The sequence below is a fragment of the Phoenix dactylifera genome, chromosome 10 (genome assembly GCF_051530095.1).
Source record: "Phoenix dactylifera cultivar Ajwa chromosome 10, Ajwa_hap1_PhDact_Kaust_v1.1, whole genome shotgun sequence".
NCBI lineage: Eukaryota > Viridiplantae > Streptophyta > Magnoliopsida > Arecales > Arecaceae > Phoenix > Phoenix dactylifera.
The window spans coordinates 28,136,895-28,421,103 of NC_143199.1; the positions used below are offsets into that span (position 1 = coordinate 28,136,895).

The window sequence follows — 284,209 nt, forward strand, 5'->3', positions numbered from 1 at the left end:
ATTTTCCAAAAAGCTAAGGATGCTGTTTAAAATTTATTCTTAAATACCTATTTTTTATCAGGAACATAAAATAATAGTGATACATGGGCAAATAAATATTTAGGGGTTGAAGTAGACGCCTTGTGCAACTTATATGAGTACTAGAAAGCCATGTCTCCTCTTCTTTCCCATTTTACTGTTAAGGTTATGGTAGGAGGAATTGATAAATAAAACTCCAGCTTTAGAGGCGCAAATCCAATCCCTTACAATGTAGGATTTTTTTTTTTTTTTTTTTTTTTGTCGAATGTGAAATTGAGTTTTAGAGCATCTTCTGCCCCCATTATATGAGATGTCCTAATTTTGCTTATTATTTGTTTGATATTATTGTTGTTCTTCTTCTTACTTCTCCGCAAATTAGTGGAATACGACATGAAAATTTTGCTATTTTTTATTTTTTATTTAATAGGATTTTATTTTATTACTTAGCCATTATTATCATACAAAGGAAATGACGGTCATCGTTTTATTGTCCAATAAACCGAGTCCAGAAGATAACGTCGTTATTTCCGAAACTTCGCACGTTACCTGTTCCAGTTCATGGAAGATAACGGCATATCCGCCGACGTTGGCGCCTCGCTGGAAAGCCGGTCAAAAGCGGGACCAACCAAGAAAGCGCAACGTGCGCGTTGAAGTTGACATCAAGAAGGGCCTCCCAGTTCCCAGTCCCCGTTTCCTCTCGTTCCCGTTCTCCGGCCCCTGGCTTTCTCGGGGGTTCCATTATGCTTCGAATCCAAACCCACTCTGCGGCTGTTCCGCCCGGCTTCGCTCCTTCCTCTTCTTCTCCCACCGCCGACGCACGGTTCTTGTCTAGCTCCGCCAAATTTTCGAAATCGATCCCTCTCTTCGTCCTGCGCTTCGATAGATCGCGCCGCAGGAGATCCCTTCTCCGCCCCTGCAAGGCTTCCCTCGGCAATGGCGATCGAGGGACCGCTGGAGACGGCGGCGGTGGCTGCGGCGCCGACGACGATGACCAATTCCTCCAGGCATTTCTCCTCCTCTCAGGTCCCATTTCTTTTCTCCCCAATTCTTGTCTCTCTCGGTCTTTAAGAGTTTGGTTTTTGGTAAGAATTGCTGCGGAGTTGATCACGAACGAGTTCTTTGTTGGTTTTCTGGGGTTCTTTATTTACCCTTCTTTTGTTTGGAGCTGATTGTGTATGGGATCCTGTGCCGATTCTTGCTTTCTATTTTGATCACGAACGAGTTCTTTGTTGGTTTTCTGGGGTTCTTTATTTACCCTTCTTTTGTTTGGAGCTGATTGTGAATGGGATCTTGTGCTGATTCTTGCTTTCTATTTTGGTTTCGATTTAAGGAACTGTTTTTTTTTTTAAGACTACCAAGAAACCCTCTTGGATTGCTTGCGTGACTAGAAACATGGACACTTTTAGTCAGTGCAGTTAGTTGTCGGTTAGGAATTAAATTGGGGTTACATATGTTTAACTAATAAATTTAAGGAAAGTATCAATGTTTGCTATCTTAGTACCAGACCTCGTACCAGTACCATCTTATTACAATATTGGTATGTGATACGGTATGAGATGGTGAAGCATACCAAATGCCGATACGGTAGAAACTACATACCAGTTTGATATCAGTATAGTATGGTACCGACGAGTACGGCGAACCTTGTAATATATAAGTTGGTCTGTCAAACTTGTATAAATTTTGGGATTTTTGGCATGTTGCGTACTATATGATGTGCTGTTCAATGCTTAGCCATGCTTGAAGAACTTCATGCGGACAACTTGTTTCTTAATTTTAATGATCCGTTGTCTTGAAACCCCGAGAAAACCAACTTCCAGTTACTTAACAATTTCCAAATCAATCTTGAAGTCAAAAATTTCCATCTGTAGTTTCTAATAGAAGTTCTATATATAGGTAACTAAAGAAAAAGTTGTTACCAGTGACTAGGGTTTGATCCCACCCTTGCATTGATTCGGATTGTGCTTTCCCCTATCAAGAAGAAAAGATTGTTACCACTAGCTATACTGATTCAAAAATCCACATTCTAACTTCATCATTTTCTTTGGCAACATCGCTAATGCTGCATGTCTTGTAACTAAAAGTCATTGTTTTTGAGCTCTTACTAATCTTTGCTTGGCTTGGTCATATTACACCTTCATGTGATGAAATTGGAAGTTGGTAAATAATAAAATTTTTTCCTGTTAGACAATTACTCGCTTTTTTCCCTCTTGTAGACAATTTCACTAAGGTAATTGCTTTCTTCCCATGTATCCAAACCAGAGTCAATGAAGGCAGTATGTTATGCACTTAGTCATAGGAACCTTGCACATTCCCACATATGGTACATGGAGTAATTTTATGATTCGTGAATTTACATATCATTGCTTCTCTAATACGTATCATGCACAAGCAAACTCATATATGCTGTCTAAATTTTCCTAAGGTGCTTCAAGCTCATGCACTATTTTTTCCCGTCCTCTCTTTTTTGTTTCCATTCCTAGTTCTTGCAGAAAAGAATGAGCATGCTGGATAAATATGCAATAAATTGAGTATTTGTTGAAGATAACATTTATACTTCTCCTATGGTCTTCCTCGGACCAATTTATATAAATGTTCATTTTTCTATGATCCAGCTATAATTGTTAATTATTGAAGTTAAAGTGTGGGAGAAGACATTCCAACTATTCAATGTTGTGAGTAGAACAATTTAGATAATGAAGATTCGTTTACCTTAGAATCATGGACTATCATGTTATCTCGAACCGCCTAATTTGAGGCGTACCTGATAGTCAATTTTAAAGACCACGCAATAGCACGTATCTGGTAGGATAGTGATTACGGGTATCGATCCACAGGGATTGGGGTATAATTGTTTTTCTTTAAAAATAAAAATATTTAAAAAAAGAGAATTTGTGAAGACTATTAAACTAAGCAATTTAATAAAAGAAAATGCAAGTAAAAGGATATCAGTTTGGGAGAACCTAGGGCAAGGAATTCACCACTAACATCGGAACAAGGGTTATTTATAATTTATTTCGTTCTTGGATTAACATGCAAATTGGCTACAAGCCTAATAAGCATTTGAATAGAAATTCACAAAAGTAATTTAGGCATAATCCATCTTCAGTTGGCATGAAATGTCTATCCTAATCTAAGGTGGTAGCACACTGCATCTTCCTTAAGCATGGACTATCTTATATTTACTCAGTGATTATGAAGAACAGTTGTACGAACATCATACTTAAAATCACAGAAATTAAATATGATTCAAAAGAAGATATCCATTAAAAACAATAAGTTCATACAACCCCAAGAATATAAAATAAAATATAAAATCCGTGTCCCTTTGTTAGGGCTGCATCCAGCCCTAGAGAGGAGATCAGTCTTCCATGAAAAATTGAACAGCTGCACTGCAGGGGGACTTCATAATGATTGGCTCCTTCCTCCCGTCGGCTCTCTCCTCCCTTCTCTGTCTCCCGTGAGAACTCCTCCGAAGGATGAATAGGATCAACCGGCTCCCTTCGGTAAGGAAGAAGGGAATTGCCCCCCACCCCCGGTGGGGAAGGAGGAATGGAAGAGAATGGCTTCTCCTCTTCAAGCTTGACTCCTTTTATAGGCTCGGCGTCCCCTCTCTCTCTTCCTTTTCTGTGGTTGATCCGATCGTTGGATAAACTCGTGGAGGTTCGAGTTGATCCGGACGTTGGGAGAGGCTGAGAACAATCTGGAACGCTGGTGATCAGAGAAGATCTCGGTGGATTTATCCGGCTCTGTTTCGAAACAGAGGATTCCATGGAGCTCGGGATGCACTTGGGATGTTGATCCACTCAGAGCAGGGGAGACTGTTTCTCCTTGCAAACGGCGGTCTGATCTTTGGTTGAGCAGCTGAGAACGGAAGAACGGCTGAGAGGATCTTGGAGAAGGTTGGGAGGATGCGGAGAAGATCTCGGCTGAATCGCGGAAGAAAAGGGAGTCATGAAGTTAAGAGTATCTCGGCTGAGAGGAGATCTGTGGAGAATCAATGTGGAGCTGTTAGCTTCCAGACGCGGAGAGAAATGGATTTGAAGATGCTGGATTTGGTGAAGATAAGGATGAACCGGAAGATGTTGGAATCTCGGCTGAAATCAATCCCAAAACAGAGGAAGGCGTGGGTGGATCTCGGATGAGATGGGTTGCTGGGATCTAGCGGAAGAAATGCTGAGAATGGGGAGGATCTAAGAGATGGGTCGAACGAGGACGTGGAAGTTGAAACAGGGGATTCCATTTGTAGATGTGATCCGGAGAAGAGGATGAAGTGGACGTTGGATACTCAGGATTCGGTGGGAGGTGGAGATTTGAATGGGATGAAAATACGATGGCTGGGAACAGGGTGAAGACGTTGAAGATAAACACGGCCGCGAGGGGGAGTTTGGATGTGAGCGTGGGGAGGATGAGAATGGGTTGGTTGAAGATGCTTTGGAGATGAAGACACGGGATAAACTCGGAACAAGATGAGAGCTGGGGCGTTATTATTTCCTTTTCTTCTCTGGAACACGGAAGGGAGGAATGATTCGAGAACTGGGAGTTTGAATAAGATGTGAGGAGTGGATGGAGCTTTGGGATCCGTGCAACTACGATGGTATGCTTTGAGATATGAGAGACAAATAATTGAAAGGATTTTATTAAAATAGGAGAATTGGATCATATGGAAAAAGAGTTGGAACGAGTGGAAAGAAATTTAGGTGAACTTGTGAAGAGTCAGGAATTAATGGGAAGCACTAGGTTCTGGAGAAGAATTCTTGGAGTCGACTCTGGAGGATGTAAAATTGTGAAATGATGCAGTGTTAGTTTAGGCTTTACCTAATTAAGCTTGACTTGACCTGCATACATTAAGCTCAATCAGTAAATAAATAAGTAAAACTCGAATTACCTTTAATAATTTATTAAAATGCAATGATGAAGGTAACACATATTTTATGGTTAAATTTACGAAATATGCAAATTAAAATAATGATAAGTGCTATGAATAAAAGGTTAATTTATGCATTATTTAGTACTTATCACACCCCCCAACCTGCATTTTGCTAGTCCTCGAGCAAAATAAAAACTAACTCACTTTCGCAGGAATCGCGATTGCATTTACCGTATGCAATAAGGCTTTAAACCCCTAGGTGGCCCTAGTGGACGAGTTTTGTCTCGTGAGGGTTTCCGGCTCAGATACCCACAAACTGTTGTCTCTACCTAATGAATTTGTTTTATTGCTTTATAAAATCTAATTTTAAATGCATAAGTGCCAAGAATTTTAAAAGCACACAAAGTTTTAATTACTAAGTCAGCCCAAATCCTAAATCAGTATGCAATTTAAGTTGAAGTCATTAAGTTTCTGTTAGAGAGTTGTAAGGCTAATTTATACTTGGGTGCTCGGTGATGTCTGGACCATACACAAGCTAAGGTTTTAGATTCTCTAAAATACTGCTAAAACTAGTAGTTTCCAAGAATTGGTCAGATAAGACCTAATCACTGATTCAAAATCATCCTACCTTGCAGGATTTCGAGAGTTGTGGATGTTTACTTTAATACCTCATGGGCTTTATCTGTAATATTCCAGTTTACTCGAATTTTTACAACGACGGCTTTCACACTATCGTCTTTTTCAAGGTCAATATTATTTTCTCTTTTTCTCTTTTTTTTTATTTTTTATTTTTTTATTTTTTTTTATTTTATATTTATTACGCACTTTTACTCTTGTAATGATTCCTCCATGTAACGAGCATTCAGTCAACACTCCCACACCAGATGGCATAAAGTGTTAGGCATCAAGACTCCCCTACAGACCTATGCTCGGATTCATCATTGCAAGCCCGCTGACCTTTGACAATAGGTAGCCCTTTTCGATGTACCTGACTAAATTCGCTTTTTTTTTTTTTAATAGCGAATTAGATAGGTATGATTCATCAGGACTCAAGGTTGCTACCAGACTTAACAACATCATGTTAAACCTAACCCTTAGAAGTGCAGGCCATACGTGTTGTGAAATTTCAAAGTAAAAATTATCTTACAACTCGCTAAAAGAATTTTTAATGAAAAGAACTCAAATTGACTTATTCCTGACCAATCATTGGGCTTTTTAGATTTTATATACTTTGTGTGATTATCATTTTAGCACTAGGGCATAGAAATTATTTTTTTTTTTTTTGAAATTCACTTTTTTTTTTTGAAATTCACTTCTTTTTTTTTGAAATTCACTTAAAAATGTGAAAATGCAAAAAATTTCTTCAAAAATTCGAATCCTGTACCCCCCAACCTAGATCAGACATTGTCCTCAATGTTTTTTTTAATTATTTTTTTTATTATTTTTTTAATAATATTATTTTTATTTATTTTTTTATTTTAGTTTGGACGAAAATATGATGCAAATGGAGGATAGAAGCATTTTACCGTAACTGCATCAATAATATGAGGGATCCTGTTAATGCAATTAAAAAAAATGCAAAAATAACCTACGAAAATTGGGTTGCCTCCCAACAAGCGCTAAGTTTAACGTCTTCAGCCAGACGGAGCGCATCTTTATCAAATCATACCGGGTATAGTTGATTCTAATATTCTGATCTCAGCTCGAATATTCTTAAGGGTCCGTTCTATTTCAGGGTCAAAAGGTAATAGTTCAGGAGATTTGGAACGACACCCTAGCATGCACCAATACTTTTCGGATCAATCACGTACAGTCAAGCATGCACTAAAAGAAAAACATATCAAATCCTTGTATTTGCCCTAAAATCACTAGACAGCTCCTAACTGGTTTGAAGAGGGCACCTAAGCCTCCAATCCGGTCTAATGAACTAAGTTGACCAGGTAAGCTTCCAGGTAAGTGGGGGGGTCACGATGCGTTGCAAAGGTCCCACTTAAAAACCACTTGCCTCGAACAGATGAACTGTCTCCCTTGGGACAAAGCTTGCCTAGACATCAACTGAGCCACAGAGCGAAATTGGTGCAACTTTCGGTGATCTTCGTCCTATTGAGCTCGAATGTCCCTAGGGCCAACGTCTAATTGATTTTATTTAACGTGATAGCTATGTGAGAATTGATTCACCTAATTTGGGCAAGAATCTGGTGATGAAATCCAATTCTTATCTTGTTGGGATGATTGCCCTTACTATGTGCGGATTAATTGGTGTATGTGTATCAAGCATGCATTCACACTTTTGCTGAATTTAAAATCAAACAATCACCACAAAAGGGAATTAATTTAAATAAGAAAGATTTAGAGGTTACCAAAGGGAATTTCCCTAGTAATTTTTTATTTTTTTAGGCAAACCTCTACAGCATTTCTTTTCCAGCAATTTCCTTTTTGATCGTCCCAGATGTCTTCTTCGATTCCTGATAAAAAAAATCAAAAGAAAAATCAAAAATTAGTAAGAGGTAAAAGTGATAAAGTAACAGAAATAGAAAAATATTTTTATTTTATTTTAAATATATATATTCTTTTGAAAGTTTTTTTTTATGAAAAGAAAAACAACTATGCTAACAATCCTCGGCAACGGCGCCAAAAATTGATAGTCAATTTTAAAGACCACGCAATAGCACGTATCTGGTAGGATAGTGATTACGGGTATCGATCCACAGGGATTGGGGTATAATTGTTTTTCTTTAAAAATAAAAATATTTTAAAAAAGAGAATTTGTGAAGACTATTAAACTAAGCAATTTAATAAAAGAAAATGCAAGTAAAAGGATATCAGTTTGGGAGAACCTAGGGCAAGGAATTCACCACTAACATCGGAACAAGGGTTATTTATAATTTATTTCGTTCTTGGATTAACATGCAAATTGGCTACAAGCCTAATAAGCATTTGAATAGAAATTCACAAAAGTAATTTAGGCATAATCCATCTTCAGTTGGCATGAAATGTCTACCCTAATCTAAGGTGGTAGCACACTGCATCTTCCTTAAGCATGGACTATCTTATATTTACTCAGTGATCATGAAGAACAGTTGTACGAACATCATACTTAAAATCACAGAAATTAAATATGATTCAAAAGAAGATATCCATTAAAAACAATAAGTTCATACAACCCCAAGAATATAAAATAAAATATAAAACCCGTGTCCCTTTGTTAGGGTTGCATCCAGCCCTAGAGAGGAGATCAGCCTTCCATGAAAAATTGAACAGCTGCACTGCAGGGGGACTTCATAATGATTGGCTCCTTCCTCCCGTCGGCTCTCTCCTCCCTTCTCTGTCTCCCGTGAGAACTCCTCCGAAGGATGAATAGGATCAACCGGCTCCCTTCGGTAAGGAAGAAGGGAATTGCCCCCCACCCCCGGTGGGGAAGGAGGAATGGAAGAGAATGGCTTCTCCTCTTCAAGCTTGACTCCTTTTATAGGCTCGGCATCCCCTCTCTCTCTCTTCCTTTTCTGTGGTTGATCCGATCGTTGGATAAACTCGTGGAGGTTCGAGTTGATCCGGACGTTGGGAGAGGCTGAGAACAATCTGGAACGCTGGTGATCAGAGAAGATCTCGGTGGATTTATCCAGCTCTGTTTCGAAACAGAGGATTCCATGGAGCTCGGGATGCACTTGGGATGTTGATCCACTCAGAGCAGGGGAGACTGTTTCTCCTTGCAAACGGCGGTCTGATCTTTGGTTGAGCAGCTGAGAACGGAAGAACGGCTGAGAGGATCTTGGAGAAGGTTGGGAGGATGCGGAGAAGATCTCGGCTGAATCGCGGAAGAAAAGGGAGTCATGAAGTTAAGAGTATCTTGGCTGAGAGGAGATCTGTGGAGAATCAATGTGGAGCTGTTAGCTTCCAGACGCGGAGAGAAATGGGATTTGAAGATGCTGGATTTGGTGAAGATAAGGATGAACCGGAAGATGTTGGAATCTCGGCTGAAATCAATCCCAAAACAGAGGAAGGCGTGGGTGGATCTCGGATGAGATGGGTTGCTGGGATCTAGCGGAAGAAATGCTGAGAATGGGGAGGATCTAAGAGATGGGTCGAACGAGGACGTGGAAGTTGAAACAGGGGATTCCATTTGTAGATGTGATCCGGAGAAGAGGATGAAGTGGACGTTGGATACTCGGGATTCGGTGGGAGGTGGAGATTTGAATGGGATGAAAATACGATGGCTGGGAACAGGGTGAAGACGTTGAAGATAAACACTGCCGCGAGGGGGAGTTTGGATGTGAGCGTGGGGAGGATGAGAATGGGTTGGTTGAAGATGCTTTGGAGATGAAGACACGGGATAAACTCGGAACAAGATGAGAGCTGGGGCGTTATTATTTCCTTTTCTTCTCTGGAACACGGAAGGGAGGAATGATTCGAGAACTGGGAGTTTGAATAAGATGTGAGGAGTGGATGGAGCTTTGGGATCCGTGCAACTACGATGGTATGCTTTGAGATATGAGAGACAAATAATTGAAAGGATTTTATTAAAATAGGAGAATTGGATCATATGGAAAAAGAGTTGGAACGAGTGGAAAGAAATTTAGGTGAACTTGTGAAGAGTCAGGAATTAATGGGAAGCACTAGGTTCTGGAGAAGAATTCTTGGAGTCGACTCTGGAGGATGTAAAATTGTGAAATGATGCAGTGTTAGTTTAGGCTTTACCTAATTAAGCTTGACTTGACCTGCATACATTAAGCTCAATCAGTAAATAAATAAGTAAAACTCGAATTACCTTTAATAATTTATTAAAATGCAATGATGAAGGTAACACATATTTTATGGTTAAATTTACGAAATATGCAAATTAAAATAATGATAAGTGCTATGAATAAAAGGTTAATTTATGCATTATTTAGTACTTATCAGTACCGTATTGTACCAGATCAAAATTTGTATGAAACTCATATTCTGGTCAGTATAGGCCTTGTACTGCTCTATACCGAGATGCATACCGACCTGTACCAAGACATATCGAGGTGTACAAAGGTAAGAAGTGAGAAAAATGGCTCGAGAGATGTTTCGGTACAGTGTGCATATTGTGCCATACTGGCCCGTATGGACCAAACCAGTAATGTACCAATGAAGTACCTAGTATTGAGATTACAAACTCTTGGTTAGAACCATGCAACCATATATGCAACTTCTAGACCAATCTTTCACAAACAAATTAAGCATCTTGATGATAACCATAGTTGCCTAGCCTTGTCCCAAACTCTTTTGGGTCAACTTATTGAGTCTTTTATCCATTAGTAATTCCTATTAAAGTTAATGCCACGTCTTATTCCAAACTTAACTAAGTCTTTTCTTAAAACCTCCATCCATATTAACTTAGAATCTCCCCTTATTTTTGGTACTTCTTGTATTTTCAAGTACTCGCCTTCTCAAATCTTTTTAACAGAGGTCCATACCATGTGAATTGTTTCTTCACCCCTTCATCCTCAACTAGTGTTGGCAACACTAGTTGAGGATGAAGGGGTTGCCCATATACCTTCTTTGATGTACTCCTTTGTCACTCTATCATGTTGTGTTTTACCAATGAATCCATCTTAACGTTCTTATTTCTCTTGCATCATCTTATTTGCATGGAAATTTCCTTTTAGACATTTTGAACTAGATAACATTGTGAGGTTTGTGCTTTACTACATTTTTATAAAGTGTTACCTTGAATTTCCACGGCTTGTTTTGGTGACATGACACCCTAGAAATACCTATCTAGTTTAAGTAATTTTGCCATCAAAGAACTCATTATCCCCTTCATACTTCATTATAATCAAGTGGATGGCTCATGATCACACCTTAAAAGCCAAGTTGGGCATGCTTGGTATATATATGCACCACTAGCTTGTGTAGTAGTGATGATTGTTTGGCTTATGTTTGATTCCAAATCTTTTTGGACTCTCTAAGATAAACAACTTCCAAACCAAAATCTCTTTGTTTAAAGGAGTTTGCCATCTCATTCTCACCAGATAACAAGGAGCAATACAATGAAGTCAAACTCATTCTAACCTTCTTCAATCCATTTCTTTTCTCTCTTCTTTCTCACCTTCTCCCCCCTTTTGCTTTTTTCTTCCTCATTGTCCCGTCTTTTCTTTTATCTAGTAATTTACCCACGAGAACAAGTTCTTATAAATAATAAAAGTATGGTAGCGGGAAAGGGTGAAGGGGTGATTTGATCGTTGTGATTACAATTCAAAGATTAATACACAAATGGAAGCAAATTGGATTGAAGAATCCTTTGTTTGGTAAAGAAAATTCTCTCAAAGAAATTTTTATTAATGTTAGAAGTCTGCCCCATATAATGTATTAGACGCATATATAGGATATGACCCCTAACCCCAATTGGGGCATTAAACTTGATACAAAATCACACTCAAAATAGGGCATGATAATAATAAAATATGCTAGAATTATTCTACCACAAATATAGAAATATGATTAAATTCGATATTGTCTCTAATCAAAAATTCATAGGAAAGTCCAGTGAGGTCTTCACCTGTGAATCCGCTGGCTCCTGCAAAACTTGGTATGGTCCAGCTAGTCCTAGTACTTGCTGGTTGTACCTTGTGCTGCATCAAAAAGTACTTTGAAGGAAAGCTAATAATTTTTCATGGAATATGATGGGCATGTTTTATGATGAAAAGGAATCCTGGTGGTGTGACTATAGCTAATCCGAACATTTTTCATTATGCAAAAGAAGGAAAGATTCATTTTTCTACTTGTTTATTATAATCGTGCTGATTCTAGATAGATGCCCTCTTTCTTGCTCTAGTGCTACAATTGTTCCTTACCTGCATTTTGGAAGTTAGCATCTATTGCCTGATTCAAAAGAATATTTTATTTATTTATTTATTTATGTTATAGCTAACTATTCCATGTAGCTTTCCATTGTCATTCACTAAGTTGTAGGTTTTAGTATCTGTGTTCGAAACAATGTTCTAGAATATGCCTTTTATTATATGTAACTTGCACAGGAATTTTCTACCCCATTTGTTAATAAGGGAGAGATTGTGCTTGATATTTTGAGCAAATCCAATTAGATCCTTCCCCCTCTCCTTTTTATAACTCTCGGGACTCGACATGCCTATTATTATATGCAGATACTATTTCTCTTTGCATATCCATGGTACAAGCCTTGGTGCAAAATTCTCAGATGAATGCAATTTGTCTTTCTGAGTTTTTATATTTTTGTGATTAAGAAAGCTTCTATCTTATTTATATATACAGCTGCTATGCATATGAATCATTCCCAACCAAAATCCTTATTAGTTGAATTAGAAATAATTCTTCTTTCTCTTCTATTTATGAATATAATACATATTACAGAGACTGTCAGGCACTACAACCTGTGGAAGCAGGGTTTTGCAGTAGATGAAAAAAGGAATTTGCTTGGTCATAGGCACTCTTTTTCTCATCGGGCAAAAGGGGAAAATTCAAGTGGTAGCCCCTTTGGCCAAGGGTTTCTTCGTCGATTTCAGAGCCCTACTATATTTCTCAAAATTGCTTGTGATGGGGATCTACTATTGCCAATAATTGTAGGTATGTCGATGCTATCAAAGTTCAGGATGTGTACCATGAAGGTTTCTGGATAGTCTTGGTAGTCATTTCCTTACGGCTTTACTTTAGTGTATTTTAATTTCTTTTTGTGAAGGAGAGTTTGCTATTAGAAGACTTATTAGTGACTCAACAGATGATCAACATGAGGTGATATTTTAGTCTTCAGCTTACATCCATGATTACCTCAAACTTTAGCACTGAATTTGGACTTGATGCAGGAATTCCCAGATCAGTTTCAGTTTGTGAAAAATATTGTGGGGACATTTGGCTATGAGGTTAGAGCTTCCACTTGGTTATTTTTAATAACCTTTCCACTGGTAATGGGCTGCTTGTACGGTAATTGGCTGCCTGTACTTTCTCTTTACTTTAGTAGAAGTGGTTATGTGTGGCAAAATTTGACCTGACCGGTAAATCAACCTGACTTGCCCCAGTTGGAACTTGTTTCAGATATATGATTACCATCTTGTCTTAAATTGGATAAGGAGTCTTGACCTAAATTTGAATTGGGTCATGCTTGGATAGAGATTGACCTAGCTTTACTCTTTATCCCTAAACTGAGTGAGTAAAATATGGACAAATCAGGTTTTGTGTTGGCAGAATCAGTGAATCACCATCCCAAGCACCAAAGGATGACAAAACTTTAGCATGGTCCAATCCAAGGTCCACCGAACCAGTACCGGGACCCATACCAGTCGGTGACCGGTACGGTTCGGTGCCGGTTCAGTACCGTACCGTGCCCGTACACCGGGACGCCCAATTTTTTTTGGAGTTTTCAAGAATATTTAATTAATAATCACTCTTTTTAAACTTTTTCAATGATTTTAAATCTAATTTGATATTTTTTTATGCTTTTTTGATGTTTCTATGATCCTGGTTTAACCTAAATGATGCATCTTATTGTTTTAAATGATACAAATTATAAAATGATTATTGAGATGTTGCATGCTACAAGGAACAACATAAAATATCCTCAAATCAAGTAGCGACGTAAAAATTATAAAATAATACAATCAATTACATATATTTAAAGTGCAACATATATACCGATATTTAAAATCGGATCGAGTCGCGATGGCTCTCGTAGATCCTCGGATCATTAACATAGTCAGCAGGCACATCAACCCACCCTTCTAACCAAACAGCATTGTAATTTTGTACATTTATCCCATAAGAAATGCGCACCGGATTATAAGCATTCTCAGATTTCTCGCTGAAGCTTTAGCTTTGAGAGATGTCCTCTAGCTGATAATATGACTGTGGAGAGGCCTATCCGAATATGTCAGCAGCAAAATCCGACTAGTGAGATGCTTTGGGCTGCATAGGATAGTAGCCACCGGAAGATACTTCAAACGTACCATATCCATATCTTATGGGTCATAGGCTGCCTGTGGCTGCGGGTACTAGGATCCAATATACGACTCGGAATTTGATACATCTATGAATCATACTCTACTTGCGAGGTCATTTGTAGCTGCATCATGTCCTCCTAAATGACCTCGAAGAGCCTGTCTCCTATATGCAATCGTATCCTCGCGGGCTTTACTAGATCGTGCACCACGGTTTCTATCCTATGTAGCATGCATAAACTGGCTCACCGGTGAATCGAAGACCAACCTGCGGCTATCTTATAAACGGCGGTCTTCTGTCCTCCACTTTCTTTTTGGCCAATAAATTTATGACCACCAGAATTGCTGCTCCTGGTTTATGTGAGTGAATTGATTTCTCCTCGACACTCTCCATTGGGGCTTCTGGTCTTCTGTTCTTTTTTGATGTGCTGGGTAGCTGCCTTCTTATCCTTCGTGCCTCTCTCTACCTAGCTATGCTGGAAGGATGTATGTCGCCCTCCTGATTGAGTCGACCGGATAGCGTAGCGGCCTCGTCTAAGCATCTTTGGATCATAACTCTAAGAGGATGTCTTGGACAAGAAGTCATGTGGTGACCAGCTTTTCTGTGGCTATAGCTGATCAGCTGGAAGGATGTATGAAATATTGCGCTCGGTCCGTTGCCCTGCATCGACCCTAGTCTCGCTGGCTATGAAACTGGTCGGTCATAGAGGCGATCCTTGCTTATCAAGCTCCGGCTCCTGCTGCTGGCTTACAAGCCATCCGATCATCCTCATCATCAACAAAAGCACTATGGATCGGATCTGTGTACTTGAGCTCTACTTTCTTCTGAATGCATTTCAGCCTCAATCTTAGATTGTAATGAACATATACAAAATCGTTGAGGCGCTTTTATGGCAAACGGTTCCTTTGCTTGCTGTCGATGAGGGCGAAGGTGGACCAGTTGCGCTCGCAGCCACTCGAGAAAACCATCTGGGAGAGGATCTGAATAGCTAGTCGCTTAAGATTTTTCGCGGACAATCCAAAATGGATCCACCATTCAGCTACAAAAATATTGAAAAAAATTACATGTAAGATAATACCATGTTAGTAACCATCTAACGCCAGGTACATGTTCTGATGTGTAACACACCTAGATTCATATTTTTCTTACTTATGACAACTGCCGAGACTCCAAAGCTGTCGCCGCCCTCTCTAAATATTTTGGTTTGTAAAAAAAACATATTGTACTATGTTAATAATAGAAGATACCAGTTAATTCACACATGTCACTTAAGTTAACTTACCTCTTGTATAGACATAGGGCTGTGACTTCTGGATCTGGCTCCATCTTTTAAATCACATTACGAAGAGCGGTCAGAGGTTCGTCATCCATATTGATTCCAGGCACGCTGTACTGGAACCGAGGCTTCAGGTAATATGCTGCACATAAAATTGTACAAGTACAGGAGTAGTCTAATTTTCATATTCTTGCTTACCTGCTAGATGCAAGTTTCTATCCATCTGGTAGTCCCACCACCGCTCAATGATATCGATGTACTCCTAGGCATGCATCGGATCTACCTCGATGATCTAAATCTTTGCCCTCTCCATCATGTGATACAGGAAGCCTATCTGAGGGTACCTCTTGCTGTCTACGGCTCAAAGCACTTTATACAATGGTCTGATAGCCTTTATTATCGTAGTGGCCCGCTGTCAGAATGTCTGCCTCGTTACCAAGTCCTCGACACTGCTCTCTTCAATGCCAACCCTCGCATATCTATTTTTATGCCATTCGGGACTGACAAGCGTCTGACGTAGGGCTACTTTCTTATCAAGAAGGCTATCAAGTGCAACGTAGTTGCCAGCAAGCCGTGCAACTCCTGGTCTCAAGATCTCTCCCCCTTTCACTGATGAGAAGGTATGCAGGGGGAGAGATGTTGAGACTAGAAATCGCATGATTTGCTGGCAACTACGTATATTGCATCTGTATAGATAATGCATATTTCTAATTTGACTTGCATGTGCACCACATATTGCACATGTATAGGTTATGCATATTGGCTTGATCTATCATGGAGTCCAAACATGTCTGTTGAGTTTTATTTTTCGCTATATCAGTGATCTGTCGGACTTGCCCATTAGAAGATCATTTATACATTGTTTATTACTTTAGAAGGCTTATTTGATATCATTTGCTGCAAGCGCTCTAAAATTGTGGTTTTCATTTTCAGGTGAAAATGGTGCGCATTACAGAAAGGGTGGTCAATACATATTATGCGCGCATATTCCTCGGAAAGGTTGTTAAGAGAAGAATCCATGTTTAATTTATTCAGAGATCTGTGGTATAATTTATTTTTGAATTTTGAGATATTTAGTGTATCCTTGATTGGTAGCTTTTAATCATATTAAATTACAAGTAGCCCATCTTTTTGTATTGAATATATATGATCTGCAGCACACAGAGAGGGCCAATATGAGCATTGATGCGCGCCCCTCAGATGCTATAATTGTTGCCAAAAGGTTCCAGGTAATGCCAGCAACATAGATTTGAGTAGTTCTTATATCATGCCTGTATTGGTCATTTGTATGGAAGATACCTTTTGTTTATACTATATCAAAATTTTGGGAGACAGTAAATCCGTGTGGAACATTGTGCATTGAAAACTGACCAAATCTTGCCTGTAGTGGTGGTAGTATTGTCATTTGTACTATTCTTTAATCAACCAATAAACTTGTGTAGAACGAACATTAGATATTGGAAACTGACCAAATCTTGCCTGTAGTGGCAGGAGCATAATTTTTTGTATCATTATCTAGTCAATCAAACTTATACCTTCCTAAAAAGGTGCCTTTAGTGAATTCCATGTGTTCTATACCTACTATTAAACTTGCAGTTCTTGGAATGTCAAAGGGCCGTTGAGTATATCAGCTATTCTTTATCAATAATAATCATTGTGTATATGGAGCACTCACCATTGAATCAAGATATGCTCAATTTGCATTTTGTAATACTAATCCGAGGTGTATGTATATGTCTTTAGGTCAATTATCTTTGTGTGTATGTCTGCATGAGGATTGTATTTTATGTGTCCGTCTGCATGTGCGAGTCGTGGAGGCACCACATCTTATTACTTGTCAACCTATTTTAGAAGTTTCTAGACCTTGCAGATATTATTCTTTTTAATGGCATCCATTAATGACAGATTCTGTCAGCTGATTTTCCTCTATACTTGCATCCAAAATGAAAGAAAAGAAAGGCATAATTCTACTTTTATTTATTGTCTTGTTTATCTCAAAAGTGTTTTGCTCATTGAAGAATTTTTGGTAATAATTATTGGCTCATAAACTTTTCACCTTAAAGCTGAAGAGAGGCAAGATAGCAATTGCTACATCCTCTTTTACTTTATTTAGAGACATGTTGATTCTTATAGTGTTGATTTGCCTATTGTTAATCAGATCTAAATTCTGATAAATGCAGGCACCAATTTATGTAAGCAAGGCAATTGTTCTAACAGATGCTGTTAAAATTGTTCATGGAACATCAAGAGGAAGTGGTGGAAAGACTGTTTATGATGTATCCATGGACAGGTAGGTCTTTATTTTTATTTTCATTTTCTACTATGGGGTGCGTATTAGCATGATATATTTCTTATTTTCATAATTTGGCTCTATTTTTGGAGTCCAAATTCAGAGAAATAAAAAATAGAATTAGAAAAGCAAAGAAAAATAAAGCAAGTGCTTTAGATTCCAATTTTAGAGTTTACATTACTGTTTGGAACCCTTGAGTCTAATACATAATTGGTTTGACACTTTAGAACCATAAGAAACATTAAAAATGAAAAAAAATGCGAGAAACTAAAAAAACTTAAAAGAAAAGCTAGCACAAAATTGCATACTATTTTTAAATCATAATTTTGATAAGAATTTCCACACCAATATATTATACATATATTGGGAAATAACAATTTTTATATAGCAACTTTGGAAAACAAGTGTTTTATGATACTTCACAGGATGTAAGATTATAAAGATATCATATAGTTTTAATCAAATTAAAACAGTAATCTGCACTTGGATGTTTCTAATTTTAAAATTATCATTTCATCCTTTTCTAGATTTAATATATTTGAATTTCAGGAATTGATTTTTATGGAGGTGTTTGGTTGCTAGAAAGCGATGGTTTGCAAATAGAAAATCATAAGGTGACAAGTAGAGAACCTGAATTTGGAAACTGTTCTACCAAATGTAGAAATTTTTGATTCCGTCATTTTTGGGCTTCTACATTTCATTTTAGAACCAAACACTTGGTATTGTAAACCATTAACTTAATATCTATTTTGAAAATATTTTTGGTTCCTTTAGATATTTTGGCGAGGGGGGCACAAAAATTGACTTGATCTAAAAACCTGATGCACCTAACCCTATTTGGGTAGGGTCTGGGTCAAGGGTTTTCCTAGTTAGAGTCAAGTAAGGGTCAAATTTTTTGACCCAAACTTTAAATTGTTAAGTCAGGTTGGGTCATGATGTATTACTTGTTTAGATCATTTTAAAAATTAGTCTGTAAGAATTATAAGAGCTGGATTTGATAAGTTAGGTTAGGTCTGTTAGGGATTGAGTCTTGAATTTTTATTAGGTTAGGGTCAAACAGGTGACCCGAAATGACCAATGGGTGGATGGGTTTGAGAGGTATTAACTTGATTTTGGGATGGTTATGTGTCCAGGATTTGTGTCATCCTTACTTGATTCAACCCCACCATTACCACCCATACTTGCAATTCAACAACTATGTGCTTATAAGTCTACTCAAAAATGACAAAATGTGAGTTTGTTTTGGTGAATAAGACTTTCTAGATGTTAAATTACCATCAAAGAGCAAGCTTAATTAAACAAAATTAAGGAAAAACCTCAAAGTGAGGTTTTTTGCCTAATTTTTTCAGTTTGGACCCATAAGCAGTGAAATTGGCCCTATAAATTAGTTACAAATAACCTCTGAAATAACCCCTATTATGGATCAGTTTTGGCCAAAACCAAAACATTCCAGCTTTGGTTTGAACAAAACTTCAAAGTTCAAACTGTTATGCAGCATATTCTTTTCTTGCCGTTTCTTTTTCCTTTCTTGTTTTTGCGTTACTAGATTTTCATTGATCATATATTAACAGGGAATTGTTCTTCTAAGATTATGCTTTTCCTACCAGGCATCTCCATTCATAAAAGTGGAGCTTTAGGTGATCAATAACTGCCTAAAAATGTTGTATTCTTATGTTAACATTTCGTGCAGCTTTCTTGTTCACTTAGCAAATTGGTAACTTGGATCAGTAAAAGGAAAATTGTTTTTGGCTAGATCAAGTACAGAAACATATATAAGCCTGCTGTTCATGTTGCATGGGAAGTACTTATATTTTCTTTTGCAGAGGCAGCGGCTTTATAGTTACAAATTTGAACAGTGACTATTTAGGCTGTAGCTGTCATGGTTCATGGTCCTGCTCAGTATGATAGGATAAAAGGCACTGAAATGTATCATACTCTCACTCATGAAAGTTTCCCAGCATGGAAGTCTGCTTTCTTTCTCTGCCGCCTTCTAAAAATGTAACTTTTGTTTGAACCAAGGCCAAGGAATATGATTGTTTATGTGATAATTTGAACAAAGCATGCTATTATAATGAATAAACCATGGAGGTTGGAGATGACAGCTTTTTGTGCGCTGCTAGATTTGTGCTCCTTTTTCTCAGTAATTTACTTAGTGGTGATGCTGGAATTATTATAATCAACTTCTGCTGGAAAGCTTAAGTACAGCATGGTTCCAAGTTGAGTCTTACCTCTTATAATTTTAGTTATTTTTTGCCCCATTTGTTATATATTGGTATCTTTCTTTCTGTCTCTCATTGCTATTCAAATTCTTCTTGGTTTATGTAAAACAGGAGCACTAGTTTAAACTTATAAATATGGTGCTTTCATAATAATGATAATAATAATATACATGTGATTTTGATTCATTGAATAAATTGATAAAAAATAGAGTAGAAGAATAGTAAAGTAGTGACAATATTGCAACTAACAATGGAAGATGTACTTTTCTGCTGATATATTGCATCCATTTAAGGACTTATTTCCAAACTACCACACCCAACCAGGAGGCCTGTGGTTTTCTCTAAAAGTTAGAAACAATATGTGGGTAATTTTAGAGTTATTTTTGTTCAAGTTCCATGGTTATTTTCATTGCAGTGTTTGTAAATCACCATATATTCGCTCCTTATGTGTAGAAGACTTAACACGCCAGGATTGATGCCTACTAAACTCCAAATTAAGCTCAAACACTTAATAATATGATCCTGTTATAATTATCGGTGACCTTTATCTCATCCAGTCGCCTCCCTCCTTTGTTTGACTGGTTAACACCTACTTCCCCTTCCAGTTTTTTCTTGTTAAGATCTTCATTCTAGTAAGTGGGCACTTTTTTAACTTTACGTACAGGAATGTATGTATGTCTTTGTCTGTCTGTTTGCTTCTCTCTGTGCATGTATTTGTGCATGCATGATAGTCTAATGAATGATTCCTTTCCTTCCTTTCTTGCTGTCATGGACCTTCTCTAATAAAATTTGATTATCCTTTCTTTTCATAGAACATCACTCCTTACATCTGATCAAGTTGGGGAATTATATCAGGGGATATATTAACCAATACTGCTGAGTGTGGACATTTTTGCACCTGCTCAAGAGATAAAGTTCACAATTTTTATGTTGTAGCTGTGGTTTGCCAAACTCATTTGACCAGCTGCATGAGCTTGTAGCACCAGTTTAGTTTTTGTGAATATTGTGATGTGACTCTTTTGACTGAAAATTTTTTAGGAACTCAGTACAACGTCTTTCTAGTTATGCCACGCCAAGCATGTTCTGTTGTACTTGTGCTCATCATTCAACCAAAGTTATTGTCATCCATGTGAGGTGTCCACAATGCTCAATTAAATAGATCGCTGCTGATATGGGCATTTAAAGGTAGCCAGATGTGTGGTCAACATAGCTAAATGGAGTATCTATGCTGGGTTGTGTTTTGATCACTTTGTCTTAAACAAATTTGTGTGTCGGCTATAGCGTCCGTACTTAATATCTCTCAGTATGAGCCAGATTTATAATATTTTCTTGACATGTTCTTTATTTTATTTGAATGCTTTTATATTCTGATGCATTATTAATACTAAATGCCTTGATCAATATGTCAATTGGTGAGTCTTACTGCAACTCTAATTTTGGGTAATTTCTTCCACAGCGCAGCAGAAGGCCCTGATCCACTTGTTGAGGAACTTGATTTGGTCAGAAAGATGAATACAGCAGTCATGGAGGAAAGATATGAAGATGCAGGCATGTAATATAAAACAATCTCAATTATTCTAGACTGGTTGTGATTCAATCTTTAAAAATGATATGTTTTTCAGTCTAGCTGATTTGAAGTATCATCTCTTATAGCTGTGTTGAGAGACAAGCTTGCTAAGCTCCGCATGCCAAGACAAGAACTGTAGATAATTCTTAATCAAGGTGCGAAAACCATCCTTTACTTCCTACTGTATCCTTTGTTTTAAGGGAATTGTTAACGCATAATCATTGTTTTTTTGGTATTTAGTATGGTGTCGTAGAAGCCACAAGTTAGGCCATTTTATATTTTCCACCTTGCTTGATGAATTCAAGATATATGTTTGATACATGGACTAGAATGTACAAGCTTGTATTGTTTTTTATGATGTGACTATTTAAATGTTAGTGTCTTTTCATATATTGGACAATATACATCTTTGAATCTGGAGGAATGGAATGACTTGGAATGTTCTGAAATATAGGGGGTTGATGTGTATGTTCTGTGCCTTGGAATCATCATTTATTCAGGACCTAACCTATGTGTTCCTTGAATCTCATGCTACTTTCAGTATATAACCCAGCCTGTTCATTAGAGTTGGAAGACAAGGATCATTTATTGGAGCCTGTTCAATTCCAAAGAATTTGTGGCCCTACTTTTAAATTATAAGGCGATGTTCAAGATTTGGAATAGAGATGCCCATGTCGTAGCTTCTCAATCATTACTAACAAAACTCGTGTCATTCTCATACGATTAGTTAAAAGCTGCTATTTTTTCCAATGAAGTGGTAATTCTTTTGTCAAAACAAGTATTTTCTGCCCTTAAGATTTTCTTAGGCATCTTCCCTGTTTTTTTTGCTTTACTCCTTGGCTCAAAGTTCTACTTCTCTCACACTTCTATTTTTCTTCACTGACATTTATTTGGTTTCCATGATTTTTTTCCTTGTTGAGTGAGATCCGTAACGTTTAACTTGTGTATTCATCTTCTTGATTTTTACTCACATACATCTTGACATTTCTCTTCCCATTATTTATGTATTGCACCATCTTATTGTCTCATGTTCTAATCTTTGCTGCATTGTCATTGTTATCTTATAAAATTCTTTTTTGAATCTCACCAACAGATATGAATGCTTAAGGAGTGTTCATAAACCCAGCCCAGAGTAATTAGGAGAAGGCTTGACAGTTTTGATTTTGTAAAATTCTTTCTGGAATCTTACCAAGCAGTGATCATGCAAAGTACTCTGAAGCACATCAACCACCATTTGTCAATTCTCCTGATCTTCGTTTATTTCTCCATCCTTATGTATAATAGGCCTGAGATAAAGAAGCTATCAGTCTGGTGTTTTCCTAGTCTTTTGACACCTCTACAAGTTCATCTCTAGTCATATGCTACCTATTTTTTACAAGATTGTGCTTCCAAGTTCCAAGGATGTAGGTTAGGATAAGTTCCATTGCATTTTAACAACTTAAACAGGCACTGATGCAAATTATTAAACATAAATCTGATTGCTTCCATCTGGTGAAGCAAGAACAATGTGGAAAAGCAGACATCTTTATCTAACAACTACCGTGTGATTAGGACATAGATCTGATTGTCACCTATGAAAAACCAGCTTTGACTAAAGAAAAGCTGCTTGTGCCCTACCTTCTTCAGATCCCAACTGGAAGATGGAGCAACGAGTCAAATGGAAACCCTGCATATCTGAACTTTGATAGGCAGAAAATTATCATCCTCTTTCCCATCACTGTCTCGTACATTATTTCAAAACTTTTCCTTGACAATACAAATGAATCGTAATGGTGCAAAAATCAACAATTTTTTAATCTCCAGCAACATCCACATGTATTTAGTTGTTTGGAGTAGACCATCTGCTCTTTGTAATCTCTCATATCAATTCAATAGAGCATGCTAGTGTAACACAGCAAAACTCTCTTATTGGTCATTTCATTGGAAGCTATAGCATTGTCATGTACTGACTGCCAAGCGGTGGTCCGGTGTGAGAATCACATGCTGGTTATCCAATTTGTTAAGCTTTTTGTGTTTTCGAAGCATTTCTTCAAATCAATATGTTGCATCTTGTAATAGGGAATGGGACATAATTCAAAGGCTTATTACAGTTGAGTATTTAAAATAAGTCGACTGCCAATACTCATGCAGATGCAGGGCATAAAGTTAGCATGCCCTACGGCACAACCATTTCTGGTCGGGCACAAGTTTTTTCTCCTTTTTTATTTTTATTAATTTAAATCGTTTCTAGTTAGTGGGTTGTATTTCATGCATTAAAATGTTACTTTAACATTGTCTAGTCTTAATCAATTAAACATGTTTTTATGTGCAATTGCTGACATATAATACATTATTATAAGAAAAGGTCATGACTAATGGTGGCTGCTAAGTTGGCTTGCGGCAACCTAGCTCATGGTGGGACAAAACTAGATATAGTGGAAATGAGTGCCATAGGCCTAAAGTGGGCTAGACTAGTTTCCAAATGGATTTTTTTATTAAAAAAAATAATGGCATAACAATAAAGCACCATGACTTCCTCTCCTTCTCTCCTCATAGCTAACCTCTATTTTGGCATTTTGCTTTCTTAAGTAATGATTATAATGTTGTGAGTTGTGACTCTATAGGAGATACGATTAATTAGTTTGACATAATAATTAAAGTGTAATATAAAAAATAGGTCATATTTATTACTAATTGAATCCTAAATTTAGATACATGAAATTTATATGAGACATTGTCCATTGGATTCTTAGTAAAGTGAAATGCTTATTTGTTTTTAGCAGCCCATCTTGAGCTCAAGTCATCTGCTATAATATCTTACATCCATCACACGTTGTGAATCCCCTTGACTACCATGTGTAATAAGCACTTTTTAAAATATTGCATATTTGAAGAGAAACGTTAATGAAATTTTAAGTCAGGCATTGGCAGAAGACATATTCTCATTGAAATTTTAAGTTATTGCAATGTACGCTAGTGACAACTTGTCCTTACATTGTTATCGCATCATGTTTGGCGAGCTTATAAAAATCTTCTAAGCTACCAGATTCATGTTATGTATCCATTAGAGATGATCTTGGAACAGTTGGAGTTCCATGCAATTATGGTGCCCACCTTGGATCATACATGAACAATTTACATAAGCATTAGCACTAGAACACCAACTATTGTGGGCTAGTATGGAGCAATCTGATTGTATGCGGAGTAGGTATGTCAATTATCATATCCCTGCATCAACCAAAGATGCCCCAAACTTACCATAAGAGTTATATATGGACCTAAATATGATTCGAATCAAGGTTTGACGTACCGGTCAGTACCATACCATATCGTACCGTTACCAAACCAGTATGTTGTACCAAACTGGTAAACCGGTATGTTGTACCATACCATATCGACATTTGGTACGCCAAGCTATACCATATTGAACCACATACCAACACTGTAATAGGATGGTATCGGTACTGGGTCCGGTATCAAGACGGCGAACCTTGATTCAAGTCATAGGAGACAATAGAAGATCCCCCAAATACAGATCATGAGTTAAAGGTGTGATAGAATCCACACTAGTATGATAGAAGGGAATATGGATGGTTCGTCCAATTGCTAGTAGAGGTTGTTAACACTTGATCACCTTATCAAGCTGATTCCCTTTGTCATGACACTTATGCCCTCTTGCTGCCCCCATATAGAATTAGTGGTGCCTCTTATGGTTGGCTGCAGCCTCCCTGCACCTTGTCCTCACTCATCTGGTATCGCTGGGAGGAAAATGACTACCTTTGGCATCATGCGTGAAAACTTAGTTATGGTGAGTAAAATTGGCTTTGCAAGTAAATGGGCTTAATTGCCCCTGGACTCCACTTTCGCCAACCCCATGCCTACACCATCACCACCAATAAGTCATTATCATTATTGTCTCTAGATCAAGGTTCGCCGTACCGATACCAGACCCCGTACCAATGCCACACTAGGATCAACTAAGATTTTTCCTTAACCGTTACTTTTTTCTTCATCTAGCCTTGCTGAAATGAGTAGCCTTTCTTTCCTGGCTAGGCCTAACACTCCAAGTGCCCTGGTTGGCCTTTTAGGTAATGATTTTGGGTGCAACCCAACCCTCCCATGATGCACTAATCTAACCGTAGATGGACTCATCCTTTAGGGCATGAATTCATTTTACATACGACAAAAGATTTAGCCACCTACAAATCCCTGCTTTTGATCTTTAAAAATGCATGATTTTACATATATTGTTACAGGTAATTATGAAAAAGTGTTTGGAAGGGGCCATTATAGTGCTAGCTACATAGTAGTGGTTTTAGCACATTGATATCTTGTTCTTGCCTTGATTCTTGCAGATCCGACTTGGTTCAGGCTCCCCTCTGCCAAAATCCCGTCCCACAAGGTTGAATTGGAAAGATAGCAACAATAGGAAGGGTTTATTGCTGTTTAAGCTCGGTCTCAAGCATTACTGGCAGGTAGTGGCTTTTCACCTATCGATAACATTCAATACCACTAGGTTCGGAGTGGTTCGACCTGGAACCAGTGCTGGGGGTGTTGGGTGCTGGTTCCTTGTCAGTACAGCACATACTATCTAGCGCATACCAGCAAAGCCAGCTCTTTGAGTACAATAGAGCGAATCATGTCACATCTATCAATCTAATCTGAAAAATATTCCTCAAGTAGTCAAACTTGGCATACTTTCAGACTTGTCAAAGCAGGCAGCACTATGTCATGATGGATGAAAGACAAGAAAAACATATAAAGAAGGAAATAGAACAAATAAGATTAAATGGAGGAAGAACAAACAATCTTAAAGAAATTAGATCTTATTCACAATTGAACTTGTTTGAGAGAATGAACTGTAGATTGAATTTATCTCTAAATAGCCGATAAACTGAATCATACCCTGACAATATTTTCTTCGTCCTCAATTATTTGGAAAGAAACATGAAAACTACTTGAGCAACCTGCAATCTCAAAATTTTTCTCCAACCTTTTTTTGGTAGAGAAGGGCCTAAACTGATTTTTCTCCTATTCAACTCTCTATTTTCCTGAATATAATGATGGAGCACTAGGTCAGGTGTCTTTATTTAGGTCCTTTCTTGCCCTATTTCCTGCCAATTATGCTATTACTATAAGTTAAATCTAACCTCGTATCTGTTGCACATTACTGTCATCCAACATTGAGACAATGCATTAGTATGAAGATGATCCTTGTGCTTCCATCTGACATAATAAATATAGGAACAGCGTAATTATTGCAGAACATGATTATTATAGATCATAAAGTAACTGTATTGGCGCCAAGTCATGTTATTATATTAGACAAGCTATGGATTCTCAAGCATGGTTCAAAGGAAAAATTAGTTGGAATACCTGTCATGAGCAAGTAGCTATATGCATTCTTGCAAACCAAGATTGTGCAGCTATAGCACTAGAACATCTTAGGTTGAAAGAAGTGCTACAAAAAAAAATCACAGGTAACTGCCATGTTTCTTCATATATTCAGATCATTGGCATGGAGTCTAGGAACCAGGATATATGCCTTGCCATTAGTCTGAGGGCAATAATGTCCTCTTGACCACTTTATTTTTACCCTATAGGACAAGCTTATTTCCATAGGTTAGCTATCCCCAGGATTAGTCACGCAAACAATTATTCCTTGCATGTGCTAAATATTAACCCCTGGGATTATTAAATCATATAGCATTAGCCTGGATCCTGCTCTATGCAAGCAGGTCCTAAATGGATCCAATCGTTCTCATTCAATAAGATGCACGATGAAAATGGTTGTTCATAGTAAAATTTTACAAAGGGAGCACCTGATTTTACATAAGATTATTTTTTAAATATAAAGTTCTAAAAAGTCATTTTTGAGACTGAAAAGAGATAGATCATAGAACTTTTTAGACTTTTTTGACAGTGTGTTCGTCATAACCATTCTGCTCAAGTTGATCATTGTTTTGTTTCTCTAGTGCGAGATGGTAAATTATATTCGTGGATTAGGGCATGCATTAATAGAGCAACAAATCAAAAAGACTAAAACAATCATGGTCCATTTGAATTTTGTTTGCGTTCATGGTTAGTGTTGCTACCATACGTATCACATACATCTATTCAAATACAAGCATATCAAACAATGGATAACAGAAAAAAATAGAAAAGGAAAAACACATACCTAGTTTATGTTTTCTATCATTTTTCTTCTGCTTGCTGTAAGGAAAAGAAACACTGGTAAAACATAAAATCTATTCTTTGAGAAAGGTCAAAAAAATTAAACATAAGAAAAATTGTGTCTATACCTTTACCAACCTTGGTAGCCGCATAACTAGGCATTTAACAACACACACACACACACACACACACACACACACACACACACACACACACACAGAGAGAGAGAGAGAGAGAGAGAGAGAGCATGGCCCCGGGGGATGGGGGTTGGGTAACAAAAGCAGCTATTACTTTTATCAAATTGTATCATGCCATCATGAAAAAGTGTTCATATTAAAGATTTCCTCACAAAGTGTTCTTATTTAAATTTCCTGGGTAAAAAAGTCAAGAAAACGAAAATTATGAAGTTTAAATTTACCATTTTTAGTGTTTTCAAGGCATGAGCAGTGTAAGAACTCACAATACTATTTCAGTTATAATTGCATTGTAGTGTTTTCAGAGCATGTGTACACATGAATCCTACAAAAGTGTCAAAACTATCATTTCACATTTCAAAGCTCTTACTAATCAAGAATCTACCACTTTGACCACTTTGCCTTGCACACATCTGATATTGGATATCTGGTACTTGTATTCTACTTAGGAACACAATGATGTTTCCCGAAATGGCATACCCTAAGATGCAAGCTACCTATGGAGATCAGGTGGAAGGAGAAAAAATTAGAGTTACAAGGATGATGATGGTGGAGGATGAGAAATGGGGTCCACAGTTCACCATAAAAGGACATGTCCTCAATTTTATTATAACAACAAGGGTGATAATTATGAAGGTTAGAAGACACTAAGTTGCCCTTAATTAGTGGATCACCACTTATTTTCATGTTTACATGGTTATGGGGGTAATGACAAACCAGATAGATGAAAATAAGATCAAAGAAGCCCAATAATTTGTTACAACCTGCAAACTACATTAGTTGGATCAAGAAAATAGATCAAACTTGAAATCATCAACACCACAAAGACAAACATATAGGAAAAGGAGAAATATATAGGATGGAAAATGGTTGGAAATTATATCAAGTAGATAAGCCATGGTGTTCCTTTTCTCTTTATATATGTGGTTGTTTTACGAGGGCAAAAAGACATGTATACACCTACCAAGATGCATTTTGTAAATGGCTATGGTCCACCATGGTCCAATATAGTAAGCCATATCACTGATAAAAAACAAAAAAGAAGGATATGTCACAATAAGCACACTTCAAACAGCTGATTAATGCTGTTCTGTCATCTTGTCCTATAATGAGCTTACAGAGAAAATGGATCTTACATTCAAATTTGAGACATGAAAGAAGACAATGGGATGCATATTGATCTTTAACGATAAATAAGTTTCCCCAGGAACATAACCATATAGAACAAGCTAAGATGTGAAATTTTCTGAATCCATATATACACAAGCCATCAACCGGGCAGTGCCTTTAAGATAAGTTTGCTTGCCTTGTTTTAGTTTATTGCATTTGTTATATGATTTATCAAAGAGTCGTTCAAATTTATTTGTGACATCTGATATTGCAATGCTACTTAATAATGAGCATTTTTATTCACAAACAGATTGTTCAACTTGAAGAGCAATATCTTGGAGTCAAACAAGATCCCATTAGTCTCACCCAAAGCCATAGCATGATATGTACAGTGCAAAGTTGTACTGCCCTTTTCATCTGTTGTTGTTGGAAGAAAATCTATCCTGCTTCGAAGCTGCCATGAGGTTTTGATTGGCTGAATGGACTCGAGTGACCAAGAATGTGAATAATCCACAGAAAAGTTGCTTATGGGAGGATATGGTAAAGGCTTTTCTTAATTTTTGTGGTGGTCTAGGAGGGGTGTCTTCATGTGTCTGGAGCAGTCAATGCCCTGTATTTAGCTTTTACCTCCGCTCAAATGACAAGAAATTTAAACCATTCCAGAGGAGCTGTACTCTCTTTATTCTGTCCCCATTTGCCCGGTTTAAGTAGCAAGCAATTCACTTCTGATATTGCAGGTGACCCTTTTGGGAGCAGGGGTATTTTTAAAACTATTCCGAGAAGCTTATCTTTTTTTTTTTGGTTATTATTTTGGAATGAATCAGGCATCTGAGCATGATACCCATATCAGATGCATAGTGCCCAAGTAATGGGCAAGCGACAATAATGCTGGAGGTGGCTCGGCAATACAACAGATGATGCTTGGATTTATTTGAAAAGGAAGCATATAAAATGATTGGTTGGTTATATATAGGCAGATATATGGTATTAGGATGTGCAAGATGCTACTCAATACTAAAATGCTGTCAGGATGATTTGGTTTGAGGATGCATTGCATCCCAGCTTGGGGTTTATGGTGATGTAATGTTGGAGTATGCGACATGATCAGTTGGAAACTAGTGGACTTTGAGCAGAGGATGAGAGGGGGGCAGCTTCCTTTTCAGTGATTGTTGTTCCGTCCTCCAATAAGCTTTTGGTGTACATTCGAATCGAAAAGCAAAGTTTATCGTGAGCCAGGAAGTAGTATTGAATGGCCCAGGGAAAGGTTAGTGTCAAAATTGTCTCCTCCTTGCACCAGAAGATGAAGAAGAAATCAACAAGCTGAAAAACCTAGAAATGCTGCGTTGTGGTATGGCTGCAACTCAATCGATACTGGAGTATGTCCTTTTGGCTATAATGTCCGGATTACAGCTGTAAGTTTCTCTCCCTACTCTACATGACCCGTAAACCAAGCAATGAAATCCCAGGTGAGCGGGCCATGCTTGTGGAACTCTGGTTCCATGCAACTGCAATTGTGGCGATGATATCTTTCCATGTTGTCAGGTTCGTTTTGTAATTGTGCGATGCCGACCAAGTCTAATGAAGGGTTCTTATCTAAGTTTGAAGCTTCATCGATATCCACACTGTCCCGGAATGAAAAGAGGGCTGGGAAGCCACAAAAAGAAGGTCAGAGTTAGAGAAGATGCATTACTGTCGTCGAAATGCCCGGTGACCTACAGCTTAGCCAACTCACAGCCCAGCAACTTAAATCCATATGTGGAACGGCCAAGATGAATGAATGGGTCGAGCTGGCGGCCGCATGCTCTTCTGGGGGAATTCTAACAAGTTGGAACTCTTCAAAGATCGAAGGTTCGGTTTACCAGAGAGGAGCTTTCTCCATTAGTACAAAACACCAACCTTTGCACCATGCTTCAAAGAGCGAATATCTACGGTCCAACGGACAGCAATCAAAAAGCAGACCTCCTCTCGGAGGAGGAAATTAAACAGGCTGTATTCAGCTTATCGAGGGAGAAAGCCCCGGAAGGCTTTCCATTCTCTTTCGAAATCTTCTGGACAGAATTAGAACGGTTAGGGCTAATAGAGAAATCGGATTCGGTGATTTAGAAATGGAATAAGAATAGAATCTTCGCACTGAAAGGATTGCCACAACTTTCTGAGCAAGCAAGGTACCCGTTTACAATCCGCTGGAAGAATCTGTTACCGGAGAAATGTAAGATTTTCAATTGGCTACTCTTCAACAAAAAAATCCTTACCGCGGAAAATCTTAATCAAGGACCACCAAATTGTCCACTGTGTACGGCTCAGAAGTGGAAGCAACAGATCATCTTTTTATGTCTTGCAGCTACTCCAAACAAGTATGGCATCAAATCTGCCAAAGACCGCATCCTCATCCTCCAGAGCCAATCTCTGATCTATGGTCAGCGTGGAGGAAAGCTCGACCGGTGAGCACTTCCAAGATTGCATGGGACAAGGCAGCCACAATGGTCTGCTAGTCAACATGGAAAGAAAGAAACGGAAGACTTTTCAGGTTCACAGAAGCATCTCCCCTTCTTTTCTTTTTTTTTTCTTTTTTTTTTTTTGCTAAAGCGGATGTATCATACATGGCGGATGTGAATACACCCAAAAAGGTCAAAAAATGACAAATCTCAGAGCGCTCCGGGTAATTCCCTCTCCTCCAGCCAAAGCTCAGAGGATTTCCCCAGAATGGTTAGCAACGTAAGAGACTACCCAATCTGCAGCCCCGTTGGTCTCTCGGTACACATACTTTGCTTGAACGGCCACCCCTCACTCACCATAGCCCGAATTGTCCCTGAGCAGTGAGTGGTTGTTGCCCACCCCACTCACACTCTGCTGAATTCAACCAATAACCCTCCAGCACTATGGCGCATGCTCGCAATAAGCGTCGGATATAACTCAAGTCGGACCAGGTTGCCCTCAACTCCACCTCCAGGACCGAGATTTCAAAGATCTAGCAGCCACCAGCAGCAATTACCCTGGAGTTCAGACCTCTGATGATGAAGCCCGTTCTCTCCTGCTCCTGCCATCCAGTACACAACCGTCAAAATTTACCTTGAGAAAACTCAGAGATGAGGGCTCCCGAGTGAAAAACACCGTGCGAAGCGCTCGAAGAGCAAAAAAGAAGCCCTAGGTGTCCTGGTTTCGAGCCCGCTCAATCACGAACCGCGGAGGGGGACAATTCTCGCCAAACGTCAAGGCATTTTTGGATAGCCAGATCTGATACGCCATATTGGTCACTACTGTAGCCACCTGCTTGGAGCGTAGTGAGGCCACCCACCGTCTGATCATTTACAGAAAGGATGTCGAGTCACGCTAGCCTCCTGAAGGGACCCTAGCAAGCTCTCAAATCGTCCTTGCACACTGGCACTGGAACAATGCATGGTCCACGAACTCAGCCACTTGGCACAAGAGGCACTGGAAATAGATCTCCAGGCCCCTACCACTCAGGATGAGCCTCGTCGGTAGCCTGCCCCAGGCAATCTTCTAGAGAAACAAGGCCACCCTCGGATGCAGACCAAAGCGCCAGACCCAGATGCAGTCAACCCCTATGTTCTGCACACTCCGGAGAAGGCTGAGAACATTGCCAACCCTAACTCTAGATCTGCATGTCGAGCTCCATACCCGCATGTCGGGGCAGGGACAACCTGGAACTGGTACTAACCAGATCCTCTAAGCAAACTGGTCACCAAACAGCTGGGCTAAGCGAGTAGTATCCCAGCCTGCCCCACCGGGCTGAAGGAGGTCACAAACCCACAGCTCTTTCGGGGCGTCGATGCTAACCATGGTTGGCCACAATCCTACTAAAAGCAAATCCACCTAGAAGCCTACCACCACGTCTATGCCCTGTCTGTCACCTATCAGCCACCTGCGATTAGATAAAATCAAAGGCACATATCTATCGATCTCCCACCACAAGGGGGAGCATCGCCAACTCCTAGCTGAAGTCTCACCAACCTGAGCCGGACCATACCGCGACGTCATTACCTCCCTCCAAAAACACTGAAGCTCTAGAATGAATCTAGCCGCATGCCGGGCGATCAAAATCTCTCTTCTTATCAAGAAAGACTGCACCCCAAACCGCCAGCTCGAGTCGGAAGACAGATCGACTCCCAAGCTACCAAGGAAAGGCAAAAAGAAGACATCGAGAAGATACTCTCATCAATAAAGGATTAACTCACCTAAAATCAGACTACTTCTCAAAGTCATCGGACTTTCAGCTGTCAAAACGAAGCATCAAGCCTCTTTATGTGAAAAAGCCCTCCCCTTGTAACGTTCTAAGAATAGTTTGACGACCAAACCAAGTCAACCCTAGCGATGGCTAAGGCCCATACCCTAAGCAAACTATACTCGAAACCTCCCTACAACTCATGCTGTAAATTCCCTCTGTAAATAGTTACCTTCCTCCTAATCCGACAAAAAAAAAAAACAATCACTTCTAAAAACATATGTTTTCTTTCATAGGTTGATAAATAGTATATTTTAAAGAGAGTAACATCTTGTACAATTTGAAGTGTAAAATTTCTAATGAAAGCATGGTAGCCTTTCTCACCATTTTGTTAGTAGTAGTAGCAGTAGCAGTAGTAAAGCTAAGGCATAAGCTACGGCTCCCGAACAAGCACTAAACTGGGTATTTTGTGCAATACGCATATTTGATGCGACACAAACATGATAAGGTGATTTTGGGGACCAAAAAAGTGGTGCTTAGGAGGTTTCAATCCCTGATTGCCTTTCCATTCTTCATTTTTTATGGAGGAACCGACGCCACGCACTGCTACCTGCAGTAAACCATTGGAAGGGTTGGTAAACTTCATCACAAATCCGGCATGGCAGGCAGCATATATGACTTCCTGATTTCAGTATGCTAACATCAAGGAGAAGCTACAAAGAAAGTAGATAAACGATGCGTCCTCCAAGTTACCTGAATCGAGCATAGTAGTTGAATGTTGACACTCTGAAACAAAAATTGAATGGCTAACAATAACCTCCAACGCGATCATCCACATGGTGAAAGCCAAAATGCCTGTGGATGGTTGGGATGCGCCTCTATACATCCTCTCACAGATTCACCAAAGAGAGGAGGTGTACATAATATAAAGCAACCAAAATGCAAGGATGATAGATTGCTGAAGCATAAGGAAGAAATTCAAAACCAAGCCATCCACCATATATACATCTTGCCAAGATTTTTGTGTGAAATAGCTTCAGCTATCAATCGTCGGGCCTGTCCTTCCACGGCTAAGGGTAAAGATGGTGCTGCTGCAACACCAACCACAACTCCCTGTAGTCGAGCTTTGATGTTGCTGATGGCCCTCTAAAATTCAAAACCATAAAATTTTCTCGCACCAATTAAAAACTAAGTATTGCTTATAATGCCAAGAATCAAGCATAATGGTCAATATGCTACTAATGGCAGCGATACAAATAAAGATTATACAGACCTGTGCATGAGGATTCTGTACTTCTACTCCGCTGGACTTGTGAGATTTGGTCCACTCCACCAATGGGTCATGGATGAAAGTTTCAAGAACACTCATCAGAGTCTCCCTATGCGTTCTCAGCACCAAAAGGGTGATCTCACAGACTTTCAAAAAAATGCCCTCATAGCCAGTAATGCCTAGGCCATCAATCATGTTCTGCACATTGATTAGTAGATAAATAACAATTATTAGGTCAAAGTGGGAGGAAAGAAACCTATTGATGCTCTGTTCTCCTTACTTGGGTTAGTCTGAAAGGCACCAACTCAGGCTTATCTAGGAGCAGGCCTTTATCAAATAAGCAGCTGAAATCAACATGAACACAGTCACCGCTAGTTGAATCAAAGAGAATGTTCTCGCCATGCCTGTCACCAAGCCCTACAATGTGCCCAACCATGGACCACACAGCAGTTGTGTGCGCATAAGCCACTCTAGCCCGAAACCAAGCAGCTGGCTCAGAGAATGTGGTCAAGAACCATCTATGGAAAACAGGGGGGAACATTGGGAGGATTTTTGCCTTCAGCATCTCATCTTCAGGCATCTTTCCCTGGCACTGATCATAGATCCTTTTAATCAATGGATTTGTTTTCTGCCGGTCAAACTTTCCACAGGTTATATATATGTCCTGAAGAATGTGGCGAAGGCCACGAGTGTGTGGCACCCACTCTACCATCCCGCAATCCTCAGTGAGGGGGATCACAGCAAAGGTCCGGATGTAGAGCTTCCTTCTGCGGCTCTCAGGGAACTTAGATAACAGACGGTTGATCATGGCAGTGAACTCCATCATTCGGGCATCTTTCCTGAGGTCATCCTTTGGCTTGCAGAGAAATGGACGACGCACACCATCACTTCCAAGGAAAACAACCTGAGACTCAACATTATTCCATCAGTAGATAGATTTGTTCTATACATAAATTGATCTGACATGAAAGAGGTTACAATTAGAATCATTAAGAGTTACGAGGACACATTTACATGAACTGGAAATCACTCTAAATCCATTCAGGAACTAGATTTTAGAAGCCATAAAAATAACTTTCCAGGGTTTAAAGTATTGATCAGTCCATAGTTATGCCAAATGAAACAACAAAGATTTATATGAATTCACAACAGATAAAGAGATTCTTACATAAACAAATTTTACTAACTTCATTTTGCACTGGGTATTGACCTTCTCTATAACAGTCCTTTGATTCAAATGCAAGTTCCTTGTTGTTACTGCTATCCATATTTGCTAAAACCAGATAAACATTAGAAAAATATTGCACTGACCTTCTTTGGTCGCTGCAGAGAGGAAAGGATTTCAGCCTCATCTGCTATTCCAGATATTGTAGCATGATCAGAAGCTGAAAAGACATGAAAACCAGAAGGGTCTGTTAGACTTGCGTCATACGAGGGTAATGTGACTGTCAGAGCTTGCTGGACTGGCAGTACAATCCCTAGTGGCATCATACGCTTTAAGGCACTGAACTCAGTTGAGATATTAATTGTCCTTGCCTTCGGCTGCCCTGGATGAAAGCACAGCCTAATGAGGTGATCTATCAGGCTAGCAAATTGAACAAACAGGATGCTGTTATCACTCCCACGCCGGGATCTTTTACGTGCAGCTTGTATTATCTCTGCAGCAGCATCACGCCTTGCAGCAACTGTTGACTTTGATACTGCAGCCATCATCCAGAGGGCTTGTTGTGGGTATTCTTGTAAAACTGATGTAATGACATGTTTGACAATCCTAACAACTTCTTCATTCTGATGGCAGATGCGGGAGATCAACTGGGATAGTACTGTTAGCCATTGATATGTCGGCAGATCCTTCAGGCATCCCCTCATAATGCTCAAAACCTGGTAAATGGAAGTCAGAATGTTGAGACTCAAGCAGCTAAAGAAATAAAAGAGGAGGAGGAAGAGGGAGGAGGAGGAAGAGGAGGAGGAGAGTGAAAATTTTACCCTTGCATGAACAGTTTTCATAGGTTTGTTGGATGAGGACTCATCTCTGTGATATATGCTTCCAAATTCAAACCAAAGTGTCAATAGTCTTGGTAGTGCTTGATAAAGATTCTTGTGCCCTTTGTGAAGTCCTTTTGCATAGAATAGTAACACATCAGGAAGGTAAGACCACCAGGGCTTATCTTCAGCCAAAGAATTTAAAGAGCCACCAGCACCAGAAGAAGACTGCATTGCAAGATTATCTTCCTGCCGCTTCCTGGCATCAACAAGTAGATCATCACAATATTTTGCCGTGAAAAAATATCCCTTTTCCCACTTGGGCTGCAATTCTCTCACTCTGGAGTAAAGAGTCATAATGTCTTCCTTCTGCTTTTGACCTGTGTAGTGGATCCATCTTGTATATAAGAGAATGGATTTAGCCACATCTTGGTTCTCCTTTGATGCTTGTGTGGCACAAAGAGAAGGTGGATTTGGCAAAACAAGGGAAAGGTTAGAAAGCGAAGAGATCACAGCAGAGCCTAGAACTTCCACGGGCATGTCTAGAAGTGATTGCTGCAGTTCAGCTATAGCACAATCAGATTTTCTAGTACTCCACAAAAATTTAGCCTTCTCCATATGCACACTTGGAGCACCTGAAGCATGTGCTTCTAGTATTGCCCGCTGGGCAGTCTCATAATGACCAGCGGAACGACAAAGTTTAGCATATTGAAGCCAGCAGTTTCCCACTTGAGCACCCATATTGCTGGCACTGAAAACTAACCTGCGGAGAGCAAGGAGTGGCTCCCTTGCCCATAGTGATGGTTGCGTAAACCTAAGACGATTTTCCCAGTCCTTTATCACTTTCAAAAATCTTGGATCATCTGATCTGAATGATTTTTCAAGAAACGATTCATCCCCAAGAAGATTGTGAAAATCCTCCAGTTCACGTAACATGTGTAGTTTCACAACATATGGGTATGCACGCATGTAAGAATCCATACCAGCTGCCGCTAGAGGGACAATTAATGCTTGTTTAGACTGGGCAATTCTCTCAGCAACCATGAACTGGTCTTTCTTCATCATTGCCTGGATAATCTTGGCAAGGCCCATGTCGAATGAAGCATTGCTCTCATATTTATTACATACTAGACCTTCTTTATCTGAACCAGAAAGGTACTCATCCATCAAATCCCATTTCCCTAACCTCCAAGCTGCCTGTACACCCTGCATGCACCATGTCTTCTTGTAGTGAGGTATTCTACGAATCAAACCATCCACATGAGTTACCATGGCCTGAAGGTGGCACATGTTTAGCAGGCAGTTGAGAACATCTGAATGTCTCTGGACAGAAGAAGGCTCCATCTGCAAAGCCTGTTCACAATATGCTAACACTTCTGCCCAATTTCCTGCCTTTTCATTAATGAGGAGGTGGTCTTGCAAGCTAGATGATTTCCGCAGATTTACCAAACCAGAAATGCCATCAGGCTCATCTAAACCACTGTATATCTCCATCAAAAATGAAATATCATCATCTGCAAAGATACCGCTGCTCTCAGCGGCTGGATTGAAGGAACCTGACTTTTCCCGCACATGTGACTCAAAGTACATCAAAGCACGAGCATGAGCTTGACATCGGATTGATGCCTTAGCGAGAGTAACTTTAGGAATGGCAGATAACAGCTCGGTAACATTACTGCATTGGACAAGGAGCTGATCTGCATCAGGCATTGACTCATTCTCTCCTTTCACTCTAGGTGGTTGTTTTGAGACTGCAGTGTGAAATGACTGGGAAAGTGCAATGTCCTGCTTAAGATCATCAACCCATTGCCCAAGATTATCAAGTAGCGTAAAGACAGCCTGGACACAGACTTCATTCTGCCCCCCGGTAGTTCCATGAACAGTAGCTCCACTATTTTCTGATGCTGCAGCATTGAGAACAGATAAGATCTCAGCAGTTATGCTGTGGCGTGCCTCCACAGTACCATGACACACAGCATTCAAGACTAGATAAGGCAGCAAATAAGTGGCTGTTTGCATGTCATGGCGTACTATCCCCCTGCATGCACTGAAAATACTGGCACGGGAACCAGTTGCATGTGCAGTCAGCTTCCTAATCCAAAAGAATATCCACCTTCTAAAGGACATTGATGGGCGATAAATGGGGCCAACAGATGCTGAATCAGTCACATTAGGAAGCTGAAATCGTGAGGTCAAACATGGTGCAATAATTTCTTTGACATAATTAGAAAAACGGTCCCATATTTTCTGACCCCTCTTGTTCATCTCGCTGGGATTGCCAATACTTCCATCCTCAATTATTTTTGTAGTTTTCTTGCTAATATTTTCATTAAGTGATGCCTGGCAACCTGCCAGCTTCAGAAGCTCCTGTATAGCTAAGGCAGCTGAATCTTGAACTACGGTATCAGAAGCAGCTCTAAATGCCCTTGCTAGATGCTTGTGGATCAACTCAAAGATGAGATCATCATCTGAGCACTCAATTTTAAAACGCTGGCAGGAAATTCCCTTAAACTTAGCAGGGTCTACAGCACCAAGTGCTCCCAAGCAATCTGCACAGACTAATTTCAACCGTTGACCAACTGCAGTCCTTGATTCCTCTGCACATCCTCTTAGTAAGGATGTTATTAAAGAACTTATGACATCCAGATATGAAATGGCTTCACCAGCTATCAGAGCAGTAACATCTTCTCTTCTTACATTCAACACTTTGCTTAATTCACAGGCCACCACATACCTTACATTTAAACTCTCATGGTTAAGACCATCAACAGCATCTTGCAATTGCTCCTGCAAGGTCATCGATCCCCTTGCCTCTTGTAGGACTTTGTTTACTTCTGATAAAGCTGGAATGCTAGGCAACAGCGGGAGCTCACGAATGTGTTGCTTTAGTATCAACCTATTTTCAACAATAAGATCTTCCAAACATTCAACAATTTTATGTAAATGTACAGAAGGGATTTCTTTGCATCGCTCCAGGCATGGAATAAAAGCAGCTACAACTTGCGAGATCACATGTTTAATGCTGCAGGGTGAAAGCTTAGCTAGCTGCTTGATAAAAAAATGTAACACCGTAAGACCCTCGGTTTGAAGTGCTTCTTTATCAATGGCATATATTAGAAGAACCATAATTTTGGGCACATGTGTACTAAGATATGGACCCATCATCTCGATCAACTTTTCGATACGCCTCAAGGCCTGTTTTTGCAACCAGACATCATCAGCATGAAGCATTTTCCTATCAATGCTATTAAGAAGACCAACAAAATGATTCTTCAGAAACTCTGGAAGGTCATCAGAACCTGTCAAGATTTTAGCTACCTCTTGGATCATCGTAGGAACCCTGATGGTCCTGAAAATAGCAATAATGTCAACAATTAAAGGTAGTGTCCAAAGAATACTGGCTAGAATTGGAATGCAGGATTTTTTTTTTGTTTGTTGCTAGTGAAAACTTAAAGAAAACCCATTACCTCTTGTCCATCTCATCCATATCCCCTTCCACAGGAAAGCATAATAGTTCATCTAGGAGTGCTGGTAAGGCAGCGGCAAATATTTCTTTGCTGTCAGATCCTGTTTGGACATGATAAAATTGCAAAACACAGGATAGCTCCTGCCCATCTGCACGAAGAAGAGTAAAGGCAAGCACTTTTGGTAACCAGTTGACAATCAATGGTACTACATCTGTGTCCAAGTGGTTTGCCAATTCATGCAAAGTGATGAGTGCTTGATCATTATCCCTGTGTGAGACCACGAGCTTTGGTATGACAAAAGGAACCATTCTCCTTATAAGTTCCTCAGTCTTAATTCCAACAGCCTCTGCAAATTCTCTAATCATGGTTGGGCGACCAACCAGTCTTGCAGAGAGATAATCATATAACTCATCTCGGATATGAAAAAACTTTGAAAGGACTAGTTCAAACCCTCCATTCAGATGTAAGTGGCAGGATCTCTGCATCAACCTTGATGCGGTCAGTCTTACTATCTGATTTTGATTATCAAGTTGATCAACAAATAAAATAAGCGAGTAAAAGAAAAGCTGCCCATGAACGTCACTAGCATTCATAATTTCAGCAGTCGATTCCAGAAGAGTCACCAAGACCTGGGGATCTTCCGTTCTTGCCAAAGCATATTTTACTTTGTCCAAGAATTTTTGTTCTTTGGTCCTTTCACTTGCCTCGCCATCTATGAATAAAGCCTCCAAAATGTGATCTTCAAGGAAACAACTTATTTCGGCAGAAAATGCTTCCCTGATAGCCTTTGCTTTGTGCAAAAGTAAATGATCGATACACTCAATCCACTGAAATCTTGTTTCAAACAGAACATCTTGAGTTACGTGCCTAAGAATTCGTGGTAATACTTGAACACAGGCAACTTGAAAATCTTCCAATGGTTCCTCGTAAAGAAATTGAAAAAAGAGGGACTGCAGTTTGATGAAAGTAAGGTCATTCTCAAGCCTTAAGTTTTGCACCTTAGGCATGCGTATAGCATTAAAAGACTGCCCTTTATTGCCTATAACTCCTGTGTCACATCGAGGACACCAGAATCCTCTCAAAAGAAGATCCATTGTCTTGATCTGCCTTTCATAGTGATCACCTAGAAACAACTTGCAAGTACTTCCATCAAGATCACCAGAAGCATTAGAGGAGCCATGTATACAGGACATGTAGCCAAGAGAAAAGAGGACAGATTTACGAACTTGTTTACTTTTGTCTCTACTCAATGACCTGGGAAATATAGCAACAATTGCAATGTCATCAAAAATTTTAAAAAATGGATGATGCATATACAGTGAAAACAAAAGGTTGTACAGCATCCATTTCAGTAATCTATGCTACTTTCTTTTTTCTAGGCTGTGAAATCATTGAAAATCCTATAGAACAGAAACTATTTACTGAATAAATGATACACCATCTTTCGATAAGGTGTCATCAAATCTAAAATTAAGAACTAAAAGGAAGAGGAGTTATCATACAATGGAATCACAGAAAGCAGACTGTATTGCAAACAATCATATTGTAATGTGAAGAGACATGCATGGTAGGGAATAGGACTTGATTTATCATGATTTTCTTTTCACTACATAATCCATCCTAAAGGATGAATTAAAATAAAAAAAAGTATAAGCACCAACTCTTCCAAAAGTATGTCCATCAAACGAATGGAGCACCAAGACATTTCCATCTCTGATATATTCTTCTCCATTATGCATTTAAGTTTTCTAGAATTCTTGGTACATCAAATTTTCTAGAAGGATCAGATACATTTTTGTAAAACAGAAATCTGCAAAAAATGACTATGCATAATTACCTAATACTCAAGGAGCATAATTGTTTAGGACAGATTGCATGCTGGTCTGTGCCATAAAGCCCATGCTGTGCCAGCACACACTAGCATGTAGCATGGCCACTAGCTGGTTGCCCAGCCAATGTGTGCCAAGCACTAGCATGTCACTGTACAAACCATGCACCGGAATGCAGTATTTACAATCTTGATCTAGGATAACATAAGTAGATTATAACCTGCACTTTAACACTTTTGACCCATACGAAATCCCAAAACCTTTTCAACAAAAACAAAGCATGCATGAAATGCATATTGGGAAATCCAAATTGACTTACTCCAATTGTTTAAACATGTCTCCCAGGAAAGAGCAACCAGAGCACATGATGATCACAGGCATTGAGACAACAGCTTCATTTCGAACTTCCTCAGCTTCATCATGAATAGCCAGGTCCAACACTTCAAGATCACATTCAGCATTCAGTTGATTGCTGAACTTGGAGAAAGCTTGTAAGGAGAGACATTTTACTTTCCAGACAGGATGAGCTTGAGTTTCAAGTGAATGATTATCCCATGCCAGTTTCAGCAAATCCATAAGATCTTCATATCTCAGATGGATACAATTTATGATGTCTGCATCATTGAAGCAATCATCACCTTGAATAACTTCATTCATGCATCAAGAAAGTCTGAATTAGTGAATAAAATGCCAAAGCAATGTTGTCCAGAAATGAAATTGGTCAATGAACCAGCAGACAAGAAGGTATGGTCTGACCACCTGCAAGTAGCAGGCAGTCATGGGAGATCAAGCTACTAAGTACTAACTGCTAGACTAGCGCCCAAAGCACAAGGGAGAAGCACAAGACCCCTCCATACAGACGCATATACGCACATCAACTCAGCAAGTTGTTCAGCCATACGCAAATAAATATATGAAAACATGTATATGTATCGGTGTATGCATATATACACAAAAATTAGCTTAAAAATGATTTTAAAGTTTTACCAGAATAAATTGAGAACCATATGACATAATGAACATCATGCAAACAATTAGCAATTTTATTATTTTATTGTAATTAAATATCTTTCCAATCTTCTTCCTCTCCTTCAAGTGGGCATACCGAACCTGGGGCCATGGTACTAACCATCAAAAATTGACCTGACATCAGCATGTAATAAAGACTTGATAAAATTAAAAAAAAATGGAAAAGTCATATTTTCTACGCTTGATTTCTTAATCACATATACAGGACCTCTTCAGAGGACCAACACTGTTTAATGCATAAAATCCTCATTTTAAAAAACATGAATAGCAAGGGAATATACAACCATTTTGACTAGAATGGCAATGCCATCTAAATAACTAACTCCAGCTTCCCATTAGAAAAGTTATCCTAATAGAGACAAGAACTGCAAGTTGGCAGGTGCGAACTGAATACAGTCTAATCAATTGTCCTAACTCTTAAGCATTTGCCCGGAGATAAACATAAAGTCATCACAAGATGCTCTGGATTGGTGATATTTTAAAGAACGCAAGGCCTCACCTTGAAGAAGCAGTATGCTATGAACTGCTTCTAGATAGATGGACAAATCAAACGAGAGCAACCTTATTTCCTTTACCTGCATGCATGATTAATTAATTAAAATGGGTTAGAAAAAGAAAAATACAAAGTGTTGAAGTGATTAATTTGCTGCCATGGCTTCTGATAAAGTTTTTACGAACCTGGCTGCATATCCAAGGTATCCAAGAAAGCACTAGCTGAAAAATTCTAGCAGCCAAACTGGTATTAGGATAAGCAGAAAATACGATGCAGAGCAAGCTAAGAGCTGTTATGGCAGTATCTGGTTTCAATGGAGAAGCATTAGCAATGCCAGGTCTTAGAAGGCCAACAAACAAGAACAGTGATTGCTGCAACTCATCTGCAAATTCTTTGTCTTGTTTCAATGTTAATGAAGCTCTAAACTCATCATCTATATGCATACTAACAATAGGAAATTTTCTCATTTCCACTGTCTTGTGACGCTTACACTGAATATTGTCATTATTTTGAGCCGACCTCTTCTTCCCAATTTTTGGCATGTCAAGTTCTTCGCCACTTTCCAATGGCATATATATACCATGATCATCTACTCCAGAAGCATTGAAACCAAGAATATCAATAGCCACTCGTATGCATTCAATCAATGGAAAACAAGGTTTTGGAGAGCAAAGCATGCTGACAAGAAGTCCTGGCCTCCAAATATGTGGAGGGCAGATTTTAGCAATTCGCATGTATGCATTGCACATGGCTACCTGAAATCACTACATCAGTCAGTAGCTCCATCTATACATTATCTCCTTCAGGTTTGGGTAACCTACAATTTGAAAAACAAGAATTGACCTGCCAAAGTAAGTATATTTAGACCTGAAGTTCAGGGCTTTCAGTGCTTTGGACTGATCTAGGAAAGACATTGACTACATCACTAGCTGTGGATTCAACAACATCATCCTGACAAGACATATGCAGTACATGAAGGCAAGCACCCATAGAAGAGTCATAAACTGTGTTTCTGCAAAACAGACATGTTGGTGCATTACAAGACATTGTAAGTTTTACAAAAATATTAGAGAGAAGGAAGAAACATAGTTAAGAATGTTGAGCAAGGCCAAGCAAACGACAAGGTACAGATGTTGTAGCCAGTTTTGCTCTTAGAACACATACAGATTTTAACATTAAAAATCTCATCTCATAGTAATTCAATTAGAGACTTGGTCATCAGTAGTAAGATATCAGAATACTGCACAGATGCGGCAAGAGTGCTGTACTTATAGTGATGTCAAGAATCATTTACACCAATAACTGTCAATAACAATCTGTTGTAAATGATTTGGCAGTTGGCAAAATTGCACATGGAATAATGGAATATTTAACACTAAAAGAAAATAAAGATTTCAGAACAGGATGGCCCATCAAGTGAGGAATTTTGTGTGCATGTGCATGTCTGTAACCATTAAAAAAACAAATTTCTGCAGCTTAAATCATTAACACCATTATGTATTATCGAAGCCAGCACGGTTGCATACCACAAAAATTTTATCATCATCCATTTGCAAAATTCTAGCATCTTACTATTTAAAGAATTCATAGGAATAGGACAGCGTGACATGCTCAAGAAAAATGCCAAAAATGTTTAAAAGGTGGAGGTGCAAAACAAAGCATTCAGGCTGTCAATGAATTGAGAAGTTAGCCGTCAGCCTAAAGGCATAACTGCATAATCCTCATGGATTTTCTAAAATTTTAAGCAAAGTGATATGAGCATAAGCAAAGTAAAGGATGTGAATCTCATATATGGCAAGGATCACACAAGCTCACACACCAAAGGTGAAAAAATCTTTAACATTAGCATCGAATAGAATTTACCGCCACTGTCTAATAGTTGTCTTGGAGACACTGTAATTCAAATTTTCTATCAATAGAACTTGGATTAATGCAAGATGATGGGCCTAGAGTAAAAGATGAAACAAGGAACAGAAGAATAAAGGCATAACCTAGAATCACCATCAAGAAGAAGATACAAAATGTAAATCCACCATGCAAAATAATTTTTATTAATCAAAAGTTACTCTACAACCAAAATATTGGTTAACCATACACATAAAACCACTAGAAAATATTCGCATATGAAAAAGTTGTTCAAGAAAAGGAGACCTACAAGGCTATAGCAACCTACATGCTACCAAATATCTGCCTGATCAAGTCCTCTACACTAAAACAAGTACAGGAGTAAAATAAGACTTATAAAGAATTGATAAAAGGCAGCATCTACTATTCAAGAGTCAAGACAAAGCAAAGGGAACATTTAACAAAGATGGGATACCTGAACAACATAAGTTCCTTCTCATCTTGCCCTAATATGCATGCTATTGAACGAATGATATTTTCAACCGGTAAGATTTCTGCATCTATTACCGTTGCTGTAATACGTGCAAAGTCGAAACAGGCCTGTTTAGAATGACACAAGCATCATAATTTAGAAAAAGAATCTGCAATTTAGAAACGTAAGTGCATCATCTCAGGAGGACAGAGGGGGGAGGGTGAGAAAGCAGCAGCATGCAAGGAGAAAACAAAAACACCCACCATGTGCAAAGCTGCATTCCCGTAGCACAATAGAGTACAGGCAGCATATACAAATGATATATTGATGAGCCCTTCCACATAGAGTGTTCCTTCAGTCAGACATTTGCTAACAAGTTTAATCATCCATGCGGCAAAATGTTGCCACCTCGACTTATCAGTCAGATCAACCAGCACGCCTGGGCCATTGGCCGGTCGGCAACAAGCCGGCAGCTCGCTAAAAAGAGCAGGGGAATCAGATATTCCCGCGAAGGAGTGACAGAGGCACTTGAGTGATACTCTACCAGAAGACGTCGCATTTGATTTGCTTGCATTAATCGATGCAATATAAAGAATATCTGTGGGATTAGGTGAGCCAGGAAGTGAAAAGATTGAATCTTTGCAGGGTAAATATTAATATGTCTTGGGTGTGAGTCAAAAAATCATACCTTCAACAGCTACCATGGCGTCCAAGAAGAACTGGCGATATGCTTCTCGCTCTCCGGTGCGGAGAAGGGAGAGAAGGGAAGCGACGGTCTCGAAGATAACCTCATGCCGAGAACTGCAAGTGTAAACAAGAAAAAAAAAAAGATGAGATTTTGATGCCACGGGAGACGATCAGGGTTAGGATTGGGGACGGTAAACGACCGGAAGGCGGGTTCGGCAAGGAAGGGAAGGATGCGGCCGACAACGGGGAGGACGGCGGCGGCGCGGCCGTGGAAGAAGACGCCGGGGAAGTTGCGGGCGGTGTGGGAGAGCAGCTTGAGGACGGCGGTGACCTCTCTCTCGTTGCCTGCGGGGGAATCGATTAGGGAAAGAAATCGAGAGAAGAAGAGAGGGACTGAAAGAGTGAGAGGGAGGGATACCGGTGGAGGAGGGGAGGACATAGGCGTGGAGGAGGTTGGGGAGGACGGTGCGGAACTTGGTCTCAAGGGGGTCCTCACCGGAGGGGGAGGGGGAGGCGGACGAGGAGGCGGCGATTCGTTCCCGGAGCTCGTGGATGAGGCCGGAAAGGTTGGCCATGGGGGCCGCCGGCCTACCCTCTCTCCCTTTCTCTCTCTCTCGCTGTAAATCGACTTCACCGGGCTGCTTTTTTTGCCCATAAATTTCCCTCCTCATTTCGAACCGTACCCAGAAAATAAGTTCGCTCTTAAGACCTATTATATTCATATTGTTGCATTTTAATTAGTTTATTATTAATTAACCTTTGATTGTCATGTATTTGAAATCTTTAATTTTCTTTTCAGCTTATATTGGTATCTTCAAAGTTAAACATAGCTTTTTTAGTTGTAATTTTGTATACCATGGTTTGTTTTAGTTTTAGTTAATATATATGATTGATGAGTGAAGACCTTAATGCATTGGTGGTTACCGATGGATGTATATAAAATAAATAGGTTAGGTATGGATTTATATTTTCCGACCAATTATAGATAGGTCAAATATGAATTGAAAATTTTTTAATCTATATATGCTTCGACCCATCCAACCTAGCCCATTGCCACCCATAATTTTTTTTTTTTTCATGCAAATGCCACCCTTACTTATTACTTGTGTTATGACATATTAAAAAGATATGTTGACTTTATCATCATTTACCATTGTGTCTATTACTAGTTTATGTCTTGAAAAAAGATCAATCATTCTTTCATGCGAAAAATACAACCCAAATCCCTTCAATTTACATGCAGTTTGGAAGTTCATAATCTTCTTCTTTTTCCAAGATCATGACCAAAATATGATAAAGTTTCTCAATCAAGACACGAAGCATGGAGAGAGAGAGAGAGGCTGGCGAACATCATGGAGGAGTTGAACATTGCCGTCATTTAAGTTCTCGATGAGATAGGAGATAGAGCTTCCATGAATGGAAGGGTTAAAACTTACATCAAAGCTTACTTGTAATGGCTCTATCCGAGACAAAAGCTTGGACCCACTGAGTCGCATGCCACATCCAAAAATCACCACTCTTTTCTAATGCTAGATAAAGTCTCCACTGCAGAAAAGGAGACAACCTAAATTGATGAAAAGCATTCATCAAAAAAAATACTAGCGCTTTTATGTGAGCCAACGTAGTTAAAACAAAGCGCAAGACATTTCTAATTTGTTATTGGACCTCCAATCTAAACCAAATTCTGGGATCAAGCTCACCATTATTCGCCGATGGCTTGTTGGTACCTCTCTTTTTAGTGCTTTCTAACAAATATCTCATATTGAAACTAAAATAATATTCATGTTTTTAAATACTAATAATTAGAAAAGCAAAATTGCTATATCTTGATATAGAAACCAATGCGATGAAATCATCTTTTTATCTCATGGCAAGGGAAGCAAAAAATTTTTGAAATAACACGCTATATTCTTGCACTGCAATGGAAATGGCTAGGGCCATTTGGGCCTAACAATTTCAAGGTTCGGCTCTTAAGCCTCAACTAGGTCTAATGATGAAAGTTTTTGTTAATCTTTTATATTTTTCAATATGACAATTCATAATTTATCACTTAGGCAACAAAGTTTTATTATTGTCATTGTGGCTGGGATACATCTGTCCAGTTTAGTTTAACTTCTATCCCTACTCAAACCTAACTTGTCCTAAACTAGCTAGAGACCTAACATTTAAATCCAATAGACTCAATAACTTTCGACCCATGCACATTCCCTGCCCGATAAAGTTATTGGCTAGCTAAAACGATCAATCACAAGTCATGGTTAGTGTAACCCTAGCCAGCTAAATCTATAGCTATTCTAATATTAAAGCACAATCCCAATGTATCTCTCCATGCAGGAGGCATCAATTGTTTGTCTCTTTTATCTCCTAGTAAATATATCTATCTTGTTTTAATTTTTTTACTTTGAAAGGAAGAAACGTGAAAAGAGTGTATTCATGAAACTTTATAAATATAAAAAAAGAATAATCATATTTTGTAATTAACCAGGGTTGTGCTTTTCATAAGCATCGCATTGCTAAATATATAAGGTATTGATGGATTGGATTCTGGCTTCAAATTGAGTTTGAGTTGTCCATGGCTCCTTTAACTCGATCGTGATTTGATTCAAGATTAATTTGATTGACATGTTCCAAGCATGAGTCCACATGCTCATGTTGCTTCCATCGTAGGTTCTTATTTTATGGAAGGAGCACTATGCAAACATGTTCCTTTATCTTTCTTCTGAGTTCTGACTCTACCTAAGCTTTCTCTAAATTTGCACCCATCTCATTTATTTCTACGCCCTAAAGGTGGAGTGCTTCATTGATTAGTTGCTCTATTTCTTCCATAGAAAATTTATCCTCTATTTTAATTCTCTTTTTTCGAAAGAAAAAAATACCGAGACAGTGTCACTACATTCTTACTTTGTGAAGTTGTATTTGTGATTTATTGATTGCTTTTTTTCTTTTTTTTTTGCTGAAAAAAAGGGGAAGGGGGGAGGAAGGGACAAGCCCACCTCCGCGTAGCAGCCTCCACTGGGCCTCCACCCCGCCAGGAGAATGTTTGATGCAGGCAGAAATGACCGTGTATTGGGCACCCCGGCCGGTTTTACTCATACCCTCCCCACCCGTGGGCCCGGCTCGGTTACCCCTCTGGGCTCCAGCACGAATACCACGTATGAGTACGTCACATCTGGCACCACCGAGGCTACCAGCATAGCGATACGCCTTTCCAGACCCTGTGTTCGAGCAGGGAGCATCCGGTCTCCATAATTTAATCGACGTCCGTGCGTTTCAAACTCGGAACCACTTGGTTGGAAGTAAGGTTACGCTCTCACTATGCTACCACCTCAGTGGTTTTATTAATTGCTTTTCGCAGCACCAAATTAGTTACCAGCAAGAGATACCTAATACTAGAATAGACGAAGTTGATGAATACTTCAGCTTGAAACAAATCAACTCATGAATCATTCTAAATCGATCTATTCGAGCGTTGAATTACTTGATTCTTGGCATCTTAAGTCTCAGTCGGACACAAACCCGTCCCCGCCCCGATTTTTCCGTCATTTGAAGTTCATTTGCAGCCTAGCATGATCCATCTAAACAGCTGTATAATGTCATCATATCTTTAATACATACATAATTGATCTAGGAGAAGAATAAGAGCTTTAGAGGTATCAACCAGGTATATCTAATCTTAGGAAATCATGTCTTCACAACAAGATAAACATACACAAGATATAAGAAGGTGTGAGGCTTTTGTGTAGATCACTAGATGTGACCACCCAAACGAAGACTAGAGGCTCAACATATATACCGTTGCACAGTGTATTCCAACAAGAGCTCATCGGACACTAGGGTTTCCAAGTTCTAATTAGCCCTTTTCTGAAGAAAGAAAATCTAAAATGAAGTCTTGGTTTTATCTTGTAATAGCTTCTTCTCATAACTTATTCCGCAATTTCAGGTTTCCTTCATAAGAAGGATAGCTTTTTGCAAATGGAAGCACAGCCAGCTGTACGTGATCCCCCATTGAATAATCTAAGCAGATTTTTTTTATTTTAAAATGTTTATATAATTTGATAAATACTTTCCTACTCTCACGTGACACTCCGAAGGGTCCAGATTAAAATAGGCATAAGTACAATTGTACATATGGGACTAGAGAGACATGTATAACCCAGAGAGAGAACATATTTGATGCCCAAAATGTCTCTAATTACATGCCACAATCAAGCCACAGTGGGTGCAGGGAGCGATTTCTATTACATAGGTTTGCCATTATGATAAAAAAATGATTACTCCCAAACACAATCAAATGATACATATTTAGTAAATTAGTCATCTAGTAACTCAATACATACATTCAAGTAAATTGTTATATACAATCTTCAAAACATCATGTTCACAAGCACATAGTACATGACCAGGTAATACACACTCATCAACTTGCTAATATATACTGCAAACTTCTTTGATGCACACCCAGTAGTAGGTGATACACACCAAGCAATTAGTTATTTAATAAGCCAATACACCCTTTTAGATAAATTAATACATATTTTTTAAAACATAGTAGTGTTCATTAGTACCAGTACACAATACACAATTTCTAGCTCTGTTTAATATATATAAATAGTGTTCCTTAGTTCCATAAACTCTTAGGTGCAAAGATCCTGAAAAAGAGAAAGGGATTCAAAGAAGGAGAAAGGACTCGGCAAGGAGAAGTAAGACCTCACGGACGGAAGATACGGCTTGACGAGAAAGAGCGTGGCTGGATAGGTTTGACGAAGAAGAAAGAGGATGCCATGCACAATTTATTTTTCTTTTTTGAATTTTTTTAAATTACAGGATTGACGACTATGTTAGTAGGAGGAGTCCTCGACTTTTGAGTTTTTTCTTCAAGATGGATACCGGTAAAACTATGGCAAAATAGGATGCTCGTTTTATATTTTCTTCTCATGTGCCCGCCTTATATGATTTTTGTTCTGCCAGAGTTGACACTCAACGACCCGCAAAAATTAGGGAACTACTTGGGGTAAAGGTGCACAGTTGCACGCTAAAAGTACCTTGTTCAATCAACCAATATTTTGGCAATTCCCATAGTTGGATAATCTCCAAGGAAATTGATCATATTTGCATTGAATCTCCAGGAAGCCTTAAACGTGTGGTTCCACATGACTACATGACACATTCCACGGTATATCCCAACAACAGAGAGTTTGCAAGCGGCAAACAGTAGCAACAAGCTAATAAAAAACATGTCATCGATTAATAACCCAAAGAAGGCTTGGATACTGACCAAACTAGCACGTAATCATGATCAGCGCCCACGAAACCCACGACAAAAGGCTGGCAACACCGGCGTCATGCTCCAGCGAGCGTAGGTCTGAGTCCTCTCCCCATCCCCCCACAGCGCGTACGCCTCCTCCCCGTGTGCCGCATCGTCCCCTTTATTTAGATCGTCCTCGTTCATCCTCAGCGGCACGATTTTACTGATTGCCAAACATATAGCAGTCGTGATAACAACATTCCACACAGCTATAAACACCGCTCCAAGGAGCTGGTATCCGAGCTGCTTGAAGCCTTCGTCCAGGCGCCCATTATTGAAGTTATAGAACAAGCCAGAGTGGTCGTTTCCGCTGAACAGCGTCGTTAACCGGGGATGCGCGAGGAGACCGGCGAGCAGCCCGCCCAAGGTTCCGGCGACGGCGTGGGTGTGGAACACCCCCAGTGTGTCGTCGACCTTCTGAAGGAAGGCTGCTCGTCTGTGCAGCACCATCATCGTGTACCATGGCACGGATCCTGACATGGTCCCCATCAGCATCGCCGCCCACGGCTCGACCAGCCCTGTCCATCATGTCGTTCTCCAGCACGTCAGTTGGTTTTGCGAAGCTTAAAGATGGGATATTTGAAGTGATGTGAGTAAATAGTGGACTAACCGGCGGCCGGGGTGATGCAGACGAGGCCGGTGATCATCCCTTGGACGGCGCCGATGACGGAGCTCTTGCGATAGACGAGCATGTCGAGGAAGAGCCAGACGGAGAGGCTGGTGGCGGTGCAGAGGTGGGTGTTGAGGACAGCGAGGGAGGCGACGGAGGCGAGGGAGTTGGTGGAGCCGGGGGCGCCGCCGTTGAAGCCGGACCAGCCCATCCAGAGGAGGCCGGCGCCGAACAGCATGTTGATGATGTTGTTGGGCGGGAAGTGCTGCCGGTCGTGGGATATCCGCGGGCCCACCTGGGGACAGCCATACGAGTTGGTGAATTTAGAACACGTCGCCAGGGTCAACAAAAATCTCATGCAAGGGTTCGGATCTTGTAGACCGCACTTTCTGGATTTGATGCGATGTAACTCGGACGTGGACTCATGGCAACTAGGACAAATTTATATGTGCTTAGCCCAAGCCCACGCCATGACCAAAGCCGCAAGTAGACTTGGGCATCGGGCCGTGCCGGGCCGGCCCGGCACAGGCCCACCGGGCCCGAGGTCTAAACGGGCCGTGCCTGGCCCGGCCCGCTTCATAAGCGGGCCGTGCCGGGCACGGCCCGTTCAGCATAGAACGGAAGCCCGGCCCGGCCCCAGGCCCGTCTAGTGGCGGGCCGGGCCGGGCACGGCACGAGACGGGCCGGGCCGGGCACGGCACGAGACGGGCCGTGCCGTGCTTGGCCGTGCCAGGCACGAGACGGGCCTCTGGGCCACCGCATCCTCCCCGGACGCGGACCGCACCACCCAGCTCGAGAACCCCCGGCAACCGTACTCGGCGAACACCGAGAACCCATCCCCCGGCTTCCACACACTGCCATCGGAGAGCGGGTAGCAGCAGCCGAAGTAGCTCCGCTTGCCGTCGCAACCCCCGACGACGCCGATCCTGTCGCAACCGATCTTGCAGACGGAGGAGTCCTCGCAGGCGTAGAGGCGGAGGACGTTATCGGCGGTGACGGCGAAGAAGGGGCTGCGGTCGAAGACGAAGGAGGAGCGGTTGACGTTGGAGTACCAGGGGTCACATGAGGAGGTTGAGTTTGGGGAGTAGTCGAGTAGGAGGGACCTGGAGGGAAGGAAGTCGATGACGCGGAGGTCGGTGGAGCCCAGAGTGAGGAAGAGGGCTGACGGGGTGGAGTCATCGGAGCAGGAGAGGCGGAAGGAGTCGATGGCGGGGCCGCAGGAGGAGTTGAGGTGAAACGGGAAGGGGATGGGGAGGTGACCGCACCTCTCGCCGCATTTGTTGGGGAAAAGGGCTTGGGGAAAGGCGAAAGGGAGTAAGGAAAAGAGGAGGAGGAGGAGGAGGAGGAAGGAACCAGGCATGGCGAGAGTGGTAAAGAAAGGCCATGGAGAGCGGGGAGGGAGGAACTTTTAGTAGAGAGGGGAGACCGGGATCCGTACAGGGAGGGGTCTTGGGAGGTGGTGACGAGAACGGGTTTCGGAGACGGGGACGGGGAACGAGGCATGGGAGAGCGCGAGCGAGGCGGGGGCATGTCGGGGGAGACGGGCCGTGCCGGCCCAGGCCCGAAGCGGGCCGTGCCGGGCTCGGCCCGCGGGCCAGAAACCCGTGACCCAGCACGGCCCCCTTAAATGGGCCGTGCCAGGCACGGCCCGGTACTGTAGCTAGCGGGCCGTGCCAGGCACGGCCCGCTTCGTGCCGGGCCGTGCTGGGCCGTGGGCGGCCCGGCCCAGTGCCCAACTCTAGCCGCAAGATTGCCCTAGGCCGCACCCTCGGTCAACTTTCTACGTGGACCTGTTTTGAAATTGTAATGAATTCTTGGGATCTCACGCCACGCAAGAGACATGTGATTTTTTTTTTTTTATAGTTGCTGAAAATGCATAAGCATCCGGCCTTAATAACCTTTTGCTGGAAACAATTCAAAAAAGATCAATGGTTGATAACTCATTATTCAAAGGACACATGTCGACCATTAGAGGCTTGTGGTCTCGCATCAACGCAATTCACTCCACGTCTAAATCAAACCCAAGCTAACGTTTTCAGTAACGACAATTATTCTCCGTCGAAGCGAAGGTAATAAGCAACGAGCCTCAAGATGTGTCTTTGGAAAGGTCGCTATCTCATGCATCAACAATGTTGTATGACCAGTCACCACCATGCTCCAAATATCATAGTATATCGTATTGGTCCGAACTGAACAGTACGGAGCACACCGTACTATATCGGTTTAATACTGATATCTAATATAGATGGCGAACCGACACTCGATATAAAAAAAAAAAATTAATACTATACCATATCAATACTAGACGGCGAATCTTAGCAAATATAAATCTTATACATCATTAATACAGGTCGATTCAGATCATCTTCGATCTGGACCTAAAATGGACGGTGCCAATTTTCTTCATGGCGGTCCATAATTTGGATGAACCACTAACGCTGGTGTGAAATGCGGTATCCCATGTATTGCACGAAATCCATCCAATCATAACCCTTATGCAAGTCACGAAGAGCGGTGATTGGAGAATTGGCACTTTCCGTACGTTCAGGTCCGGATTGGAGAGGATCGATCAGAAGGCAAGACAACTCACCTTGCTGAAATCGCAGTAGGCCGCTGTGGACCTTTGTGGGCCACACGCATAACACAAAATCCATGCAATGAAAGCAGTGAAGGCGCAGAGCTACATACCCAATATGCCGCCGTGAATCCGGCCACGCCGGAGGAGAGGTGGATAACATACCCTCCGGCGAAGTCCACCACCCCCATCTGGTCCAGGAACCCGCCTCCCCACACCGTGAACGCGCCCACCGTGTACGACGTCGTCAGCCACGGCGGCACGAACAACATCCACGCATAAAAGTTCATCCTCCCGAGCAACGACCCGGCCAACAGGATCACCGTGATCGCCGCGAACGCGAACTGGAAGAAAACGTAGGAGGCCTTGGGGAAGGAGCCTTTGTCGCTTGCACTTGTGAGGTAGTCCTCGGGGAGCGCCATGGCCACTTGGCCAAGAAGCGGGCTGAGCCTATCGCCGAAGGACATGCGGTGGGCCCAGAGAACCCAGCAGAGGAGCACGGCGGCGAAGGCGTAGAGAGCCATGAAGGCCGAGTTCACGGCCCACTTCTTCTTCACCATGCTGCCATAGAGGATGATGAGGCCTGGCACGCTTTGGAGGCCTACCAGCGCCGTGGCGGTCAGCTGCCACCCGTTGTCGGCGTGCGACAGCCAGTCGGGGCCCGTGAGGGCGAGCGGGCTAGGGCCCGGCGGCGGCGGGAGGCCTTCCTGGAAGCCCAGTACGCCGTGGTCGGAAAGATTCATCATTGTTGTGGGTTCGGAGTTTGGAGCAAGGGGTTGGTGTTATGGTTGCGTGATTTGCCTTGTTACTTGGTGCGACCGAGGAATTATTATTTTTTAGGAGGCATAGGGATCATCCAATGTGACGCGTAGCTTTGTTTGCTTGTGGTGATGGAGCCTGGATTCTCTTAACATTCTCTTCTGGCAATATCTGGCTAGCCGTTTCTTGAATCTAGTGGAATCCCTTCCATATTTTAGGAATAATGATATATATGTATCTGATACCACGCCCATTCCCCATCCAACGAGTCAGGAGGAGACCATCGTTGCGGAGATTTCTGTAGATGTTATAATGATGATGATCGATGACTTTAGACGTCATCGTCAAGCTAAGAATTCAAATTCATTCAAATCTAATCACAAACACCGTAATCGGTCCACGATTAGCCCTAATGAACTTGTGTTATAATGTCCTTTGATCCACATAGGCTATGATTGAATCTGTTACCATTTCGTCACAACTCAAAATCTTATTCAAAAGGCTAGTTGGAATGTATTATTTGGATTTTTTGGTTCCTTATAGCCGATGTGGGACTAAACACTCGTATGCATGGAATCGTATGATCCATCTCTAATAAAAGCTGGGCTGCTTCCATAATCATCCAAAAAAAATAAAAAAATAAAAATCAATCACGCATAAACCACCCAGTCACCTCGTATCATATTGAAACTTTTATTATTATTATTTTTTTTTATGACTGAGGCATGATGGCCCTTTTGCAACTTGATAACTGCTATATTTTGTTGCACATTGTGGTGCAAACCTCTGACCTGTCAATTTTGTCTGCATGCCAAGTTCCCAATTGATCTTTCAAACTTTCTATATTGTTGGAGGGTGTAAACACCCTCTAGGCGACTCCACCCGTTTGTCCATTCCATTCCAATTTATCCAGTAGACTGCCTTTGAATGAAGAAAGGAAGAGCCCTTTCTTCATCTCCTATTTGGCAGCCTAGCGGTGGAACTCTCAGGCCTCATTCGGAAGCAGGATAAGTGCTTCGAGGATAACTTCTTGTTATCCCAATAGGGACAACCAATACCAGGGTAACATGAGATAAGCAGAAACGGCATGAAATTTATGCTTGAAATATGTTTTTTGGTCCCCCTTTAAATGTTGACTAGCGAAGATGGCAATAGTGTCCTTACATTTTAATTATCTTTAACCAATAATGGACTATTGTGGTCTCTTCATTAAATAGTAGGGTTAAAAATGGAGTTTAATGAAATTCCAGGGCCCAAGGGAAGTGGAGTAATGATCCCTGGTTATCCCTGGTTTGACCACATTGTCGGGGATTAGCAGTTCAAACCCAACATTTAGCTAGGCTGGCGGTTATCCCAGGTATAAGGTGTGATAAATGCTTTATCCCATCTCTTATTCCGTTTCCAAACTTGTCATCTCTCTTTTCTGAAGAGAACGGGGACCATCAATTCCAACTCGGATAAGAGAGAAACAACAGAAACTTGAAGAGTATATTAATCAGTTTGCATGAACAGAATCCAAAATTAGGATCCATAGTTCCTTAGTGCTCTTCTTGGATCTTTACATTGCACTTGCCGAAGACTAGGACCGATGAAGACAACCAAATCAATATCGAACGACATAAAGTGGCTAAGATCCTAAATTACAATAATTGGCGATCAAGGTTCCACAATTGGCAGTCCCATTTAGAACACGTATCTTGGCATCTGTCCACTTGGGAAGAGTTGTGGATAGACTCCTGGATTCAACTTGCGGGAACAAGAGTTGTGGATAGACTCCTGGATTCTCGCAGCTTTCTGACTCAAAGCCCAGAGTGTTTGGGGTCGGTGGTGATGGTGATTCTGGTCCCAAACCAGAGACAATGCCACGTTGCTTTAAGATGGATCCAGCATTTCATCCACCTCATGTCCACTAGAATTTTCCTTCAAACTTTTTATTTGTTCCATCCTTTCTTCCCCAGTACCTGAACTAAATGGATCGAATCCAACCCGCTTTTGTTCAGGCGGGTGGACCGGGTCGAGTCAACCTAGTGGGGCGGCTAAGAAGACCACCAACGGCTATGAATTTGTCAACGCTCACTTTTGAAGCGGCGAAATCTATGATTTGACTTCTGAGTATTGAAAAAATTATTATTTAGCTGGCACTTGTTGAAGCTGGTCGGACCAGCGATCCATCCAGCGAGTGTCATGCTGGCATTGGGCAGGCATCCCACAGTCAGAACGTTGAAATCAGCATTTACTCCAAAAACATATAAAATTTTTAATAATAAGATTAAACAGTGTGGAGAGAGAGTACAAACTCAGGATCTCTACTCTGATACTACGTTAAAATCACTATTTATCCTCAAAACTTAAGCTCATAGGATGACGTAGATTTATTTATATATTTTATATTTTTTTATACAGTGATCTTTGGTGGGCTTCAATAGTCCTTTTTTTGCACCCAAGCTCAAAAGTCCGTGTCAGTAGAACCAAGTGGTGGTATCGAGTGGCATTCTCTACGGTGCATCTTTTGCACATTAGAGTGCTGTGCATGTTTGGATGGATTAACCTATTTTGAAAAAAAAGAGAGCCCTCCCCTGTTTGACCTGCTTGACAGCTACTTGCACATTTGATATTTTAAGGTGAGATCCTAGAAAAATGAATGAGAGCCTTAATTTCTAAGATGAGCAATTTAGGGGCGAGGCATGGAAAAGATGCATTTGAACTTGGTATTTGTAGTAATAGCAGCTTTCAAAAAAAATCCCTATATGGAATTTAGTAGAGGATAAGAAAATTGAAACAAGAATAGCTACACCAAGTAAGCTACCCATGCTATAAAATTTTTAGAATAAGCTGAAAATTAAAATAAACTATCTATTTTTTAAAATAACAAAATTATCTTCGATAGATTATAATCTATATGGCGGTATTAATATATCTACTATAATAATATTATTAGAGAATAATTTTTATATTATATAATATAACAAATATAGTTTTATCATATTTTATGTTATGATATTGATATTTTGTATATGCTATCAATATTAATATATTCATGTATTGATTTAACTTTATATTTTGAAGCAACTTATATAAATATTAGCATAATGTGACAATCAATATTATCATCATAATATAAAATCTTATGGAGAATAAGATTAATATATTGAAAGTATACTATATGTATGCTGCAAATGGCGTTTGATTGGTATAAGGCTGTTATACTCCTGCCAAGATGCTGTTTGTGATTTTTTTCAACTAGTGCTACGGGCCCCAAATCTTATATCAAGAATTTATACCATATGGGGCTATATTTTGCACCAATTGCTGATAGCAATTCGTTGATAGGTAGCCGGTGAGAGATGCCAAAAATGACATATGCCTTTGCCGTGTAATTTCGTTGCACCAGAATTTTATGTTATATATTCCAACTACCCATCCCTTCCTCTAGACGGGAAAAATGGAGGATGTTGTTTGCCGTATTGATTTGTCTTATATATGTATAATGCCGTATAATTGAGAAGATTATCTTCTTTTTGCCGTATAGATTGTCTTCATGGCGTCACATCAAGGCATTTTATGCATTTGCCGTGCTCTAAATGCATCCCCACCTTTTTCTTTATAGTGACGCTGTCTACAATGTGGATTGTCACGTCTCAGGCATTGGGGGACACATTTTATTATTATTATTATTATTATTATTATTATTATTATTATTATTATAGATAACTTATGACCCAATGGCATGAATAGAATAAAAAATAAATCAAAAAGTAACGGGCCATCCAACGCCCTAAACAGTTCTCTCTCACCAATTTAGATGATTTTTCTAGAATGATTGGCCATAAAAAAAACTACCCAGTCTACAGTTCCATTAGTCTATTTATCGATGTACTTGGGCTTGAAGACAATGTCTCCACTTGCCATGTTTTAAATATCTCGAAGCAGGAGATGGCGGCCACCCATATCACCACTGCACTCTTAGATCCAACCGAGTCACCTTCGAGCAGAATTGTGTTGGCCAGCAGAACGTACCGAGCATGACACAAACCAGCCTAAGCTGCCCTCAGGCTGAAATGTCGGAAATTAGGCACTCACTGGCTACCAACACTTCAGAGTCCGGACCTCTGATCACAAAATCTGCTCCACCTCTCCTGCCACCAACTAAAACACACTCGTTGAAGTTGACCTTGAGAAAACTCGGAGGTGGGAGCTCCTAGGTGATGTACGTTGTCTGCAGAACTACAAGAGCAGAGGTAGAGACCCAGATGTTCCAAGCTATCAATGGCCTATCTGATAGACTTTCATGAGCGATTTTTGCAGCCTACGCTCGGGCCCTCTCCATGACGAACCTTAGTGTAGGGCTACTCTCTCCAAACATCCAAATATTTATGGCCAACAAAAAATGGTAAGCAATATATGTTGCCTTGATGGCCACATACCAGGTCTGAAGTATGGCGGCCCACCGTCTAGGTGTCGGGGGAAAGAGACGGACTAGCACCGAGCATCCAATGGGATATTAACAAGCCTTTATATCCTCATGGCTTGATCACATTGGAATAGAATATAGTCCACGAACTCCACCTCGCACTTAAAGACATGCGGTTAGATGCTCAGTCTGCACCTTCTCAGAACAAACCTCATCGGTAGCCGACCTCAAGCCACCTTTCAAAGGAATAAGGCTATCCTCGGATAAAGACCGAACCTTCAGATCTAAGCACAGTCCTGCCATAGTTGCTGCTCACTCTTAAGAATATTGTAGATGTCTCTTATTCTGACTCTAGGGCTGCAGCACGTGCATCAAACCCTCACAGCACATCATTACTCTTCAGTGTGAATATTTTAGCTCCTTTTAGCTTTCTCACCAAACACAAGCCATTGCAACTTATTTTATTTATGCGACGGTCACATGCCAATAGCCGAGCCATGGTCCTTCACCAAAGAAATGATAGCACGGAATCTTGTGATTATCTCAACGTGAATTCTGGAGGTAATTTTGCGTGAGTTCGTAACGTCCTCTAAAGGAAGGGCCTGATATATGTATCGCTTTTTTTTCATATTGACACCCTCAATTTGTTTGCAGAATCCAAAGTATTTAGTTTGCTAAACCCATTGTTCCATGGGATCTAATGAAGTATCCTTGGATCGATAATGACTGCTAAGACAAGCCCATACATGCAAGAAGAGATTAGCAACTTGCTCCATGAACTGAAGTTCTGATTGACCAAAGTTGATGAAGTCTTCCATGTATTAGTAGTAGAAGAGTGCATGTAACATGTCCTTTCCTGTCTTCCTCTTCCATGTATGAGGAAGCATTCTTTCTTGGCTTCAATCATTTGCTAACACACATTTGAACTCTGTTAAATCTTGTTTCCGCTGCACGATTTACCTAGCCAAAGTTTCAATAATTGATCCCTGGCTTGAAATAATTCAAAATAAAAGATGATGCCAACTGCTTGTGCACCCTGTTGGTATAAGATAGCAAGTGTACTATTGTGGGATGGGGTTCCGAACTTTAGTCCCACATCGGCTAATCAGCGGAAAAGTCTGTGCCTTATAATGAGAAGGCCTAAAACCTTTCCTCACAAGACGCCTTTTGAAGGGCAAAACCGTGAGGGTAGGGGCAGTACCTCTACGGATCCCCGCGCTGTTAAGGCCCGAGGCAGTTATTGGGCAAAGACCCTGGGCGATCCCCCGGAGACCCGAAGCGGCAATCCCAGAACGGACAATACCTCGCGAGGGACGTAGTCGCTTTCCCTGCTCGGCTGGTGTGCGGGCTAGTGCCGAGGTGAAATCCCTGCATCAGATGGCGCTAGAAGGAGGGCCCCGGCCGCGCACTGACCTTCCCGTTGGGGGGGCTGTGTTGTGGGATGGGGGTTCCGAACTTTAGTCCCACATCGGCTAATCAGCGGAAAGGTCCGTGCCTTATAATGAGGAGGCCTAAAATCTTTCCTCACGGGATGCCTTTTGAAGGACAAAACCGTGAGGGTAGGGGCAGTACCTCCGCGGACCCCCGCGTTGTTAGGGCCTGGGGCAGTCATTGGGCACAGACCCTGGGCGACCCCCCGGAGACCCGAAGCGGCAATCTTAGAGCGGACTCGCGAGGGACGCAGTCGCTTTTCCTGCTCGGTTGGTGTGCGGGCTGGTGCCGGGGTGAAAACCCCGCATCATGTACTAAATCGAAATCATGAGTTCGATTGGGCCAAATCAGCTAGGAATTAGAATTGTATCTTCGGCGCTGGAAGAAGGATTCACACACGAATTCACCATTTCACTTTGAGATATCTGCAGGAGGATGAATGATGGAGTTTGAATCATTTTGTGATCTATGCGATAGATGATCCAATGATGAATTAGTACGAAAGGAGATGAATCCTCCATTTCAGGTAAAAGATACAATCATACAATTGCAACCCATCATGCTAGAGGTCATTAATCATTGAATGCATCTAATGCAACAATTCACATGAGATTCACGTCCGACATACTTTTAATCATCATATACAACTTAGGATTAGTTTATATACAGCTAAGCAAGAGCAAATCCAAGCATCCCTCGTTGCCCACCGGGATAAAACAAGCAATGCTGACTTGTGCCTGTGCTGTATTCCTTGTCCTTTTTCTCTTCTAACGCGGCGCGTTCGCCTCGCGCCATCATGCCAAACTCGCGGAGGATGCGGTCCACCCAAACCGGCCTTTGACAAGATTCACTTAAATTTTCATGAGCCCATTTAACTATACTTAAACTTTATCATCTTTTCTTTAACTTGATTTTTTTTTAAAAAAGCTATCTTTGCCTTCTTATTTTCATTTTTTCTTTTCACAATTGCCGTTATCTATAGAGCTTGTGTAGTTAATCGCGAGATTTTACATACATACCTACCTATATGTATGTATGTATATAAATATTTATTTAATCATTGCTTATGGCATGTCGATGCCATGAATTGTTTTTTTTTATTTTGGAAAAAAATAATGCGATTCATGGTGTATGCTTAATCCTGTGGACAAATATAATTATAGTCTAATTTGACCATTATCAAGCACTCACTCATCAATAAGATATATGTAAAAGCTTGGTCTTTGAATATTTTTAATTTATTCTCATCATTGATTCTTGAGGGAAATTGTCATCAAAGACGAGTTAACCTTTTACGTGGCAGGATGTGATTGGTATAATTGATAATTGGTGCGCAAACTTTTTCTTTGGCTCTAGTGCTGGGTCCCAAGGTATTTTTATTCTTAGGTCATGGAAGGGTGGTGGACCACGAGGAGAAAGGTCATCGCTTACAAGCTGTTGCAAAAACTATAATGTTTTCACCTATGCGAGGGGAAATTTCTAAAATCTCTTAGAGGCTTTCTAGAAAGAGACTCGGTAGAGATTATTGAGCAAATTCTAAAAAAGAGCCGGAGGAGACCGATCATCCGATTTTAGATGACATCCGAAGGCTATTGAAAGAGTGTGGTGCCTTTCAGGTTGTACATGTATATCGAAAGACGAACGAACTACGGATTTGTTCGCTTTCTTTTCTACTCACTATTTCGAAAAGATTCTCTGCATCCGTCATGTATCTGTTTTCCATTTTTGGAATATATTCTTTCTCTTGACTCAGATGGCAGCGCTCATGCGAGATTAGTGTGAGCAGCAAATTTGCTTTAAAAAAATAATATTTTTAGTATTTTTTTTATTTTTACATAGAAGAATCTTATGCTGTGATTGGTGCTTTTGTTGAGGATTAGAAAAATTGGATAAAAAAGGGGGCAAATTACAACAATATTACGTCAAAATTATACAAAAAATTATTTTGATCTTAAAACTTTCAATTCTTCAACCAACCATCATAAGTTATTTTTGGGGTTATAATGTAGCCTAGCCTCCATCTCCAATAATAGAAAGGATACTTCAGAAATATTTTTTTTTAATCACGCGATGATCATATGATAACAATTTTTAATAGACATAGATGATTGCTAATGGAAAAATAACAAACGATGGCTGACTGCAAAAAATTAAAGTTTTGGGATTGAGGTGTTTCTTACGTTGCTATAACTTTTATAAAAAATATAAAATTGTGATAGAGCTACGTAAGCAACACGTTGGCTGGCCGAAGTGGTATCTTTGGTGGATGTGCAAGGTGGGTTTCACCTGCCTTGCATAATATCTATGGATAGACATGGACATTAATGGAAGGCAAACTCATGCATCCCAAAAAAATTTTTCAATTTATTTGCAAGTTTTTAAGATTATCTTATAAGAATCTTGGACTTGACCTTCCAATCTTTGCATTTTCTATAACAACAACCATTTTCCATCTACATTGGCCTCCAAAAAATCTTGTATTATATGCTCATAAATTCATGAAACAAATACCCATTCCGCATTCTTATTTGGGTCATTGACATTATCCACGTCAACAAGAAACATTATCCAACCAAAGCGTATATGTCGGAATCTCGAGATAAACCTGGATCGATTAGCTCAAGACAGTCATCGAGCAATAAATTAAGCATGCGACATGACATAATTGGCCAACGGTTCGAAAGAATAATCTATACATTTGTGGGAAAAAAAAAGTAGCAGGATGGCAAAAGGAACCATGACAGCTGACTGACCACACCTCCATTCATGGATTCATCATTCTTGGTGTGGACGTTGACGTGGCGTAAACATGAGGGACCCAGTTGATCCATTTTTTTATAGATGTCTCCCATGGTTAAATTGGAAGAGTACCAACCCAAAACACGGTGTCTACTCAAGAGAACTGGTTTATTTATTATCTTCTACGGAAAGGAGATCTTTACAGGTACAGACGTTGTCGTAAGGAATTCACCAAATGGATTTGGTTGGTGAATGAAGAAGATAGTGACTTTAAATTGAAGACTCTTACAGAGAATTAACTAATGAATTTGTTATAATTTAGCCTATATGCGTAGATAAAACCAGCAACTATAGATTGAATACCCTTGGTAAAGGGATTACCATCATTATGCCACCTCTTTGTGGATGTAGGAGAGTGTCGTATACAAGCATCATAGAAAACAATCTTTTGGCGTTCTATAATATTTTTTTGGCTTTGTAGGATAATGCAAGTAGAGTTTCTTGTTGTCATTCAACTCGATTAGAATGCAGGGTTTTTAGGAATGATAGCATAAATTTACAAATACCATCATCCCTTTTCAGCTGATCAAAACAAACCATGTGTTATAGAGCTGTTATGATTTTAGCTTAAGCTGTAGAGATGATCTACTGCATATCTAGTGACTACGGTTCACATGAGTTTTGGGGAAAATAGAAAAAAAAAAAAAAAACAACTCACAAACAACTTTAGGAAAAAACCAACATGATTTCATAATACCAAATGCTTTTAATTACATGTTACATTGCTCAATCAAAATGACGCTAATACATTACTCGTTTAATTTTCTCTATGAAATGGCAGTGCTTCTGGCACTGTTTTTCTCGAAAAGAATGTCAATACATCACTAGATTAGATTGAAATCTCTTGACAATACTGAGATACTAGTAATCACCATGCTACTAGTTTTCTATAGATATCATACATAGAGCCAAAACTATAATCTCTACTACGCTGCAGAAGCACTTATTTGGTTTTGCATCTTGCATTCTACAATTTTCAAAATTAAATTTTCCATGTATCCTGCAACCTACCTAGAACATTACGAGCGCCATTTACCTATCTTGATACATACATACATACATATATATACACACATATATACATATATACATACACATATATATACATACGTACCCCCCCTCCCCACACACACACACTCAGATATATATATATATATATATATATATATATATATACACACACATACATACATACACATATATGTATATATATACACACATATGTGTGTGTGTATATATATATATATAATAGATTGCTTGCATCATATGTTTTGAGTGGTGCCCATAATTAACTAAATTTATTTCTATGTTATTCGAAATTTAAAAAAAAATACTATAAATCTTGACTTCGTAGCCAAAATTTTCTCATGCATCTAGCTTGTCACATGGTTTGTCTGCCTGAATCAGTGGATCAATAACTAGGAAAATTCAGATTTGGCTCTTGGATTGATCATCATCTAATATTTATTCCTTGCCAACAGAAAAACTTATATCATAGTTTTGATTTTTGATGCCTACATGGCATGAAGGTTGGACCTTTGAGGTTTACTTTCATTATCACTGGTAGCCAGCGTAGCCGACAATTGTCTGCCATGCACCATGCCTGGTTTGTTCACCTGTAACTCTTGATCACTTTTTTTGGGTCACTCAACCTTTCCCTTTGGAAACAAAAAAACAAGGGCTAAAAACCCTTCGGCGCCAAGCCGCAGGTTTCATTGGTAGAATCCACCTAGATTCCCACGTTACCCAATTGAGCCCTGAGTCACATCTTATTTCCTATTAAATCCAACACTGGATAATAATCCCTTAGATAGAATAACCACTAATATGAAATCAAAGCAGAACGATAGACGGCGCAATCCTGTTTCAGAAATTCTTTTTAGGTAACATACGATTGATTTCTGTCACATAATTGCATGAATTTAGAAATTCTTTATTGCAGCGGGGAAGGAAGCGTTATAGGGAACATTTTTGGTGCTCTTTTTGGGCTCCGTAGGGTTGATTTTTTTTCCCTTTTTTTTTGGTGAAAAGTGGCTTGAAATCTTTTAGAAACCGTCTCCGCAAGCTGTAGTTGCTTTCCCCCCTGCTTGTAATCTGATCGCCACCACGTCACCCTTTCCGTTCTCCATACATCTCCGGTTCTCCGCTTCCATTTTCCCTTCTCTCTCTTTCTCTAGGGAGATAAAAGACTCGCCGTTGGCTCACGTGAGAAATGGGAGGCCGCGGCAACCACGATCTCCGCCTCGAATCCTAGAGAAAGGAGGGATTTTGGGAGGAAAAGAGTGCGAGCGATCGCTTTCTTCCCTTGTTTGTCGGGTTTCTCTTCTCCTTTTCTGTCTCTTTGTGGGTGGTTTCGTGGATGGTGGCGATGGAGGAGAGCGCGGAGAGTTGCGGCAGTCGGGCGGCGGACGCGGCCCAGGCGTCGCAGCCGCGGCAGCAGCAGCGGCGCAAGCTGGAGGCCTACAACGAGGCGCTCCGCCGCCTCAGGGAGGCCGGGCGGCCGGAGGCCCTGTCGCCGTCCTTCGAGGACGAGCTCTGGGCCCACTTCAATCGCCTCCCGGCCCGGTAGATTTCTTCTGTATCCATATATTTGTCGATTTGGAGGCCTCCTTTTGGGTTCAGGATTGAAAAGTTCTTTCCTTTCGCCTGATTACCTCGAGATTTTGTCCGTCTTTGATCAGGGTTCCTGTTCAAATAACCCGTGCATTGCTGTTGTTTATAGAAGTGCAGGCATCGGTTTAACCGTTTTGGTCTATAATTTTCGAAATTCCAATGCTGGCTAGTTTCATCCTATTGTCAGTGCAGTGATTTAGGTTGGAGTGGTCGTATTTTTTCGTCCTTTGAGGTTTTCTTGGAATTGCGTTTATGGGGACTTTTTCTTTTTGTTTTTTACCCCAATTGTTTGTGAATTTTACTGTCTTTTATTTTCTTTTCTTTATTTTCTTTTTTTTTCTTTGCAGCTATGCTATGGATGTGAATGTGGAGAGGGCAGAAGATGTTCTGACACATATGAAATTGTTGGAGCTGGCGCATGATCCTGCCAATAGGCCTGCCTTTGCAGTTCGATTAGTTCAGGTAAAGGCTCAGCCGGCTTAACTGTTGCCGAGTGCCGGAATTATGCTTATTTTTTCAATTGGTCAATATGGGTTAATGTAATTACTGATGGTTATTTGTTGGGGTTTATCACCAAATGTTTTCTCTGGGTAGTGCTCAAGTATTGGGTGAAAGATTTTATTTTCAAACATTTAACTTGTATCTGTTTATTAGTGTTGTAGAGTTCTATTTTGGTGCCCGGGGCATATAATTTAGTGAATCCTGTTGCTTTTTTAGTTTGCGACTGTTAGGGCACTGGCGGGTCAGACTATGCAAGAACATGATTTATAATGTATTTTGTTTATTTTCATCTCTTGTACCAAGAAGAGAATACCATGTTCCAAACCACTGTCTTGTTCGTATATCGATCGCTTCAAAGAGTTCTAATTTTGAAAAAATGAACTGGTATTGTTATTTGATGATATTGTTATGAAGCTTTTTGAGATAAGTTTGTTGGTTACTCTTTATATGAATACAATGATATGACTGCCTTGCTCTTGTATTTGGCATTTGCTTTTGGCTACTCTGGTCTGAGTTGTTTGGGTTACCATGATATGTCGGAGTCCCTTAACTTGCATGTGTGGTTGGTTGCATAATGGTATATTTTTTTACTATTTAGGTGTCCCCAGTTCTTGATGGAAAGCGAGCTGATTTTTTTGATTCCAGCAAACCAGGGGAGGAAGATGCTCAATCTACTTCAAATTATTTTATCAGGCAAAGGTATAATTATCTCTTCTTTTCACCACTTCATGTTATCCTTGCCTTCTAATTGATGCATTTATTTATGCACAATGAGTTTCTGGATACATGTATATCATACAATATTCAGCAGTCACCCCCCTCCGGCCTTTGGCTCATCACCAAATCTAGAGGCGCTTGCCCTTGAAGCCAGCAAGCAATATCTTCAAGATGGAGATAATGCTAGAAATGCCTTTGCACTCTTTCCCAGGTAAACCTTGCCTATTAGTCTTCTTCACACATATTTCCCTTTATCTTCGCTTATTGAGTCCTTTTGGTATTGGGAAAATTATTAATCAAAATCACAGCTATAGTGTGAGAATAACTATATAATTTAGAACTTGCATTATTATTGGTTAAAATCCTAAAATCATCTGTAACAAGCATGCCAATGTATCATCTTAAATTCTTTGCCACGCTAGCCAGTTCCTGCATAAACTGGTAAAAATTCCTCCAGTCATCTTCTTTTAATACCTCCTTATCTTTGCTTAAATTTCTTGTTTCTTTCAAATTCACAATTTGAATAAGCATGTCTTAAAAATTAGCGCGTTTTAATCTAGCTCTCCCTTTATCTAGGAGCAATCTGGTTGTATGATGCCCAAAGCTCTAGATGTTTTCAAAGTTTAGTTCTATCCAAGTTCTTTACAGCTGCTCGATACATTTTTCTCATGAAAAGAGATAATCGTTTGAACTTTCACTGTTTTGTTTGGTCATCTTGGACTCACAGATTGAATAGTATGGGACTGTAATTAGAACCGTTTCACTAATTTCAATGATTTTTCAATTCTGATATTCGCTGCAGTTTCAAGATGTTTTATGTTCACCTTTGTGTGTATTATAAAATTGCAAATCTTCCTACAGAAGTAATGATGTATCTGTTGTAGATTTAGATTGCCCTTTTGTTGCAATAGGGAAAAAATCATGTTATCAAATTCCCTAAAGGGGGAGGCGTAATGTACGTGGCTCTTGACATTGCGGGTTGGGGAAGGTCAAATGTATGCAGGCTTACCCCCGGCGCTAAGAAGGTGTTTCTTTTGAATTCATGACACCTGGGTCTGAAGCAACCTTACCTATTATGTCTATATTTCATCTACCCATTATATATTTTAAAATGTTATATAACTGTACTTCTAAGGACTATTGATTATTCATGGGTTGTATCCTACCTGAGCAGCTCCATTTTAGGTGGCTGACCTTGCTGTGCTCCAGGGAAGAGATAATAATGTGAAGATAAAATAGGTTAATCTTCAGTTTCCACTTTGCTTGAAGGTACTTGACCTTTGACTTGATATATCATGCCATATTGCCATAATGTCTTAGACCAGGCAACTTGCACACCAAGGATCCTTGAGCTAATCAAAATTTTTTCACTGATGTACTCTGTAAGATGAGCTATCGATATTTGGTCAGGGTTAACCAAGATTCCTTTCTGGCCGATTGAAACAAATAGTTGGACTATATATATTCTCTGGAATTTTAGTACATTAATGTTGGCTAGACATTAAAATTGTTAGCTGTTGAACTATTGAGTGCTAAAAGCTGAAAGAACAGGGTATAAATGGGTACACGAAGGAACTGAAATCCTGCAGAATTTGAGAATAAAGCAGTTGGAATCACTTGAGATGGTGTGCAACTAAATTTCAAGAAAGATGAGCAAGGATTACATAATATTGTTGATGGATCAGGATAGAGGGATGGGGAACTAAGATAACTTTGCTAGATGTTGTGGAAAAAAGTTTCAAATAGTATTGCACAAATCAATGAATCCTTTCCTTAATATGAAAATGAATACAAGCATATAAAGCCAGTTCTGACTTGACATGATTATTTTGATTCTTGTACCACAATCATGTTCCTCGCCTTCTGTATTTAGTTGTTTTACCACAGCTCTGTTTTCCTTTCATGCATATGAATGAACTTCTTTTCATCCTTTATCAGCTTTGTTGTTCTTTTCTCCATGTAACCTTATGGAGGTGTTAATGTTATGCGGCTCTCGCTTGTTTTTAACCCTGCATGATATGTGATTTGTTGATTCTATGCATGATTTTTTTGTCTCAATCAAAATTTCTATATTAGTATCCCTCTTTGTTATTGGATGCATCATTGCTTGTTTCTTCATCATGGATTAGCTATAGATCTCTCTGGTGTTTCTATTGGTTCTAACCTTCCAAAGATTTCTGCCCCCTTATTTGTTGTTACTATGCATTTTGTTATATTATCTGTTTCTCCCCCGATAGTCATAATATATGCCGCAACCTGGCTGTGTGATTTCGTCTATGATTATCATTTCTATTCATTTGAGTAAGTAATTTTTTCCCACTTCAAAACAACTGTTTCTTTATTCGGGAGCATCATTATATATCTGCACTGAAATACCTTTTTTTTGTGCGTGTTCTGATAATCCAGCAGGCCCATGCATGAAATCACCTTTTCAACTGATGACAAGCCAAAGCTTCTCAGTCAGGTAGACCAACTGATTGCCATTTTAGGGTCCATTCCTCATCATTTTTTCCAAATATATTTGTGAATTAAAAATTTACTAAATTCATTGGCAATTTATTCATGTCTCTTAACAGGAGGGTAGCTGTTTTCACTTTCTGATAAGCTGACAATAGTAGAAGTTCTTTGGATTTTTTGATTTATTTTAAAGAGAAGAATGTCTGTGTGCTTATTCTTGCATGCTTCAGATGTATATTATTTTTTTGTTCAAATTCATACTTGTGCTACTTTTTTGCTAAATAACTCATGCCATTGTCTATTTGGCAATTTAATTTTTAAGGTCAGCTAACATTCAAGCATGGTAATCTGAAAGCATAAAGAGTGAAAGTTATGGAAGACAGATGAATAGATTTTTTGACTATTTGTAGGTAGTTCCATCGGTAAGTTCCAATTGTGAACTAAAATTGTTGATGTATTCGAGAAGAGGAATGATAAAATGATAATGAGGGACAAGTAGAATACACCTTCCTATTCTCTATGATCAAGGGCAGTTACACTGTGTAATCATGATATTTATCTGAGAGACACACTGCCAAGTGCCAAGCAAGTCAATGTGATCTCACTAATAAGAAAAAAACAAAATTTACTGAATAACAATCTGCATTAAAAAATTATTCAGCTTCTAGAAGATGGACAGGCATTTGCTTGAAATCTTGTTATAAAAACAATGAACCACTGACATAAATATAAGTCTAGTTTTTATGGATATGTCTTTGTATACCAATTAAATCCATTATACATTCTCATTTATAATATTTTGAATTTACAAGTTACAATTCTATAAAGATTACTGTCTGTTTTTGTTGTAGAAATGCATAAAATCCCTGAAATCATGGCACTGGAAGTTTCTGCTTCTACCAAAGCAGAATGTTCAGTTGGCTACTAAGTGCTTATGCAAGAAATAATATGAGCCAGTTCTTGAAGGAAGAGTTGCAGCATTTTGTTAATATCGGCTTATTTTATAATTTTGGTTAGTGAAAGTTTCAGTGTTCTTCCGTTTTCAGCTGACTGCGTTGCTTGCTGAGGTTGGCCTTAACATCCAAGAAGCACATGCATTTTCAACAAATGATGGTTACTCGTTAGATGTGTTTGTCGTTGATGGTTGGCATTATGAGGTATTCTTTAAAATCCCTATGCTAAATTTCAGATCTTGATGTGGCAATTGGTATTGTGTAACCTGCTTGATATATTCTTATACTTGTTTTAATAATAAACTCAATGGACACTATTATTATTACTTGTATGTCCTTTGTACTGAGTGCACTTTGTTAAGAATCCATTATTCCCTTGTCATGTATTATACAATTGTGGATTATGTTTCTGCATTAGAGAATAGCATAAATTGTATCAGCTAGGTATTATTGAATGTAAGGCTTGTGATTTACTTGTTTATCCAAAGTAGCAAGAACATCATGCTAAAAGTTGCTTTATAGTGCTTTATAAAGGAATGCCTATTTTATATATGATGACAAAAATGTGTTGCCTTTATTGACTTCTAGTCAGATTCAACCAATGCGGTTTGGAGGTAAACTAATTGAGTCATTCTCTTAGCTAATGCTAAACATAGGATGGGAAGATTTCCTTAACCTCATTCATTTCCATGGATGAATCAGAGTTTATAATTTTGTAAACTGGTATTGTGTGTAAAGACAGTTGTACATAATGGGAAGAAGTTGTACTCTTATTGGAAGTACTATACAACAGTTGCTTGCTTTAGATTGGTGGAACTTCTTTGAACTTTCATGAATAAATATGTATGCATTATATTTGTTTTCCCAGGATAAATAAATTCTCTGAGAAATTGACATTTATTTGATCAAATAGCACCTTTTATGATCATCATTCTACAACTCTAAGGGAGAATATAAGAGTTGAGTAGTGAAATTGGTGAGACAAGAAATAAAAGAAATGTTATAAGAGTCAATGGGAGGCAGTTCTTTTGTACGTCATTTTTGTGAATTCCAGAAACAACTAAGCATTGTTGATTTTTCATGCATGCTAAGTATGTTGAGTTAATCCAGAAACAACTCCATTATTGATGAATCTCCTATTTTATTTGTAAATCAACAAATGTGTGAAAAATTGTTATCTTTGCTTTCAGATATAACTTTTAGCATCAACCACTTTTAAAATCTGGAGACCATGAAATTTCTAGCATTTACAAGAATCTGTCAATTATTTGGGTGAAAAGATTATTTGCAACGGTGCAAGATGTAACATTCCTCTGGATCTTGCATCTAGGTCTAGGTGCATTATGCTTAAATGTTGTCTGTCTTTGCACATGACTGCAGCTATATTAAATTAAGAAAATTGCATATGTGCCCTGGTTAAGGATTGTTTATAATCTGTGTGAACATGTTTGTCTGCATGTATCAGATGCAACATGAAGCTCAGTATTTATTGGTGCCATTGGTTGCATGTTCTTTTTGTTGAAATTATTGGTTTCAAACCTGGAATTTGTGCTATTTTTTGAAGTTACAGCAGGCTCATAGTATTGGTAATGGTGTTAATGGGAGGGGCCGGGGACTAACATGTCTAAATAGGCCACAGTGCGTGAGAATATAATGGTTGCAGTAAATTTTAGGCATTACCTGTTGGCTCCTATACTGGAGGAACATATTGTGTCGCCTCTCTAATTATTCTTTTAAATACTGTAGCAGCAAATGGGTGCCCAAGGGGCTGCTTAGCACCTAAGCAATCGGCAGGTGCCTAGGTGGTTTCCAAGAGGTCAAGGTAGCGCAAAAGTAGCAAACTTTAAAAACTAATAATACAAGGATACATGTTAAAGAAAAAATAGTTATAATCCAAAAAATGAACCATGTATCAAGTTAGATGTTTTAAGTCAATTGAAATTACCAAAATTTTGACATACAATACTAATTCGTAAATTGATTTATTCCCTCATATGCCAACTTGATGCAAAACAGGCAGGCACCTAGATGGCCACTAAGGGTGCTATCTTGGTGAGCACCCGGGCGGCTAAGGCAACAGTTTTTTTATTAATATTTTTACCTTATTTATTAGAAGTTGTGCAGACTGTAAGTTGCGTCTATGAAGGATTTCCATAGATCATATCCCTAGATTGCTGAGTTTTACGAATGATCCCCCATTTCCCTCATATGCCCTTGATGAGAGTACATGCACACATGTACACTCTCTTAGCCTTCATTCTTTGATCTTTTCAAGCTTTATGGTATGACACAATCTTCAGTAATTGATGCATTGTAATGTCATGTTTCTACAAGCCAAGTGGAGTTCCTTGTTTTTGGTATTTTAATTATGCAAGCTGTTGGAGCTTTTTTTTGGGGGTATTTCTATGAGTATGTCTAGGAGGCTAAAATTGATCTGCTTATCATTATGACTTGTAGTGCTAACATTGTCACATAGTTGTCAGGAGACAGTTATATTTTTCTAGAAAGAAAGAGTTCTTACTTGTTCATTGAAAATATTTAGGAAACGGAGCAGCTCAGGGATGCATTACAGAAGGGACTTCAGAAGATTGAGGTAATTTCCTTCTTTTTACTCACCCAGCAAATGCCTTGCTAATCAATTATTTTGTTCTTACCAGTCAAACTATCAATATAATGGGGTTAAATAAAGAAATTGTCAATTTTAATATTCATATCCTTATTTGGGCTCCAAGTGTTTTATCTAAGACCTTGTTGTTTTGTATTTTTTACTTTGAAGATCATATGTTTTCCTTTGCTAGAAAACATTCCATGGTAATTGTATTTTGGGGAACATAAAGAACTGCTTGTTCATGTTTTTTTTTTTTTGTGGCTTGACAATGTTCTTGAACTCCTTTTTTGAAAAATTATGCATCCTGATAAACATATCTTCTTATCATTCTGTTTTGGAATATAGCATTGACAATATCAAGAATGTCCTTTTTCTTTTTCTTTTTTTCCTCCATCTTTTATAAGACTTAAAAGATATTTCTGTATGCTGATTCGATTTCTTGATGAGATAAAACTAAGCCTTTGGATAATAAGGGCTGGTTTTTGATTGAGCAATCATCAGGATTATGGACAATACTAAATACTTTCTAGCTTTGATGAATTTTTTGATTTCGATGAAACTTTCCAAAAGTTTGTGGGAGCTTACCCATAGCTGGAATTAATGCACAATTACTTTCTTTTAGGAAAAAAAGAATATCCAAAACTTCTTCGGAATATGCAAAATTGCATTATGAATAAGGTTCTAAAGAACTAATATCATTGAGTTTTTCCCCCAAATTTGTAAGTTGTCTTTTGCTGGAGTGTTATTCTTGGCATAAACCTTCTAGCCATATCTCGAATCACATGAACAACTATTCTAGCATTTGCAAGTGACACAGCATGATGTCGAAAGAACAATATATAACTAGAGTATGAACAGGCTAATCCAATGATTGACACACCTTGGAGGTGTGGATTAGAGTTAGCTATTTATGAAAATCTCGTTTTTAGGCTAAGTTCTATGGCCCAATGTCCATGTGCCAAGCTCTTGGACTAGCATTATTTGTTTTTGTTGATTGTGGTAAAGGTGTCCTGATATTTATAGTTTGTATCTTCTCCTTGTCAAATGCCTCCTCACCCTTCAACACCTCCATTGTATAGGCTTATCATCTTTGTCATCTTGCTCCATGGTATCTGCATTAATCAGTCATGCATTAGAAGGTTGTCCTTAGGTCTAGTAATTGGTGGTTTATAGTTTAGATGCTATTAACCAAACTGGCTGACAATAATCACAACATTAATAGGTATGTTATGACACTTCTTAATGCCTCTTTTCCACTCATAATATGGTTCTTGATACGTGTAGCACATGCATAAAACTTGCAAACCAAGCTTGCACCCACTCATGTCCTTGCGCAACACCCACTCATTTGGTGTGGGGTGAGGGTTACCTAGTTTTGGATCCATTTGTAAACACTCTCAAGATGACATAAGTATTTTTTCTCTTTTGTTGTATGAAGTAAAAATTGTTCATCAACATACCTATCAGGAATGCATACAGACATTTTCTTGAAGTATCATTGACTTAACCATAATATATTTTTAGGTAATCAAATTCTCAAGTAATAAGTCCTATCAACATGTGAATTTTGAACCCAAATTTCAAAGGTCATTATGATTTGAAAAAACAATTTTAACATTTTTAGTATTGCTATGAAATATTATTATTCTTGAATTGATATACTATATGATGTAGAGACAAAGATGGATTTTCGATAAAATCAGGGCAAGGTAGATGAAGTGGAGAGGTGCTTTTATGGTCTTTTTGGTGCCTTGAAACTCCAGCAGAATTTTTATTGTCTATGCTTTAGAGACAAAAGTTGTATTCTTAATGCAATCGGATCTAGGTTGATGCCGGGGAGGGGTGCTTTTATGTTGTTATTAATGAGTGCCTTGGAATTCCAGGAAAATATGATTATATAACAACAAGTTGTTTTATGCTGTGTGATTTAGCCTGTTGGCTAATAATTAGGGTCCCGGCATGTAAGATGTGCATGGAAGATTTAATGTGGATGTGCGGTGTATTTATGAAGAAACAGGTGAGTAATGGGTATGTTAAAGGGAGCATAGGAGTTGCATCACTAGAAGATGGGAGTGGTAGAAAATGATGAAGGTAAGGCCATGTGCAATGGAACAAAGATGAGGGTAATCTAAGATAAATCAAAATCATGAGGTGGAACACATTGTAGTGACACTGTGATAATGAATGATTGAATGTGGCCCTTAATGGGACTTTTTAGCAAAGAAGGATTCAAAAGGTCAACCCTAAACATATGAAGGAAGAATGTTAGCAAGTCGAAACAGTTCAAATGGAACGATCCCAAACAAGTTGTTGGTATGTAAAAAAGCCCTGATGTTATGCTATTTTGGTCTATCTGTGGTAATGAGAAACTGTTCTTATGTGTTGATTCTGTATGACAAAAATATCAGGCCATCAAGTTAATTAAAAATTGACAAGTGATTGTAAATCTGGGGGTGGGCTTTTTATTTTTATTTTTTTTACGAAATGATCATAATGAAAGTAAACAGACCAATGGTTGAAAAGGAGGTGTTCATATAACTCTTTTGTCTGTTGTGTAGTCATATATACATTGTTTTCTATATATCTAAGTAATAATAGTACAGAAATGGCTTCATTGACGTTATGTGGTTTTGACAGCAAGCTGTAGCTTTTAACTTTTTATTTATTGACGAGCTGTTAAATCTTGAAATATTCATGTCAAGTTCTAGAAAAGGAAGTCCGAAAATAAAGCTGCTTTGCTACATATCAACATTGTGCAATCTCATTTAGATTCTTAGTTATGTTGTTCTTGGAATACTCGAACTCCTTGAAATTTTATTTGTTTGATTGCTTATTTGTCATTTCTTCGAACATTAGGTATGCTCGAATCTCTGAATAACGTATGAAATGTTATACTGAAGCAGGCATGGTCAAAGACGTGTTCATGGTCTCCTATATTGGAAACTGCACAAACTGGGGAGGTGTCTCAACCAGACCATGTCCAAATACCTACAGATGGGACTGATGTGTGGGAAATTGATTTCAAGCTGCTGAAGTTTGGAAATAAAGTGGCATCTGGATCATATGGTGATCTGTAAGTCTTACCAGTGGACTGACATAGAAGACTTTTTCAGTTTTTTGTATGGTTCCTTGCCTGATTACTTGTCTTCTTCCAGTTACCATGGAGCATATTGTAGCCAGGATGTTGCTATTAAAGTACTCAAGCCTGAGCATGTAAATGCAGATATGCAGAGAGAATTTGCTCAGGAAGTCTATATTATGAGGTTTGTTAGAAGAGAACCACTTGCTTTCAGCTGTAGTATGAATCATTTATCGTCTCATCACTTCTTGGACAATAGAATAAGTAGCTTTTGCTACTGCCTCAATACTGATTCCTACTTTGATGCGCTAATTATGTTCTGCATACAAAGTAAACAAATTATTCGCATGCTGTGCTTTGCGTTGCTGTATTTTAAATTTATCTCACTTAATTTGGTAATATTCTGGTGGCAAATTGTTTGGTAATTACCGCTACTATGATGCAATATTTTAACTCAACATCATTAGAAATTGTCACAATTACAATGACATGTAAGTAAGGTACTTTATGTCTTCACTTGTATATCTGTTTTAGACATTGTTTACTTATTTAGATGTTATTTGCTCATGTAGTTCATGGTGAAATATGCCTCAATCTTTGATAACCGTTTTATGTTTAAGAGCATAAATGAGGCTTCTAAATTATTGGGAAACAAGAAGCTTGCAAAGATTGTGCACTGATTGACATTCTTATTGTTATTAATGCCTTATGAAGTTGTGCTTAACTTGTTTACGTAAATTGTCTCTTTGCACATGTTTGTACATTTTTTGTAGTCAGTCAAAAACAAGCCTCTTGTTGCCGACTTTTTAGTAATGTGAAGTATCGTTTTGTTTTTTTTTTTTATAATAAATCTTATCCTCCTACTAGCCAGTTGAAGAAAATAACCTAAAAGATGGAAATACTTAAAGATCTGAATGGTATTTGTAGGGAGCGATTTTAAAAAGTTTATAGGTTTGAGCAAATGTCCATAAGTGGATATAATGAAAGTACACGTCTCAACTCCACAAGGGAAGAGGATATGGTTGCATCTGCTTCTTCTCATTTTGGTTGGAGAATTTAGATCACCACTTTCTTTTTTTGAAGTGTGCTCTCTATTACACAAAATTCTTCTTGATCTACTTTGATTTCCCCTCATTATGCTCATGTTTTTTGCAGAAAAGTTCGCCACAAGAATGTCGTGCAGTTTATTGGTGCATGCAGCAAACCTCCAAACTTATGTATTGTTACAGGTACAAGTATCTAAGAAATTTTGAGGATGGATGACAATTGGTTCTATAGAGTTTGTCATGCATAGCATAGAATGTAGATGCTCTTTTTCTGTGCTGATTGCTGGTGCTGAGGCTATTTTCTTCGGTTTATGTACTGTTCTCAGAGTTTATGCAAGGTGGAAGTGTGTATGACTTTCTTCATAAACAAAAAGGTGTTTTTAAGCTTCCAGCTTTGCTTAGGGTAGCAATTGATGTATCGAAGGGAATGAACTACTTGCACCAGAATAATATTATCCACAGGGACCTAAAGGCTGCCAATCTTCTGATGGATGAAAAGGAGGCAAGTAATTTCAATACATGCTGTTGTTTGTAGAGATTCGCTATTTGTATTCTTAGTATTGAATACACTTGTATAGTCCAATCCCTAATTAATTGCTGTTGTAATATGGTTAATTGTGGCTGAATGTGTTATATGTTCTTCAGTGATGGATCTTTAATTCTTCTCTGCTATTCTGTTAATTTAGACAAATTTGATAGGTCTGTTTGAGTTTGTTTACATCATGTACACATGAATATTTTATATTAACAAACTTTGTAGTCACTCCAAGCAGACTCATGTAGCGTCAAAAATGGTCTGTAGTTACATGCAGCTATTATTTTCATTGTGCCACATCTTCATACATGCAAATTTGACCTGACTAAGATGTTTTTATACAAATTCTCTCTTTTATTTTGTGCATTTATATTTTTTAGATAATGCACTATCTGCTGCTACCAATGCTCAGCTGCCGTTTTGAGTTGTTTTCTTGTTCAGGGTTACCATGTCATTTATATATATTCTGTACTTACCCAGGTTTGGGGGATTGGCATCAGCTTATTCTTTAGTCTTTATCTTTTTTATGTGTTAAATGTCTATCGGCACAGTTATTATATGTTATATTCTTCAAATTTGCTTCAAGTAGATTGCTTGCTTGCATCTTTTTTGAGAAAAAGTATTTTTGTACATCTTGATCTAGATATCTTGCATCATCATTTTCCTGTTAACTTTCTTCACTACTAGAAGTTTTGACGACGAAATTAAAGTGTCAGACTTGATGCTAATTTTACAAGCTTGTCTTCTTGACAGTGTTCTTTAGAGTGCTATTTATGGAATACAGTAAATAAGTTTTAACCAGTTATATAAATACTACTTGTAATCACATTAACTATCCTTTCTTTTTGTTCATTTTTTAATAATATCCATTAGCTCTGTGGTCTATGAGCTTGGGACTAATTACACAGATACCAGAAATTCCATAATGCGTAGATACTGGAGCAGGAGCATAATCGATTTTCCGGTGAGATACATCATGAGATGTTTTTCCATACTGTCTGCATTCAGTTCTAACTATTTCTGCACATCCTAATCAACCAGAGCAAGTTCATAAGTTGCTTTAATTTGTTATTCAGAACTCATTCCTGGGGGCAATGCCTGGTGTTAGTGCACAGTGCAATGCCTTGTTGCTCCTAGCTCCTTTTTGTGTATAGCATGTCTTCCAATTCTCATCATACCTAATTCACATGCTATTGCTCATAAATGCTTGTAGACCAAGACTGCTACTAATTTTGTTTGTAACCCTCCTGTTGCATGGCTCATGTTGAGTTGTGTTGTATTGCTAAGATGTGATATATGTTTTTTGCATCCCAGGCTGTGTTGCTGACACAGATACCTTTCACTTAATGTTTTTTTTCCCATAATCAAAAGTTACAGGGTCTTTCCGACTTATCATCAGACCATATTTCTTATGTTGGATGATTAATGTTTTAGTGCATTTTTGCTTGAGTGCAACTTTAGGCAGAAGATTTTCTGACCCCAAGCAAACAGTTTCAACACCTAAAGGATCATTACCCAGTTATGGTCTCGATGTTCCTGCATCCTGAGAGGGGTGAACTAGGGACAATCCTAATCTTTGGCATATTTTTTTCTGTCAAAATGGCTGTTGCAGGACTTGAACTCGTGGAACTGCACTTGTCAGCCCAAGCCTTTACCATTGCACCAAGGAATGGCCTCTCGGTTCCATACCTTGGGTTCAAACAGTTTCAATACCTCAGTTCTTTCAGTACAGCATCATGAAAACAAGAATGTCTCAGAAATGGCGATGCCTTAGGAATGCTATGCAATAATATGATGCACAGAAGGCATGGAATAAGATTTTGATATGCTCATATTAGACTGATTTTACTATATTAATCAAGACCAACCAACTTTACTGTATATACCTTGTCTTTAGATAATCATATTTGAAAACCTCATTTTCTGTGGCATTATTTTTTCCCCTCATTTTAGCTGTTCTTTTTCTTGCTTCTATTTGACATGTTGATTCATTTGTTTTTTCACTCGCTGAATCATCATTTCACAGGCTGTCAAGGTTGCAGATTTTGGTGTTGCACGTGTTAAATCACAATCTGGAGTTATGACTGCTGAAACGGGAACATATCGTTGGATGGCCCCTGAGGTACTGTTTCAGATGTCTGTTTTTACTTCTTTCCAATGTTTAGTTGAAATCTCTACCAGTTGTTTAGATTATGAGAAAACATATTCATGGTACGTCTGAAGTTAATAGTGTAATACAGAATGAAATACAATGTATTGACACAAACAGATATTATACAAAATCCAAAAATGCAACTTGGCCATATTCAATTTTTAGGACACATACGTGAGTACTGTTTTTGCCTTTAATCCACATATTTAGTAATATATGATGTAAAAAGTCCAATCTCTAAATTGTAAAGTGTATGTCCAGCCTCATGCATGCATGTTTATGTTTATTTGTTTATTTATCCTGCCAAGTGAGCCTTATGCTGAAAGTTATGGCTAAGAAATACAAAGAAACCATGTGGTATTCACATGGCTGGTACATGTTGCAAAATGCCAATTGCATATCAGTATTAGTATTAGATCCGGGCAACCTGAACTTGACATCCCAAAAGCTCTTGTAACTTGGGGAAGAGGATCTCCTCCTGTTAGGATAACTTTTCCCGACTAAGACTTAAGACCTGCGGGTTCCCTCAAGCAGGACAAAGTACATAATTTCATGCACTTAGATATTAGCGGGTGGTGGTATGTGCAAGTGCCATGATTACCACAGGAGACTTGCATAAGGAGAAGGGCTCATAAGTCAAGAAAAAGCTGTGAAATTGGTGTAGGGAGGGGCTAGAGAACCTAGCAGCTGTAATGTTTTCAAAGAAAACTAGGCCATGCCAGAACTGGGATTTCAGATAGATTTTAAAATCTGAAATATACTATATCTGTATGCTTCATAGGTATGAAATCTAGTATTAAGTGGATCATAAGGCATCTATGGTGGTGATTTATAGCAAGGTCTGACCTAAGGAACCGACTGAAGGGGCTGATATTAGCTAACTGTATAAGAAGCATGAGAACTAGCATACATGAATATTAAACTAGCATATAGGAGACGAGTTGCAGAGCATCTTCACCAATCTTAGAATAATTTGAATTCATGAATTTTCTTATGATTTGCTGCTGCATTATTCATGACAGGCTTAATTCATGTGGGTTTTCAAACACTATCATTCCTCTCACATTTTCCTGTATGCAATTGAATTGGAAAAGATCTGGATTCGGATTCATAGTGAAACTTTACACCCTTACAGATATCTTTGTAGTAGTGATGTCAGTGGTTGGACCATGGTGGTTATCATGGTTATGCTCTACGACCCACTCGATAGCATTATCAATACATAGGCAATGTTAGTTTGTTCATTTCTGTCCAGGAGGATGATTATCTTTTTCGATAGTTGTTTGATACTATGCGCTTCCACTCTTTGATTTGAAGAAATAACACTTCTTGTTTGCTACTTTTATATTATTTCTTGGCATTACGCATGGTTGCTGTAGGAACTGCTAATCTGATGCCCACATCACCTCACTGTCATTTGATTTATGTTTGCAAGAGTAAGTTATGCCATTGTTAGTTTGACATTTCTAACTTCTTGGTGCTTATGCAGCCTTAACGAAGATCAACCTAGGTTTTGTGCAAAATTGGTTCAGGGAAGAGCCTTTGGTTGAGCCTTGTTTTTTGTTTTTGTGAACCAAAGGGCCAGAACTCTCTAGTTACAACTGCTCGTAAGCTAGACTCATCAACAGCTGGGGGGACCATATGTCAGCAGGATAGTTCGCCATCTGAACCCTTGGTTGCCTGGATCTGCAGGTGATGTTGGCCATGGGGCATTGGTTACATGATTCCTCACTCTAAATATGTGGGAAGCTCTAACATTAGGTCATGACCTCCTCACTTGGAGAGATTGGAAAATTATGGGTGATTGGGAAGATCTCCATCAATCCAGGTTACCGTTGTGAGTCTCCGTTTACTCCTATTGGTTGTTCCTAGTCAGTCCATTGCAAAGTTTACACCTTCCCAGGTTGTCAGCAAGAGAAAGGTGGTCTTTTGGTGAATAGACCCAGCACCAAGTAGCAGGGCTTGCCATATCGTTACATACTCATCCTGTACCCAGCGGACCTTAACATACCAGGATGAACGAAGACTTGGTATGGAGGACATACCGAGTCTTGGTATGCTGAACTGATTCTTATCAGGTGTACGACACTATACCATTATGGTACCGGTATAGGGTTTGGTACCAAGACAACAAACCTTGCCAGGTAGTTTGCCTTTTTAGTTCCAAATGACACTCCCAGTTCACCACTTTGTGCCTTTACTGCTCTGTCAAAATACACCTGTACCTGGCCAGGTTCTAGGGAAGCCCATTAGATGAGAGGAGTTTGAATGGTGCCAAGTAAATCATAAGATTTCTGGTAGGAAGGATGCTTTCACCTTAGAAGATCCCCTGATTTTGAGCTTTCCAAGTCTGCTGGAGGTAGGCCACTATCAACTGCAGGTGCATACTACTTGAGTCTATTTACTTGCGTGGAAAGAAAGCCCATATGGTGGACCTGTCAGAGCCCATGTGGGACTGCCCTAAGTGGTTGAGGGTCTGATCTACAACATGGCTGACCGAGGGCAAGAGAAGAGGGTGTGTCCCATCACAACAGCATTATAGTTATTTGCTAATTAATGGAATGAATGATATGTTAAGATTAGGGTTTCAGTTTGGTATGATGGTTTGAAAATCACGATCCTATGACTTGAATTTTGGTCTGGCAATTGTTTTTGAGGTAGAGAGATTAGCGTTAGAATTAAAGATATATACATGTCATGTGATTGAGGTGGTGACATAGTGTCTTTGGAAATTAAAACAATTCTTCTGCTGATCTTGTGATTACAATTGGCACTGTTTGCTTGAAAGTTTGCAATGTTTGGAGGATAATTAAGCATGGTAAAGGCAATAGTGCTGTCAGGAACTCTGTATACTGTGTCTGTAAAGTGTAAATTAAGATGGTGATATAGTAACTGAACTCTAAGCATGGTGCAAGGACTAGGAGCTTTGGTGGTATCTTATAACAAAATTTTACTCTATCGATTAAGCATTTATGAAATAATCAAGATGTTCTCTGTGGTATATGGAAGTCTTCAAGAATATTTCGAGATTCAAGCTCCTGATAGATTTTTTTTTCTAGGGATTATGTTCCTGCTTTTGACCCTACTTAATTTGTGCTCCTGGAACTATAAAAACCATGATAAACTAGTACTAAGATGAACGAATGAAATGTCATAACCATAGGTGCTAATGTAATTTGATTTGTTTCTATTTTTGTCTTACCCTAGCCATTCCAGTGGATTTTTTTCATCAATTTTTATGCAGTTTGCTGATCCATTTTTTCCTCCATATCCTTTGAATTTTAGGCTCTAGTTTCCAATAAGTTTCTAAGCAGAATGGGTTTATATTGTAGGTCATAGAACACAAGCCCTATGATCACAAGGCTGATGTTTTTAGCTTCGGAATTTTGCTGTGGGAGCTGCTAACAGGAAAGGTAATGCAGTGTATGGAATTATTTCTTAGTCTTTATAACAAGTGCTTTTTTTCAGTTAAGCTGATGATCATATTTATCTATTGCTTAGCTTCCATATGAGTACCTAACACCGCTACAAGCAGCAGTAGGTGTGGTTCAAAAGGTAAGCATCATATCCCACTCATCATTATGCAACATGCAAATATTCGCTATAGCCATCATATGTAAATTCTTTGTATATTGTTTTTCAGTCCACTAGTGAATGAATCTGACAGTTGAAATAAAGGTAAATGTAATATCCCCTACATGCTTAAAAGGCTTGACTTGCTATATCAAGTTCGCTACAGACCATGTGGATGTTGCCCTTCTGGAAACGTATTTTCTGTTTACTTACTAAATAATTGTGTGAAATATTTTCGAGATTTACACTATAAAATAAAATAAAGCATTGAACCATGGCTTCTTGAGCAATTAAATGATTTATAAATCTCTTCCAACTCTTGAATGAGAGAGCAAACAAAATGTGGTCAGCTGCGAAATTTTTTCACCTACAATAATTGTCTCTTATGCATGCAGTCTTAATTTTTCCCTTGAAGGGTTTGTCATTCGTTTCTGCACACATGTTCATCTAACCCTCTCAAACTCTGCAATGGCAGGAGACCGCGCTACCCTTATTTTTGTATTTTTTGACATTATTAAACTAGCGACTTTAATTTAAATGTAACTCAAAATCAAAAAGCTTAACATGTAGATAATTATAGCGAATCTTGTTTGACTTGTATAATAGATAAAATAACTTTTTCTTTTTTTGGTTTCTCAAGCTAAAGGTGGCATTGCTTAATTGAATTAAGTATAAAGAAAATAGGGTTAGGAATTTTTAGATATACCATGTTCTTTGCTTTGTTGGTTCTTCATGTTTGGAAAACTGAAAGTTGCGCTACCTGGCCCAAATCGTTCAGTTCTCTTTGTCAAATGTTATATTATGGACAATAAGCTGTGCATCAGTAATCTTGTTTCACATTAGATGATGAATTGAATCACCTACTGTTCAACTTTGGAAAATTTCAGGGTACGAGGCTGCTATATTTAAAAAAAGAACTACATATTTCTTTTTTTTTCTTGATATTCATAATTATGTTTCCATGAGATATGCTGCAAATCCATGGTTGTATAGGCAAGGGTTTTCTATACGCATTAGGGTCGCATAGTCTCGTCGCTTGTGCATCAGATCTGGTTCATGAATGGTTTGCCTCAAAGCATTTAGGAGTGTGCTTCTGATAGTTGAGGTAGGCATCATTAGATCAGAGATGTGTGGATCTTGAACAACTCATCTTTCCCCTAACAATTACTCAACCTGACACACTGAACATACAGTGCTCTATTTGTTGTGAGGTATATCTTACTATTGTCATTGATTAATATTTACTACAACCTTAACCATAATGTTTTTTAGTTGGAAATAAATTGTAGTTTGTGGATTGTTAGTTTAAGAATGGTGCAGCTTCTGTTTTAAGGATGGTATACCTAAAGTAAGTTTGCTTAAAATGAAGGCATGCACGGCATTATATGTTTATTCATCCACCCATCTTCATGTCTACATACTTCTATAAAAATGTATGGCCTTCTGATGGTCTAGATAAGACTAGATCTTTAAGGATCTATATATTTCTTGAAGTTGATCACGGTGTACTGTTAATCTCTGCAGCATCAGAACTTTTCTAATTTTCACCTATTTTCTTTTTGCTGCTGCCTGACTGTTGTTACAAAGATGGTGGCGTTTTCTGCTCTTTGCAGGGCCTGAGACCAACCATACCAAAGCATACCAATCCTAAACTTGCTGAACTGCTTGAAAAATGCTGGCAGCAGGACCCAGCTCAAAGGCCAGACTTTTCAGAAATATTGGAGATACTCCAGTTTTTAGCCAAGGAGGTTCAACAAAGAAGACTGTTTTTTCCCCCTCCTCTCAATTCCTTAAAGGGCCTTTAGGGTTTTTCTTATGAATTTTGCCTAACAGGTCGCTGATGAACCTGAGGATCGTCGCAAGGAAAAGTCATCGGGCAGGTTTCTCTCAGTTCTGAGGCGGGGCCACTGAAGGAGAGATGTCCGCGAATCATCATTTGTATGATCTCATCATGGGCAATTTCCAGTCCTTGGTAGGATTATACCTTAAGCTGTACAGTATTTAATTTGACGACCTAGTTTTTTGTTCCTAAATTTTGAGTTGCAATTCTTTTTACATTTAACTGCTGCCATGTCTATTTTTTATCATATTCGAATGGAATGTCATCAAAAAGTATAATCTCTTCCCAGAGCATGCGCCGGTGATCATTTTGTTATAGTTGTTCGGTTGGTTTTGCTTCTTTTGACCTTTTCGGCCTGATGTTACTAAGGGTAGTTCTGAGCCTTGATTTGTCCTTCTTTAGTGGAGTGGATATCTTTATGTAAGTTTTGACACTTCTGATGACGACCATGGTATTATTTGTGGACTTTGCACCCGGATGGAGACCAAAATGATTTCAAAACAATGTTTCAAGCTACCGTCTGATGTGTACTGAGATTTAAGACTATATAATCGCATGGCAGCTGCATCCGCTTTCAAAGTGCATCCTTTAAGTTGGGGATGCTCTGTGACATGGTGTCATTTCTTGCACCATGGACAGGACCAGCAACACAGCTCCAAACAGCAATATTTCCTCAACCAAGGAAGTGCAATTTACACTTTCCCTTCAGCTCTTTGGAGGTGAGCTGCCTCAGGGACTGGATCAGCTCACTTCTGCAAAAATAGCTGTGAACCGAAATAAATCTCAAGAAATATTTTACTGTGCTCGATATTCTTTCCAAAATGTATCATATGCGACTGTCGCACTGTTAAAGGATTTGCTGCATTCACTAAACAGTCTTAAGAGAGAAAAGGTGTTGAGGGACTTGAAATCTAGGGTTCCGAAACTCATACGGTTTTCATTTGATGGCACTGAGGGCGTTGTAAGCTTAACTTCTAAAATGCGTGAATGATCAGTCTACGAAAGTGATCTTATGTAAAATAACCTAGGCTACAAAACCTGATTTTAATTATTATTTCGGTTTTAACTTTGATAGAGCATCCCTATCTGCATGATAACGTAAAGCAAGCAAATATGTATAAATATATTTCCTAATTAGTTTCATGGAATTTACTATTGCAAATGGAGTTTTTCATGCAGATGTACTTCAATCTATACTTGCATCTGCTGATTATTAGCTGCTAATGGATCATTTTATTTCTTCCCTAGAGGCTAACAACTATTAGGAAGGAAAATTAGATGATGACAGGTTCGAAGTATCTGTTCCCCAAAACCATATTAGGGAGCTGCCCTCCTGTCTCATTTTACCACCATGGAAGCATGGAGAGCTATACATGTGCTGTCACTGCTCGATTGGGAGTCCATTCTGTATCCAAGCGGAATAACCACCTGCAATGTCTGTAATGCCTGTAAAACCCTGAGGAAATGAAAGAGTGTCTCAGTTCAGGGGCAATTACATGATTTCATGGCAACCAAAGAAATATATTTCATGTTGAATGTCTTAGATCTCGTCGATATATGGTTCCACTGTTTGTAAATTGTCTGCTATTACGTGTACAAAGGCAAAGCATGTCGTTAAACTTCTACTTACAGCAGATGAAAGTTCAGCTGCAGCCATGAGTGACAGTCTCCCACTCTGGCATCCCTACAGGCAAAAGGTGAAGAATTACCAAGAAGAAAAAGCCTTAAAACTAGTAGCTTAAGTTGAGGGCAAGAATTGAAAAATTAGTACATGCAGACATACAATGATTATCTCATCATCCTTCCCAAAAACTTCTAGCACTTCCTTCAAGAAGTTAGGATTTTTTGTCTTCCCTACACCAAAAGGAGGAAGAAAATAAATGAGAAGATACTTTTTAAATGGTGAACCGCATAGAAAAAAAGAAAGAAAGATATGCCAGTAGTTTATCAACCAAAACTTGTATGTAGGAATTTATAATAAAACCTACTGCAATATATATCTTCACTCGACCTTTTCTAAGGATTTTGATCCACAATTGCAAATACTACAGTACCCAATAAATAAGCAGCTAAATGACATGCTCAAACAGCGGAATAAAATGTCCACTGGCTTCCACATGGTGAACCACTGATTTATATACCATTTTTACTCAAGACTTGTTTTAAGGATTTTGATCTAGAAAATACTACATTACCCAATAAATAAGCAGCTAAATGACATGCTGTAAGAACTGTATACAATCTTAAACCAGTATAAGAAGCATTGCTATATCTGCAGGCTTCCATATGGTGAAACGCCGATTTGTATACCCTAATGCTCGGTTCAGGATGCGGAGCAGGGTGCTTCCAAGTTTATCGCTCACTCGAATATTGGTAAATTGACAGTGTAGCATCCATTACTCTTATAGCATGATATAAGGAGAGAAACAAAACAACACCCATAACAACTCTAGGCTACAAAGAGTAAAGATTGTAATGCTCTTTCATCATTACTTCTTAAATTCTGCATATATTCCTCTCCTAGATGTCTTTCATTCAGTGTCTTCTATTGCTGTCATCATTCACTTTGGGTGTGACATAAACCTGAATTCAAATAAATGCAATAGGAAATGCATTGGATATGAACACCTAACCTAGCTGAAATGCTGAATCTGCTCACAACAAATCTTCAAAAAATTTCATTTCTGGACTGGCTTCTATTTTTTTTCACAATGGAGCATTACTCGTACTATTGTGCCAAGCAAAAGAATGCCCAGGAACTATGGATGATGCAGGCGTACCTCAGATTCAATTTTTAACTTCAATTTCTAAATCTCATGCTGCTCAAGTAAATTCCTCCAAGGCTCCAACAATTTGCTTACTATTGTTATTTTTCTTTCCATGAGAATATATTAGCAACTTGAACCCAAAACATGGAAATTAGGCTGTAGCATACTGTGGCCCCTACAATTCCTTCGGTTGTATATATCATTTAGGATAGATACAGATTCCTTACTTCTTCATAGTTCTTGTACAAAATCTTCATTTTATTTCAGAAGAGCAGAGTAAAACATGGAAAGCACATTAATCTTGCATATGGTATTTGTTCTGTCTCATTAGAAGTGCCAATAAGACCTGATAAGACCAGATTTAAACATGGATATGTAACCAATCACAAGGTCTGAAGCATCTAAAAGCTCTTAGTCAAGTTGTCATAATCTAAATCTTGAGGAAGACCGTGCCATTCTTGATGTCAGCGCAAGTACACTTCTCATGATTCCGATCTAATTAATATATATTAAAATCTGTCATTCTGGATATATATACCAACATAAATATGACTCTGATGCAGAATCTTTGGATGTTCTTCAAATATAAAACATGCATTCAGCTAGAGTGTACGAGGGGCCCCTTGGCCATTAAAAACAAATAGTGAGATCCAAAAAAAGTCTAAACCGAGCCTAAACTGGTCGACATATGAAAGATTCATTAAAATCTGGAGACTTCCTAATCTTAATTTCGCTTGGTTATGACTTATAAAGCTTAAAAGAGACCAGGAACAGAGCAGGAAGGAGAAGGGAGAACAAGGACAACCAATCAGATCAATTTAGATTATTATACAGAACAAGCACAGAAGCAGACTGATCATTGACAATGAGTTTGGTGTAAAAAATGATTTATCCCTGCTTTGAAGTTGTAAATGTTAGGAAAAACAATAATGCACAAGAAGTATGTGTTCCGGTACTAAAATATAGAAGGCATGGTATACCGTACCAGTCCAAACCGAGCGATAAAAGATGTCAGTACGGATACCGATGTCCAGTACGAGTACTGTACTGACACTCGATGCACAAAAAAAATTCCATACCATTACCGACACTATGCTAGTGTAGCACTAGTACAAGATCTGGTATCGAAATTATGAATCTTGATGGAAGGGTTTATAAATCTATATTATTTGTGTTGTTTATGTAAACATAATCATGAAGATTTATCACTAGAGAATCGATAAAGAGAGCATCATCGCAGGAGAAAACCAAAAGAAAAAGGGAATTATACTACATACTAAAAGCGAAGTACACGGAAAACATTGGTTAGCCAGGCATTACCTGACCCAACCTTGAGCATGTAAGGGATGTTTTTAGCACCCACTGCATGGCCAGCATTGAACTCATCCACCGTCCTGAAAAACCATCCCATAATGCATCACTTCCTAATGTCATTTTCATTTTTTTTTCCCCGATGGAAAGAGTTGGCAGCCACCTATGACATCCTATTGTGATTACTGGAGAAAATTCTTCTGAAAAAAATCAGAAAAATGTCGACTGCACAAATATAACTATAGATTAAGCCATTTCTTTAATCATAATTACCTGACGTCCAGATAGCGATAACCAGCTTGAAGGAGCTCGTGCGCAACACGAACCGGCACCGATCTTGGGACCCCTATTTCTGGATTTCCATCGCTGCTTACAGATCTAATGCAGTAATCATAGTTCTCGAGAAAATTAGAATTAAAGAAAAAAAAGGAAGAAAACAGTAGCTTTTAGAAACTTAACAACCCGTCCCATTGAACTACAGTAGACCCCATACCTCAGGAAGCCTGGGCGACCGTTTTGTGCGCCGGAAACTGCATGCTGGGGTCCAGAATGCTTTGATGCCGAGAGAAACGTCGGCGACAGCGAAAGAAATCTATGAAACAGAGATTTGATGACAACCAATGCTAATAGAAGAAGAGAGTAGATAAAGAAGATGAACAGTTACTAACCTTTTGGGGGGTGGAGGAGAGAGGAGGACAGGAAGAGAGACGCGAGAGTAGGAGGCCATTGTACTGATCTTCTTTTGGTTAAGATGGTAAGAATGGAATGGAAGAAGAGAAGGCAGTGGACTGGAAGTGAATGGGGAATGGGACGGTGCGGGGTTGTGCGTGACGCCATGGAGGTAGCTTTTATTCTTTGTTACGTTGTGGATCAGGGGGATGAGGCCTCGGGCAGGTTGCCGTGTATAGCGTCCGGCTTCGTTTTTGTTAAGGAAAAGGACGAAGATGGGGTTGTTGGCATTGAATAGTGAAGTGACGTTTTTATTAGTAGAACTGGGCGGAGTACCGTCGGCTTGCTTGTGCTGAACTGGGTCAATAGGGATAAAGACCGTCCCAAAATATCAGAAGATATTAATTAATTTTTTTATTTTTATAAAATTATTTATGATCTATTTAATGCATAGCTCGTATGAACTAAATGTATGTGCACACATCTCCGCATATTTTCTCTATTTAAATTCTGATATTTTTGCCAAGTTAAGAATTTAAATCTATTCAAATTTAATCACAATCACTGTGATCAGCTTATGGTCAACCTTAACGAACATGTGCTGCAGTGTCTCCTATTTCACATACGCCATAGATCAGGTTTGCTTTGATATTATTTGTCACAATTTAGGAACTTATCCAAAAAAACTAGCTGAAAAGTATTATTTAGATCTTTGGTTCCGTATAAGCACCCAAAATTTACCTAATGCATAGTCAATACGAGACTAAATATATGTTCGTACGGATCCTTACACTTGATGCCTGAACTTGGTAGTGGCAAATAGTAGATCTATTATCCAGCAAAAAGTATATTTATTCGTCTTTGCCCAAATCTTATCTAGAATATTCATTGGGGCATGATAAAATTCCTGCAGAAATTGGTGGACTGGCTCATCTAGCTCGTATTTTTGTAAGGGTCTGCTCAAGTTCTAGCCTAAAGAAGATCTATAAAGATTATTTTTCCCTTTCTACAAAATTGCTGGAGGAAAATTTAGTCCAATCCCACAGGATTACCAAAGAGGTTCTAACATAACTCTCAAATAGGCCGGACTTTCCTTGCTTTGCAACTATCTAATACTCCTCCAGAAGAAATAGCTTCTTTCTGTTTACATTTGGCCTTCTTCTGTGCACTTGTATATGTTTCAGCGGGTGTCCGGCCTATACTCTTTTCTAGTAATACTTATTGACAAAATGAAGGGAGAAAGTATGCAAGCCATAACACTGAAGCTACCCCACAGCAATTACTATGCACCATTCTTTTTTTCTTTTTTTTTTGCCCGTTCCATTTGATCTTTCTGTTTCAGCTCACAAGTCCTGCAAAGTTTTGTGATGAATGTGGTACTAAGAGGTTAGGAATCTGATGAGCTGGCTCTTAGTACATTAATTTCTTATCTCCAGTTCTGCTGTATTTTTTTTTTTTGGATGGAAAATGGAGGAACTGAGAAGCTTCCCCCAATTTATTATAAAAGTATCAAAAAAATACAGTAACGATGTACAAGTATAAAAATTACAGTTCTGTTGTAAATTATAGGGGAAATGCAAGTTGCTTGGTCTCTACTTTGGCTTTTCTAAACATTGAGGAAGCTGTTTTTTTTTCTGGTTCTTGTTGTTTTAGTCATTGTACATGTTTCTCCCACCTTTAGCTTCATAAATATAATTTGATTTAAGTATGGCACAAAATAACTATAGTTCAAAAACATTTTACTTTTATCAGGGTAATTTTATATAATTCTGCAATGTCTCAAGCTAGGATAAGTAAAATCGAAAATGATAATAATCACCAAGCCAGCCCATGTTTGTTAATTGCGAGTAATGGACATTGATCTTAAGGACTTCCTGAACCTACAATCAAACCATCTACGCAGAAAAAAAAGAAGAACTTCTAACCCTATCTTCTTGTTGAATGATGGCAAGGAGTTGAGACATACCATTCTCTGGCTCGTCCCATGAATTATGATCCCCCTTGCAGCTGAAAAAACTAATAACATGATTTGGACTATAGTAGGAGGATTTTCTGAAGCTAGACCAATTAACGACATGGGTCTGCTAACCCAATGGTGGTGGAATCCAAGCTCTTCTTCGAATTCTACCTATTGCTTTGCATGGTATCTCGTTGCACCCTCCAGCTATGCGCTCAAGTCTAAGTGCGATTCTTATATAACATAACTAATTAAAATGTTTTGTAGAGATCTCTCCCACCAACTATCTATCTAGACTCTAGTGTGACAAACTCACAATTTACTAATATATGTTAATTTGATGGAGGAAATCATACTCGAAGTATTATTTCATTGTTATGACATCTAGTGTTGCATGTAAATGGTGATTTGCGAAGGATTCAGAAACAAGAGTGAAAGGGCACTATTACAAGTCTAGTTTGAAGCTAGGCAATTTAATGAATCACAAGAATTAAAAATAGGTTTATTTATTAATTTATGGGTTTTCCTATAATGGAGAGATTGAAATTGGAAGGTAGAACTGATTGTATATTCTAGTTCCAAAGTAGAATAATGATCACGATAATTATGTTGCCGTTAATGTATATCTCAGAGCTGAAATTTCAAATGTTTAGGAGTCGAGAAAAAGTGCTGGTTTTCTTTTCATAGGAATGATTGAAATGGACATGCCAACTCTGGGTACTGTAAAACTTCGAATAAAGAACTCGAGATATATCCGAATTGATCCGGTTAACAACAAAATAGAGTGTATGCGGCTAACTAAGGCACTCTTTTTTCTGAAAAAAGAGAAAAAGAAATGACTTGGTTTGATTAAGTAGCTAAGAGGCATTTGTATACATTGGTGATATGCATTTATGAGATATAAATATGCATACAAAGATTGTTGGAGTTGTGGTTTCTAGAAAATACCAATATTGCATAAAACAATAATTTTAAAATAATAGTAATAATAATAAGATAAATGTCAAAAATGAAGATAAAAGCATGTTTGGATTTAGGCATGAGGAAGGTACTGCTTTAAGAATGGATTTCGCTCCTTCATATAGGTTTATAGAGAGATCATTTTTGAGGTATCACGAACCTAGTTTAGCTCGAAGCCTCCTATCACGAGCATGATCGCATAGAGGTGTGACTTAATCGACTCCTATCACGAGCTTTGCTCGAGAAGCTAAACAATTGGCATACGGCTTCAAGACTATCTCGGTATCAGCTTGCCAACTTCATTATGAGCCAAACAGCAAAACCGGGAATTCGATAAATGGTCAAGTAGGAGGCTTAGGCCCTGTTTGGGGAGCTGTTGGCAGTAGAGCTGTTAGAAGTAGAGCTGTTGGAATTAGAGCTGTTATAAAAAGCTGTTTGCTGTTTGGTAACTACATTCGTAAAGTGCTGTGGTACTTTGTTTTGTGTTTGGTAAACAAACTGAGAAAGTACTTTTGTATGACAAAATTACCATAAAGGACATTGCATATTATTATATAACAGAACATAATAAAACATAACATAAATTAATACATAAATATATGATATAGTATAATATTATTGTAATATAAAATAATATTATGTTGATATAGCATAATAGTGATATAATTATTAGAGTAAATTAATATTTGGTAATATAACATAATATTAAATTATTTAACATAACATATTAATGTATTATGATATAATGTAATATATATTATATTTATAGTATAATACAATAATAAAAGTATAAACTATTATAATTATTAGTATAAATTAATTTCTCATAATATAACATAATATTAAATTATTTAAAATAACATATTAATATATTATAATGTAATGTAATATAATACATTAATATGTTATTTTAATATGGACATTTTTGTCAAAAATACAGCTTTTCGAAAAAGCTGAAATAGCTTCCTCCCAAAAGCTCCAAATTGGAGCTTCCTCCCAAAAGCTGTTTTCAGCTTTCCGCAAAAGCTGAAACAGCTTTTTGAAAAATTTACCAAACACAGTTTTTCATCTAAAAGTGCTTTCTGGCCCTCTAAAAGCTTCCCCAAACAGGGCCTTAGCCAGCGTCCTAGAGATGAAACAGGAGGAGTGCTTGCCGTGTATTCGAGATCGACAGTGGAGAGGGGGTCTCAGTGTTGTCCTCGGCCGCCACATCCTCGGCGACCTTGCTAGAGGGTGGACCACCTGTGGCGAATGGCGGTCCGCGATGGTGCTGTTTCCACCCTATCTTGCACCGCCGGTGTCCAATCCATAATAATCTTATGGAAAATCTTCAAATCCTCAACTATCTGACCTTGATCAAGTGACAACGAATACAGCAGCATAGTCCCAAGTCTTGGGTTCATGCATCCGATGCGGGTACACAGTTGCTTTTCACGTCGCTAGGTGCGGACATGTGTGCAAATTTCTATGCGGAAGAAATTCTGCATTCGAATAGGTACGAGGATTTCCGCATGTACTTTTAGACCACCTGTACGAGAATTTCTGCTTGCGGATGCATTCATATACTATTTATGTGGTCGAGAATCCGTATAGAAATATTTGTGCGTATATCCATACTTTACATGAGTAGGTAATCCCTCAGTGTACGGATTGCTGCCGACATTAAAATTGGTGCGAACAGGCGCATAAATTATGTGCGGATGTATATCCGCAGAATATTACCTATGCGAATATCCGGAGAATCATCCATACTGCCCCTCGCCACCCCCGGCCTTCTTCCCCTCCCCCTCCACCCATCGGAAACCGACGGCGGATGAAATCTCCGCCACCGACCCTAAACTTCTTCATGGGAGTGAAGTGGAGGAAGGTAGACGTTTTCCTTCACCACCTGCACCACCATAGCCCTTTTCTCTTCCATCTCTCTCATTCCCACCTCCTTCATTCCCATCTCCTTCCCCTCCCCCATCACACTAAACGAACCAGATGAGACGAGTGGAGACAAAAATGTCAAGCCAGATGCTGAACTGATTAAAGTGAAATGGTGGTGAGAGAACTGTTAGCGAGTCGATCGAGGTGGTAGTTAAGGCCAAAATCAGTGCTTTCCGGTCTCCATAACAAACCAAAAACCCATGCAAAGAAAGGAGGAGCGGGTTATTTAAACGTGGGGAAACCCACCCCTATCCTCACCAGCGATTGTAACGGCTAGTTTTTTTTTTTTTTTTCAACTTTAGAACAGCACATTTGTAAGTTAGTATGTAAGTAATAACTAAATTTACAGCACATCTTCTGACCCTCTGGTAAAATCTTAGCAGCCAATAGTCAATAATCTCAGGCCGGAGGTAACCTCTACAATATCATCTCATTAATCTCTGCAATATCTTTTGCGCAACCTCTACAATTTTCATCTCTTTAATCAGCTAAGACTTTCCTATCATTTTTGTGAAGTTATAAGATTTCTCTCTCCTCACCTTTTCAAAATTCTAGGACGTGACGAAGTTACCCATGGTTTCAAATTTCTTACCAGGTTAAAAAGGAACATAGCCAGCCCAAAATCTATGGAGTAATGTGACACAGTAACAGTGGGAAAAGCCCAGGCTCCGTTTTCGCCGCCTTACACAGATGTACGTGTTTCCTGAGTACCATACAAGCCTGGTACGTGTTCCTTTAGTGAGTCCCACCTGTTCCCTGATAACTGCAATTTTTGCTTGCTCTCCATGGTTGGAAGCCGTTGATGCTCTTGTATCGTAAGGGATTCAGACCGGCCCAGCCATTTTTGGGCCAAGCATCGTGTGCGATGCACGTGCGGAAGGCACGGAAGAAGACTCCCACTCCAACTGGGACTCTTCTTCCTCCCCGATCATGCCGGAGATCCGAAGTTCATCGTGATCCAAAGACCGAACGGATAAGGCCGGTATTATCTATTTAAAGACCTCCTCCTCCTCCTTCGAGTTCACCCGAGATCGAGCCAACGATCCCAAACTCCTCTCTCGGTTCTTCTTCCTCGATTTGTCGCCGTAAGGAGACGCCGGAAAACCTCTCCGGACCGAGGTATGTGATCCTATTCTTCTTCTTCTCCTCTCTCCCTCTTCCGTGACCTTTCGAAGCTCGTTTTCAGCTGGCAATCGCCGGATTTTTGGCGGAAACGCGATGCCCTGTTTCCTCTCTTTTGATCGGCTGACCCTATCTTCCCCTCCATGCACCCCCATTTTCTTACACAATTATCTAACTCTAAATCCTCCAAAATCTTGTCTTTAGTACTTTCAGCAGGCTAGGGTTCTTGTAATCGATGGAAGAAGAATTGTTAGTCCAAACTTTCAAAGTGCAGGGAAGAGACAAGCTTGGCAGGAAGCTTCTCCGCATCGTCGGCAAGCTTTTCCCAGGTTTTCTTCCTTCTACCGAACCAAATTATTTGGATCATTACGACCTTGGATTTTTAATTCTGTTTCATAATTTCTTGCAGCCAAGATAGGAGAGCAGGCAGTGAAGAGGTACCTGGAGGGGAGGATATTTCCAGAGTTGGGTAGTAAACCCTTCTGTGTCGTCCATTTCCACACCGACGTCCGGCGATCGGAGAACTTCCCCGGCATCTCCACCATCCGGTTTATATACGAGGCTATCCCCGCCGCTATCCGGGATAACCTCGAGGCCGTCTATTTCGTCCACCCTGGCCTTCGCTCCCGACTCTTCCTCGCCACCTTCGGTTGGTTCCTCTTCAGTTCCGAGTGAGGAATAAAACCACAATTCCTATAACAATTTTCTTTTACCAGCCAGACTAGGGTATAAAGTTTTTTTTTCTTTGGATGATGATAGGTTATATGGGAAGGTGAGGTACGTGAGCCGGGTGGAGTACCTGTGGAAGCGAATGAGGAGGGGAGAGATGGAGGTGCCGGCATTCGTGCAGGAGCATGATGTAGAGCTGGAGGACCGTCCGCTGATTAATTGATTACGGGCTGGTGAGAGATCGTCACTGCAGCAGATTGCATGATGCTCCCGCCATGGACGTATCCGCGCGGTCCATGTACTCCCTCCGGTGTATTTCATAGAGGGCCCTCCCGGATACGTGTTCTTCTTTTGGGTTGTTTTCTACTTCTACATGGAGGTGTTCCTGCTGCTGCTAGCCAGTCTTGAGCTTCTGCTGCAGTCCAAGTACTGCATAATTAATGTTCATGTGTTGTGATGTATGATGCCCGAATAGCTCAAGTACAGTTTCTGGAAGGAGATTGTTTGGACTCTAACATGAAATAATAAATGGTAAATAAATAAAATATATGCTGTTCTGGCTCATTCATCCATGGGCGAGGTCTGTCCTTGAATCCCGGGTTATCAGTTGTGCTACAATTTTGGTGTAAGAAAGCCTGAGCTGGCTAGAGGACATTTTTCCTCTCCTGAGAGAAATCTAGTTTCAAATCCTGGGTGGCAAGCCTATTATATATATATATATATATATATATATATATATATATATATATATATATATATATATATATATATATATATATATATATATATATATATATATATATATATATATATATATATATTAAAACTGATTACTATACTAGTTAAAACAAGTAATCAGGTAAAAAACATTTGAGATTAAAATAATTATTATTATGAAAGGGTTATTTATTAGTGTAGTGAATGTGTTGTTTATGTAAACAAAAAACATAGTGACATTACTTGTTTGCGTTATCATCTAATTAATAAGTAAAAGTTTGTTTTGGTTGGAATGAAGATTAATTTTTTTAAATAATATCTAATATAAGCAAAGGATATAATAATAGAGATTGTTATTCGCAGAATATAACAATTGTTATAACAAAATAACGGTTTGATTGCGGCTATTATTTAAATTTTTCTTGTTAATATATGTAATGTGGACTGACTTCAAAATTATTAAACTAGATATTTAGCCATTATAGTGTTGGAGTAGTCATTATATTTAGCAAATGCTCTCCCTCTAACGTTCAAGCAAGCTTATTTCATCTTGGGCGGAACTCCAGCACTTCAAAGACAACTTATTCAAAAGAATTTAGCGAGAACTTAAGGTTTTAATATAACATTTAATAAATATAAAAGTATAAACAATAAAAAGACAATATATTAAAATATCTATATAAATATAAAAAATATAATATTTGTAAATATTTTTATTTAACATTCAATACAATATTTATTTTTTTGTGGTGATCGAGCCTAGTTCCTATAAGTATGCAGCGGTTGCTGTGACTTCCGACGTGCGATCTCAGATCGGGAGCGTGACAATTACTCCCAATCTTTAGCGTCATTTTCGGAGCTCATGGTTTAGTCTCATTATTATTAGATTAGTCTCATGGTTTAATCTTTGGAGATCTGATTTCCATATTCAAGGTGGTATCTTTTAGTGTACATGTGGAAGTTCGACGGAGCTCCATTCTCGATCTCGTGTAATATTTACGGTAATATTTTTTGCGTATCCCTTGTACATAGCTTTATAAATAGAGCCAACCTTTTTTCTTTTTCTTCTCATTACATGTTGACGCTCAATCCAGGGGAACACCCTTTTCGGACTTCCCGAGAAATACGTCCGTCAGCACCGTCGTCGACCGCAGCGACGCCTTCAGCAGGTCCAGCCCCTGCCAAAAACCACCAACTCCATAGCACAATTAGCACAAACTAACATCCCTGTCAACCATCCACAAATATTCCTGAATCCTATCGAAGTGTTTAAACCTCAAAATGGAAAAAAAAAAAAAAAGGCTAACCTCTTTCGTGCCCAATTCCACGGTCCATTCGTTGAGCGAGGACACATCCTTAATGAGCAAATTGTTGAGCAGAGTAATAGCAGTGGTGGTAGAAACGGGCATCACGGACAAGTCATCCATCACCATGTAAGTCACCACCTCCTTCACGTACCCTCCTCCAGCCTCCGCCCTCGCCTTCTCCGCCTCCCCAGCCACGAACTTCACCTCCACCGTCATCTCCTGACGGCAACACGGACACTGCGTCCCACGAACATCCGTGACGTAGCCAAATTCCTCACCGCATAGATTCTGGCCGGCGCAAAACCCCCGACTGCTGGTTCCTGAGCAACGATAGTACTTTCTAGCCGGTCGGTCCGAGGACTTCTCGTTTTCGAGGAGTAGAGAGGTGAGGGGGAGAGTGGACGAGAAGATTTGGGGATTAAGGAGGGCATGGCGATCTTCGGCGGGGAGGATGAAGTAGGCGTCGTCGAGGGATTCGACGCTATCGCGAAGCTTGTCAATGGAGCCGGCTATGCGGTATTTGGAGAGGAGGCTGGCGACTGAGCCGATGGGGAGTTTGAGGAGATCGAAGAGGAAGTCGACTACGTCCTTGCCGGCCTCCGCGAAGAGGACGTGGTTGGAATGCTGGTCTACCATGAGCTTTAGCTTCAGCTTGGAGGCCTCTCCAGGGAAGGAGGGTGGCGCTTGTTCCATCATTGGTAGCTTGGAATGCTGGTCTACCTCGGAGGGTGGCAATGGTTCCATCATTTGCATGGTGCCGATGGAGGGATGGGGGAGGGAGGAGGGAAGCCGATTTTAACGGGGTTTCGGCGAGCATCTTTGGGCGTCGTGTAGCTTTGCAATGAGAAAGGACAAAGCAAAGCATAATCAAGACAAAAGAAGAAGACAAGTTAATTTGGCTTGAGAATGGAACGCTATTGTCCGAGTCACCTGGAAGGCTGGAATTGTTCTTGCCTAAGAGTAGGTTCGAGAGATACTTCGGTTTTGTTACGTTACGAAGGAACGAGACTCCGCGTCACCGAGCAAGAGCAAGAGCAAAGCAAAGAATAATGTGGGGAGAGAATAATTGCTTGGGTACCGATTTTGCTACTCTTTTCCTTTTCTTTTTTTTTCCTGCTGTCGGGCAAGTGGTGTTTGTATCATGTTGATTTCATCGAGATGCCAATTTTGGAGAAGTTGCCAGAAAATGCCGGACACTGGTTGTATTTTGAAAGCCTCGTTGCCGTGCCACATTCCCCAAGAGCAAGTATAAAAGTTCTTTTATCAATACACCAAATGCATCTTTCAGTGCCATCGGACTAGGAGGATTTGGAGGCAGTCGGAGTTTTCCAAAGCGCTTTGGTATCATGTGACGGCCTTTCTTCAGGTTATTTGCTGATTGGTGGGGGTCTTGCAGTTCAGACCGGAGGCAGTGCGGGCGACCTATATTGCCTATCAGATCTGGCTTGCAAGGAATGTATGGACTTTTGGAAAGAGATGCTCCTCCACCGGAGGTGCTGGTGGAGAGGGCGTGGTTGTTGGCGGTGGAGGCCTCTCAAGTCATCCGGTTGGATAGACCTTTGACTGCTCGGGATATCTGGGGCTCCTCATCTGCTCGTAGAACGTCTCGTTTGGTGTTTTTCACCTGGGAGCCTCCACTCTCGAGTTTCCTCAAGGTCAACTTTGATGGATGTGTCTTGCTGGCCGGCAGGAGGAAAGGTGTAGGCTTTGTTGTTAGGGGCCCGGATTCCAAGGTAATCGCAGCTGGGGGCTGCCAATTGTTCGACACCTCGGTGCTAGGGGCGGAGTTAAGAACGGCCTGGTCTGGATTGTGTTACGTTCGGCGTGCCTTGTAGAAAAGAGGGGTTCTTCTGGAGGGCGATTCTGCGATAGTTATCGGATGGATTCTGCAGGTTTCGGGAGGTTTGGCGATTACCTCCCACTTCTGAAAGATATTCGGGCCATGGTTAGGGATGGGATGGTGCTTCAGGCGAAACATGTGTTTAGAGAGGCCAATGAGGCCGCGGATTGGGTAGCGTCCTTTCTTGTCAACCACTCCGGGGACCACCTCTGAGTGGGAGAGGTGGAGTTGCTTAGTGCTCTCCGTGATGTTTTGCTTTTTAACTTTTTGGGCTGTATCTATACATGTTATGTATGATACTACTGTTTTCAGCAAAAAAAAAAAAAGAAGCATGCACAAACTATAATTCCCAACAGTTTCATCCCTCTCCACCAAGTCTTGGCCCTACGGAAGATCCTCGAGTCCATAGCCCGAAGTGGTAATGGCAGCGAACCTCATATCTATTTTCGATCAATCTGTGCTTAGCACTGAGGTTAGGATTGCATAGAAGAGTATTTTCTATGTGAGAAAAGTGTTGAGCGCGGATCGTATTATTTTAGAAGAGGACTCAGCCATAGTGATCGAGTGGGTCCAGAAGTTGGGCGTGCATCAGGCGGGTTGCGACTAATACACGACATCTGCAGCCTCTTAGGAGAATGCACTTCTCACTGGGCTATCCATATCTTTCGAGAGGTTAACAGTGTGGTGGACTGGATGGCATCTTTTGCGGCTCACCATACTGATGCCTCGATATTGCCTTCGATGTATTTTCGCTTTCTCTCTGACTTTATGGGCTGCACTCACACACTCTTCGCCACAAGCTCTGCATGCAGCTTTCCACCCTGAGATCCCTCCAAGCCACGGGCCAGTATCCAGAAGGATTCCGACGGCGATGTGCCGGACCAGGCATATATTCATAGAATTCATAACAATATTCAGAACGAGCCGACCATAATTCTATAGGTTCTTAAAAACAAGCTCAGTAGGTTTTCTAGAAAAGTTTATAGCTCGGTCTTTTCTAGAAAATACTGTCAGTCGCACCAATATATATATCTCAGAACTTCACATCAGACAGTATAAACAAATCCATAAGAAATAATTAGGAAGCAAAAATCCTTCCGAAAGGGCAAATAACAGAACTAATTCTTTAAAATGAGCAAATGTAACCTTATTTCAAGAAGAAAAAGGTGCATGAGACATTATAGCACAATTGCTACATTCGAATGATGACTGATCTATAGCTCATTAATTTGTGCTAGCTGATCGCAGGCTATATATGTTCCAGTGATGGGTCTATATATGGCGGATTTATACATGCTAATCTCAGGCAGACCAGCCATTTTTTAACGACTCTTTTGTGCCATTTTCTCTTGTGATCAGGTCATGCAATGCCAAACATCACAATTCAAGGAAACGCCATGAGAAATATGAAACTCAAGTTAGATGCTGAACCTTACATGGACGAGGAGCATCTGTTGACTGCTTGTACGTGGAAAAGTTAAAATGGCGTGGATGCTTGAGCTTGCACCGTGAAAAATTTTTTTCTTTTTATGAGTTGTTGGGGACGGTTGTTCATTTCTTTTTTATTACTACTTTTTATACGTACAGCGCCTTATATAAGAGACTCTACAAATGAAACAGAGAAGGAATTGCTTTCCTCTCTTATGATTTGCATGATCTTTCGAAGATTTGATTTAATTTGGTGGCATTTTAAATAATGGTAAAAAGGAACGTGGCAGAATGAATATCTGATGGGAAACAATGTATCCAACGTATGAAATCTGATATAGCTCCTTGAAACATAGTCGCAAGTTGTACTCGGGAAAAAAAAATCAGAAAGAGGTAAAGATTCAGAACTCAGGAAAAATCTGATAAATTTATTAAAAGTTTAGAAAGAGCTTGAATAAAAAAACAAAAATGGAAATGAAATAAAAAAAAAAACATATAGATGAACTTTCTGAAATATCTGCATATTTAGTTATTTAAAAATATGTATGGAAAAAAATTGATAGCAGGAATCATTATTGCCAAAAGTACTACATGATATCAGTAGTTTTTAATACATAAAGATTTCTTAAATTGGTTGCAGATAATCATGAATAATTCATGAAATTCTTATAGTTTGATAACTATTGAATGGTTTGATTCATAGGATCATTGAGAGAGAAATTAAGAATAATTTATAAATGCATTAGAGTTTGGAAAATATTGTAACTATGCCTCTAGAGGCACAGAGCAGTCAGGGAGCTTCAATTTTGGAATACTTACAGAAGTTTTCCATGAGTACTCCACTTGACATTAATGATCAACTTTATTTAATTTTGTTGGGGGGGGGCTTTGAATTTAGTCCCTCATCGGCTAGTAGCGGAAAGGTTCCGTGCCTTAAATGGGGGGTGGAAATTCTTGCCTCTCGAGGGCCCTTTTGTGGGACAAAACCGTGAGGAGGGCTCCGGGTACGCTCGACCCCCAAAGCGGACAATACCTCGGAAGGAACGTGGTCCTCTTTCTCTGTTAGCTTAATGTGGGCTAGGAGAATGCCGTCCCCGCAACAGATGGCGCGCCAGGTAGGGGCGCCTCTTCTCTCCATTGACTACCCTCCAGGACTGTGGGGGCCCGTTGGGGTAAAACTTGGCCGGAACCTTCCCGCTGGGGGGCTATGTTGTGGGGGGGAGGGGGCCTTGAATTTAGTCCCACATCGGCTAGTAGCGGAAAGGTTCCGTGCCTTAAATGGGGGGTGGAAATCCTTTCCTCTCGAGGGCTCTTTTGTGGGACAAAACCATGAGGAGGGCTCCGGGTACGCTCGACCCCCAAAGCGGACAATACCTCGGAAGGAACGTGGTCCTCTTTCTCTGCTAGCTTAATGTGGGCTAGGCTGTTGTGTGAGGCTCCGGCAGAATGCCGTCCCCGCAACAAATTTGAATGATCACAAGGCAATCCACAACATGCTAGAGCATCAAGCAACTATTTCATACCTTTAGCAGCTTCTCGTGCTCAGGAGAAGTAGAGGCAGAGTGCATCTTTTGATTGCAAGGCAATCCACAACATGCTTTGGTGTCAAAATCAACACAACCAAATAAAAATGTGGCTGTGGCAGACAAGAAATTACAAGCACAAGTGTCCTGTACTACGATGTAAATCTTGGTGAGCAAATGGGCTTTGGCTATATATGATCTCGCCATAAACAGGCAATTGTAGTAAGAATCTACTTGATCGATCCCATCTTATTTGCCTCAGAGGTGGGGATGAAAATGGGTCGACCGAGATTAAAAATATCAAAGCAATAAAAAAAACCTAACAATGCAAGTACTAGCACATTACAAGTCAACCTCAAAGGTTAAAATCTTGCAGCAAAACTGCATAAAGAAATCTAATAAAAGAATGAAATAAGAAAGACAAGAAAATAAACAATTTTATCTTATTTTATATATTTAACTGGGGAAACTAATAAAGATAGAACTTATGGGATGCCATTTTAGTTATCCAATAATTCAGGGCTTGCCGGAGAGGCATCCAAAGACATGGAGGAATCAATTCGAATGGAAGGATTGTTACATGTGTTTATCTTCTCACGAAATCAAGGCATCACATGGAATTTAGTTTTTATTGCAGTTTTTTTGAGCCATGCCAAGTGATGGAAAGGCATGGACGTTGTACGTAGACCCTGAGCTTGGACCGATCGATCGGTGTAAAACCTACCCCGCATTGGATTCGAGCTTTGATAGCTACAAGAAGGACGAGGTGGGCCAGCCAGAAACCATTGGTCCTCCTCGTTGCTTGCCGGGCAAAACTCCAAGAAAAGCCGTGCCCCATCGGATAAACCCCCAGTCCTTCCTTCTTGGCACGTGTCAACGTCGTGCGAGCCGTTTCGCCCACTCCAAATGCGAAGATGCCTCAGAATATTCCCTTCCAGACGACGACCAAGGGATAAACAGCTCCCCCTCCCGAATTTTCTTAGACAATTATCGCACTCTAAATCCTCCAAAATCTTGTCTTTAGTACTTTCAGCAGGCTAGGGTTCTTGTGATCGATGGAAGAAGAATTGTTAGTCCAAGTTTTCAAAGTGCAGGGAAGAGACAAGCTTGGCAGGAAGCTTCTCCGCATCGTCGGCAAGCTTTTCCCAGGTTTTCTTCCTTCTACTTAACCAAATTATTTGGATCATTTCGACCTTGGATTTTTAGTTCTGTTTCATAATTTCTTGCAGCCAAGATAGGAGAGCAGGCAGTGAAGAGGTACCTGGAGGGGAGGATATTTCCAGAGTTGGGCAGTAAACCCTTCTGTGTCGTCTATTTCCACACCGACGTCCGGCGATCGGAGAACTTCCCCGGCATCTCCACCATCCGGTTTATATACGAGGCTATCCCCGCCGCTATCCGGGATAACCTCGAGGCCGTCTATTTCGTCCACCCCGGCCTTCTCTCCCGACTCTTCCTCGCCGCCTTCGGCCGGTTCCTCTTCAGTTCCGAGTGAGGAATAAAGCCACAATTCCTATAACAATATTCTTTTACCAGCCAGACTAGGGTATAAAGTTTTTTTTTCTTTGGATGATGATAGGTTATATGGGAAGGTGAGGTACGTGAGCCGGGTGGAGTACCTGTGGAAGCGAATGAGGAGGGGAGAGATGGAGGTGCCGGCATTCGTGCAGAAGCATGATGTAGAGCTGGAGGACCGTCCGCTGATGGATTACGGGCTGGAGAGAGATCGTCACTGCAGCAGCTTGTATGATGCTCCCGCCATGGACGTATCCGCGCGGTCCATGTACTCCCTCCGGTGTATTTCATAGAGGAATCACCAGGGTACGTGTTCTCTACATGGAGGTGTTCATGCTGCTGCTAGTTTTAAGCTTCTGCTGCAGTCCATGTACTGCATACTGTTCATATGTTGTGATGTATGATGCATGAATAGCTCAACAGTTTCTGGAATGAGATTGTTTGGACTCTAACATGAAATAATAAAAAGTAAATAAATAAAATATATGCTGTTCTCAGTGTTCTGGCTCATTCACCCAAGGGTGAGGTCTGTCCTTGAATCCAGGGCTATCAATTGTGCTACAATTTTGGTGTAACAAATGTTTGAGCCTGAGCTGGCTATAGAGAACTCTAGTTTCAAATCCTGGATGGCAAGCCCATTACATATATATACATTTTAAAAATTGATTAATATAATAGTTAAAACAGGTAATCAGGTCAAAAATATTTGAGATTAAAATAATTATTATTTTGAAAAGGCAGTGAAAGTGATTTTTTTGTAAACAAAAAACATAATGACATTATATGTTCAAGTTATCATCTAATTAATAATTAAAAGTTTGTTTTAGTTGGAATGAAGATTGATTTTTTTTAAATAATATCTAATATAAGAAAAGGATATAATAATGGAGATTGTTATTCTCAGTATATAACGATTGTCTTAACAAAATAACAGTTTGATGGCGGCTATTATTTAAAATTTTCTTGTTAATATATGTAATGTAGACTCACTTCAGAACTATTAAATTAGATATTTAGCCATTATAGTGTTGTAGTAGTCATTGTTTCCACCCATAATTGAATGAGGTTTATTTATACTAACTGCTCCTAAAACCATGTGCGAGTCCCCTTGCAAAATTACCCTCATCAGAATTCTTGAGCCAGTGGAGATTGAGACATGAAACCGGATGCCAATTGTTGGCCCATTGCACCTCCACTGATATCTTGAAAGAAAAATCTAGCCATGCTTCCTTGCGCTAGATTATGACCTGCATGGATAATGTTAATTGTCTTGGCGACAGAATTTATGAAGAGGTTCTATTGTACTAAGAATTGCAAAAACAAGTTAGATTGGTAGCTCGAAAATATAATTAAAGTAACTCAATTTGAGCTGCCAATTGGTTGGGTTGGTACGGCTAGGGGGTATTGTATATTAGTCTGGTCCGAGAGGATCGCCAGGATTACTTTAACCACTATAAATAAAGTTAGATAGGTCCACGAAAGAATTCGGCATATTGAGAAGCCGGATCGCACCTCAATTTTTTGGCCACTATAGATACAGCTGGATAGGGTCCAGGAAAGGATTCGGCACATCGAGAAGCCGGATCGCATATCAAATTTTTAGAAGCCATAATTTGATCATATGACGCCCAATTAAGCTATTTCTTTTTGAAATTGGATAACTTTTCAATATCTATAACTTAACACTAATCCCCTGAAGAGGTTGCAATAGACCGAAATTCTAATATTTTAACTTCGAAACAAGCTGATCAGACAAAATTTGCATTATGTACTCATCTATTTCAACCGGGGAGCACTTTCCTCGTTTCCTTCCATCACAATTATGTTGTGAGGATTCATGTAGGCACATTTTTAGTCTTCAATCAAAGAACTTAAATAATAATTTCTAGCTAATTTTTTTGAATGAAATTATGGAAGGTTACAAATAGTATCAGAAGAGATTCAGCCCATCGTCCATATCGACCAGGTGATACTACAGCATGAGTCTATTAAAACCGATCACAAATCAAACGTGGTATTTATTATTAGATTTAAATAAATTTAAATTCTTATATATATATATATATATATATATATATATATATATATATATATATATATATATATATATGTATGTTTAAGCATTGGATACCAATATCCACGTAACCGAGACGCACTCCAAAGTCTCCAACCGTTTTTTTATTGGATTCTCGCAATTCGTAGCCAGCTAGAGCATGGCTAAATGCAATCATCACCCATGCATCGAGTAGTGGGAACCACATACCGGGAGTTGACGGATCGGTCGAGTACTGTCGCTCCTATTGCTGCCATTCTGACCAGTCGTTTAACTTGTCTTCAAAAGCAATTGAAGCAGGAAGTCAAAGGATAAAGTAAAAGCCTTCGAACTTTTGTGTTCAACTGCACCACTAGAGTCAAAGGCATCTTTTCATTTTTTTCTTGGACCTTTTTTAGCTCCCTTGCTTTCCTTTTGTGCAGTTCGTTGGTCTTGGTTTTGTTGTTTGTTATACATAATTGCCTCTTTGCTTGTATTTGTATTGATCGGTTCTTCGTTTCAGTCATTAACTATTAAATCCATGACAAGATTCGCGCGAATCCTTAGAGGAGGAGAAAGAGGCTAATTACCTTAGGCCAAATCTTTTACACACTCGAACCGACTTAGCTTATCCTCATCTCCTCTCTCCAGTAAATTCTTTTCTTTTTGGATAGCTCTTAGATAAATTCGAAGACAGTCCACAAATAAATTATCTTGTTATTGTACTTGTATTTTATACATTTAACATAAGCATTTCTCATCCTGGGAATGTGCATGAATAATAGAATCCAAAACGCTGCCCATATTGTCAATCTTCATGTTCAGTACTCTCACTAATCTCCATGGCTTAGCTTATACTAATACAAACTTACCTCATTTAAAATGACCCTCTTTTGCTTGCACAGTCTCCCCCACCTCTTTCAAGGTCAGCACGCACGCTAATATGCCATTAATTATTACTTCAGCTGCATCTATTTCTAGTCTGGTGCCATGTTGCACAGAAATCATCGGCCCGCGCGCGCGCAGTGGTCAATAGAGGGGGGGATGATTTATTCCGTTCCTCCTCTCCTTTCTCGTGCTCTACTGCATCAACTTTCTCTATTCTTCCTCTCATTGTCCTATCGCACCTTCCGCCTCCTCTCTCTCTCTCTCTCCGACACACGCACACACGCACGCAAATCTTTAATAGCAGTGAAAGCTCGTTCGAGCATTTAAATTTTATGTGAGTCATCATGTGGGTTTGTCAAAGCGGTTCTTGCAGAGTTTATTGGCATTCTGTCCACCTCCATTAGGGCCAAGGTGGCATGGGGTTGGAGGCAATAGAAATGGATCAGGTGGGCAACCTGCCAAAGGAGCTCTGTTGGATTCTCTTTGCGAAACCCATTGTGATGTTTGGATTCTAACGTTCATGTCCTCCCTAAATGGCAAAGAAAGAAGTAAAGGTGAGTGCAACTACTCATTTGATTCTTGCTGCAACATCTCTCATTTCTTTGTTTTTCCTTGGCTGCCATCGTGCTATTCATGATACGACTACCGATTTATATGATAATTATCTGATCTTATGTTTTTTTTTTCTGAGGAAAATTATCTGTTAATGTTTATGTTGTGTGCCAAACCCTTGCAATTATCTTTCGGTCTTTAAAACCATATGGAACAAACTGATACAGAGGTCTTCTGGAATACTTTCTTTCCGTCCGAAACTCGAAAGAATTCTTGCTTTCTGCCTCCATTGAATAGTGAGACAATTAAACCTTCTTTCCAGCTGCTCGCTTCTTCTCTCACTGTGCTCCACCTTTTTCTTCTTTTATTTTGCTAAGGCCCACCTTTTTCTTTCAAATGAAAAAAAGAAGGATTCTATGGAATACATTTTTTTTTTTGTTTTTGAGTATTTTTTATTTAACTAGAATGTAAAATGATTCTGAAAACTAGTGAAAAAAGTATTTAACTTCAGGCCTAGCTTTGCAGCTAAGGATTTATCTCGTACCGCCAAACCTCCCCAAGCGTGTCTGGGTGTCTGCAAAGAACCGAGTACATGAAGCATGCCGCAATCTCCACGCCTTTGTATTTTTACATCTTTCTTTATTTTAAATCCATTACGTATCATTGTTCTATTGCAGGATGAAAGTTATCAAAGAAGGAAAGAAAAGTACTAACATGATATACTGTACCGATTCGAACCAGATAGTACAGAGCTAGCATATTGTACCATATCAGTTCGGTATCATATCCGATACGGATGGCGTACTGACATTCGGTATGCTAAAAAATTTCGTACTATAGAAACCAACACTGTGCTAATGTGGCATCGAAATTGAAATGGAGCTATAAAAGAGAAGGCTTGCTATCATTCTTTGCCCTTTACGGTGCAATGATCGAAGGAGCGTTCGTTGCCTGGTCAAAAGAGCATGGATCCTTTGTGGCCAAGGCTCCCATGGCCACTTTGTGTCTGCATGGTCGACCATCTCGGTTTTGGACATAAAATCCAGGCTTTGATATGTTCTAATAGATTGCATTTTTGATGTACAATAAATCGCTAAACCAATCTTGTCAAGGTTTATAAAGAAGGCAAATGCATAAACAATAAAGAAATGTGCATTACCCAAAACAAAAGGAAAAAACAGACAAGTTGCCTCCGGACCGTACATATATTTGCAAAGGTTTTTTTTTGACGTAGTACACATATATATTTGCAAAGTTTCAAACCAGCATGAAGGGGAGAAATTTGCCAGTGGGAAGAATCAAACTTCCGCATCATTCTACCATACTGTTACGGTAGTATAATTAAATGTGTTAAATATATATCATCCTTAAAATGCTCGTAAAACGTTTATAAGCCTATTTGTTTTTGGTAAAATCAGATCTTATTTATACCAATTTAGAGAAAAAGCCATCTGTGTGAATTAAAAAATAAAATGTGTGAAAAATCAATAGAAATATTTGACATAGTAGTCCAAAAAATAGTTTTAATATGATTGGCCATATATGTTACCATCCAATTAGCAACATTATTAGTTTGCCTAAAAATATATATTAGCTCCTAAGAAAGCAGAGCAGAAACCATTCTCCAACAATCATATATTAATGGATGGAAAGTTTCAAAAATTAGTTGGTTTAATAACCACCTGATCACTTGTTAACAAGTACCCTACAAGAATTAATAATATGGGATGTCTTAAGGTGCTTCGTCACATATATCAGATCTTCCAAAACAACACGCAATTCCACCATTGGTATTGTTGTGTCAAAATGTTTAATTCTACATGCTGCCATTGATGCACCATTTGAGTTTTTAATAATAAATTTGGATCCTCCGAATTTATCTTTATCGAGAACATTACCATCAAAATTGATCTTGAGAAAACAGAAGCACGATGGCGCCCAAAATTTATAAGCCTTCATGATGCATTTCTGTATTAGTCTATACCCATATAAAATGCAAGGCAGAAATCTTGACTTTTTAATTACTTTGCTAATAAACCCATTTCAAGATTCTTTATATATAATACCATGCTCCTAATCCACCAAATCTATGGATAATTGGTAACTCACTATTTTTATGATTTTATAACCAAAAAGTCCCCATCTTATCATGTGCGTATCACCCTACGAGGTGCGTCACTTCCTTGGTTATAATGCTAACATGTATTTTAAAAAATAATAATAGGCTCACGATCGTAACCTAACTTAGAATTCTTCTATGGATCTCCCTACCTAAGAATGTTCTCTCGATAACTTTTTCTTTCGTCATCAGAACTTATCCTACAACCGCACCAAGAGACCTATCCAAATGCACCCAAGTCAGAATTCGCTGCATGGTCTATTCTCGGGCCGACCTAAGATTAGTCCACGTCGGTGAAAGGTGGTGGGCCACAGGAGATGAAAGTTCATAGACCCAAAGTTCGGACGCCCACAGGCCGAGTACGTACACAGACCAAAGTATTGGTTTGCGCCGTTCTATATTAGACTAGAGTTGTAAATTAGCTAAGAATAAAGCTTAGGTCTAAAAATAGGGCCTAAATAAATTTTAAGGCTAGGTTATGTCGGTGCTTGGCTCGACCCAGACATGGCCCAAAGCTTGAGCCTGTAGCCTGAATTCGTTATTAGGATTTAGTCTTTTGGGTCGAGCCCGAGCATTTTAGACGAATTGATTCAACCGGATCAATTTGGGCCAGGCCTAGTCGTGCGACTCAAATGGGTCTATTAAGTTAGCGTCCAATTGGACCTTGCCTTGGGAAAGGGCTTGGGTTACGATTTAGAAAACAATTTCATGTCTAAGCCTAGTCTGAAGCCCGAAAAACTTTTTGGGCCGATCATGCACCGACTTGTTTCTAATCCTAGCTATGGTGCAAAAGAGGTGTACCACTTGAGCTTCTAAGCTTACATTTCGAAATAAAACTTTATGAGGATGTTTGATTGCAGAATAAGTAGGGGGCCCTCCAAATGAGTTGACATTTTTGCCAAATACCAAAAGAGGTCATGGAATAATTGCTTATATCATGTGGGTATAAGTAGGTCTACACGGCATAAGTCTATTCCACCAAAATAATGGAACCAATTTATACACCATAGCAGGCTTGCTCATGTTCCTTGAATTATCCTTCTATCTTTATCATCTTATAAAATGAAAAGAGTAAGAGGATAGTAGGTCCTTATCATAAAATCCAAACTATTGCGAAATTCAGTGTCCATTAATATTTCTTATTTCCTTTGCTTATCCATTTAACCGAACACTAAAATGGTCGTATTTTGCAGAATAAGTTGATCCCTTCAATAGTATAAGAAATATTCATTTCGAAATTTATTCTGCTACCAAACACCTCTGAATGGTTTAGGTCATTTCGCTCGCTATTCTTTTGAACGGCAGATCTTCCACAATCCAAGTTGCATAAAGTTCCTACGGTCAATACATGTGGCAGATTTTAATAAAACAAACAAATATCTTGGTGAGATTTCTGTTTCCTATTAAAACTCTCACTTACACAATCGATAGGAATGTGCCATATTAATCAATTGAAATGCGACTGCTAAGGTTGTAGAGGAGCACTCTTATTTTTCCCTGTCGAAGACCCCACTACAAAAATCCTGAAAGGAGTTTTTGCCTACTTGGCTATGAAGAGGTGCAACGTTAGTTCCTCTTATTCTCCTTCATCCTTTCTTGGAAAATCTTCTGACATTTGCGAGGCTAAGTGTGGTTTTTCCCAGCTTTCCACACTTTCAAAGAGGCGGAATCAATCTGCTGACTACCTCGCCAATTTGAGTTTTGCATCGCCTTCTCCTCAACGCCATGGTTGTACTGCGAATTTTCCCAACTCAGCTTTGGTCTCTGGCTCAGACTGATGCATGAAGAAGGAAAAAAATGAAAACAAGTGCATGTAATTAAATACAGAGTAGCTGCAGAGAGAAACGTGATCCGGTCATGAGATTTACAAGTTAATTATGTTACTGTTATAGTTCTGGCACACCAAATAATATTTCTTGCTACAAGAATTCATCCAAACATCTTTGTATTATTCATTTTTCTCACTGAATTATTCATTTACCACACCAAATAATATTTCTTGCTGATAAAAAGAAGAAAGTGAATCCTGTTGCACAAGGTGACTTCCTCAAATCTGTATCAGAGAGTAAAATCACACAAGATCTTTATTACCAAAGACTAAGCAAGCAGCCACCTCCGGAGGGACATCTTTACCGTCCTTGGGAAAAGTGAACAGTGTCGATATCAGAAGCTGGGCTGTGGTGATGCACAACTAAACTTCTACAAGGCACCACATATCTATTGCAAATCCAACAGATATGCTGATTGGTTAGCTAGAGATAGATTGCCGAAATCTTTTGCTTTTTTGTACTTCCCAATCTACTCCACTTCGTGTTGCAATGGAGTTTTCTGATGCAACTATTGAAGGATTTGACTACAATCTGTGAAGGAACTGGACCAGCACTCATGATCAATTTAAAACAATTTGGAAAGTTTCGACGATTGGAAGCACATCTGCTACAGGCTTTTTATTGAGGGATGAGTTGTTGAGTATGGTAGGTGCAGGTGCTACAAAACTTCTTCCTTGCTCAGTGCCAGAAGCCAAATCTTGATGTGCTTGGGAAAGTTGCTATTAAGGTACTCAAATATAATCAAATCTAGTTAGAAATCTGGTTGCTGTTAAGCCGGATGAATAGAAGCACAGGTCTCTCTAAAAGCCATCATCTTCGTCATGACATTTGGAGTTGCAGGATAATATGCATCTACTTCACAACCTCCCACAACTTTTGGAGAGGGTAACCAAACAGTTGATTGGCTGGCTTATGTTGGTCGCAGCGACAATCTATTATTTGAGGATAATCACTCCCTTCCTCTCTTAGGACTACTTCTATTTTTGCTGATTTATGTCGCAGCGCGTATTCTGGATTTTTTTTTTCTCGACATCTTTCAGATTTGCTGATGAACACTTTAATGACCAGCTGATAATTATCTCGTTCGGATATGTAATCAAACATTGCAGCAGCAACTTGATCAATTGGTGCACAAAATGAAACTAATTAAAACATGAAATGAATCTCTTTGATCAATAGAGCATTTACAAAATCATGCAAATATTGTGCTGTCTAATTTTAGAGAGATTAGAAAAACAGCAGGGGAATCACCTCACATTTCATCGAGAAGATGAAACGAGGGCGAATAAAAAGAGCAACAGCTTTTCTACCTGCAGATTGAAGAAATCGCCAAGTGATAGCGCCAGTTAAAATCTGCAATTACACAGTTCCAATATGCTATCAGTAAACATCATGACTGGGAGAACCGGGAACAAACAAAAATCATTTCCTACGGCTTGATACACCTATTGGGTACTTCGGCATACTTTTCTGCCACTGGAAGTTCATATAAACATGATTCTCTTGAGAGATACTGTTGATGATTACCAAAAACTTACAAAAGACATACCCTTGAACATCAATTAGATGCTAAATGCAACAACTTTTTTTGAAACCATCTGTTCGCTTCCACTAGTAATAGGTAGCATGCACATAAACAAGATTCTGTATTGGAGAGTAAAGAACAAAACTTGAATTATGTTATTTCTATACAAGAATAAACTGACCAGCCTGACAAGTTCCAGCTTATACCTCTTCCTCAAATGCTTTCCGTTGATGAGTTTTGCACCGATCCATCTCTTTGCTAACTGCATTCTACTCGATTTGTTTGTTCACAAGTCAGTCCCGTTCAGGGGCATGTCCTGCATCTCTCCTGGCACTCACATTACCAGTATATGACCACAGCCTCTCCACCTCACCAGATATGAATTTTCCTGCTTTCTCATCATGCTGTCCTTGGAGGCTGCTCTTACTTAAAGAAGGATGAGCTCTTCCAGGGCTTCCAATCACTGGAGTGGAAGAACAAAATGTGGGCGTGGCGAATGGTGAGGCATAGGGGGTGTTCTGGGTAGAGACAGAGAAGGGGCTAGGCGAGATCCTTTTTTGAATAGGTAGTCCTCCAAGCCCTCGGTTAAATATGGAAACAGATTCTGCAGCTGCACACCTCTTTGTTGCATCATCCACAAAAATGAGATCATCAATCCTTGCCATTATGTTAAATGCCAAACTCTCCATGACCCTGGAGTAACTCTCAAGGATTGACTGCCCCACATCCTGCAAAAGGATTTTAAACGAAAAAAAAAAGAAGGATGATCATGTGATTTCGGTTCAAATAATCTACCGCATGCTGCCAACTAAGGCAGAAATGCAGTCAGAAGGATCTCCTAGCTAGAATCCATGTATAAGACCCACCCAAAATTGGGTGATTGTTCGGATGGCTCAGAGGAAGAACATATGGATTGAGCTGAAGATTGAGAAATATAACTTCAGAAACTCCATGTAAATCTTTTTCCTTTTTCAGTTGGTCAGTCGTTATACCATGTAGTATAGCAAGACTATCTACATTAAGGATTAAGTACAAAATATAAATCGGAGGAAATACGAGACAACCTTATTGTACTGAATCTTGTTCATATCCAGAACAGTTTGCGGGAGACCAGGGTACCGTATTCTCAAGCTCTGCAAGAGACACTCAGCCCGTTGTGCCAGAAATTGACTTCTTTCTGTATCACCCACAAGACTCTTGACCCGTCCACCCCATAATGACTTCTTTGCCCTTGATTGAGGATTTCCTTTTTGGCCTTTTAACCTCCACACATGCATGGCTGCCTCAATCCTATTGGCTATTTCCAGTGTATGATGCTCGGATGACAGGTCCAGGCAATCCAGGAGACATTCCGGTGAAAATTGATCAGCTGTTATATAGCGGTAGATGATCTCACCTAAACAAGATTTTCCATGCTGCAGGTACATGAGATGGAAAAGGCTTGATCTTATCAGTAACAAACCCACTTGAAATGCTTGCCAGATACAATCCTTGTTGAAAAATAAACTTGATTCATAATGTTATGAAAAATAAACTTGATTAACATGGTGAATTATGAGGTAGCAGAAAAGGTAAGGAAAAAAGTACTTTAATATGCAGGCAAAGGAAAAAAGTACTTTAATACGCAGGCACATGTGTATTTCATGGATATCACAACCACAATCAAAAGCAGGAGTTTTCCTTGGTGTCTATCCCTGTAAAAGTTATAAAATTGCTAGTGCACAATTAATTTCTACTTATTTATGTAAGCAACGGAGTCAAGGCAAACTCAAAGGATAACAATAATCTCAAACTAACATTTCCTTTCTTCATTCCTTAAGTGGTCTATAAATAACAGAAGAATGTTTTCCACATCAACGCAAGAGACTCAATTCCCTAGATGTCCAAGATACTAATGTCTGGCTTGCTTACCTCACTACAGCTGAATGCACAAACACAGGAGCACACAAACAAACATGCATTCACGCCCACACGAAGAGGAAAGAAAAGGTCAACAGTGACATCAAAGTCACCGCAAATTGTTTCTGCCAGGATAATTTCACCAAGCTGGTTCCTTCTGTATCTTAGAATCAGAATGCCACGATACCAACCAATTAAAATTTCAGAACACAATGAACCTTGAGTTTCATGTGAACCTCCCTAAAAATGATGATTTTAGGCAAACAAGGAACTATTTGCAAATCCACAATAGATGTCACATACATGATTCTCTTTTCGTGATCCACTTGGGCATTCAACTTATAACTCTGTGTAATGATTGACGACTTGAATATTGACACATTACTCGAAAGCTGGCCTAGATTCAGAAACGTGATAGGGTTTTACTCGTGAGCTATGAGCATTTCGTATGGTAGGAGTTTCCTATGGACACCTTCACACTAGATTCCTCCCTTCTTTTCTAATGATATATGATGATTCAGTTGCTCTAATGGTCATTACAGTCTCACTAGTCAGCCAATCTCCATGCAGCCGCAAGAATTGTGACTGTTGATTCAATCCCTTAACTCTTCTAGTGACCTCAGAGCCAATAATTTAGTTTTCATAATATTAAGAGCACCAACTGGCTGCCAAGTTTACTGTCAGGTTCTCCAAGGTTAAGCTGTAATTTAAGTTTTCTACCTTCATCTGAAACCTTGAAAGGTACATGTAAATTACTGCTTTTCCTTTATCTTTTAATTCCATTCACATATTATAGTGAATCTAATATGGGCCATCACACAATTCCGCTGATTAAAGGGTTCTCATATTGTAGTTCTCTAGTATTAGGTGACTTATCTTCCCTTTTAACCCTAATCCATTTACTATTATGGTCATGAATTTCATTGGAGCTTTTCAAGGATTCTTGGCATCTTATTTAGCCCTTTTGGTAGGGACACAGTCTGGACTGGCCAGCCCATGGCCGGCTTGACTCGACCTGCATTTTGGTAAAGCTGGACCAAGCAAGTTACTGTCAAACTGGGCTGAGCTGGCGCTGACAATTTGGGAACTCGATCTCTCTTCTCAATCTTCGAAAAAAAGAAAAAAAAGAAAAAAGGTGTGTATGCTTTGAATCATAATCTTTATACTAAAAAAGGTAACAGCACAGCAAATGAAACTCAGTTAGTACCTGAATCCCACACAAGGAATTGACAGACGTATTCATTTAATGTCTTAGTTTTTTTCTAAATAAAAGAAAAAATAGCCATTTAATCAAACAGGTAGGTCTGCTACTGGTTGTTTTTGAGTTGAATTCAGCCAAAGCATGCCAAAGAATGACTTGGGCCAATCCTTGTTCAGTTATGACAGTGCGCTGTGCTAGGATTGGGGCTAGTAGGGCTAAGAGTGGGCTCGTATAAGCTAGCCTCAGGCCTTCAGCAGTGTGGGCCAATCCTAGTACCTTTGGCCCAACCCATCCAATGCCCACAAGTACCTTTTCAAGATAGTTCGCCTTTTCTAGGTTACAGGCCTTTCTTCCAAGACTTTTAGCACACCTAGTACCTAGTAGTTTTTATTCTCTGCTTAAGTTCCAAACATTTCTCTGGAGGCCTTGATAAACTTTACTTCCCCCAGTTGCCATTCTTTCCTTATTATGATGTTCCACAAGTGGTACAAGGATTCTGCCTTGATCTGAACCTCAGTTGGGCGAAATATCCATTATTCCTTAAAAAATACATGTTGGTTGAGATTCTAATAACAAGTCAAATCTATACATAGCAAACATGAAAGGATCAACTCATCCAAGAGATCCTCTATCCACATGAAGCAGAACAAATTGTTCAAGAGTTTACATATCATGACAATGGATACTCAGAAACAACTCTTCATCATGAATACTCCTATTTACACCTCATTTATGCTTACAAGTTGGCATTCCTGGGATAACAAATAGGAACTTACATTAGTTTCTATTCCAAGAACATTTGATAACAAATCTTTGAGTGATGACAACCTAGGACCCCACTGTCTGCAGCTTTGCTATAAGTGCTAATGAATTCTGCTAATCCTTTTTGGCTCATCCTATACAAGTACCATTTGTTGTTTACAACGAACTCCATTTTGTTACTGAAACAATTCTAATAGCTCCAAACAAAACATGTATTTTGCTAAGAGTAAGCTTCGTTAACATCATACATCCACCTCCCCGTTTCATCTGATGCAGTCTGACCTCTAAGATTTTTATGTCAAAGCTTGACCACATTCATTAGTTGGAGATAACTATTCAAGCCACCACTTGTAGTACTTTCATCTAGTTGTGGTTCCTTCCTCATGTCATTTGAGCCTTTAGATTTTGATGTCTCAGAAGAAACCTGTTATGCATCTGCTACAGCCCAATGCACACCTTCGCCTCAGAAGCTTTGCATATCATTCTGGTCAAATTCTATCGCTCTCTTTTGAAGTCAATCCTGGCCCATAACTTGACACTCACAATTGACTTTTCTGCATATCTAGTCAGAAATTAATCATTGACGTAAGGTCATATCTTAACGTTCTTGATACGAGAGTTTCATACAAATATAGTGTAGATTTGACATGGGACTTGTTGGTTTGGTTACACGAACTGTCTGTTTACACCTCCCTCATGATTCCGTGATCAGAAGGGTGCATTCAAGATTATTTTATTTTGACTTGTAATACCATATATTAGGCCATCTGTTTCAGAAAATTGATCATGTGTCATCATACCGTAATCACTTTCCTACTATGGTTCAAAATCTTGTACAATCATTTAAGTGTCATTTTACCCTGCTTATTTCTCAAGGTACATAGCTTCGACAATATTGACATAATATGTACCAACATAATTATTATGCTGTTTGCTCCATGTCTTCATATGTTTTAAACCATCTGTCTTATTTTATCTTCTTTTTCCACCCAGTATTGGTGAAAGTTGTTTTTTTTTTTTTTTTTTTTTGATGAAACGGGCATTTCATACAACTCGGGTACGAATACACCCAATAGAGTCAGAAGACAAAATGCTCCGAAGAGCTCCGGGCAACTCATACTCGCCTGACCATAGGGTACCTCCTGAGTGGCTCGCAACAAATGCCGCCACCCAATCGGCCGCCCCATTGGCCTCGCGATATACATGCATAGCCTGGAAACTAATCTCCCTCACCATATCCCAAATATCACGGATCAGAGGGTGAACACCCCCATGGCTGCACGGGCCCTTTCGGACCCAACTGATCACAGTAGCGGAGTCACCCTCTAACAGGACTGAAGTCGCCCGAAGCACACGCCGCACGTAGCACATACCCATCCAGGCTGCCCGCAGCTCTGCCCCAGGGACCGAAGTATCAAAAATCTGACATCCCCCTGCCACCAACACACCAGAGCTCGGCCCCCTGATAACAAAACCAGCCCCTCCTCTCCTACCTCCATCCAGGACTGAGCCATCAAAATTGACCTTGAGGAAACTCGGGGGTGGGGGCTCCCAGGTAAAAAATACCCTATGTGAAGCTGCCGAAGCAGAGTGGGGGCCCCAGATGTCCCGAGCTATCAAAGGTCTATGGGCTAAGTCTACATGAATAATCTCTGCTGCCTGAGCACTGGCCCGCTCCATCACAAAACGCGGTGCCGGCCTACCCTCGCCAAAGACACGGGCATTCCTGGCCAGCCATATCTGATAAGCTGTACAAGCTGCCCGAATAGCCATGCTGCGCATCAGAGGGGTGCCCGCCCATCGCTGAACCCACTCCAGAAAACAGTCCCTCCGACTCCATGCATCCTTCGGAATCCCAGTCAGCCTCCAAGCATCCCGCGCCCGAGCGCAATGGAAAAGGGCATGCTCCACTGACTCGTCCTCCCCACAATCCGGACATAGAGGAGAGAGGCTCACTCCTCGTCTGCTCAGCACTGAACACGTCGGCACGCACTCCCAAGCCACCTTCCAGAGGAAAAGAGCAGTCCTCTGGTGTAGCCCCACCCTCCACACCCAGCCACAATCTAGGCCTGGCACTGACTCCCGCTGAATGACTCGGGAGACATCACCAACCCCGACACTCGCTCTGCAAGTAGTACTCCAGACCCTGACATCCGGACCTGCAGAAACCGGAATGGGAAGTGCCCGAACTCGCTCTGCCAAATGCTCTCCGAACAGCTGGTCAAGCCTAGCACCATCCCACTCTGCCGCCCCCGGCCTGAGAAGGTCGGAAACCCGGAGTCCCTCTGCCCCCGATCCACTAAACATCGTCGGCCATAATGTCAATGGGAGCGCGTCCACCCACGGGTCCTCAGTCACATCAATACTCCGGCCGTCGCCAATCAACCATCTAGTATGAGCCAGGGCCATCGGCAAGTGCCGCCCAATCTCTCGCCATATAAAGGAAAACCTACGGCCCCCTACCGCCTGTGCAGTAAGTCCCGCACCACCGTATCGAGCTATCATGATCCGGCTCCAAAAGCCCTGTGGCTCCAAAACGACCTGCACGGCCCGTCGTGCCAGTAAAGCCTCGCGCCGCACCTGGAGTGACTGCACCCCTAAGCCACCCTCCCGCAGTGACAGACATACCCTCTCCCAGGCCATCAAATGTACTCCGCGACCTCCCCCACATGAGCCCCATAAGAACCTCCTCATGAGCCTCTCAATCTCCTCCAGTACCGTCTTCGGCACAACAGTGTGTGCCATCAGATAAATAGGCATAGAGCATAGAACTGACCTGATCAGCGTCAATCTGCCCATCATAGAGAGAGAGGACGCTCTCCAACCCTCGAGTCTGCTCCGCACCCTCTGCACCAAAGTAGAGCACTCCGCCACCCGCAGCCTCCTCCCTGTAATGGGGACCCCCAGGTAAACTAGGGCCCCCTCCTCCTCCTGCATCCCTAGGATCGCCCTGACCTCCCGTCGCACCCTCCGCTCCGTGCTCGGACTGAAGTGTATGGCTGATTTTTGGAAATTGACTCTCTGCCCAGACATCTCGCAATACTCTGTCAAGACCCTCCGGAGGGCTCTCGCATCAGTCTCTCTCGCCCGAGTGAGCAAAAGGCAGTCATCTGCAAACAATAGATGAGAAATGGGGATACCAGGAGCTGGACTAGGCGACCAACTCCCGGTTCCCACAAGCAGCATGCAAAGCACGAGAGAGTACATCAGAGCAAATAATAAAGAGATACGGGGATAGTGGACATCCCTGGCGCAGACCCATAGTCGCTCGAAAGAAAGGCGATGGCGTGCCATTAATCAAAATAGAGAAGCTGGGCCTCAGCACACATCCCAAAATCCAGTCAATCCATATCTGGTGGAAACCAAAGCTCTCCAGCGCCCGCCGAAGAAAATCCCACCGTATCCGGTCATAGGCACGCTCCATGTCCAGCTTCACAGCCATCAAACATCGTCTCCTCGAGGCACGCACTAGGTCCCCCATCAGCTCCTGAGCTAGCAGAATGTTATCAGAAATACTCCTCCCGCCCACAAAGGCTCCCTGCTCCTGGCTGATGATCCTTGGTAACAAATCCTTCATCCTCCCCACTAAGATCCTCGCGACCACCTTGTACAATGTAGTACATAAGCTGATGGGTCTATAATGACTCGGCTCTGACGCATCCAGACGCTTCGGTATCAATGTAATAAAGGTGGCCTTCCACTCATCTGCCATCACCGACCGACTAAAATAAAGCTGTACTGCCTCCACCACGCCCCTCTGAATGATGTGCCAATACCTCCGAAAGAAAAAGGGTGGGAATCCATCCGGCCCAGGGGCCTTATCCTCAGCAAGACTCCATAGCGCCTCCTTCACCTCCATCTCTGACACGGGTCGAATCAAAGCTGCATTCTCTGTCTCCCCGATACTAGCCCTCGGCCTGGGAAGGTGATCTGTAACATATGAACCATCATCCTCCATCCACCTCGATCTAAAGAACTCCACTAACACCTGTCTCACTGCAGCATCCTCCTCAACTCGCTGCCCTGCCCCAATCCGCAAGGAGCGAATCATGTTCCTCTGCCTTCTAATGACTGTCGACCGGTGGAAGAACCTGGTATTCCGATCACCATCCTGAACCCACTGTACTCTAGATTTCTGTCTCCAAAGGATCTCCTGCTGGCGAAGCAAAGAATAATGGGTAGCTAGCGATCGTCGTAAGCCCGCCATATCCTCCGCCGTGAGCTCCTCTCCACGATCCTCCCGCCCCTGGAACTCCGATATCTGAGCCTCCACGACTTCTAACCTCCGAAAAACATTGCCGACGACCTCACGGTTCCATAGGCGAAAGCGCCGTTTGGTGAGCTCCAGCCGACGCGACACCCTCTGCATAGCATCACCTCGCACTGGCATACCCCAAGCCTCCCTAACCACATCCCAAGACTGGGGGTATGACAGCCATAGCTTCTCGAAGCGGAAAGGGCTGCTATGTGTGGACCCCGACACTGTGGAAATCAAAAGAGGGCAGTGATCAGATGCAATACGGGCTAGATGACTGACCTGATAAGATGGAAATCGCTGAATCCAATCTGGAGAAGCAAGTGCTCTATCAATCCGCTCCCACACTCTAGCATTTCCAAGCTGATTGTTGCACCAGGTGAAGCGAGATCCAGAAAACCCGAGGTCCACCAGTCCATTTCTCTCCAAAACCTCTCGAAACTCCCTTCTGTCCACCGACTCTGAGTAGGCTCTACCTCCTCTCTTCTCACTGGGGCTTAAGATACAGTTAAAATCACCAACCACCATAGTCGGCACTCCCTGGGCCAACACGCTCGTCAGCTCGTCCCATAGTACTCGCCTAGTCCGGTAGTCAGTGCTAGCGTACACCCCGCACAGAACCCAGGTAGGAACGTGCGGTTCCGAAATTACCAACACCACCTGCTGAGTACAATTGCAGATGATATCCACAGAGGCTATCCCCCGCCTCCATAACACTAGGATGCCCCCAGATAAGCCTCGAGACTCAACCGCATACACTTCCCAATCAACTGCCAAGCGCCGCAGGACACGACGCAGCCCATCTCCCGATACACGGGTTTCACAAAGAAAACAAATATCCGGACCATGAAGCTGAACCAATCTCTTAAATGACGACAGAAAGGACGGCTTGGCTGCCCCCCTACAATTCCAAGCAAGTATCTTCATTCAACACAGTTAGGAGAGGTTTTGGCCCAAACTTACCGGGCTGATCACAGCGGGTACAGTGACCCCTCCATCCCCTGATGCCGAATCATCTCCCTGGATCGCAGCTCTCAGCAAATTCACAACCTTCCCATGCTCCAAGATCGGAGAAGGAGAAAGACCATGTCCCGAAACAGATGACAGACCCCTCCTTACCACAATTCCTGGGGGTGATCGATGCCCTCCCACAGCTCCTGAAGCAGGTGACAGCCGCCCAGAACCTCGGGAAGGGTCTCTCGGCGCCTCAGGGAGATCCAACGCCTTCATCCCCTTGCCTGTCAGTATAGAAGGGGAAACCGAAACACCCCCAACCAAACTCACCTCAGGGCGCCGAACCAGGATCTCGGCCGTCTTCCCGGCCATCGCGACGCCGTCCGGTCCTCGCTCCTCAGCCGGGGCCAACCTGCCATCTTGGACCGGTGCCAGCCGCGGGGGTGATCCTCTCTCCGCCGCTCGCATCCCGCTCGGCAGAGGAAACTTCGCCGCCACAGCCCCACTAGCCGCCACAGCCCCACTAACCGCCGGCAGCGGTCGTAAGGGGGGTTTCACTGGGGGTCTCACCGGGGGCAGGGAGGCACTCCGGAAGTGCCTCCTCCCTTCCCCCTTCCGGCGAGTCGTCGCGCTTTCGAGAGAAGAGGAAGAAGACGACGATCGTAGGAGGTGAGTCTCGCTCGCCGCTCGACCCGCCCCGACACGCCGAGTCGCTCTAGCCGGGCTCCTGGCCCGCTTCATCGGGCTTGGGCCCTGGCCCGGGACTAGCCCAATCGCAGTAGCCTGGTCCAGCTTTTCAAGGCCCGTCCCGCCTTGGGCCGTCAGGCCTGGCCTTAGCCCAGGAGAACCAGCCCGTCCCAACTCCGCCCGGCCCGGTTCACCTTCCTTCCCAGCCTGCGCCAGGGTTGAGTCGGCACCCGCACCAGGTTGAGTGGCCTCGGTCTCACTGGCCACTGAGCCGCCCACCACCCCCTTCCCCGGCGACCGCCGCCTAGCCACTTTGGTGGGTTTTTGCCACCCATCGGTGTCCACTGGCGACTCCGGGGAGGTTGACATCGCGATGGGGGAGCTCGGCTCCGCCGCTGCTGGCTGGCGAGCCGGAGTAGGGCCAGCACCCGCGCGCGCCGGCACTGGCACCCTGTGCGTGGCGAGCCATGGGCCAAAACCATGTGAAAGTTGTTTTAATTACCATGTACCTTCCTTGAACCCAGTAGGCATCTCTTTTCCACTGACTATATTATTAACCAGCTGACTATTACCACTTTTATATCCTTGGTTGTAAGCTAAAATAACTCCTGGATATGTATCTCTTTGATTATACATTCTGGAGCATGGAGGATGTGCTATGAGGCTCATATGCAAGAGATAATGGGCTCTTGTACTTTCAGATTCCTCGAGCAATCGCCAACAACACCTTTGATGACCATGTCATTCCTGAAAATTATCCTTCTTCTGGTGAGCCTTTGCCTTCTCTTGCTCCATCACCCTTCTACTTCTTCATGCCATCTATCTATCATGTTTACATCAAGGACCACCAAATGGAACATCTATAACTAATGCATCTACCATTTCTGTCATCACTTGTCTGCACAGCATTCTTTCCCTTCATCCACTCCTAAGACCACTTATACCCCCTATATGATTGTTACTAACAGAAAAGAATGCAGAATTTAGCCAGATAAGATTCAACGTATGCAAATACACCCATTAACATATACAAATTGCAGGCATTACCTATCAAACTAAGCAGTAGTGAACTAACAAAATTTAATTCAAGTGCTGCAAATAGGAAACATGCTTATTAGCACCTTTCAACGAAATTCAGATATATCCGATTGCTTTAGCCCATAAATTTTCAAATCAAGCAGATTTAAAATTGTATTAGAAGTCACACCGTCCCTATCCATACCTTTGGCGATGTCTCCAAGTAGACATCAGGGATTTCCATCTCGGAAAGCACCGTGCTGTTGATCGCCATGGCGGCCTTGAGTATCTGATTTGCACAATCCCTACACTGTTGTAACTTCTTCCTTGCATTCTCAGACAGACCATTTGGTGGAACTCGCGGGCACGGGAGCCACCATTTCTCCTCCTGCCTTAAAGATGGCCTTCCAAAGGAAGAAGAAGGGTATGCCCCACTTCCCTCCTCATCAGCATCGGCAACCAGGATCCCCCGATCGACATACCAGAACTCGGTTTCCCGGAACCCATCCAGCATCCCAAGGAGCATAGCATCAAGCTTCTTGAGCGCTGGGAGGTTCATGTAGAGATCGCTGCGGGGTCGGGGGACCATCACCTCGAAGGTCCCACCGCCAGGAAATTCTTGGAGGGAAGGGATAAGCTCCACTATGTGATCACTCACGCATAAAATCCATTCCATCTCCCGGCGCCACATTGCCTTCTTCTGTGCTGCCAGCGGCTCCAGCCTCCATAGCTCCCCAAATACAGTAGCTGAACCAATCCCACCCAACCCCCACAAAAAAAAAATCAAAAAAATCAACAAAAATACAAAAAAAATCCACAAAAAAGAGGAATTTATCTTACCAGAGAGATTTGTGATGGCATTTGAGATCGCGAGCGCCGTGCAAACCCCTTTTCCGCCGCCGGACATGTCTTCGCCGAGCAGTAGCTTCGCGAATCGCTCCTTCATCATGTCCACCTCTGTATTTAATAACCAATTAATTAACTCAAAAAATAAGAAAAGACAGCAAACATGCGGTAGATCTACTTCTTTCACACCCCCACCCCCTCCCAAAGGAAGAAAGAAAGAATGCTAATTTTGGTAGAAGAAAATTAGGGGGAAATAGGCAATGAACCAGAAAAATCCGTCTCCCGCTTCTCCAGCTTCGCGTCCCAGAACACCACATCTCCCCGAGGCAGCAGCGCCCGGGCCGCCTCCGTGGCCGCCGCGGCCAGCGGCGACGACGCAAACGAGCAGGATGCCCCCGCGGCGGAAGAGGATGCGCCACCGCCGCCGCCTCCGCCGCCGTACCTCCGCCCGGAGAAATCGCTCGAGCTTTCCGACTCACTCACATCAGCGCTCGGGCTGTAGCTCCCGCACCGGTCCTCCGACGCCCCGTCCGACGACATGCTCCCCATTTCCCAGCCAAAAACCCTAACTCTAGCAACCCGAGCCAGCTCCCCGACGGCGTGCAGCAGATCAGTGATCCTCGCCGCTCGTTTCCTCCATGGACGGCCCGGATCGCATCTAGTCCAAGCTCGGGCAAATGAGGCAATGGAGAAGAGCTAGAGAGAGAAAGTAGTGAAAGTACGAGACGTAGAAGGCGCCAACCAACAGGTCTAATCTCTCTCTCTCTCTCTCTCTCTCTCTCTAAAAGTCTCTACCCCTCTCCCTCCCTAAGTTTCTCTCTCTATCAGTCTTTCTTTCTGCTGGAAAAGCAAAAGAGAAGCCGCCTGCAGGCGACTTCTGTCTGTTCCGTACACTAACCCGACACAACTCACTCTTTCTTTAATGTTACATTTCCTTTTTTTTCTTTTACTGTTTTACCCTCCATGCTTTGAGGTCCAGTGATCGCGAGAATGTCGACGTGGGCTTTGCAAATAGTGGGCTGCAGCTATTGTGGGCCCGGCGTTGTGGGAGTGGGGTATCATGTTGGGTGTTCTTTGGGTTTCCGTGGGGTTGAGGAGTGCGCTCCTATGGCGTGCGTTGGACTCGTCAGTGGTAGGTTTAGGACGCTCCCGAGGGACACCCGACGCGCGGATGCGGACGAAAGGGACGGTTATGTCCTGTTTGCTGCAAGCAAATGCTACCAGGCCCAATATTGTCACCAAACTGTTTCTCTAGATAAGGAAGGCTTTGTAACTTTCATATCAACCTCAATATATATTTCCTTTTATTTTTTATAGGTGAGAGGTTGAAGATTAAAAGTTTAAGATTCGGCTGGAGATCCAATTCTCAATCACCGACAATTCATGCATCATGCAATGATCAGTGATTGTATAAAGTTGTGAGACACGATGGAAGATGTATGAGCTAGCCTTGGCATTCAACTTTAAACTAATATGTAGTAGTAATATCAATATGGTGACTGCAAATTGAACCTTTCAAGTTGGATTACAAATCAGCTCTACTCATATATATATATATATATATATATATATATATATATATATATATATACATTTCATATGTTACAAGTACGGGTACATCTTATAAAATCAGAAAACAACAGATCACGGAGTATTCTAGAGACAACTCTCCTTTCTCAGCCCACAATAGGCCATAAGATGTCTATGAAGTGGCAGGCTGATGCAGGACGGAAGTACGGATTGAAATACAGAGAGAAAGAGGAGAGGAAGAGGGGAAGAAGAAGGGAAAGAGGAAAAGAGGAGGAGGAAGAAGAAGACCAATTTTTCATTCATTAATTCATTAAACCCTAAACATCAGGATGGACCCATATATATAGGGTCACAAAATAACAAATAACCCCTACAAATAAAATAATTCCAAAAAGCTCCTAAAATGACAATATGCAAATAAACCCAAATGACAATATGCAAATAAACCCAATCAACATAAAATAAATCAATCTAAAATAAAATCAGGCTGGCTGAATCGGCTGGAACCCGCTGAGCTGGCTGGATCCTGTGGCGACCGGCTGACCTGGCACTGGTGTCCGCACCAACTCTCCTCGGGTGGAAAGAAGTCGACCTCGACGAAAGCGGCTCGGTAAAGCCCCGGTAGTACTCCAACAAGTCCGGGTCAATCGGCGGTATCTCCTCGCGCTGGATCCAAGTGTAGCCGGACCTTGGTCGTCCTCGCCAACGAACCAGGAAATGTTGGATGCCTCCATCACTGGTAAAAACTATTTGCTCGGCTAAAATAGAATCAATATACTCTTTTTGTGCTCGATGGAGGGTAAAAGGAAACGAAGATGGCATGGAATCAATAATAGGATAAACATCAGGCGCAGGAGAGTGTGCAGCAAAAGAGTCATCAGGGATTGCAACCAAATCTTTAATATTAATAGTAAGGCTATGACCGAAATCAAATGGAAAGTCAATGGCATAGGCGTCAGTGCCATCCTTGTGCAACACCCTAAATGGTCCAATACTAAGAGACTGCAATTCCTTAAGATGGATCATTACGTAACCCCAAGTTTGAAATTCTTTAGCACGGAAATCAGCTTGCATCTTATACTGAGCAGTACATGCATGAATGCCCTTATGGATTTCCTGATACAACTTATGAATGTGTTGTGTAAATGCATATGCAGGCTCAGAAATCCTAACATCAATTTCGATGGGTTGTGCGAGGGCATATCCAACTACACTCATGGTAGACTGGTCAGACTCGTTATCTGACTGTGCAAGCGAGCTAGGTGGAGTGTGGGTGCATCCTAGGGTTTCAGGTTTGTCATCACACTCTTCCTCAATGTCCTGAATGTCATCGAGGTTTGGTTCATAGATTTGCTCCTCTAAGTCATCTATGTCACCTCCCTGCTCTTGCTGAGCAATAACGAAAAATTTGTTCGCACATTGGGAGGTAACGTGACCAAAACCTTGGCATTTGTAACACCGAATTTTGGAATGTGGTTTGGGAGGCTCACCAAGCATTCCCTTGCCATTAGTGTCTCGGCCTGTGACATGGGCAATAGGAGGGGGCCTATGAGTAGTGGACCCTACAGAAGGTTTGGACCCTAAGGAATTAAGGCCGGTGGGAGTGCTCCGTGTGTCAGGGCGCCTTACAAATGTGGACTTAGTGTTCCATCGGTTTAGGAGATCGTCTTGGTAGTTAAGGGGCAGGTATTTTTCTTTAAGTCTCTCTTTCATCTCTACCCAATCAGTTATTTCATGTTGATGTCTCCTAGCTAATAGTTGTTCAGTGTTTTGCCAAAACAGCTTAGCTCGACCAAGGAGTTTCATTCTAGCGAATCGAACTTTTTTGTTCTCAGACAGATTGTACCACTCAAAGAAGTGGTCCATTTCGTGTAACCAATCGGAGAAGACTTTCGGGTCAAGACGACCGTCAAAAGTGGGGGCTTCCACCCTAATGCCTCTCATTACGTCTTCATCAGGGTCACGAAGAGCTCTGGGTTCTACGTTATGTCGGTAACCTCTATTCATATTAGGAAAGGGACCTGGTCCTCTAGGGCGAGGGTAGGCATAATGGTGACCTGGAACATGCCTATTATCAAAGTTGTTTGCTTGGACTTGGGCATTGGTATTTTGGACTTGAGCATTAGTTTTTTGGACTTGGGCATTAGTGTTTTGGACTTGAGCATTAGTGTCTTGGATAGCTTTTAATAGGGCTTCGATTTTGGAATCCATGCCTAATTGGGACTCAGGATGAGATGCGTCACGACCACTACGTAGATGCATAAAATGAATGTCAAAATGTATGATCCGACCAACTATAAATGTTCCTAAGTAGACCTAATGCATGAAATGAATTCAAAATTGCAAAGTAGATACTTAATATAATCGGAAGCTAACTCAAGCAATTGAAATTGGCTTTGAATTACGTAACAAATTCAGATAAGTAGTTGCAGTCAAATAGTACTAGTTTTCAGTGTGTTGCAGGATTGCACAGAGCCTCAAAGAACTTCCAAAGATTAGGTAGCCCTACAATTAATAACAAAGACAGGCCACTACTAGGGTTTTGGGGTTGTTTGGAGTGGATGTGTTGAATTTTAGGAAGCAATATCAATAGAGCACATAAGAGTTAATTAATTCTAAATTTAGACAAACAAATAAAATTTGCAGTAAGGAAGAAACCTGACCTGGGTTGGGGCGACGATCAGATGCAAATAGCGCGAATCGGGTCTGAGCACAGCAACTCGGTGGACTTGATATCAGCAACTTGGGGGCCAGAGCTGATTGAGGCCTGTGCTTGCCGAAGATGTTCCAGCTGAGATGATGCTGGGAAGAAGGTCACGGCGTTGCAGGGTCCGGTGGTGGTGGTCGGAGCAACTGTTGGCAGGGAGGAGCTGATGCAGGACGGTTGGAGCGGTCTGCGGTGATGACTGTCAGAGCCGACAGTGGTGGTGCAGCAGTCGACGGCGGCGACGGCAACGCGGCGGCGCGGCGGTGAGAGCAACCCGGCGGCGCGGCGGTGCGGCAGCAACTTAGCAGCGGCGAACGGCAGTAAAGAGTTGCAGGGGCAGCGCGCAGCGCAGGGGTGCAGCAGCAGGCGTGGCAGCGGCGGTGGGGAGCGAGCGGGGAGCGCTGACAGCAGTGGAAGGCCGAAGTTGACGGTGGTGGGAGGGCGGAAAACGGTGGTGGTGGTGGACTCGGCCGGGCCGATGAATGCCGGCGGAGTGACACAACTATGGTAGAGGAAAGAGACGGGAGATGTGGTGACGCGGAAGAATTGACGGCGGCAGCGGTGGCGGTGGGCGGAGGTGTTGACGGCGGAGAGGAAACAGTGTGGGGTTGACGGGGGACGGTGGTCGGAAGAGAAGAAGAAAACGAAACCAGGGAATCGGGAAAATAAAAAAGGAAGGAGGAAACCTCCCGCACGTGCGCGACTTACGCGTCACGTGCGTCAACCAGTTTTTTTTTTTTTTTTTTTTTTTTAAACTCAAGTCGGGTTGTCGGGTTATCGGGTTAACAGACCCAACCCACTAGGACAGTCCGACCCGCAATTTTTTTTTTTTTTGAAATGACTCGGGTTAATGGATAATGGGTTAACGGGCTAACGGGTGCAGACCTTACCCGTACTGTAGATCATCTTCAACCTTCAACCGTCTGCTCGCTTCCGCCGGATCTCGCCTGATTTTGCGGCGGTGGTTGCGGGGAGGTGTTGCGCCGGCGGAAGAGGGTGCTGGTGCAGCAGTGATCGGGGCGGCGACGTCCTTCACTTGGATCCGGCCACGGTCGGTGGCAGCAAAATGCTTTCGAGACCTCCGGGAAGCACGGCGGCGACCGAAGGCGAATCGGCGGCGATCAAAGGTAAATCGGCGGCGCGGCGAAACGGTGGCGGTGGATGATGCTTTCACAGTGATAGGAGGCCGGCTTATTTGCCTCCCGGGCTGCCTTGGGGGTTTCCGGCGACCGAGCCTTCCTTCTCTGCGTGAGATCCGACAGAGGAGGACGGCCAAGAAAGGGTGAGAGCGTCGGAGGCAGCGGCGGAGGGAAATGAAGGCGGCGACGGCGTCTTGCGAAGGAGCTCTGTGGATCGACGCCGGGTAGCAGCCGACCGACGGGAGGGTTTCACTTCTTTTTTCTTCACAGCGGGTGAGGTGATGAATAGGGAAGAGAATAAGGAAGAAATGGAGTGACCCTTCTTCTTCGGGGTGCGTGCCGTGCGACGACCTTCCGTGCGTTCCGGCGTTTGCGGTGCAAATGATCTAGCAAAATACAGGTGAGGAAAAGGCCGAAAAGGAATCGGCGGGGGTCCGTCCATAAACCGGATCCTTCGACTTCAGCAACAGAGGCAAAGTCAGCCCTGCTCTGATACCAAAGCTGATGCAGGACGGAAGTACGGATTGAAATACAGAGAGAAAGAGGAGAGGAAGAGGGGAAGAAGAAGGGAAAGAGTAAAAGAGGAGGAGGAAGAAGAAGACCAATTTTTCATTCATTAATTCATTAAACCCTAAACATCAGGATGGACCCATATATATAGGGTCACAAAATAACAAATAACCCCTACAAATAAAATAATTCCAAAAAGCTCCTAAAATGACAATATGCAAATAAACCCAAATGACAATATGCAAATAAACCCAACCAACATAAAATAAATCAATCTAAAATAAAATCAGGCTGGCTGAATCGGCTGGAACCCGCTGAGCTGGCTGGATCCTGTGGCGACCGGCTGACCTGGCACTGGTGTCCGCACCACAGGCCACATAAACACCACTCAGTTTGCGACTTCGTTGGCCTCTCTGAATATATGCTTAGTCTCAAAGGCTATTCCATCTCTCACCATTGCTTAAATATTCTAAAGCAGGAATGACCCCCTCCACCACCGCTCGAATTTTTTTTGGATCCACCTGATTATGGTAGGGAGTTACCCCTAATATAATCAAGCTCTGCGCATGTTGATTGGCGTCAAATAGATGAATCAGGCCAATCATCCGGCTAATTGCCAGGAATCCTCTCTGCACGGCATTTTGGTGACATTGGTGGGCCGCGTGGTATGGCCATAGGCTTCTCCGTCGGAGCAATCAAACTCATCCGGTATAAGTTAACGAATGGGAATGAGATAAAATGACGATTTTGCCCACGATGTGACGCGCGAGGCTGAACGGTGTCCGGTGGTAAAGTGCGCCAGCAGGGTACGTGCTTGAGTGAACTGTGGGACTAGTTCATACTTTCTACAAAGCCTAGGGCTAGTTTCGGAAATGAGAATTAGATCGTTTGATGAGTTGTACACTGTAATTCAGATTCCATATACTCGAAGCATACGATAATATTATATGCAAATGGTCAGTGGCACGTACTGCACGTTTAGGGTGCTTTCTACGAAAAAAATTATTAAAATAATGTTTCAATTATATTTAAGTAATGGGCAACCGATCAAAGTATGATCGCAGGAGGAGAAGAGCTGGTAGTTATCACGTTAATGATGCATTAAAATTTAAGTAGATGACAAAATACTTGGTTGGCTCATCTAAGCCTTGATGCGTTTCCTTGCAAGTTTTAGTTGGATGTGTATGATTGGATTTTGTCACCTTGGGTGGCGTCATTTGTCACCATCGAATGGTGATCAGAAGGTTGGATGGGATAAGAAGGGCTACCTAATTGGTGGTGACCTAATCATTGGCTCAAGATTCGAATGAGCAGTACTCCTGTTGTTATTGTTATAAATAATGGGATATATAATAGTATAAAAAGGAATGAGATCATCAGCCTTTAATATAACGTCATTTTGGTTGCATCCTTGCTTATAATGCATGGCATCCATCTCCATAAGGTAATGTCTAACCAGCTTGAACGAATCAATGAGGTGATTCTTGCAGTTGAAACAATACATGCATTTCTACAGTGATAATTTTTTCATTTCTTTTGGAAAACAATTCTGCAAATCAATCTTTGTCCTTATGATTCTACTATGCCGATCCATATGGAAGCTTTTATCATGTTGATTATTATACGCAGTCATAGAGAGTCCTTGCTCTAACAAGAAATATTGCAGCTTAAGATCATGCACAATTGCTTCTATCATAATATATATGATATTGGATATCACAGCTGCTACATATTGCATGCACAATCTTATGACAGCTATGATATCATACCAAGATTATGTATGTAATATGTGGCAGTTGTGACATCCAATGTCGTATATACTATAATAGAAGAGTGGGTAAAAGACATGAGATTTTTATGAATGGAAGTATCTCAGACAAGAATGGATCAAAATGAACAGTTAAAATCGGTTTGGAAATAAAATGAGAAAGAATATCCATCATCTCAGGTGTCATGGAACATACTAGCATGCGACTTGAGCAGGTTTAACTCGATTGAAGCTAAATAAATCTTAACCCATTCACTCAGCAAATGGGGAATGTTAGAATATCACAAGCAATCCACTTTTTCTAACACCCTCCTTGACCAGATCTTACCAAGTAGGATCAGCATAACATGGTGAAGTCATCTATGTAGACTTCAGACAAAAGCAATTACGCTATCATTTGCCCTTGGATCCAGGTCCTAGATAACTAGTCAGGTCCACTAGGGTGGTCCAACTTTTACTGGAAGCCTTTGAGAGATTTAAAAAGACTGGAGTAAAAACGAACAACTTTGTGAGAATCGAGGATTTAAATTACGTAAATCCTGTGAAAGTTCCAAGGCCACTGAATGCCCAGAAGAGCACATGGTTGGGAGCTGGGAAGAGTGCTGTTGGCGGTCGCTTTCCTTAATGTATGTATGTATGTATGTATGTATGTATACAAGAGTCGTGAATTTTTTTGGTGTAATTGTCCCTCCAACGGGCACGTTAGTTTAAAATAGTTTATGAAAATGCTAAGTAGATATATATACACACACATATACATACATATGTATGTATACAAGAGTTGTGAATTTTTTGGTGCAATTGTCCCTCGAACAGGCACGCTGGTTTAAAATAGTTCATGGAAATGCTAAGTAGCCGCCTCGTGAAAGCGACCCACCTAAGAGTTGGAGCAGCTGTTCTAAAATTTTATTTGGGGCAGCCAGGAAGGAAGGGGTATACACTTGTTGGCATGGAAGGTTGTGTGTCAACCGATACGTCAGGACAATCTGGAGATCCAGTCCTTGGTGACGAGGCAAGAGATTCTCGCAGCGCGACATACAGCCAGATTTATACTAGAGCCCGATTGTTTATATATAGAGTGCCCTATTGAGAGTCAAGTATGGAGTTTACACGGCGACTAGGAAGTTCCAGGCTGGTCGACGGTGCTCCTTTATTTGGAGGGAGATTTGCTCCTATGCACTGATGGTGCGGGCTGCGATTCGATGGGCAGTAGGTGATAGGCGCTCTATAGCTACCCTTGAGGACAGCTGGGTATTAATTGGAGGGGGCACTTTGTCGTATACCGACCTTCTTCAATCCATCGAGGCTAGAGGGTCGTCGAGTGAGCGACCTGATTGTTCCAGGCCGGAGCAAGTAGGACGAGCCACTGATTCGAGAGGTCTTTGTGATGCAGCTGGCAGAGTTGATCCAAGCTATTCCGCTACCTGCGGTGGAGGTGATGGACAGGTTGGTTTGGGCAGCTACAAGCAGATCCAGAGTACGTATCACGGATATCCGAGAGGTGATGGGAGGAAAGGTTGTTAGGCAGATGGATGGTAGATGGATTTGGAGGTTGCAAGTCTACCCTCGTGTGGCCCTATTTCTATGGAAAATGGCTTGGGGATGCCTCCCTACAAGGGGAGTGCTGGTGGGGAGGGGTGTTCAGATCACTCCGAGTTGTATCTACTGCTCAGACGTGGAGTCCATCAGTCATGTGTTGCTTGGATGCGAGCGGGTAACACAGATCTGGAGCTGCGCGGGCCTTCTGCAGTACCACACTACCCGATCTGTAGACAACCTACTACACCAGCTGAGGGTGGCTGTGCAGAGCCCAAGGACGGTGGCGTGGGGGATCCAATTGGCCTATATGGCGTACCACATTTGGTTGGGTAGGAATGCCAGGATTTTTGACAACAAGCAGGAGTCTCCGTAGAGTATTGTGAAGAGAGAACGTATCCAGGCGACTGAGATCATCAAGGTTACTACTATGACGAGTTCACCTGGGATGGCCAGGGACATCTGGAACCCTCGTTTGGCTGCTTTAGCGCCCAGGTTTCTCCTTATCTCTTGGGAGCCCCCACTTCTCAGCTATCTCAAGGTGAACTTTGATGGTAGTGGCACTGGAGTCGGCGACAGAGCGAGTGTGGGTTTTGTGATCCGAGGTCACGATTCACAGATGATTGCAGCAGGCGAGCAGAGTGTCGATGGGCTCTCAATTATAAGGGCAGAGCTTAGAGCAACCTGGTAAGACATCTCCTACGCGAGACGGAGGCTGGGAGCTAAGCGCATTATTCTTGAGAGAGACTCACCCCCAGTGATTAACTGGATACAGGAGGAGGGATGGAGGGGGGATGGGAGTCTCTTGCTTTGTGACATTCGTCTGATGCTAAAAGACAGTAGTGCCTCCCAGGCAGTACACGTATATCAAAAGGCGAATAAGGTTGCGGACTGGGTGGCTTCCTATGCTGCACAGCACTCCAGAAAGATATGTTGACCGCATCAGGAGGGCCCCCTCGCATTTGTGTCAGATTGTAGCATTTGATACTGTTGGCTGCTCCTACACTAGAGTCGTCCTTCTTTGTTGTTGCTTATTTTTTATAGTTTTTTGCTTGGTGTGAACGAGATGACCACGCAGACCAACTCAAAGTGTCGAAAGCATCTATCAGGTAGGGCCAGGGTGAGCAACTGTTGTACCAAAAAAAGTGACCCACAATATTAGTAGGTGGGACAGTGGGGGAGTGGGAAAGTTTAATTCGCCACTCAAAAATTTGAACTTTGATAGGCTATCGTTCCACAAGGTGCTCTTTTAGAAAACCTAGTGGGGTCGTTCCAGTGTGCCACTACTAGACCGGTGTCGCACTCTCCTCTCTCTCCTCCTCCTCCTCCTCCTATTTTATTTATTTTATTTTATTTTTTAGTACACGGCTCGCATGCGACGGATGTAACTGCAGCCAACAAAATCAAAAATGAAAAAATAATACGAGAAAAAAAAATATCGACACGTGGTCTATCCAAATGAAGCTCCCAGAATGGTGAGCCACGAAGGGGACCACCTAATCAGCAGTGCAATTCGCCTTTCTATAAACGTGTAACGTCCACGAAAGATCATACTCGTCTAAGAGCCTGTGAATATCGTGGTACAGCAGTCTAGAGTCAGCGCCACGTCCCCAATCCCAGATCTACTCGATCACTATAGCCGAATCTCTCTCAAGAAGGATATGATCCGTCCCCAGCATACACCAAGCATAAGTGACATCATCCCATGCAGCTCTTGACGAAACTTACTCTGGGTGGCCAAAAAGTATACGACTTGATAGATTGATGAAGGCTAGATCTAGAGGCTCCACATCCATCCACAAGTTAGCGTTATTTGTTTGTAAGGTGGCATGGAGGTGCTTGCCCATGCTAGCTCGGCGAAGGATGAGCATCACCCCACACTGTTAAGAGCTCTTTCAATTAAGGTCCCATTAGTATGTGTTTTCATGTGGTCGTGTCATATATACAGTAGCATTTATTGGCGCAAAATAAAGGCTAATCAAACGAAAAGATACTTGCTTTCCTTCCGTTGCTAATCAAACTAAAAAGCATTTTAAAATCAAAACAGCCTGTTCTCAAAATAAATAAATTGTCACACCCATTACGAAAAGATACTTTACTGTGAATAGTTAGTCTATCAACAATGACCTCAATAGATAAGGTCATGATTTATTTTTCCCCCTAATTAATCACTGTGATCTATTCAAAGCCATCGAAATAGCCATCATTTTATTGTCAACAAAATCCAGTCCATTACTGATCCAGGCAAGTACAGTAAATCTAGTGACACAATAAAATACAGTCTCAATTTTACCGCGCCCGCCCCCTCCCACGATCCCCCACCCCAACCCCACAAAAATTTAAAAAAAAAAAAAATCAGAGTACCTCAGTTTTAGGACGTTGCCATTATTAAAGTCTTGATGGAACCGAACAGTGTTTGAGGAAAGTATGGAGCACCGGAAAGTGTAATGAGGAAAAAAACGAACTCATAAATGACAGCATAGAATCCAATGGGAACAAAAAGAAGCAACAGCAAATGACAGTCATTTTAAAATTTCCCATGCATTTAAATTCAAGAAAACGAATAAAGTCATGAAGTAGTTTAAAACATACATCTAGTTTGTCAAGTTATCATCAATCAATAATTTCATAAAGCAGCAGATAATTCTGAATTTACAGAGCCGAGATCTGACTTAAGCATCGGTGTGCTCAGCCAGTAACTGTACAATATCATGTTTGTTCGAAGCCAGAGCCGGTCCGAGGCCTTAGGCGACCGCCAATAGAAGATCTCCGGAAGGCGAAGGAAGCGAAGATATTGAGAAAGAGAGAGAGAGGGAAGTTTCTTGCGTCGTGACAAAAAAAAAGCAAAGGCCCTATATAAAACGAGAACATGAGCTAGCTACTAGTCTTCCCCCTTGATTGATAGAAGGGAGGTGGAGAGTTTCCTGGCCTGCAGAGGGGCAATTTGGGAACCGTCGTTTTGTTTTGGGTGGAGAGAGAGAGAGAGAGAGAGAGAGAGGAGGGATTTGGTTGGCTTGATACACGCCTGAAGCCACTCTTATATTTCATCCCTTCTCTTTTCCATCAGGAAGAAAGGGAGATTGGAAATGGACTTCTTAGAGGGTGGAGATTCTTTTAATTTTCTCCTCTCGGTTTCTTCTGCCCTCTTGGGTGGTAGAGAGAGAAAAGGAGGGACGGAGTTGAATGGCTGCTGTGCTGTGATGTTGCAGTTGCTGCTTGGGTACTCGAAGGGGAGATGTGGGATGGGACTTTTATTAATTAGATGGAGTCAATTTTTCATAATGCCCCTACTCCCTTCAGGATCTGCGACAGGGCAAGCATTATCTCAGTTATTTAATCAGTTTCATGACCCTCCGTTAGAATAATTACTTTTCTATGCTCCTATTTAAAAATTATATTAAATTAAAAAAATTTCTTATCTATTTTTATTAAATTTATATATCTTTATTGAAATAATGTACTTGATAGCTATTTATTTTTATACCATTTTTTTAATATTTTATATTTATTAAAAATTTTATTATTAAAAAAAAGAACCTGCCTTAAGCCCCCGCCGCCCCTGTTCGAAGCATGCTACCTCTCGAAGAAAATTGACCTACTTACGTGATAATTAAAGCAAGAAAACAAGGTACAAAAAGTGTGTTTAATCAGCCCAGAAGATCACCAAACTACGGCCATCTCGATCTGCATCAGCTACCTTCACTCCTTCCCCTCATCTATTTTTTCTTCCATGTCACTCGAAATAGTACCACTAAAATATATATGTTTTTTTTTTGTTAAGAATATATATATTCATTTAATGAACATACAACAGATGGTAATACAACGTAGAATTAACTTCCACATATCCCTGCTGGAGAACTCAAGAAGGAAGGCAACAATGTTTTTCTCATTCCATCTAAACTAACTTTAATATTGCTTTTATCAGGGAAATCTCTGATAAGCAGATGAAAGTTTTACCAGGGAAAATCATCTGATAATATCAAAAAATGGAAATATTCCAGGTAGCACTTCTAGCTTCAGCGAGACAGCATATGTATCAAGCGCAATCTGGACCAATAGCTTTTTAAGCTTTTTTCCGAGTTATCCTGTTAATCATTGGGAAAATCTGTCATTCCATGCCCCTGATTTGAGAAAAAGATTGCATATTGCCATAAGTCATTTTTCAAACCTGAAGCAGCAGATGCCTAGCGCATTCGTGATCTCATGGATGACTGACGTGGCAAAATGCAGGTAGAGTCCCACTGTTACAAATATAAAATCTGTGAGGTATAGTATAATCTGGAGAGACACAACCAAGACACTCAACTAGCCAAAGAAAAAGCCAAAAAAAGAAGAAGAAAAGAACTGAGCACAAGTACCCAACACAAAGCTCAGCTCAATGCAAGACACCTAATGCTGAAAGCATGGCAAACATCAAATGATTTTCGCCGGAAAAATGACAAATAACAGGAAAAGTAGAAACCTCATTTTATGAGTTTGAAATGTCACCAATGGTGGACACCTAAATATCAAATGAACAATCTAGCATCTTTGCATCGATCGTGACTGTATTTGATGTTCATATAACAGGAATCTGTCTTCTTGTTTATTAAAGAGGAAGAATGTCGATGAAACAAGTTGGTAGCTGCCACAGAAACCCTCCCGCAGCAAGAGGGAAGCTTAAATTTTATTTACACTAAAATTTATTTCTGACAGCAAAACATTCAAGAAGACTAAACTAAGAAAGAAATTAAATTCTTATCTAATCTGATGTGACATAGCAAGAGAATAAAATATAACATAAATAACATGTCTTCATAATAAAGAAGGCCAAAATAACTGAAAACACAAGAAAAACAGGATATTTTCTACCTGTGAATACACAATACAGGAGAACAATTAAATGCTCATCGACTAGAGGAGTTCTGCACCAAAGAAAAGGCAAATAAACATATCTACAAAGAAAAAAAGAAAAAGGCATAGAGTAGAGTCGAACTTTTAAAAAAGCATGTGTAAAAGCAAGTTAAAAAAAATCACATACCCATCATTGAGCTTAGCAGTGAGAGCATTTGCAATGGCTAGGGGAAGAAACAACAAAGACTGTTACAAAGAAACATGTCAGAAGACATTCAATGCCATCCATTCAATCAGCACATAGAAATTTGTCAAAAATTTAATTTGCAAAGAATGAACTCTCAGAGTCTAACTACATACAAATAAAAGTAAACAAAAGCTAGTGAGCCAGATGCATGATCCTTTTAGTATAAAACCTGAATGAATATATTGAGGGATAAATAAATATCTAGATTAATTAGTTCAGAAAGTAGTAGTTACCATGCACATTCCAGTTTTTAAACCCTTGGGTTCATCACAAAGGTGAGCTAGAATCATTCTTCCCTGTCAATAGGTTCCATGTTAAGTTAGCAACCGAGACATTTGGATGATAAAAAGAGTTAGCGGAGAAATATTACTGAATAGTGCAAAAGAAACATGGAAACTGATAAATGTATCTGCATGACAAGCTGCTTGGGCACAACTAGCAGTTACGAGCATTTCTCAATATTCACCAGAAAACTCCAATGGATAAAAGTGCAAGCTGGCATGGTTGTCATGGTTTGCATCATGATACATACCATGCCAGTGCCTTACAGGGACACTGCACAGATATGGTATCGGCTGCACTCTAGAGTTGAAATACAACAAGCTGGTTCCTTTATCTATTCCAGGAACTGCTTAAATCATTGTCATTATAAAGATTGCTGACAAGCCAGAGTGAATTGTTTGATGCCACTCTTGAAAGGAATCCAGGATATGGCAATACCTATGGAAACTTTCATAAATTATTGGAGTGCAGTTATTTAACTTTTCAAAAAGAGGGAACCAAAGGAACCAAAATAAAAATAATCATTTCAAGGTAGCCCACCAAGATGAGGACGCAACAACTTTAAATACAGGTGATGGAGAATATTACTGATTAAACCATAACTTTTAAAAAAAATGAAACATCACTAATTTGTGATGATTACAATGTCTAGGGAACTCCAAGTCCAAAACTAAAGCAGTTACACATGGAATACTTACTAACAAAGATACAAGCAAGTAGCAATCTTACCACAAGAAATCCAAATGCAAAACCCGTTCCAACTATGATCAAATGTGGGTGATTGTACATAATATCAGAAGGAGACAAATTAGACCTGCAATATATTCAAAAATTCTCTTAAGAACAAAAATTAGGAAAAATTCTAGTTTAAGAAATTAAAAAAGGAGTAGTAAGCATTATATTCAAACCAGATAAGAACTCCTGCCAGGAGCACACCAAAAGGAAAAAGCTGCCAGAAAAAGAAAAGGAGCTTATTAAGGCACCTGGAAAGGTAAAGGGTAAATATGACACAGAATACTACCATTGCTAATGCCAACAACATGCTTCCTTTTCTTGCTTGGACAACCATATGGACATTGCTAATGCTGCACAAGAGCATATCAGTAACTAAAACATTATAGCCATAATCATAATAGCAACTAACATTTTTCATCAGAGTATTAGTAGTAGGCTGGTAAATGAATGTGCATTGCAATTCATTATTAATGGCTACATCCGTTGTGAGCAACAAAACTCAATTTATAAACAATTTTAAATAGTTTGAGCATCTTCTACCGTCAGATGTGAATCCAACACTAAACCTTGATGCTGTCCACCAAGCTTAATACAGCCATTAGTGGAACTCCATAACCAAAATAAGTTAACACTACTCAAAATCATGGGAGGACTAACTTTGGCAACAAAACCAATTAACAGTCCGTTGTTATTGAAGTTTCATTTCATAATTCACATGGAAAACATTTTCCCAAAAGTTTTAACAGAAAAACTTGGAAAGTTCAACCTGCCACATAATCCATAACATGCATCACAAATGAAAATATAAAAAGAAGTTAAACTTGGAAATTTAAGCAAAAGATCTAACATTAAGTAGTCAAATTGATAAACCCAGGAGAAGTAGTCATCAAATTAAGAAATTTGAAATAAAGGAATCAAGACTTGGAAACATAAGACCAATAGGCTTTCAACCGTCTATTCTGGCCAGGGATACAATAATATCAGACTTGTTTACTATTCTCATTAGCAAAGTGTGGCATATGGGTCCACAGAGAGAAAAAGCATGAAAATTGTTACCGCCCAAAACTATCTCCATTTGATTGTTCTGACATAAAAATACAGTTGAATAAAGATGCTGGAAGCATTAAAAGTTGTTGTGGAAGAGATTCAGGGTTCTTAAGTACATGACAACTTTCCTCTTTTTCTGAGAATAACAGTGGAGGCACAACCAATCATTTCAATGAAATGATGTAAAAACTATCCGGGTCAAATGTTGGTCAAATACCTCCCATGATTTGAGCCTCAAACCTCTAAACCTCGATTTATTCAAAGAAAACTAGACAGACCTCGAGTACACCTAACTATACATAATAAATCTCCTGAAAAAGAGCATTTCTAGTAATGATTTATGAAATTCAGATAACTAAAAGTTACCAGGATGAGACCAACTACGGATGCCAGATACCAAAGCCTTTGGTATTCCAAATTGTGGGACCCAAAAAGAATTGTCCTTTAATTTTAAGGTGCCCTAACAGATTAAAACAAGAGCCAACTGGAGGCTTCTTTTCAGCCTGTAAAAGCCATCTACCACTAGATATTGCATCTCATGTTTCATTTCTTTCATGTTCAATGTCAAAAGTTGCAATATCAACCAAGCAGCAAGTGATGTTAGGATCCAGATGAAGTTTTACAAAGATTATGTGTCACCAAAAGCTAGAACAAGTGCTAAACTCATGGGATAGGTTTGCATGTTCAAGACACAACTAACTGAAAAGGATACATGGTATATGGCACAATGACAGGATTATTAGAAAAATAACATAACATTTTGAAAAAAATGGAGATTGGAACAATGAAATTCAAAGACATATACAAATTGCTGACCTAAACAGTTAGGATAATTCTTGTTGGTTATGGTAGCATGGAAAAATGACAAACCACAACAAGAAGCAGCAAAAACATAGTTAAATTGACAACTTAATTTGCATAACAATAAAGATACTCACTTAGATCCAATAGTTGGTAGTACAGCAAAAACAATCATAAGAAATAGCACCACACCATATAATGGTATTTCTGAAACAATCAACAACAGGCCAAAAATTTTAAGTCACGAACTGATGTCCAATAAATCATGATATATGTAACTTGCATCGTGAAGTCAGCAAAGAATTCGAAGAACAGTTACAGCTAGTAAAAAGTCATAATATCATTAAGGAAAGACAGCTGCTTATAATAAGAAGACAATTAATAATATTACATAATTTTACTCGACAAAAATGAAGAAGCTCAACAATGGCTTCTTGGGGTAGAAGCATCTTGTTAGAGAACTTTAATGGCCTAATCACTGTTTACACATAAATAGCATATCAGTCAACATACATTATTTTAAAGAGTCCATATATGAAATCCACACATGCATGACATGCTGCAATATCTTACATGTATATTATGGCCGCGAAAGTTGTTGACACTTTGAGAAAAAAAGTAAAAATTTCATTGAATGAATCATAAACCTGATCAAACTTTCTTAAACAATTCTCACTAGACTCTAATCTCATCTGATTCCTAAATTCAAAACATCATGAAAACTTATGTGCCCAGATTCATACCTCATGACGCTGCATAGGAACTGGCACCCAGGATTCCGTGGAGAGTGCCTACAGCAAAAATTTCTATGGCATGTAAACTTGCTAATATTGACCTGAGCAATGTTTCTAGAACCAAATTGCATCGCCTGGTACGGCGCATACTGTGCTGACCTGGTATAATACTAGTACAGTACAAGGGCTTGGTAGAGGGCAAAAACTACTATGCCAACAAAAACATGCCATGTTTCAATATGGGAGCATACATATCGACCCAAACTGTACTAGTGAGTTACGGATATAATGTTGAATACCTTGGATCTAAGACCATGATCAGCGCAGGATCTTGCACTTATAGCTAGGCCAATCTTTCAAAATGGAATGTTTATCTAACCTCACCATCAATAATTGCTTGTTCCCCTATTAAGATACAAGATGTCACATCAACTCCTATCTATCTCAAAAAATTTGATGTGATTACCTGTGTGATTATGTTTTCATCACAATATTGACCATGCATCATCTTTTGGTAGAGCTCCGATCTTGGTCACTGCTGTTACGGGTTGGATGTCTAATCATCCAGGCAACGATGATAGTATCCTTTACCTGAACTGGGACAAACTATGTCTACTCGACCACCAATCAATTTTGTAACAGTAAAAGGCAGTACTGTAAACCACCATAATATAGAAAAACGACATATTTACAAAGGAAATCTACAACTTAATATCTTGAGTTGCGTTACATCTTTCTCTAATACAATTAATTGTTGATTCACTTAATCTTCTAGTCATGAATGATCATAATAGATAAAAGTCCAGTTTCTGGGTGGTAAAATAGGTGCTCTAATAGCCACCTCTTTAAATTGTTGATGCTTCATGAAAAAACAATATTCCTCTCCATCCAATGAATAGTCCATTACTGTCACTCAAAAAACTTTTCAAAACTTTTAGTGATCCACATAAAAGTTGCAGGACTTGTGACACAAATTCTTTTTTCTGGGTAACTGTGACACAAAATCCTTGAATGCCATATATCTTGGCATCTTTATGCTCACATCAAAAATGATGGGTTACTTTGTGAATTTATTTGATGCCCTGTCCATTGCTCTTTGTATCTAATACCAAAAAAAGCAGCTACAGTAGATTAAAAAATGTTAGAAGATCAGATGTCTAACTGAATCATAAATTAGAAAATTGAGAGAATTCAATCAGAAGCAACACTTCCATTTGGTATGATATTATTTTCCTATATACAGGCCACAACACTGAATCCTAGAAAACCTCCACCAAAACCATTATATAAGAAAAAACTACTAAACCATAAAGCAAATGTACAATAAAACAAAATTGACAAGGAACTTCACATCCACATTTCCTACATAGTTCCAGGCCCTAATAACCTGGTCAGAAAATGTTTAATGCTCATGCAGGGATTGAAATATTGTACATACTAGCCCCATACAGGCTGGTGCAATCAGGAATGTTCATACAAACTGAGCCTGTAATGCACCATATCAAGGCATGCCAATCCTTTCTGTCTAGGACACTCTTCTTTTATATCTTTCATTTGTACTGAGGCATACCACCCCTGTATTTAGGATCATACTCTACAAACTGGCCATTGCTATGGTAGCCATCCTCAAGATCTGAATCCTTGTGCTCATAGCATTTTCAAAGATAAGCATCAGTGGCACCATCAATAATGTATTATCATGTTGAACTGGAAGCTAAAATAACATATTAGTCTTCAATAAGATCCACCATTATATTTTTTATGGTTAAATTCCTAAGAGTACCAAGGTCTCTCATTTAACCCTGATAAGAACTTCAATCTTAGACCTCCTAACCAACTCACAAATACAATTCCAAAACACTTTAATCCAGCTGTCAACCACGTGCATGATTTTGTAGCCATTGTAATTTCATCTTCCTCTATCAAGTTTTCTTGTTTAAAGTGTATTTATCTCATGCATTATTCCCCCGATCTTTCATATTCAGCATGGCCACAAGATTCTCACTAGAAGAAGCTACCCAACATTAATGCCTCACAAGGAGGATGATGTTACCTCTGGAGGTACAGCTTCTATCATCTTTGTTACAAAGGTCTTTAAAAAACAAGAAACTAGACAAACTTCGTCAATTACATACAACAAAAAAAAAACCTTAAAAATTATAATTGTGAAAAGAAAGTTATAGGAACCAGGCATCCTCCACTGCTATCTATGTGTAGATCTTGTATTATGGAAGCATCATTATTAACTTCTCTTGTTTTAGTATTGTTTATCCTATGCATTATTGGTTCGATGTCCATTCCGGTTATGGCTCATTTCCGGTTTAGAAAGCCATTACTTTGCTCATGATATGATAATATTCATGAATACCATGCAGTATTCTCCTTTTCCCCCCCTTTGTGTGAGGGGTGGGGGTACAATTTCCCAGCATTCATACCCTTGTACCTGATTAGAACAGCACTGCTAAGAAGAAACACCAGCATTCTTATGACATCTTTCCTTCTCCTTATTTCCGCATATAATACAAATAATACCGACAAATACGAAAGTAGACAGCTTGACTGTTGCAGTAAAGTACCATATACAGGTAACAGTTATGAGAATATCATCGAAAAGTACAATAGTAAATAGTAGACAGCACAAACAAATTTATGGAAGAAAAGTAGAGGGATAGAGTCAGAAATGGCTAGCAATCAAAAGTTTGAAAGAGACTCATGCAGCTAAGAAAAATTGATGCCCCTCTCACTCCCTTAGATCTAAACACCACACATGACACGCAAAGCAAGATTACACACTTTATGTTCTCTGAGTACCAAAATATGATTCGTGGTCTATTGAAATTATTTTAGTATATCATACCAGGAACAAATGGCACCCAACTAAAAATGGGGATGGACTTCCTAAAATCTTGTGCCCACCATTCAGCCCCTGAAGGAAGAAAATGAAATCAGAAAAGCCATAACACGTGATAAAGACTAAGCAAAGAATTGACAAATATCTCAAACTGGAATATAGAGGGATAGCATGTTGTAATTTGCACAATTCTCTAAAGAAAAACTTGGTTACATACCCAAAAAAAACGTCAGGAAATGACTGATATAAATCAGCATGAGGCCTTCTGTGGGTCCATTTACCATAGGAAGAATAAGCGTATTTGTAAAAAAGCTGGATCAATAACAACGAGAAGTCAATAAATATGCAAATATAACTATTAACAAAGAAAACAGCATAAAATAAAATCAGAGAAAATTTAACTAATTTCAATAAAGTCAGCAATGACACAGAAATATAAGCTACAGAAAATCACAAAGACATGTAACTTGTGGCATTTAAAGAGTTACATGAATTTAACATCAAACCATGACCAAAAAAACATAAAATGCAGACTCGTTGCACCATCGATATCGTCATTGTAAATTTTCCATTTGTGGTCCCTTGAGGCATAGTAGCAAGCCTCCATGGCATTTCAGTTTTGATCCACATGTAGATTTAGAAATGAAGATCATGATCATAGGCGTGGAGTTATGGATTATCGATCTATATGTCCCAACGTACCTCTTAGCAACCTAGCTTCATCTCCAGCACATTGGCCTCTCATGGCACGAAGCTCCAAAACATTGTGAAATATTTAAGCAAAGAATAAAAGAAAGGCTACGGTAGATAAGAGGTGATTTTCACCCATTTTCTTTCCCTTTCTTTGTTTATTGATGTAACTCATCAAGACCCAACACATGTTCATTTCCTTTTTTTAAAAAAAGCTAGAGAATATCTAATGGGTGGAACTCTTGCTATGATCAAGATTCGTCAATATTTGAAAATGACTCGCCTTAAGCCATTTTACACTAATTGTGATGATCCAACAAGGTACAAGCCTCTCCACCCCTCAATTTGTTTTGCTCAAGAGCAAGGTACGCGGAACAAACCGAACCGGCGTACCGGTGAAGACCGGTACCGGTTCGGAACCGGTACCGAACCGATTTCGCTTAAAAAAAATGCGTGAACGTGTTATGCCACAAAGTAGCATTTATTGCCTCTTTGTGGCATTAAATGGGCTCGCTGCCTCGCGCATGTGATTCCCTGCGTGGGGAACGCAGTTTGTACCCAAAAAAATGCGCGTAGGCATGAGTCGAGGACACGTTTTCCCACTCGCGGGCGCAATGCCCCGCACGCAGGATGACCTTTCTCTTTTTTTTCCCTTCTCTTGTTCATCTTCCCGACCCTTCTCCTCTTTCTCCTTTCCGAACTCTCTCCTCCTCTCCTTTCTTCCCCTCCTCTCCTCTGTTCTCCTCTCTTTCCCCACTTCTCCCACGAGCAAAGAAGGGGCCGGAACCGCACCAGAGAACAGGTGATCCTCGTCGGCCTGAGAAAGGAGGTAGGCTTCTTCTCCTCCTCTCTCTTCTTCTTCCTCTTCTTTCTTCCTCTTTCTTCCTCTTCTTTCCTCTTCTTCCCCGGTGCCAGTCCGGGCTTGTACCGGTTCGCACTGGTACCAGGCTTGAACCGATGCGAACCGCACTGGTTCGCATCGGTACGGGCAAGGAGCCCTTTGGAGGGGTCGGAACCGAATTCTGTGGCTGTACCATACGGGTGCAGGCTGAACCGGTCGGAGCCTGCACCGGTTCCGACCGGTTCAGCCTGCACCGGTTCCGACCGGTTCAGCCTGCACCGGTTCCGACCGGTTCAGCCTGCACCGGTTCCGACCGGTGCAGGCTGAACCGGTCGGAACCGACGGGTTCAGCAGACTATGCTCAAGAGGCATATAAAGAAGAAATAACCATGATTAATAGCTTATGAGCTTATGGGTGAAGGGCGATGGGTTGAGCTGACCGCTCTTTGGCATGAATAAATACAATTGGAGCTTATCGGCAAGACAGATCATAGTGGACAGCACCATGATCAACCAGGGAGCTATATCAAGGTTGTCTTGTCTAACTTTATTTGCATGGCCAAGACCAGTTATCCTGTAGTAAATACCTTTTTCGGAATAAGATATTCTTGCATTTCGTGATGTCTGCAAATCAAGAGTATAAAAGTAAACAATTTTCTTATATTTACAGCTTTTCCCAGTTTGAGATTATCCTGCAACACTTTCATAACCTAGAGGTTCCAATGAGGTGGATGCCTGCTTGAACATCAAAAGGGAAAGGATTAAGAACAAGTGGATGCAGGCATTCTTCTTTAGAGGTCATTCACCTCGTGCCTGGTAAATCCGATGAGATTTACTTCCTAAAGACAAGAAATGGTGTGTTACCAGTTCACCTTCAATATCCTCTTCTACCTTCTTTCATTGATCAAGAGGCAAGCCAATCATGCTAGTTCACCTTAAGAATCCTCTACTACCCTCTCTTGTTGATCGTGAGATGTACCATTATCAACTTTCCAAATGAAACTCTTTACTAAACTAAAAATACAAATTAGGAAATTGAAAAGCAAAATTTCGAAATTGTATTACTACAGGCTGATGACGAGCATAAGAAAAAGTTCCTTAAAATCAAAAATGGCAGACCAAACTTTTATGTAGACATGGAGGCCACATTAATAATAGTGAAATGTTTCAAATTGCTGATGAAAAAGTCTCAATTTCCACTTGATTAGTGTTATATGGACCCTCAAATTCTGACATGCCACATTTTGTTTCCATGTCAACTTTGTGCAGATCCAGCGAATGGTATATAATCAAGCACTGCATCTAGCATATATTCAATTAAGTTCTATTGTGCATAGCAGCTGGTCTGACAGATTATAAATTATGGAAGCATACTGATATAACAAACAAGTAGAGGCGTTCTATTACATAAAAATTGACATGTTAAATACTTCAAGACACTCTGAAACTCATCAACTGGGTGATTTACAGTCAATATTGCCTGAAGTCAATCAAAACTTGAATGTACACCCTTTTTCAGTCTTTCAAGACAAGGAAACAAATTAGGTCTCAATACCAATCTTTCAGATAGTATCTCAGGATTATAAAGAATTATGCTATTAGTTTTGAGACTAAATCACATAATTAAACAATATATGGAAGTGTATCAACTGCAGACAAACCTAGACAAGATTTAACTATCCGAAAAATGCTAGAAATAGCTTTGCAGATCAAAAGAGAAAAAAATAGAACACCTCACTTTCCAACAGCATTGAGGCTGACTTTGTAAGTCATCTTGCTACGATTTCAGTCATACATTATCAAATCAATGGCACTCCAGATAAATGATTATAAATAAAAAAGCCGGTTCCACAAGGAACCATAGATAAAGCTTCATTTAAAGTCAGATCCACACAGTAAAAGAAGTAACACAAAAACAAATACAAGAACCTTAGGAGAACTCACTGTTCCCATGTTGCCAAATAAAACGGAATAGCTGCAATTACCCAGAACCAGAAAGTAGTTCTACCACACATTGCTGTGCTTCCAAAAGCCAAGGATTCAAACTGATAACAGAATGATAATAAGCTTGTTAGGGAAGTTGAAAAACATCATGAATATAAAATGACATCCAAGGACAAGAAGGTTGGTCATACAGCACATGCAAGTGCATCACATCCTGCAATAGCAGAGATTTATAAAGATCAATAAATAAATGTCTAGAAGACAGATATAACCATTACAAAGGACTTCAGGCCAAGAGAAGTTACCATGATCGAAAAGTTCCCCTAAAGGACTCGATGAATTGGTACGCCTTGCTTGTTTACCATCAACAGCATCAAAGGTCTGGTGCATACATGATTGAAGCTTGTAGTGTTAGTAAACATGAATTAACTCCTATCATAAGAAAAAAGCTGAATAATTGTATTCATTTTTGTTATTTGATAATTATATGGTGTTAGTTTATATTAAATGTACAAATTTCTTAAAAAAGCATATCACAATTCTTTGATTTTTTTCCCTTATCCCCAATGCAGGGGGAAACAATATGATGAAGACAAGCATCCTTTTCAAGTATAGTAAATAAACTTGAACAAACCTGATATAAGAAAAGAAGCATTCCATGAGCAAGGTGGACCCATCTTGGGGGGGCTGTGTCTAGATGAGGTGAATAAATCTGTGAAGCCAACACAAACATATGCATATGCAAACTGAAGGGGGAAAAGATTGTTGATATACATGCAAAATTCCAATTGCATGCAATTGAAACACAGAGAATTTCACCAATATGACTATGATGCATCTTTAATCAGTGCATTGGCAAGCTTTAAAAAGCATAATCAATGTGATCAAGCAGAGTGTATATCAGGTGACACAAAATAACAATATGCCAACAATGATGAACCAACTCTAAAGAAAAATAATTTGAACCTTGACTCACTATTTAAGCCAATTAACCAAGATACATGCAGAAGGAAAATTAATCTGTAACATAAATCACAAAATTAACTCTTGCAAGTGCTAAGTTAGAGTCTCTAATTTTTAAATTACATAAGATATAGTGTCTCCAGTATCATCTTTGGAAACAGTAATGTTATTCTGTAAATTTCCCAAGTTTCTAGTAATAAAGCTCACCAATCAGAATGTTGTGCAATAAAGGATGTACAGTACAATTTACAGTAAGAAGCAGCAATATAACGTAACATTACACTACATATAATCAGACCGGCAACAGTAACATAATACTTATATAATATGTTCAAACAGTATAGCCCTTGGAAATTAAAGAAGAGAATTGGCAACAAAAATCATCAAAAGGTCGAGTGAGAAAAATCAAGAAAAGAAGATGAATATGCCAGAGATTTAACATGTTGAGTTGAAGTTGCAACAAAAAAAAAGTGAAAAGTAGAGTAAGGAGTGACATCTTGGAGAAGTTGTGCAGCAGAGATCTGATGAGGCTTAATTAAAGACAATGATGGACTGAGATGAAACAGGCATGTGCAATAAAGATCTGAGGAAGCCTTGATCAGGAGAGGTGCTTGAATCTAGTCTAAGGTTCTAAAATAGATGAGGAAAGGAAGACTTAAGCTAACAGAAAGGAAGTTATGAGTAAAGGAACTAGAAAAGCTCCATTAACATTGGACTATCTAAGGTAGCCCTTAAATAAGAATGACTAGGAAATCGCAACTCATAAGGACCGAGGAGGATGAACATAATTATGTTATCTTAATAGTGTTTTCTCATTGTTACCTTGTGTTCTAGGTTTGCAAATACAACATTTTATGCACATCTATGATTTGTTATCAAAATAAACCAAAAAAATTCAAGCCTCTATAATAACTAATCATTTATATTTATGTCCAAGTAGTGCTTGTTTATCATCAAAAATGTACCCAAAAATAGTCTGCCACAGAAAATAAAAGATTTTAGCTTATGTTCACATATTCTTAAACATTCATCAACATATTCCACTCTAGATGTGTGACAATGGCTGCATTATACCAACATGGTACACTTATCAGGTATCATTGACCAAAAAAGTATAACATGCCTTCGCACCCTTGTTTACCTAACACTTTTAAATCAAAGCCTCTTTCTTTTCAGAGCAATGAAAAAGAACAACGAAAATGCATAAAGAAAGTACTCCATACTATACATCTTTCCAATATCCCCATCCTGCCCCTACCTCAAAACTTATTGCCTACTCCTACATACTGCCACTCCAGAATGTCTCTACAAAGAAGAGACATTGAATATATTGAATGCCCTACCCCCGCCAAGCCTGCAAAATCTACCATTAATTAACCTTCTCTAACATAAACACCAGAGCCTCTTCTGTTTAAGTACAAGGTTCATCTTTCTGAAATTTCCAATGCTAGATCATACTATCTATTTCATTGGAATCACAAACATAACCAACATGACAAGGGCTCCATTTTATTTTTCCACCATCCTTCCTCATAAAAATCTCCATTAATGGCCTCTAAGGTGCATTACTAAAATTTTTCATTGATAAAATGAAACATAAAGATATCTGCCATTACAAGTTGATCAGGTCTCTCCACCAAAAATTTCTAATTTTTTCAGATTGTAAAAATGAAAGTGCCTCAAGGAAATCCTAGATATTTAAACAAAAGATTCCACCATGCAGCCCATGGAATCATTTAGCACAACCTTACAGCGATCACTTCCACTGAAGTTGACCTAAGACCTGGAAGTTTGTGATAAGAATTCATCAATAATTAATAATCTCTACTTCATAAAAAAAACTAGGTATTATGCTGGAAATAAGAACAGGACTAACCTCAAAAAGATTAGATTAGCAGTCACAATGTGCCATATAATTTACAAAAGAAAAAATGAAAAAGGAGATCCTCTAATCCTAGAGCCTTACACGCTTCAGAGAGAAAGCCTTTGGGAAGCCGGAGGCACAAACAGAAAAAAGAAAGATATAGGAGTAAAAGAAACCTAAGATACAAACCAGTTCAGCTGATACATCAAGTTTCTCTAGACTAGATTTGTAGGTGAAAATCTTGAGTCTTATGGCAACTCATAAAGCTCCCAATTTGTCAGAACCAAATCGTCAGTTATTACAACAAACCTCAAAATTCAGAATGGCATGCAAAACTGAATCACAGGCTCATACACAATAAAATGGTCAATAAAATAAATTAATGGTCTTTTTGGGTACATGCGAATCTGTAACAGATGGATCAGTTAACTTTCTAGGATCTCTTGAGATTAACAAGATCAAGAATGACAGGCTCTCTTTAATGCTACAAGTTGAGCCAAAAACTAGAAAATCTTCAATCAAACTCCTTCATATTTCCCATAACTATAACAAGAATTTCAAATGTAGGCTTTTGCACATCAGGCTAAAACCACTCATAGCACTATGTTGCCTCAACAAAATCAAGAATATTATAATTTTAATACCCAAATTCCATAGAAAACCTAGGCACTAAGGAAAGTTTGTCAAGAAATGGCATAAGTAATGTGAACATTACATATGACATATTTGAAATTTCAAAACATAGTGTGAGGTAAAATGATCAAGCTAGAAATGAAGAACAGATGCATGAAGATTAAATTACGTCAGAAATACTTACATAGCCAAGAAGTGCTGATAAGAGTAAGAACATGAAACCTGTAAGTGTGATCTGGAAAGTACATTAACAGGGTTACTGCCCCTATAGTAAAATTGATGATGTGGAAGAATTTGTAATAAAGGAAGCGATGGAAAAAAAGTTCTTACCATGTTCGGACTGGAGCATCCCCCCAGAAAAAGGAAAAAAGAAAGTAGACTAATGTCAGAGATATCCAATGAAGAAAACTTATAACGTGTAATTTATATAGATTTAGTATCATCCTATCTTTAGTGAGTGAAGGAATAGCAGTTATAACTACATCATGACTATTGTAATGCAAAAAAATCATCCCAGAAAAACTGACATAAATCAGTGATATTACCAGAATCATAAAATTTAAAAGACATTTATATAGATTTAGTAATTTCACATCAAATTTTTCAGAAGAAAGCTTCTTTGCTGATGCATATCCAAAGATCAAGTCAAAGCAAAAAGCATAGTTGTCTACAGTGTGGCTACATCACAAATATATAAGCTCATCATCTTGCTATTTGTATGCTTTCATTTTCATGAGTCTGTACATGGATTTTATGTATATAGAGTATATACATGAGGAGTCTAGTCACAGTTCTGTGGACATTGTAGGTGTTTGCGTTCGCCCTGAATTCTTGATCGATACAACATTTGCTCCAACACTTTTTGCTGAAATGCCAAGGTATAGAGAATAAAACTCTCTCTCTCTCTCTCTCTCTCTCTCTCTCTCTCTCTCTAGGTTTAACCTCAAACTAGGAAATGCATTATTTGGATTACCTAATTTAGTCCAATCTCCATCATTAGATTGAGCTTTGAATGCCTTATCAACAAAGGTGCAGTTTAACCAAGACCGATTATCATCAGATATGGCCGATGAGCCAATAAAGAGAAAAAAAGACAACTCCCACTTCACACAATATAGCGAACTGGAGTTTCTTCAGGTCATAATATTACTAAAGATTAAGTATAGAAAGTTTCCCTTTTAAAGGGAAGAAAAGAGTAACAGTAATTGATCCTTCCATATATATTCAGCCAAACATTGACCTCATGATATAATATTTGAAGCTTCCTATTGGACTTTCTCAAGAATGAAATGTTTTCCTACATGCAAAAGAGCACACTTCATTGTTTTAATAATAGGCAGAAATATAGCAGGAATTAGCATAAAAAGCATGTGGAAAAAGATCCATTCATAAATGCAAATGTTTATAATAGAGAAGACAGGTGAAACTATTAAATCTCTTGATAGAAATGCTAATTTACTTTGCTAAACTTTCTAGTTCTCCAAGAAGTAACCAAATATCAATACTTAAGAATAAATTCCTTTAATAAGCAGAGATGAAATCCAAATGCTTTTTCCAGGTCGAATTTAGGGGGGGGGGGAGGCAATCATTCCCAGAAAGTTTGAATAATCTGTGCAGATGAAAACCTAAGACCTGAAAGTTCTTCGAATCTCTTCAAAAAGAAGAAGAAGAAGAAAAGATCTCAAAAGATAACAACATTAGGACGCTCATGCTCTAAGACTGCCAAATTCTGAGCAGAAAAAGAACCCTTCTTGTCCATATTCACTCCATCTATATTTATTATTTCAAGCAATCAGCAACGAATTGATTTCACACGTGCAATATTTAAAATTTATGGTATATCATGATGCATCATCATATTGTAAAGGTTAATGTTATAAACAATCATAAACATGATGGATAAATTTTCAGAAGAGAACAACAAGCGTTCGGTAAACGGATACGACTTAAGCAGCTATTTTTCAATCAACAAGGATCAACAGAAAACTCACGGCATCCAAAGAGGGAAGAGGTTCACGCAGCGACTCCAAAAGGGCTGCAAGATATATTTCGCGACCAGCGAGTTGTCCACGCCACTGTACTTGTACTTGTTCAGCGTCGCAACACCATGGTGCCCTATGTATCCCATCTGCAACACAACGAAAACTCGAATTTCTAGTTTAGTGCAAAACTTTCACATAACGAGGCAGGAGGATAGAATTGAAACTCAAAAGGGGGAAAAAGAAAAAAAGACAAAAAAATACATTTCGAAGCCCACACACACAAAAAAAAAAAACAATGGCGGCAGCGATCTTTTTCGCCAAGAACAGGAAAAAGCCATTCCCAAGAACGAAGTAACAAATCAAATCATGTGATCAAAAACTTCGATAATATAGCAAAAATCCAAGAAACTTGATTGTAAATCTCACGAAACCACTCATGGAAAGGAAAGAAGGAACGGTGAAAAAGCAGGATAATAGATTAAACGTAAAGGGATCGAAGACCACATCAAAGGAGGGGGGGAGTTAGGGTTCGATGGCCACGAACCGCGGAGTTTGGGGATCGCGCGACCGAGAAAAAGGCCCCTCTTTTGCGAAAGGGGACAGGAGAGCCTAGAGAAGGGACCGGCGATGGGAGGGCGCTTTCGTTTCGTCCTCTCTTAACGAGGAGAGAGGGAGTCTTGGGAGGCGAACGAGTGGGCGAATAGGAAATAAAAGAACCTGAAAAGGCCTGGGCCCCACGGAAACGGCTGAATAATGAATTTTGTTTGATATTTTATGTGTTTGTATCTATTTACCTTCGTTTGTGGAACGTAAAATAAAGCGGGGTGAAATTGGAGGGATTGCCGCTAAGCTGGTAGCTTAGTAGAACTGGCTTTTACTTCTACCCATACCGTACGAGTTCGAAATGCGCAGACATCGATTAAATATAGGAACTGAATGTCTCCCACTCAGACACATAGGGCGGAAAGGCTTATTGGTCTATTGATAGCCTTAGTAGTGCCGGATATGACGTACTTACATTGAGGTTCGGATCAGAGTACAGAAGGATAACTGAGTCAGACCACGGATGGAGAGGATATGAGTAAAAATGGCTAATGTGCCCAACACACAGTCAGTTCTGCCCGCATCGAATATTTTCCTAGCATAGTGGGGTTCCAGTGGAGGCTGCTACACGGGGGTGAGCTTGTCCCTTCCTCCCTCCTTTCACTTTTACCTAAGTTAAAAAAAAATAAATAGAGGAGGGATTGGTTGATGTAGGGCCAGCTCCAGCCGTTGATCTTGCGGTGGGATCCATGAAAAGCTGCAGGTATTAATGGTGCATCCATTTGCATTTTAGAAGGCTTACGCTTGTCAAGAAATCAACAACCATCCCTATGTTGTGTTACCAAATGATCTGTTAAGCATTAATTCAAACCCTCCATGCAATCTCAATTGGGTTTAAGAGTGCAGCTGTCACATAGAAATGTTGCATTAAAGAAAAAACTTATGTTGTGACATGTAACTTTTCTTATTTGTGCATCAATTGACAATTTATACTGTACAAGCTGAAATGATTGCTCCAAGCAGGAGAGTTTTCTGTTCCCTTCTGAGACACCCTTGTAAGCCCAGCTTCTTAAGTCACAGTTGGATTAATTGCATAGTTTTGGACTTGCATTCGAGCTCCATCAAGAAAAAGGAACATTAATTTATATAGAGATACATATACACATCAAGCTTAATTAAGCATGTTTGGCCTTGTGTTTGTTCGGACTCAATTGAAGTTTAACTCCAAGCACGAAACTTTGGATCGGGCTTAGGTGATAAAAGATTTGTTCTTCGATGTGGTCTAAATTTTTCCCTGATCAGCTGCAGAAAAAACTCCAATACTTGCTACAATAACATCAGCTCTCTGATAAGCTAACTTTTCTCTGGTCAAGACCCAAATATACTGCTTGCAAGATCTCGGTAGGCAAACACATGCATAAAAATCTTGGAAAATTCACTCACATGACTCCTCTTTTCATCAATGCACGATATATGTTTAAATCTATACTTTTATGTTTGAAGTTACACCATAAAAATATTTTCAGTAAAGCTATTAAGTTGGCTAATGTTATTTTCAAAAGGCTTAGCGTGAGACCTACGAGAATATATGCAGATGCCTGAGAAAGTTTCTTTCCACTCTGTACATCTTTTAAAAACGTTGACAACCACTTTGTTCATTCTTTCTGGGTACTAGATTCGATTTATAATTTTTGTTTATTTTTTTTATCATGGACCCTGAAACTTTTCATATTGCTCATTCTAGGGCCTGCAAGAACCCAGACACCCCCCTACAAAAGAGAGAAGAAAAAAAGCCTTTGCTGGGCTTCCAGAGAATCAGATTAAAAATATTGGAAATAAGAAGAGAAAAAGTAACTCTAACTGGAGATCAAGTTATTATTTGACTGTTGTTGACCATACCATGGTACATACCATCTCAGCTTGTTAGAAGCCAATCAGCCATGCCACTAGGAAACTGGCTTCCTGCTTGCTCGTACATCAACTTAGACACCTGTTTGTGGAGGCAACGATCCTAGCCTGCACCATCTCAGTTCTTATGTTTCATCCAATTTGATCTTCATATCATCCAATTTGACAGGTTAATGACAATTCAACCGGTGAGAAACATAAACTCCATATTTGCGATTTTTCAGACTCCAAACGACTCATCAAAACAAATTGACAAGCAAGTGCTGGAAAACAAATCATGCATCTCTTTATCCCCGAGATGGTAACCAGTGACCACAACTTGTTCATTGTAAACACGAGCAAACTGGGTACCTGTGAGTGAATAGGTTGCTTGGCTTGCAGATTGGGTCGCCTTTTTTGTTGCCTGGCATATGCCGGGGAGGTCCTTTGGACTTCAGTAGTAGACGTTCCCTCCTCTCTATGTTCTTTACTTTCTCGTGATTTGGCAGGATATACTCACGTTAAAGCTTTATAAATTATTGTTTTTACCAAAAAAAAAAAAATTAGGTTGCTTGGCCCAGGGGCCCACCAACCCTGCTTGAAATCTGATGGAATTGAATATAATCTAAACTTCATGAGTAAGTGCATTTCGTTGGCTCTTTGTGAAACACGCACAGAAAAACAGAGCAGAGGTGGAGTAGAAAGAAGAAGAAAGAAAGAACAGAAGAAATGAAATAAATGCAGAGTACCTATCTTTTTTACTCCAATCATCATGTTCAAAAGGTTTACTTTTTTTTTAAAAAAAAAACTCGAATATGAATTTCTATGTTTGTTCAAGTTGGTCCCAAAATCCATTTGGCAGGTAGCTCAACAATCAAACGGCAAGCTGCTGCGGATTGGCTTCACAACTTCTTGATAACTGTATTTTTCTGCAAAGCTGGAAAGGAATATAGCAAGATTTCAAATGGCCAGTAATGTATATCCAGCATCAGATAATCCCCTGTTACCTATTCTATGACATAATATCTACTGCCCCATTCATATTTTAGACAAAGAAATTTGACCATCCCTTTTAATCAAAAGCAAAAGTTTTTTTGTAATTCTTGTACAACATCAACTAGTGGATTAACACCAAGTTAATATCCACCTATATGAAAGGTGAAAGGTCAAGCAACAAACTGTACTTGGAGTCTGTTTTGGCCGAGGCTTTACAGTGGTTGATGAGGCATTACCCCATCGCATTGGATTGATCCACTGCAATGAAACTCGGTTGAAATGGCGAGAAAATTTTCCCAAAAAGGTGACAGCTAGCATCTTATAATAATAAAGGGGACAGAAGAACTGTTCCACAAAGGTACTAAGATATAATGTTTAAGATTTAGTAGGAAATAAACAGCAAACTGCAAAACTTAATAAGATTGGTAGCTGCAACAAGCTCATATTTGTGGAAACGAGAACAAAATGAGATAAGTGGATCAAGGTTATTACAAATATTTCTCTTTTCTTTGTATGCATAAGGGAGTAGCTTGCGAAACATTGGAAGTCATACAAATCAGAGTAACAGCAAATAGGCTATTAAAGGAGGAATCTGCAACCTCAGTGACCTACGCTCCATGAACAAGCCCATGAAACACCCACAGGTCACCTTTTGAGTTTGTAAACTAAAAAGCAATGGAAAAACAACACCGAAATATGCATCATGGATATGACCACAGAATCCCAGAGGATCAACTGTAATAACCACTGGAGGTAAAATAGACTTCAAAGTGCAATATATGCACTATGGGTTTGGTTCAGAAGGTACCATTGCACTAAAGGTTGCATGTATAGAATACATGTACATACTTTATAACATACAATGATACAAATATAACTACAGACTTTATAACATACAGATACAACCACACCCATGCAAACGAATGACCAAGAGGTTCTTGCAAGTTCTCAAAAATCACCTCCTTAGACTCAAGGAGACCAAGGGGTTTCAAACGAAAGATCACCAAAGATCAAGAATTCAGCAGCTGAATACATGTCCGATTTTGTTTTGTGTAAAACCAAAATTTTAGAAAATTCCCATGATTGGAAGACATGGCAAAAGTTGTTAGGCTAAAGAAGAAGTTAAGTAAGACTAATTATAATGCATATGCAAATGCATGTAGTTGCTAAAAATTTTAGATTTGAGATAATTTTCATTAAAACTCAATTCTATTTTTCTTTAAAAAATTGATAATTAAAATTTTCTAATACATTATTTCTCTTTTTTCCTTTGGTTTAGAAGTATCTCTGTTCCTCCTATAGGCAAAAATCTTGGAGACTGAATACAGTAAGATATCTTCCCTAGAAGTTTTTTTTTACTTGTTAAATTAGATTTTCTCTCAGCTATTGGTTTGTAAGTATTAGTGGGTCTTCTTTTAACTTAAAAATCCCTTTTCCGATAGAAGTCTAACATGACTTATGCACTGCAAAAGCGAAATCTAACTGGATTATTATTAATATATTCTAAATATTTAACAGAGCAATCTGATAAGGGATATTTTTGAAAATAAAAAAAAATCAAAAATTTAAACTGCCTTTTCATAGTTTGGGTGAAACACCAAAGATCTCTTCGGAGACGTATGATAAAATTGTAACGATACAGAGTAGGTTAGCATCGCCCCTGTGCGCTTGGATGATGTGAATAAATCGAGAAATGGTCTAAATTTTTGGGCGATGGTTGATAGTGGGATGGCCTTACAGGCTAAGCAGGTATACAGAGAGGCCAACAGAGTAACGGATTGGATAACTTTTTACGTGGCCAATCACTCCAGAGATACTCTTTGGATGGAGAAGAAAGGGTTATCCAGTGCGCTCCGGAACTTGTTGCTTTTTGATTTTTTTGGGTATACTCATACATGCACTGTATGATATATCCGTCCTAGCAGCAAGGAAAAAAAATAAAAAATTTAGATGGTTTGGATATGAAACACAATTTCCAACTAGATTCTGATTAGGTGGGGTAAGATTTGAAGATGTAGTCCAGCTGACGAGGTCTATTAAGATCACCGGATCACTTCAGTATCAGATGCATGGTTCTCCTTGGAAGCGAGGGCAAGAGTTGGGCTGGGCTGGGCCGGAATGTTCATTCGTCGGTCCCACCACGACCACCAGCTCAGCCGACGACCATCAATCCCTCCAAGCATCCGGCGTATCAGCTACATATCTCGAAACAGTAAAACATCACACCGCCCACTCTAAGGTCATCATCAGCTGCCCTAACCCTTCGAACACTGCGGGCCCCACACGCCCAACTGGTCCGTGTCATCCAGACGGCCGTCCTAGCTTCACACCGCTATCACCGCCGTCCAGCCGATCTGCTGATCCCTATGGAAATCATTCGTTTAGGATAAATTGGCCGCCCGGTGAACAATCCGCCCGTTCACCTGATATTTCCCTTCCGATGCCTCGATTCCGATGAGGACCGCCGGCTCTTTCGCCCCCGTCCGAGAGGTCCGAGAGGCCTGGGGCCGGCTCTCGGACGGATGCCTCGCCCGCTTCCCCTGCCTCGCCGATCCGGGTACTCTTCTCTCTTTCAGATTCGTTCTTCTTGGGGTTTTTCTTCGATTCTTGGTTGGATTGCTGAGCTCTTTTCTTTCTTTTTTCTCTCCCTTGTTGTTTTGGTTTATAGCGAGAAGGTCTTCGTTGGGTTTGAAAGTGGCTCTCGTGCTGCTTCACGTGGTTATCGTGGGCGCTTTGTTTCCCCTGGACACTGATTTGGTGCGGAGAACTCGGGAGCATCCTTGGTACTCTTCTCCAATCCATCTTTTTTTATTCTTTTTCTTTTTCGCTATTTATGCCGTTTTTTCTTGCGGATCCTTCTTGAAAAGTTGGTGAATTTAATCATTTTATTTTATTCTGCTACATCATTTGGGAGCTTAAGGTTTTATGGGATTACCTTCTTTTAATTTCTCATTAAAACCTCAACCACGAGATTGTTCTCTTTTGAAATAGTACTTTTAAATTGTTTTGGCTGGATGAACGTCTGCAGTGCCGGTACGGTACCGGGCCGTACCGGTTGCTCGGTAGCATGGGTCGGTACGGGCGTACGGCCCAGCGCTGTGCCGGCCCAGAACTGACACAGTAGAGGTGGGGGAGAGGGAGAACGGGAGAGAGAGAGAGAAAGGGGGAAGAGAGAGAGGGAGAGGAAGGAAGAGAGAGGTCGGGGCCGGCTGGTGGAAGTCGGGGAGCCTCCACATTGAGGAGGCGGAGGCCGGAGAGACGCGAAGGCGGGGTTTCGCCTCCGGTCCCTGTTCCACCTCCGGTTCTCTGTTTTGTTCGAAACATGGGCCCGGAGGTGTCTTTTATTTTTGCTGATTTTAAGTTGAAGTCGGCAAACCCATCAAGTGAAGTCGGCAATGGGTTTGTTAGTTTTAACTTAAAATCTGCAAAAATAAAAAGGCTCCTCCGGGCCCATGTTTTGAATGAAACAAGAGACCGAAGGCAAAGCCCTGCCTCCATGTCTTCCCGGCCTTCATCAGCCAGCCCCCACTCCCTTCCGTCCTCTCTCTCTCTCCCTCCCCCCTCTCTCTCTCTCTTTCTCTTTTTCATTCTCCTTCTCCCTCTCTGGCGATAGGGTCTCGGTTTCGATGACGGAACCATCCTGGTCTGCCATCGGTACGGTTTGGAACACTCCGAACCGGGCGGTTCAGGACGGTTCCGCCAACCATGGGCTGGATTATTATCTGAGCTTAAATTTTTTCAATGATGAGTGGAGCACAACATTTCTCAGGAACTTTGATTTTATAGAACTTTTTAAGATCTATTTTCAGGGATCCAACACATGACTGCCTAGCTATGAGTACATCTTTCGGTTCAATTGGCTTTTTGCCTTTTTGTGAAACTTAGGTATCATCCCTGTTGTTATCTAAGTATCATTTAAAGTTGCGGTAAAAGATAATTACTTGGTGCACGTGAATCTGCATTTTTTTGTGAACTCTATATATACTTGATCATGTAATTCTCATACTCACTTTACTTTTTTTTTATGTGCTCTATGCTTTCCTTGATTTATCCTTTTGATCTGCTTATGTTTTCACCTCATATCTTTCCTGATCATCAGGTACACTGTCATATACTTGGTGCTGTTTTTGGCCACATTGGTTCAATATTTTTTCACATCTAATTCATCTCCAGGGTAATTTCCCGCACGCTTGATAAACTTTTTCCATTGATCTTAGAATTCCATATAAACTCATATGTGGGAACTGAAACATGATATTTCTTATTTGTGATTCACCTCCTTTGTTTGTAAGATATGTCATTGATGCAATGAGGGCTTGGGATGGAACACATGCTGCCTTTACCAATGTAAGGCCATTTCTTCCATTTATTGCAAAGAGAGTAACATATGTACCTATTTTAATTTTAAATTTGATTATCACATAATAATATAAGATCAAAGACATGGTTGACTTCAACTAATTTCTGCTATTTTCTATTGATCAAGCGAAGACAATCTGCACCAAGACATGGAAAATTTGTTTCTTCAACAGATATTAATCAGTCGGGAAAAATTGATTCTCGGATGAATTGGTTGAAGCTAGTGACAGGTCTGTATCTTCCTGGATCATCCAGCAGGTAATCACACCTTTGCTGCATAGATTATGTTAAAACTAGAGTTTTAGTTTATAGCAAATTTACGGTACAGTCTCTCAGTATTATTAATTAGGCATATGTCTGTGCCGTATATATACATTGATATGATTGTTTATGCATACGAGCAGTCATGTGTGCTAGTCACTAGCAAGTGCAATGTGAATTTGAAAGAAAAGAAGCACTGAACATATATTACACACTACTTTAAAATATATTCAGCTATTCTAACTATAAGTAACTATTTTTCAATGTTTCATAGCCTATATGCATGCATTTAAACAACTAAACATAACTAGAATATATCTTTATTCAAGATTTACTTAGACTATAAATTACTTATACAAATGAATTGATACTAAGAGAACTAAAAGCCAATGCAATGTAAACTATGATTTGTAGGAAACAGGAATAAGAATTTTTTATTAAAAAAAAAATTATGTTGTAGAAAAAAGAGGGGTTTCTAATTTCATCAATTTCTTTTACTTTCAATTGTTATAAAGCTATCATGTAATAAACCCTGGAACAATCAACAATGCTACTTCTTCCCTTGCCGCATCAAAGAAATTAAATTACATAGAAAGAACAACTGGTTTACATTTACTATTAAATGATTACAAAACTATCATGTTCTACATACATCTTTAAGGAAATAAACTGATTTCATCTAAAAGGCTACTTTATCTTGTTCTGTTATTACTTTGATCTTATCAATCTACATTAAATACAAAAAAATGAATTAAAGAGAAATCATCTGGATTTTAGCTCTTGTTTTTACCCATCCCGTAGTTCCACTCAAACATGCTACGGATAACTGAATCTAAATAGCACTGAAATTAGAACAAAAGGGCAATGTGTAATATCGATTTCTTCATATTTTTGTTCGTACCTTTTTTCATATACTTCTCTCTATCATTTCAGGAGTTGGACTTGCACTTATTGTCATATTATTCAGGTAACATTTATGCCACCAAATTCTAACATTTAACGCAGATGTTCTTATTCCAACTTGAAACTACATACATATACTTTTCTTGATTTGCAATTTTACTTTCCAATTTTGTATTATTAATTGATTCTATTAAGGATCCATGCTTATCACTAGATAATGGATTGTTAATTATGACCAGTTAGATTATTTGTCCATTATTACACCTTGCACAAATAAACACACAAGTTATGTGTTATACATGTTAGAATTAGATGATTGTTGAATGATGCAATTTTTGTGCAACACTGTAGGTGCTCAAAGTGAGCTGACCAAGGAATCACCTGACACCAGTTGCATACATAAAACCTCAGCATCCAAGCATCATTATATTAGCTATTACTGCCATTCATACTAGTGGACAGCATTTCGTATGGTTCAAGTGTTGTCTTGAGTTGTATGAAAACTAAGTATGTATCAAGGTATTATGAATATATAGATGACTTGTCCAAAGCTACATAATTGTGGCACTGTATAACCTCAGCATTCCCAGTCTTTTCCTAAGACAGTAAGATGGCAAGTTTTCAGAATTTGTTCTCGCAGTGAATGCAACTTTTCAGAGTACATCAGATCTTGCTTCTTTCTACAGAAACACACCTAATCTTTGCCAGATTATACAAGAAGGAAGATACATTATTCTTATCAGACAATTTACTCTTGTGTGAAGGCCAACCTCTATAGCCTTAGTGTGTGTTACCATGCTAACACAGCCATCAATACCTGCCATAAATTTAGTAAAATATCACACGGAAGAGGTCAAAAAATCAGATTATCTTCTATTAAATCTTACTTCTTAAATATTTTCCAATCAGTCTGAATCATTTCAAGGATTTTTGAGATGATTGCTGCTGCTGCTTTCTAGAATATGTATCAAAGCAACTAAGCCCTATAACTAAAGCAACCATAATGATAAAATCACTCACAGCCAAGTTTTCTGCCTCAGCTGCTTCTCTGGTAGTGCCAGTAGATTACATTATTTAACTTCATCTTTTTTTGGTCTACCGTGAAGAACTGTACTTCAAATAATCAAAGGAATGGTCATATAAATTGTTACGTGTGTAACTGGAGTCTGAGTAACTCTGTCCTATAAACATAAATTAGGGCAAAGGCCTTCATGCCCCAGAACTGTATAGTTTATACAAATGATGTTTGAATGTTGCTTTGAGTTCTCGAAATATGGCCATTGTGCTATCATTTTAGCTATTGATTTAAATGATTAATACAAGATCAAACATTTAAGGTCTGATTTCTGCAACTCCTATTGCAGCCTCCTCGTACAAAACATTGCCATGATTGTGACAAATGTGTCCTTCGGTTTGATCATCATTGTGCATGGCTAGGAACATGCATTGGTAAAGGGAATCATTGTCGATTTTGGTAAGTATATATAATAACTGTTGGAAAGCTTTTGCCAAATATATTGGTGTTATTAATTCATAATTGAAATTATATTAGATTTAGACAAGTTGTTGTGGAGTAGCGATCATTTTTTATTTATTATGTACAGTTGTACACTATGGGAAAGGTGAGAAATGGGGATAACAAATCTACTGAGCATCTGTCTTCATCTCTAATCTCTTTCCTTTATGGGCCTATGTAGATCCCTGTCCCATCCTGGCATACTTATAACTGTATTGCATTAGGCATTGCTAGTAACACTTGACTATTACCGTATATTCAATATGGCATACAAATCATGAACGCTTTTGCTTCTCTAAGTCTTACCATCCTTTTTTTGCACTTGTTGAATTTGCTGGAATATGCAATGGGAACTTTTGTAGTGTCATATCCGCACTTTCTTTTTCATTAATAGTATTAAACCTTAAGGCTTTAAAGCTGTTTTAGAAGGAAGAATTATTTTATTTTCTGCAAGAATGATTTCCTGAGCAAGCTTAGAGTAAGGATCTGCTGGAGGAAAAAGAAACACTTGTCCTTCATGCTATTTCTCCTTTGCCTCTCCTTCATCCACCCTATTAGTATGGGTGAAGGAATTCCATAAAAAATGTGAAAAACATTATATTTAGCTTCTTTTTTAAAAACTACATATAATTATATGTTTCTTTTTCTGTTCCCCATTTACAATACCACGACATTCACTTCTTCGCATTCCTAAAGATTCTAGGATTAATACCAATCCAGTGATGTTTTCTTTCTAAGTCCTATGATTATTAGGTGGACTGCCGCAAATTCATCCTCTACCTCGTACCAATAATGAAACATATGTTTTAAATCTTTTCTTATTTATCGGAAGTCAGCTAATAGAATGATTCATGGCGATTTACAGGACATATGGTGTTGAAAAGACAAATATTCATGAATTAGTTTTCTGAGAAATCATGAAAACTTATCGATTTGCTCAGTATAATTTAGGAAGAAATTGGACATTGATAGGCAGTTAAAAATCATTGTCAAACCAGTTATACTATGTATTTTCACTCCATATAAATCTCTTTGATGCCTATGCTTGTCTTTATATCTAGAATATTTTATATTCTTCAAAGACTGTAAATAGACAAACATAATTACTATTTAAGCAATTAGCAGTAGCTTCAATGTAATGATAACTTAGGTTGTGAAACCAGCGTGATGAGGTTCAAGATTAAAAAGTCTGCAACCAAACTATAAGGTCCTCCAGTATTGTTGAAATTTGTAATTCTGCTTCTTGTATCTTTTTGTCCTCTAAAACCAGGATGGATGTTTAGAACCTTATCTCCCATGTTTATGTAGGGCTATTTCTAGAAGCCTTCAGGGACATTTAGGACCTTAGTCCCGATGTTCATGTAAGGCTATATCTTGAAGCCTGCGGGGTGTGTGCCTGTGCATCTGAATTTGGGGGGAAGGGCAGGGGAGGGGGTTTGGGCCATGCCCCCAATCTCTAGTTTCAAGAAAAAAAATCTAAATTACTCTTAAATGAGTTGTTCCAAAATAGCAAATACACAGAATGACTATTCCTAAATAGTAAATATGCAAGCACCGGAGGCGGTTAAGAACATGAATGTATTTCACAAAATATACAAGAAATTTGGCCAAGCATATGATACTTTGTTTACTAGTTCTGACTAAAGACAGTCGTAGAGCCAGCTTGGCTTAAAATATTGATAATGATAGTAGCGATAATGATGCACAATTTCCCAAGATTTTTGATATTGTCTTTGGTTGTTCCAATAAAAATTGTATTTTGATTTATGATCTGATAAAATCATGTTCTAAGAAAAAAGATTTTCTGAAAAGGAGAAAACTAAAGTTAAATGATGCAATTGCATCAAAAATTTATCAATCAAATATTGTAAGAACCTAACGACACAGAGGATAAAAAAGATACAATGATAATTTTTTACAGAATATTAAAAATAACTTGATGAGGAAAACATGTTAATGTTGTTTAAAAATTAAATGCGATGTTAGTCTCCAAAATTTTTACGCACTTTTATTTCCCTCAATCAGACTTTAGCTTATCTTTTCAATTATCTTCAAAGACTTCGATCATTCTATCAGTTGTTAATATGTACTTCTATCATCCTTGTATTGTTCTTGTTTGGAATAATGGGATTGGTGGGGACATGCTAATTATTAATTATACTATTTTTGGGCCTTGTGTTTTAGACATTTTACTTTCCTTTTTTTCTCATGATAAACACCTTTCAGGCATAATTAAGTCCTTGAAACCAATAGAATAGATCTAATATTTTCTTTGTGTTCAAATTAATAATTACAACTGGAACCTTATGAAATATGATAGGCAGCTTGGGTGCTTTTCTTTGATCCAATAAATGAGTCAGGGTAGCCTAGTGTCATAGACTCGTAGCCCAAAAACTTAAGCTGTTGGAAGGAGGACGGGCCTAGGCTAATAAACCCATATGGCACCCCATTTATTTGTTAATATGGGACTGTGACAATCTCCCCCACCCAATCTCGTGATGCTCTTGTCAGTTGTCACGGGTACCCATAGCTTGGATCCTTCTCGACCCGGGTATCCCTCAGCGAGGGGCCTATGTGATTAATAAAGGTTGTGACGCACAATAGGCTTGGCTTTGATACCACTTGTCACGGGCTTGAAGTTTCTTCAAGCACTCATGCGGCACTTAGAAGCTTTGCTTGCCTACAGCCGCATCTAAGTCAGTCTATTCCCTAGCCTCTCAAGAGAGGGAGGAGAGAAGCACATAAAAGAGAAAGAGAGAGCTTAGGAGAATGGAGAGTAGTATTCGACTAGAGAACTCTCACAGCTCTCTGCTTGGGTGGTTTGGCCAGTGAGGCCTCTCTCCATTTTATAGTCATGACCGGCTACAACAAATGGTTAGGATATGTGCAAGTGTCACAATTTGAAGGGTTAGGATCTCTCTAGATTTTTCCATAAGATCCTGGAAAATATCTTGCCTTCCTTTCAAATCAGTAGGCTTCTAGAAAATTCTGCAAGATTAATCTCATTGGGCTCCTTTCAATAGAGAATCGGTGCACCCAATGTTGCATTGAAGGCTCAAGCAGTGATACTAGATGGAAAACTGGCTCATATGCACCATTATCTCATTCTATTTTTATCTTTCTTATTTGTTCTCCTAATTGTGTTTATTATAAAAAAAATTATATCACAGGTGGTACATCTTTGAAGAAACGATTCTGTGTATTTGGACCGGGATATTGTACATCTCCTGTTTGAGGTCAAATGCTATAAAAGCATGGTATTCTCTCTTATGCATTGAGTTTGTTTTCCAAATTGCAAAATATTAAATCATGCTATTGTTATAAAATTGTAAACTTTGCACTTAGTTTTCTTTTTTGCAATGAGGATATAACATATACTATAGCATAAATTGCAACAATTTGTTGCTGTTTGTTATCACTTGAGTTACTGAGCTTCAATATCTGCATGCATATCAGGTGGAAGGAATTTATCATGATAGTCTTGTTTGCTGTATTGGTCTTTTGCTTCATCTTTCTGTTTCTGCTGCTGCTTTTCCATAGGTAAGTTTTGTCAATTCGGTGGTATGATGTTTACCTTTTGTTAGAAATTACTGGTATTAAGATTGTACTTATATTTCCCTTCAGTTTGGATTGCATTTGGGCCACTCTTTTCAGCTTAAACCAGAAATTGATTCAAAGGACATCCAAGGGTTGTTATCCCTGTTTGTTCTGTGAAGAATGCAGTGATTTTTCAAAGGCTTTTAACAGATAACCAACCTGAGTTGTTAAGACTGGATATTCGGTACTTAATAATACAAGGAGACTGATCTCAGTTGTTTCTGATACTTTCTATGTTGCCATGCTGCGATAGTATTTTGTCAATTAAGAAGACATTTAAGCAATTCCAAATTAGCCAATACTGCTAAAATATTTCAACAATTTATGCATTTATTATCTACTGTTAATTGATGCTTAAGATTATATGGTGGTGATGTTTAAGACTATATGTGTGGTGAACCCATGAGTTTTTTTTGGTTATCGTGATTTCCTCTGCTGGCATAAAATACTAAGATTAATTGCTGGTTAGTTTCTGAAATTCTACTGTTGTTGTTCTTCTGTTAGTGAAAATATCTAAAATTACTGAAAAAGATAATGACACAGTCAGCTAATTAATTTTCTTGGCTGCAGTGTGAAAGATTTACCGTCTCATAGTCTAAGCACTTGTAGGCGCTATTAGCTAGTCATGGAAATTTTTGATGCCCCTATTGGCCTGATTATTTGGGCAGACATCTGATAATGATGGATAGATATACTTCACATCAAGGTTCGCTATCTCAGCACTAGACCCCGTATCAATACCATCCTATTACTGTGTTGGTACGTCCGGTACAGAGGCCGGTTCGGCATATTGAGTATCGGTATGCCCTCCGTACTGTGTACGGATTCTGTACCGGTGTGGTATGATACGGTCGGTATGCGCCGGTACGGCAAACTTTGCTTCATGTTGTTTTTGTCTTTGTAGGGCCTGCGTTATCTTTTTAAATTCATTTTTTTTTCTTTCAACTGTAATGTGCCTGCCGTATGGACCCATCTACATGATGTAAAGGTGAAAGTTTTTCGATGGCAACAGAGATAAAGTAACCTGTAAAAATAACACTCAATCTTCAATATAACGTTCAATTGATGAATTCTGATAAAATCGTATTTGAGTAATCAGAACTCCATAGTGAAATATGCTTAATTTTTGCTCAATGCACTCCACTAATATTTACATTTCAAAGACCTGTTAAATGTATTTGCAAAACTTATTAAAAAAGAGAGTTTTTTCATCAAGTTTTGTCCAATTCAAATCAGCTCGAACAAGTTTTCTGTTTTCCAGATGGCTCCAAATAGATCGGCACCTATGATGTCTGTCTCATCCAAGTAACCTGCTCCTTTGCAGAAGACATGTGTAAATACTTTTACTAATTTACTTACTATTGCTTTGTGGAATTGAACCACTTGAATCAGAAACAATGGGATTGCATTCTTAGAGAGCTCGGACCTGTTATACTAACAAATTGCTAAAAATATGCAGTTTGCAGCTCTATACCGTATAAGGATATGCAGAACAATGTAATGTATAATTGTTTACTTTCCAACTGAAAATGATGAACCCCCAGCTGTTTATATGGTTGAATGTGGCTATTATGTGGTGGCACTCTGTTACCTGTGATATATCTGCAGGATTTTGGCTAATAATGTCATTTTTGATTTTTTTTTTTTGTTTTAGAATTTTTTTAGCTTCTATAAAATATGAGGGCTAGGTCTGAATTGTTAGCTTTGCTTCACATACCTTTGCACTTTGGCTTCACAGGAGTCGGTTATACTTGTCGTACCTGTTCTGCTGCCAATATAGTGAACTAAACTTTCATATTAATGGACTCTTTTGATTTTCTTCCGTAGCTATTTGGCTTTGACAAATCAAACTACCTTTGAACTTACGAGAAGGCGTCGGATATCATATTTTAGGTATGAATAGTAGGAATTTCTTATGCTGGTACAAATATCATGATCTCTCTTTTCTGGCATTATGCAAATCATTTGATTCTTGTGATGTCCAGGGGAATTCCTAGAAGCGTTCGCCTATTTAGCAAGGGCATTTGCAGAAATTTATATATGTTTTGCTGTTCATGTGATACCATGTATACTTTGGAAGCCGTTCCGCCAAGAGAAGAATTGGAAGCCAGAGCAAGACCTTACACATGCCTTGACATCATGTCCTGTCGATGTTGCTGATACATCAATTCGCACAACATTTTCTTTGTGAGGGTCTGTAGTAGTTGATTTTTAATAATTTTTAATCCGAAGAATAATTTTTAATATGACACACAGCCCTAGTTAGCATGGTGAGATTATTTTTTCACTGAATCCTTTGACATCTACTGCTACTTCAGTCACCTCATTTTTCTCAAAAGAGTGCTGGTCCCAGGAGCGTAGACTAATCTATGGCCCAGAACCAAGGCTGCTTTCATAGTTGACTTCTATCAATTTCTGAGCTCAAGATGCTTACTTTTCCCTCTTCTTCTCCTAATCATAGGACTGAGATTGGAAGGATGGGGAACAGCTTCAATCAGAAGGTTCCCTTTTCAGTTCCTGATGATCATATTTATGAATAAATATTCTGTCTCTGATTTTTGTGACATTTTACCGAGGCACCTTCCATATAGAACATAGGATCAAATCCATCATGGTTTGATTTTGTGAGAATTTAGAGGCCTTCAATGTGACGGACTTTTTAGATTCTCCCTTTCCGGCTAAAACTGCAGTTCTTTCTCAAAATGTCCTCACAGTTGTGGAAAATTTAATTGCTGCAGGTTTCCTGTGTTGGAAGGGAGAAACACAATGTGCCTTGGTTATCTTTCAGCAACGGAAGGAATTGTTTGAAGTTCTGAGCCCTTGAAAAGGTTTAAACCCTGCTATGCCAAGCTAATCATCAGCCCTTCTGCCTGAGGAAATCAAATAGCCAATCTCATTATCCAAGGTTAAATTTGCAAAGCTTGTAATATAGTTAATGCAGCATTCATGGAGGTAACTTTGGTCAGCTGCGGAATGCATATGTTGCAAACTTTGTACCCCCACTCAAAACCAAGAAGTGTATTAAACACACTAATATCTGGGGGAAAGGTAACATGAGAAGGCAGATTGTATCAATTTACTCATAGATAGGAATTCATGTACAAAAGCTGCGTGCTGTTGCTTTTTCGCAACTTCGTTTTGCCCCCCAGAAATCTTAATTCATGGTATATGAAGGTGAATTTTGGTTGTTTGGAGAGTATCAGGCATTCCAGTGATGCTGGGATTAGCTACTCATTATGTGATGTACATGCCTGTATGTGGTTGGCTGACAGGTGCTGGTGGAAGCTGAGTAGCATGCGGCCCCTTCTTTCATTACGTTGTGATATCCCTCCTCCATACTAGATTGCCAAAGAAAAGCAGTCTTCTAAGCCTCAAGCCCAACAGCCGTATGGCAACTTCATTGTCTTCAATCTTAGATGGCATATGGACGTATTCATCTTTAACAATAACCAATATATATTGGATATTTAAAATATTGCATCTATCGTTGTTTTGGTATGTTCCTTCCGTGTGAGATCTAATATAAATCTAATATGAAACATTATGGTCTTGACAAACAGCTTTGATCTTAGGGCGTTAGTGTTTCCAAACTTTGCACTTAGTATTATGAGTATTATCATGTTGTTCCTCGTGTGAAACCAGACTACTTGGATAGGTACGCAGAATTCAATCAACATCATACTTATAAATGATAGGCAGTGATCCGATAACCTGAACTGACTGTCAAAAAAAAAAAATCAGGTTCGATTTCCTGGGTGGCTTTTCTGAATCTGTAATTCAGTATATAATCTGATAATGATTTACATGCGCAAGCACAGATATATTTGCATAAAATTCGTATATGCCAACATATGTGCTACATTTAACAGCTTATTATAATTATCTTCTACTACTATTGGAATTAGATAGAAACTGTTGAATTTAAAAGAAGAATGGACATAATCTTCTTAAGTGATAACTACATGGATTCATGAAGGATAACATTACAAATATCAACATTCTTGTTTGTAAAGTAATATCAAGACAAGTTTTTGAGATTGTTTTTTGCCAAATACAAAGATAATTATATGAGAATATTGGTTAGAATTGCTTTCGCAATCTACTGCAGGATTGCTGAAAGCTTTTCTCGACAAAAGAGAAGTTATGTGATGATTGATCACGGTGGGCTTGAGCCAAAAAGCGTAGGACGGAACGGAAGGAGTCGGTCCAAGTGCGGTAGGGAAGGCTGAGCGACTGAAGCCCGGTCGGGTCGGCTCCCTCCGTCTTACCCCCGGCTTCAAGCGGGGCAAAATTCTCCCCACTGCTCATCGGCCGGCCACAGCCAATTTGGCCGGCCACGGAGAGGAAGGAGAGGAAAAAAAAACAAAAAGAATAGAAGGGAGGTTGAGATCTATCATTAAATCGAGAGTTTTGGTGGTATGTTTCTCCATTTTGTTTAATGGTTCTTCTCGCCTGCGGCTGTTCGATCGTCAGCAGGAATAAGATCTCCTCCATCCGGAAGTCGAGGAGAGAGAGATCGCTTCGAGATCGGGACGATGATAACGGGCTCGAATCTCGCGGATCAACTGCGGGAGTACCAGATTCGTTCCAAGTATGACTGGGCCACCGTCTCCTTCCTCTCCTCCTCCTCCTCCTCCTCCTCGTGCAACGCCTCTTCAAGGTACTTTTGCTTTCTAGGTTTGGATATTCTCTCACACATTATGTGATTTCGGAATGAACTGGATTCTGTCAGATCACAGGGAAATAATTTTGATTTTGCAAGTGCTGTTGATTTTTTCGTCAATTTTAAATTGCATCCCGTCGATTCATAGGCCTATAGCTTTCTTGCCGTTGTAAGTTGCTTGTTGGCAAAGATCAGTTAAACGATTGATGTGGGTGCAAAATTCGTGGAGCTTTATTTTTCCTTGAAAAAAAGAAAAATCTAACAGAGCCATAGCATTTTGTAGAGTGTCAATAGATTGCTACATTATACTAGTGTTTGGGATTGCTGGGATTAAATTGTTACCTAAACGTTGAGATTGTGTGATATCATAAAATGTTATGTTTAAAAGGGTGGAATGCCATCTCCTTGTCATCCTCTTTGATTGTTATTACTCTCTTTTCATGTTTTTTGCTTTCCCATCACTTCGAATGCAATTTCAGAACATTGAACTGCATTGGTTTCTGTCAAGATTGAGGATTTTCCTATGCTGATATGGGCAAAAGATCAAATAGTGCTTCGCCCATTAATTCCTTGCTAGGTTCTATGAATCTTTGGGCTGAGTTATGTATGTTGATGGGTTTACTGGTGCTGTCATCATGGACTTAACTAGCACAAATTATGCTTTAAGGCATCTATGTAAAATTTGACGTTGCAGGAAGGAAAAGTTATATCTTGAGTTTTTTTTTTAATAATCAGTCCTATTTATTTGCCATAGCCAACAGAGGGAAGGTTCAGGCTTGCAGCTTGACAAAGATGCTATATTGCTAGACATGCAAAGGGTGTTGGACAACAAGTGAATATGCTTCATAGGCACAGAGGATCGATCATGATCCACATAATGTTTTTGCAATACAAGGTTAGTGGACCTACATGATTTCATGGATGGCCTCATGCTAGTTGCCAATTGTACACTTATGCTTTAACATGTATTATGATAGGAATCCATAATTTCTTCATGATGAACATAGAAATATTTCTTAGTTTCTAGTTGTCAGTTTTCTCTGATGCAAAATATAATTTCTTTTTGCTACTAGTGCCTAGTTATTGTCATGTCCTACATAAGGTTAAATATCATAATTGTGGTTCCCTCTAGTGGGTTGCCATCGACAACATGTAGTTTGTATGGATTATCTAGGAAGTGGCCTAATTTATTTTTTTGGTAAGGTGTAGCTCATCACCTTCCATTCTTGCTGCTATTACTTTGGATGCCTGCCTAGGCACCGAACATGCTCTTGGTGCTTGTCTTTCATCTAACATCATCAAAAAGCATGGTAGACTTAGGCATTTGTCAGTTTGAGCCAAGTCAAAGCCTAAGATCATGCTAGGAGTAGTTGGCCTGAGTTTGGTTTGGCCCAACTTTTGAGCTTGAAATCCCAAATTTGAGCATGGTCCAATTGCAAAATATGCAAGCCTAGGTCTGCCTAGCCTGGCTATCTATGTTTGATTGGAGAAGGCTATCAAGGGAGGAGATGGAGATGGAGTAGGGTTCCAACATAGTATGAGTTTAGGCTGGGGAGAGGGTTGAGATTAGTGTGAGATAGGTGGAGGGTTCCTACACGTGTTGGGTCTGATCCAAGGAAAGTGTCGGGATCAAAGTGAAATAGAATGAGAAAGAGGGAGAGAGGGTCTTGACATAGATTATGCCTTGGTCAGGAGAGAGTTGAGATCGACATGAGAGATAGAGAACAGTGTAAGCTAGTTCCATCATAAGTCAGGCTTCGATCAAGCATCGGTGCGCAAGCACGAGAGAGAGAGAGAGAGAGAGAGAGAGAGAGAGAGAGAGAGAGAGAGCACTGTGGTCAAAGGGTTACTAGAAAGAATGAAAGAGGAGAAACTTTGGGGGTCACAATAGTAAAGGAGGACGATTAGAGGTGGGACCAACTCCTCTTTACCTTTTATTTAGGGTTTAGACTTTAGATTCAGAAACAAAATATACTATAGTTTTGAATTTAAAGCTTATTTTGTAATGTGTTCCATCACAGTTAAATCATATTATATAGTTTTAGTATATAAAATCCATATCAATTATATTAGGCCAGGATAAAATTAATCAAACCAAGCCCGACCTACATCATGGTCGAGCCTGAAACTCTAGGTTCGGCCTAGTCCACCTGGCCCAAATTCTCTGCGCAGGCCTTCTTAAGATCGTGCCGGGCTAGATCTTCCTAGGTCTAAGGTAGGGACAACTATGTTTGTTCCATGGAACAGAGGGCATGAGGCATTAAATCTTCTTTCAAATGGATTTGCATGACTCTCATGCTTTGTGGACCCAGTTGTGTCATGTGTCTTGGAGGGAGGGTGATTTGTTACAGCACTATGACCCTTGCTCAAACCTACCTAAATAGGCAGGGGAGCCACACTGACCTTTTCATCACTAGAAACCTCTTTAAGGTGATAAGGGGAGATGAAGGTGGAGGTGGAAGATTAGAACAAACAATGGATCAAGGGGAGAGGACAAGGACAATATGAACGTGTGGCACAACATGGAGAAGCACTTTAGGTTGCCAGAGAATGGCACAAGGATAGATCAGTTTCCCTTCCCTACCATGACTACTAAATCCTAAGTGAAATGTAACTACCATTCACAACATTAGGGCCAAAGACGTAACCTAGGTCACTTTTATTAAAGGTTATTGGAGAATATGATCTAATGTTGTTTATTGTGGTGTATGGTCTCTCCTTTATTGTAAGCTCTAACTATAAGGCAAAGGGATTCTCCATTAGAACTCATGTCTGCCTAACACATCACTGTTTTATACATAAGTATGAATAAATTTAGAATGGCAATGGTTGTCTGATTTGATGTATAGACACTCTGAGAAGCTTTTCCTCTAATGCTTCCTAACATACATGCAATTGTGGATGGTTAATTAATATAGTTATCTGAACTTGAACTTTTGATGGTTGGCCATTTGGGAGCTCCAATCCATCTAGTGATGGAGAATTATGATGGATTCGTTGACTTTTTGGTGGCAATGGCAGGACTTCATTTGAGTTATTTGATTGCTATTCTACTTTTAAAAAATAAAATCTTGGTAAAACTTCCACTTACAATAAAGAGTTTTAACATGATTTTGCAAAATTTGTATTTACCATGTCAATAATGTCAGTTATCTCTAAAAGCTTGTACCCTTGCTCCAACTTATAACTTGTTGTGTCACCTTCTCCTGCTGTGTACCACCATCAATACTGCATGTTGTCAAGATCAATTTGATGTCAGCTAGTACTTGAATATTTTACTGATTGATGCTCCCCCTTTTTTCTGAGCAAACTGATTAATCAAGCAAATGTGGAAATGATATCAGAATGTTTTACTGATTACTCTTTTTCTTTACATATCCAAATATTAAGAAAAATACACTATCTGATAAACTTGTTTGACATAAGGTAATCAGAGAAATAAAATGCTATAAAGTTCTGGAGCAATTTATAAAATTATACTAGTATTTTAGGCATATCAGAGTTCTGATTCCATGGTGTTCTTATTTTTTTTGAGTGCAGGGTGGATGTGATATTTGTGATATGGGAGCTGTTGACGTTTTCTTTTCTTGTTTTCTCTGGAGTTGCTTTGTATTTCAGGTATATGAGGCTTGCTTTTTCCTTAATATGCATTACAACTCTTATTCTTGTTTGCATGAAAATTGCAAAGCAAGTAAGACAAAAAAGGAAAAGTAAGCGAAGAACGATGCTGCCATTGTCGATGTAAAACTATAGGCAACCAACCTTTTGAAAGTGTCTATCTATCTGTGCAAAAGATTCTATTCTAGTACTGCAGCCAAAAATTTTGACAGGCATGTAATTCCATTCAAGAGTTGGCTAAAATTCTCAGTGTATGTTTTTGAAAAGGATAATGACACATATTGCAAGAGAAGTATTATCATGCCTCTTATACAATAACGTGAGATAGGGTATAATTTTTAATGCTAGTTTTTGATTGCAAGGCTGTATTCAAACTCTGTACTGGTGCAAAATTACACGCATTTGGCTATATCAAGTAAGAGGCAGTCTTTGCTTTTATTATTGTATCCTTGTTCATATGCGGTATGAGGAGTTCTCAACTGATGATTAATTTAGTTCTTTGGTGGAAGCCAACTATTGATCTTTTTATTCTTCCCAGCAGATATGCAAAACAGTTAAGTCAAAGTATATTTTGTTCGTGGGTTAATTCAGGTGGGTAAATTCTACATGTACTAAAAGCAAACATTTGCAGAGATGTTCCTCTCCTGTCATTCGCCATGGTGGCTTCACCATGTTTCTTAAATTTGGATGATTGGTACACCTGTCTTCTTGCCTTTGGTATCTTTGGATCCATTAGAATGGCTTGAGCCATGATTTGCTGTATCTTGGATGATTTACTTAAGCAAAGTCGAATGATAATTTACTGATAATCTGTCCATTACATTGCTTTCTACACGCATGCTGCTCTATCAGTTAATTTGCCCATACTTGTGGGATGATGCTTGTAGAATCATTTAAAAAATTCAAATCATCTAAAAGTGTACCCTAAGTTTGGATAACCGATGCCCCTAACTTTTGATGACTGGTGTGTTTTATCTTATTGCTTTGACATTGTTACATCCGTTAGAACAGCATGAACCATGATTCTGCTGTATCTTGGATGATCTTCTTAGGCAAAGTAGAATTGTAGTTTATTGATAGTCTTAATTACAATGCTATTGAGACAAATGCTGCTCTGTTGGCCGCTGGTGAAATGATACTTGTAGAATCATTGGAAAACCTTAGCTCTAGTCAACTGAGTTCGGCACTAGAGCATGACCATCTTTGTTTACCTTGGAGCATTGCTTGTCTACCTTTCTGTTTTTTTTCGGTGTATATAGCTCTATCAACATTTTTTTTTCTTTTCTAAATTTGTTGTAATCATGAAGAAATGTTTTAGCAGTGGATGAGCAATGGTTACCTTCTAGACTGATAAATTGAATTTTAACTATGATGGCATTTAGCCCCCACCTTGGAGAGAATAATGGAACAAATTAGGTCTCTCCTATTTTATCTTGTCTAGCTAAATTTTTCACTACAGGAGCCAAAGCAACCTGGTGAATCTCCTAAGTTGTCAATTTCACATGAGCTTATAAAATCTAACATGCAGCGGGGAATTGATTCTAGTATTTCCTACAGACATGGGTGATTCAGATATTAATTTGAACAGTTAAAGATGATGTAGCCTTAGACCAAAAGCTCATATATCATAATTAAACTGAACTAATGTGCCAAACTGATGATTATATAAGATTATGTAACAAATAGCCGCATTTACTTCTCTTTCTGCTTGCTTACTCGAAGGTCTGTCTCCACATTCAAGTTGTGCTACGAATTGGCACCACTAACACAGGCCCTTGTTTCTACTAACTTGTGGACCAATTCGCTTACTCCTCTTTCACATGCCATGCACGGTGGGGTCTCCATGGCGATCCAAAGGCCCTAAATCAGTGGGTAGACACGGCTTCACCACCAATGGAGGAGCTGTGGGAGATATTGTATAATTGTTTGGCTTTCTGCTTCTTTTTTTTTTTCCCATCCCTATATGTAAATAATATCCCTACCTGGGTTCACAATCAATAACATCTTCACAATTTAGAGTATTGGTAAGTCGAAAAACACCATGCATTGGTGACTTTCATGAGATCTTTTCTTATAGTTTGTATAGTCATATTTTTTCTTCCTCAATTCATTATTCTACAAATTTCTCAAAAAGAGGTTCATCAAAATAAAAAAAAAAATCTAATAGAATAACTATAAAAAAAGAATTCAAAAACGTGTTTTTGGATTCTGAATATCCAACTGATCTATTAATTTCTTCTTTTCCATTAATATAGGAACATTATTTCTATTGATTTGATACCAATTGTGCAGGAGCAATGATCGGAACAAGTACAATCAACCATCATAAAATTGTGAGCCTGGAGGAACTGTGAGGATGGTACACCATGGGCACCGCTAGCTCCTGTGCTCACAGGCAAGCTATCTCTAGGTTTGCAACCCTCGGCGTTGGCCCGATGCTCTGACTCCGATTTCCAGCATCTGATGCTCACCACCTGCTCATTCCCACCACTACCCCGCATGGAAAGATAGATCTTTTTTTGACAAAAAAAATGAGCAACCTTCATCAAAATTTATCGAGATCATGAATCGTAAGTAAAGCCAGGCCTGGAACTCAGATCATCGCTATCCAATATGGCAATATTTAGTCAGATGGTAGAGATGGATAATAAGGCATTCATTCTTATCCCAAATAAGTAGACCAATAATTTTGGTTTCAATGGAGAGATGGATGAATGTCAGGTAACAAGGAAGGAGAGTGACAGAGGACCTTGCATTGCAGGTTGTAGGTAACAACTTTAATATTCGCTTAAAAGGAATCTGTGGTATTGTATGTCATGTCCCGTGCGCAGGGCACGTGAGGCACCCAATGCCCACGTCGGGGCCACATGAGGGGGGAACACGGACTTCCCTGCCAGATATTGTCCGATTTTGGAGCCTACACGCGCGCTGCTCAGACCCTTTCTCGATTTTGTTTTCCACTCAAAACGTGTCTGTAGGATTTGGAAACACCCGTCTCATATGCTCAGGCTCTGAAATGAGTCCAGGCGATGTGAGATTTTTCATTCACCCATCCTCGGACTAGAGCCGTCCTTGGCTCTGGTACCAAATGTCACACCCTCGCCTGCGCGGGGCACGTGAGGCACCCAGTGTTCACGTGGGGGCTACATGAGGGGGGAACACGGGGCTTCCCTACCAGATATTATTCGGTTCTGGAACCTGCAAGCGCGCACACGCGCTGCTCAGATCCTTTCCAATTTTGTTTTCCACCTAAAACACGTCTGTAGAATTTGGAGACACCCGCCTTATATGCCTAATATATGTTTACTCATGTGGCACCATGTCAGCATGGAAAGAAGAATGTGCATGCAAAACTATGCCATGGCAGGCCATTTGCAAGGTAAAGGTATCATGAAACCTTCTGACTGTGTCAAGAATCTAGGGCTAACTTTATGGAAAATTTTAGATTCCAAGAGTAGATGGTGGAAAATAGTCAAGAGGTTAGTCTCAGCTTTCCAATATTCACCACCAGCATAGTGGTGAAGGTGTGGAGGCTAGCACGACGCACAGGTGCCCGCGAGGTAGGGGTGGAGGTGGCAAAGGAAAAGGTAGAAGAAGGTTAAAAAAATAAAAAAGAATAAGGCTGTGATTCTAGATTTAATTACAATAAAAACAAATTGTAGTAATCTATATCATTGGTTATCTGGTCCTTCAGCTATCCAATTTTAAATGGAGGGATAGAATTATTTACTTCTATGGAAACAAAAATGCACCATAGCGAAAATCCCCTACCTTACCTTAATTTTCTTTTGTATAGCTTGGGGATTCATGTTGTGCAATCTTTTGTTTTTCCTCTTTTCATTTCAAATATCTGCCGCTTGATCATTCCAAACAGTGAAATCGGCAGGCATCGTAGAAGACTAACAAAAACCATGAAGGACCACCCCATGAGAATCATTTTAAACCTTCTTAAAACTTATGATGAACAACCAATGAATTCAAGTATGTTCGAGACCAAAACTTATATAGAGCATAATATGCAACCCGAGATACAAATGATACTACCATATACCATAGCTTTTAATCAAAAGTACTCGAACCGTATACTGAGTGCTTTAGAAATATAAATGTAGATACATGTAATGCAACTTTAGATGCTTTACTTTAAGCTAAATCATTCAGCACCTGCGCAGCTTGAGCGCTTCAAAGCGAGCTGCAAGTTCTTCATAGTCGGGCAACTTTGGATGAACATGAGAAACAGGGTTGACCAAGCAGGTATTTGATTTATCATTGGCAGGTGATTTTTCTTCAGAGTGGTCGCTATACGGGGGCAATGTAGGTGGTCGTCGATTAGGAGGGCGACTTTCTGTTGATGTTTCCATCTCTACTTCTTCATCAATATCTGATTCTAATCCATCAGAGTCATCAAACTTTATATCTGAATTCAGCGCCCGCACAGTGCAACTGCTCCTTCTAAGTATCTTTTTATCATCCATATAGTCAGTATCCATGCCTGTATCATTCATATAGTTTGACAAGTTGAAGCTTTGTGAATTGAACATTTTCCCTGGGGCCTTGAGCTCATTGACAGAAGAACTATTTGTTATGGAGGATTGAGTGGAAGAATCTAAGGATTGTTTCTGCAGTCCATCTGCCCTGTTGAATTTGTTGAGACAGGAAGCTGCGGTGTCGAAAGTAACTGCTGTTTGATCAAATGGATGAGAGTTCTGTTTGGCGAGGAATGCTGCAGCTTGTGCAGCAGAAACTGCTTTCTTTGCTGATTCCGCAGCTGCTCGAGCAGCTGAAGCTGTATCCTTGAACTGCATGGTAGAATCTTCCCTGTAATTGTTAGATTTGATTCCAGAAACAACAGGAAACCTTTGTAAGCAGTGAAATTCTTGAGATCCGGTTGGTTTGCGAGATGATGAAGAAAAGAAGGAAACCTGAGAGCAGGCTTATTTGGTGGCACATCTTTTGGTGGAAGATTAGGCTTCACAGGGATGCTGGTGGCACTAACAAATGAGCGTGGCCCTTCCTGTAAAATTTGCCATAAGAGATTGCTGTTTTACTGGCAACTTAGATACAAAATCCATTAATTCACTCAATGTATACGTGCAGTGGGAGAGAGTGAGTGAGAGAGAGATCTTTGCAGCATACTAGAAGTTCTTCCGGTGGCTTAAGAAGCTCTGTCTCAGATTCTGTTGCATCCCATTTGATCTCATATTCCTTTGCTATTTCCCTCATAACTTTCAGCTTTACTTCACCAGGAGGTTTTCTAACTGATAGTTTCTCGATCAGCTTCAGGAAGAGAACTTAATTAAGCATGATGTAAATCGTAAATGTAGATGCAAATAAAAAAAGAAAAAATTGTGAAAAAAAAAGTAAGTGAAAAATGTCAAAAATTTTGCAATGCATATAGGATGTCACAGTCAAAAAAGAACTAGCTAGGTCGGGAAAAAGCAGTGGGTGTTCATGGCTCTGATAGTATTTGAGAGATAAAAGCCTCAATCAATCAAGGAAGCAATGCATTCACACTGGATAGCGTTGCATCTATTAGTGAGAACATCTCTCGTTCATTGTAATTTGTAAACCATGTTGCAAGCTGATGAATAGTAATTAGGAACACTATTTGTGAAGTCTCAAAAAATTCAAGCATTGCATGTTCCGGGCTTCAAGTTAGGCCTCTAATAGTATCCTGCTGTAAAAAGAAAAAAGCAGAAGCCTATGGGAGAATTAAACAATCTCATAGCACATTGGTTGTTGGAAGAACTGGTAAAATAATTACCATATGATTTACACCGGAGTTAGGACGTAGATCTGCTGCAGCAGATACAAAATCCTTTCCATACTTCTTTTCAAAGATATCACGAATTCGGCTAAGTTCTGGGATTTCTAAGCACCTTGGAGCAGCATATATCATACTAGAAATACTTTCTTTTAAATCTGCAGGACAATCCCTGATGAACAAAAGACTAAAATCAGAATTTGGTTTCCATAGATTTTGAAAAGCAATGGACAGAAAGTAAACAAACCTTTGTTTTGCAATGATTGGAAGGCGAACCACAATCAGCTCACAGAAAAGTCCAATGATCTCATTGGCTGCCATAACATTTTGTTCTCTAATCACATGTTCGACCTACAAAATTAATTAATTTCAAATGACTACATCAATCTGAATGAATAATAGTTTGTACCATTTTGTAACTCTTTTAATCCATCTGCAATATAGCATCAGTGTTTGATGATCTGTTCTAACACAACTATACTGGCATTTAGATAAGCTAATTCCCAAAATCCAAGGAATTTGCTGATGGACAGACAGGAAATCCCTCTAGAAGCTTTGGGTCATGGGTGAAGTATAATTATGTCTCCAAGATTTAATTATTCCTTTGATTAAGATTACTTGAACTAGGCTGCCTATTATAAATACACTGGTTCCAAAGATTCAGGTCATAAGAATTGGTGCCATATCAGTGGCTGGCCAGCACAACACAAGCCCAGTTCGTGCAATAGCCAGACCTTATCAGCTCAGAACCAGTACATTCAGGCTGGTAAACACAAGATTTCAAGCCTTGTTTGGTTCAAATCATGTTGAAGTTGGTGGTTTTAAATATAAAGTTGACCGGCAATTTGTAAACAAGGCCAATATATAAAGATTATTAGTTCTCCTTAATGTGAAATTGCAGCAGCCTCTGCAAGGCAAATGATGCTGGACAAAAACAGCTAAACATGGAAGCACAGAGACCATCTACTTCTAAAAGGACATAGAAGTCATGAGTAACATGCGGATGACATGGAAGCAAGCGGCACTTTGGAAAATAGCCATGGTTTTACAATCATCCACCTAATTCTCTGCAGTTGAAGCAGTGGCCTATTCATTTCTCCAGCAGTCTATTGAGTTTGTGAGGAGTCTTGTGTTTGCCAGGCTCAGAATGCAGCTAGTGATCTTTTTTTTTCTTCTTTTCCTTTCCTTTTCATCCACCTAATCAGATTACCCACCCAAACATCAGAGATTCAAACTCAGAACCTCTTCCAAACAGTCGAAGGGTATGACACCTGGATCATTGCTAAATTCACTAAAGCCAGTGATAATTTTTGTTTTGCGTAGTTCCAGTTTCAATGGTGCAATTGAACGGCCCCTAAGTTTGCATCCTTGAAGGATCATAACAGCCACAAGTTCAAGTAATTAAAAACTGGGGAAAGGACTGAAGCACTCTGAAACCTTTGCATGAGGAACACCTCACCTATGTAAGTATGATCAACCTAACCAGGTCCGTACAAATCATCCATCCTCCTTTCTCCCATCCATGGGCCATTTAAGTAACCATCAGATACCATCATACCACAATCCAGCAAGCTAGACTTTCCTTGATCCCGATAACCAAATAGTTATAGACTTAGTCCATAATCCATTTAACCGAAGACTAGATGCCGAACCTGATCAAACCAGGATATGTCTATTTGTGTAGAAATTTGGAAAACCAAAGTAGATATATCAAGAAAGCATCATAAAATAACAGAGCAAACTTGCCAACCATATACCCTAATCAAGAAACAGGTAAGGAAAGAAGATGAAGAGCAACAAGCAGAGGAAGGGAAAGGAAGGAAGGAAAGAAAATACCCGGATCCTGGCAGTGTCCTCCTGGCGGGACTCGAGAAGCATGGCCATGTCGCGCCTCATCTGCCTCACCTGCACCTCCCTCTTGTTCCTCAGCAGCTTTATCCTTGCCGTCGCCAGCTTCGACTCCGTTTTTCTGCCATTATATATATATGTATATATATATATATATATATATATATATATATATATATATATATATATATATATATATATATATATATATATATATATATATATTCCCTTCTATCTTTAGAAAAGAGTTTTATCTCCATAGAAAACCAAAACCAAACAAGAAGCATAAAAAACCAAAACCGAAGTACAAGAGCTGGCGAGAAGAAGAAGAAGAAGAGATGGTGGTCGTACAATTTGGAGGAGTTGAATCCACAGCGGAACATGGAGGCGCCCGCACCCATTAGCTTCTGGAGGGGAGATTTGCTCTCGGGAGGCATTGCAGAGGAGAAGAGAAAGGAGGAGGAGAAGACGAGAAGGTGGGGGCGTAGAAAGTGGGGACGAGCGAGTTCCAACGGTAACTTTAGATTTTCGCATGCGTACCTGGGACCCGCTGGGCGAGGAGCCCTGCCTTTTTTGAACGAGTCGGATCGGGTCACTCGCGCTGAGTGGAATCTAGAGACTCCAGGTGGTGTGGTGGGTGTCCAGGGGAAGTAGAAAAGGCAGTAGAGCAGGTGAGCCGTAGGGAGAGTGATCCGAATCATCTAATCCCAATACCTGTTTATAGATCTCATCGTTACCATCATTACGTATTATTATTAACACCATTAACATCTACTTCTATGCAGCGAATAAATTTTTTTTGCATAAGCCAAAGTTTTATTATATATATATAATAACTAAATAATATATAAATTTAAAATAGTCACTAACTACTCGAATTATATTAACAGCAGATGAGATAGGTGTGAGATAAGAGGCAAAAATTAACCCTTCCCGTTTTGAAAAATAAATTTTTAATCTTAATAATAATAATAATAATAATAATAATAATAATATAATATTTTCTATATATCTATTGAATTCGTGAATTTTATTTTTTTTTTCTTGAATACTTTCTAAATATCGAATTTTGCGTAAATATTCTGCCATAATTAATGTTTATATGCATAGCTTGTAAAATACTTGTTTTGTTATTATATTTTTTTTTCTTATTTTTGCATATATATACCTATACCTCTAATATCGTTAAAAAATTAACAGTTTTAAATTAAAATGGTTAAAATATTTTTAATAGGTAGATTTGTAAAAAAAATATTTATAAGAGATCGCGATGAGGAACAAAAAAGTAATTTCAAAATTTTATTTTATTTTTAATTAAAATAAATATGATTTTTATTAGTGATATTAGAAGAAAGAAGTATTTTTGCAAAAAGAGTATTTTATGAGGTTAAAAAATAAATATAAATTTTTAAAAAATATTTGCATAAATTTAAATTTTTGAGAAGAGTATTGTCAAAAAAATATTATATTTATTAATAAATTTCGTTTATAACAATCGATATTCTATGCCCAAAAAAAACCCGATAATTGAGTCTTGATTCGAACTCGTTGGATCTAATTCCAACGTACCACAAGCTTCGATAAAAAAACCAAAAAAAAAAAAAAAAACTACGACAAGCTATGCTCAAGAAAATTCCGTCGTCCCGGAAACCATACTCTACCTTCTCCGTTCCCCCGCGGACAACCAGGTAACAAACAGGTCATAGATCGAGAGCAAGAGGAAGAGAGATGGCCGGCGGCGGGGGGCACGAAGGAAGCACGACGTACAGGGGCTACGCCATCCACCGCCCCAAGCGCTGGCACGTCCTCACCGGCAAGGGCTTGTGCGCCATCATGTGGTAAGTGATTTCCATCCCCCAACCCTAATCCCTCTCCCCTCCGATCTATCTCCATTTCGCCTTTATCTCATCCATCTATTAATGATTGTATTGTTACAAGCAAAGTATATTTGATGTTTTTGGGGATTTTGTTGTTAATGCTATTCCAGTTGAAATGAATCTAATCGAAATCTGCGAAACAGCCATTCTTGAAACCGATTGAGAAGCGGAGTGGATGTTTTGATCTGCTGTCTTCTTTTTGCTTGTTCTTTTCTGAGGGACTAAGATGATTCGCTACCTTTTACTTGGGGTAATCTGAAACCGCATTCCCTAGTCGCAGCTTGATGGCCCCTTGTTTGGTTTAATCGACTTGTTTAGAGAAGAATCTCTGCTAAGCGCCACCAGAAGAGGCAAAACTTTCTCGTGGGATATGGATTCCATAGGATTCACACCTATCATTTTCTTGTTTTTGACTCTGCTGTTAAAGCTTATGTTGATTTTGAGGTAGATGACGTGGGCATCTACAATGAGTGTCCGAGAGGGCTTCGGTAAGGAGGAGTGTCTTAAATTTATTTGTTGAATGATGTAGGAAGAGGTGGGAAAGAACTACAGTAGTGTGGACGAAAATTGTGAAAAAAGATGTTCAGAAACATCAAATAGCATTAGAGGTATCCCTAAACATAGGAATGCTTGGTAAACTAGGCTTCATAAAGCCCAAATCAGATAGTTGGGACAAGGCTTGATGGTTATGGTTATGATTACACCATAGCTTCCATCTAATCGAAGCTTTTAGATTATGCAGGCCACGTGTTTCGGTGCACTGCTTTCTAGCATGACATGCATATTTCCTTGAAATTCTTGTATTGGCCATGTTATGATTTGACATTTAGACATAAATTCATAAGACCGTATTTATATCGATGTTGGTTAACATTAAGAACCCATGATCATAAGATTAATACAGCGAAGATGAGTATTTTAATGTGAATGCTGGAATTTCATATGTTTTGAGAAGACTACAGACTACGATTGGCAAGGAGGGGGTCTCCGGCATAAGGTCGAAGGGTCAAAAAAGGAGGTTATGGAGACCAAATAAGATGTGGATGGTAGCATTAAGAAATTATTTGGAGGGGATTCTAACTTAAAGACTTGTCAGAGAAATAAAATTTCAATTGAGCAATTCTAAACATGTCCTAAATGCAAGATGTCTCGATATCATTGATAAACAACCCATGCATGGTAACAACTTTTTAACTCCCTTTCAACTAGATAAATCCATCACCTTGTCTCCAGCTTATTTCACATTATAGACCAACTATTTTACTCTTCAATTTTTGGGTGTATGGTAGAAGCCCTCTTTGTTATTTGACCCACTCTTTTGGCTGTTAAACGAGAATACAGATTGATGGTTTGACACATTTGGTCCTGAGTAATATATGCAACACAATCATCATCACTTTTTTTAGTATTATTCTGCATTATATTTTATTCTGGTGATTTAGTTCATCATTTAAATATGAGAGCTTTTATTTTATTCATGTTGTGGTTCAAATACTCTAGTTTGGTAATCTGCTATGCATATCTATTTTGAGCTAACTTCTGTAACAGAGTAAGAAATATCCTTCATATGTAGACTGTTATATGTGTACTCAAGCTTGACAAAGTTCTTTTTTTTTTTTAAAAAAAGTATAGCTCTTTATGCCATTGCCATCACTATGATTGTGTTTTAATATGGAAGAAGTTCAAAAATTTCATGGCAATATTCTACTACTAATGGAGGTGAATACTTGGGGCCGTGATATGGAGGCGCAATAGTCACAACATGATAGTTTTTATTACTCATATAGATGATTTGTGGATGCCAGTGGTACTAGGGAAACTAGCATATTATACATGACAGACTTTTATGTATCAATGATGATAACTCCAATGCTGCTTGTTTTGTTTTTGCAGGTTTTGGGTTTTATACAGGGCTAAGCAAGATGGTCCTGTAGTTTTGGTATGATTCTTTTCTCAGTAATTCCATTCTTGTCTTTTAATTATCTCAAATATTAATGGTTATGTCCCATGCAATCTTTGTAGGGTTGGCGTCATCCTTGGGAGGGGCACGGAGACCACTCTCATGGGCATGACCATGGGCATGAGGTATTTCATTGCAACCGATGCTATGAGAGCTTGTGATGCTTCTGAAGTGCTATAACTATTTCCATGGACAAGTTCGTGGTTTTTGAGCCATTACTAATAAAAATGAGAAATAGCAATTTTTCATTTAAAATATTTGATAGCAGAAATATATGAAGCATTGCTGCATAATCACTGGACTCATGAGTGAATGGTGAACTTATTACTTCCAGATTAATCAAAGAGAAGAACACAAAACGTATGAATTCCTTTTTGCTGAAAAAACATGGAGTGTGTAAAGTTTTATTTGACATAAATTGGGAAGAGTTTGGAAGTATGTACATTTTATTGGAGGGATATACCATATGCACTGTTATTGGCCGGGATTTGTAACTGCATTGTCATGAGGTATTTTGTATACTTATACATGTATGCAATTATAATGCTGAGCATGTAAAATAGCACTAGTACTAGCTCTATATTTTAAGGGATTTTTCCATGTTTACTTAACTAACATGCATGAACTTTTTCAAAATAATGACCTTAGCTAATTAGAGGGAAGTTGCTTGCTTAATAAAATCCTGCAATACAGTTGTCGAAGTCCTAAAATAACACCAGTACTAGCTCTATATTTTCCAGGGTTTTTTCCATTTTTACTTAGTTAAAATGCATGCTAGGCACTTTTTTAAAGTAATGACCTCATCTACTCAGAGCGTAGTTGCTTGGTAGTAAGATCCTGTAATGCAGTGTTCAAAGTCCAAAGTGAATATTCAACATGGAATATCAAAAACTTTGACGTGGCAACACTTTTAGTACTTCGAGTGGAACTCTGTGGATGTACTCATTCATATGCAACCTGTAGGGTTAGTTGCTATAACCTAAACAAAATAAATAAGACTCATGAAGTAAAGCATTACCTAGTTTCATCAAAAAAAAGTTATATCTAGTCACTTGAGAAAGGTAGAAATGCCAAGAGACACCAAAAGGATGATCGTTTCATGGTGAGGCCATATGAAGCTAGGAATATCATATTATGCATAAAAGCTCGAAGTCTCCTATTATATAACAGGGTCAAGAAACCTGAAGTTTGAATTATCCAAGTCACACTATCTGGAGATTCTGTTAGTAGATTGGAGGCAATTAATGCATCTTGGTATCATGGGACAGCTTGTGTCAGTTGATTTTTTTTTTTTTAAAGAAAAAATACTTTAGTTGATCTTCAGTCTTCATCTATTTAAAGAGCAGCTAGCTATCCAATTCTTCAGATCTTAGATGCTTCATGATTTTGGGAATCTGACATTGAATGTTGCCTTCCAAACATCAAACTTTCCAATTCTTTAATTTTTTAATTAGAAAAATGTTCCCTATACTTTTATACAAGTGAAAGGTGACAATAACCAGTTCCACAGAGCAAGTGCTCTAAATGTCTCTGCAAGGAAGCCTATACTTGCAAAACATGAAAACCATAGTTTACATAGGTGAGTATTCTGATTTTGGTATGCATATGGCATACCCAGGTGCTTAAACCCTGGCAAGTTAAAAACAGTGGCTTGTAGGATTCTTCCAAAAGACCTAAATTTCTTGGTTAGATTCAAAAACAAGTAGATGACCCGTCTGAAGACATTCCTTCTGGTCAGTAACATAAAAGGAGAACCATCACATGGTGAAAATTGAACGATTAAAGGAAAAGGTGGGATTGGCAGTGGAAAATCTTTTGGCGACTCGTTTGCATTTGATTGATTTGGCATCAGAGAAGAAATCAGAAAACATGTTCAAAGGGAAAGATTACTTTCTGAAGTCATGCAGTTCTCAAGATCAGTTAATATGCCAATGTTATATAACAGTCTTTATGGATAATTTAGATGATCAGCTGTGCAGCTAGACAATGTTCCTATGTTTTTTTTTAAAGTTTTGTTACCCTGTCAACCATGTTACTGATATTCATGTAATGTGCATCGTGATTAGGAATGAACCATGTGTATGCATACATGTATAGCACCTAATAGTAATTAAATGGTCTGCATGCTCCGAACACTTGTATGGAGTGCCAGATAGGATTTAGTAATACAATTAAATATCCTGGCATGTATAGAGCATTGTTGGTAGGTAACAAGGTCAGCAGATCCTGGTGAAAGCTCTTTATCATTAATTATGCTTAGGAAGTCTAAAGAAAAAAGAATAAAATAGAAAAATTATGTTTCACATCATCTTGTTCTGGTAATATTATGCGTATAGGCAGTTTTATTGTTGATATGCCCAATTCTCAGCATCCCATCTAGTTTGTTTCTGATCTTTTTATCCCCTACTTTCTTGGGATACCATTCTCTAATACCTACCTTTTTTTCTTCAGGCATCTCATTAGAAATCCCAAGGGTGTCTGCTGAGAAAGGTTCCGAGCTGTTGCCTGTGTGACTGCAATGCTAGTCAATAAGGTTGATTTGGGACATGAAACTGTTCATTTCATTTTGTTATTACATAAAATTGTGGATTGGAAAACTGAGCCTGTTTATATTTGCTCGATTTAGCTTGTCTAGACTCCTCTTCATATGAAATGGATTATCATGTTCTGTGAAAACCCTATATTTAATACCATTTCTATTTCTGAAAATGTGCTGGCAACTTGGTGTTAATTTGGTGATCTTCTAGTTCTAAATACCTGATGGTTAACCTGTTAATTGTCGTTCCGCCATTGGCACACAAGGGTGAGGTTCTGATCCAGTTTAACTCGTTCCAAATTCAGTATGTTGCATCATATGATCACTCTTAGGCTAAAACTTTTGGTAGCCTGAACCAGCCTCTTTTTAACCTGTTCTATTGTATCTTCATTGTTGCCTGGTTTTGTTGTTTAACAACTAGATTAAATCTCAACCAGCTCTGTGTAACTGCTATCAAATTTCGGATTGGATTTTATGATAAGAAGAAATATTGAAAGTAGTTTTTCCAGGATATAATACACCTTGGTTTTGGTTCTCCATGATGGCCGATGTCAAGTGATTCAAGTGCCAGCAGGACAAATCTTTGGGCCTCTTTTTAGTACAGAATAAGCTCTCTGGACCATTCACTGCTGTCTAACTTAATAGTCAACCATCTCTTGTATCATGCTAAGTTCCATGATTAACACCAATCCTCCCACAACATGTGGCAGGATTAGGATGGGCTTTTGATGAGTATCTAGATTTATTGAGATTCCAGTAAAGAACATATGAACAGAAAACCCCAAAAAAAACGTATGCGCATAAGTAAACATGGGATCGTATACTCAAAATCCTTTACAGGGTGAAATCGTATCACCTCAAATATAATCCATACTCCTCTCCTACTTAATTTGGGCCTGATGCGAAAATTCATCCACTCAAATAGAATCCAACTCACACCTCAAGTCTAACAAATTTTAATAGTGAAATTCTCAAATATAACCCTCAGTCTCTTCTTGCGGTAATCCATAAAATAAGCTGCAAACCTAATCTCCCTTCAGGGGGCAATCCAATGTATAGTTCCACAAATGGTAACTCCTGATTCCTAAAAACAAGAATACCGCCGCCATCATAACTCGGGAAAACCAGATTTCGAGACCCACGGCTGTGTCCAGTTTGCAGTTGCGGAACTGGGCTCAACCACTTCCCAAACCAAGCTCCTTTACAAGAGGCAATCAAAAAGTCCAAGCTCCACACACAATAATTCTCTACATCCTAAAAACAAAAGAATGATGCTGCTTTCTCACTCGTCAAGGAAAACCAGATTTTGAGACCCATGGGTATTGCCCAGTTTGCATTCCCAAGATTAGGCTCAACCACCCTGCCCATATGTACCCAAAAAAATAGAAACCACCCTGCCAAACCCAGAGTTACGAATACACTATCTCTCGGGTAGACGCCATTCCTTTTCGGCCCAACATGTGAAATTTTTAATAATGAAGTGTGGAGGCAGAGTTAATATTGCTCTATCAAGTTAAAATCATAGCTTGTCTCGGAATTTAAGTTAATAAAATAATATAAATTTATTTATCAATTTTATAGTGAGACACCCCAGAGCCATAAGGCTCTTGAAGTCTTGATGGGGCCGCAACGGCATTTCCAAAGCCCGGAAGCCCACACGTGAATTTCAAAAACAGCTGACGTACGATTTCTTCAGAAACGCAACCCACACTAGGAGACATTTGGAATCTCGTTAGCCCAACACGTGGATTCCGGAACAATCGACACATGGTTTCTTCAGAAACACAACCTAGACAAGGGGTTCGGCGGAGACATTTGGAATCTCCCAATGAGTAGAGTAGAGAAACGAGTCCAGATCACACGATTCGAGAAGCTCCAGATATGTTTATATTGGCTCCACAACAGAACCCACCTGTCATGTCCGGTTGGCAACCGAACAACTCCATATTTTTAATTCATCCCAGAGATTCAATTGGATCTTGCTTAGTCATCACTTAGCGCATAGAGAGCAGAGAACCTCTGCACATAAAAAGAAAAGGTGGCATGCATGGATGTGTTACGTGGCCACATCTAAGGGAGACAGCTGTTATGTTCCTTCGCGCGTTATTCACCGTCACGAGAGTCCAGCTCTCTTTTGCCGTGGATCTCACAGTTACCAACAGCTTGCGATACCAAACAAGGTGTTGAGAGTTGAGACCATTTATTGCCATTGTCTCGCTGTTTCTCCTCCAAAGTCAACCCCCTCCCAACGGTTTCGGCTCACTCGTTCGTGTACTCAATGCATCAGCCAAGGATGAGACAGCCGTGAAGCATGCGGGGGGCCAAGTCAATACAAAAAGGCCCTCTTGTGCTCATCCAAGCCAACCATCCCATCTTGATCCTGACGCTTCATCTCTTTTTTTAGTCCCGATGGCCATCCTTCAAGACCATGGGTTGTTAAAACTAATTAGGCTCAATAATTAGGCTTGTTAAAACTCATTATTAATAAATGAGCCAATCGAAGAGAGTGTTCTTTTGTTTAGTTGTTTAAGTCATTGAGAATCAAGTGCCAGCAATTTGGATTCAAGTTGCACCAACGTCACGATTCATTATCCCAATGAATTTCGCTCATCTATATCTTTTTTTATTTAAAAAATGAGTCAATCTAAAGATTGCATTAATTTAAGATCTATTTGCCACCATTACTGTTTAAATTTCATATTGAGATTGACGTGAAAGGAAGCATTCGCACCAACCTAGACTATTTATTGCTTTTATTTTTATTCATTTCAGAGGCAAATGAATTTTTTCTTCCAAAAGTTTTTTTCTATATAACATTTTTAACAATCTACTACATTTTCCTCCATAAATTTCTGAAAATACTCTCATATGACGAGGCCAGGCGACTAGGCGAGGTCTCACGTTGCTGGGGAAGCGACCCAGCAAACAAGCCCGGATGAGACCGGGGTTTGGACCGAGACCCGTTCCGGCGCCGGAGAGACCTATTCAGGCCCCACGTGTCGAGCCCACGTGGTGTCCCCCTTGCGGCCAGAATGGAACCCAGGAGCACCGACCCCAGGCCCATCTCCCCCCGCAGGCCTCGCCCCCGGGCCCCAGCAGCCTTTATTCGCGGATCGAGCCTCCTTCCCCACGTCACCCCGTTCGTGCGCTCCGGCCCCAATTTTTTAAACCCATTTTTTTTTAAACCCATCTCCCACGCTCCCCCTTCCTTTTATAAGCCCTCTCCTCCTCCCCTGTTTTCCCATCCCTCGACAGCCAGAAATAGCAACAAATCGAAGAAGAAAAGAGAGTAAGAGAGCAGATATAGCTTACCTAATTGTAGAAAGAAAAAGAAATGGTCGCCGGTTTCCGCCGCTCTTTGTCCCTCCCGGGGCCAAATCCTAGCAGCCCCGGCCGCAAAGGCCGGGCGCTGCCGGAGAAGGCCTACCACGTCCGGTCCACCAGTCTCCCGTGCCGCTCCCACCCTGCCGTCGCCTCGCTTGAGGACGAGATCCGCGCACTCCGGTCCTGGCAGTCCCGCCCGGAGCCGGAGTCCGGCTCGGCGGACTGGATCTGCGCCGGCCTCGCCCGGATCGAGCTCCTCCACGCCTCCCTCGACGACCTCCTCCAGCTCCCCCAGGCCCAGGACACCCTTCGCCGCCGCTCCTCCGCCCCCTGGACCGACCGCCTCCTCGACGACTTCCTCCGCTTCGCCGACGCCTACGGCTCCTTCCGATCCGTCCTCATCTCCCTCAAAGAAACCCAGTCCGAGCTCCAGACCGCCATCCGGCGGCGCGACGAGGCCCGGGTCGCGTCCTCCGTCCGGTACCAGAAAAGAATCCAGAAAGATCTCGCCAAGCTCGCCGTTTCCATTCGAGAAGCATCCAGATCGCCGACCTCCGCGCTGGCGGCGGATGCGGCGGAGGCGGAGATGGCGGGGATCATGAGGGAGGCGACGGCGGCCACGGCGATGGCTTCGGCGGCGGTTTTCTTGGCGATCGGGGCTGTTTCCTCCGCCGCGTCGGCGGCGGCGGCATCTACGTCGAGGGCGTCTTCTTGGGTGGTGGGGCCGCTGAGGAAGCTATCGATGCGGCGGTCGTCTCCGTTGAAGAAGAGGGATTGGGAGGAGTGGGAGAGTGAGGCGTTGGAGAGGTTGGAGGCGTTGGAGGAGTGCGTCGAATCGTTGGAGAGCAAGACCGAGAGGGTGTTTAGGAGTCTCGTGAACACCAGAGTCTCGCTTCTTAACATCCTTACTCCCTCCTTGTAGAACGGGAAAAAAAAAAAAAACGAAAAGGAAATCTATGCTGTATAATGTTACGAAAAAAGGAATAACGGGAAGCGGGAGATGGTTGGTTTTGTACAGAAGTTTTCTTTCTTTCTTTCTTTTTTAAGCCCAAGCATACTTGTATGAACTGTTTGTCATAGAAATATTTTCCTCTGCTTGGGGCCATGCATGTTTTAATTTGTTTGAGGGGATGAAAGTCTGTGTTTATTTTGTATGATTATCAGGTTTTTCCCTCTCTTTTTTTTTGGATATCTGCATTGCTAAAGTTGAAGAAAGACATGAATGGACCAGTAAGGTTGATTTGATCATGCACGTTACGAGTTTGATCATTTTGAGTTTGGTTTTTGGAAAAGCTAGTGGGAACTTGAGATTGGAGGGGCAGGAGATACCCCCCCTCAGGTTGCGGTAAGAAGTGGAGAGTGAAGATAATTTGGCAGCTGATGAGCAATGCATTCACCATTTGACTTGTGCATTCATGGTAAGAAGTAGGTGTAATAGGTCTCTTTTTGCAAATCAATTTATTAGCATGGCATTTAGGTCGCTTTGGGTTTGAGAATAATAAAAAGTATCTTTCTAAAAAATAATATAGAGATAAATATTCTTTTTTGAGTAGGCATTCCTATCATTTTGATTAAAACTTTTCAATTCCTAATCATGACAGCTTTATTGACTAAGAGTATGCTTGATTGTCTCTAAAGATGTGGAAATGAGAAAAGAAAAAATATCTGTCTATGATGGGCAGAGTCACTATGGTGCGGACTGTTCAACACTATGGTGCCTCTTGCATCTTCGAGGAGTATAGAACATCTGCTCAGGAGCTTCATCTAGAGCCGATGAGGGAGAGGGAGCGGTGTTCACCTACTGGCTTGAGATGTCATCTGTTAGTCAACCAGCAGTAGTGGTTTGGGTGTTCACTCGATTGAGCAGCGAAAAGTTCTTGCTACTAGACATGCGTCAGGTTTTTCCTAAAACTAGAGAGCCTCTGGGATTCTCTAATGAGGGCTAAGTATGGATTTTCAGCCGGTGCACATGTCTTCCGCACTGGGCATCATATAGCTCCTTCATTTGGAGAGAGATCCGCGCTCGGGACCCGTCGATTTTCACTACGATCAAATGGGAGATTGGGGACGGATAGACTATTGATGTCATGGAGGACAGATAGCGGTATGAGCAACCATTGGGTGGGTGGCCAACCTTGATCGACCCAAAGTATTTAGATGAGTGCAGAGTCTGTGATCTACTCATTCTGAGGGAGAGATGGAATGAAAGTTTTTTAATGACCAAAGTTGCTTTTGTTTCCTGGGAGCCTCCACCCTCTAGTTCTTTTAAGGTGAACTTCGACGACAGTGTTGCTGAGGGATGAGGCAGCGAGGACATGGGCTTTGTTGTCAAAGACCACAACACCAGAATTGTGGTGGCCGGGGGCCGGCAGATCTTCGACACTTTTGTCATTGAAGCTAAGCTTAGATTTGCGTGGGAGGGCATATTCTATGCGAGACTTGTTTTGGGTGCGATCTGCATTCACCTTGAAGGGAACTCAGCTACGGTGATCGAGTAGGTTCAAGATCGACATAGTGATGTGGGTGGGCAATCACTGCTCTACGACATACTAAGACTAGTGAGAGGGTGTGGCTTCTTTCGGGCCACCCATCTCTACAAGAAGGCGAACAGTGCAGCCGATTGGGTGGCCTTCTTTGCGGCTCATCGCTGGAGGGTTTCTTTGGAGAATCAAGTGTTTGTTCCTTCTTCTCTTTGTCAACTTCTCTTTTCTGATTTTGTTGGTTGCACTCATGCACGTTTTATATGAGGTGTGGTTATACTAAAAAAAAAAAATAGTGCAACTTGGAAACTTATTCATATGTTATTTTAATTTTCTCACCATTCAAATAGCTGAAAAGTTTTTTTCTTTTTTTGAAAATTTTATTTAGCCTTTTTTCCCTTCCATGCTTGGATTCATTATTTCAGTCTGAGCAGGAGTTAATATTCAATTTCATATTTCTATTATTCATTAAAAATAAATGTTTGGCAGGACTAACCAAAAAAGAGCCTTGATATGGTAGGAGAGATGCCTCAGCATCTGAATCAAAATATATTGGAATATATATAGGCTTTGTGTAAATATAGAATGAGTTTTGGTTCTAATCTCTGGAAGAGAGTTGGGTGAGGTCCCCTCACCAAAACCTAAACAAAGCATTTCCCCTTGCAACTGCATGCATCAGTTTGGTGTTTAAAATGCAAAGCCACGTCTCATCCTCATTTGTTTAGTGATCAGAACATGTGATCTTATTAATATGCTCTGGCTGAGCTGCACAGAAATGGACTTCATCTTGGCTAGCTCCTATACGATGGGATCGATTTTTTTTTTATATATACAAAATATAATAAAGAAATGTTTTCAGCCGACCAATTTAAGGCACCTAATTCATGATTCCATGCATTAACTAACGTTTACCTCCCTTCCATGCGTTCAAAACATTATTTGTCCTGGGCGTTGGCAATTTCAGGATGAAGAGAAGAAAAAAAAAAGTTCTCCCACATCCACCTTTGCATACTTAGGTGTCATGAATCGATGACACACATGCCCTCCTGCAACAAAAAGAAGGGGGAGAAATCATTTCAGATAAGTATGACACTGTTATCTTTTGCCACTAGAGCCATTAGTATCATGTCAACTTTCTTCCTGTCCATTTATTTAACTCAAATCCATGGCATGTTTCCAGCAAACATCTCAAATTCTGGTGCTAATACAGCGGGTTCTCTTTCCTACCTTCCATGAACCAATGACCAAGTTTGCTCTAGATCACCACTGTTCCTTCTTATTAATATTTCAGCTATCTTTTATACTAGGTGCCTGCAAGTTGGTTTTACTTTTCATTTAGGAAAGCACACAGTTCTTTCATACTTTGCATTAGCCATCTTAGTGAAAAAGCTGTAATTTTGGCTTTATTAAGTGATCTAAACGTGCAGCTAATCGAACTAAGACCGAGTGTTCGGTGGCAATCTCACATGGCCAACTGCAAGCAAACTTTATACATTGAGGTCTCTGATTCTTATTGGCTGAAGCCACCATGTCTCTGCCCAATTTGTGGATAAACAAGAGGCCAAGTGCAGCAGTAAATGGTGGCCACATTGCAACGAGCTTGTAAGACTTCGAGCGACTGCTGAAAGACGAAAGAGGTAGGGAATCATGATTATAATCAGCCAATTGTATCAGATTATAGCCTCGATATGCAAGTTTTGTAGTGAGTTTTGTAGTTCTCTGTTTTTCACCAAGTGCTAAGGATTTTTATTGGAGAATCTAAAAGCTTTATGAGATGATCAGACAACAGTAAAATCCAATGCATGGTCCAAGGAGAAATCATTAGCTAAAGAAATTATTAGGCATACCGGCATTCACTGCTTCCTCCTGTTTGCAATGTGCTGTTCTATTGCAGATTTCTGCAAGTGTACCCAAACTTCTGATAACATTACAAGGCAACTTTAAGGAATGTACCAAAGGCACAAGAAGACCCACCTCTGGCCCAAATTCAAAGTTACAGGCTTGGTCCAAGTGCAGCCAGGAGTTCATGTGAGGGTCCGGTTCCAAACCCACCTCTGTTTAATTGAAATGCTTCAACAAAATAAGAGTACGTTACAGTCAAAAATTTGGTTTATTACCATACTTTTAACGTGATAACTTTCATCAGCAAATTACAGGATAAAAAAAAATCATGAATAACTTTTTAATGTGGTATAACTTATGTTTGGCTAAATCATCTCATAGTCACAAGGCCCTTTCTATCAGATTGTCTTCCATTCTCTAGTTACTCACTTTATGCTTCTTCTCTCTCATATGATCTTGTAAAACATCACTGTAATTTTTTTTTAATACTTTTATAATAAACTGGGGGAAGTTTCTAGCTTCCTCCACTTTCCATATATATAAAAAAAACAATTACAGTAAAAGCATGATCCTGTGGGCTTAAAATCCAAACCTTAACCCTCCGTTTGGGAGTTTTTGGAAAGAAAAGAAAAGAAAGAAAAACTTTAATGAGGAGGGAAAAGAAAAGAAATGAATAGAATAGACTTTCCTCTCCTATTGTTTGGGAGTTTTAGAAGGGAAGAGAAAGTACTTTCCTTCTTCTTATTTGGAAGTTTGGAAAGAAAAGAAAAGGAAGCATACCTTTTTAATACTTTTACTAAAATACCCTAAGATATATTTGTCATTTTAATTTGGTACCTATTTAATTTAAGGGTAAAATAGGTATTATAAAAAATTTATTAAGTTTCAATTCCTTTCTTTCCAAATCCTCCTACTTATGGGAGAAAAGAAAGGAGAGAATTGGAGCCCAAAATTTTTCCTCCTATTTCCTCCTTTTCTTTTCCTTTTCCTTCACTAAAAAAACTTCCAAACATCAAAATTTTTAACTTTTCCTTCCGTTCCATTCTTTTCTCCTCAATTCCAAGTTTTCAAACTGGAGCGTAACTTGGGTTTGGCTGAAAAAGAGAAGAGACTTGAAGAAGTCAGTTAAAAGACTTAAGGAACCTACTCACTCAAATGCATAAATAAAGATTATTAATACTAGATTTATCACTAATCATCATTTATCTTTACCTACATTATCTAATCGCAACAAGCTATAGTTCGACAACCATCTATAGTTCTATACTATATATAAAAGTGTCAATTATTTCTGTCCTGCAGCAATCTGGATCCTTGAATCTACTCAAATTAAGAAATACCAGCCACATAAATTATAATAGAAGAATCCTATTTAGATCAGGGGTTCAGATCCGGTGCAAACTCAAATTTTATTGGATCCATCGACTCGACCATATTTTGTAGTAATATTCATTTTACAAAAGTGATCAAACATAGCGTCATGTCTCAGTATAGATATTCTGAATCTAAGACATTGTATAGATGTCAAATTGCAGTCACATAATAAAACTATAGAATAAAGTTTCTGTTAATGCATATGAAACTGCTTCCGGAGTATCTTTCTTGGAAGGACTGGATATAAACAACCACTGCGGCATTGCAAAACGCAGCCCATCTGTTTGGTGGCAGAGTTATGGCATTATGGAACTAAGCTTAGGGACCAATTGGTTGCCCATGGGTTTTTAAACTAGATAATCATAAAACATCATTCTCTATGAGACAGATGTTATAGAAAATAGAGGGAGACCTGTTTCTCATAAAATTCATCTCTCAGATTTATGGTTGTCAATTTCTTCCAAGGTCCGACTAAAGCCCAATGCAAAACTGGTCAAAAAGGTCATGTGAACTAGACCGAGCTGCCAATGAGTACAAGCCAGCCTCGACCAAACCGCTATCAGATTTGGTCTAGTTTGGGTCAAGATCAAACGGCATCGATATTGGATTTTCATCCTAACCGACCCAACCTGACCCGACCAATTGCTAGAACAAGTTTAAGCCACCTATAATCAGCATTCGATCAGCAATCCTTCGAGGTGTCGGTGGTCCGCTACCCTAGCATGGATTCAGCTCGAACCGGCTTGCCAAAACCATTACTTAGAGCAGGCCCTATTGGAGCCTAACTTCAGGCACATCCCTGCAGGCTAATAATGGAATGGGCTCTTCTGATAAGGGCAAGAGCAGAATCCTCGCAATAGCTGGGAGATTCTCTCGCAAATGGCCATCTTCTTTTTCATCCTGGGTACCTTCTTCGGGCTCCATAAAAGTTTTGCCTCTAGCTGGCCAAAATGGTCCTGAAATTTTGGACTCGGATCCTCCCACTGTGAGATCATCTTTTCCAAGAGAAATCACACCTTGGTTTCCTCCACTTTGTGGCCATTTTGACGTGGAGAAGTAAGGCTGCACAGAGATGGTAAAGCACGCAGGGCCACTTATTAATGTCGTTATCCGGGCAACGTGACTTTCTACTGCTGTGGAAAACCCGTGAGCTCATGTACAATTGTACTATGCTCCGTTTTTTTAGTTTCTGAAAGAATCTTAGAGTACATGAAGCAGCAGTCATCAAAACAATCACATGACACTCTAAGTCATGATGATGGCATGGTCTATTGTACAAAGATTTTAATGGACAGGTGTGGCTGTGTCAGTGCTCCCCCATTGGCAATATTGAAGTCCAGATGTTTGGCTTCAATTTGATTTATCATCTATAGAGCTAGAGCCCATGGAGGTTTGTGTATTTGAGATGTTCTTCAAAGGAAGTAGCCACCTTAGCCTTTGCATGTAATGGCTCTTTATAATGTCGATTTATGTGAAATGGTAAAGATGGAAATGGCTTCTTTTTTTTTTCCTTTTTCTTATGAGAAGGGAGGTAGACCTGCCTATATTGTAATTATTCATGTCTAGATTTTTGTGGATACTCATCCAAGACGGGCTAGACATAATAGCATTATTATGTATTTTTGATCATACATGCTGAAAAATCCCTTTTGTCCCATTATAAAACTATGTGTTTTATTTGTTTTTTAATTTCTCCCTAATCTTTGTATGCTCGACAACTTAATCTATTCTAATGAGTGCCTAGTTTATTAGACCAGCTGCCTATGGAATCTTATAAATTATCACTAATTATCACCCCTTATCAAACTAAAATTATTGAATAATCGGCTCCAAAATTTTAAATTGACGGAAAAAAGATCAACAGATACGTGGATGCACACACATGTACGACATAAGGCCAAAATTCAAGGACAAACATTTTATGGCTCTGTATGCTGGGCTACACACAATTAAAGGATTCAGATCTTCTGTGGTGGGTGTTTTGCACTGCAGAGAATGATTGTATACAATTACCACCATGTTCTCTTATCGGTTGTTTGGCGTTTAACATTGTTACATTATGTTTGGCATGCAACGTGAAGCGCCATATTTGATAACCTTCCAGCTCTACAATTGGATAATATATCAGTGATCAAGGATTACACAGCTCTCCGTGGTGCAAAATATGTAGTGTAGAGAATTATGGCTCACACCAAAATCCTCCCACACCATCATGCAGCCCTACAAACTCCAAGTCGTCCAGGTATTTCGAGTCTGCTGTCACACATTACTAGGGGCTAGGAACCTTTCCCACAGTAGTGCAAAAGAAAAAAAAAAACTCCTTAAAGAACTGGTGCAATAAAACCTCAAGAATCCACCTAGCCTTCATTGTCGTTCCACTATTTCATACGTCGAAATCCCTGAATTCTTGGCTTTCCTTCATCTTCTACCTTGTCTGAGAAACTGATGCTTTTCCATGAAAAGAGATAACCATGGCGGTCTACCCCTCTTGCTTGAAGTCCTTTCGGTGGGAGACTGGCCAAAAAGCACCCATAAACGGACGTGGCACAGGAGCATTGCTGCCGAGGCGACAGAACCTTTTAAAGATGAATTCATGGTGGTTGCCATGTCCTCCATAGGAGACAGCGCACCGACTCCATCGAACCTTTAGAGTTTCAGGATAGTAGTTTAATCGTCCCTCAAAAAGATTGAACTCACTTGCAATATGCATGCCTAAAGCTACATCTTTAAACCTCTAGATCTTGTAATGCAACATGTCAAATATTAAAAATATATTTAGTTCACAACCGGAATGGGAACCGAAATGAAAATGGATTAGAATAGAAATCGAAATAATCATATTTTTCAAGGTATTTGGTTCGTGACTAGAATCGAAATCTGAATTAGAATGAGTCTTGAATATTGGATGAGAGTTCGGATTAGATTTTGGAGGATCGTGACATTTTCGTTTCCCTCTGTCGTCGAAATGTGAATAGAACACCCCAACTAAGAAATGAGAGTCACTCATTCTCATTTCTATTATAGAACTCAACTCTTTCCAACTAAATATATTTTAAATAATTTCTCCTAGAGGAATACTACAGCTGGGAGCCTTAGTAGCTAGAGAATTTTTTTGGCCACATGAAATGTGAAATGGGCACCTCCTCCCTTTGTTATAGGGCCTACATGTATTCCAGAGAAGGTTATATACCCAAGCATGCTTACTGATACGAACGTGCATGGATCACTTGGCTAGTTTCCCTCGCTAGTATATTAGCTTGTGTATGCAACTCTAGTACTCAAGTAGGTTTCTATTCACCAAAGCAAACATGAATTAATATTGAGGAAGCAAAGCTCGCTGCACTCATAAGCACGTGGAAACAGTGCAAACGTTTGCTAGCTCTAATTTCTTTAAGAATATAGTATTAATGTTAATTAATCAACCTTTTAAACGCCATCCAGAATAAGAGCATGGAACTAAGGTGGCAGTATCTTACTAGTATTGCTGTAAACGCAATATATACTTTGTAGGAATATTTGTAACTCTCTACTGACTTAGCTTCCAGTTCTTGTGTGGATCCAACAAGATCAAACTCCATCATCACTTGGAGTTAGCAAGACTTTCTACAATAAGAATTTTTGACCTTGATGAGATCTTGATTATACTCAAAAGTTCCTGAAATGTAATGAAATAATTGAAACATTCGGCATATCTTGTAAGAATGTCCTTTTAAGTGCCGACCATTTCGAATGCCTGATGGCTTCATTGGACCTTCAATATGTTCGATAGATAGATTAGGGACGCTTCATCAATTCGCCAAATGATGAAGGTCATGGTGAAAAACCCTTCAACATATTTTACTTATGGCCCACCATCATACGCTTTCGCCAGATGGTTGACGTAAAATAATAGTTACATCTTGTTTCGCTTGGGATGCCAACTCATTTGAGTTAGTAAAAACATCAGTTGTTCGATACAATGATCTGGATTTAACTCTATTTATGGTGCCAATATCAACTAGATATTTTTAATTCTAATTTTAAAAAATAATATGTATTTTTTAAAGATATAAAATTGAGACACCACCTGAGTTCGAATTCGATTCTTCCAAATATAAAGACAGAAGCCAAACAACCGAAGTGAAACTACTTGAAGTTGATATTGTGGCAATATAAAAGAGTCTTTTTACGGTGCTAAGCTACAACAAGGGTGGCAATCAGATTCGGTCGAATACAATAAAGATCGAAAATATGCCAACACAAAATCGATCTATTTATTAAATAAATTAAAAATTTAGATTCAAATATAACTATTTTATGAAAAAATAATTTAATCTGACTTAGAGCGGATTGAATCAAAGTTCAGACGGACAAAAGAGCTTTCAAAAGAAAGGCTCACCTTACATCACACGTGGGGTTAAGTGATGTCAAGCCAGCATTAATCATGTGAACAAAGGTCCCCTCCAATGGACGTATCTGCTTGTCACGAGCAAACCCTAGTTAATACCCACAAGACAAGAGAGAGCCGAGCCGTGCAAATCATCGCATGCCACGTGTTATGGTACGCCGTGCAACTAAAAAACAAATGAAACAATTGAGAGCAGCATCAATCATCGTGCCATTGTTGGCTCCTGCGAAACATCCGGAATGGAGTAGGAAAGATGTCAAGGATGAACAGCAAACGGCGTACCATGCGCTGTGTGGATTAACTTTTATTCCCATTCCTTTATGTGTATGCTCCACTCTCTATAATGGAGGAGCTGTTCTGGTGGTGCCGGCAACACGACAAATTCCACCCACCAAGGTCACAAAAAGCACCAAAATTGTGGTGTGCTCTTATCCAGTATGACGTGGAGATTATTGAACCGTCATTTTGCTGTTACAGTGTTCAGGTCTATTCTTATATCTTAGGAGCCTCTTTTTCTGATAGTAGCTTGCCCAATAATGATGATGGAGCTGGAGTTACGTTTGTGATCAAAATTCAGAATTCTAGATTGGTCATTGTTGGAGGACGTTGCTTTTTCGAGGCTTCAGCATTGGAGACAGGGCTCCAGACAGTATGAAAGAATATCTCCTATGCGACAAATTTCATCCACTAAGGTCACAAAAAGCACCAAAATTGTGGTGTGCTCCTGTTGAGCTGCTCTTATCCAATATAACATGAAGGTTAATGGAACCCCTATTTTACTATTATAGTACTTAGGTCTATTCTTATTTTTTGGGAGCCTTCTTTCTGGCTATCTCAAAATAAACTTTGATGGTAGCTTGTCTGATAATGATGGTGAAGCTAGAGTTGCATTTGTGATCAAAGATCAGGAGGAGGATGTTGCTCTTCCGAGACTTCAGCATCAGGGGTGGAACACTGGACGATGCGAGAGAATATCTTCTATGCCACAAAATCTATCAATCAAGATCACAAAAAGCACCAAAATTGTGGTGTGCTCCAGCTGCTGAGCTGTTCTTATCTGTGTGAAGTATGTACGGGGCAATTGGGGAAGAAGCAAGTTGTGGGGCCCTTTTGAACCAAACAATGATGTGGATTTGATGTCATGTCATCACTATCACATGATGGATCTCTCGGAGTTTACCATCTGATTTCACAGTGGGAAAATAATTGGTATATTCGAGCAACCGTACTATGGGATTCAGTGTCATCTGACGGTCCTTTAATGTGGTCCCTCAAAGTTCTGCAGCGATTCACTTTGGTAAATTGGTTTTATCTTATGAAAAGTGGGAAAATGTGGGGCCACCGTGACGATGTATACATAAATATATGTACATAAAATGTATGAACATCTAACATAAGATACAATAAACCTCGATGAAATGATACATGGATGATACTATTGTCACCTCGATCTAGTTGGCATATGGTTGCTGATAGACCCATACCGAGGAAGAGGAAGATCCGAACCCTACATATGGGGAAAAAAAGAAGAAGATCGATGATGAAATTAGATAGGATGCTGAAGAATAACAAAAGAAAAAAAAAAGGCTGAAAAAGTATAAAGAGAATAAAGAGCATATACTTTTTCTGATACGCATTTGATATCTTAAGCATTTTTATAAAAGTTCTACTTCAAAAAATTTTATTTCTGAAAGCTCTACAGCCAGTTAAATGTAGCCTAACTTTATGAGGCCACATCAAGTACTAACATAAGATACATAAAAAAGAGGAGCTTTTTATCTTAAAGAAGAAAAAAAAAAGGTTTATGTATATATTGCACAAAGAGTCCACATGTAGGTTTAGTCTGAATTAAACCACTCTTATCGTTGCGATGGACCAAATAGATCGATAGTCGAAACACCCGCATCAAGAAAATGCAATTGCAAATTCTTAGACAGCAGATACTTATGTTTATTAGAGCATAAAACCACTGGCCAAGTCCCCAGAGAGAACTAAACTAATTTGTTGGTTTTCTTGTGGGAATGAGAGCAGTAGCTGAACCACCTAAACCCTAGTTTCGCTTTTAAACCTCCAGAACCAATTCATAACTCTCATGCTAGGAAAGTAGCAACTCCCAGCCACTCCACCACCAACTTTTCCTTGAGTTGGTATCTTCTTTTTAAGGCACTCTGTGTGCACCAGAGGAACTCTTTCATCCACTCCCACCAATGAGAGAAAGACTCCAAACTTCTTAAAAAGAAAAAAATGGTTAAATAGCTTAATTCGGCCTATAGGTAAGGCTTTTGTAGAGCAGAGGTCCCCAGAAGTCCCACCAAATCCAGCAGAATTTAAATGCATGTGCTTACAGTAAAAAGAATACTGTAGCCCCATGAATCCTTAGAAGAAACCTTGTCATGTAAAGTGATGGTATAGACAAATTGATAAGGTTTTAATGACTCCAAAATCCAGTTACAAGAAATCCTACCAAGATCAGTTGTTAATGGCCATTACAAAGATAGTTATCATGGCTGTAATAAAAAAATAACAAAATAATCAAAATTACTTGCCAAAATAATTACTTATCAAATACTTTTTTAAAAAAAATAAATTTAGATTTTAAAATATTATTGTATTTGGGTAAACAAGGTAATGTTAAATAATGAACATCTTGTTAAGTAACAACAATCATAATAGAAAAATATTCACTAATGGCTGCTATTTAATTTTTTATTATTGATGTATGTAACATAATGGCACTTTATAAAGAAGTAAAAAGTGAAAATGGCTGTTATTGTGACCATGTTGATATGATAACTTGTGGCTTTTATATCTGTCTAGAGAAGAAAAGCGACTATTCGCTCTCTTCAAGGGAATAGAGGAGCAGTGGAATCGTTTTATGTGGGCGTTTGGAGCCTTATATCACAGAGTTGGAGGTGAGGTGAGACGGCTACTTGGAGACCCACTTGGAAGACTGGAATTGAGCTGGGTAGGGGATGGAACAGGAGTTGGACCACTCAGGGACCATTTGATCCCTTCTTGACTGCATTTATTTATTTTGGAAGTAATGGTGCACTAAGAGCTGGGTCCCTTTTGTGTGCCCATTGTTTCACGATTCAATCAAGCAATGTGAAGGTTGATGTATCTCCCATGTAACTGGATCGATGAACGTCATCAGGATAAATCGAAATATTTCAAAATTTAATTTAAAATAATAAAGAAGATATTACCACAATCTAGCTTGATATATTGATTGGTGATGTCATTTCAAGCGTCAAGTTATGATTTTATGTTGATTGTATAGGAGCTCGAAATGAAATTTATTGGAAGGAGGACCGATCCAGACTAATAAACCTATATAACATCCTTTTTATTAGTTGATACGGGACTATGAGAAGCAGGAGCCTTCTACATGAATGTGCGACACCTCATGTTGATTTTTGTTAGCAAGATAACAAGGTTGGGATTTTATATATAAAATCAACTAGTGGCCAATACCAATAAAATTCATTATGCTATCAAAACATTGTATATGATGTAGGCATGTGTCCATTTGATATAGTGGATTTGACGTATCATGTAAGCAAGTCTAGCTATACATATTGCAACCGTGGTACATATTCAATTTGATTATACGAGATAACTGTCTTTCTAGGTTAAATTTGTTCATATATAGCTAGCTTAGGTCGCTCCTTTTGAGAGCAAGTCGGCTTAGATCATTTTTACCAAGAAGGAACTTTAGTTTATGGACTAACTTAAATTTTAGAATATTTTGTTTTTATCATCATAATTTTGTTTAGTCCAATGATTCTCGAGATCAAAGGCATTGAATCAAATTAATCTATGGGTCGATTGGAGTTTACTTAATCTACACGGATGATTAGACCTCTGGCTTTGAATAAATAAATCTTATTTTATGATAAGTAGAAAGTCTTATCTCAACCTTATCTTATCGACATCGAGTTGCTAGATCCTCCATCAACGAGAGATGATCCATCGAATACTGTATATAACAACTTATATAGCCTCTTTCCACCAACATGGTGCCAGCAAGATTTTATAAGCTAATGTTTTGAGACATTAATGATATAGGAAATAATATGTGATACATGATTACATGCTCTATCCTTCCATTCATGAAGCCATAATGATATATATGGGCACAAAATATGGTACAAAATACACTATGGATCCTCACAGCATCGTTGATAATTCAAGTCACACTCTTTTCCTTTAACAAGCACATTAGCTAACCCACTGACACCAACTATGATGATGAATCCATTGATGATGCGCCCACAGTGATACCATGATAAATGCTAAAAACTAAAATGCTAGAAGGCTCATCTTCTAGTGGTCTTCTTTCAAATCTTCTCCTCTTATGATATCGACATTCCTATTCATGCCAATTCGCCTTTTTCTCTCTCTGCAATTATATGACTTTGCTACAGTCGCTTCAAGGACTCCATGAGAAGACACCAAGAGTTTAACATGGTGTCATTACCCCTTCCACCTCTAATATACCAACTTTCTAAACAAAAGGACAAAATAAATCCAATGAAATAGTTAATTGTTCCAAAAGCTATGTTTTGGTTTATATGATTTAATCGATCATCATTTTTGATTTTAGCTTATTCAGAAACTTGATTTTAGTTTACTAAAGTTAAACTTCTATATTTTTAATCAATTAATATCTTTTTGATATTTTGTTTGATAGCCATTTGCCACTAATAGTCATGAACAATTTTTTTTGTCTATGACCATTTGTGTGAAAAATTCTAAGAAGCATTAGATATTCATTTTTCATGTGTATCCATGACTATTAACCAATTTGCCTGCGGTATGAGCAGCTGTTGTACCAAAAAAAAAAAAAAGAAGTGTGCTTGCACTGCATTTTCTTGAAATCTTCCATCCAACTGTGAATCGAGCATGGCATCCCCTGGAGATCCTACCAAGTGGCACTTCCTTATTGGCAGGAAGCCATTTCTTTAGAATAACTTTGCCAATAAAAAGGAAGCGTATACAAACCGGACTCTCTCTCCCTTCTCCTTTTCCAAAGTAACAAGCTCAAAATTTTCCCTTTTGAACAACTTTTTAATTATTTCCCTTCCCACGTTACCGTTGAGGAATGAGCCCTCGTGCCCTCGGCTCTTCGTAGCGTTGTTAGGAAGCGTGACGCAACCGCCGAAGCTGGTGAAACTGTTGATTCCGACTCGTAATTCGACTGCCTAATCTCCTCAACTCGTCAGCCATCGGGAAGCAAGTTGAGAGGTAGCCAAAACAGCCATTTCAAAAGGTCAATTTTCGAGTCTTAAGGTTAGAGTCCTCTAAGGTTGTTGGTCTAAGGTATTATCACCGTGGGTTGCGTTCTCACGTGTTGGATGGTGCGCGGTCAAACGGTGGACGGCGACCGAGAATTTGTACGCGGTCTTCTTATGAGTATTTTCTCCAACGTCCGGCACAATAGAGGGGTTAGAAAACACCTTGTAGAAAATTTTAGAAAAAAACACCTTAGATTAGACTGATGTAGGGAAAAAGACCGAGTAACCCCTCCCTCCCTCTGCCCCATTTGGCAGAGTTGGTATCAAACTTCAGCACAAAAGGCTAAATTTATGTTGTTCAAACTTGGCTGGTAGCGAAGTGCCGAAGCTCGCCTGCATAAAAGCCTAAAAATAATGAAAATGACAATTAGCATAATTATCTCGTATATTAATTTCTTCGCTTGCAGCAATAGTTGATGTAAGAATAAAAATAGATTAAATCATATACACTATTTTTCAAAAAATAATATTTATTAAAATTTATATCCAATGATATCATAAGATAAGGTTGACTTGAATTTAAACTAAAAATCATTTAACACTAAACGTAGTCTAACTTCTTTTATAATAGAAAGATAGATAAGTAAAGATATAGATGTATAGATGCTAGATGGCTTTGATGAAGTCAAATCTATTCAGTGATTTTTGTCGGGAATGATCAAACTAATACTATGATTTTAATTCCAAACCGCTCCTATCTTTTTTTTCCTTAAACCTTATGGATTCGGTGTCTCTGAATCAAACAACCTTAAAGTAAAACTAAACTTCCGGGGCTGGTAGGTACATGGACCGGGTCGTAGCTTCGAGAACACAATCCTGACCCGTCCGAGTTGAGCCATCTTCGTGCTCCTCACCAAATCCTCCGGCAAAGATTAGATGCAGACGCAAAAAATTTAGCCGGTGGATCCACGCCAGAGGTATTCATGTCATCATCGAGTTTCGATCAGCAATCTATCAGAAAATTTAAAATAAAAAAAAAATCTAGGACATAGGCGTGAGACGGCGGCGACAAACGTCAAAGGACGGGTATTCTCCTCTTCTCTCTCCCTCTCTCTCTCTTATAAAAATACTTTTTTTTTTTCTTCTTTCCCTCGCCTTTTGATATCATCGACGACGTCGCCCTGGTTTTTGTCCCCCTTGTTCGCAACCCCCTCCCACGCTAACCCCACTTCTTTCTTCCCCGCATCGCGACGACGCTCTCCTCGCTGGCGCGCATCGGCGCAAAAGCGAATACCACCAAGATTCCTCCTCCTCCTTCTTTCCCCCCTTGCCTCTCCTCTCCCCAAACCACCCTAGATCCGATCTAATCTCTCGTTTCCTTCGGTGCTTAGTCTGATGAACATCCTTTCTCTCCATGATGCGATGATCTGTTCTCGACTACCTTGTTCTCTTGGTTTTTCTTGATCTCGTTCTGTTTTGATGTGATGGGTTGTGCAGGGTCGAAGCTCGAGGATTCGGAGGCGGTCGTGCTGTGCCGCGACCGCACTCTGCTGCTCGCCGATGCCATCCGCCACCGCTACGCTCTTGCGGATGCGCACGCGGCATACTGCCGCTCCCTCCGCTCCGTCGGCGCCGCCCTCCACAGCTTCCTCCACGGCGGCCACGGGGTCCCTCCAGGCTCCCCCATCCTTCCCCTCCCCGCGCACCGCAAGGGAGACCCCCTCCCCCCTCTCTCCGCCTCCCCTCCCCCGGCCGCCATCTCCGCCGCCGGCGGCCACTCCCACTCGCGCTCCCACTCCGGCTCCCACATCCACTTCCGCTCCTCCGAGGAGAACTCCGATGAAGACGAGGATTTCCATCTCCACTCGGACGGATCGTCTCCGGTCCACCTCCACCCTGACGACGCGCCGGGCCCCACCCTCGTCAACGTCAGCTACGCCCGCAACCATTCCTCCACCACCCCCTCCATCTCCTACGAGCAGCGGCCGCAGAGCACCGAGGCCGTCCACTTCGGCTCCGCCGAGCCCCCCTCCTCTGCCTACCCTTACTATGGCTACCCCTATCCCCCTTCCACTCCAAACTTTTACCCTTACCCTGACTCTTATCCGAGCTATGGTGGGACGGGTGGCTTCTTTGGATCTTCATCTCCTCCTCCCAACATTCCGCCACCCGCCGCCCCGGCAGGCATGGCTTCTCCCTCCTCTTCTAAGGCGCCGCCGCCTCCCCCTTCGCCGCCCAGGACCTCCACTTGGGACTTCCTCAACCCCTTCGAGGCCTACGAGGATAAGTACTATGCTCCCTATACCCCCAGCCGGAGCTCGAGGGATGTCAGAGAGGAGGAAGGGATCCCCGATCTAGAGGACGAGGAGCACGAGGTTGTCAAGGAAGCCTACGGTGACCAAAAGTCTGTGGCCTCCACCTCTGCTGCTGCTGCTGCGGGAGAATACTCTTCTAAGGCTGCTGCTGCGGCGGCGAAAATGGATGGCATCGGCGATGTTGAGGCAGGTCTTCATCGCACGTCGAAGTCAGGGGAGGGTAGCAGTGGTGGTAGTTCTGAGCATGAGGTCCCTGTGGTGGAGAAGAATGTAGTGGCCGACGAGGTTCAGCGGCCAGAGGAACAGCGAAATGTGGCCGACTTTCCTCCTCCCAGGCGGTATCATGATGTTTCCGAGGTTGTGCAGGAGATTAAGACCCAGTTTGATAGGGCGTCCCAGTCGGCCGATGAGGTCTCCAAAATGCTTGAAGTAGGAAAGCTCCCATATCACCAGAAGAATTCTGTTTATAAAGGTGATGGAAACAAGTTCTTCTCTTTTCTTTTTTTCTCTGTTCAAGTGTTCTGTTTGGTGCAAATTTTGAATTTTTTTCAATAAATTGTTACTGGAAGCAGTGTCAGTCATGATGGTTTGTGGGCTTCCGCCGTCTACTTCTAACAATGAGAGTTTATTGGAATTTGAAGAGGATAAGGCAATGCGCTGTGGAAATCTTTCATCGACGTTGCAGAAGTTGTACATGTGGGAGCAGAAGCTCCTCAACGAAGTCGAGGTAATTTTACGAACTTGTGGGTGTCTTGATGATGCTGCTGCGTGCTGATTTTTGTTTTGTATGGAGGTTTATCCTTTGACAGAAGCATCCATATGTGTAACTAGGTCAATAATTATTGATTTCATTATTCAGGGGCTTGCATTTATTATTATTTTCCTTTCTTTGGATCATGCTCATATAAGTTTGTTGTTAGCTGTCAGAATTTTTAGCTTCTGTATGATAATTAGTTATAGTGTTATAAGCATATTTAACAAGTTGTACTTGGTCCTATGCATTTCTTCAGAAAATTAAAGGCCACAAATAGATTCTTTTCTTTTGTCGCTTTTCAATTGTTTTTTTAGCAACAAAATGACCTGATGGCTTATCTTCATGTAGAAAGACAGGTTGGATGTTGGGAATTTTTGTCACCTAGTTGTTTTCCTATCACCTTCTTTCCTCAAATATCGGAGTATAATGCTATTAAATTGATATCAATGCAATGTTTTGCATCATACTGTTTTGATGACATATTTCTACTTTTGTCGTATGTTTAGTTTGTTCCAAGGTTTTCATCTCAGCTAATATATCAGTGACAGTATCGGTCGCTCGCTTTATATGACATGTAAAATATTGGGCACTCTTATCTCGGCTATTATAAGCTGATATATGCTGAAATGTCATGAGATAGGATATTCGCATATTAGCTGACATTTCCTTCGCATTGTTCCTACGCCATTGATATTTTCACGGATTGGAAGGAAGACTGGATCCTTGTCATGATGATTGGTTGGTGGGAGATGGAATCATCAGTGATTACATCCTTGTCATCTGGCTTGGAGAAGAGGGCTGAGGCGATGAAATGCAGCACTTGGGCAAGTGTAGGCAGCTTTCTCAATAAGTGTGAATTTGAGATGATGTACATTGGCAATGATGGTAGAGGACAGCGGGCTTACCATGGTCGGTGAAGGAGGGTTCTGACATGAGGGGAAGAGAATCAGGAGATAGAAGGGCCACCTATTCAGAGGTCAGATTGATCGATGTTTTCAAAGGAGGTGGGATATTTTTGATGGGGCATCAACTATGTTGCCGGTGGATGGTGTGCTGTGGCCGAGAGAGGACTTGGGGTTTGGACTAAGAGAAGAAAATGGGAGAAGAGAGATTAATCACTAAAGGACATAATCAAAATATAAAAGGAAGGTTAACAGTGCTTTTACCTTGTTGGATGATTTCTCTGTTTTTCGGTTTGCCGGTCCCTAAATATCACGACGTCTCTATAAATCTTAGCCTTCAGAATAATCTTTCACTTTCCTTCTGGGCTGAGATAAACCAATAACTTAGTTCATCTTGATACAGAGATTAACTGATGTATCTGCTCTTTAAAACCTTGTCTTGAAGCATACCAAACTCAAGCAACTCCATAACACTTTGGGAAAAAGTTAAATTTGCGTGCACACCCTGCAACGAAGGGTCTTTATATTTCCTATTTAGGACATGCTTATTGACTGTTTGAGGTTGATGGTGTTTTTGCAGGGAAACAGTTTCTTCTTGCTTTATTTATTGTCTTTGCATATTACTAACTTTAGTTTATGTTCACTTGCTTCTGCAGGCTGAAGAAAAGATGCGAGCACTTTATGATAGGAAATGCGAACAACTGAAACGCCTGAGTGAAAGGGGTGAGGAGCCTCACAAGCTTGAGGCAATTCAAATTTTGATCAGGAAGTTATCTACAAAGATAAGAATGGCGATTCAGATTGTTGACTCTATCTCAAATAAGATCGGTAAGCTGAGGGATGATGAATTGTGGCCTCAGATTAGTGAGCTTATCCAAGGGTATGTGATTTGCTATATGTTCCATTAAGTTTTATGTCTGCATTTTGATGTAAGCATAAATACCAACATGCCTGCATCTGTATACTGTCATGCTCCCATATTTTAGCCTTTGTGGATCTGGAGTCTCCACATGTGAGTTTTAAGCCAATTGCCCGAGTTTTGATTATAAATGCACTCTTCTTTTGGGAAATATGCTCCTTTCAGTTGCTCTCTAAAAATGGCTATGAAAGAGAGAAGTTCGCAAGCCTAAACCGGGAGTAAATTTTTGAAAATGTTTTCAGAACAATCATCATTGATTGGGTAGCAGCCATCCATCTAATACTCCCTCTTGAGTAAACTGCAAGGTTTCCATCCTCTAGAATTAACCATCTGCATTGCATGGGTCGACCACTAGTGTAATGTAGGTTAAAAATTAGTTTTCTTCTCTCATCACTGGAACACACACACAAACACACGTGTTCTCCTTTAGCCTGCATTCTTGACGGATGGAGGGAGGTCCGGTTGATGACAATTGTGAGTCTCAGATATGTAAGGCCATATTCTAGCAATTGTTGCTAAAATTCATGGCTTGTACTGTGATTTTTTCTTTTTTTTAATTTAAAGCCTCAATTTGTCAGTGAAACGTTAAATTACCTTTTACCTCATCTCAAGTAATATTTGATAATGCAAATTATAACACTTTTCCTTCATTAATTACTAAAAAAGACAAGCTTGATTATTCAATAGTTTACAACTGTACAATGTGAAAAATGCAAACTCTTGGGATGTCCATTATCAATCCATAGTAGATGTGCAATCATATCTCATATGATCTCACATGAGAAAGGAAGTTAAGACTCCAAAGATAGTGAATCTAAGAAAGGAATGATGTTTTCATTAGCCAAGATCTTGGCCATCTCATTGGGTAGCCAAGATCGACATGAGCCAAAATCTTGATTTATCCTGGCTGATATGGAAGGTAGGAAAGTTTAGAAGGAACCGAGATTTTCTAAGCTTTTGGCTGATATTTTTGGATGAAGATATCAAAATCTCAGCCAATATGGTGAATCCAAGATTAGAGAGTTATGGCTTTGACTTAGTAGTTAAAGCTGAGGTTTTTGTCTAGGCGGAGGTCCTGGCGAAGATCTGGGTTTGTATTAGTATCGAGAACCCCCCTAATAACTACACAATAAGTTGGGTCAAAATATCTCATTCCGTATAAAATTTAGAAATTCCGAGATATTTGTTGATATAATACAAGGTTATTAGCCTTTTTTTTAATCACCCTTTTATCTTTTTAAATAGATATTTTGATGAAAAATTTTAAAATTAATGTGTTAACTTAGTTGCTAATATTGAGTTTGCCATATCAATTAAGATCTCGATATCTCGTTCCTAAGATGTCAACCAAGATCTCAGAATATCTTAGTTTCCATAATTACTTTCTTTCCATATTGATCGAGATAAACCAAGATCTCTGTTCATCTTGGTCTTGATCCACTATTGAGATGTCTGAGATCTTAAGCTTACAAATTTTGAGAAATATTGGCTGCTCTGTTTATATTGGCTGATATCTTGGAATTAATCAGTTTGTATTGGCCAAGATATTGGAGGCTGAGATTTTCTATATCTTGCATCAAGGTTGTTACTTTAAATTTTCCTTGCACATAGATCCTTTACAACATCATGGACACGTCTCAACCAAATTTTTTTTGACATGTTCAATAATGCAACCGTTATTGTGCACCTGCACGTAAGCAGTAGATAGTTCACTAAACAGATGTATTGAGGACTAGTTCGAGGAAGTGACATTGCCGAAGAGCTGATATCAATTAGTTTTTTTATGAACAAAAAATTTAGCAAATATTAGCTGGTAGCAATCCGTTTTTTGATGTACAAAAAATTTAGCAAACATTTGCAAAGATATTAGCAAACAAATGAACAGACATGCCATCATCATTAAAGAGTATGAAAAAATTAACATTAATATTTCAAGATTGTGAATAAATATCAGTCCATCCCTTAAAAAGGAATAAATATCAGTTCCATTTTAACATTAAAGAAGAATGTAAAAAATAAGCAAAGAGAATCACGGAAGAATGTGTGGCAACTTTTATGACTATCACAGACAGATTAGTTGCTTTACTTCACCAGACTTGAATTTTTTTTCCTGGCTCGTGGGACTATAGGATATGCTCTAGTAAGAAACAGATGGATTTTTTCTTTTTTTTAAAAAAACTCTGAAGCACAAACTTGTTGTTCCCTCAGATACACTAGAGGGACCTGCATTTTCCTTGCCTGGGACTTTTAATTCTTCAGCTTGGTCATGCATCCAATTCAGGTAGCATGCATCTTTTTTTTTTAACTGATGCCGTCAATGCCTGCTTGCTAGATCGACATGTCTTATGGGGTTATCACTTCTATTTTTTTCTTAATCAACTGATGTCATACTTAATATCAAATTTATTTAACTACCTTGTACCTTTATACTTTTGGTGTGTGCATGCATGTTGTTGTGGATTTTTAAGTCTTTCTGAATAGAAAAACATTCAATTGCTCTCATCTGGTTTGCAGTGGCCTTTGCTGTTACTAGCAAGTATGATGAGCTTTAACCAGATAAATGCTTAATTTAGATGAAAATAATTTTACAGGTTAATGAGCATGTGGAGAGTTATGTTAGAATGCCATCATATTCAGTGTCAAGCTGTATCAGAAGCTAAAAACCTAGATTCTATTGTATCTAGTGGAAAGCTTAATGATGCTCATATGGAAGCAACCAAGCAGCTAGAGCTGGAGCTGCTGGAATGGGTTGGCAATTTCTTTGCCTGGGTTTGTGCCCAGAGAAGCTTCGTCAAAGCTTTGAACGGTTGGCTTGTAAAAGGTCTTCATTATGTGCCTGAAGTAACAGATGATGGAGTTCCACCCTTTTCTCCTGGAAGGCTAGGTGCGCCTCCTGTGTTTGTCATCTGTAATTGCTGGTCACAAACTATGGATAGGATATCTGAAGCAGAAGTAGTTGAGGCTATGAAGGCTTTCTCCACTAATGTTCTTCACCTCTGGGAACAGCACAAGCTTGAACAGCGCCAGAGCTTGATGGCAAACAGAGATATGGATAGGTCACTTAGGAACATGGAAAGGGATGAACAGCGAATGCACAAGGCAGTGGAAGCGCAAAACAAGAAGTTAATTCTCATCTCCAGTCAGAATGGTGTAGCCTTATCTGGAGGAATGCATCAGGGCCCAGCTTCTGAAGTTAGTAATCTGCAGTTAAGTTTGAAACAAATCTTTGAAGCTATGAAAAATTTTACATCTAGCTCCATGAAAGCATATGAGGAACTCAACTTGCGTTCTGAGGAAGAGAAACAAAGGTTGGCTAGAGAGAATGTTAAAGTTTCATAGGTTCATGCAAGACTTGTGGTCAAATTTCATTATTGTGCATCCAGTCTGTAACTCTGTTTCCATGGTGAATACAACCAATTATGTGAGGGAAGTGTTTGAAAGGAACACTAACGGATGCCTGCTAAGGTATGGAATCCCGCGGGTGGAGCTAATTGGCCTCTAAATCTCTTGTCCACTAAGGTGAGGGGGAACATCTTTTTGATGATGCCTGCTATCCAATTCAAAGAGCTAGTGATGGCTAATATTGTCTTTGGTGATAAAAGCCATTTTGTCAGCAACGATGCAAAGCTTCTTTGTAACTATTTTAGTGCATCATGAAGCTATTTCTTGGTCCTTGTACCATTAGGTGTGGAATGCACCACATCATGAATCAAGCTTATGCCAGTGCATCATGGTGACTGGCTTCTGACATGAAATGCCACCATCGAGCAACTGTTTTCACCAAAACTGCAAATGCCAATCTGCTACATTGGTAGAGAACTGGGAAGAATGAAGCAACGAGGTAAGAGCCAAAGACAATTTTCAGATTCTGGTATAGTGGGTAAAGAGGAGGTGAAGAAAATTTAGAGAGGATTCTCTTTGATGATATCATATTGCTGGCGTCTTATTGTCAGGGATTCTTGATACTAGATATAAATTAAATAACTGTTTGCTGCTGCCCGCAAGCAATCAACCATTTTATTGATCTCAAAAGTTAGTTCTGCCTGCTGTTGCATTGGAGGTCTATCTCTGGATTGAGAATCTGGATTTTTTTTTTGTTTGTTGAGCAACTGATAAAGAGAGCATATATCATCTGTCCATGAGCATGTACAGATATTTGACAATCAGTATCAGCCTTGGGAAATGGCTTCTGCCTGAGACCAATGAGCCACTCGTAGACATTGATCCAAACATAAGTTCTTGTACTGCCGCATTTGGAGGTCTATTGCTGGATTGAGGATCTAGTAATTTCATTGTGAAACAAGGCAGAAGAAGTCATATCAGCAATCATGTGCACTCGTAGATATTTGCAGGTCGGTATCAGGCTTGGTAAATGGTTGGTATACAGCATGTAGAGAATGAACTCAAGTATGTCTAAAATGCGGTCAAGCAGCGAATGCAATTGTGGAGCACATTGGATGAATTGGCTGACTTGGAGGTTCCCTGATAAGAGTGGCTGCCTGCTCTTATTGTTACTTGAAAGGTGAAATCCACTTCATCAGGAGAGAGACTAAACCAGTTGGATGCTTATTTTTTGTAGAATAGATCTGAAATATCCAATATGTTGAGGAGAAGGGCAAGGCGACTGATTTGAGGCCACTCTTCAGTTGACATGTTGATCCTAGATGCTCTCAAAAGAATGACTCATTCCCATTTTAACAAAATGGCTGTTCCTGCACCCCGTCTCGGTATGACAACTGCGAGAAGAAAAGAAAATAAGGTCGACATATTTGTAAATTATTAGCTCTATGCAACAATTCATTCTTTCAGATTGTTAAATTCATATAAATCAGCCTTGTGCATTCAGTTATTAATTACATAAATTATCAGTTTATGCTAGAATGAGTTTCTTGATGAATCTACCGCCTTCCTTCGCTCAAACTTTTGCCCTTGTCTTGGTCGAGTTCTCTGTGGAAAACTGTACTAAGTTACGAAGGTTTTGACCCTGGTTGATGTGCGCTGAGCTACTTTCTGCTTGTACATCTGCCTTTCAAACTCTATAAGGGCTCGTTTGGTTTGCGGGAAGCATTTTCCGAATTTGATTCCTGAAAAGTAGATTTTTGTAAAGAGAATGTCTGGAAAAGTATTTTTGGCATGTGGTTGATCATGAAAAAATGACAGATTTTTAAAGTGTTTATGTTTGGTTGACAATCCACGTTCTTGAAAAAGTTATGTATAATTTCTATTATACTCTTAATAAAAATTAGATCCTTAATGCTTTGGATCAAATAAGGGTAGCTGAAGTATCTTTTTGGGAAAAAAATAAAAATGTTTCGATATCCGGATCACGAGAAAGTAACTTTTTCATGTTTCTCATGGAAAATTTTTTTTCATGAAACATGGAAATCATATTTTTATGGGAATATAATTTTTCCGTCTCTTTTTTTTTAAAAACTCCAACCAAACAAAAGGTATCTTTTTATTTTTTTCATTGACTACATTTTTCTTCTTTCTTTTTCGGCGAATAAGTTGGCGCCTGCAATGCATGCCTCTATTTCGGGTGAGGGTGTTGTTTCCTGTGTGGGGTGGGGAAGGTATTTAGTCGATGGTTGCTAATGAAATTTTACTTGTTTGGTGCAGTGGAAGTCCCATCAGCTGGCAGTGTGATGTAACCCAGCGCAAGAAGAGCACGATCAGATTATTCTCGAGGAAATCTTTTCCTCCTCATCCGTGATTCTTGTCCAGAAAGAGTGGTCAGCCTTGATGCTGATCCTGCCCTGGCACCTGTAGTTCTTTTTGGCTAATCCTCTTTTGTTTCTTTTCTTCCATTTTCTTTTTTTTTTTTGTTTTCTTGAAGGAGGGCTGTCGATGGACAACACCCATGCATGCTATTTCTTCTCGAGTGTAATCTACGGCGCAGGGCAGCTTAGGATCATCCTGCTTGCTTGTCTATGCTTCCTGCCGAAGAAAAATTATACCTGAAATACATTTGTCGGATGGTCGCATGTTTGAAGAAGGCTGGAAGCGGTGGGTCTTGAATGCTTAGAAAAAAAAATTCTGGTTTTTATGTTTCTATCCAGATTTGAAGCCCGTCCGCTTTATTGCCCACCGAGCAATTTCTAAGCATCCAAGCAAATGGTCATGCATGTCAAAGGCATATTACTTGATTAGAACTGTGGTTCTGTCATGGAATTCATTCGAAACTAATTCACTAGTTTATTCAGGAATGATGTTAGGTAACAGATTATTCTAAGTATATCCTTCGAGAAAATCTCAATTCCAGAAAAAAATCATTCCTCATAAATTAATCAGGATGCTTTGAGATTGATGTACCAAGTGATGAAGCTAATGCATAGTTTGCCTCCTGCGTGCACTGAGATCCACATGCATACGTGTATTGAGCACCTCACTCGCCAGTGGCAGAACCTGCTCCAGAGCCGAACTCACAGCAATCAATCAGATTTTGGTAATGGCCGACTGCAGGGAGAATAATCTAGTGGATCAAGTAAAAAACATGAGATAGACTTGATATCTGAGATTGAGCAAGAATTCTCTATTCATTTGACCATTGTGGTTGACTCATTTTAAGTGTTTCACGAAGTCTGGGCGATGAAATATAACTTTCCTAGGTTTAAGAAGGATTAGTTTACTTCTCTGAATCTCTAATGTTATTCCTTCTTTCCAATTGTATACGAGCAACAATGGCTGAATGTTGGATACGAGCATACCGGGAGATTTTATCCTCCAAGATAAAAGTGTAAGAGCCACTTACTTAATCTCACGTATGTCACATTATTCTAAGCATCATTCTAAATGCCGCTACTGCAGCTATAGCGCCGTATATACCTGCTAAGAACCACAAAGTTTCCGGGAATTATGCTCACAAAGACTCAGAGAGTTTTATACTGCATTATATCCTGAGATGATATTTCAGATCGAGAATACTAATCCTTGATGCTAATTTGCTTATGCTTCTCCACATAGTTCATATAATTTGCCGGCTGTGTACTCAGGACGAAGCAAGCAACCGTGATAAGCAATGATCTTTGAGAACAATTCAAGCTGTCTGCTCACTGGCCAAAAGCATTTTTTGGCAGCAGCTGCCCTGGCCAAACTGAAGATGAGTTGCCAAAGACAGGTTTAATTGGATTAAACTTTAACGAAGGCAAAAGAGTAGCAGAACAGGTCGGCAATCAGTCTAGCATGCAATGAAATTAACCGTTTGTGATCAGTGAGGGTTCAGGACTAAGTGCATCATAGACAAGTTTCTCTGATTACATCAGTACATTTGATTTGCTCTTGGCAATACCTTTCTGCTCTAATGTGTTATGAATATAAATTACAACAGAAAAAAAAAAATCTCTGTTCAAGCAACATATAATTCTGCCTTGCCATCAATGAACAAGCTCATAAATTCCTCCCCATCTACGGTCTCCTTTTCAATGAGAAGCTGTGCCAACTTGTGGAGGATATCGATGTTATCTGACATGATCTGCAAGGCCCTGGAATAAGCCTTCTCCACAAGCTCCCGCACCTCAGAATCCACCACATCAGCTGTTGCCATGGAATAGTCCTTCTGAGATGACATCTGAAGGGCCAGGGAAACCAAAGTTAATCTCAGCCACAATAGGCAAATCAGGGAGCATAAATTGGTAGGGCTTGAGAAAATGATATGGTAATACATTTTACGCAAAAGTGAACATGGGGCTCTGCGTTGCCCTATCAGGGAGCCTGTGGGTTGGATTCTAAACTGCTGTGGTGATTTCTTGTGTGATTTTCAATATATCAGCACTAAAAGCTGGCATGGGCATACCTGCTGGCCCAGGAATGGATTTCCACCGGGTCCCCCAATGGCTACCTGCCCGATCTTTTTGCTGAAGCCAAACCTCTCAACCATTTGCCTTGCCACGCGCGAAACCTGCATGAAGTCATTTGAAGCTCCTGTTGTCACATTGTCTTTTCCAAAGATCACCTCTTCAGCTACCCTGCAAAACAGTGAGCATAAATACATGTGATGATGCATGTTAATATTCAGTCGCCAGAGCTAACAGCAAAGGCTGGAAAAGGAATAATTACTTCATTTCAAAACCAACCTTCCACCAAGGGCAACAGCCATTTGGTTCTCAAGGTAACTCCTGCTATATAGTCCAGATTCAAGCCTTTCTTCACTTGGAGCAAAGAATGTTAGTCCACCAGCCTGACCTCGAGGAATGATGGAGATCTTGGCAACAGGGTCATATTCAGGCATGAGTGCACCAACAAGGGCATGCCCAGCCTCTGCATGGTAGAAGACATGATTTATTCACTAGAAACATAGGAAAAACTCTCAAGGAAGAAACTGAGTTGACGAGAATTTACCATGATATGCCACCAGTTTCCTCTTCTCTTCTGATACAACTGCATTTTTCTTCTCAGGCCCAGCAATTATCCTCTCCAGAGCATCAGAAATCTCATCTTTACTTATCTCCTTAAGGTCACGTCTGGCTGCAATAATAGCTGCTTCATTCATCAGGTTTTGTAGATCAGCTCCTGTGAAACCAGGAGTTCTCCTAGCAATTTTCTCAAAGTCTACATCCTTCGCAAGCGCCTTTCCTCTAGAATGCACCTGTAAAATGGAGGATGGATTTTAAATAATTCTAGCAAATTCCCACGAAGACAGGATCCATTAGATTCTTAAAATTTGAACCAGAAAAGGCCAGTGCAAGCATGACTACTACTATACAAGGCCACAATGCATTTTCTATGTACATCCTAGAAACCAAGAAGAAAATATACCAGACTAATACCATATGATTATAATGCCCATACATTCGCTTACCCTAACTATAATATATACTGGGTGCCAATAGAATAGTAGCACATAAGAGGCATGCACAATTTTGTACTACTTCTGCCGACCTGTATCACTGCATATTAATTTGAATTGACGTGTATCAAAGTGATACGTATTGGAACAAACCGATATATAGCAGCATGAAATTATATTCTCTTTCCTGTTTAATACTTGTGCCAGCTATATTCGAGAGTCTTGCTTCTAAATGGTAGTCTATAATTCTTCTTTTTGTTGTTCTTCAGTTCACTTTAAGGCTCTACCTATATGTGCTTCCCACAGTTCTGAAAATATGTGCAAGTTCTAGAACACGTTGCTGTTATGTAAACATGTTTATCCCTTCCCTTAAAATTCACATCATGAACTTCAATCTTATTTTGTATTGTTGACATGTGAATATAGTTGTGAAACCGCTTGACAAATATCTCAGAATTATTCACGCATACATTAAACAACAATCAGCGCATATCTGGGATAATTTATTATTCTGCATTCCTATATATTAATAAAAGAAAGTTTTTATCTGTTTAAAGAAATATCGATAAGCCAGTGTGAAATTAGTTACAATAAATCAAATAAACCCGTGTATCTTTGTGTGTGAGTTGTGCATATTTTAATATGCTGGCATATTTTCCATGTAGGTGTTCATTGAATGTCAACACATTATAGCATTATGCGCATGCTGTGCCATGATCTGACAAGCACGGGCTTGTAACAAGATAACTTTTCCCCCGACTATCAGTTAGCAATAGAAGAGAATGATGTTCTTAATATCCTATTATCCTTGAAATGAATATACGGCATATTATTCTTTAAGAAAAAAAGAGAGGAGTACATTGTAAATTCTGTAGCACAAATGAAGCTTATAAAAATTGCATTAAATTTTTACATTCAATCTTGAAATCACAAAATATTTCAAGAAATTATTGTGACAGCATAAGGAAATAGCTCATGCAGACCTAACCAAAAGTAGGAAGGGCGTGCACATGAACACTGACAGATAACTCCATTACAAAATAGGGAGTATCGCCAAATCATTATGCCAAGTAACCGACAACTTGCACATGTGCAAGTTGTGGTCATTATTACATGACTTATTCTGGACACAATTATAAAATGCACGCTCAAATACTATTAAGTCTTTCACTTAAGCTATGCAATGTATCCAATTGATCAGAACACAAAATGTTGCTGCATATTTGGTCAATCATAAACTAGACAGAGAAATCTGTTGGTGCTCAACCAAAGCAAGGTAAGAAGTCTAATGTTTTCATCCATGCAAAGAATAGCTGAAGGAAATAAGCACCAAATGGTAGCATAAGGTGTCAAAAATTTTGCTTCTAGAGATCGGGAGGTGCTAAAGAAGTCTCGCTCTAAGGAGCACAATGATTAGTAGGTGAGTTGAACCACAGGACCTTTTGGTGAAATTACCAAAACTACATGACAAGGAACACATGACATCTGCCCAAGATCAAATAAACTCAAGGAATCTGACTCAACACATAGAAAAGGTATCCTAGGGAGCCTCATGATCAAACCTCATTCTGTTGTTGATGAAGGTAAACTCCTCTCCACTATTTTCACTATTACCTAGTCAACATTATTTGCCTTAGAAGTTATATAAAAGACTTGAGTCATCTGTTTAGAGTTGTCTTCAGGTATATCACTCTGAGTAGCTTGAATTTGAAGCTGATTTAGATAGCTGGCACTTAGAAAAACGGATCTCTGTTGTATAGAATGCATCTACAGAAAACAAATATCAGATGTTAAATAGTGAAAAGTTTCCTGTGCCATTTTCTTTATAGTTACATTTAATGCTTGAAGAATATGTGTATACAAAACGAGGCATGAATTCAGAATACGACAAACCAATATAGGATTTCTAGTTGAAGGTTGAAAGTCCCAAAATCCAAGTGTAGAAGTGGAGCAAGATTCTAGAGTTGGTGAGATATTTAAAGTAGAAGATTGCTGCAACCAGGATGCTGCATTGCCATATCTTCCTACTCGAGGTCAAATTCCTAAATTGGGTACTGTTCCTCATTTCACTATTTCTAGCCAAGAGGTTGAAAAAGATGTTTTCACCTCCCTACTTTTATCAAAATTCAAGAGCAACTACATCACTTAAAAAATTTACTAAAAAAAAAGAGCACAAAATAGGAATTCCATTTGGTTTTCAGATGCCGAGTGTTAAATAAGTCAATACCAAATGGAATATAGTAAAGGGCCATGTCTATCCTTATATCCAGTCATATTGCCATTGGAAACTTCCCATAGGACAGCCCTAAGACTTTGAAATGTTCCCTCTTATATGTTGTAGAATAAGCAGGACTATGCTACACGATAGTTAATAGCATCATTAGTCTAGATAGTCAATCCCCAGTTTGCACTAGTCAAGTTACATTTCAAGTTCCGCATATGCAGTCTAGTGCATCTAACCCAAACATTGGTTAGTCTTTCCCTTTATCGATTCGGATTATCTTTAATTTGATCAGTGATATTCTTTGTTGCAATAACTCCCTAACGAGGGCTAGACATAATCTACAAGCATATTTCTGGGTATATGAGATTACAATAACTAAAAATACTTATGTCTAATCCTTTTTCAACTAAAATCATGCAAACATGCAATATACTTGCAACTAAACCATCATTCCTAATTTCGACAAGTTACTGAATGATATGAAAACTAGACAAGATGGTTTCCATTTCCATTGAGATGTGCAAAACTCAAAAAGAAACACCAGTCGTTTCCACTGAACAATGTGGCGATGCTGAAAAAAAGAGAGTGCCTTGAAATTCCAATTGCAAGAATGCTGTAAAACTGGAACAAAAAAAGTCATGAAAGATCCTTTCAAATGTAACTAACTGAACATACTAACCTGCAAAATCTTGACTCTGCCGGCGACGTCAGGCCTATCGACGGTGACCTGGCGGTCGAACCGGCCGGGCCGCAGCAGAGCAGAATCGAGCACGTCCGGCCTGTTGGTGGCTGCAAGAACGATGACCCCACTGTTCCCCGAGAAACCATCCATTTCCGTCAAGAGCTGATTGATAGTCTGCTCCCTCTCATCATTCCCACCTCCGAGACCGGCACCGCGCTGCCTCCCCACCGCATCAATCTCGTCGATGAAGACAATGCAGGGGGCTTTCGACTTGGCCTTCTCGAACAAATCCCGGACCCGAGAAGCTCCAACTCCCACGAAGAGCTCCACGAATTCGGAGGCGGCGCAGGAGAAGAAGGGCACCCCGGCCTCGCCGGCCACGGCCCGGGCAAGGAGAGTCTTTCCGGTGCCGGGAGGACCGACCAAGAGGCAGCCTTTGGGGATCTTGGCGCCCAAGGCGGTGTACTTGTCGGGGTTCTTCAAGAAATCCACGACCTCCTGGAGCTCGAGCTTCGCCTGGTCGGCGCCGGCGACGTCGGCGAAGTTGACGCCGGTCTCCGGGACCTCTTGGAACTTAGACTTGGAGCGGCCGAAATCCATGGGGCCACCGAGCCCCCCAGGGCCCCCTCCCGGGCCGCCCTGAGCGCGGCGGAAGAGGAAGAAGAGGCCGGCGAAGGCGAGGAAAGGGAAGAGGAGGTTGCCGATGAAGGCGAAGAGGCCGTTGCCGCCGTCGCCCTCGGAGACAGAGATGTCGACGCCGTTCATGGCGAGGATGTCGATGAGGTCGGGGTCGTTGGGGACGACGACGGTGGCGCGGCGGCCGTCGACAGCGGTGAGCTGGAGGGCGCCGCCGTCCTTGCTGAAGCGGACACGCTCCACCTTGCCCTTCTTGACGGCGTTAAGGAACTCGCTGTAGCGCCACTGGGAGCCCTCGGGGAGGTCCGGGGACGTCTGGGGCTTGGGGGCGGTCAAGAGGGACTGGGAGAAGGGACTCGAAGGGGCACTCGGCTTCGTGGCGGACTCCAATTGGACGGGAGGGGAGTCCGGGGGAGGGGATAGGTCGTCGGCGAGGGCGGGTGAGAGGGGTTGCTGCTGGGCGAGGGTGGAGAGGAGGAAGGAGGCGACGGCGGCGTTCACGGAAGTCGTTAACTCGGAGTTCGAATTATTCTCGGAATTCCTGGATTTCTTATTCCGGGGAGGGAGGAGGAAGGATTGGACGGAATTGGGCCTTGTTCTGGGATGATGGAATAAGTGGGGGACAAACGCTTTGGTTTTGGGTCTTCTGGGGTGGAGTTGGGTGCCTCCGTAGAGAGTAGAAGAGAGGAGGGGATAGCCTGTGCAAGCCATTGATAGGGTATTTTGGTGCTTCGTCAGACTCTGCTCAACGGGAGTGGGACGAAGAGAGCAAGGGGACGAGAGGGAGAAATATAAAGTGTGATTTGGAACGGTGGGATTTAGTTCCACGTGGAGCGATTTGTGTCCAATCGACTTGATATTTGGAGGTCTTGGATGGGAAAAAATGGAGGATTTTTAGAGGAGGAGAAGAGCCGCCATCGCTACCGGAGTCGGTTCCAGGAGGAGAAGAAGGGCAGTCAAATGGGCTACGATTCATCAATTGGAGTGGGCTGGACCCGAACTGTAGGCCTAGTAGTAGTTAGGCCTGGGGGCCGGCCCATTTTTGAATCCCTACTTTCCTTTATGATCATCATACTCGTAATCAACTATCAGGTTTCTAGGAATTTCCATTTTAGTTCTGAGAATATCATGAACTCTACCCAAAATTGCCAGGGTTCCTTATGTATTTCCCATTTCCCTATCTAATTGATCATCGCAAATCTAGTTTTATATGATTTTCTAATCCAATTAATGTTGAAATATGAGGAATCATTACACGCACTTCTGTACTAAGATTTGGCATGTCTCGCTCTTGTTAACTATTATCCTAAATATAGCTAAAATTCTATATATAACTTTTTATTTTTTTCCTACTCTTTAATTTTTTGCAAGTGTTTCTTATTAGTTCCCAATAATTTTGGTGGCTAAAATATTGTGAGCATATCCCGGTTGGTAGAAGGGCTTTCATTATGATGGACTGATTAATTTGTTAATGTTCCTTTTGAACATTAGTCTTCTAAATTAAAAAATCTCTCCTGTATTAATTAATAACATGTTCTTTTTATCCGACAGATTCCATAAGGATGCCTTCCCAATTGTATTGGATTGAAAATAAATTTACGGATAATTGCTTTTCATACAAATGAATTTCATTATGATTTCTAAAATAATTGAAGAATTATTACATTGTGCCCCTACACTTATACATATATTTTCATGTTTTTATTGATCATTATATATATATATATATATATATATAGCCATCCCATGACCCAGGTGAAACCTAACTAACTAAATCTCCGGAGAGAAGAATATTTTCTTGCCCATGACTCACAATATATTTCTGCTTAAAAGTGGATTATTTAAGAAACTATCCATCAACTACTACTTTCCATGCTGACCTATCTAGTTGATAATGCGAACTTTGGAATTTTCTGACAATGAGTAAGTATATCGAATCTGATCTAGTTTTCAGTTCTGCTATTTTCACTTGATTCATTGGTCATCTTCCTAAGTTGATTAACTTACTGTTTTCAAAGCTGCACTCAAATGGACCACCACTCAAACTTGATCAAGTCTACATTGGATGATGGGAGTCCTAAATCAATGATCCAAGTTATTAGATATAATATTCCATCTTTAAACTACTTACATACCAAAAATCATGTAATTTGGAGACCACTACCCTATATATCAAGTAGTCAAAGAAACATGTATCATTTTATGTTATTTAAACTATCCATTTTTTTTACCACTTAATGCACTAGTTAGAAATCTCCAAATCATATGATATTTGCTTTATAAGTAATTAATTAGAAATGATAGATCACATTTAATGGCTTGGATTATTAATGTATAATTACTATAATCCTATCTAGACTTAACATATCCGAATGGAGATCCAATGTAGCCAAATCTCTCTCTCTCCTCCACCCCCCCCCCCCCCCCCCCCCAAAATATATATATATATATATATATATATATATAGCCAAATCTTATCTAGACTTTAACCTCAAATGCATACCAAGATTTTTTATAATGAAGGAACTAATTGATCAGTAGTGGTCGAAGGTTATGCTCCAAGTTGGCATCATGCTCAGCTTTGCCTAAGATTTTTATAATGAAGCAATTTGGCTTGGTTTCCAGTGGTTTGCTGTGGCTGGGCATCGTTATCACTTGGCTTAGGCATGCTTTATAATTCAATTCAGAATAATCGATTTTTATAATAAGCATATAATAATATCTTCAATTTGGTAGCTCATGCATACATATGTATATATAAATTATAGTATTCAGTTTATATCTATATTTAAATTTATATTTATCAAATAAAAGTCAATGAATATGAATATATTAATACCCAGTTGAGTTTCCGATGTGTTTTTAAGTCTGGTGGCTTAGTTCACAATCCTGAGATATTTTTTTTTGCTAAAGAAAACGTTAAAAGTTCTGTAGTCAACCACTTGAACGAAAGTGTGAATCGAGAACGAGAGAGAAACGGAGGAGTCGAGAGAACCATCCAAATAAAATCCCACGCGCCGAGTGGAGACGTGGCCTCCTGCTTACGTTTCCTCGCGGCAGCCCGACATGATGCCACGACTGAAGTGCCACCTCCGTCTTTTTTTTCCTTCTTCTTCTTCTTTTCTTTTCTTTTTTTTTTTTTTTTTTTTTTTTTTGTTTAAGACTGATTCTTCATATGGTATATATGTACAAATATACTCAATAAAATCAAAATACACTAACTCACGGAGTGCCAGTGACAGCTTCCTCTCCCTTAACCAAATGATACATCCTGAGTGGTGGGCCGCGTAGGCAGCCATCCGGTCGGTCGTTCCATTGGCTTCTCTGAATATATGCTGGGCCTGGAAGGCCCCCCCATCATCCCTATGTTTCAGATCATGTGGTAGTCTGTACTCTCACCCTTCGGCCCTTCCTGAATCTATCCAATAACCGTGGTCGAGTCGTCCTCCAAAATGATCGAACTGGCTTGTAGTACCATCCGTGCATATCGAAGATTAGCCTAGGTTGCTCGCAACTTTGCCTCTGAGACCGACGTGTTAAACAACCAGCAGCCACCTGCTATCATCATCCTAAAGTGCGGATCTCGTCTAATAAAGTCTACACCGTCCTGCATATCTTCATCCAATATCGATCCATCGAAGTTTCACCGACCATTTTTTGGGTACAAATCCAAGATAAAACCGAAACATACGGAGTCGACTTAGTTGACGAGAAGTCCGTCCTTCCCAATTTTCCTCCACCGGCGCCTACGGAAAGGAGCCGCCTGCAATCGTCTTCGTGTCGGCATTCAAAGCCTTTAACTTTGTCGCAAGGAGAAAGAGATAATAAGACAACTGCAGGCACGGAAGTCATCACAAAATCATTACAAAAAATCATCTTTCGTAAAGTGCTAAGATTTTAAATTAAAAAGAGTAGAGTGCTACGGTTTTTTTATCCATCTCATCTTAAATTATTAAAATTTATCAAACATAATTTAGAAAAATGCTATGCTCACATTAATTCGAACCATTCACGACATATAAGTTACATCATACATATATTAGCTGATAGAAAGTAAAATCATTAAACCATATTTGCTAATATATGAATGACAATTTAACAAACACCTATACCCTCAAGTCCACAACTTAAAAAAAAAAACAAATTAAAAATTCAAAGACCAATAAGATATTTTAAAAATAAATTAAAAATCTACAAAAGAGTGGTGCAACGAGCAGCAGAAAATGATCATAGTATAGAATGAAGAGGTATTGTGATTTACCCAATTTCAATCACTAAGCAAAATTCGGTGACAGGATTTGGGCCTCGGTCTTTGGGGATTTGGCATCCAACCGGCATGAGAAGAGGACCAAGGGCGGAGAAGACTAATGGATGATGGAGAAACTAAGAGTTATACAGGGGAAAGCAAACTAAGAAATAAAAAGTTCGATAAGGGAAGGCAAACTAAGCTGGGCATCATACTCGAATAAAATTGGTTTGGTTGGGAACTTTTTTTTTTTTTTTTTTGTAGTTGTTGCTGTGTTTCCTTTTTGAAATGGAAAAGCTAATAGAAGACGCTATAGAAGGCATTACTCTAATCATAGTTTATGCAAACATAGATTATTTAAAAAGATTGGAAAGTGGAAGCAACTGACTTACCAAAATTCTCGGAGTGGGATTGGGGGATCCCGCAATTCATGCAACTTAAGACTCAGAGGATACACATCAATGTTGCTCCGCCCCTTGAAGAGGATAGATGCTGACACGTTCCTTAAATTAGAAGTTGTGAACTTTTTTTTTCTTATTTGATGAAAGGGGAGCCTGAAAGGGCACCCAATTTTGTTTGTAAATTGTTAATTTTATTTAAATTGGGACTATAACACCTAATTGACAGCAGTTTAATAAAAATAGCAGCATCTAACATTGCTATCTAGATCACATGGAAGGTGACTCATAGATTAATTTTTAAGGAGCAAATATGATGTGAAACAAGGACAATTAACTTGGGATATTGGAACATGGCAAGAAAAATACTCTCCATAAATAATGGTTATTAATGGAATATGTTGCCGCTCAAAACCTGTTCTAATGGACGAACTGCTCTGCTTGGTTAGGCTAATGGAGCGTAGTATGATACTGGAGCTAATTTGCAAATATAGAAAATGATCAGGGGGTCGCCGAAATGTGTCTGACTAGGAATTCTCCCATGCTTAAGTTAGGAAGAGTTTTGAGAGGAAAATGTAAGATGAAAGAGAGATAAAAGAACAAAAGTATCGTATTCGGATTTCCCATCATATCTTAGGAATTCTGTGCCTAATATTTATAGAGGAGAGGATGCAAATCTGCGCAATTAGAAACGTGCGATTCACAAACAAGCAGTTGAGCTCTTCTCATAACCGCTAATTGGGGTAGTTAGGATATTTGCTTTTCTTAGCTGCCGATGTGGTAAGTTACGATATTTCTTTTTTGGGCATATTAAAATTGTGCCTAATTGTAACCGATCATGCTAATTATTCAGAGACTTGATTGGCCATTAGTTTCAATTAAGTTATCAAGCGAGATTTTAAAGATGACAAATTGGGGCCTCATTAGAAAGGCCGATGATCTTAGGAAACAGATATTCTTCGAACACTGAAGAGGATACAGTCTTCGAACACCGAAGAGGAGAAGTTCTTGCTTCCTTTTCTGCATTGAATCCACTCGATGATCTTATAACGAAATGGCGATTTGGCACATTAAGCGGTAGGTTGATAAATTAGAGCGCCACCTTATGCTTCTAAGTTAAGGTGACGATTTCGAATGCCCGGTGGTCCACCAAACAGGGATGAAGACAAAAACCAGAAACGACTCAGGACATATGCCGTATACTGGATGACATTCAATGCGCATGAGCCTAATCCAGAGTACGTTACCCATGTTGCAGGTAGCCTTCTCGGTGCGAAACAAATAATAAGATTACAACAAGATAAGCACTACATGTATCATCACCCCACCCACCTTGCCGTAGTGAACACGAAATCAACATCAAGACCTGGCGACGCGGCGTCCATTGACTACTCAAAAGCACAGAAATTCCAGCAGAAGCTTCAAAGCGATCGCCCGCCTCTGGTCATTTGCTGACGGAACCAATACGAGGGATAGAGATAAGGTTTAGTTCCTGCTCCATTCTCTATATAAGCTCTCCCCCTTCCACACCCAAACTCCTACAACAAAAATAAGAGAGTCGCAAGAAGATCACAGAAATGAAGGTCTGGTTGTTGGCAATACTTTGCGCGGCCTCCATACTCGGCAGCCTCGCACAGCAGTGCGGCAGCCAAGCCGGGGGGACGACATGCCCCAATGGGCTATGCTGCAGCCAGTATGGCTACTGTGGTTCCACCTCGGCGTACTGCAGCACTGGCTGCCAGAGCCAGTGCAGCGGCGGCGGTGGCTCAACTCCCAGCCCAACCCCTAGTGGTGGTGGCTCGGGTGTCGCCTCTCTCATCAGCTCGTCACTGTTCGACCAAATGCTCAAGCACCGCAACGATGCGGCCTGCCAAGCCAAGGGATTCTACACTTACAACGCCTTCATTACCGCGGCGAATTCCTTCGCTGGCTTCGGCACAACCGGGGACGGCACTATTCGCAAGAGGGAGATCGCCGCTTTCTTGGCACAGACCTCCCATGAAACAACTGGTTAGCTCTACTTTCTCGTAAAATTCCGGACTTCATTTGTGTTCCTTCTCGTATCTCGTCGGGTGATGGTACGCGGTGCTGTTTTATTTGGTTAGGTGGGTGGGCAACTGCACCAGATGGCCCGTATGCCTGGGGCTACTGTTTTAAACAAGAGCAAGGCAACCCCCCGGCTTACTGTGTCCAAAGCGCACAGTGGCCCTGTGCTGCAGGAAAGAAGTACTACGGCCGAGGACCAATACAAATCTCTTAGTAAGTAGTTTACGACTCCTTGGTCCATTTCTTTCGCTAAACAAGAAAGAACTTAGCCCGATTAATATAAGGAACTAGCTTGCTTAACAAGCATTATCTGAACTTTAAATATGAAAAGCTCATTAATTACCCTGCAAGAAATTAGGCTGGATTAAGATATATATCTTGCCATGAATCAGCAATTGCGACATGTTAGATATTTTTTATTCCTTGAGAGACGAAGAATTATAAATGTGAATCCTTCCAGCAACTACAACTATGGACCGGCTGGTAAAGCCATTGGCCAAGACCTGCTCAACAACCCGGACTTGGTCGCCACCGACCCGGTCGTCTCCTTCAAAACGGCGTTATGGTTCTGGATGACCCCACAATCCCCAAAACCTTCGTCGCATAATGTCATCACCGGGCAATGGACGCCGTCGGCAGCCGACCGAGCGGCGGGACGTGTTCCGGGATATGGGGTCATCACCAACATCATCAACGGTGGGATTGAGTGCGGCAAGGGGCAGGACAGCAGCGTAGCAGACCGGATTGGGTTCTACAAGAGATACTGCGACATACTGGGAGTGAGCTATGGAGACAACTTGGACTGCTACAACCAGAGGCCTTTTAATCAATAAGTTGCATAACAAAAGCGTGTAATAATAAAGACTTGGCAGTAGCACTAAATAAATCAACTGTCTTTGAGATCTGAAATACTTGGGACAGCAACATGGCGGCTGTGCCATGCATTAGCAAGTGCGGAGGTCTTAGGGAATTAAGTTGACGATAAAACGAAAAGAATAAAAGAAAGTTTGCTCAATTGTTCGAGGGGAGTATTCCATATCTTTTTTTCTTTCCAGAACAAAGACTTTGACTTACATATTAGGCATGTATCCATATACATCTTCGCTTCGTTGGCGAGTTGGGTGTGGTAATGAGTGTGATGCTTGAATTATTTCATTGATCGGGTTAACCTTCGCCAAGTTCCATCCATTGATTAACGTTAGCAAAAATATGAAACAAAAATGAAAAGAAAAAAGAAATCCATTCACTGCTACGGTCTGGATTTAAATCTCCGAATGAAAACATGTTATGTCTCGTCTCTAAAATCGAACCATCCAACTATGAATTTCTCCTATCGAGGCCAAGAGGGTCCAGTGTTTGAATCTGTACCGTCTGAAATCGCCCGTAATGATGAGATAGTCGATGCGTTGAAATAACTGCCATGCTTTCAAGTTAGGCAACAGACAATTCAAGGAATGCTTGGGTGAGGACCACTGGAACGGGCGTATATCAGCATATATTAATATAGAATCTATCAACGAAGAAAGCACATGGGAACAAAAGCTAAATTCTCAAAGGCCACGTGCTCGCTCGTCTCAAGTCCCTACTTTATCTAAATATCACAAATTGCAACATTGCATGACTGCCCTTGTGAATGTCAAGTAGAGCTTAGGCTCCCTTTTTTCTAATTGTCCTTGAAAGCATCCAATAATTTGAAAAAAAAAATGCCAAGCATTTGTATTTTTCTGAATATGCAACATATCTTTATACTTTCAAATAAAGAAAGATGAAAACAATTTAAAACTTATAATCCAAGAGGAAATAATTGATAACACAATTTAAAACTTATAATCTATTATATGGGCAGTAACTAATTTAATGATTCAAGAGCAGTTTTTTTTTTTTAAAAAAGAGAAAGTACCATGCCCTTTATTTTCAGTTCACTTTTATGGATAAAATTCACTAACTTTAAATAGAAACAATCCCTAAACAATCCAAACCAACTAAATCTCCATCTCCAAAATTTTATTTTCCTTTCCCCAGCCTCTTGCCCTATTTTCCAAAATCACTTGTAAGTTTTAGTGAGATGGCAGCGCCTACGGTCCTAACAATGGTATCAGAGCCAGTGGCACAGGTTCGATTCCCTGGATAAACGATAAAAAAAAAACTTTTTTGCTTAGGGGGGAATTGTTGGCGAAGGCCGGTGTGGGCCAAGTCAGCAGGGCTCGCTTGCTGGGGGGCGATTATTGGCGGAGGCTTGTGTGGGCCAAGTCAGCAAGGCTCGCTCGCGGCGGAGGCCGGTGTGAGCCAAGTCGTAATCGAACGCCAGAGGGCGTTTGGAATGGTCGGTTTAAAGACCATGGTTAAGCCTTCACTATCACCTGCGGATTGATAAGCGATGAAAAAAAACTCCTTTGCTGGGGGGAGAGGATTGTTGGTGGAGGCTGGTGTGGGCCAAGTCAGCAAGGCTCACCTGCGGCGGAGGCCGGTGTGGGCCAAGTCACAATCGAACGCCGAAGGGCGCTTGGAATGGTCGGTTTAAAGACCATGGTTAAGCCTTCACTATCACTTGTAGATTTTAGTGAGATGGCAGCGCCTACGGTCCTAACAGTGGTATCAGAGCCAGCGGCACAGGTTCGATTCCCAAGATAAGCGATTAAAAAAAACTTCTTTGCTGCGCAGGGGGGATTGTTGGCGGAGGTCGGTGTGGGCCAAATCAGCAGGGCTCGCTTGCTGGGGGATTATTGCGGAGGCCGGTGTAGGCCAAGTCAGTAAGGCTCGCCCATGACGGAGGCCGATGTGGGCCAAGTTGCAATCGAACGCCGCGGAGCGCTTGGGATAGTCGGTTTAAAGACCATGGTTAAGCCTTCACTATCACCTGCTGGTTTTAGTGAGATGGTAGCGCCTACGGTCCTAATAGTGGTATCAGAGCCAGCGGCACGGGTTCAATTCCCAGGATAAGCGATTAAAAAAAAAAAAACTCTTTTGCTGAGGGGAGGGGATTGTTGGCGGAGGCCGGTGTGGGCCAAGTTAGCAGGGCTCGCTTGCTGGGGGGATTGATGGCGGAGGCCGGTGTGGGCCAAGTCGCAATCGAATGCCGGGGGGCGCTTGGGATGGTCGGTAAAGACCATGGTTAAGCTTTCACTATCACCTGCGGGTTTTAGTGAGATGGCAGCAGGGCATGGTTTCGATTATTGGCGGAGGCCGGTGTGGGCCAAGTCAGCAGGGCTCGCTTGCTAGGGGGATTGTTGGCGGAGGCCGGTGTGGGCCAAGTTAGCAAGGCTCGCCCATGGCGGAGGCCGATGTGGGCCAAGTTGCAATCGAACGCTGGAGAGCGCTTGGGATAGTCGGTTTAAAGACCATGGTTAAGCCTTCACTATCACCTGGTTTTAGTGAGATGGCAGCGCCTACGATCCTAATAGTGGCATCAGAGCCAGCGGCACGGGTTCGATTCCCAGGATAAGCGATTAAAAAAAAAAACTATTTTGCTGAGGGGAGGGGATTGTTGGCGAAAGCCGGTGTGGGCCAAGTCAGCAGGGCTCGCTTGCTGGGGGGATTGGTGGCGGAGGCCGGTGTGGGCCAAGTTAGCAAGGCTCGCCCGTGGCGGAGGCCGGTGTGGGCCAAGTCGCAATCGAACGCTAGAGGGCATTTGGGATGGTCGGTTTAAAGACCATGGTTAAAGCTTTACTATCACTTGCGGGTTTTAGTGAGATGACAGCGCCTACGGTCCTACCAAAATGTAAGATAAAAGAGAGATAGAAGAACAAGATTATCGTATTCGGATATCTCGTCATACCTAGGGGATTCCATGCTTAATATTTATAGAGAACTGGTTGCAAATCTCTGTGATTAGAAACATGCGATTCACAGACAAGTAGTTGAGCACTTGTCATAATCGCTGATCGGGGCAGTTAGGATATTTCTTTTCAGGTGCACCGTGCCGGACGTGTTTCTTATCTGCCGATTTGGTAAGGTATGATATTTCTTTTTGGGTACATTAAAATCGAGTTGTAATTGATCATAGATGTTATTCAAATACTTGATTGGCCGTTAGTTTTACTAAGCTAAATTATCAAGCGAGATTTTAGAAATGATGAATTGGAGCCACATTAGAAAGGTTGATGATCGTACGGAACATATGGTCGGTGGCACATTAAGTTGTAGGTTGATATCTTAGAGCGCCACCTAATGCTTCTAAGTTAAGGTTGTGATTTCGAATGCTTGGTGGTCGACCAAACAGGCATGAAGACAAGAACCAATGGATGGCATTCAATGCGCATGAGCCTAATCCAAAGTTACTAGAGTGGCAGAAGCGCGTACGTTACCCATGTTGCACGTGGCCTTCTCGGTGCGAAACAATTAATGAGATTACAACAAGATAAGCACTACATGTATCACCCCAGCCACCTTGCCGTTGTGAGCAAGATATCAACATCAAGACCTAGCGACGTTGCGTCCATTGACTAAGTCAAAATCACAGGAATTTCAGCAGAAGCTTCAAAGCGATCGGCCGCCTCTGGTCATTTGCCGACGGAACCAAGACGAGAGGTTTAATTAGTTCCTGCTCCATTCTCTATATAAGCTACCCAAACTCCTACAACAAAAATAAGAGAGTGGAAAGAAGATCAAAGAAATGAAGGTCTGGTTGTTGGCAGTACTTTGCTCGGCCTCCATACTTGGGAGCCTCGCACAGCAGTGCGGCAGCCAAGCCGGGGGGACGACATGCCCTGATGACCTATGCTGCAGCCAATATGGCTACTGTGGTTCCACCTCGGCGTACTGCGGCGCTGGCTGCCAGAGCCAGTGCAGCGGCGGCGGCGGCTCAACTTCCAGCTCAACCCCTAGTGGTGGTGCCTCGGGTGTCGCCTCTCTCATCAGCTCGTCACTGTTCGACCAAATGCTCAAGCACCGCAACGATGCCGCCTGCCAAGCCAAGGGATTCTACACTTACAACGCCTTCATTACCGCGGCGAATTCCTTCGCTGGCTTCGGCACAACCGGGGACGACACTATTCGCAAGAGGGAGATCGCCGCTTTCTTGGCACAGACCTCCCATGAAACAACTGGTTAGTTCTACTTTCTCGTAAAATTCCGGACTTCATTCGTGTTCCTTCTCGTATCTCGTCAGGTGATGGTACGCGGTGCTGTTTTATTTGGTTAGGTGGGTGGGCAACTGCACCAGATGGCCCGTATGCCTGGGGCTACTGTTTTAAACAAGAGCAAGGCAACCCCCCGGCTTACTGTGTCCAAAGCGCACAGTGGCCCTGTGCTGCAGGAAAGAAGTACTACGGCCGAGGACCAATACAAATCTCTTAGTAAGTAGTTTACGACTCCTTGGTCCATTTCTTTCGCTAAACAAGAAAGAACTTAGCCTGATTAATATAAGGAACTAGCTTGCTTAACATGCATTATCTGAAGTTTAAATATGACAAGCTCATTAATTACCCCGAAAGAAATTAGGCTGGATCAAGATATATATCTTGCCATGAATCAGCAATTGCGACATGTTAGATATTTTTTATTCCTTGAGAGACGAAGAATTATAAATGTGATTCGATCGAATTGAATCGTTCCAGCAACTACAACTATGGACCGGCTGGTAAAGCCATTGGCCAAGACCTGCTCAAGAACCCGGACCTGGTCGCCACCAACCCAGTCGTGTCCTTCAAAACGGCGTTATGGTTCTGGATGACCCCACAATCCCCAAAACCTTCATCGCATAATGTCATCACCGGGCAATGGACGCCGTCGGCAGCCGATCAATCGGCGGGACGTGTTCCGGGATATGGGCTCATCACCAACATCATCAACGGTGGGATTGAGTGCGGCAAGGGGCAGGACAAAAGCGTAGCAGACCGGATTGGGTTCTACAAGAGATACTGCGACATACTTGGAGTGAGCTATGGAGGCAACTTGGACTGCTACAACCAGAGGCCTTTTAATCAATAAGTCGTATAACAAAAGCGTGTAATAATTAATAAAACTGTAAGGCTACTTGGTCGTAGCACTAAATAAATCAGCTGTCTTTGAGATCTGTAATATATAGCTGGGACAGCGACATGGCGGCAGTGCCATGAACAAGTACTGGGGATCTTATCTTGTAGCCTTGGTTATGGAAGTCCATGGAAGTTTACGATAAAAGTAAAATAAAAGAAAGTTTGCTCAATTGTTCAGGGTGAGTATTCCATATCTTTTCTTATTTATTTCCAGAACAGACTTTGGCTTACTAATTACGCATGTATCCATATATATCTTCGCTTCGTTGGCGAGTTGGGTGTGGCGATGAGTGTGATGCTTGAATTATTTCATTGATTGGGTTAACCTTCGCCAAGTTCCATCCATTGATTAACGTTAGCAAAAATATGAAAGAAACATGAAAATAAGAAAGAAATCCATTCACTGCTACGGTCTGGATTTAAATCTCCTAATCAAAACATGTTATATCTCGTATGCACGGATCTGAATGCAAGTATACAAGCTCGGCCCATGCTTTATATGGATTAGTGCATACTGAGGTTTGGATCTATCAGAGTCGTTGACTATGGACTTTTTGTTTGAAGAGGATGCTAGGGCTTAAATGAAGAATATATGCAAGAATCTATGTGAGCATGTGCTATATCAGCTATGCACTGGGTAGATCTGTATATCCAATTAGTGGTTTTACTGGTAATGATATCTTGTAAACACGCTAAACATGGCTTGCACTTGTCCATGGCAAGCTCAAAAGTATCCAAAGTCGAGTTTGGTTTATATATGGTACCTCAGGTTAGTTTTCTGTTTAGTGTTATTGTCTTGGATTTCAATACTAAGCAAGATTTCAACATCTAAAATGCTTCAGTAATTAAATCAAGTTCCAGAACGTACCTTGGGACGCTTGCTGTGGACGCCAAAGAGATGAGCGAACGGCAAACCGGCGAACGGGCGAGGGCGAAGTGCGGTGAAGGCGACGTGCGGGTAAAGGCAAGGAGTTAAAGCGGAATAGAAGAATAGGAAATTAGGGTTTATTTGGTTTCTCACACGTTCCTACATGCATACTTTTTTCGACTAATTTTTTTTTAGTCGCAAGGTGAATCTTTAGGGACCAAAATTTAGTCGCCGAAAATTTACCTCCAGCCCGCACGAAATACTGGACTCGTGCCAACTTGGTTTTGTTTTTCCGTGATCAAATATGCATTTAGTTGGTGTAGGACAGTCATTCAGTAACTAACAAGGATGCGTGCAAATTTATTTCTAAGCGGATTTTCAATCCTGCCCGTAGGATGTCCAAAAATTCTATATATTTTTTAGCGGATTTCCGTTCCCACGTCCGCATGCCGCGTATCATGTCGATCCGTATATTTATTTGATAAGGAGTCAAGCACCGAGCTCAAACTTTTAAAATTATATTATAATAATAAAAATAAAAAAGAATTTAAGTATGAAGAAAAGTTGTGGGATTGAGATTCAGTCGAAGAGACGAGGATATGTCTAAGTGAATTAAGGTGTTAAACGATACCGTTTGAAAATAAACAGTTTTTGAACTTAGAAATTAGCATCTTACAGGGGCTAATACAACATCTTTTGGTTTTACGGAAATCTTCCACCACCAAAAGTTTGGTCACTAAAAAACTCGAACTTTCTGCCCAATTTTTTCATCGGAAAAAGCCGCCATTCGTAAAAGTTTTCCCGGACTAAATTTTTTTTAGTCGCTGGAGGTGAACCTTTAAGGACTAAAAGTTAGTCGCCAAAAGTTTTACTTCCAGCCCGCGCGAAATATTGGACTTGTGCCAACTTGGTATTATTTTCCGTGACCAAATATGCATTTAGTCGGTATAGAACAATTATTCAGTAACTAACAAGAATGTTTGTCGCAGATGGCTTTATCTGCAGCGACCAAACTTTAGTCGCCAAACATTTTACCTCCACCCCAACTTGGTTTTAATTTTCTGCGACCAAATATGCATTTAGTTGGTGTAGGACAATCAATCAGTAACTAATAAGAATGTTGGTCACAAATAGCCTTATTTGCAGCCACTATTTATTTAGTCACCGAAAGTGGTCGCTGAAAGTGTATTTTCTTGTAGTGTTAAGAGATGTATCTAAGAAGTTCACCCTCTGGATATATATAATCCCATTGCTTCCTCTTTCCTGGCATCTTCTGACATGTAAAGAATCCAAGCGAATAGTGCAAGGCAGCAGAGTGATTTTTTGAGGCGACTTTTTCGAGTCGCCGTGCATAATATTTTTTATACTACCCCAGAAAGAAAAACTTAGGACTTGTTTAATTCACAGAAAAAAAGAGAGGAGGAACAAATGAATAGACTACCATTAGATACAGCGATAAATACACCAACCCACCCACCTTACCGGAGTGCGCACGCGATCGATTTCAAGACTCGGTCGGTCCTGATACTCCACTAACCGGACGCTGCGTCCATTTTCCCTGAACAGTGAAGACAATCCAAGCTTCAGAGATGTCCCTTCTTTTTTTTTTTTTGGTTATAACATGTGAGTATAAACCGATCTTATCCCCGTTTATTTACGTTTCCCTCGCCATTTCTTGACCACACCAAGATGAGAGATATCTAGTTATTTAGAGTGATAGGAATATCAGAGCCCTTTATTCTGATGATCGCATCTTCAGAGCCACTCGCTCACATTTGCACCAGAGATTGACATTATTATGGCTACGAGAGGATCCTGAGCCATCGGATTGAGTCAGGTTCAGATCGGGTCCATTCGAGTCTGCATCATGTTTTTTTTATTTGCCTTATTAGTTGCTTTTGTTTGAGTCGATTTGGTTGTGTTTCTGTTATTTTGGAGTTGATTTGGTTGTTGAGTCAAGTGATTGGATCAATTGATCAATGTAAGACCTAATTATAAAGATCCAATTTTGGGTGAGATCAATTGGTTTAATGGTCTAATATTAATAAGGTTTAATTTAGTATGTAATCAATTAATTGAAGGGTCTAAGTTTGGTTAGTTGTTAATTGTTGACTTGGTCAATTCATGATGTAAGACCTATATAAGGGCTACCCTGCTTATGAATTAGGAGAATTGAATGACTGAATAAAAAAAAAATTCTAGCCTTCTTTCCGTTTCTTCTTCTTCCTCCTTCTCTTTTTTATTTCCTGCGTCTCTATAACCTGTTATTCCTGCGTCTCTATAACCTCTTCTTCATCCTCTTCCTCTTCTTTTTTCTTCTTCTCTCTCCTTCTTGCAGTGGTCCGCCATCAGCTTGGTATCAGAGCTCCGTCCGTCATCACAAAGTCTTTTTGGTCTTTAAAGATAACTAGCCTATTACCTTACAACAAACTTGCTTGGATAAATATTTTCGGCTAAGAATTAAGATCCTCCATACTGGATTACCCATTTGGACCCGCAGGCCCGCAGGGGAAATCACTCTGACTGTCCTATTCCGTGAGGACTGGCAAGTACTGAGGCCCAAGCCGCTCTGACTCTTCCCGCAAAACCTTCAGATCTACCCCCCAATTTATGAACGCTAATCGAATCATCCCCTTTCCCCTCTCCTTCTCCCCTCCCTCGCCTCTATCTCCAAAACACAAACCCTAACCCTAACTCTCGCTCGAATCCATCCAGCCATGGGAAACTTGAAGGTGAAGAAGGTTCGCAACAACAAGCGAAACAACAAGAGGTGCAACCTCGGTCTCAAGCCCAAGAAGGAGTAGAACCACCCCGCCGCCGCCCACAACCACGACCTCGTCCTCTTCAGCGCTGAAAGCGACAGTGCCTCTAGCGGCCGGGGCGGTGGCGGGGGCTCCGATGACGATCCTTGACCACTTGCCCACCCCTGACCACCTCCACCGCCTCCTCGAGCCCTACACCAAGGACCAGCTCATCGGCTTTCTCCTTGACACCGCCGCTGCCAACCCTGACCTCCTCGCTCGATCCATGTCGTCGCTGACCATGATGTCTCCCATCGCAAGATCTTCGTCCACGGCCTCGACCGGGACGCCACACGCGAGACCTACCTCCAAGTCTTCGATCCCTACAGACCCATCGAGGACTGCAACATTGTCGTTGGCAAGGTCACGGGCCGTGCCAAAGGCTATGGCTTCATTCTCTTCCGCTCCTGTGCCGGCGCCATTGTTGCCCTTGTTGTTGACCCGAACTTGGCCCAGATCCAAACCAGACCCAAATTTTTTAGGTCGGGTCTGGGTTATATATAGACTCGAACCAACTCGAATGACCCATTGGGTCAAAAATTATAGCCATGGACTCGACCTGACCCGATCTTCAAATGGATTGGATTTGGATACAAAATTAGGATCCGAACAAGAAACCGAATTGGGTCAGGGTTACCCAAGATCCAACCCAACCTGACCCATTTGCACCCCTATCTATATATGTATGATATATGAATGATTCAGATAAGTAAGAAGTAAGAACATTTTTATAATGGTTTCTGTATTAAATCATATTTTGATCATGTATGCTTGTGATTGATAGTATGATGGATGCATATATGAGCATAACTTACATTTACATAATCGGACTAATAGATATGGTGCTCTGGACTAACCATGTTATATTGATTGCCTCATCACGGGCGAAAAACGTGACTGGGGTTAGTCTAAAATCGGAATAAAAAGAAATTAATGTGCGAATGTGAACTTGATTGAATGAGCAAGGACTTTGGGCTTATCTTGTTACTATCGATTGCCTCATCACTGGCTAAAAATGTGATACCATTGATTGCTTCGTCACAGGCTGGATATATGATACTATCAATTGCTCCATCACAGGCTAGAAATATGATACTATCGATTGTCTTGTCACAATCTAGAAATGTGATACTATTGATTACTCCATTACATGCTGGAAATGTGATACTATTGATTGCCCCATCACAAGTAAGAAATGTGATACTAATGATTGCTTTGTCATAGGCTAAAAATGTGATACTATTGATTGCCCCATCACATGCTAGAAATGTGATACTATTGATTGCCTCATCACGGGCTAGAAACGTGACTAGAATTTAGCCCAAAGTTGAAAATATAATTGATCTGGATCAAGTTATAAAGAAATGGAACGAAAAGTATTGAAAACACTAATGACGATTTATGAGATATCATATGCTATACTACTCTTGAATGACTAAATTTCTGTTGATATTTGATGTACATACTTATACTGATTATTCGAGTATTATTGATAGTCGGTTTGTAATTTTGTGATATGTGGAACAATTTCTTGGGATTTTTAAACTTATATTATTATTATGTTGGTGTGGATGTATGGAGATTCTTACTGAGCTGCAAAGCTTATAACTCCTTTGTTTTTCTCTTTTTGAGAGTTGCAGGTTGCATATTACATAACTATATATTGTTGGATCACGAGTGAAAGGATAATTAAGTAGAGTATCGCTGATACTGGTTAGTTAATCAAATTTTGTAATTGATCCAACTTTGTTGTTTGTTACGAATTAAGATCATTATTGTTTAATAATATTAAGGTTGTAATATATTTTTAGAATTTGCATATTCTCTAGGGCTTTACTTTAGGGAGTGTGCGGTTGTGTCGCGTGCTAAACCCGAGAGTTAGGTTCGGAGCGTGACAAGTTGGGACGACGGCATGGCGACTGTGCCATTAACAAGTGGGGATCTTATCTTGTAGCCGTGCTTATGGAAGTGCAAGGATGCTGACGGTAAAAGCAAAAGAATAAAAGAAAGTCTGCTCAATTGTTCAAGGTGAGTATTCTATATCTCTTCTCCTTTCCAGAGCAAAGACATTGACTACTAATTCGAAATGTTTCCATATCTTCGCTTCGTTGGCGAGTGTGGTGATGATTGTGATGCTTGAGTTATTTCATTGATGGGGTTAACCTTGGCCAAGTTCCATCCATTGATGTCAAAAATATGAAAGAAGCATGATCTTAAAGAAAAAAGAAAAAAAAAGAAAAAAAAGAAATTCATTCACTGTGACGGTCTGGATTCAAATCTCCTAATGAAGACATGTCATATCTCGTTTGCAAGGACCCGAATGCTTATGGAAATCGACGATGTCCCGTCTCTAAAATCGAACCATCCAACTATGAATTACTCATATCGACACCAAAGAGGGTCCAGTCCAGTCTTTGAAGTTGCATCGTCTGAAATAGCCTGTTATGATGAGATAGTCGATGCCTTAAAATCGCTGCCACGCTTGCAAGTTTGGCAACGGACAATTCAAGTAATGGTTGGGTGAGGACAAGTGGAGCGGATATTTAATTTCATATCAGCCATGGGCTGCTGAGTATATTCCAAATATTTATACAGAATCAATCAAAGAATCAGAATAATATTTTTTATTTTTTAAATAAAATTTTGAGTTATTACAAATGATATCAGAACGAATTCAACATATGCTCCACATGGACTAGTGCATACTGCAGTATGGATCTATTAGGGCAGACTCTGAACTTTTTGTCTGAAGAGGATGCTAGCACTTAAATGAAGGAAGTATGCAAGAATTTATGTGGGCATATATGTAGTCCTATATCAGCTATACACCGGATAGATCTTAGTACATATATAGATAATTAGTGGTTTTACCACTAATGATATCTTATAAACACACTAAACACACTTGTTCAAGACAAGCTCAAAAGTATCTAAAGTCGAGTCTGGGTTACGTATAAGGCTGCAAATGGGTTGGGTTGACCTATGACCCGACCCGCTTAGACCCAACCCAACCCGCTTAACCTGACCCGACCTATTTTGGAGGACCCGTGAAGCTGGGTCGGGTCCTAAAATTGGACTCGTTTCATTTTTCTGGTCGGGTCTGAATTTAATAAATTCAGACCCGATCCGACACGACTCATTTAAAATTTGGATAATTTTAGATTTTCAATCCTATGATCCGACCCAACTTGATCCGAATCTGTAAAATTATTTGGGCCTGCAGGCTGCAACTCGCGGGGATGCAAACACAGTTCCGAAGCCATGAATTGGTTGACCCGAATCAAACCCGACCCGACCTATATTCAAATTTTTTGGGTTGTGTCCGGGTTACACATAGACTTGACCCGATCCGAATGACCCGTTGGGTCAAAAATTGTAGCGGTAGACCCGATCCAACCCAATCTTTAATCGGGTCGGGTCTGGATCTAAAATTAGGACCCAAACCAAAAATCAGATTGGGTCAGGGTCACTCATGACTCGACTCGATCCGACCGGACCCATTTACACCTCTAGTTACGTATGATACTTTAGGTTAGTCTTCCGTGTAGGGTTATTGTCTTGGATTTCAATTCTAAGCTAGATTTCAACATCTAAGATGCTCCAGTAATTAACTTAAGAGATGTATCTAAGAAGTTCACCCTGCTGGTATATATGCATCCTCGTTCCTGGCATCTTCTGCCATATAAAGAATCACAGCGAAGGTGCAAGACAGCAGAGCGATTTTTTGGGGCAATTTTTCCGAGTCACCATGCATAGCATTTTCCAAACTATCCCAGATATGGATGAAGCAATGGAAGACTTAGGACTTGTTTGATTCGACTGCCATTAAGCACGCCGATAAATACACCAACGCACCTGTTACCTAGTGCGCACGCGATGGATTTCAATACTTGGTTGGTCCTGATACTGCACCAATTGACCCGTCACAATCCTTTTTTTTTTGTTATCAAATGTGAGTGTAAACAGCTCTTATCCCCCTTTATTTACGTTTCCCTGGCCATATCTTGACCACACCAAGGTGAGAGATATCAAGCTATCTAGAGTCTTTCCGGACTTTAAATATAACTAGCCTACCACCTTACAACAAACTAGCTTGGATTAATATTTTCTGCTAAGAATTAAGATCCTCTGCAGACTGCAGTGCATATTTGTGCACCAAAAAAAAACTGTACAGTCTTGAATATCTGCCATGTCATCCCATCTGGAAGATGGATGGTTGTGGCTTATTCTCATGATGGACCATATTTGGCATCCAACTAATATTCTCTATCTTGAGATGAGCAACAACCAAGTATCTTCAAGATGGATGATATGGTGGCTATTGAAGCTATATAGTGTTCTACGTTGCAAAATAGGCGCCATAGAGGATATGGACTCTAAATTAACTTACCGTAATAAGCCAGTACATATAACATGTTTTCCAATAATTTTTGTTTTCTTCCAAAAGAATATGTGTAGTTCAAAAATCCCTTGGTGCTTACTATTTTTTTTTTTTTTTGCCGTTGCTTCTCAATTTTCATAGTCTTCAACTGTTTTTGAAAGCAATGAAAAAATTATAGGGCTCGTTTAGTTCGAGGAAAGCATTTTTCCTCCTAGGAATATGATTCCTAGGAAGCAGATTTCTAGGAAGAGAATACCTAAGAAAGTACTTTTGGCATGTTTGGATGAGCATTGAAAAGTGACAGATTTCCAAAGTACTTATGTTTGGTTGACCATCCACTTTTCTGAAAAAGTTATGTATAATTTCTATTATATCCTTAATAAAAATTAGGTCTTTAATGCTTCTTTAATGTTGAAGGGCCTTTTTGGGAAAAAATAAAAATGGAGTAATTTCCGCCTCATGGAAAAGTCTTTCTCATGAAATGTGAGAATCATATTTCCATGGGAATACAACTTTTCCGTCTCTCTCATTTGAAAACTCTAATCAAATAAGAGGCTTCTCATTACTTTTTCGTTGACCATACTTTCCTCATTCTTTTTCCGCGAACCAAATGAGCCCATAGTGTTACCTGAACTCAACGCGCCCAACAACTGCAACTATGGATTGGTTGGTTTTAGCAAAAAAAAAATGAAAAGCAATTGGCGAGGATGCACTCAAACTTCACGGGCTTGGTCGGTACTGCCTCAACTATCCCATTCAAAACTGTGTTATATATGGTTGTGGCGATGTCGTCACCGGCGACGGATGACATCAGCCGCCGATCAAGCGGCAGACAAGTTCCAGCATACGGTGCATCACCATCATACTACAGCAAAAATAGGTTTTTCCGACTATTACCTGTTGACGCAAGATAGAAGCGCCGGCAATTTGGTCACTGCGCTAAAATTTACCAACGCTTCTTAGTAGCATCAGAAGGAATCCGGATTAGACGACGCTTATAAGCGTCGTCATAGATCAAGCTTTGGCCTCCAACAACGCTTTAAGCATTGTCAAAGCCCAAAGCTAGTCCTAGCATCGATGCTTATAAGCATCGTCGGAGACTAAAGCTAGGCCTAGCATCGACGACGCTTACATGGTGCAGAAACGACGACGCTTATAAGCATTATTGGACACCACAATTTCCCCACCTCCCATCCCTAAATCTCCAACTCGTCGGACACCAGAAAACCCATTGTCCCTAAATCCCCAACCCCAGACGCCATCATCCACAAAATTCCTATTTCTTCCCCGCGCGACCAAGCCTCTTCGTCAAGCTCCGCCTCTGCCCGTCCGTGGAGGTCTCCTTCTCCTCCTCCTCCTCTCCTTCTCTGGCGCTTCCCACTTCCTCCTTCTCCTCCTCCCCCTTGTTATCCTAGATACCCAAATATAATTGATAAATCAATAATTCAATATTTCTAATATTCATAAACAGTAAATAAGAAGAATAAACTAGCAAATTATTTACTTGACAATAAAGTAATAAAATGAAGAAATGAAAGAAGATGGCATGTGGATCAAAGCATGCTGACGCGTTGTCCTAAGAAAGTTTATGCCCCCCCACGCATGGGTTCGCTGGCACAGATCTCCTAGAGATACGACGACCTAGTACAGAACTACGTCTTCCCCACCAGAACACCTCCAGAAAAGAAAGAAGAGCACGTTCACGCTTGCAGATAGCTCAAAAGAAACTCAGAAAAATAATTGAAATTATGAGGAGAAGTGAATAAGAACAAGAGGAAGAAGAGAAATTTTTCGTCACTTTGAAATGATCCCTAGAGCCCTTTATATAGGCTCGTGGGCTGCCCCCCCCCCCAAAAAAAAACAGGCGCGTCAAAAGAAGCAAACGCAGGCCAAAAGAAGCAAAATCTGGCTGAAAGAAGAAAGGAGCTCGTTGACGCGGCCCAATTGCGTGAACGCACGCGATTGCGTGCGGACTGGAGAAGTGGCAAGCATCCAAGCCCAAACAAGGGGTCAAAGAAGGAAGGAACGTGTGCAGAATCCATGGAAGAGTCCGCAGACTCTTTCATATAGGCCAGGCGAGCAGAAGCATGGGCGGCCAAGATGCAACAGGCCGTCGGATCAAAGGAGCATAAGAAGACATGTCATCAATCCGCGTGAGCCAGCAAATTCAGCACATGGCCGCAAAATATCTAACATAGTGTGGATCCCCTTGCGGTTGATTAGGAAGATTAATTGAATTTCAAATTGTTGCCGCACATGGACATTAAGCATGTGTAAAGGGCGCAGGAAGGCGAGAAATCGGAAAAAGAAACGCGAAGATTAAATGTGGCGCAGTTTTCAAAATAAGATTTAAAATATTTAATTTAATTCAACACCCCTCTCCTCTCCTGTGGAGCCACATCCTGGTCTCGACGCTCGCCTTCCTCCGGATCACGCCCAAAGGTGTCGTCGAGGTCCATGAGATGCTCTATGAGACGGCATCCCACCTCACTCGCGGCGGCGAGACTAGTATCTTCAGCCCCATGCACACGATCCTCTCCCAAAAGCCTCCCATTGCCGCCAACCACCAAGAATCTTCTACTTCTTAGTCCCACTCCACCTGGTTAGAGAGGTCGACCTTAGATCTTTTCTTTTTGTATTATTCATTTTCTAATTTATTATTTTTTTTGTTAACTTCTAGGGTTATCTACCTTGTGCTATTAGAAGAAGAAGAATCAGAAAAAAAACTTGTAATGGAAAAAGAAATTGAAAATTGGGCTTTTTCTTCCTTTAAATTAGGTTTGTTAAATTTATTTTCGACAGAAGTTAGAATGTCTGTTAGTCTTTTTCTCCAGATTTTGGATGAACTGGCCGGCACTTCTTTTTCAGTTCGATTTGAATGACAAGAATGCCCTTTTTTTCGTTTAAATTATTGCTTATGATCCGATGGTACTGTTTCATGATCTTAATTGTTCTCCGAATCAGATGGTGGAGGATGAGAGTATATATATATATATATATATATATATATATATATAGCATGAAACGAGAAAGATCTTGTGGGCGGAAGGGATGGTGAGTTGTCGTGGGTGTCGGCTTGTGTTGGATTTGAGTGGATGGTTAAATAATTTTTTAAAATATTTTTTTTAAAAAATAACTCTAATAATACTTTAAAGCGTCATTAGAACAGATATTGCTGAGATTGGAATGGCCGGCGCTTTTGAGCATCAGCAAAGGCCAACACTTATAAGCGTCCGCATAGCGTCTGTTGTATAAAAAGCACCGGCAAATAAAATTTATATGTTAAAATTGCCGACGCTTTAGAAAATGTCGACAATAAAAATATCGATGCTTATAAGCATCAATATATACATTAAAAAAAAAAAATTCTCCTTCTTTCTTGTAGTGCCACCGGCAATAGCAGAATGGTGGAGTGTGGCAAAAGGCAGGACAGTAGGGTGGCGGACCGCATGGATTCTACAAGACATACTGTGACATGCTGGGAGTGTGTCATGGAGACAACTTGGGCCGCCTACAGCCAGTGGCCTTTTAATCAAAGATTCATAGTAAAGCCTGTAATAATACAATAGTAACACAAAAAAACAGCCAACAAAATCAAAAGAATTTAAGGAAGTATGTTTATGGCATAAGATGAGTGGAGATGATGTTTATGGAGTTCAAGTAGAGATTATCCTTGCTCTCTTCCCTTTTTTTTATTTATTTTTCCTTTATTCTTCCTTTTGAGGATGGTCGTGACTGATTTTGATCGACTTAACCTTCACAAAGTATGTAAACTAAGAAGAGCAAAGGAGCCTTTTTTTTCCCCCCTTCCAATCCCTTAATTGAAATTGCTCCGGAGTTCAGTGAAGCATGATGGAGGATTTATATCTCACCATTTATTACTTCATGGGATCCAATTTCAATTTGTTCAGGGCTCTTGCAATATAGTTAGTGGATTTTGTTATTTATACAAGTATCTTTTTTTTCTGTTAAAGTTATGAGATATTCCTAAATTGTTCCGGAAGCAATGTTTGTGGCCAAGTGGCCAGAAAACCGGACTCATTTTGAAATTCTATCGTAAATAAACTGGGCCCGTTTCCTGGACTGGCCTCCAAGCTTTTTCCGGGCTAGATTTCCATCATCTGTTCGAGTTCATGACGGTGTATGATGGGTTCATATACACAACATCATGCAACAAGTTAAATATTTCATCCATCAGTAGTAATATTAAGATATCATTTTTGAGAATAATATTTTAGCCAAAATCATAAATATATTTGCACATAACGTGCCTTTTCTTGGGTGCAAGCAATGGCTTATTTATGCTACGCTGTCCCAATAAAATGGAATGAATCCATGTGAACCAAAACCAAATGGTTGTATCTTATGTATATGTAGATATATACATACATATATATTGACATTGGAAATGGTAGTGTTTTTCTTGTTTTCTATAATTCATATGGAGACGGTACACACATATATACATATATACATACATACAGATAGATAGATAGATGGATAGATGGATAGATAGATATTGATATTGGGAATGGTAACGTTTCCCCTTTTTTTATAAATATATTTCATATGGGGAGAGTGGAAGGAATGTGGGCGACTTTGACTTACGGATTATGCGTGGCTTACCACTTCTGTGAAGTGAACTTCATGTCTACTAAGCCAGTGACAAGTTCCACTTAAAAATTTTATTTTTTTATGCATTGGCACCAGATAACTACTTCTGGATTCAGCAAAGTCATGGTCGACTTATCCTTGAACATGGAATTCTGTAATATAATCATGCGTTTGTGACTTTTCCTTTTGGATTTTGGACTTACCTTACTTAATAGGGCAACATAGGGCGGCTAATGCATAACATCGACTTGATTTAGTGACGACAGAAGAACACCTCTTAAAGGACTAGCCTAACCCGGGATGAAACACCTTCTTTTCCGCCTTTCGATAAGTAAAAGTACATTAGTAGGGGCAAAACAATAGCCGGCACTTTTTTTTTTTTGTTAGGCAAAAAAATGAAAACAAAATCTGATCAAGAAGGATGCTCGTTGTCAAATGTTGATCGAGAATCCCTTGCCAATACCTCAAGAAGATGGGCAATGGGTCCACATCCAGTATCTGTATCAACAAAAGCAAGTTCTTTTCAATTTATTTAAGATGTTCGCCAATATTGCATGAGCTCATATTAGCCTTTTGTTGTCACACACGCATATACATATATTAGTCTTTTGGGTCACAATCAAATACACCTTCTTTTTTTTTTGAATTGGATGATAAATATTCCTTGTATACCAAAATATATATGACTTAGAAACCACCATCTATGCATAAAGTAGACATTTTTTTGTATTACTTGAATTGTCCGAATTTTGATCACTTCATGCATGCACTAGAGGACTCCAAATCATATGATTTTTTATATGTAAATAGTTTAAAGGTATTAAATCATTCTAATAGCTCGAATCATCAATATAGGCCATTTATCATTCAATTAAAAATTGTGTAACTTTATAGTGTGTGTCTATACATATACATACATACACACATATATACATACATGCATATACATACATACATACATACATATATATGTACATATATGTATATATGCATATACATATGCATGCACACATACGCGTGTTTGTGTGTGCATGCAGGCGCATGTGCACGCCAGTATGTTCATCCTACCTCAACTAATTAAATCCATAGTTCCTTTGTATTCCTTTTTTTTTCAATGGTTTAATACTTCAAAGATCTTACTCAATGCTCCACAATCTGGCCATTATCCTTTTGACCGTATAAAACTGCCCCTTATTTAGATTTTTGAAGCTCAAGGTTTAAGGAACTGATAAGAATCAACGTGGCAATACTACATGCACCTACGTTTGAGCAAATGAACATACCTCTTCACCAAGGAAATTTGGATCGTAATTTACATTTCTTTTAATTTGATAAATAATTATAACATTACACATGCAAATTGATCCATTGCAGCTACAATAAATGCAAATTAACTTAATAATATACATTTCTATTCACAAATTTAACATCAATAAAGTCAAACCTCAACTCCTTCCACCTCTCCTCCTCTACATCCAAGACCATCTCTTTGGCTAACACCTTCTATGAAAACTTGTCGATATAAATATATCTCAAAATTCAGAAATTAAGCACATTGGCATAGGAAGGAGACCATGGATCAAACCATGGACTCCTAAGCTGACTCCAGAAAGGGTCCTGCATCCACTCTAAACTATTGTACATCGGAACCTTAAGCTTAGGCAAATTCACCAATTGAGTCGACTTGGCCACCACCTCTTTCTGTACCTCCTCCTCTTTAGCCTCTTTGACGCATCCATCATCATCCACTGTCGTCAATTTTTGCAAGCTCTCTTGATCCGATGGTGACTCTATGGTCGACCTAGAATTCGGTGACGACATTGCCGCTCTTTGCTCTAGCTCCTTTAGTGATGTTGCTTTTCGGTAGACCTTGCACAACACTATATCCTCCTGAAATTTTTTTTAATAGTGTAAATTTTATAACTTTGCTAGCTAATGGATGAAAAAGAAAAATCAGGACATGTTAGGCTATTTGATGGTGATCAGATGGTGGATGTGATACCTTGGGAGGGGTGGTAGGGTCGGGGAGGCGGTACTCGTTCATGACCCAGTCGGTCTTGGAGCCACGTGGGGCTCGGCCCTCATAGTAGACCAGGGTCTTCTTGAGGCCAATAAGCCGCTTCGGGTCCGCCGCACTGCGAATCGGTCGGTCTGAACCGGTGGCCTTCCAAAACCCATGCTCTGTCGTTCGATTTGGCCGACCGCCATTGGATTGCTTCCGATCCCTTGGCACAAAGAAGTACCACTCTCTTTCTCCTATCTTCGCCAGCCCTGCCTCAATAATATTATTACATTAACATATACATAATGAAACATTTCTTTTGATTAAATGCGAAAAAGAGGAAAGGTGATGGAGTTTTTGATGTCCTATGTGGTGATTCTTAGAAATTTGCCAATTATAGAAGTTTATCCAGGATGCGGATTCCTTTATAGATACATGCATGTGGAATTCCCCATTCATCATGCATCACAAACGCCATGGAGTGCTTCCAATAGCTCCATGGAGGTAAAATTCTATGGATTGAAGCTTCGTTGTCAAATTTTAATGCAGCAATTGACAAGCGCTAACACTGGATTCTTGGAACGGCTTAATCTCACGTTATATTCACCTAATCCTAGTGAATCCAACGGCAGTACTTCCCGAGAACTGCTCTACATGAGATCGATACATGCAATTCATGAGACTTGTGCAGTCCACTGAATGCCCCACATGGCATGCATCGCAAAGCACATACGTTCGTATAAAGAAGATGAAAAGTTTCCATGGCCATAATTTTGCTTTGATATGATATATAGAAAATTTTCAGCTCCTATCATTTCAACCAATATAAATTTGCAAATTCTGATATCTTGACCGAAAAATATAAAGATATCAGCCAATATTTTTTCATTCATTAATTCTTTTATTTTCTAAACTATTTTTTATTAAAAAAATCAAAATCAATGTTTAAAAATAGCTACTATATAATCTCGGCTTCGCCATGTTCATGAGATTAACCTCGAACTCTTTGCGAGCCCTTGACGAGTTCAGGCTGTGAGAAGCCATTTTAGGGAGAGAGAGAGAGAAAGAGAGAGAGCATACCAGGTAGTTCCCAAGGGTCATGGCGGTAGAGATTGAGGGTGCCAATGATGTCAACCTGGAGCTTCTTCCCCAGGACTGCTCTTCTAAGATAGAAGTCCAGAAGCTCCTCCTCCGTAGGATGGAATCTGAAGCCCGGAAGTTCCATGCTGCTACTCTCTCTTCCTTGTATGGTTATAGAGAGGTTGGGAGATAATTTATTGGCTCAGGCTTAGAGCTCCTCTATGGACTCCTCTCTTGTGGCCAAGAAAGGGGAAGGCGTACAAGCGCTTATAAAGATAGCCCAGTCCTTGGAAAATCCGGCGAGGAGCAGCAGCCAGGGAAGCAGCGGGCGGGCCCACAACACCGTAAGGCTTGACTTTTACCAGCTCAGATAATGCCAACCGGAATGACGTTTTTGGATTTATTAGTCCTAATTATTCATGGCTTAGTTAGCTTAGGGTTTCTTAATCTAATTCTTTATGTGAAAGCACGCATTCCAGGGTTTACCAGGTTAATGCTCCTCTCCTCGGGATTCGTGCAGCTGGTCCTTAGGACTTGTCCCCTGTAGAATTTAAGTGACGTAGAAAACGGGCTCGGAACACGGAGGAACCTTCCGAATATATTTAGGAACCTTCTTCTCTTTATTCTTTCTTTCTTCTTCTCCATCTTCCTCTCTTCTTCTTCTTTTTTTTTTTTTTTTTTTTTTTTTTTTTTTTTTTATTATTATTATTATTATTATTATTATTATTATTATTATTATTATTATTTACTACAACGACTGCTCACTAAATCAAAAGCCACAATCTGACATAACTATGAAAAAGATTGTCCAAAAGATCCCTTCAAAATGCTGTGCTATATTGGAGGCGGCTCAATCAGTAGTTCTATTTGCCGTCCGATATACATGTTCAGCACTTTTTTTGATCATCTTAGTAGAAGCATATCGGGTACATCAAGTATGTAAACATTTAGAATTTTAAATTTGAGCCTAAAAATATTTTTCACATGCATAAATATACACTCAAGCACACACTGTTTGTTAAAATCATCAACTGCCTTTCTTGCAAATCAACTACGAACTATTGGTTTAAAAAGCGAAAAAAAAATAATATTATTTTTTTTCTCTTTTTAAATACCATGAGGGTGGCATCACTAGAGTTCAAAACCAGGATATCTTTCAAATAAAAAAAAAATGCCAACTAGTTGAGTTAAAGCAGGCGAAAATTACCACCTAGTTTTGATCTTGAGATCGCCAACAAGTTGAGTCATGTCTAGCTGGCTCTGAATATTAATTAATTCATCATGCTGATAAATTACCATTTAATCTACAAGTCTTTCTCAAGAGCCCACTGATCAAATGCCTAAGCTTTCCGGCTGACGACCACCACTTAAATATTAAAACTGATGATTAAGATCAAAGTTTGGTGAAAATGTAGTCCTCATATTTTAGTTAGGTGAAAATATAGCCTTGGATTCATGAAAAAAGCGATATGTTGGCTCAAGACTTGGAAAGGAAGAAATAATTGGACAAATAGGACAAACATGAGCCAAATTATAGCTAATTTATGGAAATTATAAGCAGACATTTCGGACAAGCAAGCGTGGAAGTTTTGTTCATTTAATGTGTCATCTAGAGCTTACCAAGTCAAGATGACCGTATTTTCGCATAGCTCCAAACTTGCCCTCGACTTTCTTATATAGAGTTGCATGACTTATGTATTATTATTATTATTATTTATTATTATTATTATTGTTGTTGTTGTTGTTATCGTTATTATAATTATTGTTATTTGTATTGTTATAATTATTGTTATTGTTATTGTTATTGTTATTGTTATTATTATTATTATTATTGTTATTATTATTATTATTATTGCTGAGACGAATGAATCGTATATATTTAGTATGAGTACATCTTAAAAAAATCAACAAACAAAATATTCCAAAATGATGATGGCAAGGCTGCCGGCCGTCCATAATATTTCAGAGTGGTGATCGGCTACGTAGGAAGTAATTCAATTAGAAGCTCTACTTGTATTACGGTAAATTTGATTTGCCTCAAAAATAGTGTACTTTTTGGCATATTAATTGTCAGATATCCAGAAGTAGAGGATGCACTTATCCTTTTCGCTAGCAGTGCTGAACCAGTCATAAGCCATGGCCGTGATGCGGTTTCCACCTGTCTGCGTGCCAACCCTGTCTTAGAACTATTGATTTTAGACGACACTTTTCTTTTGGTGCACCAGAATATCCTGAATAAATTTATTCTACCTTCTAAGTAATCTGCCATTAAGAATTTAAAGCTCTTAAGGCCGTCACCAACGAAGAAGTTTGTCGCTTAGCAGGGTGATTAGTTCTCACGAATTCCACGGCTATTCTTTCAGCTGCATCAATATTTTCTACTTATCTAGAATGCTGAGTGTAAATCCAAGATAAGGAAAGAAACAACAACATAAAGAGCTTGTCTACAGGAAGTGAAACTAGAGTAAAACTTATAGCTAGGTCTAGGACAAAACTTATTTACCATGCTAGCTAGGAAACCGCAGGCTGCAATCCAATTTGCATTGAGGACTCTTTTGGTTCGCGAAAAGAGAAGAAAGAAAAATATGATCAATAAAAAAAATAAAAAAAATGCCTCATTTAGAGTCAGAGGAGAGAGATAGAAAAATAATTTTTATAAAAATAAATTTTAAAAAAAAAATCTTATGTGAGACATAGAAAGATCCAATTTTTATGGACTGAAAATTGAGATAATTTTTTTTCTTTCAAAAATACCCTGAAGCTTTTAGATAGAATGTAATAAGATCTTTTTCTTTATTAAGGACGTAATAAAATTTTTTCTATAACTTTTTCAGAAAAGTAAATGCTCAATCAAACATAAACTATTCTATAAAAATCATCTTTTTAGGCATCAGCTTTTAAGAAAAAATATTTCAGTAAAAAAAAATTCTTTCCTCAAGGTAACGATTTTATATTCACTTGAAGACCTAATTGTTAGGAACTAGCCTCTTACATTATAAACTCAACATTCAAGAATCATTCTTGGCATACGATTTTGTTTTTTTTTAAAAAAAAAGAAGCTGGTGCGTACCATGCAATTTCTATCATCCAAGAGACATTGTTGGCATTCGAGCTGCAACTGTTACAAATTGATGTTATAGCAACAATTGTTGTTTCACATCTTAGGACCGCTTTCATTTCTAGTTTTTACTTTCAAAAATCTAAGTAAAATGTATTGGGCTAGATCATGTATGATAAAACCTTTTTATTTTTTCAAATAATTTTCTAAAAGTCTTTTTATACTTTGAAAGCAAAAATTTATTACTTTCAGAAACAATGTCCAAAATTGAAGGAAAGAAAGTTTGGTACAAAAGTTGTCTTCGAGTTAACACTCAACGGTTACATTATTAAATTTTAATATTATGAATTTATTAAAATCATAGCAATTTTTTAACTTAAATATTAAATATTACCGATTCTATTATGATTTAAAATAAGCCAATATAAAAGATAATAAACATCATTATAGCACAGGGTACTTAAATTCAAATAATACATTTTTTCTTTATTAACTTCATACAATCATACTTTTAGGAGTTCACAATATAGTTTTGGGGCATGGTGCATGTTTCATTAAGCCATGCCACCAACAAACAATTCAAGCAATAGAATCTTAGCAGTCAGGAGAAGCATGGCTAAGGGTGCAATCAAGCCAAGTCGAGTCAAATAGTTAGTGGCTCGAGCTTGACTTTATTCCAAATACTCCAGTTTGAAACTTGACTTAAGATTGATCGAGCCTTAATATCCAATAAGCTCGAGCTCAACTCAATAGAAAAAAAAGATAATACTCGAGATTGACTCAACTCGGCTCGAATATCAACCAAACCATGCTCGAGCTAAAGTTTGAGATCAAATTGAACTTTTATCATAATTAAAAAAATATATTTTAAAATAAAATATAACATAATATTATATTTAAAATATTAAATTAATAATATATTATAAATAAAATATAATATTTTTAAAAAGATATATACTTGACTAGGTATTTTGCTACTCGAGCTTGACTCGAAGAATTATTCGAGCTACTCAAGTTTGGTAACAGTCGAGTCAAATCGAATCGAGTTGAGTCGAGCTTGGATTCGAGTTAAGCTCGAGCAGCTCTCGAGCTACTCGGCTCATTTGTACCTTTACGCAGGACATTTGTCGAACATATATTAGAGCTTTTGATTGTCCAATGCTGCATCAATCATATATTGCATGTTGAGATACATGGAATGCCTCTAACATACATTGCATGCGTCTCAAAAGGACCGATCTGTGATCAGTGCATGATTAGAAATGTTGCTTAACCTGCTTCCCAAGTTTCTACAATTCTAATAATGTTGATGCTCGGTCTAAAGTTAGTGCAGCTGACTGACCACAACTTAGACAGCACTACGTGGACTGATTCAACTCTTCCACCCAAGAAGACTTCCATGGATGATTTCTGCTGGTAGCTGTGGTGGTCATCCGAGCACTTCGGTCAAAGTCTTTTGCGAATATTCGCCCTGGTCCACCAAGGGTGGGGTCCATCCACTACGGTCAAAAATCCACCAAAGTCTAGAGATTTCAGGCATTATTGGTTTGGTCTTCCTCTCACCTTCTAATTTTTCTCAAATTTCCATCACTGTTGTAGTAAATATTTCTTTCTTTTCCTATGGATTTTATAATGGATGCTCACGTAAGGGGGAATTGGACTGGTGGAGTCAACTCCAGAGACTAGACTCGCTGAGGATGGCGTTTCTGGTAGAAGAAAAGAAGAGCCGGATTTCTAAATGCATCTTCTGCGAACCAAGGATTTATCTTCCTCAGCATGGATTCATCTTGAATTGTCGGCTTCTCGTTTTGAGACCTATGCTGATAAATAAATAAAGAGGATCGGAATGTTTTGAGATCTATGCTGACAAATAAATAAAGAGGATCGGAATGTTTTGAGATCTATATAGTAGGTGACCGATGCCGGTCCAATTTTTAACCTAGTTTAGAATTTTGGGAGTTTAAGTATCTCAAGTAAAAGTTTTGGTGCATTCTAACCAATACGTTCTAAGCTGTGCATTACTGTACTAGCTATTTTCTCTACTTTCTCTCTATTTTTTTTTATGCTGCTCTCATGCTTTTCTTGTGTGTTCCTCTTCTATCATGTACGTAGCCTCTTTTTTTTTTTTGTAACGTCCTTTTTTTTTTAATAGATACTGGGAGGCTTTCTGCTTCCTCCGACTTTCATTGGGAAAAAAAAAAATCTCAAGTAGAAGAGTACTAAAAAATCTTTTTATATGAATACATACTTTAATATATAATATAAAGTAAAAGAGCATTAGAGTGATGTGTAAATTGTTGATTATTTCTAGTTATAAGAGCTAACAATGATCATCATAAAGCAGCAATAATTTTTCAATATTCAAAAATATCTTGGAATGTAATCACCTCTCACTAACGCATGGGCTAAGAGTATAAGTGCCCATATCCAACCAGTGGACCAAAATCTAATGGACCAACAGCAATAGAATATTACAAAAAGTTTAAAAAAAGTAATTTATAAGTAATAACTATACAATCAAATGTTATAATGACTTTTAATATGTAGGCTCAAACTTTTAATCCCATGTCTCCAGCCATATCTTTCCTTTTCTAACCATGTTGATTGAATGTTTGAGTATTCAAAACCTCTTGTGAGTCTGGATACAAAGTATCTTCAGTCTTTTTCACAACTTCTAAATTGATTTTCCACCAGCCTATTCTATTCAATCTAATTCTAGATAGAGTCGGTAGACACTATTTTAGTATTTAGTATAGGTAGTGTAAGATAAATAGAAAGTCTTAATAGATTTTTGCATAATCTCTTCTTCAATCCTAAGAGCAAAAATAGAGTGCAGGTAAAACCCATTCATTCTCAAGGAAAGACTAAGTCCATTTCCAAGGTTATTCTGGCTGTAGCTAAATTTTTTCAAGAATCTGACGCTGGGCTTGTTTCATTCCGTGACATCTTAGGAGGGAGCATCACACAGGCTAAGTTCATTAATTCCCCTGCATCAATGGTCTAAGGGTGTGAAAAAAGCGTTCATGTCGTAATCCCACCAAACTTGAATGTCCCACCGAATACAGCGGCGCAAGCTCCGCTTTCCTTGTCGTTTCACAAAAGAAATCTACTCCGAGAACTTTCTAGACATTTAAGTGGCCCAAAAGTCTAAAAGATTATATCTAAGTTTTCCAAAGAAAATTACAAAACTACCGCCTCAAAATTACTTTCATATTCCAAAATTAAAAAAAGTTCCAATTAGCCATTTAAATTTTATTTTATTGTAACATGGCACAGCCAGCTGCCTAGATTCTGGCACCATTAATAGACTGGAAAAAAAAACTTTCGGTTTAGAGAAATCGGATCGTAGCTTTCACACTATTTGAAAGCGCTCCATCATTTATCATTCATTCTTGTGCACAGATCTTAAAGTACTCCATCCTCTATCATTCATTCACCTGCACAGATATCAAAGTACTCCATGCTTTATTATTCATCCACATGCAGAAAACTTAAAGTACTTCATCCTTTATCGTCCATTTGCCTACATAGATCTCAAAGCAATCCTTCTATCTTCCATCCATTGCATAGATCTTACAGCACTCCATCTTCTTTTATCCATCCATCTACACAGATCTTGAAGTACTCCATCCTTTGTTATACATTCATCTACACAAATATTGAATCACTCCATCCCATGTCATCCATCCGCCTATGAAGATCTCAAAGTACTCTGTCCTCTATCATCCATCTGCCTGTATAGTCTCAAAGCACTTCATCCTCTATCATCCATCTTTTTGTACATATCTCAGAGCATTTTATCCTCTGCCATCCATCTGCTTGCATAGATCTCAAAATATTCTATTTTTTGTCATCCATCCACTTGCATAGATCTCAAAATATTCCATTGCCTGTCATTCATATTTTTTGCATCTCAAAAGACACTACCAGAAAACACGCGTATAGTGACGGGAAATTAGTGACGGACCGTTATCAGTTACTATTTGTGACGGATTAGTGACCGACAGAAATTTGGTCACCGTGGTGTAAACTTAGTGACCGTTTAGTGACAGACCGGTCACAGAATGCGCGGGTAGGATGGGCGCCAAACCTTAGTGACCATCATAGTGACGGGGTATCTGTCAGCAATATGATAACCAAAATTGCAACCAGACAGTGACAAATGCAGCCGTCACAAATATAGTAACCCTAGTATTTATAAATTTTTAAAAGATTATTTTTGGCAGTAACAGATTATTGACAAAAATTTCTGTCACCAAATTTAATTTTTAATTCCAAAAATATTAAAAATATTATTTTTGAGTAAACCTAAATTAAAAGAAAAAATAAAAGGAGGAATATCCAAAATGAAACTAAGTGTGCCCGCCGTTCCGCCCAAATTTCTTCGATAATCCAAATTCCAATCGCTCTCTATAAAACTCAAATTTCTTCTTCTCATTTTAAAATCTCATGGTGTCGGCCATGACCCATTTGCACCCCTATTGCAAGTTTCCTGCTTTATAGAATTTTTTTACCATACTTTATAGTTCAAAAATATTTTTGCCTTGCAAGTCCCATCCAATCAGCCTTATAAATAAAAAAAAAATTTGATATGAAATTTGGCTTGCAAACCGATTTAGCCCAAATCACGATTTAGCCCAAATCAGCCTATATACAATTTGGCTTGCAAACCGACTTAAATACCAAAACCCTAACCTTTCCCTTCCCTTCCCTTCCCTTCCCGTCCCTCGCTGAGAGCAGCCGCCCCCCCCCCCCCACTCCCTCGCCCCCCCTCCCTCGCTGAGAGCCGTCGCCGCCCCCCCTCGCTGAGAGCCGCCGCCGCACCCCCCCTCCCTCGCTGAGAGCCGCCGCTGCCTCCCCTCCCTCGCTGAGAGCCGCCGCCGCCGGCCCCCCTCCCTCGCTGAGAGCCGTCGCCGCCCTCCCTCGTTGAGAGCCGCCGCCGCACCCCCTCGCTGAGAGCCGCCGCCGCACCCCCCCTCCCTCGCTGAGAGCCGCCGCTGCCTCCCCTCCCTCGCTGAGAGCCGCCGCCGCCGGCCCCCCTCCCTCGCTGAGAGCCGCCGCCGCCGCCGCCCCCGCCCCCCCTTTTCCCTCGCTGAGAGCCTGATAGCCGCCTCCTCTCGGTGTCGTCGCCTCTTCAACGACCGGCCGGAGGCTCTTCGCGTCCTTCTCCCCCGGACGGCAACCTCCGCGGCTCCGGTCACCGACTCACAGTCACCGGTAAGAGTTTTCTCCTCCTCCTCCTCCTCTTCAAGCTCGATCCCGGTAGATTTTGCCCAAGCCCGGAGAGAGAAAGAGAGAGAGAGAGAGGTGGTGGGGCAGCGAGACAGCTCGGAACAGTGGGAGAGTGGGGAGTGGGGACAGTGGTTTTGTTTTGGGTGGAGACGGGAGACAGAGAAAGAGAGGAGGGATTTTTTTTTTTTTTGCTAAAATAGACGAAAGAAACTTTGATATATCTGAGTAGCTGCTTTTATTATGATACTTGGACACATCACTTGGTTGGGTAAATCATGATACGGGCACTGTGTCGAATTTACTGTTGCTAAAATAGACAAAAATAATGTTGTACTTGAGGAGCTCCTTAATATTATGCATTTTTATTCTGACACATTTGTTAGTCCTACCAATGGTTTGCATATATTTAGACTGCTTCACTGATTATTGTTGTAATTTTGAGGGTTGATGGGTTGGGATTATGTAAAGTTCATGGATTTTAATTTTTTCGTCATGTTATTCATTTTTACAATCATTGTTCATCTGCAAGGAATAATGGAAAGTGGTGGAAAGTGGTGTTGCTTCATGGTTGTGAGTTATTTCCAGTGTGCAATCACATTTGTCAATCATGACGAACGATTGGTACATATCTTTATTCAATTAGATTTCTATAATAATTTTTATATTATTGTTCAGTCATCTTAAATTAGCCCATTATATGTTAATGAATTTTTTCTTTTCTCTTTTGTAGAAATTAAAGTTAGGCAGGGAGCCAACAATAGTTGAATCTTTTAATCGGACGCATAAGACAAAACAAGGCATGGGAGGATATGTAGATAAGAGAAGTGAAGCTGTCATGGTAAGTATAATTTTTTTATGATTCATAAATATTATTGAGCTTGCTCATGTTTATCTCTTGTTTGATCCACCATAATGTTTTTCTCTTCTTTTAAATCAACTGGCAGGCAAAGTATTTAGCTGAATACTGAAAGAGTAGATGCCCTACAAGCCAATCGCAATATGTATTGCGAAAGGTTTTTTCTTTTGATTTGTCCAAATCATGTACATGACATTTAAATATGAATAAAGGCGTTATGTTTTATCATATGCTGTTGATTATATTTATGATAAACTCCTTAGATTAGGGCAATGGTTTTAAGACTATGATGAGATCATACTAGTGAGACTTAAAATCCTAAAATCCTAATCTTAAATATTCCCAGTCATTGGTACATTGAGTCGGGGATCAATGATTACCGGAAAGACTGGCATGTCTTATGTATGCTCGATGCAGAGGATGATTGATCTCACAATCATTTGTGTGGAGACACTAATATAAAGATGTGGGTGCTCATTAGAGGAATGAGTTCACTGAATTGACCTACAAAGAGAAATCTTATGAAGTCTTACTTACATGTCAAAAGATGATTCTCTTAGTGGGAGTTGTGCAACTGATCCTATGACCTGAGATCACCATGGTATCTTGTGCACATGAACCCATATTTTGGTTTACACTCATTCATGACAATAAGTTATGTACGAGGTCTTCTGGATATGGTGAATTGTGTACGAAGATTATGAGTAGGTCAACAAGGAATTAATCACTTCTAGTAAGAGAAGATAGCATCCTATTTATTCTAATTATATGATAATTCAGGAAGCCTTTGATCAAAGCAGAATGAAAATTAGAAAGAATTTCTAATGTTTCATTATTTGAATTATCATTAAAAGATTGAGAAAAATATGAATATGAAATTGAGTTTGACATATATTCATACTCATATACATATTTGGGATGCAGTTTGATTAAAGGATTGAATTGCACGGTAACTTGCCACTGAAGGGTATTTTTGGTATTTCCACCAAATTCTATATTTTCCGGGTAGACATGACACGTTGCTAGACGTCAATCTTGTCTTATAGGTTTGATCGAATTAAAGAGCTTAATTCGATCACCAATTAGAAAGGATTCTAATTGTTAAGTTTGGGTTCGCACAGTTTGGACTTAAATCGATTAGAAGAGTTCTAATCAAGTTAGGTCAACTTGCACTCACACCTATTGCTGGCTAAGTATGGAACCCAATGGGTCACACACAAGAAAACTTATTAAGGGTCTAATTGGATTAGATCATGTTTGCAAGATAGACATCCTAGCAGGTGTTGCAAACCCTTAGCTCTTGATTCGAATTGGATTCGAATCTGATTCTTAATTGATCTAATTTGATTAGATCATCTTCTAATATGGGTTAGCCAAGAGTTGGCACCTAATTGGCTTGGTTTGAGTCTAATTGGATTAGATTTAATAAATCATTCAATCTAGACCGTTAGATCTTGATCTACCGTTGGATGAAGACATAATGGAGAGTTGGTTTAACCCAATTGGATTGGGTTAGAGGATGGCTATCATAATTGACCATTGGATCTTAATCCCACCATTGGATGAAGACATAATGGGTCAAGTAAATGGCGCCTTGCATTGGAGCCCTTGGATCATCATCATGAAAGATCAAGAGGTGAGGCGTGATGGATATGTGATTAGCATGTGATGTTGACTTGGTCAAAATATGGCACCACATAAAAGGACATATCATTTGATACACCTCTTCACTTGATCTGCACCTCCTCTTATTTGATATGGCCCTTAGATGATGTCCTTTCATGAAAGGATGTGTGGATGGGATGCATCCCTTGGAGATGCATCCCTACACCTATTATAAATAGGCTAGCACTCCATGGGTTTCATCATTCCAACTCCACCCCACTCCTCTCTTCTTTCTTTCTTACATTAGTTTCTTTCTTTCTAGCATTGCTTCTAGTGTGTCCTAAGCCAAGACAAGGTGGTCTTCTTTAGGACAAAAGGATTAGAAGTGATTTTAGAAGGTTAAAGAAAAATAGAAAGAAAGGAAAGCAAGCCATTAGAGTTCTTTAAGAATTCTGCATTAAGGATCAAAGTCTTTGGAGCTTAAGACTTAAATCAAGTTTTCGTGTGGATCAACATTGGAGGGTGAACACTTGGGCACCTAGTGGAAATTCTGCATATTGGATTAGCGTTAGAGGTATTCTTCTATTTCTGCATTTATATTATATTATTTGATTGCTTCCATTAAGGTGATCTTGGCTTATAAGGGTTTTATGTTAAGGAACTTTATCAAGAAATTTTTAAAATTTCTAACTTCCGCTGCGCATTATAACATGCTAAAACCCTTCAGTGGTATCAGAGCCATCCTTAATTGGTTCAATCAAATAATTATATATGATGTATGATTATTAATTTACTATAAGATAGTAATGTCATATGCTTAATGAAATGCTGAAATATATGATTCATATATGATATGATATGTAATAAAATGTCATGATATGAAATTTTCCATATGAAAATATGTTGAAGCATGTTAATTAGTTGCTTATGATTTATACATGCTATGAGATAGCTATGATGCATGATAGCTTATTTTAGATATGTTAAATATATGTTACAATTAAAGAATGTGCTAGAGACTAGTAAGCCCTCAATAAAAATTATATTAAGTCATAGTGTTGAAAAACTTTGAGCTAACCCATTCTAGAACAATTAATCTAATTGGTGTCTAAGGAAAGCACTAAAGGTGGTTACTTAATTAGGACCTTACTCTCTGAGTAAGGGGAGCCTCCCACCTGCTTACCTGGCCAATTGTTTGATTGTCTATTATGGATAAGCTTAATATTGATATAACACTATTGATAGCCTTCCTTCATGCCTCGATATTATTATGTCAAGATCCATGCTAGTTTGTTGTGCTAACACAAAACTTGCAATGGGGACTGATGTTATACTGTCTTGGTGCATTAAGATGCTTATGGCATATTTTAATATATTGCCTTGTTGTGCAACCACAAGGGCAATATTATTCAAATATGACTATATGGAAATGAAGGGTTTGACTTAACTAAAATATTATTGTTTGTTGTGCTAACACAAGGCAATAAGTATTTTAAGAGGACAAGATAAAGTTGAGAATTGCATGAGATGCAATTGGAAAGAGTTTCCTACCTTTGAACTCATAAGAGTTTGTTGTGTAAACACAAGGCTTTTTATGATGAATTAGGATCTCAACCCTACTAAGAAAAATTTTATTTTCACGTTTATCATAGGAGAGGGCTATGATATTCGATAAAAATAGTAGGAGACAAATTAGATTAAAGTCCTTATCTAGTTGCAAACATGTCATCATGATTGGTCTGCTTATATTAGTTTTGTTCTTGCATATGTAGAATTATTAAATGGCTTCTTCACTTTCACTAAGAGGCATCTTAGATGCCAACAAGTTGACCGGACCAAACTATGTGGACTGGTTGAGGAATTTAAAGATAGTACTCACTCAGGAGAAAATTTCCTATATACTTGAAACTCCTGATCTCGGAGATCTAGGGGATGATGCTACAGAAGAGGAGGTTGCCACACATAAGATGTGGAAAAATGACAGTGTGACTGTCAAATGTATCATACTTGCCTCTATGAGCAATGAATTACAAAGGCAACATGAAGGCATGGACACTCAATCCATACTTCTCAATTTAAAAGAGTTGTATGGAGAACAAAGCAGGACTGCTAGGTATGAGATATCTAAGCAGTTGTTCCGTGCTAGAATGAATGAAGGAACTCCAGTGCAAAACCATGTTCTTATGGTTATAGACTTGATCACCAGATTAAGTCAATTAGGTTTTGCTATGGATAGTGAGCTCAGTCAGGATTTGATCCTGCAATCACTGCCTGATTCATTCTCTCAGTTTGTTGTGAACTTTCACATGAACAAGCTGAACACCTCCCTGCCCGAGCTGTTAAATATGCTCAAAACAGCTGAAGGCCATATTAAGAAGGATAAAGGTCCACTCCTTCTTATAGATGGCACCTCTAAGAGAAAATCGGGCAATAAGGGTTCTAAGAAAAGATTGAACCCTAAGAGTAGCATCAAAAAGAAAAAAGGAAAGAAAAACTCCGGATCAAGTACCTGTTTTCATTGCGGCAAAGCTGGCCACTGGAAAAGGAATTGCAAGAGTTTTCTTGCAAGTATGAAGACCGATGCAAGAGTTGCATCAAAAGGTATGTTTATGTTACATGCCAACTTGTCATTAAGTTCTTCAAATTCAAATTCATGGGTATTGGATACCGGCTGTGGTTTTCACATTTGCAAATCTTTGCATGGACTACAGAAAATTAAAATTTTGAAGAAAGGTGACTTCGAGCTGTATGGCGCTGGAGGAGAGTCCATCCAGGCTGAAGCTGTTGGAACCTACAACTTGGAATTGCCTTCGGGAAAGCTCCTACAATTAGAAGATTGTTATTATATGCCCAAAATTATTAGAAATGTAATTTCCATTCCTTTGTTGTTAAAGAAAGTTTTTGAAATTAATGGAAAGGGCAATGGTTGCTCTATTTATTTTTCTAATAAGCATCTTTGCAATGGCATTATGGAAAATGGTCTTCTAGTTTTATTACTTAATGACAATGTCTTTCATATTAATAAAAGCAATAAAAGAAAGAGAGAGGAAGTGAATAATACCCTCCTTTGGCATTGCCGACTTGGTCACATAAGTGAATCAAGAATCAACAAGTTATACAAAGAAGAGTTCTTTGATCCTTATGATTATGAATCATTAGGAACTTGTGAATCTTGTCTTATGGGAAAAATGACCAAGTCTCCATTCACTGGACATGGAGAAAGGGCAAGTGAGTTATTAGGACTTATACATACAGATGTATGTGGTCCTATGACAACTCCAGCTAGAGGTGGATACTCTTATTTCATCACATTCACTGATGATTTATCATGGTTCGGATTTGTGTATCTTATGAAACATAAATACGAAGCCTTTGATAAGTTTAAAGAGTATCAAAGTATGGTTGAAAAACAAACCGGAAAGTGTATTAAAATCCTTCGATCTGATCGAGGAGGTGAATACCTTTCTAGTGAATTTTTAAATCATCTTAAAGAAAAGGGCATTCTCTCTGAATGGACACCTCCATATACGCCACAACTAAATGGTGTAGCTGAACGGAGGAATCGTACTCTATTAGATATGGTAAGGTCCATGATGTGCTTTACAGATCTTCCTATTTCCTTCTGGGGTTATGCCTTAGAAACTGCTACATATGTGCTAAACAGGATACCTTCAAAATCTGTATCTAGTACTCCATATGAGATATGGAGAGGTAGAAAGCCCAATCTTAAATATTTTAAAATATGGGGCTGCCAAGCATATGTCAAAAGAAATTTTGGACATAAGCTAAGTGCTAGATCAGATAAATGTACATTTATAGGTTATTCTAAAGAAAGTATTGGATATCTCTTCTATCACCCTACTGAACAAAAGGTATTTGTTAGTAGGCATGCCACTTTCTTAGAAAAAGAGTTTATCTTAGAAAAGGGCAGTGAAAGAAGAATTGAACTTAATGAAGTTCAAGACCTACAAATAGAAACACAAGAAATTCTTCAACCAGATGTACCCATTGATGAAGTACAACCACAACACACATCTCCAAAGGTCAGATAGAGTGCGAAATGCACCTAAGAGGTATGGGTTTATCATTGAGAATGATGAAGCCCACATCGTCGAAAATGATGATCCTCTGACCTATTTGGAAGCTATCATGAGTAATGACTCTAACAAATGGTTAGAAGCTATGAAATTCGAAATAGACTCTATGTATACCAACCAAGTATGGACTTTGGTTGATGCACCAGAAGGTGTAAACCCTATAGGTTGCAAATGGGTCTATAAGAAGAAGATTGGAGCAGATGGCCAAGTAGAAACCTACAAGGCTAGATTGGTGGCAAAAGGTTTCAGGCAAAAGCAAGGAATTGATTATGATGAAACTTTTTCACCAGTTGCCATGCTTAAATCTATTCGCATTTTGCTTGCAATAGCTGCATACTATGATTATGAAATTTGGCAGATGGATGTCAAAACCGCCTTCCTTAATGGTTATCTTGAGGAAGAGGTTTACATGACACAGCCAGAAGGATTTGTCTCAAGTGGGAGAGCAAATCAAGTATGCAAGCTTAAGAGATCCATTTATGGATTAAAGCAAGCATCGAGGAGTTGGAACATCCGTTTTGATACAACAGTCAAAGAGTTTGGTTTTATCAAAAATGTGGATGAACCATGTGTGTACAAGAAGACTAGTGGGAGTGCCGTTGTCTTCTTAATATTGTATGTAGATGACATACTAATCATTGGAAATGATATTCCAATGTTACAATCGGTCAAGACTTGGCTATCAAAAAGCTTTTCCATGAAAGACTTGGGAGAAGCATCCTATATACTTGGTATAAAGATCTATAGGGATAGATCTAAAAGGATGCTAGGCTTGTCCCAATCTAAGTACATAGATCGTGTGCTGAAAAGATTCAGCATGGAAGGAAGTAAAAGAGGTTACTTACCTATGAGTCATGTCATACGTCTCTCTAAGAAGATGTCTCCTAAGACATCTGAAGAGAGGAACAGAATGAATTCTATTCCCTATGCTTCGGCAGTAGGATCAATTATGTATGCTATGCTATGTACTAGGCCTGATGTTGCTTATGCCTTAGGCATAACAAGCAGATTCCAGGCTGATCCAGGAGAAAATCATTGGATAGCTCTGAAAAATATTCTTAAGTACTTAAGAAGGACTAAAGATATTTTTCTAGTTTATGGAGGATCTGAGTTGAAACTAGAAGGATTTTCTGATTCTAGTTTTCAATCAGATCCAGATGATAGCAAGTCCACTTCAGAGTATGTCTTTACCCTAAATGGTGGTGCAGTGAGCTGGAAGAGTTCCAAGCAGCAAACTGTAGCTGACTCAACTACTGAGGCAGAATACATCGCTGTAAGTGAAGCCGCTAAGGAAGCTGTCTGGATGAAGAAGTTCATCGCTGAGTTGGGAGTAGTTCCTGAGATTGCTGGACCAGTTTCAGTTTATTGTGACAACACTGGAGCTGTTGCTCAAGCAAAGGAACCAAGATCTCATCACAAATCCAAGCACATTCTAAGACGCTTCCACCTCGTTCGAGAGATCGTCGAGAGACAAGACATAGTCATTGAACGAGTAGACACAAAGAACAACTTAGCAGACCCGTTCACTAAAGCTCTACCACAACAGCAGTTCGATCGCCACCTCGATTGTATGGGGATAAAATATAAGAGCGATTGGCTTTAGTGCAAGTGGAAGATTGAAAGAGTAGATGCCCTACAAGCCAATCGCAATATGTATTGCGAAAGGTTTTTTCTTTTGATTTGTCCAAATCATGTACATGACATTTAAATATGAATAAAGGCGTTATGTTTTATCATATGCTGTTGATTATATTTATGATAAACTCCTTAGATTAGGGCAATGGTTTTAAGACTATGATGAGATCATACTAGTGAGACTTAAAATCCTAAAATCCTAATCTTAAATATTCCCAGTCATTGGTACATTGAGTCGGGGATCAATGATTACCGGAAAGACTGGCATGTCTTATGTATGCTCGATGCAGAGGATGATTGATCTCACAATCATTTGTGTGGAGACACTAATATAAAGATGTGGGTGCTCATTAGAGGAATGAGTTCACTGAATTGACCTACAAAGAGAAATCTTATGAAGTCTTACTTACATGTCAAAAGATGATTCTCTTAGTGGGAGTTGTGCAACTGATCCTATGACCTGAGATCACCATGGTATCTTGTGCACATGAACCCATATTTTGGTTTACACTCATTCATGACAATAAGTTATGTACGAGGTCTTCTGGATATGGTGAATTGTGTACGAAGATTATGAGTAGGTCAACAAGAAATTAATCACTTCTAGTAAGAGAAGATAGCATCCTATTTATTCTAATCATATGATAATTCAGGAAGCCTTTGATCAAAGCAGAATGAAAATTAGAAAGAATTTCTAATGTTTCATTATTTGAATTATCATTAAAAGATTGAGAAAAATATGAATATGAAATTGAGTTTGACATATATTCATACTCATATACATATTTGGGATGCAGTTTGATTAAAGGATTGAATTGCACGGTAACTTGCCACTGAAGGGTATTTTTGGTATTTCCACCAAATTCTATATTTTCCGGGTAGACATGACACGTTGCTAGACGTCAATCTTGTCTTATAGGTTTGATCGAATTAAAGAGCTTAATTCGATCACCAATTAGAAAGGATTCTAATTGTTAAGTTTGGGTTCGCACAGTTTGGACTTAAATCGATTAGAAGAGTTCTAATCAAGTTAGGTCAACTTGCACTCACACCTATTGCTGGCTAAGTATGGAACCCAATGGGTCACACACAAGAAAACTTATTAAGGGTCTAATTGGATTAGATCATGTTTGCAAGATAGACATCCTAGCAGGTGTTGCAAACCCTTAGCTCTTGATTCGAATTGGATTCGAATCTGATTCTTAATTGATCTAATTTGATTAGATCATCTTCTAATATGGGTTAGCCAAGAGTTGGCACCTAATTGGCTTGGTTTGAGTCTAATTGGATTAGATTTAATAAATCATTCAATCTAGACCGTTAGATCTTGATCTACCGTTGGATGAAGACATAATGGAGAGTTGGTTTAACCCAATTGGATTGGGTTAGAGGATGGCTATCATAATTGACCATTGGATCTTAATCCCACCATTGGATGAAGACATAATGGGTCAAGTAAATGGCGCCTTGCATTGGAGCCCTTGGATCATCATCATGAAAGATCAAGAGGTGAGGCGTGATGGATATGTGATTAGCATGTGATGTTGACTTGGTCAAAATATGGCACCACATAAAAGGACATATCATTTGATACACCTCTTCACTTGATCTGCACCTCCTCTTATTTGATATGGCCCTTAGATGATGTCCTTTCATGAAAGGATGTGTGGATGGGATGCATCCCTTGGAGATGCATCCCTACACCTATTATAAATAGGCTAGCACTCCATGGGTTTCATCATTCCAACTCCACCCCACTCCTCTCTTCTTTCTTTCTTACATTAGTTTCTTTCTTTCTAGCATTGCTTCTAGTGTGTCCTAAGCCAAGACAAGGTAGTCTTCTTTAGGACAAAAGGATTAGAAGTGATTTTAGAAGGTTAAAGAAAAATAGAAAGAAAGGAAAGCAAGCCATTAGAGTTCTTTAAGAATTCTGCATTAAGGATCAAAGTCTTTGGAGCTTAAGACTTAATCAAGTTTTCGTGTGGATCAACATTGGAGGGTGAACACTTGGGCACCTAGTAGAAATTCTGCATATTGGATTAGCGTTAGAGGTATTCTTCTATTTCTGCATTTATATTATATTATTTGATTGCTTCCATTAAGGTGATCTTGGCTTATAAGGGTTTTATGTTAAGAAACTTTATCAAGAAATTTTTAAAATTCCTAACTTCCGCTGCGCATTATAACATGCTAAAACCCTTCAATACTCCAAAAAATATGGTGATGCCTCCACCTCAGATGCTCCTCCACGTGATTATGACTTGTGGTTTGAGGCAACTGGTGTCCCAACTCATGGCCATGTCTATGGCTTTAGTCCCCTAGAGGATCTCACTGGAATTATTGGGCAATCATCATCTGCTTCCACCTCTACAAGTCAAGCTCCAGAGCTGTACACTCATGAAGACCTTCTACGTATTCTTGAGCAGGAAAAGAAAAAATGGCAAGAGGAGGTTCTTCAAAAGATGAGAGAAGAGATTGGCTTTGGACCAAGGCATGCAGATCGGGGGAGTAATGGTGATTCTGGTTCTGCTGATCATGCTTCATTATAATTGTTTTTGCCTTAGATGATAGGTCTTTGCATTCCTAGGAGGAATGAAATCTCTGTTGATCTTTATGACATATTTTTAGACTTTGATTTTGATGGATTCAGGACATGTTGATGCCAATTTTGAATGACATTTAAAATGACTTTTGCGTAATGTTGAATGCCTTTGCTATTAATGATATTATTGTTATTATTATTATGTGCCAATCAATGTACCAAATGTACCAGGTTATTAGATTGTGATCGGTGACCAAATTTTGGTTACTAAATTGTTTACCAACTATTGTGACGAGCAGTCATAAACTTAGTGACAGGATTTTGGTCAATAAAAATTGATTTTGCTCAGCGCGTTTGTAACCAATTAGTGACCGTAAACTTATCACTAGGTCAGTGACGGGATTAATGACAAATGTAGTGACAAAATGTGTGACCATGTCTGTGACGACTAAATCTGTCACTAAAGGTCGTGACAGATTAGTGACCAAACTTGTGACCGCATTCTGTGACAAAATCAGTGACCAAGTTGCCTTCGTCACTAACTCCGCAACTGGATAGTGACGGGAAATACATAATTTCTTAAATATTTAATTCTTGAATTTGTAACGGCTTAGTGACGGCGGTTCTGTCACGGAGGTTAGTGACGGGAATCGCCGCCGTCACGGAGAATTTAGCGACGCGTGTTTTTGTAACGAAGTCAGTGACGGGAGCTCCGGTCACAAATTCCATATTAGTAACCGGAAACACGGTATAGTGACGGGAATCTCCGTCACTATACGCGTGTTTTCTGGTAGTGAGACTCCATTCTCTATCATTCATCTACCTATATAGATCTCAAAGTGCTTCAACCTTTATCATTTATTTGCCTGTATAGATGTCAAAGCACTCTATATTTTGTCATTCATCAACTTGTACAGATCTCAAAGTACTCAGTCAACAAGACTCTCCTTTCCCTCCCTTTCAATTCATATTGAAATAAAAGAAGAATAGGTCTAGGATTTCAAACATTTAAGGTTCTAATATAAATGGCCCAAATTTGGAGAGTTATCCCCATAATTTTTCTTAAAATTTTTTTGGTTGTCACCTCTAGGAGAGACCCCAAGTCGCATACATATTTAATATTTTAGACTAAAATTCAAATTTTTTTTTTGTATGTGTGCCTAATAGCAAAGCTAGAACCTGGCTTATGAAAAAGATGATAACTTTCAGCACATAGGCTGATACTCTGTTTCACACAGCCCAAGCCTCGTACCTGGCCATGACTCATGAGGCTGCCGAACGAACCCGTCAACCAAGTCTCATCGTCGGCTTAGTATAAAGTTTTACGGCCGTCGCTGGAAGGCTACTTTCGTAACTCCACGATTCCTCATGGTGTGGCTGTCGTTGATTAGTCTGATGTGATCATCTCCCTCAATCCTCCATCAGTCGTCTGGTGAATTGAGTTTCCACCAATGGAGATGCACCACGTCAAGCAAGAACCTGCTAAGCAAGTTGGTGAGGGAGCTCGGTTAAATGGCACGTAATTAGTCATGGCATTGACTTTGGCTGCATGAGATTTTTGACTCATACTTTCAAAGAGTGAAGATTCTAGTGGCCACCAGGATCAAAACCTTCAGACAGATCAAAATGTCAAGTGGTTCACACCAAAAACAATATAGGTCAGGCTTGGATCAAAAATCCTAACCCTATTGAAACATGGTGGATTTGATTATTGAAACTCAATCCTGACTTAAACTGACCTTAAACAAATTCGATATGCTCTTTGTACAAGGTTTATTTTTTCAGTTATAAATTTATGAAACTAATCATCTACGTAGGTTGTTGAAAGATGATTACATGCGGTTTTGTTTTTTAATTTTATAAAAGTCCCGACTGTATTATTTAATAAAGCAACATAATTGGAGAAATTAAATCATGCACCTTATACACCACCTGGTCGTGCACCACGCCAATCACTAAGATATTCTTCAAGATCCTATTCATCATGCGTTCATCTCAATGATTGTCCCACAGGATGTTTCTCTGGGATTGTCCTAGTGCCCGCCATGTTGATGCATGCGGTGCGGAATATAATTTCTTCTGGGTTTATAACCGATCTATGTATCTATTTCTTGGGGTTTATGACCACTTATAGTTAATTTGGTTCCGTCCAAAAAAATTGATGGATGAACAAAATAGATTTTTCATGCCGCTTGATGGATCGAAAAATGGATTAGATATATTGCCCTAATTCATACATAGATCAAGTCTGTAAAGACTCGTTGCAACTCAGCCTACTTTCTGCCCTAAAGAAGATGTTGATATAAATGTTAAATTGCGTGATTTAAGGCCTGTGCCTAATATAGAAAGTCTGTTTCCATCTAGAGCTAACTGTGACATCAAACTCCTAGAATCATGCTTGGCTTTGATGCTATCAAGGTTCTTCACCACCCAAAAATCGGGTTCTTCACCACCCAAAAATCGATCTGCGTCTATTTGCAGCTTCATCAGAGCAAAGAAACTTTTGGCGGCACTGGAGACCTAACTTGACGGCATCCCAAGGAAAGAAGCCCACCATTTTCATGGGCACATTTCATGATTATTCCAAAGATAATTGGATCTACGGAGTGCATGGTTATTGGCAATTTCATTATTTGTGGCATCCAAAGCCAGAGTTCTACTCATTTGTTAGGTATCCAACACTTACGGACAGACTAATTCATAAGGAACACGGGAATTCAATTATTTATTGAAATATTTTATCAAATTCTCAGCAATCATTCTGCATGTACTGAAAGCCAACACTTTGAATGAGTTGTCCTCAACTACTTGGTACAAGGGTGGTAACATCCCTATCATGTTCAAGAGATGCCTTAACAATGTTATCGTGGTAGGACCAGCAAGAATCTTGAATACATGCTTGTCTGTAAACATAATTCATGATTCATGGATCTTAAAGTATTGTGTTGATCTCCCAGAGTTTGGATGCCTCTCACCTCTGCAGTTTGTCAATCGTGATAACCTTAGCGTTCTCACCTTGCAACTATGAAGGATACCGAGCCAAAACAATGACACCATCTCCCCCATCTAGCCTTCAGAGCTCAGGCATCCAATGCTTATTGCTTGACTTCATCACGCCATTGTCTCCGTTTTCCTCCTCGTTAATGATTCTCCTTTGGTTGGTTATCCAAACCATCCAACTTTTCGCTTCGCTTTTTTTTTGGTATCATATTTTGCTTCATCGTTTTAATCTATTCTCATGGTCTCCATCATTAGTTCATTTGCTTGGACTCGTTTATGATGCCTACTTAGAACCAACGTGTCTCCACATGGAGTTAGTCCACATTTGGACCCCAAGCTAACCTATATATATATATATATTCATGAATATTGCACCGAAACCCACGAAATATCTCGAGTTCTAAGGAGAGATTTCACCCCACCATCTTGTTACTAGTGATTTCCGAAGCACAAAACTTCGATGGCGGAACAGATGCCCATCATCGCTGCTGGCCGCGCGGCCGAGCCGGTTGACGGAGCGGCGAAGGATGACATGCAGAAGGCTCCTGCTGAACAAGCTCAGGATAAGAATAGTGCTCTTGAAAAGCTAAAGGTTGACGGCTCTGACTCTGGTTCTAGTCCTGAAAGAGACTCAGTAAGATTCACTCGTTATAACATATGCATTATATTCCTTTATTCTTTATAGGAATGCAGTTGGAATATGTTATTCTACTGCCTCTATCACAGTTGAAGCTATTATGAATTGATCGCTACCGCCATTCTGCTTGGATACAGGCAAGAGGTGATGACAGCTCTGATGGAGAAAAAAAGAAAAAGATGGTAGCGAAGGAGAGGGATAAGAAGAAGGCAAGTGGAGAAAAGAAAGAAAGGAAACTCCTAGGTGATAGCTCTGACTCTGACACTGGTGACTCCGCCTCTGGCTCGGCCTCGGCCTCCGCCTCAGCCTCTGACGACGGCTCCGCCTCCAACTCCGCCTCTGGCTCGGCCTCAGCCTCTGACGACGACTCCGCCTCTGACTCGGCCTCAGCCTCCGACGACGACTCCGCCTCCAACTCCGCCTCTGACTCTGGTTCTGGTTCTGATTCTGACAAAGTAAGATATAGTCATGATAACAACGAAATAAAACTTCAAGCCATAGTATAGATTGTATATATATATTTGCCTTGTCTTTTGATGATGCAACACCTAGGTAAAAAATGTTTAAACCACTACTTTCATACCATAGACATGAAAGAAGTAGGATAGCCATGTACATTGCCTTTATTTTTTTTAATCCTATTCTCAGACAGGTAAGTAATCATGACCGTGAACCTATTTAGCCTTCTATTTGTTTTATTTTTTTCTATCTCTAAAAAATAATAAAAAACGGTTGATTGGTCAAGGGGTCGCTCGACTTTGAAACACATTGAGGTCGGATGACAATTTGACCAGCGAGAGTTATAGCCATCATATATACAGAGCTTCTAATAACATGGAAGATTCAGAAGATGGGCCTTAATTTATCACTTTGAACTTAATAAACAACTGAAATAGTTGAGCGATCAAGTTATTAGATCAAGCTCTTAAGTTCTTCCTCCCTGATCAAATTAAATTATTATGAACTGCTCGACCGGCATTGTTTTCTTGAACACAGTCAAGCAGTAAAGCAGTGAAGAAGGATAAGAAGAAGAAAAAGAAGGGGCTAATGGAGCTGATTAAGGAGAAGCTCAGCAAGAAAAGCGAGGAAGGAGTGGAGGTTCCCGAAAAAGCTGTTGACAAGCTGGAATGTAAGAGCAACGACTCTGCCTCCGACTCAGAATCCGGCGATGACTCCAAATCTGGTGCCGACTCCGGCGAGGATTCTAAATCCGGCCAGGTAGCATTTATTCATAAATAGAATGCAGAAAACTGTTCACTTTCGATCATGAATTTAAGTTTATATATATAAATAAATATATAGCCATCTTTTCTGATGACACACCAAGATTTTCGCTTGCTTATGCAATTGCTATAGTGAGAAATAAACAAGAAGTTGTCATATTACAAGCATTAAAACAATTCAATTTCACATGTCATTTAAGTTTGAGGTGCATCAAACTTCCTTCGACACTATGCTACAACCCTGTTTGCAAAGTATTTAATCTTTTGCTGTGAGTTTTCCTTTTTAAAAAATAAAAAGAAGCTTAATGTTTGATTTCTTGTGCATACTCGGTCGAATTTGGTCTCAAGTATGCAGACTTATAAGATGGAACAATATTGTTGCCATATTTTATCTTTGGAGCACAAGAATATTGGAGATCATTATTTAATTATGCAAGAGATACTTTTTTTTCCATTTTCTTTTTCTTTGTGATGTAAGAGATGGCAACATCTATCAACATTCATGCAAGATGTCATTTCTAGAGCAAACAAACCCTTTATCTTTGGGATTGATGATGTCAAGAGTTGAATGGCCAATGATTAATTTTGCCCTAAAACTCCTATGGCAATATATATTACTGCTTCCATGCGTGCAGCAGCGTAGTTAGGACACTTGCAATGCTTGTATTGATCCTGTTCTATTGGAATGCTTTTCGATACAGTTAATGGAGGACGACAAATCTAAAACAGAGGAAAAGGAAGCACAGGAGAAGGCACAGGCAGAGCCTAGTGAAGGGACTGGAGAAGACACGCCATCAGTAGCACCAGAGAAAACCATGGAAGTGGAGGAAACCCGAGAAGAGAAGGGCATCTTGGAGAAGATCAAGGAAAAGCTAACTGGCGATCATGAGCAGACCCAAGGGCATTAAGAAGCCTGAAGGTGGCAGGCAAAGTGGGATGGACGCAAGGGAATATAGTAAAAAGCATCATTCCAGCTATCATAAAAGCAATAAAGTGTGAGAAGGTCAAGGAGGGCACTTCGAAGGCAGCTTTTCTTCTATGATTACTGTAATGCAAGGTTTTTAATTATCTTTTAAATTTGCATGTGTGGTGATTAGTTGAACTCCCCCCTCCCCCCTCTCCTTAAGTGTGGTTTGTGATAACATGATACAAATAATGTAATGAATTATGTATGGGTGTCCATGTAGTCTTCATCAATATGCATATCAATAATATGATTGGTTATTTTATGTTATTCGGTGTTCGTAGTTGGACCTTTGAATTCAGTTTGGGCAAGGAGAGCTCGCTTCATGCATGAGGTTGGCCGGAAATGGAGTTGAATTGTGTTCCTTCTTGTTCTAGCTTTAAGATCCTGAGAAACCCTCACCCTTCCCATTCTCCTCCACCTCCTCGTGCTCTTTTTGGCAGCATGACGGGATTGTCTTCCTCTTCGTCAGTTTCCTTTGCCCATCCTCTTCCTCCTCTCCCTCTTCCTGGCTTCTCTCATTGTCCACTTCTTCTTCATCAAAGTGCAAGTTAAATTAAACCAATAACAATTACCTCAAAAACACCTCAAGATTTTTAATAAATTTGTTTTTGTTATTTCTGTGAGGATCCGTGCAAGCGTGTGTTTAGTCCCATATCGGTTATTCGTTGGGTAGATCTTGGGTACTTATATAGGATCAAGGAACCCAAATAATTCCTTTCGGCTAGCCATTTTGGGTGAGGTCTTAGGTTGTTATAAATGACATCAGAGCATACCCAACCCATAATCTATATGGACTAGAAGACACTGCAACATGAATTCATTAGGGCTGACTACGAGCCAGTCGTGGGGTTTGTGATTAGATTTGAATAGATTTGAATTCCTAGCCTGACGAGAACGTCAAAGCTTGAACGAAGGGAGTATGTGAGGACCCATACGAGCGTATGTTTAGTTCCATATCAATTATTCGCTGGATAGATCTTGGATACTTATACAGGCTTAAGGAACCCAAATAATATTTTTCGGCTAGCCATTTTGGGTAAGGTCTTGGGTTGTTACAATTCTTTTTTTTATTTTTCAATTCTTGAATAGTTATAATTTAAAAGGTTAAATGTAAAAAATACTAGAAACAAACAATCAATCACCAACTTATTTTGAGTGAAATAAAATAGAGTGGTATCATTCTAGATGTTGTAATTAAAAGAAAAAAAATGTCTCTTGATGACACAATTACTTTGTTAGGCACAAAGAAAAACAAGCACAAGACGTAGTGATCCATCCGTAGCTCAAGCATAATTTAAGAGAAAACTATATGAAAAAGGTTAATAGTTTCCATTTCAAATGAAAGCTTAGGAACTACTTACGTTAGTATAGAGAAGTGAGATGCGTCATTAATTACAAGAGCATATCAGTTTATAAAATAAATACAATCAATGCATATATCAATTAAATTAAATAATTAATGCAATAACACAATTGAGCCAATTACAGTTTGCTCCTTTCTTCACTTGCTTAGCTCGTGGAACAAAAAAAGATGTGAGATTTGAGATGAAAGAGCTGTTAATTATGCATGTGGGAACACAAAGAATATGCTGGAACTTTCCAAATTTTCAGGCCTTTCTTCAAACTTTTTTTTTACCATCGAAGAACCCATATGTTGGCATCCTTTGCCTGCCAAATATTTATTTTATATTTTAACTAAGTATGAATTCTAGTAGATTAGTAAATGAATCCACCAGGATTCTTTCATCCCTCTCATTTCTAGAAACTTGGAGTTTTTTTTTTCCTATTATCTAAATAGCATATGCTAACATTCCTCAACTTTTTAGCAAACTTTTCTTCCAAAGTAATTCCTTCTCTCTTTTTCTCATTTGTTACTTCTTGTCCTTCAACTTTGCGCTAATAGATTCTCTTTTATTGAATTGTGATTCATTTTTAGTTTTGAACATGTTCCGAATGGAGAAAATCTCGTCTTAAACCTCTTTCGATAATCTTGGAAAGGAAAGATGTTGGTTTGTTCCAACATCCCAATGTTTAATAGGAACATAATACATTTGTTAATAGTACTGCACATAATGTTAGAAGTTATACCCGAAGCTAAATAGTTTAGATAACATGTCGCACCGAGCATAACATGTAAACACTGTCACTAAAAAAACCTAATAATTGGTCATCAAAATTGCACTAAACGCATCAGTTGCATGTAAAAATTGTTGCTTGAAGTATCTAAAGAAAAGGTTTTAGACTTCCAATAAATCTTAAACTTATCATAATAATTGCAATGCATTGTTCAAATGAGTTGCGTTGCATTGCACAACAACGTTAAGTTTTTTGTAGAAGAAAGCCCATTAACCACTATCTTAGCCCACTTAAGAGTATGATACACGTTACCGGCCTCATGTCCCATTAATGTAAGTCGTACTCGTACAATAAAATATGGGTCGGATCCAGGAGCCCAAGCCCAAGTCTGATCCAACTGCTGGGCTGGACTCTACTTGGACTCCATTCATGAAAATCTAGTTGCCATAGGGCTCGGTCACGCACTCAGCCATCACCAACTGAACCAGTTGACAATCTTGATACATTTTTTTTTATCAATATATTGTCCAAAACTTTTTATTCATCCTTTGACACTCCTTAGTTCTCATATGTCACTTGCGATCTCCAAATCTCTCAATTTTTACTTTTGTGATCTTCCATCTCACTCGATACAGAAAAATTATGAGCATTTGAATACCTTGCTTTGGACCATGCATATGTTTGATCAGAATTCAATATGTGAGAAAGAAGAATACATAGAAAAGAAGAATATTTCCAGAAACTTTTCTATGGGATCATTACGTATATTTATAGTTGAAAATATAAAAATAATAATACTAATAAATGGGCCTAGGATCAATTCTAAATTCATTTTACGTATAAAATTCAAAATTCAAACTTTAAAATTTAAAATATAAAACTTTTTAAATTATAGACCTTTGGTTTA

At 39.8% G+C, this 284,209-nt stretch overlaps 21 protein-coding genes, 1 long non-coding RNA gene and 1 other non-coding gene across 56 annotated transcripts; 13 read left to right on the plus strand and 10 right to left on the minus strand.

The window, feature by feature from the left end:
• Positions 1–661: 661 nt before the first annotated feature.
• LOC103722875 (Wound-responsive family protein) lies at positions 662–29,413 on the plus strand. The gene is made up of 10 exons (XM_008813582.6): positions 662–1,041; positions 12,245–12,457; positions 12,570–12,622; positions 12,694–12,750; positions 16,032–16,097; positions 16,256–16,327; positions 17,279–17,388; positions 21,064–21,155; positions 21,261–21,329; positions 28,942–29,413. The coding sequence occupies exons 1-9, from the start codon at positions 759–761 to the stop codon at positions 21,311–21,313; spliced, it is 999 nt and encodes a 332-aa protein (XP_008811804.3). The 5' UTR covers positions 662–758; the 3' UTR covers positions 21,314–21,329; positions 28,942–29,413.
• Positions 29,414–33,097: 3,684 nt separating this feature from the next.
• Positions 33,098–46,588, minus strand: ATR (Ataxia telangiectasia-mutated and RAD3-like protein). Of its 5 annotated transcripts, none has more exons than XM_088705799.2 (17): positions 46,308–46,588; positions 46,090–46,234; positions 45,891–46,003; positions 45,466–45,800; positions 45,206–45,330; positions 43,753–43,897; positions 43,071–43,640; positions 42,892–42,967; positions 41,683–41,977; positions 39,535–40,788; positions 36,071–39,416; positions 35,621–35,965; positions 35,396–35,469; positions 34,365–34,988; positions 34,088–34,282; positions 33,568–33,960; positions 33,098–33,424 (listed from the first exon to the last, which is right to left on the minus strand). In XM_088705799.2, exons 1-13 carry the CDS (start codon positions 46,558–46,560, stop codon positions 35,440–35,442), a joined length of 7,032 nt encoding a protein of 2,343 aa, XP_088561925.2. In that variant the 5' UTR covers positions 46,561–46,588; the 3' UTR covers positions 33,098–33,424; positions 33,568–33,960; positions 34,088–34,282; positions 34,365–34,988; positions 35,396–35,439. The 5 variants fall into 5 exon arrangements, with proteins under 5 accessions (XP_088561925.2, XP_088561924.2, XP_088561922.2 ...); XM_088705798.2 differs by having other exon boundaries at positions 41,683–42,010; XM_088705796.2 differs by having other exon boundaries at positions 35,396–35,965; positions 46,308–46,586.
• Positions 46,589–51,176: 4,588 nt separating this feature from the next.
• On the minus strand, positions 51,177–54,965 carry LOC103724142 (ammonium transporter 2 member 3-like). Its single transcript, XM_008815312.3, has 3 exons — positions 54,493–54,965; positions 51,805–52,099; positions 51,177–51,712 (listed from the first exon to the last, which is right to left on the minus strand). The coding sequence occupies exons 1-3, from the start codon at positions 54,937–54,939 to the stop codon at positions 51,186–51,188; spliced, it is 1,269 nt and encodes a 422-aa protein (XP_008813534.2). The 5' UTR covers positions 54,940–54,965; the 3' UTR covers positions 51,177–51,185.
• A 10,558-nt stretch (positions 54,966–65,523) lies between these two features.
• On the plus strand, positions 65,524–86,146 carry LOC103722908 (serine/threonine-protein kinase STY46-like). 9 transcript variants are annotated; one of them, XM_088705803.2, is made up of 16 exons: positions 65,524–65,662; positions 66,740–66,854; positions 67,492–67,592; positions 67,705–67,821; positions 70,020–70,074; positions 71,114–71,224; positions 73,563–73,613; positions 76,532–76,701; positions 76,784–76,891; positions 77,863–77,936; positions 78,080–78,255; positions 80,315–80,410; positions 83,773–83,853; positions 83,942–83,995; positions 85,627–85,761; positions 85,847–86,146. In XM_088705803.2, the coding sequence occupies exons 1-16, from the start codon at positions 65,607–65,609 to the stop codon at positions 85,922–85,924; spliced, it is 1,578 nt and encodes a 525-aa protein (XP_088561929.2). In that variant the 5' UTR covers positions 65,524–65,606; the 3' UTR covers positions 85,925–86,146. The 9 variants fall into 9 exon arrangements, with proteins under 9 accessions (XP_088561929.2, XP_088561927.2, XP_088561928.2 ...); XM_088705801.2 differs by lacking the exon at positions 65,524–65,662 and adding an exon at positions 65,832–66,344 and having other exon boundaries at positions 67,702–67,821; XM_088705802.2 differs by lacking the exon at positions 65,524–65,662 and adding an exon at positions 65,832–66,344.
• Positions 86,147–86,606: 460 nt separating this feature from the next.
• Positions 86,607–90,804, minus strand: LOC103722934 (thiosulfate sulfurtransferase 16, chloroplastic). The gene is made up of 7 exons (XM_008813678.5): positions 90,601–90,804; positions 90,426–90,524; positions 90,206–90,310; positions 89,942–90,015; positions 87,637–87,707; positions 87,484–87,537; positions 86,607–87,309 (listed from the first exon to the last, which is right to left on the minus strand). Exons 1-7 carry the CDS (start codon positions 90,657–90,659, stop codon positions 87,235–87,237), a joined length of 537 nt encoding a protein of 178 aa, XP_008811900.3. The 5' UTR covers positions 90,660–90,804; the 3' UTR covers positions 86,607–87,234.
• Positions 90,805–96,580: 5,776 nt separating this feature from the next.
• Positions 96,581–97,802, plus strand: LOC103724150 (uncharacterized). Its single transcript, XM_039115640.3, has 3 exons — positions 96,581–96,898; positions 96,979–97,240; positions 97,329–97,802. The coding sequence occupies exons 1-3, from the start codon at positions 96,805–96,807 to the stop codon at positions 97,459–97,461; spliced, it is 489 nt and encodes a 162-aa protein (XP_038971568.2). The 5' UTR covers positions 96,581–96,804; the 3' UTR covers positions 97,462–97,802.
• A 1,092-nt stretch (positions 97,803–98,894) lies between these two features.
• Positions 98,895–100,039, minus strand: LOC103722938 (uncharacterized). Its single transcript, XM_008813691.6, has 2 exons — positions 99,263–100,039; positions 98,895–99,133 (listed from the first exon to the last, which is right to left on the minus strand). The coding sequence occupies exons 1-2, from the start codon at positions 100,013–100,015 to the stop codon at positions 99,041–99,043; spliced, it is 846 nt and encodes a 281-aa protein (XP_008811913.6). The 5' UTR covers positions 100,016–100,039; the 3' UTR covers positions 98,895–99,040.
• Positions 100,040–104,915: 4,876 nt separating this feature from the next.
• On the plus strand, positions 104,916–106,052 carry LOC103722944 (uncharacterized). The gene is made up of 3 exons (XM_008813701.6): positions 104,916–105,202; positions 105,283–105,544; positions 105,633–106,052. The coding sequence occupies exons 1-3, from the start codon at positions 105,109–105,111 to the stop codon at positions 105,859–105,861; spliced, it is 585 nt and encodes a 194-aa protein (XP_008811923.4). The 5' UTR covers positions 104,916–105,108; the 3' UTR covers positions 105,862–106,052.
• A 7,035-nt stretch (positions 106,053–113,087) lies between these two features.
• On the minus strand, positions 113,088–127,029 carry LOC103722953 (rop guanine nucleotide exchange factor 1-like). Of its 4 annotated transcripts, XR_005506837.3 has the most exons (7): positions 126,401–127,029; positions 126,129–126,245; positions 125,494–126,035; positions 115,578–115,928; positions 114,720–115,241; positions 114,299–114,341; positions 113,088–114,103 (listed from the first exon to the last, which is right to left on the minus strand). XR_005506837.3 is itself a non-coding variant. In XM_008813709.6 (5 exons), exons 1-5 carry the CDS (start codon positions 126,681–126,683, stop codon positions 114,807–114,809), a joined length of 1,728 nt encoding a protein of 575 aa, XP_008811931.1. In that variant the 5' UTR covers positions 126,684–127,029; the 3' UTR covers positions 114,551–114,806. The 4 variants fall into 4 exon arrangements, 1 of the variants encoding a protein (XP_008811931.1); XR_606559.6 differs by having other exon boundaries at positions 113,088–114,341; XR_005506836.3 differs by lacking the exons at positions 113,088–114,103; positions 114,299–114,341 and adding an exon at positions 114,551–114,632.
• Positions 127,030–139,089: 12,060 nt separating this feature from the next.
• Positions 139,090–156,460, minus strand: LOC103722967 (choline/ethanolaminephosphotransferase 1-like). Of its 4 annotated transcripts, none has more exons than XM_008813740.6 (19): positions 156,319–156,449; positions 155,784–155,920; positions 154,123–154,132; positions 153,977–154,027; positions 150,967–151,044; positions 150,638–150,713; positions 150,524–150,546; positions 150,333–150,433; positions 147,075–147,169; positions 146,864–146,932; positions 143,410–143,479; positions 141,711–141,774; positions 141,598–141,638; positions 141,419–141,503; positions 140,641–140,703; positions 140,348–140,406; positions 140,179–140,231; positions 139,496–139,568; positions 139,090–139,412 (listed from the first exon to the last, which is right to left on the minus strand). In XM_008813740.6, the coding sequence occupies exons 2-19, from the start codon at positions 155,918–155,920 to the stop codon at positions 139,391–139,393; spliced, it is 1,170 nt and encodes a 389-aa protein (XP_008811962.3). In that variant the 5' UTR covers positions 156,319–156,449; the 3' UTR covers positions 139,090–139,390. The 4 variants fall into 4 exon arrangements, with proteins under 4 accessions (XP_008811962.3, XP_088561931.2, XP_008811957.3 ...); XM_088705805.2 differs by having other exon boundaries at positions 140,179–140,261; XM_008813735.6 differs by having other exon boundaries at positions 141,598–141,774; positions 156,319–156,460.
• Positions 148,439–148,843, minus strand: LOC149752751 (uncharacterized). Its single transcript, XR_016396684.1, has 2 exons — positions 148,703–148,843; positions 148,439–148,611 (listed from the first exon to the last, which is right to left on the minus strand). It is a non-coding gene; the product is annotated as an uncharacterized LOC149752751 (long non-coding RNA).
• Positions 156,461–160,803: 4,343 nt separating the features above from the next.
• Positions 160,804–160,908, plus strand: LOC113461121 (U6 spliceosomal RNA). Its single transcript, XR_003383186.2, has one exon. It is a non-coding gene; the product is annotated as a U6 spliceosomal RNA (small nuclear RNA).
• Positions 160,909–161,587: 679 nt separating this feature from the next.
• LOC103722986 (protein S-acyltransferase 10-like) lies at positions 161,588–173,033 on the plus strand. 6 transcript variants are annotated; one of them, XR_015969443.2, is made up of 12 exons: positions 161,590–161,757; positions 161,869–161,983; positions 163,300–163,374; positions 163,493–163,547; positions 163,687–163,817; positions 164,754–164,787; positions 166,088–166,197; positions 169,410–169,496; positions 169,696–169,779; positions 171,575–171,729; positions 171,822–172,023; positions 172,575–173,033. XR_015969443.2 is itself a non-coding variant. In XM_008813775.6 (12 exons), exons 1-11 carry the CDS (start codon positions 161,655–161,657, stop codon positions 171,994–171,996), a joined length of 1,035 nt encoding a protein of 344 aa, XP_008811997.3. In that variant the 5' UTR covers positions 161,593–161,654; the 3' UTR covers positions 171,997–172,023; positions 172,575–173,033. The 6 variants fall into 6 exon arrangements, 3 of the variants coding, with proteins under 3 accessions (XP_026655992.3, XP_008811997.3, XP_008811981.3); XM_008813775.6 differs by having other exon boundaries at positions 161,593–161,757; positions 171,664–171,729; XM_008813759.6 differs by having other exon boundaries at positions 161,594–161,757; positions 171,664–171,729; positions 171,822–172,029.
• Positions 173,034–173,852: 819 nt separating this feature from the next.
• On the plus strand, positions 173,853–183,301 carry LOC148702345 (uncharacterized). 9 transcript variants are annotated; one of them, XM_089925884.1, is made up of 4 exons: positions 173,872–174,496; positions 178,040–178,117; positions 178,480–178,532; positions 178,656–178,937. In XM_089925884.1, exons 1-4 carry the CDS (start codon positions 174,372–174,374, stop codon positions 178,673–178,675), a joined length of 276 nt encoding a protein of 91 aa, XP_089782010.1. In that variant the 5' UTR covers positions 173,872–174,371; the 3' UTR covers positions 178,676–178,937. The 9 variants fall into 9 exon arrangements, 7 of the variants coding, with proteins under 7 accessions (XP_089782007.1, XP_089782009.1, XP_089782010.1 ...); XR_016396686.1 differs by lacking the exons at positions 178,480–178,532; positions 178,656–178,937 and adding exons at positions 180,410–180,687; positions 182,394–183,301 and having other exon boundaries at positions 173,894–174,496; XM_089925881.1 differs by lacking the exons at positions 178,480–178,532; positions 178,656–178,937 and adding an exon at positions 179,840–180,350 and having other exon boundaries at positions 173,853–174,496.
• On the minus strand, positions 182,145–186,327 carry LOC103723023 (uncharacterized). The gene is made up of 7 exons (XM_008813816.4): positions 186,081–186,327; positions 185,718–185,850; positions 184,129–184,232; positions 183,882–184,053; positions 183,254–183,394; positions 183,040–183,131; positions 182,145–182,935 (listed from the first exon to the last, which is right to left on the minus strand). Exons 1-7 carry the CDS (start codon positions 186,164–186,166, stop codon positions 182,275–182,277), a joined length of 1,389 nt encoding a protein of 462 aa, XP_008812038.4. The 5' UTR covers positions 186,167–186,327; the 3' UTR covers positions 182,145–182,274.
• Positions 186,328–187,256: 929 nt separating this feature from the next.
• LOC103723033 (NADH dehydrogenase [ubiquinone] 1 beta subcomplex subunit 2-like) lies at positions 187,257–192,275 on the plus strand. Of its 2 annotated transcripts, none has more exons than XM_008813824.6 (4): positions 187,257–187,567; positions 189,500–189,545; positions 189,629–189,691; positions 192,018–192,275. In XM_008813824.6, exons 1-4 carry the CDS (start codon positions 187,458–187,460, stop codon positions 192,027–192,029), a joined length of 231 nt encoding a protein of 76 aa, XP_008812046.3. In that variant the 5' UTR covers positions 187,257–187,457; the 3' UTR covers positions 192,030–192,275. The 2 variants fall into 2 exon arrangements, with proteins under 2 accessions (XP_008812046.3, XP_088561933.1); XM_088705807.2 differs by having other exon boundaries at positions 187,267–187,567; positions 189,629–189,677; positions 192,016–192,275.
• A 2,989-nt stretch (positions 192,276–195,264) lies between these two features.
• Positions 195,265–196,678, plus strand: LOC103723041 (uncharacterized). The gene has a single exon (XM_008813838.6). The coding sequence runs from the start codon at positions 195,437–195,439 to the stop codon at positions 196,346–196,348; it is 912 nt and encodes a 303-aa protein (XP_008812060.2). The 5' UTR covers positions 195,265–195,436; the 3' UTR covers positions 196,349–196,678.
• A 15,145-nt stretch (positions 196,679–211,823) lies between these two features.
• LOC120104411 (nitrate regulatory gene2 protein-like) lies at positions 211,824–221,631 on the plus strand. 2 transcript variants are annotated; one of them, XR_005509997.3, is made up of 5 exons: positions 211,824–213,533; positions 213,634–213,788; positions 215,374–215,597; positions 218,228–220,395; positions 221,256–221,631. XR_005509997.3 is itself a non-coding variant. In XM_008813848.6 (4 exons), exons 1-4 carry the CDS (start codon positions 212,231–212,233, stop codon positions 218,973–218,975), a joined length of 2,430 nt encoding a protein of 809 aa, XP_008812070.4. In that variant the 5' UTR covers positions 211,824–212,230; the 3' UTR covers positions 218,976–220,514. The 2 variants fall into 2 exon arrangements, 1 of the variants encoding a protein (XP_008812070.4); XM_008813848.6 differs by lacking the exon at positions 221,256–221,631 and having other exon boundaries at positions 218,228–220,514.
• Positions 221,632–222,814: 1,183 nt separating this feature from the next.
• On the minus strand, positions 222,815–228,894 carry LOC120108797 (ATP-dependent zinc metalloprotease FTSH 1, chloroplastic-like). The gene is made up of 5 exons (XM_039122510.3): positions 227,325–228,894; positions 223,974–224,220; positions 223,709–223,892; positions 223,429–223,600; positions 222,815–223,203 (listed from the first exon to the last, which is right to left on the minus strand). The coding sequence occupies exons 1-5, from the start codon at positions 228,672–228,674 to the stop codon at positions 222,982–222,984; spliced, it is 2,175 nt and encodes a 724-aa protein (XP_038978438.3). The 5' UTR covers positions 228,675–228,894; the 3' UTR covers positions 222,815–222,981.
• A 5,168-nt stretch (positions 228,895–234,062) lies between these two features.
• Positions 234,063–235,668, plus strand: LOC120104412 (endochitinase-like). Its single transcript, XM_039115502.2, has 3 exons — positions 234,063–234,617; positions 234,713–234,866; positions 235,114–235,668. Exons 1-3 carry the CDS (start codon positions 234,185–234,187, stop codon positions 235,484–235,486), a joined length of 960 nt encoding a protein of 319 aa, XP_038971430.2. The 5' UTR covers positions 234,063–234,184; the 3' UTR covers positions 235,487–235,668.
• Positions 235,669–239,136: 3,468 nt separating this feature from the next.
• LOC120108798 (endochitinase-like) lies at positions 239,137–240,798 on the plus strand. Its single transcript, XM_039122511.3, has 3 exons — positions 239,137–239,698; positions 239,794–239,947; positions 240,209–240,798. The coding sequence occupies exons 1-3, from the start codon at positions 239,266–239,268 to the stop codon at positions 240,579–240,581; spliced, it is 960 nt and encodes a 319-aa protein (XP_038978439.1). The 5' UTR covers positions 239,137–239,265; the 3' UTR covers positions 240,582–240,798.
• A 13,572-nt stretch (positions 240,799–254,370) lies between these two features.
• Positions 254,371–256,562, minus strand: LOC120106006 (NAC domain-containing protein 22-like). The gene is made up of 3 exons (XM_039118831.3): positions 256,375–256,562; positions 255,295–255,563; positions 254,371–255,182 (listed from the first exon to the last, which is right to left on the minus strand). Exons 1-3 carry the CDS (start codon positions 256,517–256,519, stop codon positions 254,832–254,834), a joined length of 765 nt encoding a protein of 254 aa, XP_038974759.2. The 5' UTR covers positions 256,520–256,562; the 3' UTR covers positions 254,371–254,831.
• A 21,799-nt stretch (positions 256,563–278,361) lies between these two features.
• LOC113463750 (uncharacterized) lies at positions 278,362–281,488 on the plus strand. Its single transcript, XM_039115641.3, has 4 exons — positions 278,362–279,033; positions 279,174–279,491; positions 280,033–280,254; positions 280,961–281,488. Exons 1-4 carry the CDS (start codon positions 278,860–278,862, stop codon positions 281,165–281,167), a joined length of 921 nt encoding a protein of 306 aa, XP_038971569.3. The 5' UTR covers positions 278,362–278,859; the 3' UTR covers positions 281,168–281,488.
• Positions 281,489–284,209: the final 2,721 nt, after the last annotated feature.

Bases quoted from the DNA above. Each gene is read 5' to 3' on its own strand.
- LOC103722875 (XM_008813582.6), top strand. From the start codon at position 759: ATGCTTCGAATCCAAACCCACTCTGCGGCTGTTCCGCCCGGCTTCGCT. The intron at 1,042-12,244 runs GTCCCATTTCTT...TACATATTACAG, and splicing joins GGCATTTCTCCTCCTCTCAG to AGACTGTCAGGCACTACAAC. The intron at 12,623-12,693 runs GTGATATTTTAG...GACTTGATGCAG, and splicing joins CAACAGATGATCAACATGAG to GAATTCCCAGATCAGTTTCA.
- ATR (XM_039115499.3), bottom strand. From the start codon at position 46,560: ATGAGGAGGGAAATTTATGGGCAAAAAAAGCAGCCCGGTGAAGTCGAT. The intron at 45,331-45,465 runs GTGGGTGTTTTT...CATTCTAAACAG, and splicing joins GGAATGCAGCTTTGCACATG to GCCTGTTTCGACTTTGCACG. The intron at 39,417-39,534 runs GTAATGGGTTTT...TGCTATTTTCAG, and splicing joins ATGGATGAGATGGACAAGAG to GACCATCAGGGTTCCTACGA.
- LOC103724142 (XM_008815312.3), bottom strand. From the start codon at position 54,939: ATGGTGAAGAAGAAGTGGGCCGTGAACTCGGCCTTCATGGCTCTCTAC. The intron at 52,100-54,492 runs GTATGTAGCTCT...GGCTGTCCCCAG, and splicing joins GATTCACGGCGGCATATTGG to GTGGGCCCGCGGATATCCCA. The intron at 51,713-51,804 runs GTTAGTCCACTA...CATGATGGACAG, and splicing joins CTGCATCACCCCGGCCGCCG to GGCTGGTCGAGCCGTGGGCG.
- LOC103722908 (XM_089925874.1), top strand. From the start codon at position 66,139: ATGGTGGCGATGGAGGAGAGCGCGGAGAGTTGCGGCAGTCGGGCGGCG. The intron at 77,937-78,079 runs GTACAAGTATCT...TACTGTTCTCAG, and splicing joins AAACTTATGTATTGTTACAG to AGTTTATGCAAGGTGGAAGT. The intron at 83,854-83,941 runs GTAATGCAGTGT...TCTATTGCTTAG, and splicing joins GGGAGCTGCTAACAGGAAAG to CTTCCATATGAGTACCTAAC.
- LOC103722934 (XM_008813678.5), bottom strand. From the start codon at position 90,659: ATGGCCTCCTACTCTCGCGTCTCTCTTCCTGTCCTCCTCTCTCCTCCA. The intron at 90,311-90,425 runs GTATGGGGTCTA...TTACTGCATTAG, and splicing joins GGTCGCCCAGGCTTCCTGAG to ATCTGTAAGCAGCGATGGAA. The intron at 87,708-89,941 runs GTAATGCCTGGC...CTTTTGGTGTAG, and splicing joins CATGCTCAAGGTTGGGTCAG to GGAAGACAAAAAATCCTAAC.
- LOC103724150 (XM_039115640.3), top strand. From the start codon at position 96,805: ATGGAAGAAGAATTGTTAGTCCAAACTTTCAAAGTGCAGGGAAGAGAC. The intron at 96,899-96,978 runs GTTTTCTTCCTT...AATTTCTTGCAG, and splicing joins CGTCGGCAAGCTTTTCCCAG to CCAAGATAGGAGAGCAGGCA. The intron at 97,241-97,328 runs GTGAGGAATAAA...GGATGATGATAG, and splicing joins TGGTTCCTCTTCAGTTCCGA to GTTATATGGGAAGGTGAGGT.
- LOC103722938 (XM_008813691.6), bottom strand. From the start codon at position 100,015: ATGCAAATGATGGAACCATTGCCACCCTCCGAGGTAGACCAGCATTCC. The intron at 99,134-99,262 runs GTTAGCCTTTTT...GGTTTTTGGCAG, and splicing joins TGGAATTGGGCACGAAAGAG to GGGCTGGACCTGCTGAAGGC.
- LOC103722944 (XM_008813701.6), top strand. From the start codon at position 105,109: ATGGAAGAAGAATTGTTAGTCCAAGTTTTCAAAGTGCAGGGAAGAGAC. The intron at 105,203-105,282 runs GTTTTCTTCCTT...AATTTCTTGCAG, and splicing joins CGTCGGCAAGCTTTTCCCAG to CCAAGATAGGAGAGCAGGCA. The intron at 105,545-105,632 runs GTGAGGAATAAA...GGATGATGATAG, and splicing joins CGGTTCCTCTTCAGTTCCGA to GTTATATGGGAAGGTGAGGT.
- LOC103722953 (XM_008813709.6), bottom strand. From the start codon at position 126,683: ATGGGGAGCATGTCGTCGGACGGGGCGTCGGAGGACCGGTGCGGGAGC. The intron at 126,036-126,128 runs GTAAGATAAATT...GGATTGGTTCAG, and splicing joins TGCCATCACAAATCTCTCTG to CTACTGTATTTGGGGAGCTA. The intron at 115,929-125,493 runs GTATGGATAGGG...ATGTACCTGCAG, and splicing joins ACTTGGAGACATCGCCAAAG to CATGGAAAATCTTGTTTAGG.
- LOC103722967 (XM_008813735.6), bottom strand. From the start codon at position 155,920: ATGGGATACATAGGGCACCATGGTGTTGCGACGCTGAACAAGTACAAG. The intron at 140,407-140,640 runs GTAACTACTACT...TCTTTGTAACAG, and splicing joins TAAAAACTGGAATGTGCATG to TCTTTGTTGTTTCTTCCCCT. The intron at 140,232-140,347 runs GTATGTGATTTT...TCTTTGGTGCAG, and splicing joins ACTGCTAAGCTCAATGATGG to AACTCCTCTAGTCGATGAGC.
- LOC103722986 (XM_008813775.6), top strand. From the start codon at position 161,655: ATGAGGACCGCCGGCTCTTTCGCCCCCGTCCGAGAGGTCCGAGAGGCC. The intron at 161,758-161,868 runs GTACTCTTCTCT...TTTGGTTTATAG, and splicing joins CCCCTGCCTCGCCGATCCGG to CGAGAAGGTCTTCGTTGGGT. The intron at 163,818-164,753 runs GTAATCACACCT...CTATCATTTCAG, and splicing joins CTTCCTGGATCATCCAGCAG to GAGTTGGACTTGCACTTATT.
- LOC148702345 (XM_089925881.1), top strand. From the start codon at position 174,372: ATGATAACGGGCTCGAATCTCGCGGATCAACTGCGGGAGTACCAGATT. The intron at 174,497-178,039 runs GTACTTTTGCTT...TTTTGAGTGCAG, and splicing joins TCGTGCAACGCCTCTTCAAG to GGTGGATGTGATATTTGTGA. The intron at 178,118-179,839 runs GTATATGAGGCT...GCTTACTCGAAG, and splicing joins GGAGTTGCTTTGTATTTCAG to GTCTGTCTCCACATTCAAGT.
- LOC103723023 (XM_008813816.4), bottom strand. From the start codon at position 186,166: ATGCCTCCCGAGAGCAAATCTCCCCTCCAGAAGCTAATGGGTGCGGGC. The intron at 185,851-186,080 runs GTACGACCACCA...ATATAATGGCAG, and splicing joins GGATTCAACTCCTCCAAATT to AAAAACGGAGTCGAAGCTGG. The intron at 182,936-183,039 runs GTTTCCTTCTTT...TAACAATTACAG, and splicing joins CCAAATAAGCCTGCTCTCAG to GGAAGATTCTACCATGCAGT.
- LOC103723033 (XM_008813824.6), top strand. From the start codon at position 187,458: ATGGCCGGCGGCGGGGGGCACGAAGGAAGCACGACGTACAGGGGCTAC. The intron at 187,568-189,499 runs GTAAGTGATTTC...TTGTTTTTGCAG, and splicing joins GGCTTGTGCGCCATCATGTG to GTTTTGGGTTTTATACAGGG. The intron at 189,546-189,628 runs GTATGATTCTTT...CAATCTTTGTAG, and splicing joins AAGATGGTCCTGTAGTTTTG to GGTTGGCGTCATCCTTGGGA.
- LOC103723041 (XM_008813838.6), top strand. From the start codon at position 195,437: ATGGTCGCCGGTTTCCGCCGCTCTTTGTCCCTCCCGGGGCCAAATCCT.
- LOC120104411 (XM_008813848.6), top strand. From the start codon at position 212,231: ATGGGTTGTGCAGGGTCGAAGCTCGAGGATTCGGAGGCGGTCGTGCTG. The intron at 213,534-213,633 runs GTGATGGAAACA...TACTGGAAGCAG, and splicing joins GAAGAATTCTGTTTATAAAG to TGTCAGTCATGATGGTTTGT. The intron at 213,789-215,373 runs GTAATTTTACGA...TTGCTTCTGCAG, and splicing joins AGCTCCTCAACGAAGTCGAG to GCTGAAGAAAAGATGCGAGC.
- LOC120108797 (XM_039122510.3), bottom strand. From the start codon at position 228,674: ATGGCTTGCACAGGCTATCCCCTCCTCTCTTCTACTCTCTACGGAGGC. The intron at 224,221-227,324 runs GTTAGTATGTTC...TCCATTTTACAG, and splicing joins GCAGAGTCAAGATTTTGCAG to GTGCATTCTAGAGGAAAGGC. The intron at 223,893-223,973 runs GTAAATTCTCGT...TCTACCATGCAG, and splicing joins GAAACTGGTGGCATATCATG to AGGCTGGGCATGCCCTTGTT.
- LOC120104412 (XM_039115502.2), top strand. From the start codon at position 234,185: ATGAAGGTCTGGTTGTTGGCAATACTTTGCGCGGCCTCCATACTCGGC. The intron at 234,618-234,712 runs GTTAGCTCTACT...TTATTTGGTTAG, and splicing joins GACCTCCCATGAAACAACTG to GTGGGTGGGCAACTGCACCA. The intron at 234,867-235,113 runs GTAAGTAGTTTA...GAATCCTTCCAG, and splicing joins GGACCAATACAAATCTCTTA to CAACTACAACTATGGACCGG.
- LOC120108798 (XM_039122511.3), top strand. From the start codon at position 239,266: ATGAAGGTCTGGTTGTTGGCAGTACTTTGCTCGGCCTCCATACTTGGG. The intron at 239,699-239,793 runs GTTAGTTCTACT...TTATTTGGTTAG, and splicing joins GACCTCCCATGAAACAACTG to GTGGGTGGGCAACTGCACCA. The intron at 239,948-240,208 runs GTAAGTAGTTTA...GAATCGTTCCAG, and splicing joins GGACCAATACAAATCTCTTA to CAACTACAACTATGGACCGG.
- LOC120106006 (XM_039118831.3), bottom strand. From the start codon at position 256,519: ATGGAACTTCCGGGCTTCAGATTCCATCCTACGGAGGAGGAGCTTCTG. The intron at 255,564-256,374 runs GTATGCTCTCTC...TTATTGAGGCAG, and splicing joins TGACCCTTGGGAACTACCTG to GGCTGGCGAAGATAGGAGAA. The intron at 255,183-255,294 runs GTATCACATCCA...AAAAAATTTCAG, and splicing joins ACCCTACCACCCCTCCCAAG to GAGGATATAGTGTTGTGCAA.
- LOC113463750 (XM_039115641.3), top strand. From the start codon at position 278,860: ATGGCGGAACAGATGCCCATCATCGCTGCTGGCCGCGCGGCCGAGCCG. The intron at 279,034-279,173 runs GTAAGATTCACT...GCTTGGATACAG, and splicing joins CTAGTCCTGAAAGAGACTCA to GCAAGAGGTGATGACAGCTC. The intron at 280,255-280,960 runs GTAGCATTTATT...TTTTCGATACAG, and splicing joins AGGATTCTAAATCCGGCCAG to TTAATGGAGGACGACAAATC.